Source organism: Hippoglossus hippoglossus, chromosome 4, assembly GCF_009819705.1.
Source record: "Hippoglossus hippoglossus isolate fHipHip1 chromosome 4, fHipHip1.pri, whole genome shotgun sequence".
Lineage (NCBI taxonomy): Eukaryota > Metazoa > Chordata > Actinopteri > Pleuronectiformes > Pleuronectidae > Hippoglossus > Hippoglossus hippoglossus.
In genome coordinates this window covers 16,739,776-17,028,133 of record NC_047154.1, presented here as the reverse complement: position 1 = coordinate 17,028,133, position 288,358 = coordinate 16,739,776, and the positions used below count along the sequence as shown (strand labels likewise).

General features: G+C 40.9%; 11 protein-coding genes and 3 long non-coding RNA genes across 27 annotated transcripts in view; 6 read left to right on the top strand and 8 right to left on the bottom strand.

The window, feature by feature from the left end:
- The window catches only part of rubcn (rubicon autophagy regulator), a 21,061-nt gene extending 15,529 nt beyond the window's left edge, over nucleotides 1-5,532 (bottom strand). For 3 of the 4 annotated variants that reach the window (XM_034582810.1, XM_034582812.1, XM_034582811.1), the window contains exons 1-4: nucleotides 5,286-5,532; nucleotides 2,746-2,899; nucleotides 1,932-2,015; nucleotides 56-215 (exon numbers count right to left, since the gene is read on the bottom strand). In XM_034582810.1, coding sequence (XP_034438701.1) covers nucleotides 56-215; nucleotides 1,932-2,015; nucleotides 2,746-2,899; nucleotides 5,286-5,323 — 436 coding nt within the window. In that variant the 5' untranslated portion in view covers nucleotides 5,324-5,532. The remainder of the gene's footprint in view (nucleotides 1-55; nucleotides 216-1,931; nucleotides 2,016-2,745; nucleotides 2,900-5,285) is intronic. The other variant, XM_034582813.1, reaches the window with a different exon arrangement.
- Nucleotides 5,533-11,840: 6,308 nt separating this feature from the next.
- tsc22d2 (TSC22 domain family 2) lies at nucleotides 11,841-44,954 on the bottom strand. 2 transcript variants are annotated; one of them, XM_034582556.1, is made up of 5 exons: nucleotides 43,162-44,954; nucleotides 42,776-43,122; nucleotides 26,142-26,213; nucleotides 13,598-13,649; nucleotides 11,841-13,221 (listed from the first exon to the last, which is right to left on the bottom strand). In XM_034582556.1, the coding sequence occupies exons 1-5, from the start codon at nucleotides 44,296-44,298 to the stop codon at nucleotides 12,916-12,918; spliced, it is 1,914 nt and encodes a 637-aa protein (XP_034438447.1). In that variant the 5' UTR covers nucleotides 44,299-44,954; the 3' UTR covers nucleotides 11,841-12,915. The 2 variants fall into 2 exon arrangements, with proteins under 2 accessions (XP_034438447.1, XP_034438448.1); XM_034582557.1 differs by lacking the exon at nucleotides 26,142-26,213 and having other exon boundaries at nucleotides 42,776-44,954.
- Nucleotides 23,376-24,236, bottom strand: LOC117759969. The gene is made up of 2 exons (XR_004613597.1): nucleotides 23,561-24,236; nucleotides 23,376-23,527 (listed from the first exon to the last, which is right to left on the bottom strand). It is a non-coding gene; the product is annotated as an uncharacterized LOC117759969 (long non-coding RNA).
- A 22,631-nt stretch (nucleotides 44,955-67,585) lies between the features above and the next one.
- On the top strand, nucleotides 67,586-76,213 carry pfn2 (profilin 2). Of its 2 annotated transcripts, none has more exons than XM_034583441.1 (3): nucleotides 67,586-67,948; nucleotides 71,484-71,676; nucleotides 74,341-76,213. In XM_034583441.1, exons 1-3 carry the CDS (start codon nucleotides 67,820-67,822, stop codon nucleotides 74,436-74,438), a joined length of 420 nt encoding a protein of 139 aa, XP_034439332.1. In that variant the 5' UTR covers nucleotides 67,586-67,819; the 3' UTR covers nucleotides 74,439-76,213. The 2 variants fall into 2 exon arrangements, with proteins under 2 accessions (XP_034439332.1, XP_034439333.1); XM_034583442.1 differs by having other exon boundaries at nucleotides 67,594-67,948; nucleotides 73,944-76,213.
- A 1,444-nt stretch (nucleotides 76,214-77,657) lies between these two features.
- On the bottom strand, nucleotides 77,658-117,818 carry rnf13 (ring finger protein 13). Its single transcript, XM_034583440.1, has 10 exons — nucleotides 117,623-117,818; nucleotides 114,811-115,047; nucleotides 114,539-114,619; nucleotides 106,864-106,986; nucleotides 90,964-91,051; nucleotides 90,100-90,190; nucleotides 88,569-88,674; nucleotides 87,535-87,628; nucleotides 79,672-79,752; nucleotides 77,658-79,137 (listed from the first exon to the last, which is right to left on the bottom strand). The coding sequence occupies exons 2-10, from the start codon at nucleotides 114,922-114,924 to the stop codon at nucleotides 78,767-78,769; spliced, it is 1,149 nt and encodes a 382-aa protein (XP_034439331.1). The 5' UTR covers nucleotides 114,925-115,047; nucleotides 117,623-117,818; the 3' UTR covers nucleotides 77,658-78,766.
- A 3,084-nt stretch (nucleotides 117,819-120,902) lies between these two features.
- LOC117760418 (protein ANKUB1-like) lies at nucleotides 120,903-126,147 on the top strand. The gene is made up of 6 exons (XM_034583438.1): nucleotides 120,903-121,056; nucleotides 121,425-121,568; nucleotides 123,224-123,440; nucleotides 123,916-124,030; nucleotides 124,260-125,156; nucleotides 125,436-126,147. The coding sequence occupies exons 1-6, from the start codon at nucleotides 120,967-120,969 to the stop codon at nucleotides 125,515-125,517; spliced, it is 1,545 nt and encodes a 514-aa protein (XP_034439329.1). The 5' UTR covers nucleotides 120,903-120,966; the 3' UTR covers nucleotides 125,518-126,147.
- A 239-nt stretch (nucleotides 126,148-126,386) lies between these two features.
- On the top strand, nucleotides 126,387-142,731 carry ppp1r2 (protein phosphatase 1, regulatory (inhibitor) subunit 2). The gene is made up of 6 exons (XM_034583439.1): nucleotides 126,387-126,838; nucleotides 134,075-134,182; nucleotides 134,639-134,722; nucleotides 137,618-137,718; nucleotides 139,351-139,533; nucleotides 140,106-142,731. The coding sequence occupies exons 1-6, from the start codon at nucleotides 126,708-126,710 to the stop codon at nucleotides 140,123-140,125; spliced, it is 627 nt and encodes a 208-aa protein (XP_034439330.1). The 5' UTR covers nucleotides 126,387-126,707; the 3' UTR covers nucleotides 140,126-142,731.
- Nucleotides 138,351-139,242, top strand: LOC117760421. The gene is made up of 2 exons (XR_004613675.1): nucleotides 138,351-138,965; nucleotides 139,007-139,242. It is a non-coding gene; the product is annotated as an uncharacterized LOC117760421 (long non-coding RNA).
- Nucleotides 142,732-144,425: 1,694 nt separating the features above from the next.
- On the top strand, nucleotides 144,426-190,930 carry LOC117760417 (arf-GAP with coiled-coil, ANK repeat and PH domain-containing protein 2-like). Of its 5 annotated transcripts, XM_034583432.1 has the most exons (26): nucleotides 144,446-144,859; nucleotides 157,849-157,906; nucleotides 159,646-159,765; nucleotides 160,447-160,500; nucleotides 162,493-162,551; nucleotides 163,569-163,752; nucleotides 167,086-167,130; nucleotides 167,212-167,307; nucleotides 172,284-172,358; nucleotides 173,857-173,868; nucleotides 175,926-175,982; nucleotides 178,669-178,781; nucleotides 179,323-179,374; nucleotides 179,987-180,087; nucleotides 180,249-180,354; nucleotides 180,763-180,971; nucleotides 181,769-181,838; nucleotides 182,041-182,135; nucleotides 182,563-182,765; nucleotides 183,853-183,954; nucleotides 184,534-184,626; nucleotides 184,844-185,076; nucleotides 185,281-185,390; nucleotides 185,482-185,592; nucleotides 186,332-186,393; nucleotides 190,467-190,930. In XM_034583432.1, exons 1-26 carry the CDS (start codon nucleotides 144,807-144,809, stop codon nucleotides 190,562-190,564), a joined length of 2,571 nt encoding a protein of 856 aa, XP_034439323.1. In that variant the 5' UTR covers nucleotides 144,446-144,806; the 3' UTR covers nucleotides 190,565-190,930. The 5 variants fall into 5 exon arrangements, with proteins under 5 accessions (XP_034439328.1, XP_034439323.1, XP_034439324.1 ...); XM_034583433.1 differs by lacking the exon at nucleotides 175,926-175,982; XM_034583436.1 differs by lacking the exon at nucleotides 183,853-183,954.
- A 330-nt stretch (nucleotides 190,931-191,260) lies between these two features.
- Nucleotides 191,261-192,223, bottom strand: LOC117760420. Its single transcript, XR_004613674.1, has 2 exons — nucleotides 191,358-192,223; nucleotides 191,261-191,308 (listed from the first exon to the last, which is right to left on the bottom strand). It is a non-coding gene; the product is annotated as an uncharacterized LOC117760420 (long non-coding RNA).
- A 13,297-nt stretch (nucleotides 192,224-205,520) lies between these two features.
- On the bottom strand, nucleotides 205,521-239,197 carry psmd1 (proteasome 26S subunit, non-ATPase 1). Of its 3 annotated transcripts, XM_034582907.1 has the most exons (26): nucleotides 239,012-239,196; nucleotides 237,923-237,966; nucleotides 237,604-237,677; nucleotides 237,077-237,246; nucleotides 236,652-236,860; nucleotides 236,289-236,432; nucleotides 235,736-235,962; nucleotides 235,436-235,496; nucleotides 235,193-235,321; nucleotides 235,003-235,091; nucleotides 234,799-234,877; nucleotides 234,517-234,690; nucleotides 234,120-234,231; nucleotides 233,544-233,740; nucleotides 233,066-233,161; nucleotides 232,364-232,428; nucleotides 221,293-221,407; nucleotides 217,356-217,472; nucleotides 216,305-216,407; nucleotides 213,000-213,169; nucleotides 211,007-211,099; nucleotides 210,569-210,655; nucleotides 209,175-209,208; nucleotides 208,981-209,144; nucleotides 206,928-207,093; nucleotides 205,521-205,728 (listed from the first exon to the last, which is right to left on the bottom strand). In XM_034582907.1, the coding sequence occupies exons 1-25, from the start codon at nucleotides 239,025-239,027 to the stop codon at nucleotides 206,947-206,949; spliced, it is 2,916 nt and encodes a 971-aa protein (XP_034438798.1). In that variant the 5' UTR covers nucleotides 239,028-239,196; the 3' UTR covers nucleotides 205,521-205,728; nucleotides 206,928-206,946. The 3 variants fall into 3 exon arrangements, with proteins under 3 accessions (XP_034438798.1, XP_034438796.1, XP_034438797.1); XM_034582905.1 differs by having other exon boundaries at nucleotides 208,981-209,208; XM_034582906.1 differs by lacking the exon at nucleotides 205,521-205,728 and adding an exon at nucleotides 206,280-206,641 and having other exon boundaries at nucleotides 208,981-209,208; nucleotides 239,012-239,197.
- On the top strand, nucleotides 222,865-230,513 carry htr2b (5-hydroxytryptamine (serotonin) receptor 2B, G protein-coupled). 3 transcript variants are annotated; one of them, XM_034582909.1, is made up of 5 exons: nucleotides 222,865-223,875; nucleotides 224,291-224,875; nucleotides 228,195-228,395; nucleotides 228,993-229,984; nucleotides 230,051-230,513. In XM_034582909.1, the coding sequence occupies exons 2-4, from the start codon at nucleotides 224,614-224,616 to the stop codon at nucleotides 229,943-229,945; spliced, it is 1,416 nt and encodes a 471-aa protein (XP_034438800.1). In that variant the 5' UTR covers nucleotides 222,865-223,875; nucleotides 224,291-224,613; the 3' UTR covers nucleotides 229,946-229,984; nucleotides 230,051-230,513. The 3 variants fall into 3 exon arrangements, with proteins under 3 accessions (XP_034438800.1, XP_034438801.1, XP_034438799.1); XM_034582910.1 differs by having other exon boundaries at nucleotides 222,865-223,591; nucleotides 228,993-230,513; XM_034582908.1 differs by having other exon boundaries at nucleotides 228,993-230,513.
- Nucleotides 239,198-239,955: 758 nt separating the features above from the next.
- LOC117760463 lies at nucleotides 239,956-244,139 on the bottom strand. Its single transcript, XM_034583507.1, has 3 exons — nucleotides 243,255-244,139; nucleotides 242,097-242,210; nucleotides 239,956-241,460 (listed from the first exon to the last, which is right to left on the bottom strand). The coding sequence occupies exons 1-3, from the start codon at nucleotides 244,024-244,026 to the stop codon at nucleotides 241,366-241,368; spliced, it is 981 nt and encodes a 326-aa protein (XP_034439398.1). The 5' UTR covers nucleotides 244,027-244,139; the 3' UTR covers nucleotides 239,956-241,365.
- Nucleotides 244,140-244,559: 420 nt separating this feature from the next.
- LOC117760570 lies at nucleotides 244,560-286,935 on the bottom strand. Its single transcript, XM_034583693.1, has 6 exons — nucleotides 286,616-286,935; nucleotides 274,504-274,718; nucleotides 247,368-247,454; nucleotides 247,052-247,231; nucleotides 245,420-245,499; nucleotides 244,560-244,791 (listed from the first exon to the last, which is right to left on the bottom strand). Exons 1-6 carry the CDS (start codon nucleotides 286,933-286,935, stop codon nucleotides 244,708-244,710), a joined length of 966 nt encoding a protein of 321 aa, XP_034439584.1. The 3' UTR covers nucleotides 244,560-244,707.
- Nucleotides 286,936-288,358: the final 1,423 nt, after the last annotated feature.

Genomic DNA, 288,358 nt, shown 5'->3' with positions numbered 1-288,358 from the left:
TACTTTAGTTTACACTATGCAACAATGTATCTTGTATTAAACTGGAACAACTCACCATTATAGTATTTACGTGCATGTCCCAGATGCCTGAGCAGAGGTCGGAGCTGAGCTGACAGCATGTGAACCTGTAAGCTGTGAAGCAGCCAGCGCTCGGCCTTGAAGCTTTCACCAGTGCTCTGCATCCCGCTGCTCAGCACCGGCTCCAGCTTACTGAACTGAAATGTAAAGCAGGTTTGTGAGGGAACAGTAGGCGGGGAAAGAAGCTGAAATGAGTAAAATGATTTCCATTTGAGTGAAAACAAGAATTCTATTAACCAGCATTATCTAACCTTGTAATGTTTGTTTTTGTTTGTAATCACTGTTTGTTATAAATAAAACAGCACAGTAGCCAGCGTCATGGGATCTTCTTCACTGGTGTTTCTGTGGTTGACTTTTATGTTGGTGGCACAACAAACCAAATCGTCTTCTGTTTACTCTAAACATGATGTTTATAAGCAGCGCAATAAGGTCTAGCAGTCTGTATGCTATACTCCCATAGAACGCAGTTTAATATATTTTTCTTTGTCATGTCTTTCATGTGTATTTACTATAGAAATGTATTGAAAACTATTTAACTTATTACTTTCCACAGTAATATTCTTGCAATGTAATTTAGTCAACTTGAGGTAACCGACAGAAAATGTATGGATGCATAAGCCAATAAGGAATTAAATTAATTACTTAAATTGACTCTTGCCCATTATGAAACAATATCTTTTCTAGCTGTGGCTAGCGGGAGCAGGATATCAACTTTTTATAGATGTGTAACTTCTTCCTGTTACTTGCAACCACTTGCAAAAAAGGTATATCCTCTGAAACCAAGGGAACTGAATTGACTGATTTTTAAGATTAGTAGATACCCAGGTTAAAACAGGCCTGATCTGGTGTGATGCATTTGATGCCTTGAAACAAAAACAGTCAGTCGAAACACAACAGTGGAATGAGAATTGACAGAAACATATCAGCACAACACTAAGAGAGCGCCGACAAAATATCAAGAACAAATCATCTCATGGTGATTGTATCATGTCCCTGGTGGACAGAGAGGATCGAAAGAAGATTATTAGATTCCTTTGCTGTTACACAAAACTGTTTACACTCAACAGACGGGGCTGGAGTTAAAGGGTGACCGTTCTCCACAACACAACAAAACAGGGGAATCCAGGAAGTGTAGTGACTTTGCTATATGATGATATAACACTGCACATAAAACTTTAAAAAAGTAGGAACTATGGTTTTTCCCTCGGCCAGCAGACAGACAGGTTCTGAAATTCAGCACCTTACGTTCACCGTCTAACAAGGAAAGCAAAACTAGTTTATCAGCTAAATGAGAATTAGTTTACTGCCACAGAGAGGCAAACAAAAAAAAATACCATTACCAGTTTATTTCCTCCTAAAATGTACAAACTGAATTAGAGTGAGTACAAATGTCAGTGTTTTTCAGTAAACGTAGAACCTGACATTTTTAACCTGTTTAAAGGTTTGGAAAAACCAAGGCAACCAAATGACTCGTTATTAGGAGATAAACTGAAAACTTCAGTTTTGTCAGTGACTTACTTTCCCTTAAGCTGTGACATCAGTGCTTCTACAATACAAAATATTTCTCACACCTCATCGTCAAGATCAATGTCTTATATATAAAGTCATGATGGCTGATATGATGTGGAAAAATGTCTTTAAATGCTCAAGGCTTCTGTTGAGTACGTTCACGACCTGAGATCTCAAGATCAGAAAACCTTACACTGTTAAAATAAAAACAGCAGGCAATACAATCTGAATTCGAAAAAAAAGCTCTAGTTTTGCAGTGTTTAGGCCGGTGATCAGAGATATGTGTGCAAACTAATTCTTTAGTATTTACGTGCCACCCTGCATGAGGCTGTCGGTGACCATACCTGTTCAACGTGTGAGGCGAGGTGAGGGCTGACGTAGCGGACACACCACACAAACGGCCAGTAGTCTCTCTGCTTGTAGTAAACCTGCAACACAAAACCAGGTGTTCACATGACCCTGACTGAGAAAAGCAGCTTCAATAAACCCAATGAGTCATAATGGAGAGGGAGAGCGTCACATGTTTCAGTACCGTTCCCCTACACTTCATAAGGTCAACTGATGATTATAGGTTAAACCTCAGTTATAATGTAAAAACTTCTCAAGAAGTCTTTGAAAAATCCATCTAAAAAGCTTGTGAAAAAAACAGTTACACACATTCCTACCAATGTGTGGGAAAGTAAGAAACTTTCCCAATTAAAAAACAGGTAAAGCTTCAGTTCCTGGTAATATAATTTAAGTTTTAAAAACATCTGTCTATAGGCTGTGTGTGACATTTCTCTTGTATGGTCCTACACTTTACACCAAAGCCCGATGTGATGTGACAGGTGTAAGATAAGTAATCTGGAAACATTGAGCTGATCAACACTGTATTTTGTTGTCTGGAGGTGCTGAATTGTTCCAAATGGGGTTGTGGGACACAGCTAGAACCAATACCCTCCATGTTCCATGTTCAATCACAAAACATGTCGAGACAAAGTTGTCGAGTGACCATCCAAATTCACAGGTTAAAGTTTCACAAATGCTAACTTTGACCTGTAAGTCTGCCAAAGCAAAGCAGGGTTCACTGCTGACGCTGATGAGTAATCTACTTTGCTTACAGATTGCACAAAACAAACAATTACAAAAGGGAGAGTGGCATCGGTCAGATCGGCTGACCTGCTCATTCTTCAAGCCGTGACTGAGGATGTTGTTCATGTCCTTCTGGAGCCGCTGCAGGCCGCCATAGCGGGACCACACATTGGGGTTGTTAGTGGACACGAGACCCTCCACTGTGGTCTTCAGGCTGGACAGCAGCTTCCAGTGCTCCCTCCTGGTAGAACAGCAGGAAGGAGAAAGGAAGGAAGTTTAGGAATGAGGAAGGAGGTAAAGAAGCGCTGGTGTCAGCAGCGTTGTGGCCTTCACATGAACAAAACCCCCTTTCAGAAAATAAAAAAATACCAGCAATTGAGTTGCGAAATCCAAACTCTGCACAGTGACTAACAGGCAATGCTTCACTTCAATAAATGTGTTAGCAGTGTTGCCGCATCCTTTCCTGCATTGGCACACACTTTCCCATAACTAAAAGTGTGAAGTCCGGCACTAAAGTTAAACCTTATCTTTAATACAGATATAAAAATCTGTTGATCAAAGAGTGTCGGATACAAAACTTAAAAGATATCAGGTCTCATCCCCTCACAGACAATCGATCACTGGCTCATATCCAGGAGTTCCTCTTTTTTCACCTGTAGTCAGCAAACAAACTGAAAGCTTTTCAAAGTGAGTCACTTAACTGCAGCAATGGGACAGAAAATATGTCAGATGAGGGTAAAGAGACCCTAGGGCACATCATTTAACTTGCCATCAGTTGCCTTTATATTTGTCATGTGCTTAAATGTATAAAAGAATTCACATATTTGGAGGATGGTGTAAATAATCCCTGTAGTTGGAGAAATCTGAAAAATTGAATTCAGGACACAGAGAACATACAACCTACACATGGTTGAATATGATATTTTCTTTTCCTGAAAGTCTAAAAAGATGAAGACAGTGCATATATAGAATATATGATTTGTGGGAAAATAAAGGTTTTGAATCCTCCTGAATGGCACATTTATGAACACCGGTCCATCTATAAAGCAGCAGTGCTGAGCAGCAGCATCACAAGGTCAGCGTGTGTGTGTGTGTGTATGCAGATTTGTTTCTATTTTATCTCACTTTTAATTGTTCGACATACAAAGAGGATTAGAGTTATCACGAAGTACCTTGCTCATCTAGTGGTAGAATACAACTAAGTACTTCCTGAAGTACTGTTCTTAAATACAGATAAGAGGTAATTACTATTCTTCATTAAAAAGCTTCTTTATAATTCTACTTCATCATATGTCAGAATTAATATTGTATTTTTTACTCAACTAAATTTTCTGACAGTATCATGTAGTTGTTACTTTTCATATTAAGAATTTAACTAAAAGAAAAACACACTGATTTTATAAAACACAACACAATGTTACAGATTAAATCAGTTGTTTGTAAACTTTAATCTGATGAACGTTGATGATGAGTTGTTAGCAGTTCCACCAAAGACACATTTGTCCCATTTGTTCGGTGACCGATTGGAGGGGAACCACTTTACTAAACTAGCAGCATCTGGATCAGCTACAACAGCAAACTGTTTATGCAGCTATACAGTAGTTGCTTACGCACGCATGCATCAATCAGTTAATGTGATTTATTTATATATATAATAATATGATGTATTATAATGTAATTTAATATAATATAGGCCTCACAGGGGCCAATTTCCTGAGGAACAAGCAATTCTATTATTGTAACTTTAAATACATGTATGTACTGAATTCAGAACTACATCGGTACTTTAAGTTAAGAACATCAGTATTTCCCAACTTCCCTCATCCTCTGTGTACCTTAAATGTAGGCATGTATTACTACAGTAAATACTATACACAGTATGTACTGTATATGTAAATACACACTATATGTTCCCTGTTCAGAGTGAATTTCCTCAACTGTAGCTCTTGTTACAGCACATCAGGTTCAAACATGCAGGACTTGTGCAGTATTTACTCAAGTCAACTTCTACTGAACATGTGTAGAAAGTAAACACTAATGTTTTATAATGTCAACATATTATAAAACATGCACTTTTAGTTGGCTCGTTGCATTATTCGAACTTTATTTACAGCTACTTTCACTAATGTGAAAGAAATGTTTATTTAGATTTTACTAGATTTGACAGGTAGCTAGTTAGCGGTTAGCACAACCTAGCTAGAGGGGTAGTTAACAGTTAACTTAGAGCCAGTCAGTGGCAGTGATTAACAATGTCAGCATTAACAATGACTAAACTTCCACGACACAGACGTTAGTCAAACAGTTCAAGTGTCTGGTTGGAAAGATTGAAGCCGTAATGCTAAAGCTGCTGACTTCAAGCTGTCAAACATACCATGTCAGGTTAGCTTAGCCTAGCATTGTTGCTAGCTTCATAACTCCACCACCACTGCTGCTGCTAGAGATTTGTAACGTGGCTCAATTAAAGCGAGTTGCTGCTTCAAGAGTCGCCGCTGGCCATGTTGGATTAACTAGTGAGAGGAACCGTTTGTAATTGTGTTATTATTTATACAACCACGGTCCCTGTTAGCTGTTAGCTGTTAGCTGTTAGCTGTTAGCTGTTAGCTGTTAGCTGTCAGCTGTCAGCTCACCTGCGCTCCTCCGCCTCTTCCTCCGCCGCGATCTCCATGTCCTCCGGGAGGAGCAGAGCTCCGTACAAGGCCGCCAGCTTCCCCGATATCTCCTCCTGCCAAGTGTGAAACAACGGAGTTCAATCGCAGAGGCAGGGCTGCTTGGGAGAATCAGCCGCTCCTCCTGTCCTCCTCCGCCGCCATGTCCGCCTGCCCCGCCCGCTCCTCTGAGCCGTGAATCAAAACAGTGCAGGCCGCATGACCCGCTCTCATCATCAGGGAGGGGAGGAGGGGAGGAGGGGAGGAGGGGAGGGGGGGGGGGGGGGGGGGAGGCGGAGGTGTCGTCCTCCGCTCTGCCCACTTTATAACATCCAGGCTTTTACTGTGAAATAAAGCCACAGTAATAAAGTCCTCTGCTGTTTGCTTCTCTGTGAGTGATGTGTTTATTCATCACAGACATGTGATAAGTACAATGAACTGTTAAAACCTGATGAATCAAAAACTAAAACACAGTTATTTGAGTCAATGCTTCCACCTGCTGTTACAATCTGGTGTGGTAACTATGACTCTGACCCCTGTTTGATCTCTGGTGCTTATGTAAAAGTATCAGTACATCTGCCAAAATACTCTTACAAGTAAAGGTGTTGGATGAACTATCAGACTTAGGTAAAAGTACCATTACATCTGTAAAAATACTTTGTTACAAGTGAAAGTCCTGGATGAACTGCTATACTTAAGTAAAAGTACCAGTACATCTAAAATACTCTAAATTGACATAAAATATCAAAGTAGGCTTAAATACCCCATTTTGATGAGAGCTAGCCTTCATTATAACTAAATGATATTATTGGATTTTTATTTATTAGGATAATTTATTTTACAGTTTTCAAATGTGTCAAAAACAGTTTAACTTTTTCCCACTAACATATTATGAGATAAAAATACAGACACCAGAGAACAAGGTAAGAGAAAAATAATAATACCTAGAAACTCCTAGAAGTCCATACATGTACCTTTGCCCAACAGTCTCCTTAAATTGAATCAAGATGCACCAAATTTCACACTTATAGAGGGAAGTCTCTTAAATTAGCCAGATTCTTTCAATATCCATGAATTATTCCCTGTTATTGTACATGTATTTTTGTAAATTATTTAATACAAACTATGTGAGACAGGAGACTTTGGTGAAAGTGCCAATAACTCATACCCATTTGAAACATGACAAGCATGTTGGGAACCACCGGTTTAAACTTTATGACTGTGTTGTATTTTATCTATGTTAAAACTCAATCTGAATAGTAAACGGTGCACCCTGCAGTCAAATAAATTATTTTAAAATATATATATAATGATTAAGAAGTATAAAGTAGCACAAAATGGAGAACACTCAAGTACAATCGTACATCCTGCTCAAAACACAGCTATTTAGTTTTTTATGAGCCTTCATGTCACTGTCACATCACACCCACATGATGGCGCCACAGTGTTGATCTTTGTGTTAACTCCATGAACACAAGGCAGCCTGGATCAGTTCCTGGTGGCAGTGGTGAGTCAGTCCACAGCCAGTGTCATCCTCAGTCACAAGCAGGCGTGGCTGTGGATGACTGAATGGTGAGTAATTGTCTTTACATAATAGGTGCAAACACATTCAAGCACAATGTGGTCAGTCCCTGCACACAACAGGCCTCCACTGGGATTACATAACACTTCCTTCCCCTGTGCTGTGAGACACTTGACACTTGAGATCCGTTGGTGCTGTGGTGACGCTCTGACAAGTAGATTGCACAATTTATCACAAGCTAAGAGAACGATGGAATCTGATCTTATTTTCTTACTCTTATGTAAGGAAATACAGAGGCCTGTGGGAATATATCAATATGAATCTCATAATACCAGTGATGAAGGAAGTGATTACGTCCTTTTACTTACAAGTGAAATCAGCAACATCACATTGTAAAAGTGATTCTGCAGAATAACCCCCTTCATACTGGTATTTTATAATATGATATTTGGATTAATGTTTTGGTATGTATTGGATTTTTAAACATCTTTTTGATTTTGGTCTATTGCACATGTATTCGTCATAAAGATAAAGGATGGAAAATGTGTAATAACTTATCACACAAATTCCTATACAGTTTTAAAGTTGTCAATACACTTGTATCCTGGAATGTATATAGTTTATAGTATTGTATTTGAGTTTTTACTTTGCTTTATTTAAATCTAATTATTGCGCTAGTTGCTTAACTGACCCACTTTTCAATGTGCTTACATATGACACAAAAAAACTTGAACACTTCCTAAATGGAGTTTTTTAGCAATTAAATGTCTAATTCGAATACGATTGTCTTGTTTTCATTATTTTTCATGTTACATATAATCAAAGATTTGGAGTGTCATACTTACAATATACCTCGCAAATGTGGTGGAGTAGAATTATAAGGTAGCATTAAGTGGAAAGTACAGTGCTTGAAAAAAAACTTTCTTTCCATCATTGCATGATTCACTCGATCAATTGTTCTGCTGAGAGTGTTTTACAATGTGCTCCCTGACTCCTGACACGTATGATAAGGAGTCAGGGCACGTCGGCACAAGCTGATGATCAAGATATGAGAAGGGGAAGAGATGAGTTTAGCTCCTGTCCGTCATCCGTGGATTTGCATATACTGCAAGTGTCGTGACGTAGGCCACACACCCCATCCTTACCACAGCTGTGTACAGCTGTGCCGTGTACAGGCCACGGTGACTCAGAGCTGTAACCTGCTGCAGCATGAACACACATGATGAATGGAAAGTAGGTGATTAAGAGGATTTGTCACAGTGATGCAAAGTCCGGTTGATCCAGTTTTAAAATTTGCAACAGGGTTCCTTGGTAGTTTGTTTTTTTCTGTTGTAACTGAATGAAAGAGTGAGAAAAGGTGTCTAACAAGATGTCTGACATGATAAAAAAAGAATTTGATAAAGTATCTGAGCCAAAACAAAAAAAAATCAACCCAGATACTCAAGTAAAAATAAACAATTCAAAGTTTTCTTTGGACTTGAATAAGAGTGGATCAGATTACATGTAACTTTGTAAGAGTTCAAAGAGGGGTAATTGGATTCACATGGCGGCACCTGTAAACAAAGAAACCAGCGCTCTGAGGAAACGGCTGTTTTCTCCAGCACAGTGCAAATGAAAGGAACATTACTGATGATGGATGTCTGTTAAGGGGCTAACAGAGACCCCTTCACCTCAATTTCTTCTCATGTGCTCTATGTGAATGGATCAACACTCTAGTATTTTGTGATTTCCATGGTTATAGGAGTAAGTTTTAATTAGTGTTACACAAGTGATCTGGGTTATAAAGATAGAAGCTTTTCTAAGGAAAGACGGTAAATGGAGAGTAATTACATTTCCTGATATCCTCTTCTTCTCTTGGCAGGTTCACTGTTTTGGAACAGAGCAGTCGTTCTTCTCAGCATGTGGCAGTTTGTGTCAACAGGCCGCTGTGATTCAAAGGGACCAAAGGTGGAAATCAATAAGGTCATGTTGTGTTGATGCATTTTATTCTGGTCACAAATAGAGATGCTTTAAGATTGGAGTCGGACCGATTTGGATTTTGGGGGGTAGATGCTGATACCTACGGAGCCTCGAATGCCCTGACAGGTTTTCATTTGAATATATGCACAAGATATTTAGATATTATCTCTGTACAAGAGCAGCACGAATTTCATTATTTGACATTCCAAGGTGAAAATAACATTTTGAGGTATTTAGAAAAAAGATTACAAAAAATTAGATACCAATATTAGAGAATACATCAATACGGATATATCAGCCGATATATATCATTAAAAAGACAAAAACATTGGTAATGATTCCTAAGATGTCCTTGTAAATATATAGATGACTGTCGTGAAAGCAGGATATCTGTGGTGAGACTGAAGACTATAACCTCCTGCAGACATATAGGGAAGTTGCTATGGTTTGCATACCTTCTTTCTTTGTTGAAAAGCAGGCATGACATGTATGGCTTGATACAGTACATGACAAAAATGTGTGGGTCTTTGCCAAACACAACACTGCTTCTATCAGCACCTGAGAAAGAAAAGAACAGAAACATTGTACAGTCGGGGACACGGAGGATGCAATGTCCTGAGATGTCAGATTTGGGCACGAAGAAGCGGAGGAGTGTTTCATAAACAACATGTGGGGCTTATTATAAAGAGCAGGTCCATAAAAAGTGGCTAATTCAAGTCTGATATATAAAGAGCTCACTCGTGACTTCAATATAAACCACTGAGCTATTAAGTAACTAACTGACCTGGCCTCAATGTTCACTTCAGTGCTGCTTTGAAAATAACTGTGTTTCTGGAGCAGTAATAAAGTGCTAATTTATGACAGTTAGGAGAGTCACACATGCACAGCAGTCCGTGCAGGTGTCGTCTTTCCTGCAGAGGTCACAGTTTTATGTAACTGCCCCAAAGTGACCACGCCAACTGTTTTCACTTCTGCCTGGAAACACAAGGTCATCAACAACAAACAATCAGAGTGTCCTGTCGTTCTGAAGAGTTCTCAATGTAGATAGCTGAGACTGTGGGCTGTTATGATACAGTGGCACGGTGGACAGTGGTGAGCACCGTGGTCCCAGGTTTGATCCCCAGTTTGGCCGCAGTCTCTCTGTGTGCAGTTTGCATGTTCTCTTAAGTTAATTGTCCACTCTGAACAGCTCCTAGTTCTGCAACCGAGTGTGAATGGTTGTTTGTCTCTGTTTCACGTTGCCTGGGATATCACACTGGTGTTTTTACAGACTGGAGCAGTTTGGTTTATAAGACTTTATACTTTAATGTCCCCTGAGGGAAATATATTTTCATGTATGAATATGTACATGTTTTTTGTTTGATTTTTCATTTTTTTTACACTCTAAAAAAGAAAGGGCAGAAAAACAAAAACAATTTACAAAAAACAAATGAACTTATACTTACATATTTTGACTGGCATACATCTTTAAATAACACAGCAGGATACAGATCACTGCAGTGAAACATAATAAAATATAAACCAAATTGTCGTAACAGACGTTCTAAATGTAAGACTGAAAATGGGACATTGTTGATTTGGAATAAATGTATATACTGTATCTTTATTTAACACTATGTATAACTATATATTATAACTAAATGAACAATGGCTGAATTTCATATGGTTGATCACTTTCATGTCTTGGAATCAATTAGTACAATGTAGTTTGCTGTGAACGTTTGTATATGTAACAATTGATTCTTTCACACGTCTCTTTGTTCACTCAGTTATAGAAAAATATCCAGATTCAGAAATTATCTGTGATGAAATGATTTATATCATAGACCCGTGTTTGTAATTCTGCCATTAGTCACAAAAAGGGAGGAAAGAAAATAAAGACTCATGAAGACAGTCTCTTAATAAAACAGTAATTTATTTCTGACTGAAAACTAAAATCGTCTGAACAGCACATTTCAAGGGCATCGTTAAGATATTTTCTCCAAGGCTCAGTGATCACGTTCATACAGTACACTTGGCATGTACACGGCATCTCCTTCAAAACAAAAGAAATACAGAAAAGAGAAAGAAATAAGCCCATTTCACAAAAAAAAAAAAAGGAAATCAAAGTGTCCATCAAGTAGAAAGATGACTGATTGTACAATTACCAAGCGTTTTGGTTTGGTTCTAAGCCACAGAGAAAGAAACCTGATCGCCTGACGATGGCAGGCGACAGCAAAGGAGGCACAAAGACGTGGAAGCACAGACAGGACATCCCATAATATGCTCATACACAATCTACTGGGTTCCAGCTTTAAAGTGTGAAAAATGTTTAATAGTTTCCGTTGTTTTGTGGGACATTTGTTTTTTTCCATGGTAAGCAAAGTGTCTAAACGCATTCATTAAATACATTAAAATTTGCTTTGTAACAAAACCCTTTCTCTGCATATGAAAACAAAAGATGGCTCTTTTTCTGCCTAATGTTTTATGCACAAGGACCTTCCATCCCACACAAACACCTTTTCCATTATATATATATATATACATATACATACATACATATATATATATATATATACATATATACACATATATATACACATATACATATATATATATATATATACATATATACACATATATATACACATATACATATATATATATATATATATATATATACACATATACATATACATACTCTTACCCTCTACAACTTACTCCACCCTCTTTGCCCATTGTTCTCTTTCACAAACCCTCCGACGATCATTCACAGACTGACAACTTGACAGGAAAATAAAGAGTGCTGGATAAAAACATGAGGTAAGAAAGTGGTCTGATTATAGATCATGCAGAACATGCAAAACAGCAACAAAGTATAGGGATGGAGAGAAAGTATAGGACAAAAAAAATACAAAAAGTAAATGTGCATTTATAAATGGGGAGGAAAAAAAACATACACAGCTTTGCGTCTTTGGTTATAAAGTAGGTCGAACAATTTTCACAGCTTTTCATCCCCCTTACCACAACCACAAATTCATAATTTTTCATTTTGACAAAGAAAGTCTAAAAAAAAGTAAATTATTAGTTTCTTTATCGAAACAGCCCATCACATAATTCATATCTTAACAAACTGGTGTTCTCCTGTACAAACCCTCCTCCTCCTCACTCTTAATACTTTACACTTTACAAAATATACATTCAACCTGGATTTCACCTAATGCAAGCTCAGCCTTAGTGTTAGCACTATCTCGTGAGAAGAAACGTGTCTATCATGGAACTTATTGCCTACTTACTGAGATCTACTGCGAGAGACAACCAAATTTAATACCTGACAGATTCTAAAATACCAAAAAGACCAAAGAGAAAGGTTTCTTTTTGCTTTTTAATAAGTATCTTGATGACATTGTTCATTTACATTATGAAAATAGCAGCCCTGAAATAAATAAATGCAAATACTAAAACTGAACTAATTAAAAAGTATCACGATTCATGTCAAAAGTATGGTGGCTCTGAGAAAACAACATAAGCGTTTGTTGCAGCATATGACAAGCTGGGGGCGCTCGACTCGCTCCACTCGAGCCGGCCCCCTGGCGTCCTCCTCCGCTCAGGGAGGACGAATCTTCTCCCCCACCTCTCTGCCGTCTTCCAGCCCTGGAGTGATGTGGGGTAGAGATGCTGGGCTGGATGTTTTTACAGGACCCTCGCAGGGGCATCGTCCACTTCCATCACTTGTTACCCGAATAGATCGGGCCCTCTGTGCCTTTTGACCCCTCCCCCAGTCCCCTGCACAATATCAGCATGCAGTTTTACGGTTTAGACTGACTCCCCTACCCCTTTCCTTCTTTCCCCGCTTCTCTGCAGCCAAACACAGGGCCAGAATAAGACTTTTCAATTGGTGGTAAATGTCTTAACAACGTGAAGGCCTGGTGACGGCAGCGTGCACACATCGAAGCATGGCTCTAGGTGACAAACAAACATGTCGCTGTTGTTGATTTTTCCTCAAATGGGACATACTGAGCGCAGAGCAGAGCCTTTTGCTTTATGGAGCTAACGGGACGGTAGCAGTTGTTGTCTTTTTCTAACAGAATCTTCCGCTCCTGTCCGTGGGAGGTGTGTGTTTTTTAAGCTTGTGTTCTGGGGGAAGGGGGATCACGCCGAGGTGATGTTGGGCTGATGAGGGACGCTCGGGCTCCCCTCGTGATGAACTAAGGGGTTGTTGTTGTTGTTGTTGTTTGTGACGAGCGGGTGTTGCTGCTGCAGCAGCAGCGGTGGTGTGTTGCTGCCCTGGGTGAGCTGACCGGACAGCTGGCTGAGCTGATCCGAGTTGGCCAGCGACTTGAGCACGGCGTTCTCGCGCTCCAGCACCGAGTTCCTCTCGTACAGCTCCTTGATCTGTTCCTTCAACACCTCCACCTCCTCGCGAACAGCATACATCAGGTGGCTCTTCACCAAGTCCTGAGAGAAGACACGACAATGGAAACTTAAATTACTACACAAAATGACACTCACTGTACATTCACACAACAGCAGATTCCATCTTCAAAAAGGGAGGAAAGCGAAAAATGTCGTTTCAGAGCTCAAAGCGATAATTGGTGACGTTTTTTTGGAGACATGTTTAGCGCTGAAGCGTCGCGGCTGTGAGGATTTCAACAGCTGCATTTTAAAGAGGTCAGTTGTCAATCAGAGTGCAGCGGTTGTGTCAGCGTGGTTGAGTCAGTTGTGTCACTTAGCGTCAGCAAACACAGTTATGAAACGAGTCATTGTACAGGCTTGCCGAGAATGAGGGTCAGCTGACCATGTTTGCTGTAACTGTAATGAGTGGAAAACTCACCATTGCCTGCTCAATCTTGTTATCGATGGCAACAACGCTGGCACCGGATGCACTGTGGAGAGAGAGAGAGAGTAAAATGTTACTTCAGGATATCAGTCTCATGTCTACCACGTGCTGAGGACTGAAATCAGCTCGGCCGTATTCACCGACTGTCAAATCTGCTCCTTTAAGTGACAAACACAACCTCGTGTACTTTTATTTTTCAAAAAGAACATTGAACTATCCCTGGGTTATTTTCAGAAAAAACATTCTCAGGGAATGAGATGAACTGATTTGGAATAAAATGCTTTTCCAACAGACACACACCAGAAATACAAATAATCTATTTTTAGTGATCTTGAGAGAAAGTGTCACAAAGGAACACTTTCAAATCCTGCAGAGGGCCTGTGTTTGATGTTGTTAAAGGCAAAGTGGGATATTACAGACATGGCACCGATCTTAAACACGGGCTAAATCGGACTGGGCTAAATCACCATACATGTCATTTCCCATTCCATTAGAGGTGGGAGGGGAAAACGGTCTCATGCTAAACACTCCCCTCAGCACAGGTCCATACTTCTCTCCATTACAGCATTGTGTACTTTACATACACAGATAACTTTGATGTAAAAATACTGGAGGTACAATTGACCTTCATCACACTAAACACTAAAGAGGTTCAACCACAACTCCCATTGCCATCTCATCACTTATAATCTCAATCGGAGATTTCTCTTTAAATGTCTTTTCTTATTGTATTTCATAACCTTCCAAGTGTTTATTTCCATTCAGTGAGTCAGCATTAAACTTCACATGACATCTTTCCACAGAAAAAAAAAGCATGTGTCCAAGTGTAAATAAGAATATAGTCACGGCTGTGTCATGTACCCTAGTGTAGAAGCAGCAGGGGCAGGATAGCAAAGCTCCTGGACATTGCTTAAATTCCAACATGTCAGCAGGTCGTGGTCATTATCAGTTCTGCCTCTACAGGACTATGCTGCAGTGAAGGCAGATCACAGATCATGGAAGGAGGAAGACTTCATTCCTGCAGGAGCTGTGATCCGGGCGCGGCTGGGATCGGTTTACACGATCAGCTGCATCTCATCGCCTCCGCTCTCTCGGTTAAAAACACATTAAATCATATTCTTGGGAGGGGGGGGGTTACGTATCCCCTGTTGCTTCTTTATGAATCCAGCTGGTTTAAACTGTTTTTCAAAACCACTTCAGAGCAGCGCAACATCTTGTTTTGCGACCTCTTTTCTCCTCCGCGGGAAGAAAGAGAGAAGGGAAAAAAGGCATCTCAGTTTAACCCACAAAAGACGATTCACTTACTGAGCCTCGATCCAGATCCTCACACAACACGACGCCAGTGAATGTTGAGAGTTCACTTCACGGAGAGAACAAATATATAAAAACACCAAACTGGAGCTTTTATCTTATTCTCCAGGAAAAACAAGCTTCTCTCCTGCGCGCACAAACACCGCCCAGCTCGGATGTGGATGCAGAAACTAAAAAAAGAAAAGCAAGCACCGAGTCGGTTCGGTGCCGCTAGAAGGTGCTCTGACATCCAGGAGAGGGACCACGAAGTCCAGGCGCACTATTGTCATGTTTGGACACAGCCTGAGGCCACATGGTGCAAGTGCAGCGAGAGCAACACATGCAAAGACGGGTCCGGGGGAGTGAAGAGCTCAAAACATGTGCGCATGAGCCCGAATGCCTTTATTTACATGACATGCGTGCGCGTAATTTAGGTCTTTTTCAAAGCGTGAACTTTATTCCGTGTGCGTAAAGATCAAGCGTGAACTTGGAAACTCGAGTATCTGCACTTCAACTCATTGTGGATCCGTGTAAATACAATACAACTAAGCTATAAATGCATTTAAAACATTGTTGACTTAAAAAAGGTAAGCGTTGAGCACCACCACAGGATCGTGTGGAGCCCCAGTGCTTTATCCAGGACTTCACAGCCTTCATGCCGGAGCGCACGTAGGCAACAAGTCGCGGTGGTGGTGGTCAAACTGGGGGGCGTGAAGTACAAACAAAACCCAACATGATGCCACTAGTGGGACCACACGCTGACCACAGGGAGGACAATGGGTCAAACAGCTGATCGGAAAGCTCTTGAAACACTCAGGATGCAGAGAAAGAGGCCAAATGGCAACTTTACATCCACAGCATTGAGTTAATATGAGAGTGTACAAGAGGCAGAACGGCAGCAAACCCACAGACTAACAATCCCACCGACCACATGGAGGTAAACTCATCCCAAAGTAAAACACTCAGAGAAAGTTCTTTACCTGACGCATCTTGCTCTGTACGTCATCAAACGCCCCGAGTACGTGGGTGATGTTCCCGGCGAGCAGGGCAGACTGTAGCTCATTCTGCAGCGCATGTCGGTGCCGTTTCTACGAAGCCTCTCCGAACTTAAAACAAGTTTACACTGAGTTCTCTGTGCGTGTGTTGCGACGACAGCGCCTCCTGTTTGACTTCGCAGCTGAGTTGAGTCTTAAAAGCCCGCTAGGTCACATGGTTGGGAAACAAGGAGGCGGAGTTGAGCCTGATCTCCCTCCTCCCTGCACTTCATTCAGTCCTGAACAAGTTTCATTACTCTCTGCAGCCACTGTGCCAAGAACAAAATCTCTCCAGAGGCACAGGACGACTAATTCCACAGATAAAGCTGTAATTAGAAGAGGAGGTAGTGCTTTGTTTTTCTTTTGTTGATGTACGGACAAACAATGAGGTCTTGATGCTCTTGTTCTTTTCTGTTGGCACATAAATGTCAAACTATAGGTGTTGGCTTTGTTCATTGTTTCAAAGTGGATCTCCGCAACATTTTCATAATGTTTCTGCAAATGTGAACTGGTCAAGCTGCTTTCAGACGTGCACCAAACTCCGGGTATCCTCCAGAAATTATCCAGAGAACATCCGAGTCAGTTGCTCCTGACTTTCTTTACTTTCTCTTCCTGTCAGCCCCCCAGTAAGAACTCTGGAGAATGTCAGTGTGCCCATGTGAGATGACAGCAGGATATTACAGACAGAGGTGCATGTGGAAGACGCTGAAGAAGATGTCAATTTGGAAAGACAAGCGTTGATGTGCTGTAAACCCAAACAGCAGAATTTATATGTTATGTAGTGCCTCCTGCGTGCTCTATTTAGCCGTCACTCCTCACTTGAACGCATTTTCTTGTTGTTGCGAACGCGTCTGACCCGGACAAGCTCCTGCTGCGTTCTTCATATGTGAGAGGCAAAGTTCAGATCACGTCCAGACAATATGGGTTCACACATTATCTGGAGTTCATGTTTGAAAACAGCTTCGGTGTTCTTTTTAATTTGATTATTCAACAGCAGCGGTGTTGAGGAAAATGTGAAAATCGACTGGTGAAGGGTGACAAGGCGAATGAGGAGGCTCGTTTTCCCTCATGAACTGTATGCTATTGACACATAACCAAAGAAAAATGAGAATACTGTGATATTTTCATTGGTCAAATTGACTAAAATCCGTGCACTGAAACGTCATTGAATGTCACACTAAATCCCCTGGGTGAGTTCATGTGCTTTGCAAGTAAGTAATCAGATTGGTAAAGCAGTGTTCCACATTTCCTCAGTGTTCTGTTTCTTTCCTGTGGCAACACAAACAGCAAACCACGTGAGGCAAAGTAAGACTTCAAAAAATGTCCACCTCCTTTTCTCCTCTCATTTGCATTCCTGTCACACTGCAGAGCGAGATAAAAGATATATTATTAAAAATTATAACTGCAATTTGGAGATGATGAACAGCATGAAAGATCCACAACAAGGGTCTTGCTCGGACGTGTGATGCGAGGGCTGATAAACAACAAGAGGTGTGGGCATTCCTCCCTTTTGGAACTGAGCATTTACACATCATGGACAAAAAGAGAGAGGAATGTTTACGAGCTGAGGCTGTAAAGTGTTTTTATCAATAATAAAAACAAAAACAAGAGTCATGCAGGTTACATTAAATCAGTGTTGTCGAGTGACTGCGAGATCGGGCCTGAAGGAGATAGAAGAGATGTTAGAAGGAAAGTAAGTGGACTCGTTTGTTGCCATTCACTGTCCAAGCAAAACAAAGCAAACTGTACATTTTATACAAAGAGGAAGACATGTGGAGGTTTATATAAGGGCCTCTCGCTGTGTTAACCTCAACATGGGCCTTCCCCGCAGACTGCAGCAGCACGACCCCCCACAACAAAGTCTGCAGGACCACAAGGCAGCACATTCCAGATCGGGACACCTCCGGCTTAGAGGCCAGCGCCTCCCGACCCAGACATCTGTGTCAGAGCCACCATCACGCTGGGACAGCACACAGTCAAGCTGCTCAGAGAGGACTGGTTATCAAAACAGCAACCTCAAAGTGTTTGGTTTGATACCAGCTCCGGTTGTTTCCATCATCAGCATGTGTCCTGTTTGACACGGAGCTCCGACCTGCTCACGCACAGCAACACTGATCAGCCACAACATCAGTAACTGCTTTTTCTGTTTCTGATCAGCACACATATTGATCCTGACATTTTGGGTGGACCTGTTTCATATGAGACACGTGCAGGAGCAAAGTGTGCTCGCATCTCCACGAGTTTGTCACATGATGTTTCACAGTGCCAGAAATCCAATGTGGCACACGTCCCCAACCCAAAGCACGCAAACACTCACCGTGGGGGGAGGCAGCTGGATAAATTAGACCTCAGTGATAACCACCCTCCTCCTCTGCGAGTGCATTTCAAAACAATAGGTGGAGGGTGGGCTGTAACAACAGAGGGAGTGCGCTTACTCACTGGCGACTCACTGTTGTCCTCTTTCAAACTGCTTTAGTGCAGCTCTCATTGTTTGTAGATGTAGTTCAGCTGCTGCACCAGAAGAGGTCGGCAGAACACTCAAAAGAGCAACTTCAGGCAGAAGTCTTTCTTTAATGATCACAATTAACTCATTATGGCAGAAATCAGCAAATTTTATGACGACACTTGGCAAAATGAGAAAATATAAAAATTTTAACATAAAAATTATCAAATTAGTGCCATTCATCAGGCAAAAACCACTCCAACGTGCCACCATATGCTTATTAATATTTACAGTTGTCATCTAACAAGGGAAACTTTCAATACAGTCACTAATGCTACAAGTAAACATTGACAGAGAGGGTTTCATTATAAGACTTAAAAGACCTTTATGTTGCACTTAAACCAAATAAATATAAAAAACAATGCTAGGGGTTGTCCAATGCTACACAGAGGAAGAATATATAGGACATATAACCATGTTGGTCCTAATATGGTCCTGCAGCCAAAGAGGAAATTAATTTATGATGAGGGAAAACAAGTACTTTGTATCTCCTGATGGCTTTACAGCAGAAATAAACCAGGGAGAAAACCTGACGAACAATAAATATGTCCAAAGTTTTACCAATGTTAACTGTAACGAACGCCAAAGGTTACGTCAGAATGCTTATTTTCACAATACACAATTGAAACAGCCCTCCCTCCGATGTCCCCACTGCGCATAGGCTTCCAGAAAGCAACGGAAAACCCCGGAAATGTAATGTTTCCGAGAACTGGAATTGGCTTCTTGACATAACTTAGTGAAAAGATTGGAAAGGAAAAATCAACTGCATGACTCTGCAACCAACCAAGCTTCTCAACCCACCTCGCAACACTTTGCTCGACTAATGATCCCCCTCTCTGAAAACAAAGAGACCAGTATTTTTAAAGGGAGACTTCTCAACAGGAGACCTGTGAGCCTGACATGTTTACCTATCTAGTTAGACAAATTAGATCATGGCAGCGGCCACATCCAGTTTTCCATGGAAACCCCCACTGTAAATAAGGCTTTAGTGTTTTAATTTTTAGATCAATTATGTCTCTGTCCAGGAAAACTTGAGATACTTTATCCAAAAAAAATTCTTTAGACATCTCTAAGGCTGTAAATAATAATACACAAGTATCATTACCTCATACCACAAGAAAACATTCCATTATGTTGTTGATTGTAACTTAAAACTGATAACACAAGTCAAGGTGAATATTTTTGCAGTGTGTTAACAATAATGATTTGCATTGTTGGATCACATTCACATGCTTGTCATGATCCAAACAACCACAAATCTATCTTTGGTGATGCATACTTGAAATTTGCATTTTGGACTAGAATAGTCACAAAAGGAAAGAATCTTGACAATTGCAGGATGCTGGGAGTCAGTTAATATGAGTCTCTGAACGTTGGGTATTTATCGGATGCTGTGTTGTTGGGACGTCTTTTGTAAGGGGAGGTACACGCTGAAACAATATAGACTAAACAAAATAAGACGGACCTCAGGGACTGCTCGTTCGGAGATTGAAGCTTTATTTTTCCAGCACTAAATCAGAGTCATGAGTGGGTGAGTCTGGTGCCACCGAGCTTCCTCGTAAACAGCCCAAAGGAACTGTCCCACTCGTACCCTCGCCTGTTACATAATCCCCAGACTTGTTCACAAACATGGCCTTGTTGTACATGTCCCACGTGACATTCCCTCTAAGACCATCAGCTCGCCCTAAGACATGGACACCTTCAGAAGACGCCTTGGTGGATGAATTAGACGACAGGGAGCACATGCTTGTTTCGAAGCCCTTGAGGAGTTGATACAGTCGAAGACGACCTCGGTTCTTGAGACAGCGGATGAGCTTCAACAGTCAGTCTTAATTTTACCGGGTTACGGAGGACTTCGTTATTTTAACCTGTGTCGGGACTAAAATAACTCCTGTCAGGGATGTTTGTTAATGGTTGCAGCGTCATCCCACCCAGCTCCCGAAGAAATAATAAAGAGCCACAGTGTAATGTGACCATCGAACTCCATGTGCAAACAGTAGGGGACCCAGGGTGGGGGGGGGGCCTTAAATAATCACCGTCTATACGGTGCTCAAATGAAAGCAGATCCTCAGAATGCACCACGTCTCAATATCATATTTAATGACTTTTTCTCCACTACCCTCAGTGATTTGGGTGTGTGCCACTTGTTTGGCCCAATGTGGATTGAGACCCCACAGAAATGTGTTAAAAGTAACTCTTACTCCTGAAGCCTTGATGGGAAAATCCTGGCACCTCGCTGTTAACGAGCCTCTGTATTCAGCAGAGCATTTATCACGGGATCAAGGACTTAGCCTCATTTGGGCTTCCTCTCTGAGCTACAGGGTCTGGGTCAGACTAATGTCAATAGGAGCAATGCTGTGAAAACTCTGGGACCTGATACATGTCTCAGCCATTAGTGTTTAACTGCTGCATCCATCTAATTTTTTTGTGAAACTTGAGCTTCAGGACTTGACGTTACACAGCGGAGAGTGAGAATAATTGTTAGCTGTAACCCCGATAAAACATACAATGTGTAACTTCTGGCGCGAGGGGTCTCTCATTCAAAACAAAAAACCTAGCTTGACAGCATCATGAAGCAGCGTGTGATCATGGGAGTTCTTGTCACTGGGAAAGCAGATATGACGCAATTAAAAGGCAACCGAAATGAAACCTCCTGTTATCTTGAATAAAACCGAGGATTTCTCTGGGTTTGAACATTGTTGGATACATTTTGAATAATGCAAGTACACAAGTAAACAACAAATTAAACATAGGTCTAGTCATTTTTAGACATTTTAATTAAGAATTAGTACACATAATACCTTTAAATTTAAGCAGAATGCCAAATGTACTTCTTCCGATAATCATTCACTGCATGGCTGTGTATGGCTGTGTATGGCTGTGTACGCCAATTGACCCTCTGCTGATCCGAACAGTAGAAGCCTGTGGTTATATTGGGTATCTCCCAGTTGTGAATGCCTTCCACTGACTAAGTGTGAAGCAAGACGACATTGAAAAGGCTGCATGTGTGCGCAATGTTTCCAAAGATAAAGGTGACAGGATGAAAATGCTGCCACCTACAGACACGCCTCTTTGAGACATGAGGTCTGTTACATAAGCCGTTTAAAGTCTTTGATGATTATGATCTCCATTCATCGATCCCTCCCTGCATTGAAAAAGGCTTAAGTCTGAGATCAGACCTCTGCACTATGTCAAGTCATGTCATATCCATCGAGGATCTGCAGTTAGTGATTTTGCTGGAGGGAGTGTACCTCCTTTACAACCACTGAGGAATCTGTTCAGAATTATGCACTTATTGTTGTGTGTGATTCTAAGAAAGACTTTGAAATTGAATTGGGCGACGTCCTCTGAGCATATGCCCCACAGCCTGTCAGCAATTACAAAGTGTTTTTTTGTGGGTGTTTTCCATTTGTATGGAGAAATGAGGGACTCCAATTATGTCAATGCCAAGAGAAAAAGAGGATTTGGTGAAAATCCAAGTTTTAACAGATGTTGAATAACGTGTGGTGTTTAAGTAGTTAGCCGGCAGTTAAGCGTGAATATCAATAGGTAATAAAAACATATCTAACTTCAAGTTTAAAGTAAGATAAGATATTTAATCTACCTTTCTCTCGCTTGTCATTTTTTGTATTTTCTAACCCTTTAGCTACCCCGAAATGTATAGAGCAAAAACACATGATTTTTTTATGAATGATAAAGGCAGAATGCTGAGAAATTATAAAATAAGCCAATTAGGAGTTGACTGGTATGAGCACATCAGGAGTGAAACTGCATCTTTCCCACGTTCAACTTGCCTCATAATGAAATGTTTGTTTCTGTGTCATAAACACAAAGTGCATAACTGGTCTAGATCAAATGACGGCTGAGCGAGGGGCCGCTGATCAGGTGTGCTCAGTGTGAATATAAATCTGTCTTTTCTTTATTGTTTGCAATCATAAAGTTGATTACTGGGGATGGAGGGCAGTAAAAGGGCCGCTGCTGCTTTACTTGGGACCAATCACAGCCTCACAATGAATCTATTCAGCGGATCAACAGATCGCTTTTCTGAAATGTTAACAAATGAAGACCATAACCTGTAATTTAGTTTGGCTGAAATAAATTAATCTCAGAGGCGATGTAAGCCGAGCTAAGGGATCAAATAAAGGTCAATAGAGTTTGCGTTTGTGTAATGACGATCAGAAATAATTAAGAATTCCAGGGTTGTTTATTGGCCTTGTAAACCACTAATAAGTCTGTGCAGGGAATTTTAGATCGACTGTGAAGAACAAAACATTGGCAGTTGTAGGAAAAAATCTGTGAATGTCAAAATTCGATTTGTGCAAAAATGACATCAACGGTGATGCAACAAAAAAGAAGAAAAACAGCTTTTACACGAGTACAAATTCAAAACGGATGGGTTCTCACACTGAAACTGAAGTTACACATTCCACAAAACAGCACAACTATATTCAGCACTGCTATATAGTATATTTTGCTTCTATGTTTAAAAAGGCATTTTTTTTTACTCGTGACTTCAATGTAGATGTTGATAATTTTTGCACAAGTTTTTTAGGCATTTAAAAATAAGTCTTGATGTTCAGAAACTTGTAGAATCTCATCATGGTTTGTAAATTTATTAAAATAATTTTACAGGCATTCAATCTTTGTGACCTTAGAACTACAGAAGATTTGACTGTAAAGACAATCAGGCAAGTAGGAAAGAGTGATAGACATAAAATCATATCTAGATATTTAAAAATAGATATTTGTTAAAAAATGTTTATGTAAAAGTTTTGTATTGAACTAGCTTGTTCTTACTAATAGGATATAAATTATTGGTTGTTTTGCCAAAGTCTGGCAACTTGAATCAGGAAGTTAAGGCAGACATGTGTGACTAAAATATTTTTAGCCAAACAGTGTGTATCTTTGGTCTAAAGTATTAAAAGGCTTAAAACCATCCATGTTGTCTGCAAATGATAGTAGTGACAGTATTTCATCTGTTGCTTTTCCTGTCCTGAGGAACTATTCCAGTTAAGTTGGCTGACTGTGGTTTTGTGTTGGTACCTTGGCTGGTTTAGGCCGGGTTGTGGTCAGCTGACTTCCAAAGATTTTCATATCCTTTATATTCTCTGCATAGGCAGATGCTGAAACAAGTTAGTTGTCAAACAGTCTTAAATTGCAGCCGATTTCCGACATCTGTCTTTTCAGATGTCTGCATTTTGCCTCTTATCATTGTTTGTTCACAAATTTTATGTTATTTATATATTCTATATTAACTTGGAATTTGATTGGGGACATTTTCGACAATATCAGCTCAAACGTCATTAAAACAACAATTAAGATATTATTGTAGATGATTCCTGTTGCACATGTCAATAGGTAATCGTGTTTTGATGCACGCAACACTGTGAGACTAGCTCAAAATATTACTGGTAAGTTGTGTTGGGGTGCACTGCCCAGCTTAGGTTTTTACACTTTTCAAAGCAATCATAGAGGAATCCAACAGGAATGCTCCTTTAGGCCCTCAAACTGTTTATGAGCAATCCCCTCTTCGCTTATAACAAGTCCAACCTTGCAGGAGAGTTGGCTCACAAAGGGAGGTGGAATGAGGCGGCTCCCTCAGATTTTCCTGCGGTTAGTTGAAAACCCTTGAATAAAGACGCACTGTTAGTCACAGGGCCTCGAGGCAAACATGAGCTGGATGGTGAACAAACAGAAGTGCGGAATCTTCAGTCGGCAGCGGCGACAAACACACTTGCTCAACTGCTACTGTTGTTTTTACGTAAACATTCCCATCCCATCGGAACCGGCTTCGCTTTTAAGAATATGGTCATACACAATACACAGTCCAACTGGGCTCAAATTTGGCAACCATAGCAAAAGTCTAAATAGAAATTGCTCTAATTTACCTAAACATGCCTAAAGGACTCCTATGTCTCTGGACCCAAATGAAAATGGTTTCCTCAGAGCTCTTTGCTCAGAAAATCTTAAACATCATTTCACGACTCGACTAGCCAAATATAATAAGTGCGCTGCCACCTCAACTTCAGAGTTTATGAGTGTTGTTTGACAGCCAATTAAACATCCATGGCAGACAATCAAACAGTTTCAATGAGACAGCACGTGGGAACAAAAAGTGGTTGTGACTCATGCAATCTTAATCAATATCAACTGGCGTTAATCTTCCCATTTCCTAGTACTGATGCTGCTCAACGGGAACTCACACGTTTTACAATGATTTATTATCCATTGGAAATGAAGGCTACGTCAAATATGTAGTCTGTTCTGTATCCTGAGAAAACAAATATATATGTATATGTAGTTATAGAAAAAATGTATTATATAAAAAAAAAAAAGGAGCTTGATTAAGAGGAAAACTTCTTAATCACCCTGTGTCCCCATCAATGTGAGTGAGATGAGGGGACTGTACATGACATTCAGGACTCTCTCTTTCAGGGAGTTGTAGAACGAAGTGGTGGAGTCGGTGTGTAAGTCAATTCGCGTGTCCAGAGTAGGTAAACTTGCCCGAGACATGAATATTCCCGGCACTATGTTTTACTGCTGTTTGATACAATAAACCTGGAATACAAGTCATCCACTGTGTAATGCTAGTATTTCTTATCCCATACCAAGAGTTTGGCCTTTTTCCCTGTTTGAGAAGTGGTTTAGAAACTGCTCCTCTTCCTCAGAAATCACTACAAGACAGCCTTCTTTTCACATTTGCAGTTTTGCATTCTTTTCTCAGCAAATTCCATATCCTGCTGTTTTGTCTTCAAGGAAAGCTTGATGTATTGATATTCTGATGGTGTAGTCACCTTTCGCCTGCCTGAACATGTTCTAGGTACAACTGATCCAGTTCCTGCAAAGTGTTTTATACTTCCATGCAATGCCCCCTTACAATCCATTTCTCTATTCATGATTTCACAGTAAGATCATCTCTTTGATTAGAATAACAGTCTGCCTTCTGAAGCTTTGTGAGGCCATTTTTCCTTCTATTACAAAGGCATGTCAGTGAGATCTTCTATGTGCAGAGCTAAACCCCCTGGCCACTGTGCTGCTCATGGCAAGAGAAACCCGAGCACTGCATCCTCGTGACTGGCACAACTCTGAGCCATGAAACGGCACTATATCAAAGTGTCACAAAACGCATCCGGATGCTTCCCGCAGTGCCATGCTTTCTCCATGCAGTACACACCCACAGCTGCTATACTAAGGAAATTGTTTTAAATTTGGGGTAAGGAGGGTAAGGAAAATATGAAGCAAAAGAACTCAATAAAACTATAACTAGAGTTTTTGTAAACAATACATGAAAGATATGTTGTATTGTAGTGTATTTAGTATTCAGAGTATAACAATGCTCAGCGGGTCTAAAGACCTTCAGCAGGTGTGGTCAGAGGGGAAACTCGATGACATCCGAGTTTAATTAGCAAACAATGCAAGTCATCTTTCACCAACTATAAAATATGGTCTTCATTCTTGTTGAATGATGTTTTGATTGTTTAAAAATAGATTCAAACTCAATTGATGAGTGCTTAACCTTGTTGACATCCGTCACGGAAAGCTTTTCAAATATAATGACGCTTGAGGATTCCATAAATAGCTAAAGGATAAGTTAATACACATTTTCTTGCAAGGTGTGCATGGTTATAAGGCTGCGGGTTCGGGGTTAGCCAGCCAGTTCAGGCCACGCAAACACACACACACACACACATAAACACACCCGTGCTCATACCTATCATTGACGGGCTTTGACCCCCGTAATCTGCTAGGCCGGAAAGCCTGGTAGAAAGCAGTGGATGGGTTCCTGCATTTTAATGTTGGAGGAAACAGAGACAGGAGAAACATGAGTAAAGGAAGAGAAACATGTACGCTGGCATACATACATACGTACGTATATGCGTGAGAGAGAGAGAGAGAGAGAGAGAGAGAGAGAGAGAGAGAGAGAGAGAGAGAGAGAGAGAGAGAGAGAATTAGAAAGTAGAGGGATATCCTGAACCACACTGAGAGGTCAAAGGAAATGATGACACAATCCAGATGGCCAGGCTCTATTCAGAAATAACATGATTTAGCAAGAACAGGCGCATGTTTCGAAGTCATAAAACCTGTCATATATCGTCTTTTACTAGTTGAATTACAACCACCTCTTGCTGCTTGTTTTAAAGCTATATATTTAATTCAATATCATTTTATATACATGACAATAATAACTTTTAGACCAAAAAGAATATAACAGGATGTTTGGTGCTTTAAATAATTTGAGTGCACCTAAACAGCACAGGAAATTCAAATTATCATTTGTCTAGTGCCCATTTTCTTTTGTCTACAAAAACCAAAAATGCTAATGGCCTTAAAATTTTAATTAAAATTCTTGTCAGTTTCAGTTGAGATCACCTTCTCCTTGTATTCTCATGTAGTCTTATAACTTATTACACAATTCAGAATAGGACTTTGTGATATCATGACAGATCTAATACTGACCTCAAAGGTTAACTTTGTCATGTCCCACCAGCTATTAACATTCATGAATTTACTACAACTCTACATCTACTTGGCCCGACAGCTTGTAGAGTAGAAAGTAAACTTCAGACAGAGGCAGTTTTCCTGACATAGCGGCTGAGGGTAGATAAAATTACGAGCCACATAAAATATTTATCGGCATTTGGGTATTTGCTAGCATATGGTGTTAATGTTACACGAAGTACATAATTTAACCTCACTGCAAATCTCAGTCCTGGATATCTGAATTTAAATTATTATGTTTAAACTGTTCAATTAGCTTTATAACAAAAATACAGAGTGAAAATGTTGGGTTACATGCTGTACATGCTGGGTTCAAGTTCATGTCAGTCGCCCTGTTGTCTGCCAGTAAATGTAAAACTTTCCACGACTTCTCTAACTATAAGCGCAGGGGTGGTCTACAGAATCATAAACCGTCTTCACCATAAACGAGACACTGCAGTACCAGAAAACAAAAGCAGTCAGGAGAAAGGAATTCATTTATGAAACTTGAAAAGCGGGGTAAACCATGCACTACTATACTAGATGACTGTAAGGAGTGATTTACAGCTGAGCTTCCTTATCTGAGCTCATGACAGATTTATCTCTGTCCCAGCCCACAACCAGGAGCTCAAGACTTAGAATTTCCTCATGCACTGGGGAGGAATTTAGACACTGCATGTTTAAAGAGCTCACAAACAACAACAGCAGCAGCTGTGAACTCTGCTCTCTGAACACGCCAAAACACCTGGGTTTATTGGGATGGGGGAGGAATATAAATGCATGACGAGCTCATCAGTCAGAGCAGTGTTTCCCCCAGAGTTTGATTCAATCAATTGCGTTAGGAGGGGGTTTATGAAAGGTATTTTCTCGCGATAGACATGTGAACACGCTATAATCTGCACCCAGTGCAGAGAGAGGGAACTGTATGCTTGTCACAGAAATGTACACAGCTGAAGCGGTATCTACCGATGTTATGCCAAATTCCAACTGCCTGCTGAGGACAGTAAAAACTTAATGGAAGATTTGACAAGCCTCTGATGCGGTGAGAGAGGGAGAGAAAGCGACAATGACAACAAATGAAACACTGGCTCAAGATAGAGATCGTTATCATCTTACTTATTAATTATCTCAGTTATTATGAGACATTGGATCACTATGACAGGACAAGAATATAACTATAGCTGGCTGCCAAAGTCTAGGTATTCAATGGTAAACACTGCAAAGGAGTAGGAGACAGGCAGAGTAGTCTGAAGAGAAATTGAGTGAAAAGCTGCGGTTTAAAACCCCTAGAGGTAGAGGCAGGGAAACGAAGGGTAGGACAGGGACGCTTGATGCGTCATCCTACCTGAAACCCCATCAAGAATTGAAGGAACGAAGTATAAAAGTCTCCTTTACAGTGATTCATATTTCAAAGTGAACAGCAGTGCACAGTACATCGCAATATCAAGGAAACTTAAAAAGACCAAACCTCGTGTTTTTTAGCTAATGTTTGTAAAAACTCTGACAATGTCATCACAAATGCTTTGAATGATTTGAAAAAGGCTTTATAAAATCGACTGTTGGTGTGCGACTAGCACCGACATTTTTTGTCAGCCCTGTGAGCCCTGAAACTTTGTGTGCATTTCTTCATGGGGTCAGATCTGGGTCAGGGTGTAAATCAGAGGTTACCGTCTGTAGGAAAAACGCAGATGTAGCCAGGATACGTGACATGGAAAAAAAAATTCTAAGGCACAATTTATGGTCGACGTTTAAATGTTCACACGTGTTTTCATCAGGGATTTAACGTAGAAGTGGAAAACACTGAGCCATGCTGCATCTGCACTGAATAAACTGCCGTACATCAGGTCTGTCAGATGGAGGACGGAGTGGTGTAGTGAAAAAATAATAACATACTGATCCGCCCCAATACATCAATGTCATGTATCATTTAACTAATCAAGTCATTAAGTGTAATCAGATCTAGAGCTAAAATTATTTATCAAAAGAAAATAAATCAGCAACTGTCTTGTTAAAGTTCCTTATGAAGCTCAACTTCAGTGCTGTCACATTGCAACCTCCATCAGCATTAGGGCCGGAGGCTAATGTTTAAGTTACTATAGTCAAATTAGTTCCAGAGTGTGTGAAAATGTAAAGAGCAGAATGTTGTTAGGTAGGTGTGCAAGTTCAGAATCGTAGCCTCTTACCTGGTCGACCTACAGCCGAAGGGGAGAAGCAGGTGATGGTAACTCTCTCAGGTGTTAATTTAGAAAGCATTTAGTGTCCAACTTGACTGATGTGCACATGACAATAGTTCACCTATAAGTGGGTTTCTGTCAGTTATATTTAGAATGTATAGGTTTTTCAGGTCACTTCCACTGTTTAGGTGATTCCTAAAAGAGCCTTAAAATCCATGATGTGAAGGTGAGGTCAAATATGATTGCCTCCATTAAAGTGCAATAGGTTGCCTGAATCTATTTACCTGAGCTAACATGCAGAATAACAATTACATATAGGCCCGAACATAAGGCAATACGTTTTTCTGAAACTTAGGTTTACCAAAGTGGGGATTGTCTTAAACTTCAGGACCAAAAAACTACATGTGTAATTATGGTGCTATACTATAGAGTGTTGTATTATTGGTTGGTTGTAGCCTTAATGTCTATAGTGTTTCAGAGTCTGTCTATCGTGAGTGTTTCAGAGTTAACCAGTCTTAAAGGTGTTTCATTAGTCCAGTTCAACCTCCAGGAGTTTATTGAGGCTGGTGTAACATGTTCCGCTGTCTCAGAGGAAATATGTTCAATGCGAGTGAAAAAGTTCTTAGCATCTCCTGACATCTTCTCGGCAGAAATTAAACAGAGAGAAACTCTATCAAACATTTGAGAATTATGTCCGTCACAAATGATGAACTCAAAATGACTGCAGTCGGAAAAAATCTCAACCCTCAGAGAAATCAATTATTCAAGAGGAATTGAGTGAGAGAGGAATCAACTCGCTACAGCATTTCAGTCAGCTGACAAGTGGCAACTGAGAAAGTGATCTGTCACGAGAAGTCCAACCAAACATTGCGATCACTCACAAGCCACCACGGCATCATATCTACCCACAAACCAAAGAAAAGTCCTGGCTACCGTACACGACACATAGTCCTGGAAAAAGGTGCCAAAAATATGGGTCGCACATTGGGCAAAATGTCAGAAGTAATGTCACATGGTACTGTCAGATGAGGGAGACTGTTCCCTGATCTCATTAAGTGTTTCCCTTTAATTACCTCTAACACACACAGAACAGACCCATCTATCATAGTCTGACTGGCTGTCAGGAACACTGGCAGACATCCCACTGCGTTAGTGGCCCAGTGGACTATCAAAAAATCCACACAGTGTTAACCGTCCTCTGCAGACACTACCACAGGTAGATTCTGTTTTAGCTGTGCATGTTCCCGGGACAGTCAGCTGATCTCATGGGGCAGGCATAAGACCGGAAATTGCATTTCCTGCCTTTTACAGATCTTAGAAAAAACATGAAATATCTAATCCATATAGTCAACAAGAATATGGGTCATTCTGTCAGGCAGCATGACATGAAAGTCCAACCATGTTGCAGAAATTGGGTTGTTAACTGCAGGTTTTTTTCCTGCTACTGGCTTTTTCATATTCCTGCATGCACAAAGAATTGAGCCGACTATCCAAAAACAGATTTGATCATACATCTTTAGTTTTATGTCGTAAAAAGAAAAAATGAGGGGGGGGGGGGGGGTCTGAAACTGGACGGTGGGATGAAATGTGACCCACAAGTTGGAGGAGTTCTTCTCATAATGCAGTGATTAGGAGATGCCGTGGGAGAGAGAGAGGAAGAGGCTAAGTGGCGAACAGGGACGTGGCCCTCTGCATGGGACCAAGCCCGTAGCCATACATGGGTCAGGCCAAGTCCCAGCTGTGCAGCTAACCACCACTAACAGCACAACTCCGCCCACTCTCCTATGGGAGGTTGCAACACGTAGGACAGAGAAGAGGGGGTCTGTTTGGGGTATTTGTGACTCAACACAAGCAAGATCACAACTAAAGCTTTAGCAATGTTAAAGGCAGGCTGCAACACATCACCAAAGACTGGCAAATATGTAAAGCCAGCGAAAGATGAGTGAAAATATGTCACACTGATATGAGCATTCTGGTAAGCGGCGGGTGTTAATTTCTGCTTGGGTTACACATAATTGTTACCATGAGTACAGATGAGTCAGGATAAATCAGGATCTGGGGTGGCTCATTCATCTGGGTGGCAACTGATAACATCAGCCTGCAGCTACAAAGCCACCCTCTCTGCTCAATTTCACTCAGCGGGGCTCAAGTTCACTGACTCAGTCTGTTAAATAAAGTGTAGAATTGGTTCCTGAAGCGTGACGCTGGCCCAGTGAACTCTGCCATATTTTCCCTCAGGTCTGTTTCTGCTCTGTAACAACACTGGCCTGTTGCTGTCCAGGGGCTTTTCCTGGGGTCAAGCGGCTGGGCACCGCGACGGAGGGGTAAGCATGTGACAACAAGCACAAGGGACATATCGAGCAGGAAAGCAAGCACAACAAACTGACATTATTCAAAATACTTATCACTTACGATGAAGGAATAAAAACAGGTCACAAAACATCTTGAAAATCATCAATAATGATTTTCAAAAGCCAAAAGTAGTTGACTTTCTTATGCTCTTATAGTCAGATGGAAAAAAAAAAACATGAAACAACATGTTCAAGTTGAAAGTTTGAATAAAGTTATTCATGGAGCTGCAACTGAAAATGTCCTTATAGTAGATTCATCATACAATAAACAGTATGCCATTAGGTAAACACTAATCAAGGTATTTGACAGCCACGGGTTGTTTTCTTGGTTTCTTTTTCACTTCTGGTAGGGAAATTTCTCTAATTTTATATTTTCTATCCAAAACACCCCACACTGGAATACACTTGTCTTTACATTATAAATCATGGCCACATAAGGACCTTTCCTTTCTAATCATGGGAAGTGTTATTGCAGAAGGTCGATATCATACTCTGGCTTTGATCCAAAGTCCTCCCAGCTGTTGTATTGCTGGTTGCCTGGGCATTCATATCTCCATGTAGACGAAGCACTAGCAGATTCCTGTGACAAATCACACTCCTTTTACATACCGTACTCTGGGTGTGTCTGCTAGGCATTACATTGACTGCTCTAAGTAAAAACTCCCCTCAACTTCAGGCCTTTTTTCTATTAAAAGAAGCAAAAAGTGCCATGGGTCCAGTTTCAGGTTGTATAGAAAGAGGAATAATGCTGTTAGACTGAGTAGATGCTGAATGTTGTACAAAGTGAACATATTTAGCATTCTAAGGTATGTTACACCTTTGTTAATCTGATCCTTTACAATGCCTGAAATGTAAATATGATTTGACTGCGAACATTTATTTATACCAATGACTAGAAACACCTGACATGAGTCAAAATGACGGGCGCAAACCATACTATGATATACACTGCTACTTGGCAAAATAAATAGTGGTGTTTTTGACCTAGTATTGGTTGTATGTGTTGGGTTAAAACGTGTTAGGATTACTCTCTACAGTCAGTAGAGGGCCATCCTAAAAAATATCAAACAAGACCTATGTCTTAGTGTCTCTGGAGGCCTTATACACCCATGACATGAACTTTTCCAGACCTGACACATCCTAGTTGGGTGATGAAATGCCGTGCGCTGTCCTTCCTAGTTACAGCTGCTGTGCATCAGCTGGGGTTAACCCACTGACATCACAGGAAGTGGTCGCAGGATATTTTCCATTGTTTGGTGTGGAGTTTTTTGGCTGACCTCATTCTGAAGGTGGCAAAGGGGCAGACTGGCAGAGAAGCACAGCTCTGCACAGCGACAGCAGAAGGAGAATAGCAACAGGAATAAGTGGAATGAAACACTGACAAAGTAAAGTGGTTAACAGTAAACTACAATACAGTGTTTTACAGCAAATAAACAGCAACAGTGCTACATGGGATTAAATCAAATGGTGGTTGGTACATCTTAAGGGTACACCCAAAAATATGAATGAAACGGTTATTTTTGTTTTTTACAAAGATAACTCCACCGATCCCTTTCAGTGCAGTTCAACAGTTAACAAGTGTAGTCACTTTCAACCTACGTGCATGTTTCACAGCTCTGAGGTATGTGAGAAGGAAGGTGAGATGTTTTAACATGTTAAACTTAGAGGCTGACTCAGATGAGAAATACAGAGACATGACAGTGTGAAAGTTCAGCGTGAACCAGTCGTCACACATAACTATAGCGATGACCTGGAGGTCAACTTGGCTCCTGATGGTTTACTACTTCTTAAAAGCTTTGAGACTAAAAAAAAACATGTTGAAACAACATGTTTAAAAGCTTTAAGATGATATGAAAATTGACAGGTTAGGTTTTTATAGACATCAGCATTTCAAATCAAATGATAACAGTTTGATTCACAACACCATTATACAGTAAGTTCAACAGTGTTGTGATACTGTGACACGTACACTGAAACATAATCATATAATTACAGGAAGTTATTTGTTGGAAGCGAGTAGATAAATCTTATCATCTGGAAGGTTGCACAGTGTGAAAAAGAGAACGTGTTTGGGCCCGTATGACAAATCCACCCCGATTCAGTGACAAACCAGAGTACCATCTGTTCAACGCACATCGTTTCAAATGACTGAACAAACCGTTATCAGTCTACCCGGCCACAATGACTCACGTCCGTTTCCTTGCAAAAGTTTGCTCATTGTGAGACACTGGAGGAGGTGGGGGGTGAGAGAGTAGTTTGATGCAACGAGGAGAAGACACTCAAGTAAACTTGAGAGAAACAAGAGGAAGACGACAACAGGGGAAGTGTTTGACTGAATGTAAATGCAGACATCAAAGCAAAGCAGGAAACTGACGGTTCGAACAAAACCTGCGCCTTTCTCTGCTAAAGATGATAAATGCACCCTGAAGAATTTGCACTGCCTGCATAGATAGATTCAACCTGCAAAACAGATATGACCTGAGTTGGCCTTTAGAGCAGGTTCGGCACATCTCCACTTCACATCTTCACACATTTTGGAGCTTGTTGAAACAACCCAACCTACACAACTGTCTCAAGTATTTAGCAGAGATTATAGATCTTGAGACCTAACCCTATCCCCTCGCAAATCAAAAGACACAACTTCACAACTTTCTTGGTCTCGACAAAAATGAGAAAGTCTTTTCTTTGACTAGGACCAGACTAAAATGTGGTTTTAGTCGATTTAAGATTATGGATTGTTGGCAGCCGTAATGTTGCTTGGTCTGCAAGTGTTTCTAAGTCCATGTGTAGCGAGTCTTTCAGAGTTCCCTCAAAATTGTTTTGTTAGTCCGGTTTAACCTCCAGGAGTTTCTGAAGGCTGGTGGTTCTGCTGCCACAGAGGAAATTAAATTCATGAACAAATGAAAAGAAGTTCCTTGCGTCTCATGACGTCTTTACTGCAAAAATAAAGCAGGGAAGAAATCTGTCAAACATCCAAGGATGTTGACCTCAAAAAGACTGAAGTCAGAAAAATCTTAACTGTCACAGAAACTGATAGTGCGAGAGGAATGAGGGTGTGAGAGAAACCGACTAGGAACAGAATCTGAATCAGCTGACCAGCGGACACTGGAAAAGCAACGTCCGACGGAAAAAACATTCCGGTAGGCAGCCAAACACTGATGTTACATTGTCAGATGGCTTTGGGAAGATAAGACTATTTCAGTTCAAATGAATTCACTATAATTCATGTTTTACTTAATCTCACAAAAATGAGAAGCACTTCAGAACATAGCGTTCACTCAGAGACGTTATAAGAGTCACTTCATTAATGAGCATGTTTATTTCACTTCCCTTCCTGCTAATGTCTAAATTTCTTTTATTGATAATGGCTCAAACTTATGTGACAATGTTTATTTACACTGTGAACAATTCCCAAACACCCTCACTCCTTCAATTAGGAGAGTTTCTTCATCTCTCAGCTCATTATACACTTTCACAAACATATACACTGTACATCCACACGCACACAGGACTACAGAACTGATGAATAGTTTTCCCATCAAAGCAGTTGAGCACACAGAGAGAATGGATGACTCAAATGCAGCTGCCTGCCATGTTTTCTACACATCCTCATTACTCACTATTCACACATCCTGGGCTCAGGGGGGCCCTCTGCACTGAAACCTTGTTGTTTGGCCCTTGCTTCCCACTCTGGGAGACTGAATGACCTTAACACACAGCTTCACATGTTCTATAGCAACTGGTCAGTTTGTTATGAGCTGCAGACATTTATATCCCAAAGACTAAGCTCTGATCTGTGGACTGCTTTAAAACAAATCACTGCACTGGAACTGCTGAATCCCCTAACCACTGACTGGTTTTCTTTCTTCTTCGTTTTTTGGCTTTATTTGCTCTGATTTGATTTTAAAGCACCTCTGCACATTGAGATTTTGTATTACTTATCATTAGAATTATTATATCAACTTGAGAATGAGAACCACCCGGTCAGTTCTGCCCAGTGATTGTTTGGAAATTGTAGTCCCATTGCCACTTTGCACGTTTCTCTATTTCACTTCCTCGTTTTGTGTCAAAATATCTGACTTTACTGTAAACCAACAGAGTGAAAGTCAACAAAAACGGAAATTTATGTGATTACTTCTGAGGAAACCCTCAAGTATTTCTTTTAAAATTCACAAAATGACTTTGTCACACTCATCAGTGGCTCATAGGTTTTCACGAGTCCTTAAACAGATCACAGTCCATGATGTGCAATGTTCTGCAGGTTAAGGTCAGCAGCAACCATATGTCACTGTCACATAAAGCAGCCAGAGTGAACTTGTTAGAAGATCTGCAGGCTACAGGTGCTTTGTTTGGATGAATTTTATCAAGTAATGTAAGATCTTATCAATGTGCCCCAATAACTTGAATATGACCGTTTTTACACACTTGGTCTGCAAATAACTATCATTGACAGATTTGACATATGTGCAGATTTACTTGTTTTATCTGTAAAAAGTCACATGATAACAAATAAATGTCCTTTGAATAATTCTAATAATAATAACTTTCAAGGTACACATGGCTGCTTTATAAAGTTAAGAAAATAAAACAAACCAAGGACAGGACAGAAAGTAATAGAAAGGCTAACTGGGGAAAGTGCTAAAAGGATTTGTGAACAGGTGGTTCTTCAGATTGCTTGTGTTATTTGGTCTGTCTAACAATCAAAGACTCAGTTGAGAGAGGGAAAGGCAGCAAAGCATACATTATAGAAGCTTCCACAAGGAAATGTTAAGCATATTTGCTAAAAAAAAAACATTTAAACAGTTAATTGATTACATAGTTGGTTGCAGCTCTGATGGGGCCGATTTTGAATATGGTTTATACCAAACAAATAATCAGACATCACACAAATGTCTCTTCGCATTGATGGCAAAAGATGTGTAGTTGTTGACTTGCTTTGAATTCTGGGAAATTTAAGAAAGACCTCCCCTCACTCCAGCTGTAGCAGAGCTGAGGTTTATATCTCAGGTCTCAGTAGTATTTGCTCCCTCAGTCAGATTCCGGAGAGTTTTCATGGACAAATAAAAGCTGACTAAGACAATTGATAAAATCGACATTCGCACAGGTGAATGTTTTCAAAGATTTACTGTGTTCTCTAAAAACACTCATCTTTCTCACAATATTGGTCAAAAGGTGTCACAGTGTGTTACCATGGAAACATGGAACTTACATCAGAATTAGAGTTAACCTGAAACCACCCTGACTAATATCTTAGGTTTAAAATAACAGTCTGTATTTTTCTAAAACTGGTGTGCATTAACTTAATGTGAGATTAAAATGAAGACTGTTGTGACACCACAGACCAGACTTAAATCTTTGGGCCATCCTTAAATCCATCACTCTATGGAACTTTGTTATATGTTGAGCTGCTAAAAAACACTGACAGAGCAGATGTCTGAAATGTTGAAACATTGCATTACGCATATTCTGTACAGTGACAGATGCTGCGCAAATAAACTGTCAACATCCATCGCCAAAGTTACGACCCATACACTGTAAAATTACACAATCTGTCAGCTCAACGTAGCCTCCACTCTCCCAAGTAGTACGTACATACCGGTAACAAGGATCCTGTCAACAGGCTTTAGCTTGGTTATGGCTAAGGTTAGGTGCATACTTAACATACTGTTACCACTTGAAAGAGGAGTCTAACCTGTTCTGTATTGAGACCATTTTGGAAAGGACAACAAAAACAAAAACGCTTGCACACACTGTCCTCATTCCTGGAACAGCCTGCAACATACTCGGTGGTTGATTCAACGGCCTTGCTTCCAGCACAAACTCAGATAGTTATGGTACGCCGCCAGCACCAAGGTTGTTTACTTGCTTTGGCAGGTCCACTCTAATTGGAAGTGATCCCCTGACCACATCTTGCTGAGATAACAGGGTGGGTCCGTTTATGCTAACTTATTCAACCACTTTACCTAACACTGCTGGACCTCTTAGATCTTCCAAATTCTGAAAAGATGGAAAGATAAAACAAACTTGACGTCATTTGAAATCAAAACACAATTCACTGTACCATTGCAAAAAAGGAGGAAACTGTTTGTTCTTCCTCTGTGAAAGAAAACACTGATGTCTTTGAAAACAGCAGCAAATTAGAGGAAACCATTAATGAGCATGATGAGAGCAGTTCCAGGAGACATCATTAAAAGCCAACCTTCGCCAGTTAAATTCGCTGGTGATTGCTGAACACCAAAACTTCCACCCTAACTTAAAAAGAGGCGAGAAGTGTATGAACTTCTCATGACAGCATAGCTCCCTCGATTGATTAAGCGAAAAATCACAAGAGAAGAGTGAATGAAAAAACTAAAACATGCATCAGTATTTAAGATACAGAGACGGAGTGTGTTAACAGGTCAGTAAGGGATCGACAAAAAGGAAGAACCAGAAGAGGAAGACAACACAAGCCAAACAACCATCCAAAAGACAGTGCTGGTGCAGATCGAGGCTGCGGCCACGGGGCACCTGACAATCACTGCCACTCAGGGCTGCTGAAAATGATCCACTGGAGGTTCAGGCAGGTCAGCAATCTGTGGAAAAAAGCTTCGGCCTTGTTTCCACTCACCATGGTAACCAAACTACAACACACAAGACACGCACGCTCTATCCCAAACCTGACTCTCCATCCCACCCTGTCGTCATTCACTCTCTTTTGTGTTAAACTGTCAAATTGCCAAGAGGTAAAAATCGGGGGTAAGTGCTACTGTAGTGAACACGCTCACATTCAGGCTGTAATTTGTGCATCTGTGCAACAATCAGGAATAAATTGCTTCTCTCCTGAGGTTTATGGAGGACCTTAATATATTTCGGTCCAAACAATACCACATGTAAGCGGCTGTTGAAAAGTACCAGTTCACAACAAAGACATGTGACAAGTTGTTGTGTCTTTTATCAAAAGATTTTAACTGTGCAACCAACGCATTGACATTCTGCTTACATATGAGAAAAAGTAAGTAGAAAGCACCATAGAACAATTAATCCTTAGAGGATTATGACCAAATAATGTGTCTTTGCTTCCTCAAATTTAAGGCTGAATAATGACGAAAAAAACCTCAAAACAGGAAATTATAAAGTGTTAAATCACTTGTAATATCAATGCCTCTTTCTGCTCTAGTCAGAGAGCAGGTACTTGTTGCAGAAACTGAGTTTTCCCTAGAGTAAATACACAAAACAATGTTTACCTTACCATTCACCTTTAAGTGACAGGTAATACAATAGTGTGGTGTCACAGCATAGTCAGCATAGAACCATTAAGAGCTAACCATTAAGACAGCTGCTTAAATCCTGAGCTTAAAGTCAATCCTGTGTTACCATATCAGCTGACAGCTGCTTTAAAGACAACCAACAGAAGGAAAGATTTTAATTTTTCCACATTAAAACCAGCAAAATGACTAACAGATAAACTTATTATATTATATTATTAATAATGTTATTTCCCAGCTGCTAGAGAGGCTGCATTCACCTCTTTTGGCGGTGAAGGACTCACACTTTCCGCCTAGTTGAACTCATACACACATTGCCGCTGACCTTTCGTGAAGCTTCCAATCAGATTACAACTTTATGTGACATTCAGTATGTGTGAGGAGAAATTAATCTTGTGCGCGTTCAAGTTTCCGCAAATGCACAGTGACATGTCGGCTCTCAGACATGTCGAGGAGGTTTGTAAATCTGGCAGCTGGTTGACTTTCCGTTTGTTGGGGCGTCAAGTTCATCGGTTTGTTTGCTGATATGAGCAGCAGTATTTCAATATAGAGGAAACCATGTTCGCAACGAGAGATGTGTGCGAGTGTGTGTTCGTCTCTGTCCCGCTCTTCACACTTTTGCTAAACTATTTTTGCTAAAAGAAAATTGCAGTTTTATCTGGGATAAACAAATATACTTTTAAGATAGACACAGATTTGCATACGCGTCAGTATTGGAGGCATTTCCACAGACATTCTACACAATGCTGGTATAGGAACATCTATATTTGTGACTAGGTGGTTGCAGGTTCAAATCTCCGCACTGACTGGGATCAATAACATTCAGAGGTCAACAGTCTGGAACATAAGTTGAAAAGGTCTGTATGTGAAAACCCTTACTTATGGCCATACGAGCTGACGTCTCATCACCAGTACAAGAAATTAATTTGCCACAACATTAAACACCAAAGTCACAAAAACTACAATTAATCACTGATGTAACTTTGCAGGACTCTTCCAGTCAACAAGGCAACTAAAACAGTGTCAGGCAGTGTTAGAGCAGAGGAGTGTGTAAGAAGCAACCAGCTGACAGAGTCACATGAAAGCAAACCACCACCATACAAATGAATTAAGAAAAGGTTACTGATTACCATGCTCCACTGCACCAATTCATCTATATCAGCCGTCATTGCACAGGCCTTACACTTCTGAAGTGCATCTTTGCCAGATCCCATGACTGGGCTGTGGATGGTGCTCAGTGTGATTTGTGTTGATGTCGAAAGAACAGCATGACGCAACTTTTACAGAGGGAAAAATAGCAGATCTCTCTAATGGCTCATTTTCATAATATCTATTACAAGAAAGTGGAAACTTTGAGTAGGTATGTATCTATCAGAACAATCCACTTGATTTCAAATCAGTTATTGTGCTGCCTTCTTCATAAAATAAAATATTACATAATAAATTGTGCAACAGGTTTTACTTTAAACTATTTTTATGTAATGAAGCCATCACTGTTTTTCTGCTTAATAAAATCTAATCTATTACTGGTTAATAATGAACATTCCTAATTGAGTGCAGTGGTCTTTCCTGGGAGGAGTAAGTGAGTTAAAGGCCAAGTGTTCCTATTGAAGGAAACCAATTTGTCCCAGGGGCAGAGGCAGCTTCATCATTATATTTGGCAGAGCTGCAGCCTATTGAGAAGAGACACTAACCATTCCAAGCTGAGGGGAAATCACTCTCATCTCACGGCTCCTCCCCCACAATGCTTTGCTTCACTTTTTATGATGCACTCTAATTGAAAACAGAAACAAACAATGAAACTTGGAACGGATTTCTGCGCAAAAACCCGACCTGGCGAACAGAACAACGCACCTCTAACAAAGAAAGAAAGTCTTGATTTGTGTCCCGTTATATTGGGGGTGTGTTCCTTGAAATGAGTCCTTTCTGAGATTTACAAGAAAGTTAAGTGAGTTAAGACATTTTAATTATAAATGATGATAGTTAAATTATGCCTATGAATGCCAACTTGCCTTTGGGCCTCACTCAAAACTGCAAAAGTTTTGAGGTTAACCATGGGTGGTTGTACATGTGCATAAATGAAGCAAGCAGAATCCATAAAGAGAGATTTGTGAAAAGTAAAAATGGCAGGCGTATGGCTGTTTGAAGCCACAAAGGGGATTTCACTCAGTATTTGTAGTATTGATTCAGACAGTAAATGCATACCTCAAAAAATTTTGTAAATGAAAATGTGGTCCACTTGCACTGTAAAAATGTTAATAGTTTGTTGAAAGATTTTTACTCTCTCTCTGGTGTAAAATAAAACGTGTGGTGCATGCTGGACGGCGAAAACGCACATTCAAGTCAGCAGGGGTGAAACTTGGGGGCCCTGCCCCAAAGAACAAAAACTAACAACATATGAACCCAAAAATGGCTCAGGAATCATGGTCTGAACAAAACATTGATTTGGAGAATCATTACACCCCTATGTGACAAAGTGAGATTTTAATTTCTTTAATTCATAACTGGCACAGTTTCAAGTCAAGTCAATTTAGAGTCTTAAGGAAACAGGCAGAAGTGTGCAGAGAACAAGGAGGAGCTTAAACGGTCAATAACAAGTCAGCACTTAGTTAAGCTGACATGTCAACGTGAACATGGACAAACCTGACAAGGACTGAGAGCCAGAGCAGAGCGCCATTGACCTGTTGATTCAGTCTGACCAAGTCATTGGTGCCACAGACACGACTGACGCACCTGCTATTATTGCCACTGTGTTGGTGTGTGTGTGTGTGTGTGCGCGCACACGTCTGTGTGCCGTCTGTCTGTCCTCTCCACCTCCCTGACATGTCCTGTCCTGCTGCCAGCATCACCATAGTTACTCAGACAGCAACTGATGTCACACACCTCTCTCGCTCTCTCTGTCTCTCTCACGTACGCACACACAAACAAACAACAAGGAAATGGGCACTGGTTGTTCCTTTCATGAAATCAGGGAGAACACACACTGTTTCTGCCCTCCACACAATATCAACCAGTGTGATGCTGCTGGGATTAAGTCTCTTGGTAAATGATGATACGCTTCAGGATTATCTTGACTGAGTGTGATAAAAAATTAAGCAACAACCTCTGGCTGTACCATTCATAATAAACTCTGAAGAACATACCACAGAGCAGAGCACACTGATAAACACTGAGGCCTACACAGATTTACAAGAAACACTATGTGTGTGTGTCCGTGTGTGTGCGCGTGCATGGACTCATCTAGATGACTCTTGGCTCAGACATCATCTCTCAACCTTTCCTCTGCTTGCTTGGAAGAGTGGCAACACTTCAGCTCAAGCTGTGCAAGGGCCATCAGACAGTCCCTAAAAATAGCTACAGTGTGTACAATAGGAAGTTACTGTAAGCACATGAGGAGTCTGTATTTATGAGATTTAAAGATGGGAGGATGGGATCATTGCCCAGGGCAAGTATGCTAACTGTCTTTCCTAGACAGACGGGAGAATATGAACCAACTGCCTACGTCTGTAGTTATTCCCTTCTCAGCTACAAAACGCAGCTACTGAACGTGTTGCGATTTATCAAAGTGCTTGTTAATGCCTCCTAAACCCAAACTAGCCTGTATGGTTGAATGGAGGCTTGAAGGGAGGGAGCTGTGGGTGTGTAAAAAAGCCAAGTTACTATCCAGCATTTTGTGGGTCGCCTCGAAATGACAAAGACAGAAAATCCCCCCCGTCTCTGATGGTTTTCATTGGCTCACTACTCCGCCAACCACTCCTTCCTTCCCATCTACAACTTTACACTTACAAACAAAACTAAGAGAAGTGTGGTTTGTTTTATTGTTCTTTAAGTACAACTGTTCTAGTTATAGTGTGCCTAATTCTGACATTGGTGGAGGGAGAGGCGTTCCCCTCAGTGTGGAGTATGACCACACTGCTGTAGAATCCACCAAGAATGTTTGATATGCAGGAAAATTGCAGATATACACGTACTACCTCCGACAACCAATAATCAGTTTCTAGTCCTGCTCCAGGTGAATACCCAGGTGAATTGATATACAAAAAAAAAACATTATGGAAGATGACTCATTTTAAGCTTTTTTGCATTATACCCTCTTACCTGTCGTCATCCACATCCATGGTAATATGGATGCCAAAGAAACTGCTGACACCAGGAGCGGGCAGGTTGAAGCCCTCGCCAATGAAAGGCTTTAGACCATCTTTTCCTGGAACCACGCCGGCACTTGGCTGAGGTGGGGCATCATACTTCTGCCTACTATCTTCTGTCTGATTACTGAAGCCGAAGGGAAGGCCTGTTATGGCTCCTCCGTGGGCTCCAAAGGGCTGTGCAAGTCCTCCCGTGCCAGGCCCCTGACTTGGCGCACCTGGAGGGGTGTTGGTGGTACTGGGCACTGTGGCAGGCACATTCTGAACACCGCTGTGGAAGGTGGTGGTGGCCATGGAAGGTTGAATCTGGCTAACAGGCTGCTGCTGGCCACTTCCTGGATGGATGGCAGCGGTTGCATTGCTCACTTGCAGCAGGAGTCCTTGGGCTGAGGCTGCCTCTCCCCCCAGCCCCTTGACTCCTGGACCAGTGGGGGTGATTAGAGACGAGTCTACCTGGCTGATTTGAGGCACCGCAGGGAGGGTCGTCAAGGGAAGGTTCTGAGTGCTTGAGCCAAAGTGCTGCTGACGATAGTCCGGCTGGCCAGCCGAGAGGCCAGTGGGATGCCAGTGCTGGGGTTGCGTGGCAGGAGACTGGATGGTAGACTTCTGCTGCATGGAACCTTGGTGCAAGCCATTGAGGCTGTTAGAGAGGACGTTTTGGGGTGCAACTGGCTTCAAATTGACCTGAGCCTGTTGTGGCTGCTGTGCTGCTGTAGTTGGGAACCCAGTGGGCTGGAAGGCACTTGCTCCACTCCCTATCTGAGGAGCCAAGCTGTAGCCTTGCTGCTGAAGCTCTGAGGGGTGAGGGTGGGTGGTTTGCCCGAGAGAGTAGCCACTATCTGCGGAGTTCTCCAAAGCCTGTGTAGAAAAAGCACTGCTAGTCACAACTGAGTTACTGGTGGTCTCGAGCCCACTGTCCCTGTCTATACTGTGATCCAGCGTTAAAGTCCGAATAAGGTTTGAATCTGAATCTCTCTCATGGAACTCAGTGCATGTCCACCTGCCCCGTCTGAAGGGCTCTCCAGTACCATGGTCAAGTTTAATGACCCTGAATCTGGAACTACAGCTGGTGCTAACAGGAGCCGTGGGAGCCACACTGGTAGAGACAGTGGCAGCAGGGACCGTGTTGATGGCTGTCAGAGGATGGGTGGCTGAGCTCGGTACATTATGTGGGGTGATACGACCAGTGCCGAAACTTTTATAGGGGAGTCCCCCGTTGACAGGACCCGTGGGGGGCGGCTGGCCCTCCTGAGGCTCCCCGACATTGTTTAAGGTTTCCTCGGACGAGCTCCTGTCACACACCCCCAGGTCGTTCCGAGAAACGTCAAATATTTCCGATGACACGTCCTCCGTCCGGGACTCGTCCGGGTCGTCCAGGCTCTCGGTGTCGTCGGTGACGCTGCTGGCCGCCACCTGAGCCTGCGTTACACTCGTGATCTGGAAACAACTTTTCTTCTTTGCTGGCATTTTCGACATGTTGACGATCTGCGTCGAGTGTGTCTGCTCCCAGATGAAACTTAGCGCTGGACTAATGTCTTGCGAAATAATTCACAGCTCGGGGGTATGACACACACACGTACCGTCACAGTTCATTTCCATACCGTTCCTCTTCCTCTCTCTTGTCGGAGAAAAGTGTCACAACCGAGGCCGGACTCCTCCGAAACTCCCGAAGCGTCCCACGGTCTCCGGTAACAGCGCAGGGGGGCGACTGCTGCTCTCCTCCCGCGGCCTCTCTCTTTAACACCCGCTCGGCGGGTAGCAAAAAGGCCCTCGTCAAACTTCTCGCTCGGCAGCAGCCACCGGTACTTTAGTCTGAGGCGGGCCCGGTGTCTCCGCCGACTCTTCCCTCTCTGCTGAGAGTGTGTCAGTCTCCCTCTCTAGCTAACTTAGCTGATGTTAGCTAGTTCCCCCTGCCTCGGTCCGGGCATGTGCGACATCATGATGTAAACAAATCCATCGGCGAATGGAAACCCACTAATAATCCAGCGGTAGAGGAGGAAACGTGTGAAAGTTTAGCCTCTGACCGAGTGGACAGCTCACTTCGGGCAGCTGCTGCTAGCAGCTAGCTGACAGATACAACCAGTTACACAGCGACACTTAGCTAAAGGCTGCTGCTCCACCACAAGCACCCGACAAGATGGCAAGAGCGAGGTGCATCATGGGTATGGAGGTCAAAATAGTCATTATGAAAATAAAATCCAACACAAATGTTCAGCTTTTACAGTATTTGTGAAACGTAAAGCGCAAAACAATTTTGATCAACTAAAATTATTAATTTATGTAATATCATTATTTATGTGCTATATATTATAATGATATTATACTATTTATTATAAACTCTTAATTAAAAGTGATATACTTATATGCATCTGTAATTTCAATTGCTTCCACATTGTCATTGGAATAAATGTCAACCTTTTTACTTAAAAGAATACATAAATGCAATTGAACCGAAGTAAAAAACAAGTACGTTTGAGGCAAACAAGGAAATAAATCTCGATGCCACAAAAGGGAGAAATAGATACAGTGTGATGGTGCTTGAAAATATTTAAATGGCATATTATAAATATATCAGTTTGCATTTTATTAGGAACATGTGTCTAATGCAGTTTAATAACAGTCCTGCAATAGATCCTTCCTTCATGTTAAGTATTAATTGAAACAATTTTAAACAGGTGTTGATTAAGCTGTAGTTTGTGGTGCTATTTAAAGTACTGTTTTTATTGTTTAACCTATTCTCAATGATAATATGGGATGGAAAAAATAATTGTAATAAAAATGCCAGTATAACACAACCAACACGACATATTTCAGCTGGAACACAAACTGCAACAGTCACCATGAAGTTGCATGAACACCTCTCTATCTGTGAGGTAAATGTTCAATGCTGGACTGTTTTATTAGACTCCATTAGTTTTAGTAAGAATAATAATATAATGTATCTACATGTACTGTATACACACACCTATGGATACACACGTATATGTACATGCATGTATATAAACTATTCACATAGAACCGATTCAACAAATAATTCACGTAGCAATTTAGAATATAGTTTTTTTCCTTCCAGCCGAGGTGGAACAAGAGCCGTACCCATCCCCTCTCTGATTGGCTTATTTCAATATTCTTCCCCTAACTCCAACCAATCATCACTCTCCATACTCAATTGAACCCAATCAGAGGTAGGGTAGGGGCGGGTCTTTTAGAAAGAATAAATGAAGCAGTAGCACAGAACAGAATCCATCAGTTTTGGACAGAGAAGAGTTTTATGTGATACATATAGGTAAGTATACATTTGGATAACTTAGAGAATAAAAATCTGCATTTACTGTTGATCATACTACAACTATGCTCAGAAAAAACACAGTTTTGAATCTAAACTTTGGCTGATAAAGTGCTGTCCTTTTTTTAAAAGTATATTTGTCACTGAACTCTTTCAAAATTCAGTTTCTATCTGTGTTTAAAGTCCAAGACATTAATTTCCATAAAACCTTTAAACTATAAATACTTACCATTTAAGATTAACCACTGCTTATCACTAACTCCACTACTGCCAGGCTGCAGCTGGTCAACAATGCATCATGCTTGTTTGAATTTAAGAGTTGCCAGGTCACGTCGAGTTTGTGAATATAATTGTAATAAATCAGACTGGGGCAATTGAATATTGTTCACTGCACAGCAGGTATATTTTCAATTTGACATGAAATTGCATTTTACAATAAATGTCAAATATCTCAAATATCAAATAATGAACATACATATGAGGAAAGTTATAATGCCATTGTGGAATTCATTTTACCATGGTCATTTCAGGATACTGAGATACCTTTATTTCATTGACGTTATTTATGACTTTGTTCCCTGACAGTGACTCTTTTGCAATAAAGTGACGACTACAGTCATCACAAGCTCGTACTTGTCTACAGGATGGTCTGTCATAAGATCAACTCATGACAAAGGAAATATAAATGAGTCATGATGTTGTCCTGTGTTTGAGTGACATCATTTCAGATCATGGTAAAGATATGGTTCTTCTTCGAAGAACTTCTAACGTATTTCGAAACTGAAAATTGGACCATGAGTCAAAACTAAATGATGATGTGACTCTGGATTCAACCACGTACCTGAAGATCTGGTTTAAAAACATTCTCTTTGGATCATCCTGGTGGTTTTGGAATCAAATACCAATTGAAAAGTCCTCAGTTTATTTCACTTCACATGCCGGTCGATATTCAGATACAGAGGAATGTGTCCTGACATTCAGTGGAGGAAATATGCATGGCAGTTTGGCTTTATCAAAATAGGCAAAGTGAGGAAAATCCAATATAAAATAATAAGAGACACAGGTGGAGTGTTTTGAGGAATCTGTCAAATTCAAAATCATTAGTAGAAGAAGTATCCAGATTTTTGCATCACAGCAACAATACCACACTGTAAAAACTACTACAGACTCTATCGTGTGGCCAGGTTTTCAATGCAACATACAGTGAAGTCAAGTCAAGTTTTAATTTATAACCCAAAATCCCATACTTGCCTCAGAGGGTTTATAATTTGTAAAACTTACAACATGCTCCAACTTCAGACCTGTAAGGAAACAGAACCGTGAATTGTAGTAAAAGTATGAAGCCCTGGACTGTGCCAAAGAGGAGGCGGTAATGTTAGGTTTGGTGTTTTGTTAAGAACACTGACCGGATCAAATCTGTGACCGTTGTACCTCAGCACCTTCCCACTGTGTCACTCTTTTATTTATTACAGTTATATTGTTCTTAAAAATAACTAAGTGAGCGTGTGAGAAAGTGCGATACCACGAACCATAGTATTGAAGTTTATTAGGTGGGGGAGGAACAGTGAGATTGAAAATAACCATATTATTCCCCTGACACGACTGACTAATCACTGAATTACATGGTTACATAATGTCCGGGTGCCAACTCACAAGGTCTGTCTGACAAAAACAATTTCATGCAGTCCTCAGATAACACAGGATATGGGAAAAAAAACAACTCTATTGAGAAGTAGCCACATAGTAATCAAATAGAAAATTAGATTGTTATTTCTTGCTGCATTTATAAGAGCTGTAACAATAGATGAAAAGTCAAAACGAAGGATTTCTTTCAAACATTAGAAAAATGTTGGCCTAAGAAAAATTACTTGTGTAAAAAACAATTTTACAATAGATATTATTGAGGTGGTGGTTGAAACACTCAGAAAAGTAGGGTGCATGTGATTTGACTTTGTTTGGCACACAACTCACACAGCAGCAGCCTTTAAAGGTTACATATAGGTTTGTTGTTGTTTCATCGACCACACCCTTTCCTTTATTTTCACAGTAATGTATCAGCCATATTGTCCTTGGATGCTACGAAGTCCAGTAAAAGCAGCTCATAAACTCACATCTAGAAGCTCCACTGAATAAAGTTACTCTGTAGCTCTGTCTCAATACAGGGGCTGCCTCCTTTGTGGCCACATAGGCTGTGTCGAGAGAAGTGAAATGAGACATTTCTTTGTTAGACATGTGTACCATTAGCTGTTTGGTTGAGTTGAAGCATGATACTCAGGTGTTGGACATCTCTTCGCTTGCCCGCGCCATTACCTCTAATAGTTTGTCACTGAAGTGCAATGAATCCTGGGATAGGTTGGGCCCAAAAGGATCCACCTGTTGGAACCTTCGCTTCTTGGGGATGGGGATTGTCTGACGCATAGCTAGCTAGCTGCTGTACAGACTGGGAAAATGCATCTGTTGGGTATTATTCACAAGTTGATGCTCGATCCTGTTATAGTCGGAGCGTCTTTTTGAGAAATTTAGGTCAGCAGCTAGCAGCTAGTTAGCATTTCTAGCATCTTTAGCATAGCTGTGCCGTGTTTTGTGTAGCCTGTATTAAATAAGGCGTAGCCACTGTCATTCTGGTTCAACTGCTCCATCGTGAGCAGGTCACGGGTGTGTTTACAGTGTTTGTCTTCTTTGAAAGACGTCACAGCACAGAAAAGGGGCAAAAATGAGCGTGTCCACCCAGGTGTCAGGCTTATATAACTGGTGTTTGGAGGTGAAGTCATCTCGCTTCATAAGAAATGGTGGGAGGGACTCATATGCACAAACACTAACATGTATGAGCAGCCGGACCGGTTACGAAAAACAAAGAACAGACTAGCTCATGTGTGATTTTATTCTCTGCTAAGGATAACATTACTTCACAATATATTTACGTTGGAAATCGTTTCTTGCTGCTGTATCGATGTTTGAAATCTTGTGCACATAATCTTTAATTCGTTTCAAGATTAGATATGGTTTTATTCGGCAAACATCATTTCTCCCTTCTCACAAAATGGATCCAGAAACAACTCCCTCGAAAAACAATGTTGCAACATCAGCTCCAACAAGCCCTCTATACTTAGACTTAGCCCTTCTTTAGTAGCGGCCTGTGCGTGGGCTTTCCCAGCCCCAGCCGAAGTGTTTGCGTAGCTGGTTGTGTTTATTTACTCTGGTCTGAGGGCGAAGACTACCAGGCTGTGCTGCGCCGCGATGGTGCAACGTGCTGGGTCCACTTTCAGTATACCACTGCATCAACAAGACATGCCTTGTGTCGTCTGTATTTTGGAGCCTGGGGTCCTGGCCAGTGGTCACTTTCGGGAGCCCAACCTGAGAGACCTCTGGCCTTTAGCAAAGCACTGTGGGGTCCAAAAGTGCACAATCAACAAACAGAGTGACCAAATATCACTCAGCACTTGCTAAAAAAAGGGCTTCCCCAGAGGAAAGGGTACAAGGGGTTGGTTCAGGCAACTAGGCCAGCCCGAAACTGAAATAATGAAATATGCATGTGAACCTTGTGCATGGTTTCAATTTTATTGGGCTCCTTTCCCACAAAAACACACATTTGCTTGTTTGTGTTGACCTGCACCATTTATTTCCCTGTGTCTGACTGCTAATAAAAGTAAATGTTAAATAAATTTAATTACCGTCACGTGTGTGGGTGCGTCAAGATGCAGCTCTGTTCCTTTTCGTCCACATAAGCCTCCTGTTAGTTCCAAAGATAAACGATTCAGAGAACAAGCTCAGAGTTAAAGTCTGGTCTATTCTGGATATCCCTGGGTGTATTTTACAGTTGAGGCATGTTCATCCAGGTATTTTTAACAACCCCATGAATTCCTACAGTTTGCTCTTTTGGGGGGATTTATGGTTATTACACAATATCCTAAGATCATATCACACTGTTGGGGTTACACAAGTTTAAACATTCCTTCTTAAATTGTCCAGATTGAAACTGAATCGTAGACTGGACAACTGGCAAGAACTCAGACACTAAGAAACAGTGACGTCACAACACGACAATGTTTACATGGACACCAGTATTCTGATATTTAACCGATTCAGACAATAGTCAGAAAAAGACACTGCCATGTAGACAGCCTATTCTGAATTAACTCACACACGGAATAAGCAGTTATCGAATTAAGACATATGGAGTATTCCGATTTTAGTTACATCATGTAGACATGAATACGTCTTAATCGCAGTATAACGTCTCCTTCCACCAAAGTTTCATGGAAATCCATTCAGTTTATTTGTGTAATCTTGCCTTCAAATAAACCAACCCCCCAAAAAAACAAATGGACAGGGGTGAAAACATAACCTCCCTGGTGGAGGTAAGAATTATTGGTGTCCATGTTAATGTAGAAACTGAAAGATCCAGCAGAGTCTGGAGGGATGAACATGGTTTTAAATCCTGCGGAAAGTTTGAGGAGATAATTGACAGGTGAACCACGTGTGTGCAGGTGAGTTGGCAGGAGCAAGGCATCGGAAGACACACCCAGCAACACACACGCATGTAGACACACACACCCACACACACACAAACAGCAGGGACAAAAAACCAATGGAGACACAGGAGAAGCAAATAAACGATAATATGTTGCCGACATTAAACCACAAAATGCACAAACATATAATATTTGTCTGGACTTAACGGGGAGGAACGAGGCTCCAAAGAGAAATATTTTGATGCCCAGCAACAACTACAATTCCCTCTATTGGGACTGGGTTCAGTAAAACACTGTTACATTGTTGGCACTTCCAGGAAAACTGACAAAAAAAACTCCCCGTCTGAGCCTTTAATTCCAGGTAGAGACTCACTGGACAAAGAGAGCTGCTGTTGAATGTAGAAAAGTGTGATAATTTACAGTAAAGTGAGATATTAATATAAATTTGTGCGTAATTACAGACATTAACCGGCAGATAGAAACCTAAAAACAGGTCCATGCAGGTTTTAAGTTATGCAGAGTAATGTACAGGGATTGCTGCAGAAGGTAAACAATACACACCCACCATCTTAGCCAATCAGATCAGTTCAAATATTAAAATGACATTACAGGCATAAATCAGTTAACCAAAAGCCACTGGCATTTTTATAACGTGTAGTGCAGTTTTTTTTAGTTTGTTCAACATTGAAACTCTTGTTATAGGTTATTTTATTTTATTTTATCTAAATTTTAACTCTGAATTTAAAGGTTATTCAGTGAATTGGATATTTATTTATTTGTGTACATTTATTAATGTTCTTGTTTACTCAGATCTTTTGTCAATTAGTCTCACATTTGAATGAAACAGAGTTTTATTTTTATTTTTATGCATTTGTTAATGCTAAATCACAAGCTGCCAAAGACCAAGGAGTTCAAAGTTCGGGGTCTGTGAGGCCGGAAAGTCTTATGTCTCAATGAATAAAGCCAGTTACCCTGAAACTGGGTAAAGGTAAATCAACATTCCTGTAGAGGACACATTTTTGAGCAATAATCCTGAATGAGACACAGTCATTGATTCATTGTGTAAAAGTGCAGCAACAACAGAAGATTTGAAGAAGATTATTCGAGCACTTTGCCTCAAGGATTATTTCATCAGGTGTGTGTGTGTGTGTGTGTGTGTGTGTGTGTGTGTGTGTGTGTGTGTGTGTGTGTGCGCGTGTTGCTAAGCACGGAAACAAAACTGCATGATTATAATGCCCACGTCTAACTGAATGTGCATATTACTGCAGGAATGTGAGAATTTCAGAGCCAACATAAGGCAATTACAGAGCAAATCTCAAATCCACATGAGCTGTTTCCTCTTTGTATTTCTGGAACTTTATTGAAGCTACTATATAATATAATGCAGGAAGACGTATTGCATAAACAGTGTTGGTATAATACAAGGATTTGTAGTGATTACCTCCCTCTCTGCCTCCATGCTCATGATCAGATTTTTATATTGATCAGTCGATCATCAGAATCATTTTTCTGACTTTGTTAGGACCAAATTATCTTGTTCCCAGGAACAGATTTGCATCCAGAAAATAGACTTGAATCCCAAACTATTTACCTGTATGTGCACAGGTGTGTGTAAATGCTTTTTCATTCAATGGAGTCGGAGTTTGTTTCTCAATACTAATTAAGACTGTTTATAAAAATGGACAACCGATGAAATGACAGCTCGCAAGTAGACAAAGCCTCACGATCGCCACCTCATGGCTGGCTTCAGTATAGGTCAAAAATCCTGCCTCCTCCATGTTAGAAGATGGGACATGAACCAAACTTAAAAGTCAAAGGACACAATCAAAAATATGTTCTCAAAGTTGTTTTTTGTTCTGTTCGTTCAAGTGTGCGTTCGGTTTCAAGTACTTATGTGATGCTAAAGAAAAGGATGAAATGTAGTGATTGACAGCTGAGACTCACTCACTATTGTTCGAGCACATTCAGCGAGACCTCATTACTGCAGCTCCATCCTCCGATCGCTGCTGTGCAGACTGTAGCTCCAAATGTGCAAGATGGCAGCATTCGTATCCAGGATATTTCAGCTTCATTTCTGGATGATGTGGGGAAATGGAGACGTGACGTCCATCTTTATGTACAGTCCGGTCTATGTACACATTCACATGCAAAACATCTGAACATCTGAATAGAACAATCTCAAATTTTAGAACGTGCAAAAAAAGGACACACACCAAAAAATGTAAGTGGACCAGCAGACATTGGGCGGGAGGCGGGGTACACTATGGACCGGTAACCAGCGTATCGCAGGCCCAACATATAAACACTCACATTTACACTTTAGAGTCTCCCTTGAACCTAAGCTACATGTGTTACCTGGAGAAAACCCACGCAGTCACGTGACAACATGCAAACCACAGAGAAAGGCCCTGGCTGGTGGTCAGGTTCAAACCCAAGAACCTCTTGCTGTGAGACTGCAGTGCCAACCACCGAATCACCGTGCCACCCCTTAAAAATATAGAACTGTATTTTTATTTTACAATTTTTATTTTTTGATTCACATTCTATATGTGATTCTTAGATTATTAAAATGTATTTGCGTGGCACCATTAAAACTAATCTACAGGGTGTTTTTATTAATACAATCTCAAAATTCACATATGTGCGTTTATTTTGTTGTGTGAATGTTTGTGTTGAGCTCACTTGCTGCCGCCTGTTTGCGGACCATATTTCACGGTTTCACACTTCTTTGTTGCCAGTGAAACAGGAAGGTTTGAGTGTCTTGGGTAAACTTACTGTAAAGAGGTGAACCATAATAACTCAGCTGAGTGTACAAACAATAATCTTCTCTTTTCCCTCAAGCACAGATTCCAAAGAACTCTGTGATGTCATATGGGTTCATATGACATGCTGCCGGGCTACAGCTGAGGTTCGCACAAGGTCGCCCACTGGTATGACATGAGATGTATAGGTTACTCAAGCAATATGCCCACGACAGGCAGTGACATGTTGTTATTATATACCAGCTGAGGAGTTTTATTTGATAATCACAGCTTCGAGGCAGCTATAGCTTTTATGAATCAGTTTCGAGGTAAAGCAATATGCTTATTCTATTCAATCATTTTCATCCATCCATTCATGAAGCATTGTTTTTATAAGTATATAGGCCCTCCAGGCTGTTTGTGCATCATACATAGTGGTTGCTATGCTATATGTTCTGATCATTGCCTCCAACAAGGAAGGGAAAGTTTTCACCATTTTAAAGTTTGTTGGTCGGTTGACTTGTTTGTTTGTAAGTTACTGAACAGATTTTTATCAAACTTGGTGGAAGGATTGAAGATTGAAGACAAAGAGATGGATCCTGGAATTTTTCAGCACTTTCTTTAACAGCGAAACATAGGGACTTTTTTTTTTACATTTTCAAAGTTTTCCCAGAGAATAATTAATGGATCTTGATGGAAGAAAATCAGTCACATTTATAGGACCAGTTTCTGTGTGCAACTTGGTGCAGTTTGATTGAATTTAAGGGGACTGTTGGGCCTTGGTGGAGATATATGTACTGAATGCCTTTCTAGTTTAGTTATCTTTGCTGACCCTCCTGTTTATGAACCTTAGCTCTGTGTGACAACTTTAGGTTAATCAGCTGATTTGAACAGATATGCACCACTCCTCATAGTTAGGCCTCCACAGATGTCGAAGCTGACCTCAGATGTTTCCATTTTGGACCTACATTGTCACTATCTGACTCTATTTTCCCACCTCAAGTGGAAATTTTGATGGAATTGTGCAAGGAAATTAGACGTCTGCGCTGTTGTATATAAGAAGGGTCTGTCAGTGAACTATAAGACAGGAGGGCATTGGGGAAAAACATGAAGGACGTGTTCCTGATATGATTACCCTAAATATCAATTGGGTAACACATTTGAAATTGGCATTAAAACAATCAGAGGTATATTTCAAGTGTCTTACGGACAGCTGAAGAATACTGTTGTTGTATAGTTATATCACATCTAAAAACAAGACTTGAGCTATTTACCTTCAAATGACATCAAAGCCAGTGTCATAGATCCATAAAACCAATAAACTGAGATTTATCTATTAGATTATTGTTACATCATGCAAAGTGTATTAATTCAATTTCTTATCTCAGTGAAACCAGACAATCTACAAATCATTTACTCACATCAAGAGTCTTTGAGGTTTTTTTTATTTCAAGTCTGAAGTTGAGACCAGAGTCTGTGTCATGGATATTCTCACCATCCATTTTTTAACTATTAATTATTCTCCCTGTTTAATTATTATTGTTTATATTATGAATATTTAAAAAGCCCCCAAAAAACGGTGAAATCCCAATAATAAGTTACGGGTGTCTAAAGCAGTGTCTCATTTTTGTTTACGTCGTCAGTCACAGTTTTTAGATCTCAGTGTAAAGGAACTTGTAAACACACATTTATTTTTCTGAATATTGTTTTTTACTTGGGGAAGCATCTCACCTCCTCTACTCAAGATTTCAACTTTTGTATCACTCTATTTTCTGTTTATGTATGATGTGCAAATAGAACATTGATATTGAATGAAGCAAAAAATATGTTACTCACATTAAATTGTGAGTTTTTTTAGCCAAAGTAGCAACAAGACTTTATGGAAATGTCCGTCTGTTGGCTGCTCAGTTTGTATAAATGTTCCTAAACCAGTTAATTCTAATGACTTCAGTGACCCTGTGACAATTCTTCTGGCGCCATCATCAGGTCAAACTATCTGTCATTCAATAATTGATTTATGAGAAAGCACCTGAAAAAACCTCTCATCCTGAGCCACAGCTGGATTTTGTGTTTGTTGGTTGTTATCAAATGTTAGCATGCTAACCAATGTCGTACATGGCGAACATGAGAACGTTATACCTGCTAAAAGTTAGCATGTTGGCTTTGTCGCTGAGAGGACGTCAGTGTGCGCTGACGTCAATTGGTCCTGTTATTTCACAACTGAATAAAAACTCTTCCATCCTAAATCAGATATCACAAGCGATTGAAGGTCTGTTGAGTAACATATTTCATTAGATGCCAAACATTTCAGAATTGGAGTCATGCAGCGATAACATTTCTAACTCCAGCCGACTTGAGCGTTTCCAAAAATGATATGAAAACCATGAATTCTCAATTATATCTGGAAAAATAAAAATAAAACATTAATGTGAGCATAAAAGGAATATGAGGAAAAGGCGGTTTTCTCAGAACCAATTTGAACCTGGAACCTAAATTCTGACAAGAGCCAAGAAACATGATGTTGTTTTCTTCATCAGATTGAGAATACAAATTCAAATTTCATTAAAAAATATCCAAATAACTTTCTGTTTTATTAACTTTGACTTTTTAATATAGATTATTATTGAAATTAAGAGTTTGATAATCCTTTTAAAACAACACGCACACACACATTCACAGACTGGCTGCCACTGTTCATCCTGGTTCGTGCCACAGCAGCCATAGTAACAGTGTTTGTGAAAATAAGAGGGAAAAATATGCGGTATACATTCAGCCTTGCTTCATTCCACCTTCATCGGTCGTAAAACTGTCTAGGGATGATATGTGGGTCATCGTCATCCACTGTGACTCAGAGCTTTGCCTCGAGGAGAAGCTCTCAGGGTAAAATTGGGTAAATTCACCTTAAGAACATTTAACCATTGCCCTGCTATAGTAGAATAAATTTCAACTTTAAATGTAAATTAAAATAGTTGAAAATATCAAAAAATCTAATTTTATTAAGATTTTACATTTGGTAAAAATGATGCTCAGTTGATTTTATGATAATATAGTAGAGATTCATTTATATGGCACATTTTGAAACAAAGCAACGCAATGTGTTACATGGGAACGCTTGGCTTAGAAATATTTGTACATTACAGGAAAGGAAAAAAAAGATAACAAGTAAAAAAATGTGTGACACTTGATTGACTCTGTACAATGATTGAAAACTGTTCTCCTCAACAGTTCAGGATAAAACAGCAATATATGACCTCATACTGAAACACACAGAACCAAAGCCACAAAATATAATCAAGTGTATGAAATAGATTATTACGTCCTCACTGTTGTACCTGTGCTTTCCTCCCACCAGCCTGAATAATCTAACTCCTCCATGTATATGACCTTTGACCTTACAGGCCAGAATATCTTCCACTGTTTATACTAGCAGGTGCGCTTCCATCTTTTAATCTTCTCATTATATTCCAAATCCTGGGCGACTTATTTTCCTAATTGCCAGGCTTGGAGGGGGATTATGGTTTCTTATTGGAGCCTCAGCGGCCAACAGGGCCATCAGGGGGCCTGAGAGGTGGGTGTGGGTGTCAAAGTGACCAACCAACACCGGGCATGAACACATGGGTCCATATGGTCAGTGAGCAGAGAGAGGTGGGCTGAAAAGAACACAATTTATACACCAGGGTGATCAAATCATGTCTATGTCCTCTGTGTTTTTACATCCAATATGTTGATATACTTCTTTAAAGTGAAATATCAATTGTCTGGTCACATAGTCAGTGCTGAAAAAAAGACACTCCACATACTAGCCATGACTCCCAGGGGTTAAGTTCAAGTCTTTAAATTTAAGGCGCAGCTATTTTATAAAAGAAAGTTTGATGTGTTTGTCACTGGGTGTACTATTGATTTATGACAAGTGTATTGTGACAATTGTGGGTGTGGAGGAGCTTTTCAAAGTCTGAACAAACATCGATGATGCATCAGGTCTATCTCAACTATCAACTTTTCTGTGGGAGACTGGAAGACTGGGGTTTGATAGAGGTGCCGCGTTCGTGTCTCATGTGTAAACCGTATGTATGAGAATCAGTGTGAAAACAAGATTCATGGCAGCCTCCGACTTGTAATTCTGAGTCAGAGATATTGTTAATTTTCTGACACCAACGAGAAGAGAACCACAGAAACGTCAACAAACTTTTGGCAGAATGGCTGCAAATGCATCACCACTGGCAGTAACATCCAAATAAAATCCTGTGTTTACACTTGTATGGTGGTTCGGATAATTTTATAGGAGATAATTCCTATATTGTTTGCTTGTTTCTGGTTTCACTTTTTAACAAATTCCTATCTATAAAAAAGAATGTCTATAATGCGGCTGAAGATGTACTCTGCATTTGTGGCATTATAGGAAATGTAGGACTTTGTAGGACATTTCATCACCAGCAGTTGGTTTTAGTTGAGTGTTCAGTTGCTAGTGGCAACCACTACTGGCACAATTCTATAGCAGCTACAGTTCAAATTACATTGTTACATCCACCATTTGGTCAATAACGAAATAATAATAATGTCTTGCTAACAAAATATTTTAAGTAAGTGTCAATTAACTATTGGAACAAATTTTTGCTGGATTAAATTTGTTGAGTTTTTGTATTAACCAGTATTGAAGACTGAGCGATAATAATCTTGTAGAAAATATTATGTTCTCTCACTGAGTCAAATGATTCTGATCGATATCAGTTTTAATGCGATTAAATTATCTGGAAAATCGTCAAGTCTGTTGTTAATTCATGAGCTGGTGGCCTACCTGTTTAGGAAGAAATACATTTTTTTGTAGATTGTGTAATACACTATAATTTTATATGGAAATCTATTGGAGAAAGCCGGCTGTGCCGGAGAATGTTGCGCTTGTACAATAAAATGTATTGACAGCAGCAATATATTCAGCTTTTACACTTCAAGTCAATTCATGTCGGATTAGATGCTCGGGCAGTTTACAGGTAACTGAGGGAGGAGTGGCAGCATCATTGTAAGTTCTTAACTGCTCTTGATGTGGCATAGTCAACAGTTACAGTTATTTGACACATGCTTATCAATATGTCCCTCCCTTTTATTTAATCTGACATAAACTCTCTGGCATTGAGCCTTTCTTCTCTCTTGCCTGAGGATTCATGACCTGCCAAGTTTTTACCAACCAGCGGCTCTAGTGCACCATCTGTGTCTCACACTTGAAAAAACAACACATAAAAACTGTAGCAAACAGCCACAACCACAAGGTGTCGTCAGTGAGCAGTGAAACAATACTGCACCTACTGTACTATCTGTCTATCTATCTATCTATCTATCTATCTATCTATACATCTATACATCTATACATCTATCTGTACATCTGTACATCCGTACATCTTTCTGTCTATGCCTTATTACCAAATGAAGCTGTAGTTTTACAAGAAAAAATTTGCATATTGCATGAATATTAACACTATAATAAAATAAAATCATATTATTGACAAGGGGAATTGAAAAAGATTATCAAAATGATGTATATATATATACATACACTACCTTTCAAAAGTTTGGGGTCACTTAGAAATTTCCTTCTTTTTCAAAGAAAAGCACTGTTTTTCTCAATGAAGATAACATTAAATTAATCAGAAATACACTCTATACATTGTTAATGTGGTAAATGACTATTCTAGGTGGAAACGTCTGGTTTTTAATGAAATATCTACATAGGTGTATAGAGGCCCATTTCCAGCAACTATCACTCCAGTGTTCTAATGGTACATTGTGTTTGCTAATCGCCTTAGAAGACTAATGGATGATTAGAAAACCCTTGAAAACCCTTGTGCAATTATGTTAGCACAGCTGAAAACTGTTTTGCTGGTGAGAGAAGCTATAAAACTGGCCTTCCTTTGAGCTAGTTGAGTATCTGGAGCATCACATTTGTGGGTTCGATTATACTCTCAAAATGGCCAGAAAAAGAGAACTTTCATGTGAAACTCGCCAGTCTATTCTTGTTCTTAGAAATGAAGGCTATTCCATGCGAGAAATTGCGAAGAAACTGAAAATTTCCTACAACGGTGTGTACTACTCCCTTCAGAGAACAGCACAAACGGGCTCTAACCAGAGTAGAAAGAGAAGTGGGAGGCCCCGGTGCACAACTCAGCAAGAAGACAAGTATATTAGAGTCTCTAGTTTGAGAAATAGACGCCTCACAGTTCCTCAACTGGCAGCTTCTTTAAATGGTACCTGCAAAACGCCAGTGTCAACGTCTACAGGGAAGAGGCGTCTCCGGGATGCTGGCCTTCTAGGCAGAGTGGTAAAGAAAAAGCCATATCTGAGACTGGCCAATAAAAATAAAAGATTGATATGGGCAAAAGAACACAGACATTGGACAGAGGAAGATTGGAAAAAAGTGTTATGGACAGACGAATCAAAGTTTGAGGTGTTTGGATCACACAGAAGAACATTTGTGAGACGCAGAACAGGTGAAAAGATGCTGGAAAGTGCCTGACGCAATCTGTCAAGCATGGTGGAGGTAATGTGATGGTCTGGGGCTGCTTTGGTGCTGGTAAAGTGGGAGATTTGTACAAGGTAAAAGGGATTTTAAATAAGGAAGGCTATCACTCCATTTTGCAACGCCATGCCATACCCTGTGGACAGCGCTTGATTGGAGCCAATTTCCTCCTACAACAGGACAATGACCCAAAGCACACCTCCAAATTATGCAAGAACTATTTAGGGAAGAAGCAGGCAGCTGGTATGCTGTCTGTAATGGAGTGGCCAGCGCAGTCACCAGATCTCAACCCCATTGAGCTGTTGTGGGAGCAGCTTGACCGTATGGTGCGCAAGAAGTGCCCATCAAGCCAATCCAACTTGTGGGAGGTGCTTCAGGAAGCGTGGGGTGAAATTTCTACAGATTACCTCAACAAATTAACAGCTAGAATGCCAAAGGTCTGCAATGCTGTAATTGCTGCAAATGGAGCATTCTTTGACGAAAGCAAAGTTTGAAGAACAAAATTAATATTTCAAATAAAAATCATTATTTCTAACCTTGTCAATGTCTTGACTATATTTTCTATTCATTTTGCAACTCATTTGATAAATAAAAGTGTGAGTTTTCATGGAAAACACGAAATTGTCTGGGTGACCCCAAACTTTTGAACGGTAGTGTATATATATATAATAAGTCATTATATATATATAATGACTTATTATATATATATATAAGTCATATTACTTGTTTCATTTCATTCCATTTACTTTTTATTAAATTATCATTTGTGTGTTATTGATATAGCTTTTTTAAGTTTATCATACACACACACACATACGCACACGCACACACACACACACACACACACAGTTGTGTCTCAATGACTTCAGACAACATTACATTGATTTACTATGATTTCCTGGACACTTACTCTAACCTTAACCATAGTTACTACTTGTTTAAGCCTATAATTAACATTTAAACCTGTCTTCAACAGTGGCATTTTTATTTTTTAGGTACATTTATTCTGGTTGTTGTAAAGTGGGTGTGTGAACATGTTTAACTTGGGGTGTTTCATGTAGGACCAGTGAACACGTGTCCATATCAGTAGGTGTGGTGGTCAAAGGTCCAACCAGGTGCTGAACTGTGTACTCACACCTTTTGAAGGGGACTCCATAACCAAGCAGCAGATGGAATAAATAACCGCAACGTCAGTCTAGTGGCTCGTTGGGCGCCAGGCTGTCACAAGAGGTGGACTTAAGAGTCATGTTCAGCTGACTGGAGGCATTGGGACGCATGTTTACTGCTGCAGCAATCGAATGAGCAGTAAAATAAACACAACAAACACGTGTCAGTGGAGACTCTCAGTTTTGGTTCCCCGTGATTTATCCCATAAATGAACCAGTGTTCTTTACCATCTGCTAGAAACCCCTCTTAAGAGCTGCTCGCTGACCCAAATCAAAAGGTCATGTTTTTTCATCACACTGAATGAGTTTCACATTGAGTGGTTAAGTCATGATGTATATGATAGGTTGTTCCTTTTCCAAATGTAACACCATGACAGAGATGTTGTGTTGCACTTGCACTTTTGCTTTAATGGAACATCAGGTACTGTAAATCCTTTTGGTGTTTTTTAGAGCAGATCCAAATGAAAATCCAGAATTAGTGAATTTAAATGTGGTTTCACAAGGGGACTGTTGAGCTTTGGTGGAGGTTTGTACTCAACTGAGTGCCATTCTAGTTTGAAGACTCTATTTGCCAGGCCTCATGAGAAACACCACCCTCTTTATTCATATCATGTAAATTCATTCTTTGAGACTTTGACACGAAGCTGGAATTCTCTCTCTCTATCGCTGTTAATAATAAACACAGCCATGTCTTACCCTAATTCAGAATTTACTGGATCAAACACACTGCAGAGTTTAACTCACGATAGGAGGCGTCTTAAAGACAAAGTTAAGAGAGACTTGGAGTGAAACTGATCACAACATCAAAATGTCCATCCAGAGTAAGACTCACTTCATCCTTCACGATGAATCATGACTATTCATCTGCGCAGAACAGTGGGCCTTTATCTCCCCTCTGTACATTATCATACCACGTTGCCAGCATAAGAAGGACTGGATGTACAGTCGCTTGTTACCCTGCAGAGGAAATCAGCGCCGTCCTTCCTGTCATGAATACAATTTAAATTTGTATTACCAAAAAGTTGAATCCTGTTAAAAAAACCAGATGAAATGGCTTCATCGAGTGATTTGGAGAATTTGAAATGAAATCAGTGGAGCTCATTTGTCTTTGAACTTCTCTGGGTAAAACAAATTGTGGGTGTTGGATGATTCACATTCCTTAAGTATTTTTATGAGGAGTTCAAGGGAAAAGGAGGTTAAAACACCAGGGGAGTAGGAATAGGAAACAACAACAGCAGGCATAGTTTCATGGCTGAGGCACTGAGGATGTGCTTTTACCACACAGCTCTGGACACCATGACTAAATGGATAACTTATTAAAGGTGCAGCTCAGCACTTTCACAAACAATGCTTCTATTGACAAATCAATTGTGATAACTTCTTTATCTTCATAAGACAATGGGGGTGATAGCTGGGTAGCTAAGCCAAGGAGGTTGTGTTGTCACCCTTGTCCGTTTGTTTGTGAACAAGATTACACAAAAACTTCTGGATGGGTTTCAGCATTGAAAGATAGAATGTTCATTGATTTCTCAGAGAATTATCAATGGATCTTGATGAAAACAACAGGCTTGTTTTAAAGGACTGATATTTATGAGTGTTTAAAATTCTGTGCAGATAAAAATCGGGATGTCTTGAGTTTAAATGTGGTTTCGTTAGTGGTCTTGGCACAGAGTCTTCAGAGTGCAGTTCTACTTTCAGCCGCATCATCGCTATGCAAATTCACCCACTGCCCTCGGCGTGGCCTGACTTTACATATAAGCTCACCTTGTGTGTGTGTGTATGCGTCTGCGTCATATATGAGCATTTGCATACCTCCCATATTGCGTGTCTCTGCACATGAGAAAATGTGTGTGTGTGCTTTTCAGGGTTAATTTGCGTGTGTGTGTGACATCCACACGTTGCAGTCGTGATCAATGGTGGTGTGGATTGCGTAGCAGGGGGGTCAGGGGCTTCTGAAAAGACTGCCTCATTGTGCCTCCCGCTGTGTCTAACACATGCAGACCGACTCTACTGGTCGCGCAGATGGATGACTTTTGATCTCCCACGCTGACCCTATTCAGGGGTCAAAGGTCACTGCAGCCGTGCAAGCTGATTGTCACATGTTTTATCCCAAGTTGCCATGGACAAGAGATATGTTATCCAAAGATGATGCTGGTGTTCAGGCTCAGCTCTGACCTTGTTGAGCAAATATCCTTCATAAACATTCCTGAAGGGTCACTTATCACATGTGTCCTGTAAAAAACCAATGCAACTGTTTCTGACAACTCATCGGTCAAAGCTTGTTCTTTCCACTGTATCTCTCAAATGGTCAGGACATGTTCATCCCCCCCCCCTCCAGACTTGACGACTATTGATTTCCTTTGTGTGTGTGTGACGGGGCCTGGGACCTGGAGAGCAGAGAGGAGACATTTTCCAGGAACAGAGCAGCGCCAGTGCTCCGTCTTCCATCTTCCATACCTGCTGCTGCTCAATATTTAATGCATTGTGCCCAAGCTACACGTGGCGGGAATGACAAAGGAAAGCTGGGTTTCCTTTGAATCACGGTCATTTTTTGAGATTTGTTCTGTGAAACCACCAGTAACACTTGTGCCTGTACCCAGAGTTCCTCTGTATTAGCTCTGACTTCGATTTACAACAACATCACTGATCCTTTTCAGTTACAGTGAGCTCAGAATACTCAAAAGAGTTAAAAATTTATGAAATTAAAAATATATGCTGAAATCCTGCAAGCAAACCCTCGTTCATATATACCCCAAGGAAGTATGTTTATTTAGAGATACATCTTATCAAATATGCACCATATCGACCTATACCTGCTACAGTTAAAAATAGGTCCACTTCAACCTCCACTGATACGCAAGATAGAGAGTGAACCAGGGTCATGAATTAATAATTTTGCTCAATTGGGGTGAAAAAATTGCCTGAATTTTGTTCAGGCTGTGAAAGACAAAGCAGAGTGTCCTGCAGAGTCATGGTTCAAATGAGGTCCACAGGCTAATAACCACAGGAACTTCAATCCCTGTCAGGCAGCTGTGGCTCTGACCTTTGACCTCTTTGCTTTTGTCTGCTTTTAATATTGACCAACGCAAAATATAAGCTTTTTTCTACTCTTTCTACTCATTGTTTATTAGTATTTGGATTAGACACTGGCCTTGGAGAAGGAGGAACACAGAGAAATGTCAAAAAAGTAGAACATTTAAGAGGAATTTTAAGGATAATTTTTGTGATTTTCAGTTTTTGCTTTTAAAAAAATATCATAAAACGATCAAATCCATAACAGATCCCATGAAAGTCCAGTGTACCTGATATCACCTCACAGTCTCAGTTGTTGTCCAGAAACTATTTAAACACATGAATGAACCACACCTTTGAGGTAGGTGACTTGTTTCTTCATTACATCACACATAATGATGTGGATTATATTGAGTCAACCTCACATACATAATCCTGCTGTATAGGAAACACTTAGCGGATCACTGAATGTGAATTATTCCACTGAAAAGAAACATATTCAACCCCTATTTGAGTGACATTTGTTTGAAGCTACTGTTATTCCGTACACTCGCATTGATTTTCAGAGTGAAACTTTATATTTTTGACCTATTTTTAATTACATTTAGGTGTTTTCAGTTGGAATTAATAAACTTTTCAGCCTAATAAATTCCTCCAATTATTTGTCACCGCCTGAAATGTGCAAAGTATTTCTTTGTTGAACTCTTCGCCATCCTGCATATGCAGCTGTGACATGTGTTTACAACTATGCAAGTCTGGTTTTATGGGGACAGGCCTTAAGGATTAACAACACTGTCTGTCAGCAGCACCGGTGCAAAAGCATTGATTTTGCTGCCGGTAAAACCTTAAACTCCTTTCTCTGTTGCTTCATTAGAGATGTTTGCATGTGGAGGCACTAAAGATGAAAAAAGGCCAATGTGCTGCAGGGCAACATGCACCTCAAGTTGTAAATCCCTGAGGCAACACTGTGAGGTGGTAAAGTCAGAGTGTTCCCTTTCCTGACCTCTTTCTCTTTAGCACAGAAAACTTTAGGGTTGGTATGTTTCCAGTTCATTAAATCTAAACAGGTCAGTTTTAGTTTTAGCTTTGGTTCTTCTCTGTATCTCCATGACTCATGAGCAGGCGGTGTGGTTCGGCTCTGTGTGTGTGAGAGCAGTGCTATTTTGACAGAGCCGAAGTGCAAAACAGAGGTGGCCATGGAAACTGACGGCATCCAATGGGAGAATAGAGAATGGGTGTGGTCAGCTGATGGACAAGTGTTACTGTTCACTTCCTGCAGCTTGGTCAATGAATAACTTTTCCAAGGGAGAGAGAGGGAGAGGGAGAGGGAAAGAATTCACTAGAAGCCTCTGAATTAAGACAAACAGGTCACATGATGCAGGGCGAAGGAAGTTGTGTGTCAAAAACCTAACCCCTGCAGGAACTGGCAATATGACCTGACTCTAAAGCTCAGACAATTTTATTGCAATTGTTATGTTTCACACTTATAATAACTTGTTAAAAGTTGTTGGGGTCATTTTCCTTCTATCATGGCAGCGAAAAGGGGAGAGAGAGATAGAAATGGTTAAAGGATGACATGCAGTGAACATGCAGGTGAACAGCTAAAGCTCCCTGAGTCCCTGATTAATGCTCCTCACTCACTTCTTATTAACTGCAGCTGATATGCCTTTGAGCAAAGTGTTTCAACTGTATTCGTTCTTGTTCACCTGAAAAGTGTGAACGTGTGAGACTGAATATAATGTGAACCAGGGTGTGTACAGTGGAAAACGAGCCTGTGAACTATGAAGCAGAAAGCAAATGCCCCTGAATATTCATCCAAATCATAAATTACCAACATAAGAAAGAACGCTGCATCTTTTTCAAAAAAAGCTGCAGCTTGCATATGAAATAAATTGTTTTAAATAACAGCTTAGTTTTCAGTATAAACTTAAGGTGGAGACAGACAAAGCGTTATAAGATCATAAAACGTCATGTGGTCACCTGACTAATGGTTTCCATGGAGCAAACAAAAACAAACATACATACAGTGCACGGAGGCCTTGTGCTATGACATGGTCCCATAAAAGTCTCTGGTTTGATCCCACCACAGACACATGTAAATATGGACCACTACTGAGGTGCCCTGGAGCAAGCTGCTGCACTCTTACAATTTGAACCTAATCATCACTGAAGAATATGATCTTGTTTCAGAAGTAGCGCAGCCAGGTTCTTTTGCAGTATTTATTATTTGGGCTCCACAATAAGCTTTAATTATTTCGTCCAAAACCATGGAAACAATGTGGTTTTATTTAGTATACATCATAGTTTGTTAATGTTGGTGATAGCATCCTTGTGTGAATTCATATTTATATAATTATTCCTTAATGAAAAGTGGTTTTATTATATAAATGTTTTTACCACTATTTTGTTGCATCGGTACAGTTAATTTATATAAATTTCTGAGGTTTTTGGTTTTATTTGGGTTTACTAAAGCAGTTGCCTGTCACCTGTGCTGTAAAGACTCTAAAAACAACTGTAAACAGTAACAAATATATGAAGACAAAAACATTGATGTTCTTAGAAGGGAAAGGTTATAATTTGTGTGCTGATGCATGCTTCTTCATCTATAGCTGAGAACTGGGTTTTTATGACACCGGTGGACGAGGACATGGCTTTCCTCTTGAAGTAATATCAAATATATATTCATGAAAAAAGGTATTAATCAGTTTAGTGACACTTGATATAACTTTACATTATAAAGTAGTATCCTAAACTAAAATTGAAGTACAGGGCGTAAATAAAACTGCTAATATACGACACCCCATCCATGCTGTTTATTCATGTTATGAGCTCTGCTTAAAATGTAAACGTACAAGATGAAGACATGGTGATAAGGGTGACGGCCTTGAATAATTTCACGAACTAGGATGGTTTTCAATTAATATTTTAATAGATATAAATTCTATTCCTGCCATATTAAGTCTTCACTAAGTTACAGCAGCAGGCCCTGTCATGACCTATTGACCTTTTTTTCTCCCTTTTTCCAACCCGGTACAAGATGATGTGATACCAACTATTTCAAATCTGTCATATGACCAATCAACCATAAATAGTAATGACTTGGCTAACACTGCTGACTGTGGCCATGAAGGAAGAATTGGGCCAGCTGATGAAAATGGCCTGTAGCAAACACATGCATCTTAAATCAAGAACTGGATAAAACTGCATTGTGACGTGAAAATACTGCAGTGAGATCTAACAAAAGAGAAGGCAGCTTAGGTTTACTTCAGAGATCAACTAAGAACTGTACAAAACTATTTCACAAACCTTATAAAGAAATATCTTGCAACAGTTGCTTTCATAATTAAATCATATTCTGAAACAATAACTCAATTCTGTTTCACTGGTATTAATCTGTTTTGAACGGTTTAATAGTAATACAATACACATTTTAATGAGAAAATATAGATGATTTTAGGTAAAAAAAAGCTGATTTTTGATGCACTGGAGAGAAAAAATAGTCCGTTTGCTATCGTGATTGAGCGTGGTGTATTCCTCCGCGGCGAACTATATGATGCAATGGCAGCGCGGCGAACGACGACCCGAGCGGAGGGATTTAGCGAGGACTACACCCAAGCGCCTGTCCGATCGCAGCGGCTCCTCTTCGTTGCTGAGACCAGAAGAAAGCCGGGACGTGACGGAGCCGGGGGGGTTTTACTTGCTGGAGGCCCATTAGACCACCGATAAATTCCGCTTCCTCTCAGTGTCCTCGTCGCTCGAGAGACGTTTGTGACCCGACGCACCCGCTTCATCCTAGAACTAATTTCACCAACATGTCCTGGCAAAGCTACGTGGACAACCTGATGGCTGACGGCAGCTGTCAGGACGCGGCCATTGTTGGGTACACAGACGCCAAATACGTCTGGGCATCGTTTGTCGGCGGTACATTTGCCAACATTACGGTCAGTATGCATTTGTTTGTCTGTTGTCTGGGGTCACACGGTGGGGGGGAGGTGTACATCGTGCACGCCGGTGCATTTCTCTGCATAGCCGGGCCTTGTTGAATGGGGACAAGGCGAGTGTGGTACACATGGTATCCGGTGGTTTCACACAGGATGCATGGGCACGTCTGCACCACTGCGTTTTAATCTATCACCGGCCTGACATCTTTCCCTCTTTCCATTCACTGTAACACATTTGAATCTCCTTAGTTTCCACCATTTAGAAATAGCCACAGGAGCGAGTGCTTGTAGTGAACCCGAGCCTGTGGTACCGGTACCGCGAACGCGAGCTAAAGGGGCTATCTTAGCATGGCTAGCAAGCTAGCTGCTGTTAACCGGCCGAGTTCGCCTGTTACCGACCAGAACCCGAAGCCCCTTTCTAGAACCCAGTCTTAACACATCTAGAGTAAAATACTTCTCTTGATTATAGTCATTTATTTCCAGACCATCTTATTCTCAGTTATCATTGATTTACACAGACCAGGCCCTCTACTAGCACCGTGGGTTAGTATTAACATTGATTAGCTCTCCAGCTGACTGTTAGCTCAAATCAGGCCGGTCACCCTCGCTGGAGAATCGTTAATAGCTAACGCCAATAGCGCAGAAGAGTTCGCGGAGCGCGCACGTTTCCCCGGCGTGCTGTCCAGCCCGTGGTCGGTATCAGGTTCTTTTCTTCCCATTCGGCTTCTGTGAATCCCACTGCCGCTACCGCCCCTTATTTTCCAAGATGGCGGATATACTCCCGGTTTCTTATTCATTTTGTTCATGGAGGCTAATCGAGCCGCCTGGTCCTCGGCGGACATGTGCAGCCACAGTCCCGACATTTACACTCGGTTTCTTCACGTCTGCTAAGGCTAACACTTTCAAACACGAGTCGAGGACAGCACGCGCGCCAATATCTGTAAATAGCTGCTTGGTTTAAACAATCGTCCACGGCGATTCATCGAGCCTCCATTTTGTCTGTTAAATAAATTGTTGGTCAGGGATTTTAAACGTTGGGTGAATGTATAAATCACGTGGATGTAATAATCGTGTAGGTATTTAGAATTCTCTCGTCCCTGACCCGTGCTACAGGCGAGTGATCCGCTGTACTTGGGAGTGTCCTCCCGGGGCTTATGTGTATCGATGTCCCCTGAAGACTCAGCACATGGACATTAGAGTGGTATTTTTTCGGGGGGTCAATGTGTATAAAAGCTCTATTTGCAGCTAGCTACCTGCATGCTAGTAGGTTTAGCCAGCCGGGGTTTTGTCCGACACCGGTGACTTAAATGTTAATTTGCTTTTGGATGAGAAGTTGAACACATGGTGTGTGTGTGTGTGTGATTTCATTGCAAGTTTCATATAGGGGGTCAGACACTGATAGGAACAACTGTGTGTGTGTGTGTGTGTCCGGGCCCAGACACGGAGCTAGCCGTCATGCTAACGTTCACATGAGCGTGTGTGAGTTTTTGTCTGGTTTCGTGTGTGCCATGATTGTGCACTTCTTGAGTGGACGGGCGACGCCTTTTGTTCTGCATATTGGTTCAATGAAAGAAAAGACCTCGGTCTCGTTAAACGTGTTTTCAGTTGTGGTCAAATACATTTTATACACATTTCTGGTAAACTGCAGAGATCATAAAGTGGAATATAGACAGCAGTCGGACTTTAAAGAAAGTTTCAGAGTTTTTTGTCGTCGGCAGCAGTGGGCCTCTGAGATTTCATCGTATAATAGAGGCAGCACATGTCTCTCAGCAAGTCCTGGCTAATCTATGTCAAAACAAATTACCAACAACCATTCACACCAAATTATAAAGAGTGGGGGAAATCTACAAATTACACCTTTTAACCCATTAAGACTCATTTATTTATATTTTGGCCAATTAAGGTAAAGTTATATTTTTTTTACGCAATAAACTAATGCATTTGAGAACTTTGGGCTATTTTTGTAATTGAAAGTCAACTTTCTTACTTTAGAAGCACTTCTGTAAAGTATTAAATTCTAGTCTTAGCCCTCAATCACACCATGCTGCCCTGTTTCTTATTAGACCTTCATTGTACCCGCTTTTACGTCTTAGCGGTACGTTTGACTCTTAAGATCCTCTACAGCTGTTTCAGACTTTGTTACATTTTATAGCTGTTTACTGAGGTGACCTGCTGGTAAAATCTGGAGGTTTTCTGCACAGACGTTCACAGCAACATCAAATCCTCTGCATTATTCAGGTGAGAGGTGGAGCAGTCGGGGCAGCAGACTGAGACACGAAGTGACTTATGAACTCTGCTGCAGAGATCACATGATCACACAGACACTGGTGTCGGCTCTTATCACCACAGACTTTAACTGTCTTGTACGTGTGTCAGCGCCTTTTCACCCAGAGATAATTTCCCGTTCTTTTTTAAAATTTGTGTCTGCCGCACGTTAGAAGCGTCACACACGGCCCCAATCGCTAATCCCCTGCTGGGTTCACACATTGAATTCTCCTGGTTTCTACTGACTTTAGACTAGAAGAAAGTTGGCAGAAACTGCAGAATGTCTTACTCTGACATTTGCGTGCTCACATGCACCTCCAGAGAAAATAGGGCCTTAGTTCAGTGGTACATTCTGGTGTACCCCCCTTAAAAACAAAACAAGTTCACGCCATACCATTTTCATCAATAATTAACAATTACTGTGGAAGCAATTAATAAAGGATCCACGATTGCTTTGCATTGAGGTCAGAAGAATAACATTGATATTCATTCAACTTTCAAGTTTGTGCCTATATTTTTCTCCCTGATCACCCAGGCACTCCCACCAGTGGCTCTTTGACTCCTCATGGGGGGCTGCCCCTCAATATGCAAAACACTGCCATAGTTTTTCAGTTGAAGGATTTGTGTACTATGTAATGTTCTAGTCTAAAAGAACATAAAGACTACATTTTAAAAGTTTTACATATGTGCAGTGTCATAAATGGGTCCGGCAGAGGAACACATTTTAAATCATACCCAGTCCCAACCAGAGTTGCATGCAACTTGTAGAAGGAGGTTACAGTTCAAAGATGGCCTTCTAATAATAATGTTACTGGAGTTGGACTGAAGCATCACTTTTTTTCTGGAATATTCTCATTCAGATCACCGGCATCTAAGAAAATCCAAGTGTTTTCTACAATATACTGATATACATGTCATAAGATTTATTTTTTACTGCATGGTTTATAGAATCTTAAGCTGTATGATAAAAAAACTCAAGCAGGTGTCTAGTACTTTTGATAACGCTTCAGAGTTGATGTTTATGTGCGGGACAAAGATCATTTTTAGAGCTGAGACAAAACGCAGAGGATTTGTTTTTGAATAGCACTTAATCATTTCAAAAGGCTGTAGTGCCCTCATTTAGTGATGAATGAGAATTGTGTTTGAGAGAGTTTAAACATTTGCAAAGCCTCAAAAGGGAAAAAATCAAGAGTCTCGACCAAATTTGTTTTCTGCTTGAAGAACATGTACATGTACCTGACTTCTTGCTACTGCCTCTTTTTTTTTTTAGCCTGAAGAAATTGACGTGCTAATAGGAAAGGACCGAGAGGCATTCTTCACCAGTGGGATGACCTTAGGTGTTAAAAAATGCTCCGTAATCAGAGACAGCCTCCACCTTGATAGCGACTGGACAATGGACATCCGGACAAAGAGTCAAGGCGGAGAGCCAACATACAACGTTTCTGTAGGCAAAGCCGGCAAAGGTGAGTGACACATGCAGCGCTGTTTGCAGCATCCATTTTAGTAGTGCTACACCGTAGCCTGCTTCGATATAGTGCCATTAGTCTAGATATTTTTATACCTTTTGTTGGCCATGCATGTGGTATAGATCTTCAATGCACCTTTCCTCAATATATGACAAGTACAGCTGTGAAAATATCTGACATATTACCTCTTTAAATATCAACAGATTGATGGGGGGGAACAAGTACATCTCAGTTTAGGTGTAGAAATATTTAAGCAGGTTTTAAAGTGGAAGGTCAAGTTTATTGTAAGTGATCAGTTGGATTGAGGTTAAAAGGGCAATTTCCCTCAAAATCAATGTTTGGCGTTTCCCTCATGCCAACAATGTCAGTTGTAAACAGTTTACATTTTCTTTGCTAAATGTTTGTAGGGAGACATTATGTAATTAAACAAATATGGCCTGTAAATAGCAGTTTCCCTCTTGCAGTAACTATTTATTAGTGAACTGGGTCTGGACTTATATGGCGCCACCTTTTCTAACGCTATTTGTTCAGATATTTCAATTTAACTCTTTCTGATTTGTTTCTGGACATTTTTTTAAACTACCATGTATTGCAACAAGACTTGGGCTAAAAGTTAAACCTGCATTTGATCCTGTAGGCATAAATTTCGACAGCAAAGCTGTTTCAGGTCAAATTGATGAGTTGGCATTAGCTTCATTAACCGGATGCTTATCATTCAGAGCAGCAATACACCTGGTCCAGGGTTTGTGATATGCAGAGCGGACCGTGACACACATCGATATTCATTTTTATTACCCGTAATATGAAAATTCTGATATGATCCATAAATTCATTGAAAACCATTGATTGGTTTAAAAACGGTCAAAACGATAAAATGTGAGATTTTCGGGTGATATCCCTTTTACGTTAGTCCTAATAAAATCCCGTAGCAGTTTGTGTGATGATAAGGAATTACGAGTAATGTCCCATCTGGGGACTTGCCTGAGAGTTGTGCTATTTTTCATGTTGCCTGTATGGGCCCCAATGCCCCGTCCTCCCCACTTTACCCAGACACGAGCCCACAGGTGAGGCTGTAACTGACTATTCTACATAAACTGTGCTTTCTCTTATGGCCAAGATTTCCTAAACACTTCATGAACTGCATGCATCTTTCTCCTTCCTGTTTAACACCCCACCCAACCACAAAGTATGAATCTATTCCCCTGCTCACATGCTTCCACTGTTCTCCTGGTAAAATGCGTGTTTACACACTTGAGGATCTTACATGTATTGAGGAGAGGTACCACAGGCATGCTGCTGTATCCACGTCTGCTGCATCAGTGATGGTTGTTAGTCGTCTGTAGAAGCTTTACTGTCTTATTCTTTGCTGCTGGCATGGTGCATATTGATTACAGTCATATGAAACAATAGACTGGTCTTCAAGTGCAGTAAAGCACTGAGACACTACATCACAGGGATGCTCTACACCACGTCACTTTAGACAAGCAATCAGGTATATCTGATTTGGCATTGGATGTGTTTCTAACCAAATGCAGGTCTTGTAGACTGAATGGGATATTATGGTATACGTTTTTCAGGGATTCTGTGCAAATGATGAGTTGATTAGTGAGTTTTCTATTTTAGTGGGACAAGTTTTGAGAAACATTCACATCTAGAACTGATTTTAAGACAACGTATCTTGGTCTAAGTTTGTACATTTAGCGACATGTCTATGTTGAAAATGGACTCCATCTTGTAAGAGTTGAGGAAAATGATCAAACCTTACTTATTCCTAGCGGGAGTTTATAGTTTGCCTGCATCCTTTATTTATTCTCTTGCTGCACCAACTTTCTGATTTTTCCCAATTGTAATGCAATGTTTCTACTACTTGCATTTAAAAAAACAAAATTTTACCTCATATGCAGATAAGTGTAACCTTGTAACACTGCAGAGTCCTTTTTTAAATTGAAATGACTGGTTATGGAAGTGCAGTTACATGGCGACACTCGGCCAGGGTGAGCACGTTATGCAGCTCAAGGTGGGAGAAGAAAAGTAAGAAGATATAAGAAGCCAGCATCAACATAAAGTCCCGTAGGACCCTAACCTGAGCAGGAACACTGTAATGTGATATGTCTTCACCACCAGCAGCACTGATACCTCTGCTCTGCTTGTTGTGCCGTTGTCGCTGTCTCCTCCTCTGCCTGCTGCCTGTGGCTCTGTGCTCTTCTCACTTGTGTGATCTCCACACCTCCTCTAAATGTTCCTTCTGTCTCTTTTTCTTTCAGTCTTGGTCTTGGTAATGGGCAAAGAAGGGGTCCATGGAGGCGGATTGAATAAGAAGGCATACTCGATGGCAAAATACTTGAGGGATTCAGGGTTTTAGTTTAGACGTAGCTTATGTGGCATAGTCGAGGGAGATGGAGAATAAAACGAGCAAAAAGACAAACAAAAAAAATACAAAACTTTAAAAGAACAGACAAAAAACAAATTACTGTCAAGTCCATTTTCTCCCCCTGACCAAAAAATCCCAGGAGCATTTCTAGCGCAGCGCGGACTCTGTCCTCCACAGTGTAGCCCCACATTTAGCGAGGTGGCAATAAATAAATAAACGTATTTTCCTTTCTAGCCCTGCAATCTCCATGTCTGTTCATTTCTTGTTTTTTTTCCTTTTGTGTACTCCAGCAATGGTTTTTGTCATGGGGAAGGAAGGTGTCCATGGAGGGCAGCTCAACAAGAAAGCTTTTCAGATGGCTGAGTACCTGAGGAAGTCCGGATACTAAAGCAGCCTGTACCCAGCCACCTAGCAGCTCACCCCAACCACCCTGTTGCATTTCACACAACTTCCAGTCCTAGTTGGTAGTTACTCATGTTTTTTCTTTCTTTTTTTTTTCTTCTGCCTTCTCTCCTCCCCCATTTGTTATCCCTCTTTATTTTTCATTGTCCTCTACCCCTGACCTCCCCTCCCTTCTCCAACAACACTTGTGCTGTGTCCTCTACCCCCTTTAAAGCACTATATAAGTTGATCCATAGATGAGCATGTTCCTAACAGGTTGTCATGACAAATCTGTACTTAACCGAGACCAGCAAAAAAAATATTCTGGCCAAACACTCTGACAATGAAAGCGTCAAATTGAAGTAGTTATTTTTCTTTTTCTCTCTTTTGTCACGGTGCCCATAACTTAACCCCACCCTGAACCTGATCATTCACACTCCCTCCCTGAGCAGCCAACGCCATTGGAGCACTTGAGCGGTAACCAAGCTCGTCATGTCTTCCTTTTTACCCCACGCCACCACATGTCCGGGAGGGGAGACTGCGTGCATATCTCGGTCCACCGTCGTCCCCCACCCCTCCACACTCCAGCCAAAAATTCTCTTTCTCCCCCCATGCCCTGTTTATCCATCTAAACAGGTGGCACAACAAACCTCACAGGAGACTCTTCTTCACCACTCCACTATTCTCTAGCCTCCCTCTCTTCAGATTCACCGCTCTGTCCTGAATATGTAGGGGTTTATTTGGGGGGGATTGTCCTCTCCTCCCAACATCACAACCCCCCCATACTACACAAAAACCCATGGACATTCCACAGTAACAACAGCTCAGGCACTTAAATCTGTTTTTGTTTGCCAGCTCCTGTAATATATTTTTTTTTAATTTGTTTTATTTTGAAAGGCTGCCATTTTTCGGACAGTAGATAACCCAGCATATAACCACCTGGAGTATGTCCAGTTTGAATTTTCTTTTCTTTTTATAGGACCAAGTGTAGTCGAAGCTCGGGTGTTTATACAATTGCTCTAAACCATGTGAAGGATGAACGCTAACTATTTTTTTTTTTTTTTTTTTTTTCTGATGAAGGCAACACTAAGCAGACAGTACTACATTGTAATGGTTAAACTCTGACGCTACAGGGGAGGTAAGGGTGGGAGTATCTGAAGTAAATTCTCATGTTTTTTTCTTTCTCGATTGTTCAGAAAACAAACTGCATTTGTATAAACCCACGCTGTGTTGACAACTACAAAACTGTGGAATAAATTGCCTTCTACGCTATAGTCAACTGAGCTCTGGGGTATCACACGGTCTGTCCTCGGTCAGTACTGCTAACTGTAATGTCCAACTGAGAAAACCGCTCAAACGTAGACATGACACTCAATGGGAGATGGGATTGGTTGGAACAAAGACGCTCATGGTTGTCTTGTCGAAAACTTAACTGCAGATCCTGTGTATCCTGTGCCATAATGTAGAGAGATCTGTTGCTGTTGTAAGATGGATTTTACCCACTGTCCACTAAAGTCATTTCATTACTTTTTTTTTGTCTAGCTTCAGCTCCACTGTTTAGGCCTTGTGGGATATATGTACTCATTAAAAAAAACCTGTTTCAAGCCCTGTTTGCTGATTTATGTTCATTTCCTTTTTTTCCTCACCACTTTTTTTCTTTTCTTACATCTGGGATTCAGTCTCTTTAATGCATTTGATTTCATATGCATCAAACCAAGAAATGCCATAAATTGATTTATCACCTTGTTTACAGAAAGATCAAATAAATTTATTCCAACCAGATCAAGTGTTTACTGGCGTTTTGTTCCGTCTCTTTAAAGGAGTAGCTCAGGGGAACGTGTTTTATTAGCTTTCTTGCAGAGTCAAATGAGAAGTTCAATAGCACTTTCTTATGGGTCTGTCAAATATAAAGCTAAAGTTAGCAGCTTGTTACCTTAACACAGATACAAATCCTTTAAAGTCACACATTAAAATATTAGTCTTAAATACAATCAGGTAGGTCTTAAGTTAACATTCATTTAACGCTACCTCCATTGCATTTAAAAGGGGTTTTTTTTGCCTTCAAACTCCCTATCAGAAATCATTTGTGCCGTTTGACTTGACAATGCGACTACTTCACCTTAATTATGGTGAAAAGAAAATAATTCTAGATTCCTTCATATCTATTGTACTTCACTTAAGTTTAATTCATAACTGGTCTTAAAGTCTCAAATGTAACTTTTTGAAACTGGCAGAAATCCTGAACAAAGACCTGCCCTGACTTTGCTGAGTAAAACAAGGAACCACCTGAATTCTGCAGGTTTTCATGACACAGGCCACAAATGAAGGAAGTACTGTTCTCACAGTTCTGTGTTCAGATAATCAGCAAGTCAGTGATGTAGACTGTAGAGAGTTTTAGTTCATAGTGTAGTCATTGACACAGTTCCAGGTTCATTTTAAAAGCTACTTCAGGGCTTTCACTCGTTTATCAGTCACACCTCAGTGAAACTAGTCTACTACAACAGTCCTGCATTAAATACTCCAGTTTGTGTTGATTCAACTGTGTTATCCTTTTTGAGGCTGCCGGTGTGAGGTGCTCAGTTTCATATGGCTTCATGTTGACAGGTGTTCCACCAGCGAAGGTAGTCAGTTTTCTGAGCATTTTGAGTTCATCTCAACTGTGAGGTTCAGAGTTTATCCTTGGCCTTGAAATCCACAGGTGACAAGAAACTTTCAAATCCATTCAGAAGCTGCTGCTCAAATCACGATCCCAAGCAGATGGGAGTTATGGAACTAACTTGAAGGTCTTACAGATATAGTGCTCGGAAAAGCCTTTGACTATAATAAAACTTCACATGGATAACTGTTAGAAGTATCCTGATACTTTGCTTAAGTAAAAGTACTTAATTAATAGTAAAGGTCCTGTATTTAAATCACACTTCCACTCTACTGTACCATTGGCTAGTTTAAGTCAGTTATTCTCAACCGAGAGGTTGGGCCCCTCCAAATGGTCACAGGATAAATCTTAGGAGTTGTCATGATTAATTGGAAGAAACAAAGTTCTGATGCACACATCTGAATTAATTCTTCACTCTTTGGGTACCACTGGTTGACACAATGCAGATAAGTGCAGTAAAATAAAATTTAGTGGAGTAGAAATATAAAGTAGCTGCACCCTCCATTTTAGTTTTTAAAACTGCAGTTGAAGTATTTAATGTACAGTTTGTCACCGCTATGAAACAGACAATTTCTTTGTCAAGTGTCATTTTAATTTTATTGATGTGAATTCATATTGAGAACCGACAAACGTGGGCAGATAAACACTGACGAGACAAAATACATCAACTGAAAAAAGGCAACAGGATTCGTCAATGAAAACAAAGTGTAGCATGTTATGTAAAGTATGTAATGACAAAAAAAACATGTAAGCGTATTTACTATAAACAGTATTAAAAGGAGATCAGTTAAACAACTATTCCGAGGCCTATCGACCAATAACTGCTCGTGTTAGATGAAGTGATTGGTCTGGAGCAGCCAGAAGTTCACCACAGGCAGTGGAGAGGACGCAGTCGTCCTTCAAGTGTCTTTTCACACTTTGAACGAGTGTAACAGGATGTGAAGTTACGTGGAGCTGAATGCGTTTTTTCATTGGCTCCAGTTGCTGTAACATGTAAAACTGTGGCACAAAACACAGACAGCGGTGGCGAGGCTCCTTCATACGTCAGGCGGCAAATTAAAATGGCAAAACCATATTGCTGTGGCTCTAAATGTTTCTATAGTTACTGAGTGATAAATTCAGTTTGACAAAAAATGGATGCTGCAAAGCGCCTCAGAGTGTTTGTCAAGTTAGCAGAACATGTATGTACAATAATGAACCTTCCAGTCGTCTGAAACATACGAGAGGAGATAATCAAAGGTAAACATAAAACTTATTGTGATATATACTTTATATATACACAGTACTTTTACTGAGCTTTGTGTCAAGGATGATCAGGACTTCTCCTCTTGTGACTAAATCTCTAGAAATCTTTCATGACTAAGCAGTGTACAGTATAACAGTCTACTGTACATGAGAGCCATCGGTCAAATCTGTCAAACAGCCCTTTAGATACACTCACTGACGTCCTGTCACACGAGAAAACCAGCACATTACCCATGACCATGTTAAAAATAAAACTTAGATTTCATTTATTACATTACAATGTATTTGAAGCAGTGACAGAAGAACTCGGAAGATGAATCTGTTTTGTGCCCCCAACTTAAGTCTCTGATGCTGTGAGGTTGGAGGTGGGGGCGAGGTACAGGGAGGTGGGGGGGGGGGGGGGTTATTGACCAGTTGGGTCCAACGACAATCCGTCAAGCTCGGGGCAAGTCGTGGTCGTGGTCGAGGCCTTCGGCGCAGGGCTGCTGCATCTGCACCACCACGGTCTCCAGGGTGACTTCCTCATCGCTGTCGCTGCTGTCCAGCTCGTCGTCCTCGTACTCGGAGGACTCCTGGTCCTGCTCCGAGCGCGACGCTCCCGACATGGTCCCGAAGGAGTGGGCGCTGGTGGAGGCCAGGGAGCGCAGCAGTGGGGTGCTCTCGGACACCTCCTCGTTCTCATCGGGGCCGCTCTCCCCCTCCTCTGAGTCGGAGTCGCCCTGCGAGGGGACGACCTTCTGCTTACACACCGGACACGTCTTCTTGGTTTTGGTCAGCCAGGGGTCCACACACTTACTGTGGTAGGCTGAGCATGACAAGGAAAAGTTAGTGTTCCCGACGAAGAACAGTCAAATGTTTTATTTTAACGTTACACCCTCAGTTAATAAATAAAATGCTTTCAACCCCCAAGAGTAGAACTCAGTCAACTACTTAATTGCCACTGAATTAACTGACAACTACTTTGATGGTCAGTTTATGGTGAAATTACATAACACTGGAGTTTAGCTTGGGGAAAAACAAGGAATTTCTGGCCATTAGATTGGCTTTAGCAGTGCATTGGGGGCATTATTCACATTTGTGTTGGTCAAACAATCAAAAATCATCTGTAAATAAACCGTAAATGGAAATAAATTGTTGATAGAATCCCAACATTTGAATTAAACTTGATCTTCACAGGTTTATGTTATAAGGAAACATCACAGGATTGTCTATGGCATCAACACACCTTCGACTGTGACCGCAATCAACTACTAGTAAATCTGACTGTATATATGCATCAAAGCATTTTTCCGTAGTGACGTTTCGAGCACAAGGTACTTTCTCGTCATGTTTGACTCACCATGAGAACATGGCAGGACTCGGAGTTTGTCTCCTTCTTCGTATTCGTCCAGACAGATGGCACAGACGTCATAGCTGTCCCCTGGGTGGAAGATAAGACGTCTGAGCATTAGTTTACTCAGGTCAGGTAACGGTACGACAAGAGACTCTTCACAGCTGTTAAATTAAAGTAAAAGTTAAGCTTTGTTATAGGTGCAATAATCCACTATGAGCCGTGCAGTTATGAGGAATAATGCAACAAATGTGGGCTGATAAAGGTCATAACTTTGTACCTCACACGATTGACATAGGGCGTTTGCACACGTACATTGTTTGGTCCAGATCTCAAGACTTTTCAGTTTGGTCCGAACCAAACAACAGGTGTGAAAGGTGCCTCGCACCAACAGACCAGAAGTTAGTCCGACCAAAAGAGGTGATCTCGGACTGGATCAAACTGAGCCACGGTTTGGTCAGTTTCCGGTGTGAAAACACTTTTACTGACCAGTTGCAGTAATTTTCTCCATTCGAACAGAAAGACTTCAAGCTACCGAACGGACAACACGTCAACATCAGACACATGGCCGTCTACAAGCCAATCAACGTCAAGTATAGGCAGACGCAGCCCACCTAGGTGATGGCGACAGAGTGAACGTATGCCATACAAAATATGAAATGAAAAACCAAAACTAACCGGATCCAATGTGTACAAAGTTTGGAACTTGGGTTGTGAGTGTGTGGAGGTGGTTTTTAGTACTTTTTTCAGAAGGTCGCTGACGTCAGTTGAATCCATGACGCCTCGGTTGCCTCACAAGTTGGACTTCCTTAAACTCTTTGTGACTTTTCCAAACCTAACCCGCCCATCCAAACCCCCGCCCGCAGGTAAAATCCCGAAAAACCAAAGTGCCAGCGCTGCATTTCCTAACGTTACAGAAAGTGCAGAGTCTCTGCGGACGAAAAGCCCAGGAATGTATCAACGCACTTGCTCTCAAATTCCACAGCGTTCCTCCTCTCTTCCTTCCCTTCCTCTTCCCCGGGCCGAGAGGAGGGGAGAGGGGGGAGAGGGGAGTGGAGCCGGTGTGTTTATGTAAGCTCTAAATGAGCATGTTTTCCCCCGACTGTGTCCGTGCCAGGGCTGCATGTGACCGTATAAGGATGAGGAGTCACATCGACCACAGCCTCCCCCGCCCCTCCTCCTCTTCCTTTCCTCTCTGAGCGTCAGCAACTTCAACTCAAGGTAACATGTTCAACTCATTGCTCATTGTTCCTCTTCACACTTACAGTTCTGTCCCCACCTCGCTCCCAACTTCAACAAAATGATAATTCACGTCTCTTATTCTGCTCAACACTCTTCTTCCTTTTCTTCTGACATTATTCCAGAGCGGAGCCCATCTTTTCCTCCCTCTCTAACTGTTGGACAGTTGGGGTGAGGGAGAGGGAAACGTTTACGCAGGCACAGATCCAGTTTATTCTCAGGAAACGCTGAACTGTGGCACTAACTGTTACTGAGCTATTCTGAGAGAAGCAGAGACAAGAATGTCCAGTGGTATCCTGGACTCTGCTCTGAAGAGATAATGCACAGGAAGGAGTGTGTATCTAGTATTTAAATATAAATGACAGGACAACACGATTCCTCCTGATATCATTGACGTTGTGACAAAACAACGTCCATCAGAAGGGATGTCACAACGCCCCAAATTAAGGTGTTGGTAACAATATCACTGAAATGGAAAGATTCTTGATACTAAATTCAACAACACAGCAAAAACTAGAAAACAAGGCAACACACGCACGCGATGATCCTCATGGTCAAATGTAAAATACCTCCATACACCAGACCTGTCGCTGCGCCCACACTCTTTCCCACCATCCCACATGTTGTAATTGTTTACTATGCCTTCTTCTCTTATCATGCTTGTAGAGTTATGCTGTCCTGGTCAGTCCCAGAAGAACTGCATCTCCACCACCTATGGCATCTACGGTACTTCAGTGCAGAAAACTAATTTACGTTCAGAATTTTGGCATCGACTCGATAAAGGAGTGTTGGTTCTCATGACATTCAGCGAGGCAAAGAAGCAAAAGTTACTAACTTACTGAAGGAGAAAACAAGGGTGAAAAGTCACATGAAAGCTGTAACTCTCGTAAAGTGTAACTGTTCATCAGACTGATTTGAGGGGCTTTGACGAGCTGGAATCAAAAGAGCGACAACAACAGATATTTTCTGTAGTTTTGCCTTCAAATAAAGTGGTTTCAATAAAATGTCGGAACTCTGTTTGTGTGTTTACAACTATTTTAAACATGTTGTATTCAAGTAATCTGTACATAGTTTATTTTAGTGTCACATATTTGAGGATAGTTCATATTGTTTTGTTTGTACTGTGAAACAATGCTAGTCGTCCTCTGCAACAACATCACCCACATAAATGTGTCTGCTGCCACTGAACCTGGTGACCTACGAGTCTGATAGTGTCTGATCACCTTCAGTGGATCTTTTATTGTAATCAGCCTTATGATATGGAAACTGTGTCATTTTCTAAAACAAGCAGTGTCTGGTGAGAAAGCTGTAACGCAGTGTTCTGCAGCGGAGCATAATTCACAGTCTGGTCTGGTCATCCCTCATCACGGAACAAATGAACCGACTCCTGCTGATCAAAGATCTGCTGTGGACATTACTCACTGGCCTTTTCTAGAAGCGCTGACCTGATATCAGCTCAGTGATGTTATTACTGCGACCAGCTGAGATTCAGTTTTATGAGTCTCACCGGTAAAGAACATGTGAAGAAGAATGTGCGTGTGCGTCTGCTATGTTCCTATAATGTAGACGGCTCCCTGTCTCGTCTCGAGCCTTGATCCTGTGTGCTCTGTGTGTCTCAGCTCTGGAGGGGGCTGGTAAAGTATATTTTTCAATGTTTTGGCAGTGTGTATATTCATACAGGTCTGGGAATGTCTTACAGTTACGTCTTGGGGCCAGTAGCACATCTTAAAAAGGACGTGCGAGCCCGTGCAGCTCTTCTCCCTCTCTTCAGTTTTCATTAATCAGCCGGTCTGCCAGCGCTCCTGGCTCTCAGAGGAACCACACTGTCCCACTGAACTTCACATGAGCAGTGGCTGTGTGAAGCGGGGCGAGCGAATGAAAAGGGTGACCGAAAAACGGAGCGAAAGAGAGAAAAAAAATTGCTGCTGCACAGTGAGTCACAGCTCGAGCCAATCAGACGAGGGCAACTGGCACCGAGACCGAGAGACAAGAGAAAGCTCCTCTGTACTGACATCAACATGCCTCACACACCGACACTGAGACACTGCAGCTGCTCTGTTCACTGTGTGTGTGTGTGTGTGTGTGTGTGTGTGTGTGTGTGTGTGTGTGTGTGTGTGTGTGTGTGTGTGTGTGTGTGTGTGTGTGTGTGTGTGTGTGTACGTGTGTACGTGTGTACGTGTGTGTGTGTACGTGTGTGTGTGTACGTGTGTGTACGTGTGTGTACGTGTGTGTACGTGTGTGCGTTCCCTGCCTATGATTTGGAAGCAGAAGGCTGAAGGGAGGGGCGGAGTGACTCATTATACACAGGGAGGGATCAGACTGGAGGTCAGGAGTCACAGGGAGAGTCCAGCCTCTCTCCATCTAAACGTAGTGTTGAAAACAATCCCTCTGGTCTCTTCCGCCAGTTTAAAATTCACTCTGCGTGTGTGTTTTGATTTCCTAATGTCTGCTGGACGCTGGTTGCTAGTGAGACTCGCCCCCCGGAGGACAGAGACTTACTCTCAAACATCAGGCTCACGGCCGAAACGGGGATGACGCAAGGCTCTGCAACAGAACCAGAGCGTAAGTCAAGTTAATGGCAGCGCGGCGCTGCGTGCTGACAGCCGCGGCAGCTGCTATTACATAATCCTGTACATTGACACAGACCTTATGTTGCATGCTGCGCCTCAGACTGGTTTTGTATACCAATTACATGGGTACCATGGTTTTCATTAAGGCATTGTGCTCTATACATACAGACACTCTTTGTTTTGCCTACTATTCATTTCACCCTGTGGACTCTGATTTCCATACATGCAAGTCTGACGTTATGCAGAGCTGAACGCTACCACCTCTGGTGCAGATCTGGACCAGAACGGTGGCTAAATGCAATAGAAAGAAAATACTACCAACAACTGGGAAATGAAAGGTAGAAATTAAAAACGTGCACGACAGCAGCAGCAAGACAGACGTGAAAATGGTGTGGAAACAGAAAAAAACTGAAGTGTTTGCAGAGGCGACAGAAACAGTCCACTGATTTTTCCAGTCTCTGCTCCAAAGCTGAAGCCGGGAGGTTTCTCAGCAACACTTCTTGGAGAGAGGATCTAGTGGCTATCGTTGCATCATTCCGACAGTTTCATAATGACTTTAACATGCAATTGACGGAATCAAAGCCACAAATACTCTGAAAAAGATAAACTCACAAAAATGCCACAGCAGATACTCTATGATCTGATCAGACTATGGATTGCACCTTTAAAAAAGTGACACAACATCACAGTGTTCCCCTTTCACTATAGCTGCATCTGTTCAAAGCCCCCAAAGTCAGAGCTCAGCATTATCCGCTGTAGCTGAGGCCAAGGGCACCATTAGGCACCCTTCCCACTATGTGCTGCACACGCACACTTTTGAATTGATGAACCCCAAATTCAGGCAAGCTGCCCAAAAACATGTCGGGATGGGAACTGGAGCAGCAGAGACTTGAGTGACTCAGGGACGTATGTGGCACCGAATTGTCCAACAGCAAGAAACATTTTCTGATGTGTCACAACATGAGGCTTATAGGGGAAAAAAACCCACAGTCAGCACGCCGTAAACAAAGACCGGTCTGATGAGCTTTGTGATTCGAGCTTGTCAGATGTATAGTGAGCCTGGCATCGTTTTTGTTGCTGCATGGCCACACCAATTCACTGGTGTGTCCTCAAACAGGAGCAGATTTTTAAAGGTTTTCCTAAAAGACGTCTCCACAGATTTAACATTACTCTCATGTAACGTTGTGTGACTCTGCAGGATCAAAATCAGTGCAGCAGAATCAGAGACGTCATCTTTTTTCTTCTTACTTGTCAAACACAGACACCTGCATCGCTCACAGTGCAACTGGACCACAGACAGTTCAGTCTGAAGTTCTGGTGTGTTAGCCGCTAATGTAGCGTCGAGCCTCGAGCAGCGATGAGGAGCAGAGGTCAGTTAAGGTCACTACTTTCCACACCTCCAGATTTTTTGTATTATCAAACTTGTAGTCTTCAGACCTGACGTGAACTCAGATCACATCACTTGAGGCAATTGATCCGAATTTCCACAGCGTCTTGTGGAAAATCTGCAGATTCCTTACAGATATTGGTGCACATTCACCTAACCTTGGATAACCTTCAAGCCACCAGAATCTCCTGTTTCTGTCTGATATCATCCATCAACTGAAGAATCCATGTGTGTTTTTAAAATTTTTAACACTTTATTTTTGGTATATAAAGATGCATAGCATCGCATGTACTGTTGTTTAGGATACATGTCACAAAAGTTGTGAAACTCACAACAATAAATAGTATCAGGGACATGCTGATAGTATTATGAATATAGGAAGAAGATCCATGAAGAAAATAACTCTCAGGAGCCATCAATCCTTCTACAGGCAGTAGTGGTGTCAGTCAGTGTGACGCACGTCCAACAAAGACCCCAAACTAGGGTCTTATTTTTGTTGCATATAAAAATTCCCATTGGACTCAAACTTGATTCAGCCAGATGAAATGTAATAGTCCACTCATGTCGTTCACCCATGACCTATTTTGTATGAATCCCACTTGATCGGTATGTACCATGCTTGATAATGCATTTTCCAGGCAACAGGCCAAGATCTTAGTTAAAATCATAGAGTTAACAATTAATCAAATTTACAGGTTGACAATCAGAGGGGTTTGTTGTGTCCTTAGCGCCTCATGAATATTTAAGGGAGTGATATGTAAAAGGACTTATTCTATACATCTTGTTATATTGTCTCCAGGATATCTTCATACTACCTATATTGCTCCATCTGCATATATGCAGCTTATAGTTAGTACCTTAACACTAATATTTCTACATTATAATCCAATTTCTGTTAATATTCCTGCTATTCGACGTCTTACCCTTATCTGGAGTAAACACTCTCTAACAGTAATTCCCCAACAGAGGCACAGTCTCTTGTTTACGCCCTCCCACATTAAAATCAGGGCACTCTGTTCCTTTGCTCCAGGAACTCTGCACTCTGGAGCATTGCTCCAGAGTGCAGAGTTTAAAAGGTGATTAGGTTTGGAGATTTGATGTCCGCTTCCTGTGTCGCCAAACACTCTGACTCAGCTGACAGGAGCGCAGACATCCCCCCCGGGGGCTGTTTCCTGGACATCTGAACCCCCCCCAATGCAGAGGTCGAGGTTGAGTGTAGCAGTTCCTGGTGGAAACCCTGAGTCAGAGCGGGCGCTGCTCGCAGCCACAACCACCAGCGTGCACGAACCACAGAGCCTGACGCGACAGAAACAGCTATCTGAGCTAAGGCGCTACTTTTAGCTGCTGCGCTGCATGTGCATCTGTTCCTGCCAGGAGGGGAGGGGCGACTCAGCTCATAACCCCGTCAATTAGCCGCTTTGCAAGAGGGCCACTTATCATGCACCACCCATCGTCTGTAAAGCCGCTTGGTGTTTCCCTCTGCACAGCTGAGTGTAGTCAGGGGCCTTCCAGTCTGCAAAATACAGCTGCTGGAGGAAACTCAGCCGACAGAAGAAACACACAGAAACACACAGACAAAACTCACTTGACCATAGCACAGAGAGGATTTGCATTGCAAAACAATGCTATAGCCAGTCTGACCATTGTACCGAGACAGAGGGGCAAACTGAGCTAAAAAGTTTCCAGTCAAACTCAAACAGAGACGTAGCAGAGATTTGTTCAACTACTCATCTCACACACCTTTTTATCAAATCTATTTTTCTCCCTGTTACTGTTCTAACAAACAACCACCATCTACTGTACATGTGTTCAACTTTCAGATAAAATAACCTTAACATCAACCCCTGGAATGAACAACACACATTCCAAACCATCAGTCATGTGTCCAGTCTCGACAGTGAGGAGCTCTAATCTGCCACACAGGGCTTTGTGAAAAAAATCAAGTCCATATTAATCCGATTAGCTGTACAGGTGCAGAGCTCGAGGGAGGAGAGATGTTTAACAATGACACCTCTCTTCTGGGCCAAATCATGTGAGAAACAGCAGCGTGGCATCAGCATCTCCACAGCTTCTGTGACAGTCGACTACAAACTGAACTCCAGCCAGCGAATATATAATTTACTGTATTTCCTTCACTTATCTACCTCAAGAGCAGATGGAAGGTTTTTATTTGAGGAAGGCTTGTATTAGAAACAGTCCTTTATTTCTCATTCCATGTGTTTAATAAGTATTTTTATATTCTTGGTCATAGTCTAATATGACTCTGATTTGGTTGGGGCTGTAGTGCGAGTTACAGCGAGCAGAGCGGTGAAGTGAACCAGGTGAAATGAAGAGAACGTGACTTGTGAAAAACGTGACTTGTTACTGTTGGAGCGGCTTAAAGGTTGAAGGCTTTGTCAAACCACCTGGTAAACAACCATCTACTCCCCCCCCCCCACACACACACACACACACAGTCTCCCGTCATGTTTTTAGTGATCATGTAATCTACTGCGTGAGACAGTGTTGGATTGAGTTAATAGTGAACATAACTGTTGCTGCTCTAGAAACTGTTTGGTCATAGAATCACATGCTCCAAATCATATTGTAAAGACTAATACTAAACGGGCCCCATATGTTTATTCCGGACTACAAATGACTACAACACTACAAATTGAAATGTTTGTGCTTCCCTACCTTTCTTGAACTTGTGAATTGGGAGTTTCTTGAGCTGATCTTTGCGCAGGCGGCTCCTCCGAGCTCTGTGTCGATCCTGGACGAACTTGGTAATCTAGTCAAAGTAAAGAAAAGGTAGAAAACTGTCACATCTTTTTAAAACCAGCACACGAAGCCAAAGTCCATAAACACAAAACAATTTCTGTCTCCAAAGCAACATGGTTACATAAGGACAGGTACGAGATTTTCAAGCTCATATTGGATGAGAGCCTTCAGCCTGACACTGTAATACACTGTGATACTTGACAGAGAACCAGTTTGGACTCAAATGTGTTTTTCTAATGCAATTAAACAGAAACATTGCAGGTTCTCAGGAGGAAAAAATCCTGTAATAACATCAGATGTTTTTTCCTTTTAATTGGCAAGCATCTAATTTACACATCTACAGTTACCATCTCACAGTTATAGGCCTCAGCCAACCGTGTTTCTGCAGAAACTAATGATGACACCGTGAAACTGACCTTTGACCGTTAGCATATCAAACGTCATCACTCCATTATTTTATCCCATTTGTCATTTTTATTGAATGTCTGCAATTAGTGTTTGAGTTCTTAAGTTATGGCCAAAAGAATATGTTTCTTGAGGTAACAGTGACTTTGACCTTTGACCAAATTCTATTCAGTTCATCTTTCAATGTGTTTGTGCCGGTTGTAGGGAGTTTTCTCCAGGCGTTCTTGATATATCACACTCACAAGAATCTAACAGATGTGAGGTCACAATGACTCTGACCTTTGGCCAACAAAATCTGATCAGCTGAGTTAAATTGAATGTTTCTGCTGAATTTGAAAAAGTTCCCTCAAGGCATACTTGAGATATTTACAAGTGTGTGTTTACAAGAATTGGAAGAACATGTAAGGTCGGACATACGCACAAGCAACCTCAACTCATAAAGCCTCTGGCCATGGCTGTCGGTGCAGTAGAATTTTAAAAAAGTAGAGGCCATCTACCTTTTAATATGAGCCCAATTTTGTTAGAGTTGTATTCGATGTACCTACCATGAAAACAATGATGAGGATGAGGCAGATTCCCACGATGATGAGGAAGGGGATCAGGTAATATTCTAGTGGCAGGCTGAAGTCTGACATGAGGACAACGTGTCCCCTAGAAGAACAAGCAGAGCCACAGTCAGGTCAGGAAACTTTTGGTACACAACACTGGTTCACTGATGCAAGGTTGCTTTTCACATATGAAGAATGCAGCAGGAGATTGTCCGCAATCAGACGCATTCAGAGTAACAAAAAAATGTCTGGAACTTTAAGGTGAGGGGTGGTGCCTGGGTGGAACGTGCAAGAGGCAGCACATGACGTCAACTTGACCCTTATCACCAAAAGCTCAAATCTCCTTGTCTTTTAAGGTTGAAATCTTCTTCAGCATCTTCTACCTGTATGGCTAATCTTTTTTTCATTCCAAGATATTTATATCCTTTTTGTTTTTATCAGTTTTGTGTTCTTCACAGAAACGTCCTCAACACGCTCACTTACTCGCTGTGAATTGTCCTGCTGTATTCTCACATGGGCTCACTCTGACAGTTTCTGGCCATTTTACTCTGGGGGTCTGAAAGGAAAAGTTCTGGAAAATGTGAGCAGCAACTGGCTCGGACATTTGCATTCTCACACACAGCCCCTCTTGAAAATTCCAGGAAAATGTGCGGAGTTCAGTGCATGTCTGAAAGCAACGGTGACGGTGACAACACAGAGGCTGAATTATTTCTGTAATCAAAACAGCGTATTGTTGTGAGCTTCCACATTTCAGATATTCCTTATGGTGATGTTCAGTTGAAAATGCAGCAGTGTGACAGTCAAACAAAGGTTCCTTTATCGGTAAAATGACATTTCACACTGTTAATTAATTAAGTAAACTGCTCTTCGTCTTTTCACAGAACTCCCTCTGCAGTAAATCTCTGCTCCGGTTAAAACTGTAACAGCTAACATGGTTTACAATGACAAAACCAATACCATGTTTGGAGTTCATTCCTCTGTGAAAGCAAAGACGTGGGAATAACAGTCAATTTGATTTGGATGGTGCACACACACACACACACACACACACACACACACACACACACACACACACACACACACACACACACACACACACACACACACACACACACACACACACACACACACACACACACACACACACACACACACACACACACACACACACACCAGCTGATTCAAAAATGTAGAAATGGGATCTAATTGCTCTCTGCGCTCCTCTGACAGGCTGAGACACTTCATTACCAGATTATCACCTCAGCAGCAGCAGCAGTGACAATACATGAGAAGACAAATCCTCTGCACTGATATGTTGCAGTGAACGCTGCCGGCTGAACATTTGATCACACTGTACAAAGCCAGGAAGCACAGAGTGGACAGAAGAGACAGTTTGGAGTGAAGCAGCTGAATTAAGCAGACATCTCTTCATGAGGTTTCACTGAAGGAATCATGATGAGCAGAGCTAAACAGAACTGTTTCTATTTATAGTGATGGCCAGAAAAATTAGATTTAGGTTTAGTCTTACCCCTTGTCATATGTGTAGCTTTCTTTCAGAGAGTTGGCCGCGTCTTCACCAACAAACACAGAGGGAATATCGATCTGCTTCATAACATCCACTAAAAAGGGAAATGAGACAAAAAATAAATTATCTACAGAGAAAACGAAATAAAATAGGAATTCTCTCTATCATAATAAATATTCAAATGTGTCACAATTTGAGAAAAATCTTTTTACGTTTTTCTGGAGTTTTTAACACAGCTTTCATTCTTTTGGACTTGAAGATCATGAGATTCATATTAGACGATTGGTTTATTGACAGAAATCAATAGGCAACTTTTAACTTTTTGAGCAAAAATGATCAAAACCTGGTTCCAGATTCTCCTATGTAAATATAAAGTTGTATTTGTATTCTGTGACATAAAAAATGTGATTGCACTTGTTTTTCAAAAAACTCTTTGATGCATACGTACACCTGAAGTGACAGGATTCACCTATCACCAACTAGCATTACTGTGTATAGATCACTTTGGGTTTATGAAGCCTCCTGGATAAAATATGACCCTGCTGCACATTCTCACGTAAGAAATGGGGACTGAGATAGCTGGTGAGACTCAGGAGAAAGAAAACCCCAGACACAAAACTGGGTTCGAAAGACAAGGACTCATAGGCAGGGAGGACTCCGGTGCTGCAGGGCATCATATCCTGCCTCAAGTACATTTGGAGACTATAATGAGTTCTTGACTGTATACTTGCTTTATTTTCCCTCAGGCTCAGAGATATAGAAAAACAAATCTTCATCCTCTGTCAACACGGAGATGCATGAACAGAAATCTGTGTATGATGCTAAATGCCTCTGTGTTGGAGCACAGAGGAGGAGGTGGCTACTTACGATCGTTGGATCCCATGCTGATTAAGTCATTGGAGTCCACATTGTGAACAATGGCCGCCTTGTATCCCGCTTTCTGGGCGTTCAGGACCTGAGAGGAGACAAAACATTGACGTCTTGGTGGTTAAATGGATCCACGCTGGTGCAGACACCTGGTGGTTTGTCAGTGGGTCAACCTGAGCTGCTACTATCAGACTAAAAATAGCTCAAGGTGAAGGTGGTAAGTGTCAGAGCAGCAGTTTGTGTGTCGGATAATTTGACCAAATATCGTCCCACTATAAGAGAGAGCAGCATCAAACCACATTAAGCACTGACATAGAAACAGAAACCAGTTGTGGTTGGGAGGGAGAGCGCTCTCTGATTCTACTAAGAGGCTTTTAGCTGTAGAGCCAGAGCATGGCGTTAATATCAATGTACAATCTGCAAGCTTCAATCTATTCACTCACAACAGTTTGACACATGTACCAGTGCCAGTATAAAGACGCCCTCTACGGCTGATGTGAATGAAATTTAGATTTGAATGCTTTTGAATTTATTATGTCAGGATCTTTATCACAACAGCAGAACTGAGCAGAGGACAGAGACCAGAGATAAAGCAACACTGTGGCTCCACGGTACATTTCCCAGGAAGTGTTAACTAGAGACAAGATGTTTGCATTTAATGCCCAGACAACTCACATCCCCACGATAAACACTCAGCTGACTGAGCTGTAACTGAAGATCCGAAACAGGAAACATTCGATTCAGCAGAGGGAAACCAGGGGTAAGAAAAAAGCTGAAGACTGACTGGGCTAAAGGTTAGAAAGTCTGCTCTTTTACATGAGGGCATCACAAACTTTGAAAGTCTGCACAACAATTTTATACCAAGTTATTGTAATTCAAAAATTACATCTCACATGGAGAAGAGTTTCAGTGCTAACCTCAATATTCTTACCCAATATCCCCAATTCTGTCTGGTTTAACGGATCTTTACGAAATTCGGTACACACAACGGACAAAAAAAAAAAATAAGTCAGTGGCACCAATTTGATTAACACAACAGGAAGTCGGCCATTTTGGATTTAGTGGCCATTTTGGCCATTTTACACGTTGTGTATTTTAACAAACTCCTCCAAGAGAATTCATCAGATCAACTTCAAAATCAGTGAGTGCCGTCTTAACAACATGGAGATGATCAGAGTCCCGGCCTCAACAGCTCCATATGTCAACATTAACTCTATTCGTCTGTTTGTAGTGATAGTGATAGCACCACCTACTGGCAACAGGAAGTAAGCCTCATTTTACAACTTTAACTGGATTTACATGACATTTTCACCGTATGGTCTGCACTTGATGGACCGTAATGCGTGATTAGTGGCCGTGGTTCGTCGTTGTGTGACGGACACAGGAAGTGAAGTGTTTATCCTTCCTGCGGTGCACAAAACGCATGCAACACCGAGTCGCTTCGCCCGGTCCCTGTCCGCCCTCCCCTGCGGCTGCATCAGGTCCCGAGTTTGCAATTGCTCAGGCCCTATTCAAGTTAGGGAAAAGGTGTAGTTGTGTGTCTGCCTGTGCTTGTGTTTAGCTTGTACACTGTTGCATAAACATGCCTCCATGTCGACACAATCATTAATCATAGATGTGTTGCTCTAAACCTCTTGAGGAAAAAAAAGTTATGCCTCTCACTGCTACATAAAACAGATGCTACAGTGTCTTGAAATCAACCTGTTTACCGCGTGTGTGCGCACACGTGTGTTTGTGAGTGTGTGTGTGTGCGCATCCAGGAAAGTGCAATCACTTCCTAAAGGTAAGATTTTGTTGATGAAGTGACAGGCAGATGAGTTGACTTTTTTTTTTACGCTTTTACAACTTGCTGGAAACATTAAAAAGTAAAATGGTGACAGCAGCCGTGCGCTTTGTGTGCTGCATCACTGATACCTGGGAAACTGATGTAATGAGGATCTTTCAACTGTGAGTCTGTTTTTGTGGCTCTGACACACTGTAGAAGTTTCAGTATCCTGACTGGCCATTGTTGTGGCTCATGGCTCACAACAGATGTGGTGGAGGAAATAGGATGTGATGATATATCCTGGAATAAACCATTATGTGCTTTTACATAGTTAGAGATACAGATGGGATGGTGATTGTTTCTCCTACAATTGAAGGAAAAAAACTTTTTGCATCAGGATCATATAAATAATCACTGAAAATATGTGAGGACTGAATGCACTGATCTTTTCTTTGTTCCTTCCTTTAGTTTTGTTTAGTGGTGCCGCTCTACAAAATAGATATTTAATAAGACGCCTGTAAAATATGTTAACAAGTGTGGGTGCTAGCTGGCATTAAATGCAGGTGTAGACCAAAGAAGGCTTATCACTGTGTCCCAGTTGTCGGTAAAGCCTTTTCCACATTGAAAATGAATGTAATCTTTGTTATTTGCAACAACAAGGCTAAAAAAATACATTTAATGAGATTAGCATTAATCCGATTAGATTTTATACAAATTTGACCCATTTGGACATTTGAAAGGAACGAAAACGTTAAAAAATTCATTCTTTATGTCTGAATTTGTTTTTATTGTTCCTAAAAAGTTTTGTAAAAAGGAGGTCATGCGGTTTTGAAGGCAGCTTTGATTTATGGCTTAATTGGTTATAATGAAACCTTCGATTCAATACAGTTGTTAAGTCCTTCACTTTCAATGAAGTTTTATGCACTACGAGGCAGGTCCCACAAACGTTTGCTTTGGGCTCTCACATGTACAGGACGAATCCGACAAGGTGGTCACTGTCAATAACATGAGCTGTGCAAGTGTGTGTGTGAGTGTCAGTGTGTGTATGCCCTGCAGCTTTACCAGGCCTCTTTATACGAGCATTGTACTCTGCTGTGGTGCAAGGAAATCCATTTAGATCTGTTAGGGCTTGTGTGTGTGTGTGTGTGTGTGTGTGTGTGTGTGTGTGTGTGTGTGTGTGTGTGTGTGTGTGTGTGTGTGTGTGTGTGTGTGTGTGTGTGTGTGTGTGTGTGTGTGTGTGTGTGTGTGTGTGTGTGTGTGTGTGTGTTGTGGCCTGCACATGGACGCCACACTGAGCAGTTCTGTCCTTTGTCCGTTCCTCGTCATTGTGATTTTATGCACAGGCATACGTGAAGCAGCGCGTTTGGCAGCCGCAGCATTGTGAGCCCATGTGTTTGCCTGTGAGAGCGTTATTGTGTGGAGGTATCAATGGCTGCTGTGTGTGTCTAGAGGCACGCTGTCTAGATGAGTGACACACACACAAAATACTGCGTCTGGGTGTGTGCATGTGCATGAGTTCTGAGGGAGGAAAGTGAGCTAGGTGAAGGCTACGGTTGTATGATATCACAAACAAGCATTTTTGCCATTTTATTGTCTTTAAGTGTCAAATTTGGGCTTTTTACAGGTTCATGATTTTAATGTGGGAGGTCTACTAGAACAGATGCTGGAATGTCCAAAATACACATTATGCATCACCTTTTTTCAACCGAAACACTCTTTTAGGTATTGGTCTGCCTCTGAACGCCTGCTCTGATTGGACAGCGGCTTAAGGCATGTGTCAGAAATCTCATGCCCCTTTCCCAGAGGTTTCCTCATCAGCTGTGAGCACTGCTGTAGCTACGATAACAATGGCGTCTGTTCGGCCACACCAAGTTGAGCAATATAACCAGTAAACGGGCAGGTTACATGGAGCAATGTTTTCTGTGGGACTCCCCCTTTGCTGCAGTCTTTGGTCTTTGTAAATTAGCATAACCTTTCCATCCATTAGCTGTACCGCCTAAGTTTTGAGGGTGACAGGTCCTAGTTGACATTGGAGAGGCCGTGTAAACCCTGGGCAAGTCCCCAGCCCATCACAAGGCCAAAACCTTTACACCCACAAAAACCTTTGTGACAGGCTAGAGGGGGGAACCCAAAATGCATAATATGGGAAATTTAATTATCTAAACATTCACTACTTGTACAGTTTGTATTGTTTTAACTAGTGTCTGTTACGTATGTGGGAGAGCACCTGTGGATTGTTACTAATTTTGTTCTACAATGACAATAAAGGAATGAAACCATCCATTCATCCAACCGAGTTTGACTGACTGGAAAACACTGGCTAGCCAACAACCATTTAGAGGTCACACTTTAAGTCCTAAAATCTACTTAACTTATAAAACGTAGGTGTTGACAGTTAAAGTCAAAGTGCCTGGTGTTTACTTTCAACACTAACTGCTCTACAGTTAAATTCAGTGTCTTTTTAGGGGGATTTTACAGTGTAACTAAGGAGCCACTCTGGCTGTGTGCTGTCTAGATGCCAGTGTGCAGTGTGGTCTGTCTGCCTGGGATCTGCGGAGGAATTCAACCTCTGCTGCTGGCTCACTCTTGTGTTTGCATGGGCAAGATAAGGACATTCAGTGCATTCCTGAGAACCGAAGAGAGGGAGGACGCAGCGGAGGGAGAGGCAGAAAAGGAGAGAGGGAGAGAGGAGGGAAAATGAGATGTGAAACCTAGAGAAATAAGACTTGAGCTAAACAAAAGCCACTAGTTTCTCCTCGACCGCGTGCAGACCATTGTGAGCTGGAGCTCCATCTTCCATGTCAATTTAACAGCATTCATTACACAGAGTAATTGCTGAAATCCCTGTGGGAGCACACATAAAACTCCTGCTTTTTATCCTACACAATATCACTCTATACAACCAACTTCATTATGACAGTGCATGGAAAAAAAGGGGAAAACATCAAAACTAAAATATAGCTCTTCATTATTATTGTGAAAAGTTTCATGTTTTTTCACATGGCAGTTGCCCCGAACTGTTATTGTGCAGCTACAGTGGGAGAACTAAAGGTTAAGTGTATTCCTCAAGGGCATCTCCACATCTTTTATTGTCATGTGACGGCATGACTTGGCTCCAGCTCTAGCTGTTTTTCTCTCGCTCTCCTTCACTCTGCAATATTTTTTCCTTTTTTGTACGATCAGGCCTTGGACTCATAACAGTTTTGAAATATAATAAGCATCTGATTCTTTTTTTCTCCCTCTTCATGGCACCCTGCCGTGTGCTGACCAAAGTCTGACTCTGCTTGCTGCACAGTCGTGGTGGGTTTATTCATGCTATTGACCAATATGGATTTGTATAAGGCAGACTGGACTCGGCTTAATTGGATGTTGTTTTTAGAGCCGTGAGAGTGAAATTAACAACCTGCAGAAGCTTTTACTCTGGAGGTTAAGAACACAGTGTGATACACAGTGCTCATAAATTTGCATTGAAATTATTCCACCTGGAGTGTATCTGAAAGATTTATCAGTTTGATAATAAGTCAATATATTGTGTGTAATTTTTCTAATTCCCATAGAAATATCTTACATGTTACGTTAAAGGAAATCAGAATCTTAACGTAAACTTTCTAGAAATGTCAAATTAACACGTATATATATATTATATATATATACTTAATATTTTAGATATTGAATTTTAGCAACAAATCCTCAAATTTGAAAAGCTTTAGTTCCAAACATTTGGTATTTTTCATCGGTAAATAAGTAAATAATTGATAAATTGTTTCAGAATTAGTGATAATGTCATTATGTATTTACAGGTGATTTGAGCTTCTCAAATTTGAAGATCTTCTTTTCAAATTCCTATTTCAAACATTATGGACATATGGTTGGGCAAAATGAGTCATTTTGTGTAATATGTGTGAAAATTATTTGCCTATTAAATAACTGATAAATGAATGGTTTGAGAATTAAAGGCAAATTGAATTTAAACCAAGCAGCTGCTGCACTTGAAACCTTCCTACAAATGTCCTCATTTAGTCCAAACAAACCTGATGAACCCGTTTTATTTAGCCCATTGAGGCATTTTAAGTTTTCGTGTCCTTCAGTCAGAAGGTCGCAGCTGCTGGAGACCGACAGCTCTGGACTGTGTATTTGTGTTGAGCAGCTTCCTGTGAATGTGTGGGACTATGTGACAGAAGGTGTTACTGAAAAAATTAAAAAAACACATTTCAACAACACTGTAAAATCACTGTAAAAACACAGTGTTTGTATGTACAAATTAAAGTGCGTCAGACCTGACTTGTGTCGGTCACAGTCGACTGGAGCTATGTAAACGGTGCCACCTGGAGCTGCCTCGCTCAGTGGCGCTGGAGTTAACCGTTTACATCCCAAAAAAGAGAATAAACAAAGATAAACATTTAAATCTGTTTGCCAGTCTTATTGCTCAATAAATTGATTTCTAATCGATGATCAGTTAATAACTAATTTCACAAAAATGTTGTTAAAAGAAGAGTTAGATAATTATGTCCTGGTATCATCTACCTATAGACTGACTGACTATGACATAACATATGCCAGCACACACAGGTCTTATGTTTCTGCTCCTGTAGCAGGATCTGTAAGAGTGGTGGTGAGGACAGAGACTGCTGATAGCATCACTCATTACTGCTGCATCACACCACCGACTGTGTGTGTGTGTGTGTGTGTGTGTGTGTGTGTGTGTGTGTGTGTGTGTGTGTGTGTGTGTGTGTGTGTGTGTGTGTGTGTGTGTGTGTGTGTGTGCTTGTGCCAATAATGACTGCATCCTCACTCATGTGTGTGTATCTGCTGCCAACACTGCACAGCCTCCTCATCCAGTGCTGCAGCTGAAACATAGACTTGTCTTCCCCGCCTCTCCTCTTTTTCCTTCTCTTCTTCCTCTTGCACCACCAACATCCTCTGCTTCACACACTCCTCTCTTTTCTACTTGCTCTCTTCCCCCCCTCTTTAACTCAAGGTCCTCTTTTATTCATCTTGCGGTTGTCCATTATTAGTCCACACTTGTGTCCCATGAAGGCTGTAAAGATGATCAGCCCTGAGCCTGGTGCTGTCGCCGGACTGCGTTTGCATAGAGCAGACTTGACCTATGCTTTGTGTAAATGAGTCTGAGCAGCACAGCACACCTTTCTCACACGACACAACTCAAACTAAGTGTTGCAGCATAAACACCAGTCGAGATTAAGTCAAAATAAATGTCTTTTTCTAAGTTTTAAAAATAAGTTTTATCTAACTGTAAGTAAACACCAAAGAATTAGCAAAGAAACTATTTAAAAGGGTAGCAGGGAGAGAGAAAAACTAGAATCACCACATTGTGTTTGTATGTTTCCCTCAACCAGTCACGTTGCAGGAAACCTGTTCACAATGTTCCCTTCTGTTCCCGAGTTACGCTGCTGACTAATGTCCAGTGTTGATGCAGAACTTCATGATGTCACAATGAAGTTGACCTTTGACTGTCATCACTTCATTTTATTCTTTTAGACATTTGTGATCAGATTTCTATGAATAGTGTCACAAAAACATGTTTTGTGAGGCCACAGTGACCTTTAACCTTTAACCTTTGACCAACACAATCCAATGAGTTCAAGTCCAAGTGAACCTTTGCACCAAATTCAAAGAAATTCCCTCACGGTGCCTTTGAGATATTGTGTTCACGAGAGTGGGACACACTGAGGAACAACAACGTGACGCCTGCAGCTACTTTCTTCTTGGGCCGACTGGGAATGTCTGAATGTTACATTTTTGACTACATATAAAAAATGGACGCCAACTCCAGTTCTGGAAAGTAAAGCCAATGCGGAAGTGCCTGAAACCTGTTTTCTCACAAGTGACAAACAAAGGCAACTCCACTGGTTGCAAAAAGAAGTCTGTTTCTATAAAAGTCTATGAGAACATGACCCTTCTTCTCACTTGATTTATGACATCAACTTTTCTTAAGAAGGTTGGGGTCCCAATCCCTAGTTTCAAATTGTCTTCAAAACAGCATGATGTTCATTTTGGAAATTATAATCCCATTTGGAGTCAAATAGATGATGAAGCACTAGGTATGCATTAGGGCGTGGATATCGTGTGATTGACAGCTAGTACCATCCAATGGTGCAGGTCGCAGCTGTAGGGGGGAGTGCAGTGTCCTCGAGCTCAGAGCCAGGCTCCACCCTCCGCTCCTCCGAATATGGTTACGTCTGGTTTCACAAAACCAAGACAAAATGCCTAAATGAAGGCGTCAAAGCGGCAGCTCACAAAGAAATGGGTGAAGTCACGGTGGATTGTAACTGGGCTGTAAGAGGGCCTGTTTTCTCAGCTTGTTTCTCTGATAACTTAAAAACCCATCATCTATTTAAAAAGATTATAGAGACTTCTACACTAATTCATCCTCCTTCCTGCACCTTCTTGGTTGTTGTTCCCCTTTCTTTTTTTCTTCCTTCTCATTTTTAAATTTTGCCCAAAACACAACTTCTGAAACCTTACTGGAGAATTAAATGAAAACAATTAAATATGTGTAGTTCTTTGCCTTTAAAAATGCTGTTAGGTGAATGGCTGAAAAGGTAAAAGAGAAACGCACATGCACTGATTTGTTTTCCTAAACCATATCAGATGCAAGTTGCCATTTTCAGCTCCTCTCGTTTGGACAGCAGCTCTCAATCAGGTCCTCATTCCCCCCTTTCTCATCCCTCAACAATTTCTCTACCATTGTTCCGCTTTTTTTTCTCCTCATCTTCTCATTCACACGCTGCCCGATCCCATTTCACTTCCCCTCCACAACCTCCCTACTCCCATCCTTCATCTTATTTCTCCTCCCCCTTTTCTCTCTATTCTCGCTTCAAATCTTTTTTTCGTCGTCCTCCTCTTCTACCTCCTTCTCCAAATTTAACCTCATAATTCTCTCTGCCCTCATTACCCCTTGTTATATCACCCCACTCCCAATCTCCTCTAGAAATCTTCTCGCCCCCCCCCCCACCCCCTAATATTTCCACCCTCCCGCCTTTATTCTCTCCCTCCCCTCTTTCAAATTAATATTTCCTCTTCTCCTTCTTCTCACCCTCCCACGTTTCTCTCGCTCTCTCTCCTCGGTGTTTCAGAGGAATGCAGCGCGGTGCAGAGCAAAGCTGGGATTCAGTTTCAAGGTCCAGGCAGCTGATTAGATAAAGAGTTAATTTAAAACCGCAGACTGAAGGAAGGAGTTGCATACACTGATAACGCAGTGCAAACGCAATTAATGCAATGAACTAATGGAGTAAACATTTTTCGACATTTTGAATGTTTTAGAGATCATCTGTATAAGTTACTGTAACTACTGTGAGTGCATTTGTATATGTACAGTGTGTGTGTGTGAGAGAGAGATATAGGCCAAAGGGAACAGGCCGAACTGTCTGTTTCCACAACAGCGCTGAAAAATGACACAGCCAGGACATATGGCTATTGCCCTATCTCTCTCTCTCGCACACGCACACGCACACGCACACACACAGTCAGCCATAGTCATACCCTGTCATAAGACTGAGTAACTGTGGGCAGGAAGCTAGATCATTGTTTGAATAAAGACTGAGGCCTGTGTGTGTGTGTGTGTGTGTGTGTGTGTGTGTGTGTGTGTGTGTGTGTGTGTGTGTGTGTGTGTGTGTGTGTCTGTGTGTCTGTGTGTCTGTGTGTACACCTTGGGGGCTGTGAGGTCACAGCAGCACAAATAGGCCACACGATGAAATGTATTTACTGTTAGGCAGAGGTAAGAAACAAGGCTAGATGGGAAATAATAGGCCACCAGAGGTATAGCGAACAATTTCAGAGGCGGCTTATAAAAGCAAGGACACACAAGTTGATTTTTCCCTCTGACCAGATATTACAGATACTGAGGATGTCTTTGTTTCCATTATGCTCTTGTAACGGCGTCACTCCTATATAAACCAGGGTTTTTCCTGCATAGAGAATTGCCGCCTCTGGCAAATTTCATGCCAAATTCATCAGTTCGAGTCATTGATTACGATAAAAGAATTGCATAGCTTCTGTATGATAGTCATAGGAACTTTTTTTTTTCTCTCTCTCTCTCTCTCTCTCTCTCTCTCTCTCTCTCTCTCTCTCTCTCTCTCTCTCTCTCTCTCTCTCTCTCTCTCTCTCTCTCTCTCTCTCTCTCTCTCTCTCTCTCTCTCTCTCTCTCTCTCTCATATCCAGACACACGCACTCACACACACAAACAGTGTCATCGGACACATGTGTAAACTCTGACTGGGTAAAAACAACAGAATATATAAACTCAGACAATGTATGGAGAGCCGTGGCAGTGCGCAGCGTGAATGATGGAGACTCAGAGAGGAGCAATAAACTACTGTAATAAACTAATACAAACTGTAAAAAACAAAAAATGCATGGCCCAAATGTACAAAAGGACCCAAAATGACCACTGTAAGCAGACTTAAAGGAGCTTAGGCCAGGAAAAAATATGTAAACTGAATTATTTTTCTTAAACAGTGTGATCAGTATGTGTCCTGAGGGGAATATTTTACAGCTGAATAACACACTTAATAAAACAAAAATAAACGAATGCCATCACTACTTTATGTGCAGTTTCTTGTTGTATTTGTCCGGCCTGTTCGTCTTATCCGTCACACTCTAGTCTGTATCTTGTGTGAACAGTATTACAGTGAACTCTTCTGGTAAATGTTTTTGGAATTGTTTAGTGTTACTGTGCCTGATCTGTGTCTCGTCAGCTTCCAGACAGGAGAAACAGCTTCTATAACCAGACTGGACGTTTAGTCTGAACTCCTCTTTGCCAGAAGGGTTTTGGACAGTTTCATGGTGTGACCTACGTCTCACATTGGGAAAAAGCTTTCATCTCTATCAACCACTGTACAATACACTGGAATATTGCTGAAAAACAGACTTCACTGAATCACCTTTTCTGCCTTTTCTGCTTGTCCTACTGTAACACTATGTTCCAGTATTTAAAATGACCCCATATAGTCATTGGTAACTTTCATAGCTTCACTTTAAAGTAGAACCCAACCAATCAGTTGGCCAGATATATGAGCCTTTCACAGACACATCGGTATCTGTGTTTATTTGATCTTAGTTCAAGACCAATATAGTCGGTTGTGTTTAAGTTTATATATCGAGATATCAAGCCCCAATCACATGTATTTGTCATTTGGGGTTTGATCTGAAATCCTGGTTATCATTGCCAATTTTTCTTAAATATATATCAGCAGAAATCCATATCAGTTGGGTTTTACTTTGAAGCAATACATTCAGTTACCGATTTATTAAGTACACCAATCCAAAACAACGGCACATATTTAGAGAGGTGTTGTATTAGTCTGCAATAATTTTAATTCCCTATTAACTGGCAACTACGTGTATATTTTGACAAACTTGGACAAGATATAATCATAAGAAGAAACGTTAGAGGAAACATAGATGAACATCTGCGAATGGAGTTTTGAAGTAGTTAAGAGACACATCTAATCATATTGTAATCAATGGCAGTAGTGTGGAGAAAAGACAGGAATTAAAACAATGTGGGTAGAGGGCAGCAGAGAGAGAGACTGAATAGGTGAAAAACAGCAAATACGAGTAAGAGAAGACAGAACAATGTGGTCACACAGTGCTCTGCAGATCAGAGTACACGTTACATAACTAGGACATTATGTCTCAATGTATATAGACCTGCCCGTCTGCCTGAGTGTGTGTTTTTTTTGCTGAGGGACGGACAGGCTGCACAGGGGAAAGAAGGGAGGAGAGGTTGGTTGGAGAGAGAGGGGAGGAAAAGGGTATCGAGTTTCCTGTCCCCCCCACCTCCTCCCCCCACTCCCAGAAAGGTCAGAAAGGTCAACATCCCCCCACCCCCGGTCACCACCACCACCTCAAACCCTCTCTCTCTGGAGATTTACTTTCTAAACGAGGCGTCCATGGAGGAATGTTTTCCTCTCTCTCTCTCTCTCTCTCTCTCTCTCTCTCTCTCTCTCTCTCTCTCTCTCTCTCTCTCTCTCTCTCTCTCTCTCTCACCTCCTGGAGACTTAACGCTTAACTCAATGCTTAACTTGAGTTGACAACCGAGAGTATGAAAAATATGAAGGCGTTTTTCTACCTGCTTTGTCTGCAGATGCTGTGATTGTCCTCCACAACCACGCGCACACACAAACATTAAGCTACAAGTGAATTGTAATGTACAAGCTAAAACTAAATAACGTATTTTGTTATTTTATTTGAAATATAAATCAAATCTAATCCTGTTTGAGTATATTCTTTAAAAAAAAGACAATTATTTCCCAGCCTGATCAAGGCAGGGATTGTTACACCTCGCTGTTCTGTGTTGAAGATTCAAACACGGAATGGCCGACGTTGCTTCGTCTTTATCATGGCAGCAGAGAGAGACGCAGCCAAATCGATGTCTTTGTAACAGGGAGAGCCAACATGGCGGCATAAGAGCTGACACTGTTGTCACACATCACGCCTCCGATTGTGGAACGCAAACATGAGGGCGCTGCTGCTCATTCTCAACAACACCACACAACATCTTTTGAGGCTGTGCTAATTTTAAGATTTCATTCCATTATAAATATTCATGGGAGTTCATCTTTAAAGTGAGGTCGGATTCCTTCAGTGATAATCATTGCAGAGGTCTCATCCAGGATCTGAATTATCCCTCGAGGCCTTGTTCTCCAAAACAAATGCACTAGGTCATTAAAGCCAGTAAAAACACTGAATAAAGCAGTTTCGTGTTAAAAAATCGGTGTTTCTCCGGTGCTATTGAGCAGACACAGGCAGGGGCGGGGCTACGAGAGCGGCTGTTAACTCAGCTTGTTTCTCTGACAACTTTAGATCCAGACGTCCAACGCCTGGAATCCCTCATTTGGTTAAAGGTTATAGTTCTATGGTTATAAAATGGGACGTCACTTGAGGCAGTAAAAAAGTATTCGACTGGATATGTTTTAATGTCCGACCATCCAGCTGACAGCAGGTGCGTATGGAAAATTCTGAGAGTGCCTATTAACACCCCTTCACTTGATCTCCTTCACCCCCCCACTATCTCCAACACTCTCTCTCGACATTCGACCTCCTCTCCGTCATGTCTTATCGCAACACACTCTCACGCACTCTCCCTCTCGCGCACACACTTGTGCTCTAAGGGTGGAGGTGTTGAGACTAGATGGAGGGTTAAGTGGGTGAGCATCTGTTTTATTGCCCATTACAGCCAAGGATCCATTAAAGCTCTATGCTGCTGCTCACTGGAAGCTGATGGCTTAAGGCTAAAGAAGAGGCTGAGGAGAGAGACATGAACAGCAGTGGACACTGACACCCCTGCACCACTCATCACACACACCTCGTCTCCGTCAGGATAGAGTGTAGTATTCCTTTGTTTCCCTGCAGCTTCTGGAGGGAACTGAGAGAGGACTGTGTTTGTGCGTGTGTGGGTGTGTGCGCGAGAGAGCGTGTGAGAGAGAGAGAGATGGACAATAGCAAGGATAAGACGGATAAGAACAACAGTGAGAGGGATGGAGAGCCAAAGGGAAAGAGAAGCAGAGGAAAGGATAGCTGTGTATGAGGGAGAGGGGGAGAGAGACAGTAAGAGAGAGAGAGAGAGCGCACAATCAGTAAACCAGAGGTAAGGTTCAGACTGCACAACCAGAACTCACAGACAGTCAGTGTGTGTGTGTGTGTGTGTGTGTGTGTGTGTGTGTGTGTGTGTGTGTGTGTGTGTGTGTGTGTGTGTGTGTGTGTGTGTGTGTGTGTGTGTGTGTGTGTGTGTGTGTGTGTGTGTGTGTGTGTGTGTGTGTGTTAGGGAGGGTGTGTTATAAGTGTTATCTGCTTTATAATCCTTTTATTTTTGCTCACGCCCTGTCCTTGCTTACACACACACACACACACACACACACACACACACACACACACACACACACACACACACACACACACACACACACACACACACACACACACACTTAAGATATGGGGTAAACTTTCCAGCCCCATGATCAAACTCCAGTTTTACTGTAATAATTGAATCTATTGATGAGAAGTTTGAATATGAGCAGAAAACCAATGGTTGTGTTCATTTAGCACATCGAACATGTTCAGTGCTGCCAGGTGATCCTAGCTGCCAGCTGTGGTACTGCAACAGAAAATAAATCTGGAGGCCATATAGATAGCATTGTGTTTTCCCCTACAGAGAGGAGAACCATTACAATGAAGATATCTGTAAAACTGCTAGCAAACACTTAATTTGAACATTTTGTGACAGTGACAGCAGAGATACTGAGAAGAAATGCAGAAGGACTGAGAGGTTTGAACACAACAAACTTCCCATAAAAGATCCAAACACGGACTTTGCCCTTTCTTACATGGTTCCACATTTTAAACCTGCATTGTAGAACTTTTGTCTCCCTCTTCTGGCACATACATACTGGCATGTGTGCATTGTGTGTCTGTGTGGAGCCGAGTCTGGTTATGCTCCAGGAAAGGGAACACCTCACTGCTCTGTCGGTCAACATGTTTCTGTGAGTGTGTGTGTGTGTGTGTGTGTGTGTGTGAGATGCAGTGAGACCTTATAAGGCTGCATGGCTGCGCCACAGTTACAACAGAGAAAAAAAAACAAAAAGGAAAAAAGAAAACGTGAGAGCGAATGAATGGGGAAGCAGCTACCAAAGTACAGAGAGGGAAGGTAAGTATAGTAAGAGACAGAGAGATGGAAAGACGCAGAGAGGAAGAAGATGCCAAGAGGTTGCATGCTTTCCTCTCAATCAGTCCATTACTCATCGCTGCTCTCACTCTCTTAATCCTCTCTCTCTTCTCTCCTCCCCTTTCTACCTCACTCCATCTCCCTCCCCCCGTCCTTTATGATAGATGGACACATTACTTCTCCTTCCAGCGTGAAAGTAAAAAGAATTTTTGCTTTGAATAAACTGCTGAATTTCCAGGAATTTATTTTGAGAATAAACATCCGAGTGCTGTATTAATAATAAAACTCAGTAATTTCCTTGCTGCAGACTCTACTGACAAAGTTATCAACTGCTCAGATCACAAATTTGAAGTTTCTCTAATAACAGAGGAAGATCAATGCAGGGGTTGTGTTGGATTTTCTCACAGTCCGTCAGAATGTGTCGTAAATATTCCATCATATTATATCATTACACATCATTTTGGGGCATTTCTAGTAAAATTAGCAGCCACTGGTTAAAAAAAACCTACATCTAACCCTTTTATCACCTTGTTTATCAACCACATCATAAAACACTTCACATCAAAGACACTTAGTCGCTGTGACATTTATGAGAAAGCCTTCCAGTACAAAAAAGAAAATATATCTTTAACGTAACCCCTGCCCCTTGTGTGTTAACTCAAGTGTCTCATCAAGGTCTCAAACATCCCTAAAAAAGAAAATTCATGCTTGTGCTGTGCTTACGTTGTTAAGATTGCAGAGGCACTGAAACTAATGTGGATGTAATGTGTTTTGTTCAAAACTGCCACAGCCAATGACACGTTCCACCTCAAATCTATAGGTTAATATACAACCACTGAGGGTGACAGGTTTTTTTCCTGCTTTTTAAGTCAGCGTGTCACAGAGAGATACACAAATACAACTGCACTCCTTTTGTACTTCATCTCCTTCCGACGACATCTATCTGCCTCAAGTGACTAGTGAGGGGCAGTAAAGAGGCATAGAATCTTATTCAGGAAATTGTGTTTAGGGAAATGGCCTTTTACGGTTTTCAGTGAAACTAACTCTGAACACCACCACCTGACATACTGTTAATACAGTGTAAAGTACCATACACACATTGAAGTTTTAACAGCTTGCCCTAATAGATAAACAGTTTGTAGGTACCGCTGTGCACTAAAACAGCATTCCCAGTTTCCAAAATTATAGACTTGAAATGAACAAGCACAGGAAGCCAGTCAGTGAAACACAAAGGCCACAATTCATTTTACCAATGATGATAAACAGTTTGGTCGTTTGTTGGTGGCTGTTGATTGAAGGTGTGACGCCGATGCTAACACACACACACACACACACACACACACACACACACACACACACACACACACACACACACACACACACACACACACACACACACACACACACACACACACACACACACACACACACACACACAGAAACACTGTACCTTTATGTCAAAGTTGCAGTCAAACCGTTTGATGAGGACAATGAAGGCGCCCGTCAAGTTGTCCCTCGGAGGCGGCTCGATGGGCTCGCACGCATTTTCTGGCCGTGCACCAATCAGGAAGCCCTGAGGGGACGACATCAATAGACACGTGAGTGACTTAAATGCAAGTTTAAGCAAACATCGATCCTAGGAAGTCCAACAGGTGCTGAGGAGAGAAATGAGGAGATAATTTCCCAAAGATGAAATATATTGTTTACAGCAAGTATGAGAATATTTAATGCTTTATAAAGAGTGTTATCGCTTTAAGAAGCTAAAATCGCTTCTACATAAATGATCATCTGTTTTTCAAATGCTATTAATGACTGATCAGATCAAATAAATACATGTAAGCGACCAGTAATCATGATTAAACGTTTTATTGCAGAGAGTAATGACCTTACATGACATTCATTCACTTTCATTTAATCACGCATCAGAACGTGTTTCCTCTAATAATTAATACAAATTAAAAAGCATCATACGAGAGGTTTTGCTCAGAGGCACTTTGACGGGGATTAATCTTTACAGACTCAAAGCGACATTAATTATCATGATCTCACTTCCTCCCACCTCTGAGACACCGCTGGTCATATCTAATTTTGGTTTTGATACTTTGGTGTGTATTCAATATAATTTATGCCGGTAACTCAAGGACTCAGATTGCAGCGTGAAAACAAAACTATCTAGAAACTCACATCACATGACGATATGACAAATGACAGCACCAAATATGTTTCTTCTGTGTTTCTGTGCAGCTAGACAAAACAAAATTACACCCCAGGACCCAGACAAAGCTCCCTGACCCAGAATTTGAGCAGCACCATCTTTTCCTGCAGTTCCCAGAATAACAACATCCATCACAACCACACATGAAAAACAAACTTGTAAAAATAAGGAAAAGAAAACCGAGATGCTGAGAAATGGTTCTGCTGCGGCCCCAGACGTAGCACCGGTAAATCAAACATTAATCTAACAAAGTAACGCATGCATAATGAATACAGAGCTTTCCACTGGAATGAGGATTACTGACCCACAAAAATTATGCGCGTGTGTGTACGTATGTGTTTTATAGTCTACTCAATTTGAAGGGTGCTGTTGTTCTCAGTTTGTCACAGAAAAACTCTTGTGTTTCCCCTCTCTTTCTCACCCTCTGCTGCTTCCTGTCTTAATCCCATTTCCAGCAGCAGCGTTTAAAGTGACTGATGAGAGGGAGATAGTGAGAGGATCAGAGACGGAGAGGCTGACTGAGCGATAAAGGGAGGGAGAAGAAAAGGAAAAGAACAACAAACGATACAAATATGGAAGAGAATCAGACGCCGACTAAAATACAGAAGAAAGGAGAAAAAGGGACGGAGAAAAGACAAAAATAGAGAAGGTGACGATAAGAGAGAGGTAGAGTGGATAAATGTACAACAGATGATGAGCGGAAAAAACATCAGAAATGAGGCGGGAGGTTTCTTATGTGATATACATTACTAAGCAACTGTGTGCCTGTGTGTCAGAGGCAGGGTGGTAGGCAGGAAGTGTGGACTGCTCTGGGAGTCTACCAGTAATTTCATCTCTTTCTCAGCAATTTTTCTCTCTCTCTCTCTTTCACACAGACAGTGTCTTGTCACCGGACATTGACTCCAAAACAGCATCTCTGCAACAAATGGAAAATTACCACAGCGACACAAACAAAGCCGCAGCACGGTGAGCGACAGTGTGGAGAGAAAGATGCGGACACACACACACTGTCTTGTTGTAGTTTAATATTATTGGACTAAATGTTAAAATGTTATTAACTAGTGGGATCAGGGAGATAATCGTAAATCAGGGAGGAGAGACTTGTGAGGAAGGAATCACCCTCTGTCCTCACAGTCGTCACCCCTGGATACCTCCTCCTCCTCCTCCAGTGCAGCCCTGCCTTGCAGCTAAATGACATCACTGTGCCACTGCCTCACATTCTTCCTCCTCCCCCTCCCCCCCTCCTCCTCACTTTGAAACCAGTGGCAAGAGAGCCCTCTGTTGGGTAGAAAAAAACATGGAAAAAACCCACCAGCCAGCACTGCAGAATGCAGAGACAAGATGATGGTGAAAAACAGGAAATAACTGGGGTAGGAAGGGGAATCCTGGAAAAACGTAGACTGAGAGGAGATAAAAAACGGAGTCTGTGCAAAGATATCAACTCAGGCACCAAATCTCAAACTACAGCTGCAGCTTACAAACTGTGATATGGGACTTTTGTGTATAACAATATGTTTTATCATCCTGTTACTGTGTCTTTACTGTCCTCTTTTTAAGCCAGGATGTTTTCATGCCTGACATGAGCCATTTCTTTATCACACAGAAACATCACAGGGACAAATTAAATGTGATTTTATGGTATTTTCTAAATCCAGAAACTGTCATAACAATTTTAAATAACAAAGTGAAATTAACCTTCCTTTTTTTTAATGTTCAGAGCTCCCACATTCCTGCTCATTACAAAATAATTACTAGTTCCCCTTGTATCTGGTTGTTTTTACCAAGACAACACTTTGATACAGCCTGAATATTAGTAGTTGTTCTAAATTTTACAAGAAGGCCCCAACATTAAGCCCTGAGCACTGAAATCAAGGCTCATCTTTGTTTCTGAGTATAAGAACTGGCTTTAGTTTGTCTTTTGGCCTGAATGGGTGAGGAATGATTGGATGGGGGGGCTGGTGAAACAGCTTTATATTAATAGAGTATGATGTTGAAATAAAAAAAAACTAAAGCTACAGTAATATGACCGTTGCTGCTTCTTTCAGCTCTAATGGTTGTAGAAATACTGTGACTGCGACTGGACCTGATGTGCTTTAATTTTGGAGAAAATGCCTGATTTTTAAAACAAATAGCGTTGAATTCACTCCAGTTCACCACATGATGAAGAACTTCTGGTGCTGTTTTCTCTAGGATTACGGTTCATTTTAACTTTTAAAAGGAATCTGTACGTTGATGAAAAAACAAATCAAGCTGATTGATTTTTTCTTGTTCTACTCATTAGACAACACAAAACCAGTGAGTTCATCTTACAGCTAATGAGCTCAACAAACAAGTGAGGGTTTCTATTGTTGCAGAACTCAACAGGAAGGAGAGGGCCTCTTTAGTGGACTATTCCAAATTAGTGCAGAGTGATCACATTTAATCCTGTCAGTAAAACCCTCTCTGTGAGGATTGTTTGCAGACTTGCTCTGGGATCAGTAAAGAGAGAAACTCACTGTAGCCTGAGCTTCCTGTAAGCAGATTAACGCTTGGGTTACTCCAGGCTCAGCTGCAGATTCAGATTCTCCACCTAGACCTGAACCACTTTAAAAAACCCACCTACATTACAAATGGCCACCACAGGAAGCAGGTGAGGCTTTCACACATACAAACGGACTAGTTTTCACATTGTATTTAATCATTACACCACACCAGTTTTTATCATTGCATTACCATTCTATAATTACAGCATTTACATCCACTGACCCTTGACCTTCATTCAGAGGCCTGACGAGGAATTCCAGTGAAATGGGGCGGCTGCTATTCAAATGAGAAAAAATGTGGGATTGTTTCTGGGTCAAACTTTAGACCGGCTGAGAGTATGTGGATGGGAAAAGCAGAACAATTACAATGAAGTGGTGAAACAACATTTTACTGCGATATACAGGTGTCTAGGAATAAGATGTTTTAATCAAAAGATGTGTTTATGGCCCTTGTGTGTTTGATCGTTTTTCACATTAAAAATACTGCATCCACCAACACATTTTTTCAGACATGAGCTCCAGAAGATGTCTTGAAAATGGAGTTTGACTTTAATATATAAAGAAAGCAGCAGGAGATTGTCCACATCCATCAATCAATCAATCAATCAATCAATCAAGACTGTATTGTCATTTCTAACTAAACAATACAACTATGCAATGTAGAATGAAATATTGTTTCTCCAGGGCAGTGCAATTTCAATAGTATCTAAAAAAAAATGTCATGACGTTCATAACAACAGGAAAATGTCCAGAACATTAGGGTGAGGGGTCGGCCTGGGTAGAGCAGGCAGTCCTCTGATATCCTCCTCTGGAGCCACGTTCATGTTCGCACACACAAGCTCTCGCCCAGAAATCATTTCCATAGGCAAAGTCTCCCGCTCAGCTGACTTGCATGTCTTTTGACTGTGGGAGAAAACTGTAGCCGCCACAGAAAACCCATATCGACACAGTGGAACGAGCAAAAATGCTTAATACACAAGTTCCCACTCAGAACTCTACAGCCTCCTCATGTGCAGTGTCACCATACTGGGTATTTTTGCTCGAGACAACATGTGACAAGGGAGGAGTGTTTACTTCCACTTCTCCGTACACACAGAAAATTCTAATGACAAACTGTCCACTCAACCTCCACTATATTCAGACCTCAATTAGAGCCTGAGGAAATAACTACAGAGACGTTTGGGTCAAATTTGGTATTAACCAACTAATGAGACAAAATTCCTTCTGTTTCTAAAATAAGCAAACTACTCAGAAATATTAGATGTTCCGATAACCTCTTTTGTGGTTTCTGGAAAAGCACATTTAGCAACCAGGCATTTATGTTTATACCGGTGTGTGCACTTCTGAGGTTTTATAACTGGGCAAAGCCGTCGCTCATCGCCTCTCGCTGCAACAATCCAAACCACAGAGGCTACCCAGAGGAAGCTCAAGAGTCCTTTCTCAGACTGTGAGTCCAGATCAGCCTGTAATTGTGGAATTGAAAATGGGTCCAGAAATGGAATAAAAAAACAAAAAAGCCTAAAAAGCTGAGACATTTCCTGTGAAGTTATTATAAGTTGAGTATCGAATCTTAACATTCCTTCGTCCACTTCTGTTAGTCATAGTTAAATCATAGTGCCAAAATACAAGACTTAACAAAGTTTCTATCCATGCAAAGTTTTAAAGTATTTTTCATTGTGGTTTTTACACTTCTTACTTAATCTGAATATTTGTTATTGTAATTACACACTGACGAGTGCTGTCATGCTGCATTTTAAATCCATTTCTAAATTGAAACTATTGCTATGAACCTTTCAGAAATGAAATAAAGCATAACTGCATTGTGTGGGCTTACGCAGGCTTGCATTGGCCTTGCTTTGCAACCCTGAGGCAACTGTAAACAGCCCGGTTGTGTAAGTGGGAACAGGGGAGGCTCTGTTTGAGGCCGAGCTCCCTGTGGGGAATCCTCTGCAGACAAACAGACTTGTGCTGCCTTGTGATGCCAGAGGTTTTTTCCAGGCATTATACAGCTGCAGGACCACAACGTCTGAAGTGAGTTTATATCATAATACTGAATTATGCTAATTTTAAGGATGCACTTTGGCTTTTGCCCACCAGCATGCATGGAATTAGTCTGTCACTGGATTTGCATAGACCTTAACAGATTTATGACAACACCTAACTTTAATGGGAAAGACAACAATGATGTTAACCTTTATTCTGCAGAAATCTGAATAAACTGAGCAGCTGTGGCTGAGAAGGTAAAGAGTACAGTAACCAAAAGGTTGGTGGTTCTATGCCCAGCACCTCCCGTTTGCATCCCAAAGTGATTGGGCAAGTTTTACTGTAACCCCAAATTAACCCTGATGTCTATACCGACAGAGTATGAATAGAAGAGGGGCTGCATCTAGCAATGTGTGTATGGGTGAAAGCAACTTGAACTGTAAAGCCCTTTGAGTGGTTGATAAGTCTGGAAAAGCGCTATATAAATGCAGTCTGTTTACCGTAAATGTATTATAGAAACATTTCTTAGTGTAACTGTAAATCACTGCAGTCGTCTTGAAACAGCTCCCTGCCACACTCGCTCAGGCAGACACGGTGAGGAACAGCGAGTTTTGCCCTCAGGGACTAGGGCAGCATGTCTGCATGGCACTCGGACTCTCTGCCCTGACTAGACATCAGCACAGAGAGATTAGATGAGAGAGAGACAGAGGGCCTAAGCCTTGTCTCAGCTTTCATAACACTGACTGTTACATAACACTAACACACATACACACTAAGCAGTACGACTGCGCGCCATAATCCCCGCCGCTTGACGAGCAACCCACCTACCTTTTCTGTAGAGATATTTATATGTATGATAATATGTGCATTAATAAGTGACAAATGACCACAGTTAGACACCACAGCAACCGACCCCTTGACACAGTATCTAAATATATACGTCTGTTTACTGCCACATACAGCTGGGACACCTGCACCTGCAGTTAAATGTGTGCCATTGTGATCACAGCCTGCAGGTTTGCTACGCACCAGGAACAACATGGTAAAGAATGCTACTTGTGTGCTAAGCGTTTCACGGGTGCAAAGTTTTATCTATTGCATTTAAATTTTGGGGGTATTTTGTCCTTATCGGACAGTGACACAAAGAGAGTGCATTTATATGGTATGTGAATTACACACTAGGCTAAGGGAAACCCAACTTTCCACTTATTAGTTCATGTTATCACACATACACAAACAGGTATGTCTTGCTAAAATGACCTTGAGTAAATCAATGAATAAATCCATTATCTGAACCGTTACCAACTTTTTTAAGTGTTAACTGGCCAAGCTCCTATGAAAAGTGCTTGCTCGGGAATTCTCTGATTTTAGAAATATAATACCTGAAAATAAACAAGATGGGGTCAGAACTCGTGACAATGCCATAACTCAGGAGTGGGTCTGTTATAATGTTGTAATGATGCTAAACTTAGCATCATTACATGTAGATAAGTGGCTGTAATTATGAATGTCCAAATATACAGGGCTTAACCAAAACATAAACACAAAACAACACACAAAGCATTTTGCCATCAGTTTGCTTACGTGAGCTGAAATCCTTGGGACGACGACAACAACAACAACAATAACAACAACTACTGGGCTCTTGACTCTGGGAATAGCCACAATGACCAGCTTAGATGGCAGACATGAATCATCCCTCTGTTTGGGAGCTTTGTGGATCAAACAGTATGTGGGTTGCTGGGTGTGGTGGTGGGTGGTGGGTGCTGGGTGCTGGGGGTGGTGGCATACAGAAACAGCACACGACTTTACAATTCACAACACAGAGCAGCAACGTTTAAAAGCTTTTTCATTGAAAAGTTATTGAACTTTAAAAGGAGTCTAATTAGTTTTTTCTTTGTGCAGTAGATCTACAATGTGTGGTATTTTTTAACTGTGTTTGAGTGTAGCTGGCTGCTGCAACTTATAGATCTACACAAATCAAGAAGTCCACTTGAAAATAATGGTATTCTGCTGAGATGTAAATTAATCTTCAAACCAGCATCAAAACACATTGTAAGATGTAAAGTACTGTATATTTGGGGCCAGTGTTTGAGGGTGATAGGAGGTACTTAACAAGGTATTTTATCATTTCCTATAGTGAGGTTGAACTTTTTTCCATCCATACATCCATTATCTATATTCAGTAAATACATATACATTTTTACTAATTTTCTGTGTATTGGGACTGTAAAAATAAGTGGTTTCATTTGTTCACTTCCAAGTTTATGATCTTTTGAGCATGACATTAATGAGCTTTTTTCTTCACCCACTCTCTTTTTTAGGTTTTCATAGTTACTCATGATTTGCCATTAAGCCTTAAAATAAATCAGCTTGTCAGACAACTCTGACCCTTCTTCACTCACCTTCAGTCCATCGCTGGGGAGACGATAACCGAAGCGTGCAGGCAGGTCATCGAAGTTCTCCGTTTTATTTTCAAAGGAGTACTGAAAGATGGAAAACATGTTAAATATTTAACAGAGCCTGATGCTTTATCAAAACCAAAATGATGGGATCGCCGGTTTTGACCAATAGGGGGCATAAATCGAATCAAACACAGGCCTGAGATTCTTATCAAGTTGTAACTGAGACCCTGCCTAACATGGGGATTGTTTTAGTTGTTTGACGAAACACTCACTGCAGAAATGTCAGCCTCCACGGGCAGCAGGTTGAGGAAGGCGAAGAGCTGCACGGTGAAGATGGTGTAAATCTGCGTCGCCGACAGCATTAACATTCCCAGGGATAGCAGCATCTTGGCATCACGTTACAACCCCCAACTGCTGTGCCACTCACTCACAAACATACAACATAAACACACAGACACACGTAGGCCTGCAGTGGAACCCCTTTATGCACCGTTCTGCTGCTGTCACACCTAGAAAAGACAACAATACTTGCGTTAATGTAAAACCCTTACTCACAAACATAGATTAAACAGTCTTGAATTGTCCTTATATAAATGTATAAGTTCTAAAATGAGATATTTTTTTAAAGTTCCTAACTCCTAAACACTCACAATAACAATATTTACTTGTATTAGCTGCAAAAAGAGATTGAACCATGAGCCCGTAGTTCCTCATGCTACATCACATTATTGTAACCTACTGTGAGCTTATTTACAGTCGGTATCCTTGAAACACATAAATAGTGTGATTTAATCTTCAGCACTAATTTTTCTTTTGCAATTTTCCTTGATTGTGACACAAGGAAGTCAGAGTTTGACGTAAGCTATGGCACAGCCACTTAAAGGTATTGATGACAGTTGAGTGTCTGTCTTTTCTGGAGTTTTAAAAGAAAATTATGTCGACATTTAGCTGTGTGCAACAGCTTTGTCAAACAGATTATCTGTACTGTGACTCAGCAGTCAACTCGCTGAACCATTAACGTTACTTTCAGATGTTTGACTCACACTGACTGCAGCAGCACTGACTGTGCAAGGCTTGGAGTAGTGCATGTTTGTGTTAAGTGGAAGAGCATAAACAACGCTTGAATACATGAATTTTTCGATATTGAAATTAATCTTCTGAAACTGTCAATAAACTTTAACAGTTTATCACTATAAGCTTGGATGTAACGAATGTCAATCACAGCCCTTTTTCCTTGTTCTTACGGGATAACTTATTCTGACTACCTGAGAAGTTCTGTGAAGCTGTGTGGAGATACTCAGTAGAGCATTTATCTCTCTTGGGTGCTGCTGTTCACTTGTCCTACTTTTTCATTTCAAGAAAATCCCCTGCCCAAGCAGCGTATGCTCTGTGGAGAACACAGAGGACCATAGAAAAGCACTGTGCAGGAGTTTATGACAATTGTCCTGTGATGTATATTTTCACTAAGCCATTGTCTTGATTCTGTGTCAGGACGATCTTGCTGCTTTTCATTGCCAGTTGCCTCGTAAAGACTATCTCAGCCTGAGGGGCACACAAGTTCATTCGGTCGAGGGCAGCATGTGATCAGGAGAAAACAAGAGCTAAAGGCTTGCAAGGCTTTGGACCATTAAGCCATGTGGTCAAGCTGTAAAATAGGGAAGTGGTATTGGAGGAAGGAGAAAAGGCTGTATGTGGTCAATATCCTGTGCACGGATCTAAAGGGAACATTTCCCCATTGTAGGACTATTACAGGAATATCTTTTCTTATCTTACATCATAATAACGGTACATTTTCTGGAAATTCAATTCAGAAACATTCTTACATACAACATAAAACAAACTTATGGTGATGTCTGTTTTTGCCAAACTGCTACATTTCATCAGTGTGATTTATTCAGTGATAATCAATGTTTATTACATTGATGCAAATATCCTGTGAATCCAATCAATTAATCTGTTTATCATTTTCTAGATTAAACTGTTTGATCAATTAATAAATTGAAACAGTGATAAATGAACACAGTGTCCTGGGGCACAAGGTGGAGACATTAAATATCTAAGAAATACAAAAATCAATTAAAATATTTGCAGTAGGGCTACGTGATATGGCAAAAAACATTATCAAGATTAAAATCATAAAAAAAATATCACAATAAAGCAATGATACATCCTTGTTTGATTCAAGATTCAAGATTTTTACTCTTGAGTGAAGGTAGATAATCGAAATCAAATATCCTCACCGTGCCTGTGCAATGCGTAACTTTTTTTATATTGCTACTGATGAAAATAATTTTGCTATAATCATCGTTATTGTTTTAACACTCCCCTGATTTGCAGATTAATTGTCTATCAATCAATTAATCAATTAATTGACCAATTATCACCGCTTTGCAATAACAGCCTTGCTCAGTGATTTGCAGTAGGTGTCAGTCATCAGTAGAAAATCACAAACAATGCTGCTACTATGCTGCCATGGGTTGATGAGCTGCAGGGTGGTGCTGGTGTTTATTGTAGATTTAACAGTAGTTGATATCAGAGACTCAAATGCAAATCCAGAAGATCATTATTATTATAATTACATGGCATGGATAAAAACCATCCAGAGACAGATGTATTGAGTTTAACCTGGAACACAGGGGGACTTACTAAGCCAAAAGGGGAAGTGAATGCAACATGACAGCCGGTGATCAGATGACTAAACATCAAGAGACAGTTTGGGGAAGAACTGAATTTGAGGTAACAGTGGTTTTCCTGAATCGACATGTGAGTGTGACTGGGTGTTAAAAGAGGAAATAACAACACGAGCTGCCAACTGTGAATCTGCCTGTGCTGAAGTTTAACACCGCAAATCTCAGAGACTGTGCGGGTAACACACTGAACACTTCCATGCAGCCAGACACGTCCCCGTCATACAATGTGACATAGCAACACTTCAACAGAAAGTGTTTGTACGCGTAAATAAAGCAGCGGTGTGGCGAGGAAACCCGTCAAAGATGTGGAGCGAGCAGCAAAAACAGACCGTGCTGTGCCCGAGTTAGCACGATGCTAACCCAGGTGGCTAGCCCGCTGTTGGCCGCTGTTTACCTTCACTCCTGCCGGGAGACTGGTCTGGTCCGCGGGTTCAGCTGCTGCCGGGGACATCGCAGTCTTGGTTTCGCTGTAAAAGAAGCCACGCCACGGAGGAGAGGTTCTTCAACGCCGGGTCACTGTAATCCGCTAGCTTCTCCTTCTCCTTCTCCCTCTTCTTCTTCTTTCATGTGAGAAACGTAAGAAACATCCGTCACGTCCACTGGCTCCGTACTCGGCTTCTGATTGGACGACACACCCGTCCGTCGCCCCCCGTTGCGGAAATGACTCCAGACGTAAACAGATCCACGTGACGACACCAGAAACCGTCCACAGCCTTTTACAGTCACATGAGCAGCGTCTGTTTTTACAGCTTCATCACGGCTGCACAGATACACATAAGTATTTATTGTAACCGGTAAAGGTGTGTACACGTTTGTATGAACACAGCTATCATCACCCTCCTCTTTAGAACGTGTTGATGGGTGTGATCGTATTGTTTGATAGCTGATGTTATCTTAGTCTTGTTCCATGATCCAACTTGTACAATGAAAACTGAAGATTCAGAGACATGCAGAAACAAAGACCGCTCACCTGTAGACAAACGAAATACAAAATTGGGAGACCAGAATTTTTAGGCTCTATAGGGATGCACTGGTAGGTAGCCATTTCCTCGCTGTCCTGTCCTTACTGTTTCCTTTTTCAAGAGGCGCTTGGAGGAAAAGTTTGTTGAAATGTCTGTGTCAAAGTTCAGCTTAATTGTAGTTTTAAATCCAGGGAATAGAATTTGAGCACAAACAAAACAATAAAATAGATTATGGGTGAATTCTTTGTAGATGAAATAAATGGGGGAAAAAAATGAAAATACAGAAGCTTGGCTGACAACACACTACAAAGCAGCAACTTCAACCACTGGAGGTCAGCAAATACATGCTCTGCTTGTGTTACTCTTAAAATGATCTGTCCACCTAAAATTAAACCGAACATCTTTTTACATACCTGGTGGTTTGAAGTCTTCAACGTAGATTTTGTTTCATATGATACCCACTCATCTCTGATGTTTCTACATCTATCACAAAACATTCGAAGTGAATTTAGTTGCTGTTGCTTTCATAGCATTGAACATTTACATTTAGACAGTTAAAGGTGCAGTGTGTAAGATTTAGTTGAAAGGGATCTATTAGCAGAAATTGAATATATAATAATCCTAGTGAGGTTTTCAGTAGGGTTTAATTATCTAAATTGTAAAAAAAATAGTTTTCTTTACCCTTAAAATTATATTTAAATACTTTATATCTACATCTGGAGTGGGTCTTCTCTAAGGAGACCGCCATGTTTTTTACAGTAGCCCAAACTGGACAAACTAAACACCTTTTGAGTTTTTATGACAACTGAAGGCTTCCACAGGTTCTCCTTAATGTTTGGAAGGGGAGGGTGAGGTGAGGGGTATTCAGCTGCAATATGCAACTTCACCACTAGATGTCACTAAAGTCTACATACTGAGCCTTTAAACCGCAGCATCTCTTTTTACAATGACTGGGCTTCGTTCTGTAGCAAACAACAACGGGTTTGTCTTTTTTCTCCCTCTTCACGTCAACAAACAGTTTAACTGACTCAAAATTTGTACCAGTGTGAAGGCATCAGCTACAGAGCCTAAGTTATTGCTACACCTCTTCAAGAACATAAAGGTTATGAATATATTAAGAATATAGTGATATTGTTATCAATATTTAGTTTGCCACAACTCCCCAAATAAAGAATGTCAGGAAATTTAACCAATGTATTTGCATTTGTATTTTGCTGTTAATGATCGAATAGATAGCCTGAGATGCCTGCTCATTGCAAATTCAATGATTAATACTGATGTCACTGTTGCCATGCTTTTTTATGTCGATGACATTTTTCTGCTAATAGTTATCTGTCTACTACGTTGATTCTTATATTAAATAAATCTGCTATGGGCACAAGTGAAAGGAAATTAAGAGGCTCAAAGTTCAATTTATTCATCCACAAAATCAGGGAAGTTATATTGCTCCACTCTTATCAGCCAAGAGTTGCTAAAGAACATAAAGATAACATGAAGGAAAACATAGATCAAAACAGCAATGAAAGAATAAAAATATTAGAATGAAGGAACGGTTTAATCAATAGCAGTGTTCTGATTTCGATTTGTGCCCAAAGAACAGAAATCGTCACAGCTCGCAGCTCTTTATTCTTTAGCCAGGATCGAGCACAAAGGCGCAGTGGACAGCTTCAGACTTGAAAAAGGTCAAATGGAAATTAACTGTCGCTTGTAAAATTTTATAGAAGAATCGTAAACGTCCAAAACATTTCAAATTACTGTAAGGTTCTTTCAGCGCAGGGTGAAACCATGTGTCCCTTTGTTTCACGATAAAAGGAAGAGCGAGGAACTGACGTAAGACCCGGGTCCCACATGGTAAAACTCACTTTATATCTGAAATACAGTAGCCTTGTATCTTAGTCCACTCAGCCTGACCTGCTTCGTGTAGGAATGTTAGAAAAGAGTCAAGTAACACAACCACAGTTAACATCCTGATACAGTAATTGTACTTCATTGCTGTTATAATGTTATATATTATCTATAACTTCACCTGAACTTTCAGTCCAGGCATGTGATGAAGTGTAATTGTTGCTGTGAACACGGAGGCTGATTAGGTACAGATAACATGAGACTTTCTCCAACTCCACTATTGAGGTTCAGTATCTGTTGCTTCAAACAACACAGCATTTTATCACATCTACATATGCTGGGATGGATTTTTTTTATTTGTGATTTACTATGAACTCACTACATAGGGATTTACACTTTGTGCTTTATTTTTTATGTAACATATATTCACCCTTTATATCTATTTCATCTTCATTTAATGCAGTTTGAAAGTTTCGTATCCAACTTTATTGAAGGATTCTACTTGTCTGTGGGGTGAGAAGTATTTCCCACCAATTTAATTTAATTTAATTTTAAGCTTGTCTATTATTTTAATCTTTTCTTGTATTTTACATTGTGTCTTCTTTTATTGTACAGCCCTAAATAATATTAACTAATACAACCTTATAAAAGCCAAATGGATACACTTTAAAAACTCCTTATTACCAAGCCAAACAGATGAGTTCATCAACTATAGGTATAACTATCATTTTAGAAATAATTTTTGAAGTCATCTTGATTTTAAAGATTTGTTCTTGACCTGTTGGATCCCTGTAAGAGTAGTTGTGCCCACCCCCCCAACTCCTGCCCCCTTCCCAACAATGACTCTGACAAACTCCCCACGCTGCACACTGCTCCGTCCCATCAGAGCGCCACAGAGGAGCCATACAGACGACGGACGGATGTCCTGACCATGAGGGTGCTTGTCTACTTCGAGGGCTCCTGTGAGCCTTTTGACATCCCTTCAGATCAGACTGTGGGGAGCATGAAGCAGATGTTGAAGGTAATACCAGCTCCTGTCAGGACCCACGGCCTCAATGGACCTTTATACCTGGACAAGATTTGACATGATAAATATATGTGTGATGATTACTGGAGTGTTTGAGGGATCTATTGCATCTCTGGCATGATGTTGCTTTTGATGGTGAAATAGTTTGCATTGCAAATTGCTTTATACTTGTATTTGTGTTGGCATGGAATGAAAGTAACACGGACACAATACTGTCAGTCTATTATTTGTTATATGTCAAAGACAAAGTACCACTGGAGAGGTTTTTATTCAGTTCACTTGGGAAAGTAAATGCAGCTTCACACTGAACATGGTCCATCACAAATGGATCTTGTTCATACTCTATCCACTCTCTCCTGTAGGAAACATTTCTTGTGCAACTCTCCGATGACAAGCAGGTCCGGCGCTTCCTGGAGCTGAGCTATGGTGGTGCTGCTCTGCAGGACAGCTGGGCACTGTGTGATGTGGGTGTCACCAGTGGCAGTGCCATCCGATGCCTGATAAAGGTATTTAATCATCTAGAGTTCACAGATTTGAAGCTGTGTCAGGATGTAAATACAATCAGCGTTTAATGATGCATGTTGGGCCACAAGGGTTTCAGACACTTTTAAATAAAATGTTTGATTCAAAATGTTTGATTCAGACATTGGTGTTAAGTTTTATTTACGACAAAATGGTAAAGACAATTCAGCATAAAATAAGCACTTTTTAAAATCTAGTAATCTTTTAAGTCAAAATCATTCCAATAAATCCTTTCGATTTTTAAATTTTAAAATTGTTGGCACTTTATAATTAAATAGCACAGTTATCAGTAAATTGGCAAGTGGATATTAAAACGTATTGTTTATTTTTCATGAACAAATAAATGACCAAACCTATATAAGTTTTAAGTTTTCTTGTTAATAGTTTCATTGAATTCTTAATGAGGAGAAACAATAGGGATGATACAATGCTTTCGTACATGTGCTATTCTTTAGTAAACATCAACATGAGTTGGCTACTGAATTTAATCAGAGTGGGTGTCATATTTTACAAAGGAACATGTCGACAATTTTTTTTTAAATATTATAGGAAAGCAATTTTCCACATGTAGAACTAACTGGTGCACATTTAGTGCCTTGCTCAGCAGCACATCAGTAAGATGGATGCATGTTATCACAGGAGTTTGAACTGGGTCTGTTTGTTCAACATCTCCTCACCCACTACATATAATCACTAATGATGATTTCATTTTAAAACACACCATTCCTGAATTGTTCATTGTTCCCATGTGAGCAGCAGCTTTGCGGGAAATTACTTTATGGCTGCAGCTGAGATCTTTAGTTTTTAGTGTGAGGTGTCATTCCAGGCTCATCTCTTGGCAACCTGGTGTAAAAGTTACCAGTTGTGAGCATGTGTGTGTGTTTTTGTGTGTGTTTTGTGTGTGTGTGTGTGTGTGTGTGTGTGTGTGTGTGTGTGTGTGTGTGTGTGTGTGTGTGTGTGTGTGTGTGTGTGTGTGTGTGTGCGCGTCCTTTCTCAGCCTTTGTCATCACTTAACATCCTCTCATAAAATCGGTTTCTATGGGATTTGTAGTGTCTCTTTCCTGGCATTTGAATGTCGCGGTCTGGATACATCCGCTTTGACATTTCACATGTTTTGTTCATTTCATTTCCAACAACTTGTGAGTCAGTTCAGTTAAAATGCTTTATTTATGAAAAGTCATTTTAATAAAGTGTACATAGTGTCACCCACAGAGGGGCAGCAAACTCCAGGATCATTACATGCTGCCCCTGATAATGAGACTCCAGCGTTCCCTTCTTTGTTTATGTTCAGCTTTTGTTGTGTTTTCATATTAAACAACGTTAGTTGTGAAATTGGATTTAAAAAAAGAACTTCAAACTGGATAAATCCAATGTTTTACAATACATTTAACAATTGAATGTACAACTTTGTGGATAGTTTGTACATGGTGGTTCATCCTAGTACAGTGGCTGCAAACTTAAATAAATTGTAATAAACTAAAAGATGAAAATATGAAATCGACTACTGCCTCTGAATTCAATAGAAGATATTTCTTTTGTCAACAACCCCTCAGTGGGATGTGATACAAGGATTGCTCTTGAATTCATTTGTTTGCACTATTAACTACATCACCATTATTCCACATTGATTATTTTTCAGAATGAGCGAAGGCCTGTGATGCAGGTGTTCAACGCTGTGACAGGAGAAACGTTACCAGTCACAGGAAGTGAGGCTCTTCTGCGCATGTCCGTCGCAGGATTAAAAACTATGGTGTCCATGCAGAGTGGCCTCCCCGTCAGCACCTTCAGACTCAGCAGCCTGACAGATGTGCAGCTCTTTGACTGTAACCAGCTGCAGGATTACGCCATTGAAGTGGGTATGGTATGATTACTGTCTGTGCTGCTACAGGACTGATGTGTGCAGCTTCACAGTGAGTGCTGTCTGGCTAATTTTTGAAAAAAACAAGGAAAATTTCATTGATTCAATGAAAAGATAGATAGATGTTGTATTGACTTAGCTCATGCAGAACTAAATTGCTTCAGATTTAAAAATGTACTGGCTCCATCACTGCAGAATGGAGGTTAGTATAATAAAATATATTGTTTTAATCATAAAATATAATCATCTTGTCATGATAGAGCAAGGCTATTGCCATTAGTATTCAACAACTACTGTCATAGTCTTGCTGCATGGCCAATGTTGACAAGGTGTAAGCCTAAAAGCTCCAATATGATGGACAAAATCAATATATTCTACTTAAAGTTTACTTTGCTGTTTGCATGCATAAGACATATTAAAAGATAAAACAGAGTAAAAGTTGATTTATTTTTCTTTATTTGTTTATTACAAAGGCACTACTCTCCGTTTGGACACGTGGGATGGGTGGGTGGAGTTCCTCCACGGTTGCCTCCTGGGCCAACGATTGAAAGTGCAGAGCCACCTATCAGAGGAGAGGAGTGTGATGAGGTCAGACCTGACGTGAAGAAGGGCCTGGTCACAATGTGAAGCAAATATCGCGGGTCAAAGATCACCTAAGTTGAATGTGGAAGCCATACAAAGCCATGCTGCCATTTACTTCACCACAGGAATCCAATGTTCTATTCACCTATCTGTGACTGGGCCATAAAATGTGACAGAGCTGTTGTCGTGCATTGTATTCAACTCACATCAAGTGAAAGTTTCCTCTTATTCTCAGGTTTCAGCTGCGGGTGGCGCTGTACATCGCTGCCTCTTTAGGCCACCTGGACCTGGCGGGCTGGCTGCTGGAGAGGGGGGTGCATTCTGAGGAACCAGTGGGAGTCCATCCGTACCGCCAATGGTGCCACCAAACCACCCACCAAGATGCCGGAAAGAGTCCCATCCATGCAGCTGCAGAGGGTGGTCAGCTCCTCATCCTCAAACTCTTCATCTCAAGAAACCTTTTGAGTGTAGCTTGTCGGGACCCTGTAGGTCATGACCCTTTGAAAATCGCCATTCAGCATGGCCACAGGGATTGTGTGCGCTACCTAGCCAACAAGCTGTGCTCTGTAGTATCCCTTCCTAATATATCACTACCCATGCGGATATACCGTCAAACGAAACGCTGGGTGAGTTTGGGGCGGAGAAGAGTGGCCTCCAATCCATTCCAGTACACCAGCGCTCCATTCAAAGGCAGGGTGGGTGACATGTTGCTGGTAGATGGCTTCAACCAGCCGCAGATGTCTTCCAAATCCAGGAGAGCTGAGACCAAACCAAGGAAAAGAAACAGAGTTAAAGCCGTGCAACACTTACCACTCATTAGCAGGTCTCTCCCCTCCAAAAGGCCACCACAACAACTACCCAGCCTGCAGTCTGTGAATGACTTTAAAGAGACGCAGAAAAGGTCGAAGCAAGATGTAAAACACAGAGATGATGACGCTTGGAATAAAACAGAGGAGGGAGACAACAGGTTCACACGTCTCCCGCCAGTTACCAGAGGAGGCACCCCCAACTCAGTGTTTGTTGGGTCACCATTAAAATCATCCAGTGTTCTGACTGCATCACTGGAGTCCTTCTCTCAGCACTGTGGACGGACACCAAGGGAAAATGCCATATACTACCTGAGTATAGCCAGGTCTCTATATTCTCTACTGTATATGTTCATGTGCATGTAGCTCAGTGTAGGTGATTATAGGTGCTGCTTAGATTTTTACCATCAAGACATTTCTATATTTACTTTTGGTGATCTCTGCACTACATTCTACATTCTGTGCAACATGGTTGAATGTGGTCGAAAATAAGATTATTTATTGGGAGATGTGGATCAGTTTTTTTCTGTTCAACAGAGTTAATATAATTCAATACATTTAAAAAAGGTATCACTGTGTGTAATTATCTTTTCTCTTTGATATAGAACATTCACAGAAAAACCTTGGTTGAAGCAGCTGAGCATAGCACGGACTTTGGTCAGGAAGCAGCTCCACGCCATGGATTGATACTCCTGCATCCTGCCTCATCGTGTGGCTCTCGCATCAGCAGCCTGAGAGACTGAAGAATCCTTCAGAGTGACAACTGAGGAGTGTACCTCAGGCTTAACGTGTCAGTTAAAGTAATACCTGTCTGTCTTCCGGCAAATATCTGCCTTTCTTTGCTCTTCAGAAAGACGGAGAGAATGACAGACATCGTTTATACATGCAACTTTTTTTAACGTACTTTTTTTCAATTATGACATATTATGTTGGACAGAAGTCCAGACAGTGACTGGCCTTTGTTATAACGACTTGCCTTAAGTGGAAATTCAAGGCTAAAACCACTAATATCAAGTATGTACTATTGTACATGTACATTTTTTGTGCACTTGCTACATTCTGTATGTCATATTTCTCTATTCCTGAATCACATTATCTATTAACCATTTTTTAAACTTGTTTTCCTGCTTTGTATTTCATCCTCAACGATATGAGGAATTTTACAGGCTCATATAATTTCTTATATGAGACTGCATACATATTTTCTTTAATTTGTATTTTGGCTGATTACTACTGAGTTACTCACCTGATTTATTGAAGACATGAACTTAATTAATTGCAAATGTACTCATTCAGGTGCTGGTGCAATAAAACATGCTAGAAAGGGAGTCTGTGACCCAAGCATGTCATTGTCAACCACTGCTGTATGTAATTATGTAATTGTTGACTGCTGTATGTAATAAATAAAAGTCTTAAATCTTGACTGAAGTGCTTGTCAAATAAAATCAGGTTATTTGTTTTTCTTTTATAAAACTGCAGCAGCTTTAATCGACCTCACTCTATGAGGGTGTGTCGTCTTTATCCATGTGGAGTCAAACCTCTTTTATATACAGTATCTGAGCCAAACACGTGAAGGCAGCACGGTCTCAGCAGATCTCGCGATATCCCGGAGCCTCGCAGTCCTGCTGGTGGAGCTGTTTCCCCGCCAGCAGTCAGAGCAGCAGCCGGTGAGCAGACATGCTGAACCGCCAGGACCCAGCCTAGCTTCCCCCTGAGCCTCCGGAGCTGAACTGAGTTATGACCGGGGACGCTTCTGAAACCGAAGCGGTCTTTGACAACTGAGAGGCGGACATTTAGAGAACGCACAACAGCAGCTGGAAGAGAAACGGTCCAGTCGGTTCCATTCAGTCCGCCGGTGTGACAGACTGCGTGTGGGAATGGCAGCCCTTCGGCCGATAAAAGGCATCCTGAAAAACAAGAACAGCGTCACAGGCGTCAAGTCTCTGCCCGACGAGTTGCCGCCGGAGGATCCCGAACAAGCCCCGGGACTCTCGGAGGACGACCCGCAGTAAGTTCCCCCCTCCAGCTCGCCGTGAGGTCCGCCCGCCCGGTAACGCTAGCTAGCTTAAAAACTTGTTAGCTTCTGTAACGTGCAGGCTAACTGACAGCAACATAGAAAGTCACCGCTCGGGCTGTTTGTGTCAACCCACAGTGTGTGTGTGGTGCCCGTGATAAAACTTTTAAACTAGCTAATGGCTTCTTCTCCACGAAAAATATCTTCATATATCAATATCTTTTTTTACCAAGAGCTAACGTTTACTCATTGTGTCTGGTTAGCTTGTTTCGTTAGCAAATGTGTTAAATGTATTATAACGGTTGAAAACTACCAATCATATTGTTAGAGACATTAAACTATGAGAAAAAAACCTCTGACTGACGAGTCAACTACTAGTTAAGATATAGTTTAAAAACACAGTGTCAACCCTTATGCAGTGATGACCATAATAGGGCAAATTAACACCATCCTGAACTGAAGTGCTCTCATCTACATGTTGTGTTATATAATATGATATTAAATGGTTTAAATTTAGATGACTCCATATTTTCAAGTCCTCATACAACCATTAATTTATGCTATTCGTTACCACCCATAATATCACATTTAGTTACATGTTAAGCTGTCACTGTTGTAAATTGAATTATCTTAAATCATTAAAATGAGAAAGGATGGACGCTGCTTGCGTGCAATGTAAATTGTAAGGCTACAACTTTTATAACATTACGTTTAATATCAATTGATCTTATTATTTCAGTCTGTTTATCACTTGGTGCAATGAAATGTCAACAAATATAAAACAAAAGTGCTGATAATAATTGAATGTAAAGCCTTTTTTCACAATTGTTGCTTGAACGATAAGGGAAATGATTAATGGTCCGTTACAATAGCTGCTCATTATTTCTCTGTCAATCAATTAGTGCCAGTCAAGTCTTTGCAGCCCTAGTTTATTGTAAGACAAACAGTACATGCATGATACATGGCGTGCTACAGTTTGCATGAGAATGAAGAAGACCTGTGCTTATTTTTGCAAATAGCCACTTTATGCCATTTTATGGTATTGTGCTCTTTAATTTGTTGCTCCAGTTCAAATGGTATTGTGTTGCTCATAGTCTGAGTCATGATGACTGAGCAGGTAAACAAAGCAAGTTATGCCTCTGGCATCAAACTCTTGATGTTAAGTGTGCCACTGACAGCTTTTCTGTGGTAAACAAGCCTCTGAACAAGACTCTTCTCATCTTATTATTTACCATAACTATTATATTTCCTGTCAATCCCCTGTTTCCTGAAAGCATGTCACATGCCCATTAGTCTACACTTGTAGATGTGTAGGCAGAAAACATCTCACATTGCTTTGCTTAACCTCAATCCTGATGCTGGCCAGGGCACAACAGGGCAGAGGATGCTTGACTGAAATATCAAGCGTGTTCGATGACACTAAGGACATTTCGGATGAGGTCAAGAGCACTGCAGGGAAAATGAACTGGTGTGCCAACAGATCTGCCAAAATACAGACTGTGAAGACTTATGTGCGACTGCTAAATCAGCTGTTCTGTTGCCTAATTGGTGCATGGCCTTATGGTCCGGTTGACAAGAGCTGGAAGTTGGCATCTCTCTGAAACAACAGTGGAGTTTGGTTGAATCATTAGTTGAGTTCTTATTTTGATTAAAAAAATTAGATTTAATGCAAATTTGAAAACTATTGCAATCAATCTACAACATATGTCACAGCACATGTTATACTTCTGCCAGTTACTTTGGAAGGTAACTTAAGTTGAATGTGTGTTTTATCATTCTTTGTTGCCGCTGCTTCTCTCATGCCTGCAGGTCCAGACATTAGCAATAGTACCGTCTGAGCTGCAGCGTGAGAAATCAAGCCAATGAAGGATGGTTATTAGTGAATCAAGATTTTTTTTCTGTATTGATTTAAAAAAAAAAATAAGTCAACTGAGAAACTTGAGGAAAAAGCTTTGCTGTAAGAATTCTGTGCGCATCCAAGCACCCAATCCATAGACTTCTCTCTCTGGACCTTTGACTTGTCCTATGAATTGATGTCAAAGACACCGTGGCAGAGTGACAACACTCCAGATCACTGACCCCTGTATAAAGTCATTTCAAAGCTCTACTTTGCCATAGCCAACTCTCCGTCCCTTCTCTTTCCTCAGGAAATTGAACATGCAGAGTGATGCTGTTGAATTAGGTTGTGTTCTTGACAATTTAGTCATATTTTAGAAAAGGTGGTATTGAGCAATGTGGCTGCTTTTTAATTAGGTATTCAGTAAAAAAACACATTATGAAACATTTAAGTTATCTCTGATTTCCAAGTCAATAATACATTCATATGAAGGAGATTTGAAGGCATGACATTATACAAAAATTCTGATAATGTAACTGGCTCTTTAATTTATGATATATATGTATGTCATCTCTGGTGTGACAACACTGCTCACTCTGAGCGTTGCAACAGCCCAGACAGGTTTTTCCTTATCAGCTTCACGTGTGTTTGGGAAACGTATCACATTGCATTGTAGCTCATTCTACAGTCCCCAGAGGATATCCTGAACTAGCTTGACAAATACCTACCACACGGCATTCATTTGGTCTACCATCTGTCAAACAATTCAGCTTCCCACCATAGATTTCTGGTCACAGCATCACCCAGTAGATGTAACCCTCAGTGCTCACAGTCAGTAGAGTGCAGCTCTCTTGATGCCTGTTTTTATTCACTCTATTGTTAGTGGAGACAATCACAATCTGCAGAAGTCAACCAAATACATATTCAAAATGATTGTGCATCCTGTAAATAAACATATGAAGATACTAGGATAAAGTAAAACTGCCATTATCCCTTGAGGACACTGGAAGTTGGGAACATACAGTATGTATCCCTCGTGTTTCATTTGTGTATTTCCCTTGTAACTTCCATATTTATCCTACTCTACAAAGGCTAACTGAGGTAACACATTTAGTGTTTTCTAAGGTTTAGGATAAACTGAAATCATACATATTCCACTGTACATGAATGTTAATCACATAAACCTTATCTCCTGTGGTATGGTTGGGCACTACAAGGCCTTTTGTTTTTTCTTGAGAAGACTTTTTGTTATCCTTTCAATCTTCCACTATTATTTAGTTAACTGTGATGTATGAACATCACACCCAGTCATATATAATTCATGGATGCCTCCATGAAACTCAATCTCTCCTTCACTGTCTTACAAGCCTCATCCTGACTGTTTGATGGACAGTTTGACTGGCAGGTGGCAAATCTCTGATTTTCCATAATGTGGACACTCAGACCATTTATCCTCCTGTGTGCAGATCAGTTGAAGTTGACTGACGGCACAGACAATTAACACAGTTATCTGGGGCTTATAAAGCCAGAATCAACAGGTGTCAGGTGAACACCTCCGGTCTATAAGGATTAAGAGCATCAAGGCAGTGAAACTGAGTACTGGGTAGTACCTCTTCATTATCGGTCGTATTCTTAATACAGAGGAAGAAATATTGGTGTAATTTTAATACAATGAGAAACATTTGACCTTTTTATATTGTTCTACCTGGAGGTTTTGGCCTTTTGGCTTAATTCAGATTTTAGATATGCAACAACCAACACTGACGTGACTTACTTTACTTACTTTGTAATTCGTAGCAGGCATCATATGTTTCCACATCATGACCTTATATCCACTGATGTGTTGAGTGTATCCAGTTTTTAGTCCCTCCTCTTTAATCCGCTTCTCCTGAAGCCCCTTTTCTCTTACGTATGGAGAGATGACAGGAGCTCAAGAAACTCTTTTACTCCCTTAATCTAGTTGGATATCTGTCATTTCATGTAATCCTTTACTGAGCAACTGCCGACTGTGGAGGCTTAAAGAGCAGTGATTGGTACTTGTGTTGTTTACCAAACAGTGCCGGAATAATCAGAGATACTCATACAGAAAATAATTTTAGGAAAGAAAAGATAATCATGCTGTAAAACCAAAACATTGGTTATTTTGCTAATCATTGATCAAGTGGGCCCTCAAAAATTTAAGTTGCAGTGTTGGACATCTGCATTTTTTAAAAATTATTGGTCAATCAAAATATAATTTCTGACATTTATGTGCTTAAGCAAAAGTGGGACAGCACTTTAAAAGAAACCTGTAAAATCAATGCTTACTCATTTTAGTTAAGTTTATGTTTATAAATGTTTATTTTCTTAAAAACATTAAATAACGAACATGGAATAAGTTGAAAACACATATCCATGTTTCTCAACCAAAGTTACTTGCCTTTTTATGGACAGGATAATAATTAATATAATTAATGTTTATTTGGCGTGAAAGACTGACGTGTAAAATCTATTAGAATCATCCCTCAGGCTGATATTAATTTCCCTCCCTATTGTTTTTGGTTTGATACAGTTTGTGGTACCAGCGTTATACTTTGTGCATCTCAGTTTCAGCCACTGTCTCCCATAACTGCTGCAGTCTGGAGTGTGGAGAGCAGGACACACGCTGGACCTTTTCCCCTTTCCTGTCTTACTATGCTACCTGATAGCACAGCTCATCTCAGTGATGATTCACTCTGTTTAATGAGTTTCCCTACAGCGTTATGTCACAGCTGTTGACCAACCTCGAGATTGTCATCATCATGTAAGAGATACAGCTCTATTTAGTGTGTGCTAGTGGTTGGTGCTGTCTGATTTTTTTTTTAAAAAAACTTTTTAAAAGCAGGTACATCATCATTGTTTTACAGTTTTTGTGATGATTTGCTCTGAATGGACCAGAGTGGATTCAAGGGTAGCATCAGTTCAGTTGAAGTAGAACAAGGTGGGCTGCTTCTGGATTGTGTAATCGAAAACCCACCAGAGTGAAGGTCCACACGATCAGTAACACCCACCATGATGTTAACACAGAGTTGCTGTTTTTTGCAGAAAATATTTCAGGAGCGGTGTTTATTTACATATCGAGCAGGGAAATGAGAGCCGTTCATCCGCATTTGGAGACGCCTTCTAATTCCAGATGTGAAACTGATCAGATCACCTAAGACCCATGTTTTTGTTAGGTATGAATGGTGCCTGAGCTTGCTTTAGAAAAAGTTGAGGAAACTAGAAAACTAGTGACTGAATTTGTCTGGATATTTTTTTCTGATCTGACTCCTGAGGCAGTTTCTTTTATCGCAGCTGTTAAGAAGCTGAATGTGAAAACAAATTCACCCTTGAACAAAGTCCTAATAGTCTCTGGTAAAATCTTCAATCAACTCATTATCTATACCACTTGTACTTAGAGGGTCTTAGGGGAACTGGAGCCCTGAATGGGTCACTAGTGTATCGCAGGTGGACACATATTGAAAAACTAACATTCACACTCACACTGATATGTACAAGCCATTTAGAGCCTCTGATTCCCCTAAGCTGCATGTTTCTCTAACGTGGAAATTAGCTAGAGTACTCAGAGCAAACCCACGTGCACACAGACAGAACAAACTCATGTTGGCTGTATGTGTTTGTTAAGGTAGAAACTCTATTTGGGTTTCGTAGTTTTATATGTGTTGCAGAAAAGGACACATACAACATTATAGCTGATCTAATAGAATGATCAGTATTTTGGTCAAGGACATTTTATCTGGAGCAACAGCCTTGGCCTGTATGTCTGCCTGTTTACTGAGCTGTTTCTCAGTCAACAAGGAAATACATTAACCGAGTGGAACCTTTCAAACTTGACTGAATGGAAGGTTTCTTTCCGTAGTGATCCCTAATTTGCTGTATATTACATTTATCTTTTCTGGTGTGCCAGTTTGATTTGATGAAGGGATTGTAGATTTTATCACTAGGAAATATTTTTAAAGCATTGTTTTTATTCCAGGCTGCTTTTCAGTTGTATACACATGCCCTTTGAATCCACTCATGTAGCTCTGTGCAAGATTGTGACGTAAAGCTAAATACCAATGTAAACTGTCAAGGTTGGTGTAACATCTATAAATCAACTTGGTTCAGCATCCACAACATGAAAGATTGATTTATTAACCAATTTCTGTTTTTTATTGGTAGCATAATAGTGTACGACACACAACTTTCCATCAAAAAACTGTAGGTTGTGTCATAGACATACAGTTTGCAATGTAGGACAATGATAGAAAGGAAAATTGGTTTCTTAGACTTGTTGTGATTGGCAGGTAATCTTGGGTCTTGAGAACTGTCCTTTCTTTGCTGCTCCATGTCGGGCAAAATATATTATTTGCATATTTGGTAAATCTTTGGTGATGGAGAGAGGTAGGGGAGCTCTACTGGCTCGTAACAGCAGGCGGAGGATTTAACCTCTCCTCTCTCCCACCTCCTGTCCGTCTCCCATGATACACAACCTTTTGGTCAATAAACAAGGTCAAGGCTGATGTACAGTACCTTGGCAGGAGAGGGGAGGGAGAGCCAAGTAGATTTATAATGTTAGGTTTCAGACAGTTTAGAAATTGAAAGTATTTAAAAAGAATGCATAAGTAAACACTGTGCTAATGGGAAAATAAAAAAGGTGGGACATTAAACTGTAAAATAGTAAATAAATAATAAAGAAACGAAGACATGAGTGAGGCAACAGCAACCAAATGACATAAATTTAGAAAGATGTGAAATACATACTTCAATTTACTGTAGGATAATCAATTATATTCTTTCAGTTGAAACAAACATTTGGACAAAGATCCACCTCATCTCCCCTACAATATAATGGCAGGTGTTCTCTTTATCCTATCCAAAAGAATTTCTCATTTATTTATTATTTGTTTCTGTTCATTTCCTCTGATTTGAAAGTGCAGCAAGGATTAGTGTGATTGTGAACAAAATGCCCTGATGGAGAGGTGACAAACTTGTTCCCCAGATGAGGTTATGGGGGATTAGAAACCGGTTTGTTTAAAAAAATCAACTCTTGTAATAGCATTTGTATCAAATATCTGATAAACTTTCAACCTCAATCTGACAGTTGCTCAACCCCCTCTATCCCACTACCTTGACACAAAAGCAAACACCGTGTCATTTCCTGAAAATCTGAGGAATCCAAATCTGTGCCGATGACATTTGTGGGGCTTTTTTTTTTTAATCTACATGTTCCCAAAATAATACAGTCAGAGGAAACTGGGGCACATTCAGTCCTAGATTAAATCGGGTTGCTCTACTCCCTGGAGGATGTGGTTGTGGGTGAGTAGCTGGTGCACGGTGGTCCACATCAAATGTCCGTCAATTTCATCTCATAGCTTTTTTAAATCCGTTTACAGGAAGAAATCGCAGAAATGGGATGAGATGAACATCCTGGCCACGTACCATCCAGCCGACAAAGACTACGGCCTGATGAAGATAGACGAACCCAGCACACCTTACAACAGGTCAGAGCATTGTCTGTTTCTATTGATAACTGTTTAAATTAAATTAATCTTTATAGTTTGTTTCAAAGACATTCATTTAATTGAGCCTTGCAAAAATGCTTACCTGTGTCAACACTAAAATATTTCCATTAAGAACATTTCATATTTTTTTTAAGATGATGATTAAGTATTTTTTTAATTGTACAGTTAGGTTGGTGTATTTGTGTGTGTGTGTGTTTGTGTTGGTGTTACAGGGGTGTCTCAGCAGGTCTGTAATCCAATATGTCAGTGTGCTGCAGGGAAGGTCACCTTAGTCACAGACCTTTCTTCTATCTCTCCTCATGGTCCCCTTTCCTCTCCTCCTATTCTCTCCATCTCTCAGTCAGCGTGACCTTCTATATTTTCTTTCCTGCTTAATCCTTCCCCCACTCACCTCATTATCCACTTATCTTTATTTGGTTAATTCCTCTCTTTCAGGATGGTGGGGGAAGACGATGATGAGGGCGCACTGAGTGACTCGGACAGCCACGCTGGACTTGCAGCCGATGACCTGGCATCAAAGTAAGAATGAAACCTGAGTGCAAGCCAAGAACGGAGGTAGAGAGAAAAGGAGAAAGCAAGCGATGACAGGAAGGATGTTGAGGTTATAATATCTTTCTAGTTGCTGGTACAATGTGTAGCATTTTAAAGGTTTGGTGAAGGAGGAATGTAAAAGGGAAAATGTGCTCTCAGGTGCCCTGATAAGCCACACCTTGACACAGTCCAATGTCCTTTTCCTCAAACAAGAATGTTTCATATCTTTAACTGATAAGGAGTATTTTACTGTTCAGCCTCTGACGTCCTAAGACACTCAGTGGCCACTTTATTGTGACATTACACAAAGAAACATTTTTGAAAATACTTTATAAGACCACACTTTTGTAGAAACGTTATTTCCCCTTCTCCAAACACATGGGTGTCTTTTTATCCTTTATTCTAGATTTATTTTTCTTAGCTGTTAATGTTTCACACTCTGGTATAAAAGAATCTCTTGTACTGCACACCCCAGAGGCAGTTTTTGGATTAAGGTCGGCAGGTATCCAGTGCTGCAGCAGCTCAATGCTATTGTCCAGCTTTAGCCTCAGTTATACAGGCAGGGTTGTGTCATCTACTGTAGTCTACGCACACACAGCTGGCACACACAGCGGGCAAGGCACTCACTCGCAGAATGCACTGCTTTGACAATGCTCCAGGCTGGATTCACTAAATGTATCTTGACAAACGTCATCCACTTTCTGCTGAAAGAGAAGAATAAAGCTGAGAGAACCCTGGTAAAGGCAGTAAATGTGTCATGTTCTCAGACTTCTGATTGAGCACCGAGAAAAGACTTCTCACTGCAGCTCTGTTACGTCAGGGGCTTGCACTGTAGGTGGAGATATCTTAAGGTCACAGAGGGAGCAGATGCAAATTCAAAAGGTTGATGACGCGTCTAACGTGCGACAGACGCAAAACTGAAAAAAAGAAAACAAATATCTCCTGGTGAAAAGTGGTGACACACACATAGAAGACACCGACGAAGATGTCAAGAGTGTTTGTAGTGATAAGAACTGGTGACGGTATAGGGGTGCTGTAAGCATGATCATGTGATCTCCGCAGCAGAATTAATACATTACTTCCTTTCTCTGCTGGGTCTGGCTGCTCCACCTCACGCCAAAATAATGCGGAGGATTTGTTGCTGTTGTGAATACGTCTATGTCGAGAACCTCCCGCTGCGTTGTGCATGTGTGAAAGGCAAGGTCCGGGTAAAGTCCGGACCCAATTCTCCGGACATCACCCACAGGTCATATCTGAAAACTGCTTATGTTTGTTTAACGTCATCTGACAGCATTTCTTTTTTTCATTGAGCAGCTTCCTGCATTTTTTCTCTCAGCCACACAAGCTGCTGATCCTGAAACAATGGGCTTGAATTCCAGGGGACAAAAAGAGTTATGCAATGTGAGCAACAGCTTTAAATCATACCGGCTGCAGTGGACATGCTGCTCAACAACTGTATCAAAAACGTTATTATGCTACAGGGTACCTGACAGTGAAAACTGTCAGTCAAAACATGCTTATGAATACCCCATAGTTTGTATTTAAGGACATTTTGCTGTATCCAGATTATCTTTTAACGAACGATAACGAAGTATTAATGATCCGACTAGAATAAATGTGCATTGTCGTGTTGTTGTCCGCTTTAAATGGAAATTTTAGCTTAAAAAAGATTCTTTGTTTTGTGAGTGACTGCTGTGGCTTAATATGTTACCATATCTGTAAATAGAAATTTGGGAACGATGTCGATACTGAAATTTAGGACTAAGTATTTATTTGTTTTGATACCGATATCGGCCAGCGAAATAAATTGTAAGGACATACTAAAAAATAAGTGCTTCATCAAAAAAGTTAATAACATAGTGTTTCAATAGAATAATTCCTTGTAAGTGAGCCAAAGCAGAAGTGGAGCAGGACTGTGAATAACATCTTCACTCTCTTAGGGGAGCAGCCTCACCCTGAACCTTTGAACTAAAGTCTTTTTCTAGGTCTGTGTGAAGAACCAATCCAACTATCACCGGGAGCTGTCTGCTGGATGGTCATAGGAGCTTGAGAAGTGTATTTGCTGTCGGCCATCGGTGCTTACATAAGTGGGTTGATGCAGGGATGGGATGAGCTTGTTTGAGTGTGTGTGTGTGTGTGTGTATGCCACAGATAAGATAGTGATTAGCTCCGGGCTTGCAAGTCAATTAGCTGCCTTTTGTTTACGTCCGCAAAGAGTGCCTTCCATTGTTTTACACTAAACCATCCAGATGGTAAAAACGTTGCTCTTCTCCTCCGTCCTCTTGTTCTTGTGTCACCTGAATCACTGCATCAGTTACACCTCATCTCTTCCTTCCTGTCTCTGCCTCCATCCACTTTGTGTATCTGACACTGAAACTGCAGCAACATAGACAGTCTTCTCTCCCTGGCTGAATCAGGCCAGTTGAGATGAGCAGAAGTGCAATAAATGTGTAGCTTCCCCGGGGCAGTTCCACATATTCACAACCATCCATCGAGCCATGAACCATTATTCACATTGTCCTCGGCTGTTGAAGCTTTTTATGAGCATGAGAGATGAGGAGCGTAACTCTTGTTATTTTTGTTTCATGCTTGAGTACTCACACACCCTCACTGTGCCTACTCTCTCCTCCCCCTTACCTAACATCTCTCCATCTGTGTTCCTCCAATGTCTGTCTCTCTATCGTAGGCCTTTTTGGTACTTTCTCCTCAATTACTGAAGGGGGGGTTGCTACTGATCTCCTATTTTTATTTAGTTTTGTGCTCATTTAAAATGATAATAACACAGCAGAGTAAAAGGTAAAATGTGAATTTAATTAATCCAAAGAGGCAGTTAATTGAAAATGTGTGTACTTATTTTATGTCTGTGTCTGTTGTCTTCTAAAGGCTTGTTGCAGCAGAGGGTTCAGACCCTCGCTTCATGAACAAAGAGGAAGAGGAAGAGAGCAGTGAGGAGGAGGAAGAGGAGCTGACTCCTGAAGAACAAGGTAAACACCAACTCGTCCGTGCCAAGTGCTACCTTTATTTATCTAGTTTCAGAGGAATATTAGTATGATAATTTATCATGACATCATGTTGTGTTAACAGCTAAACAAGAGAGTTATATCCATCTCTATACTTATTTCTTTTTTCGTAGCAGGTGTGCACATATAGCCACTCTCCAAAGCGGGTATTTGTGAGCATTTTGCTATTTCTACACAGCCATTGTTAGCATTATAAACAACAGTTTAACAACTGAGAGATCAAACTTCATTTCTCTTCTTGCCAAGATCTCCTGCAGTTGAAAGCGACATCAATGTGAACTCTTGTTTTGCCTCTATTTCTATTACTTCTTTACTTCTACTGAAGAGAGATGCAGATATCTTTTCAATACTGAGTCAGTGAAGACTCCTTTCTGCCCTGAAGAAGTATTGCTGCTCAGAGGGTGTATTATAACTTATTGTCTGTAAATGCAGCAATGCTGAAGATCCTAGCAATTGACAATCAGCCCCACCTGCTCCCAGCAAGAAACCATGTTAGGTGGCGGAGAGAACGCACATAAAGTGTCTTTAAAACACAGTGTCCTCTGTTGCCAAAAGGTTAACTAATGCAAAATATAGGGAAGTGCTGATGGAGAGGGATTGGTTTGGGAAAGGGCTGGAGTTTGCACATACGCACGCATACAGAGTATCGGGTTGCTTTTGACTGTTCTTTGACATTGCTCTTCTGTATACACACACCTCTCAGATGCAAAGTGGTCAGTAGAGCTGTATAACAGTTCCAAGCCTGCCAGTTATTTCATATTTGTATCTGAACTATGCAGGTAAAAGCAGGGGAGCAGTCTGGAAACTGCAAATCCAGTCAATGTACTCCAATGGTAGATCTGCTGCTTCAGCAGTTCATGACACACATTTCAAAACACGCCACTCTGTGCCACCCATTGAAAGTTATAACACCAGTGTTAGAGTTGTAGAGGAAGACATGCACATTCCTTTTTCAGGTTAAAGAAAATTGAAAGGTGAAGGAATATTTTTATGCATGTATTTTTTCATGTTTAGCTCTTAATGTGAACATCACAAAATACTCAATATACTCTGATTAGTACAGTCATTTCAACACAACCATCACACCCATTCTCCAGGAACTGCACTGCAGTTCTAAAATGCATTTCAGTACAGTTACTATTAATATGAATGCAAAACTGAAGACTCATCACTGTGTCCTAATTACATTTGAACCCTTTCAAAGTAAGTCAGTAATATAAACTATAGAGACTCAGGAGGTTTTACTTTGTAGCTATGATGTGTGAATGCGGGAAAAGTACATGCATGCAGCAACCTTTCTAAGGGGAATGATGAACAAGTTGAACCCAAGGATGCATTATGCCAGCAGTACAGTGTGTCCCACTATCCCTGGAACCCTTTGAGGGAATCACTTTTATACATAAGTCAAACAGGACAAAATTATAAAGCAATTCAATTTCATATCTAAAAGTTGAAAGATCAACTTAACTTTTACATCATAATGTTTTGCCACATATTGTTTTTTTTTCTGGACATGTTTTAACACCATAACTGGTTGGTGCAGGCTTCTAACTGCAAGGTGCTAATTCTATGTACAACTTGTCACTTCCCCTGCAGCCAAAAAGAACAATTTTCAGATGATGAGGAAGATGCACTACAATGAGGGCCTAAACATCAAGCTGGCCAGACAGCTCATCGCCAGCGAACTAGAAGAGGACGAGGATGCAGACGAGGAGATGAGGGACGACACAGAAGAGGCGAGGGAGGAGGAGGAGATCAGTGTCGACCCACCACAGGAAGGTAAAGAGAGGGAGACTGTGTTCCTGTGCACGTCTGGATAAATTATTTGGACAGTTTCCAGTCCAGTAGGTTGTTCAGTGTGTGGAAAGAGGTGTAGTGGAGTACAAATTCAAAATGTCGCTGGGTTGAGTAGAAATCATGTCTTTGTGCACCGATGCAGGCTGTCAGTGTGGATGTCGTTAAATGAAACAACTGGCTGCTGTTTGTGCCACACTGTGGTTCAGTTTCTCACACAACTGTGCATCGGGAGCAGGTTTAACTGTCTAAAAGTTCTATTATAACTCCAAATTGTTTCATCTGCTAAATCCAGTATTGCAAACCCTTTCTAGAAATTTCTACTATTATTTCTTAACAAAAGGTAAATCTATGACCCCAAGGCTGGAGTCTTAACTATTGCCTAATAACTATTGGCAAGTGGAGAGGCTTTATCTCGAGAATGAAACGCTTCAGTCTAGTGCACAAACAAACAAGATTTTGCATTTTTTCATGATCTCCACCAGTTCCTCTATTGGGAGAAAAGATTTTCTTTTAAATCTCATGTCTGCCTTTTTGTCTCTTGTTTTTTCTCCCAGCTGATTCTCTGGACTCGTAGACAAGGCCTCTCTCCCACCTTTACCCCGTGTGTGTGTGTGTGTGTGTCAGCTCTAGATCCAGACAGACGATGCTACTGCGCTCTGTGTTCTCAGCGCTGTGCCACAGAGCACACAGCGCTTCAGCACCCATACAATGCCTCTCAACAGCCAATAACCTCACGGTCACCTGTCTGTCTCTACTATTCCATAGAACTGTGCAATTTGACCTTCAAGCACACAGTTTTTTTTTTTACCTTCCAGAATCAATACAAACACGCAAGTGAAGACTGTTGGCCCCGTCTCCTCTCTCTCCTGTTGCCAAGAATTTTTTCCGGCCACCTCGTCTGGACTGAGGAATATGTGATTCTGACCTTGACAGGAGGTTGAAGGCCTTTTCAAAAAAAAGAAGGAAAGAAAAATAAACAGTCTGAAAACCAGAACTGTCCTCTGGCCACTTCAGTCCCTCTGCAGGCTGCGGAGCCACTATGCCAGCCTTGGAGCTCGCTAGGGGAAATCCCACAGCCTCACGGAAGACATTTCTGAGACATGACGAAAGCGCATGTGCCTGGTGCGCTCTTATTTTTGTTTTGCTGTGTGACCCGCCACTCTGCTGCAGTTTTCCACCTTCAGTTCTTCTCATGATAAAAGTTGGACAAAATTAAGATCAGTTTAGTTGTTTGTCTTTCTCTTTATTTTTCACCCCTGTTCACATCCTGATATATGGTGAGAATGCTGTGCCATCAGAATAGGATTATTTCACTTTACATGACATAATGGTGTTATGATGACACAATAATTTAGCATCTGTATATTAGTTTCTCAGTAAATGACAACTTAGCCTACACAATCTGAATTTCATAAAACATACACTGTTAACTGATATGTATGTTAGTGTCTGTGCTTCTCACAGTAAAAAGGCTTTTCCCCCAAGATCAAGTTAAAACAACTCAGATTTAAATACTACATTCATTGGCACTTTGCCTCAGTGCTATTTATTTACAAACGAGAGCATCACACCAAACCTCATTTCAAATTCTGGCAATTTTACAAACATGCACACCTCATAGGACCAGATCCAAGGCCGTTTTACTCAATTGAATCCACTTGTTTAAATTTTCATTTCCTCCTTTTTCTCCTGTCCATGAGTAATTTTGTGAAAGATGATTGCAGGACATGTTGGTAAAATAAAGGTTTTTCCTGGTAGAGATGTCAGCACTGAAGGCATTTTAAGTTCATAGGAGGGGACCGTAGTGAAGTCCCTCACTTGAGGTGTAACACATGCTACTGATAAACTGGACAGTGTCCTATAGGGAATGGCTTCTGTCTTTTAACAAGTTACAGCTTTAAAAACCAGGCTCTTGTGTAGATCTGACATAGAACAAACCAGTGCTCACTGTTCCCTTGCTTGGAGAAGTTGTGCGTTTTCATCTTGTGAGCTTCATTTTACAGGATCTGTGAGTAAGTTATTGTGAGACAGGGACAATATAATAGTTTGGGTTTAGTTTCTCACCTGTCTTATATGACATGATGCTTAATTTAATGGCCGATCTACTTGTTAGTGTCTGGAATGTCAAAGAAAGAGTTTCTTTATTGATGCTACTGATTTTAATTAAAGAGGATTTAGTGGTGTAGTTAAACCACTAGAGGGGGTGTTTCAAGGATTTTTTTTTTTTATGTTTAAGGTTCTTACAAGTGTCAAGAAAGTTGCTGTCAAGTCTTAAAATAACAAAACAATTTATTGTGGTTCAAACCTAAACTTTGCATTTAAAATAATGTCAACTAAGTTTGTGGAGAATTATCCACAATTCACACCATATGACTTCACGCCCAGAGACAAACGTGTGACATGAAATGTATCGGAGTGCATCTTGTGTTGTGATTTCTAAAATTTTCCTCTGACCCTTTAATTCTTCACTGTGAGCGGAAGTGTTAAGATTTTTTAGATCATACAAATACAACAAACAGTAAGACAACTGCAAATGTCCATTGGCAGTATTTTTCTTTCTTGTATAGTATTTGGTGGCTTTTGTTTTTTTTATCACCATGATTGAGGTGAAAGAAAATACTTTTATTTACTTTATTTCCACCGACCAACAAGAACCCTCGACTCTAGTTAGCGGACAAAACATCCACGATGACACGATTGTTGTAGAAAAACAGGAATATGATGTTGAATAACATATCGACATCGTTGTTGTTGTCTTCGTAAACGGAAAGAAAGGAAAATTGAGGAGAGGCTGAGGTGATAGTTTTATCTTCTCTTTTGAGACAAAAAGGACAAGACTGTCTGAAACATGACTGATGTGATCACCGCCGTAGGTGGTTATAACCTGTCAAATGTGCCTCTTATGCATTTATGTACATGTGTGTAAAATGAACGGCTATGCTCCATGTTACTGTTTTCTGTCCAGTCTCACGCTTTGTTTTTTGCACCGTTTTCTCCTTGTTCGGTTTGTTTTCCAAGAACGATAGACTGTTAAGCAGTCCCATTATTGCACTGTCTGTCCCAAGATGTGGATATTTAATCCAGGTTTTTGTTTGCATTTCCCGTCTGCATGTTCTTAATCATCAGATCGTGTGTATTCTGTTTCTGTTTCGTCTATTATTAAACAGATGTTGTTAGGAACCGCTGTCTGTTGTGGTTTATGTTTGATCGGAAGTGTAAGAGACCTAAAGATTGAATGCTGCAGGTGATCAGATTTCATTGACACTGTCCCTGACTGAAGCCTTCAGAAGAAATGCGAATCTTTTTTCTCCTCTTTTCTCTTGTCATTGATTTAGATGAGAAGCTAAGTGAATTTGGTCTGCGATTATGTGCCAATTAGCAATTAGCATGTTTTAATCTTTACATGAGTCAGCCATGCTTGTTTATCAAACTAATTCTTATAAAACTCAGCAGGCTCCATGAAGAAAGAAAGATATGTTTTGGTCTTGGATATAATAAAAAATAAATAAAGCAACATGTTTGGAAACAACTGTTGAATAATCCCAGTTTTACAATAATCTGAAATATTGTATGTTGTCAAATTTTTGCTGTTTTTACCCTCAAGGCCGCAGTTGTTTTGATAAAGCACTGTATTTAAAATCTGTTGGTTTAATTTCCTGTGATGTGTGGCAGTGCCTTGCTCTGATCGTCAGGTGGCGCTGGAACTCAACACATCTGTCTCCTTGTTGACTTTCCAGTAATTCCAATAGGATGAAGCAGAGGTCCGTGTTCGTGCGCATGTTTTGGTGTAGTGTGGGTTCTTACAACTGAGCCTGAACGCATCATCTGCCGTTTTCATTCAACCGCAACGTAACGTTTGTAGCGCAAATCACCGCAGGATTATTCTCCACTGCTGAATGAAATAACACATGTTGGACACACTGGTCATGAATGATCACAGTGTGTATGATCAGTGTTTGTATGACCGGGGTTTGTATGATCATAGTGTGTATGATCAGTGTTTGTATGATCAGTGTTTGTATGAACAGTGTTTGTATGATCATAGTGTGTATTATCAGGGTTTGTATGATCATGGTGTGTATTATCAGGGTTTGTATGATCATGGTGTGTATTATCAGTGTTTGTATGAACAGTGTTTGTATGATCATGGTGTGTATTATCAGTGTTTGTATGAGCATAGTGTGTCTGATCAGTTTGTGTAGGAGTCTGCAGCAGAAAACAGTAGAAGAAGAAACAGGGCGTCTGTCGTGTGTCGACGTTAATTCCTCTGGATCAGGAAGCTCCTGTCAACTCTGCCACAGATAGTGCACACAACACAGAAGCATCACTCCCAGCCTTTTTTTCGTAGCTCGCGCTGATACTAAACACCACCAAGTACTCACCATTACCACAGTACTGCCATAGATACAGAGATAGAGAGATATTGAATAGAATCTTGATCCTGAAGAGGATTTAGGAGACAGTGTGGTTAAAACTGCGGTCGCTCAACATTTCAACTTAATTCTCAAAAAAAACCAACATAAATCTTCCTCTGATTTAGTTTTACTGTGTTCTGGGCATTTCCAGGGTATTGTCAGAATGCAAAATGGAAAATTAAAATAAATTCGATTCACAATGATAATATTGTCATATGAAACGAGACATTAACTGTTTTCTATATAAGAAATTTAAAAAATCTTCCAAATCTATCCAATTAAATTTGAAATCTTGAATTATTATTTTTTATTTTGTTATTTAAAAATGTATGAATTAAAAAAAAGGTTAAATTTTGATTAGCATCAGAGGATGGTGATTTGTATCTTTTCCTTAAACTCAGGAGCAGCAGCAGAAGCAGGTCACAAGCTCACTGGGTAGTGATCCCTCTCTCCGGTGTAGACGATCTGTGTGTGTGTGTGTGTGTGTGTGTGTGTGTATAGTACGTACACTGGCTGCTCGGCTCTGACCGGAGCAGCTACCGGGCGACTCTCTCGTGTCTTCACCGCGGACCGCTGCGTCTCTCACGGTCGAGTCCGGTTCGTCCTCGGGGAATCTCACTCCTCCAGCGTCCCGTTGTTTGTGGTCGCGACACCGGCAGCTGCTAAGCTCAGAGGCTCGCAGGCTAACGGAGCGGCGGCAGAGAGGAGCCAGCAGGTCGGACCGAGGCGCAGGGGACGTTAGCAAACAAGCTAATTAGCCAGAAGGACCGAGCCTGGATTATTGTCCTTAATCAAAGAGGAACCGAGCGAGTCCGCGGAGAAACTCACTGCGGCAGCAACATGAAGATCACGGTGGAATTCGAGGAGTGTTTGAAGGACTCCCCGCGGTTCAGGTCAGTGTCCGGCTTTTGTCCCCGTTTCTTTGAGTTGTTATTCATTTATGACAGAGGGGGAAAGTCTGTTAGCTGCCTGACGCTAATCGGCAGTTACCAGCTAGCTGTTGGCTGCCTGTTACTTTTCTATTTTGGTCTGTAAGGAAGCCGGGGAGCAGAGGAGAGAGGCAGGGGAATCAAACCCTCACTGACCGGTGGCCTGAGCCCGCGTGTTCTGTTCCAGTGGCTGTACATAAATTATGTAAACATATTTAAAATATGAATGCAGGAAGTTACAGACTGTTCCACGGGCTGGTGTTAATGACATTTCTGACATGCTGAGGGACACTGTTTGTCAACTGACGCCCTGGGTCAGTGGCTCTGTCCCCCGAGATCTAACCACCTCCCCACGGTCATAAGCACAAGTACTGAACCGATCTGCCTCCCACTTGTTGGAGGGATGGGATATGGGCCAGAGAGGAAACCATTACACTTTGTTAAAGATTCATTTTGAAAGGCAGCTCCTCGGGATACATGTTATGGACCTGGCTGTACAGAAATGAGTGTATGAGTTTCATCCCTTCTTTTGATTTCTGTTATAGAAGCCAGACAGTCTACTGAGAGCCATTCTGGTTTTTATTTTATACCCTTCACCCAATTATATGATCTCAGATAACTCGAGTTATATGCACTCTTGTAGGTGTTTCTTTAGGAAGGGCATGGACCTCACTTCTCTCCCAGCAGCCACAGGACCTGGTTCCTCCCAAAAATGTGCAAACTTTGCAGGATTTGACAACTGTAAATGTCATGTGCAATATGCAAATAATTCAACATACTCAGTTTACAATGATGTTTTGCAATGAAAAGCGGCAAATGTTATTATTGGAGCCTGGATTTAGAGAATGTTTGGCATTGTTTCCACATTAATAAATCAGTTCATTCATTTTTCTTGATTAATCAACTATCAAAAGAGTTTTGCTAGAGGATTACTTTTCTGTTGATCACCTAATCAATTACTCTAATAATTTCAGATCTCACCCCCCCCAAACAACATATTTTGTTCAGTATTACAGAAGACTAAGAAAACTTTGAGATGTAAAATGTAAATGTGACAAATATTCACATTGTAGAAGCTGACGTTCAATATTATTGCTTCGATGATTAGCTGACGGACTAATTGACTGACTCAGCTTTTCAGGTATTGACCACAGTAGGTAATACATCCAAAAACTCACCATCTATTTTCATTATACGTCAGTGGTTATTATTATTATTATTATTATTAGTAGTAGTAGTAGTAGTAGTAAGTATTTAGCAGAAGGTATGGCCTCTAAGTAATGGATGGATCCACACTTTGGTGTAAATAAGCTCCTCAGCAGTTGGGTCAGGTGGTGGCTGATCATGTGATGTATTCCGAGGAGCTTTGACATCATCACTCACTCTTCTCTTCCACTTTATCAAGGAGAAGTTTGGTCAGATGGGATGTTTGCTCTCAACTTCCTCCTTCGCTCGAATTTGCGTCGTACAGAGATTTGAGAAGGCACCTCCCTCCTTCCTCCCTCAGACCCTGCTCCCTCCGCTGCTGCTGCAACATCCTCTCCCACAAAAAAACGAGGAACAGATGTTAGAAAGTTGTTTGCAGAAGAATGGATCTTTTTTTAATCTGAGCATTTCCTTTGGGGGTTTGGATAAAGGAAAAGTTCCCAGTCAGCTGTGTGACTTGAAGTTGGTTGGAAAATGTTGCTGAACAATCTAATTGGTCTATTATTCACAAGCATTTCTTCAAAAGCACGACCACCGAGTGCTTGTAGTTGTCGCAACCAGCAGTTATTTTCATTATTGTATTAGTCACTGGGTCTAAATTGTCAAAAATGGTACAAAAACATCCAAAGTGACGTCCACAAATGCCTCTTTTATGTAAAACTACACCAAAAGAACCATGAAGAAAAGTAGAGAACCCGGCTATTTGGCCATATTTTGTGTCTTGTCAGCCAACCAAGTAAAGGATCAATTATTATTTTAGCCCATTATCTTTAAATTTCTGTCTCGTCTCCTTCAATTCCACTCACGTTTGATCGATTGTGGATAACAGAAAGTGCTGAGTTACTGCAGGAAGATCGAAGCCGTCTGTGTCAGTGATGTTACAGTTAAGTGAGGAAACTACTAAAGCTGAGCCGCAGACAGTCTGTGGTAAACACACATTGTCTGAAAGTTAAACCTTTAACCAACGACTCTCAGTCCATAAACAATCCCATTTTCCCATGAACTTCAAATCTTCCTTCCCTGATGAAAGTTGGACATTTATGTTTTAAGTATCCATTAATAGATAGTGAACTACAACAGGCAGACCCAAAGACTATTGAATTCAACTATTGAATGTAGATTGGACATATGAAATCACATGTCAAATGTGCAGCTATAAATATGAAATGTACCCCTCAGAATATTGTAAACAACTTGGAGCTAAAACAATTGGCTAATTTAGAACTTATAACAAACATTGCCAACTTTATTTACTTCCATCTTCTCATCTGTGAAGATTTCATGGTTGACCTTGCTCGTTAGTAAACTGCATATTTTAGAGTTTTGATCTGTTAGTCAGACAAAAACAAACAAGTTGATTACGTCATTTGGGATTTAAAAAGATAGTAATTGGCAATTTTTTTACTATATTGTCTGACATCTTTAGATCAATTTATTAATTAATTGGGAAAATAATCTGCAGATGAATCATATATGAAAATAATCATTATTTGCAACCCTACAACAAATGATACAGTAGCTCACCTTCTGTCTCAGCAAAAGTAAATAGCACTACCGATTTTTTTTTCTCTATGTAATGTCTACCTGTTTCACCTGTTTTCCATCGTCCACATGTATAATTACAGTTTCCAATTAATCATTAAGAGTTGTTTTTGTTTACAAGCTGTTCCTGTGCTGTAAAGTGTGTCTAACAACTGTGACTGTGTAAATCTGATCCAGACATGGGCAAATTCAAAGTAAGACAATGTTATTAGCACCTATTAGAAAATATTTATTAAACCTTTATTACAGGTTGTAGCAGAAAATGTGACATTTACCAAAGCATTCATAATACTGGTGTATGAATACCAACATTATACAAACCTTCTGCTCTCTGGTAAATCACTTAGTCTGATGGGAAGCCACTTCCCATGATCCTCGGCTGCTGGGTGCCGCAGCTAAGCGCATAGCCTCATCTCTCCCTCTCATCTCTATCTATATTTTTATTGACCTTTGGCCTTGTTTTGGAGTCATCTGTCAAAGTTTCCTGACTTTAAAGTCGACTGTGGGTTCATCCTGACGAGTTGGTGCTGATCTGAGGTTTTCACGGCAGTTTTCCACTTTGACCACCATCGTTTTAATGTCATTTTTCCAAGCCCCCACTCGTTATGTTTAGCCAGAGAAGAGGACAGAGCAGGAGAGAAAGAGAGAACGGTTGAAAACATGGAATATACACCAGTGTGAAGCAGCTCTCCCTCGCTGCAACATCTGTTTCCATTTTGGTGTTTGCTTTCAACTCTGTGCCAGCGAATATGGAGCCCCCAAATGCAGAGAGGGTTGTTTTCAAGTGGTGATTTGGCACACCCCACACTTTTTTCTTTTTTTTTTCTCTCATCCTCATTTGAGTTAGGAAGCTGTCTTTGGTTATAAACCATGCTTTCAGCCCGGAGGAGAGATGCACTAGTGCAAAGAATTATGTATTTTTGGCAGTAAACCCTGGTAGCCTAGTTTTCCACTTGAGAGTAGACATTAGACTCTGCCTTGAGAGCTTTCCTGACTCCTCTTCAACTATGAGAGTTTTAAATTCCCTTTCAGAGGACTGTGGCTTTTCTCTCCACATGTATATAAACACAAATATTGCTACACATTCAATATGCCTTTCTGTTCTGAAGGGTCCCAAAGTATCTGCCGTGTATTTTTCATATTATGTTCGCAACATGATATTTGTATTGATAGTTTAAGGCTTGATTTCCATGGCATTGACCAATATTTGTAACATCTGTGGAGCTGAGGTGTTATGATATCCTTAACAGGGTGTTCAAGAAAGCCTCACATCAAGGAATGGAATCCTAAAACCTTACAAAAGAATGGTGGGTATGTTTTTATGCAGAGTAGACATGAACTGCCTGGACCAGATGAGCTCATTTCTGTAATTAACAGAGACATGTTTCTCTTGATTCTCATCCTAATCGTCATAATGTGATTTCTCGCTCCCGATTGGTTTGGCTGATTGTGAGGTTGGCTGAGCCCAGTGACATGAAGTCACCGGTCGCACAGTTTCCTCTGAGTCACTGACAGCAGCTGCAGAAGCAGCAGAGCACCATCAGTCTCTGAGTGCTCGTTCTGTGATACACTCTGATTAGTTTCCCCTGGGAGGCCTGTTACAGGCTTGTTAGCATGCCCGGGGTTGTTGCAGGTTGATTTAATTGAGCTGCAGACCATTTACCTTTTAATGGTTATTAATTAAGGAGATTAACAGCTAATGAAATATGAGGTATACTCTTATTTAATGCTACTGCAGAAGAAAGTACACCCAAGTAAATAAAGTATATACATGTACCATTATCTTATCTGAGCTGTAACACTGAAAGAAAATTTAATACATTTTTACAGATTTTAATCAATGCCAGAAAGGCCATCCTATTCAATTAATCATTCAAGTAATTGATCAACAATCAAGTTTAAGTATTGTACATTTTTTATAGTTAGGTTTTAAATTGTTTCGCTCACACAGATGACATTAATGACCAAATTAGAAATTAGTCCCAATCACTCCGTTTATTTCTAAAAACACTGTTGCTGTGACTTCCACCTTCCCCTCAGTGTGAGTTTCCTTCCTACAGCTTGTGTGTGACGTAGGACGGCAGAGGATAAACAGTAAATACAAAAATTGCCGTGAATGTTCAGTCATTACAACATCAGGCAGAATTTCCCCAAAGCCTGTGTCAGTGTTTATCTTTAAGTAATGACCTCATCTCGTTGATGTTGTTGAAGCTCGTGTGTCTAATGGTGGGTTTTACCACAGCGGGACCCCTCCTCCCCATCAGCACTGCTCTGCTCTCTAACAATCACAGGATCTACGTCACAGCACTGAAGCTCACCCCATTCTTCACATTTCCATCCACAGTAACAAATTCAAGGTGTTCAATTGTTCACCACGGCCACCACTGTTATTACAGTGTAGTGGAATACACATTTTAATTTCTAATATTCAGCTTTCATGGCAGGCGTTGGACTGAAAATTAAAAACACTAAGGCAAACAACATTTTTGTCTTAAATATTAGGACCGTGTTGACAACAAAAACACTGGAGGGAAGAAGAAATGACAAAACACCGCTGGACACTGTACAAAATATAATTAGGAAACATCAAAGAAAAGCTGTCAGAAATAAATTAATTGGATTTGTCATACTCATTTTGAGGTAAGCCGGCTTTGGGCTGACTTTGGAGTGTGAAGCTGTATTATGCAGGAAAATATAAATATGGGATTGGACTCAGTGCTGGCAGATACTCAACCTTAAATGACTCAGTTTGGGGGGGAAATAGATCATTGCTGATTAATCTGTCATCTGTTTTCTTGATGGCTTGAAGAGTCATTAAGCCAATGATATGCAGTTTACCATTACATAAAACAAAACTAGAATGGCACTTAGTAGAAAGTATACAGACAGTCCGCTTAAATCCAAACAAGCCTTATAGCTAAGGTCACCTTATCTTATCACAGCTACACATTGATCGTAGTTACAGGTTAGCCCCCGAATGAAACCATCTTTAAAGCCGCTTGATCTAGATTTTTATTTGGATCTGCTACAACTTGCGCACACGCTTATTTATATATATATGTGTGTGTATATATATATATATATATATCAGTCCCCTAAATATGCCTGATTTTTATTGATCAAAATCCATCAATTAGTCCTTGGGAAATAAGTGAAAATGTCAAAAAATTTAAGTGAAAGAGTTCCTTCTTTCTAAGCCCATGTCCCATTGTTCTACCAAGTTTTGTGGAAAGACACTCATTAGTTTTGGCGTAATCCTGCTGACAAACAAATAAACCAACAGATAGGGGTGAAAGCATAAGTTAATTGGAAATGAATTGACTAATCATTACAGCCCTACATGACATGCCCTATATAGGCAGCAGTTCAGATCGTACAATGGAAACAGATTTCAGGTCAAACAATAAAATCCCCCAAAGTGCAGAACATCTGCAATAGAAAATATCTTCCGCTGATTAGGAAAGTTAAGTGGAGAACAGGTGGTCTTTGATGTGAGCTCATTATATCTTTGAAGTGCCAGCTTTGTTTGTACCACAGGCTCAACTGAAGACGTGTGCTGGCTCCGTAAATTACAAACGTGCTCAATGACTTGAGTCCTGCATGCAGAGTGCACACGGCCTGCTGCCAACAGACACACACACACACAGTCAGTCAGAGAGGCTGCACTCTTTGTTTTGGAGACTGGTCAGTGAATCAGTGCAAAAGAATGAGATGTCTTCATTTTTACTGGAGATAGTGCTCTATAGCTCTGACTAACAGGTGGGGTTTTGTCCTCTCTTTCGTTTTTTTAATGATGGGTCGTTATTGGCAGTGTAAGAATTGCAGTTACCCACTTTTAAAATAACACAATATTATGTGGATGAAGGTTTACTCAAAGTAACTACAACAACACAATTGCATAGGCCTTTCCATGGCAACCTAGTAAGTGTTGGAGCCATTTCTACCTGTCAAGCCAAACAATGAAAAGTGTTTTAAGTGCTATTATGTTCTGAACTCAAACAAAAAGATGTTTGTATGTGAACTTAAAAGTAGAGGAATGGACAGAGATTGTAAAAACGTAACCGTTCTCCTGGCCCACAGAAGCTCCTGAGAGTCAGTTAGACTGACCTACAAGTCGGCTGTCAATGGCGGGTAACGTCGCAAAATACCATGTTTGCAGAGTTTGGCTAACATTAACAGTGTTAGTGCCAGCAGCCTTCTCTATATGCAGGTTAATGTCCACTGTCTTCTGTGGTTATGCATCAGCCATGTTTGTGTGGTTATATGTAACTTTTTTCTGACACAGCTGACGTACAAATATATTTTCATTTTCTAGATCAAAATACCTACAAACCAATTTCCAACATGTTTGTTTACAACATTCGGTCATTGGTTCGGGCAGAGGGAGCCTAGTGATGGGTGGCTACGTAGCTTAGATGCAACAGTTAATGTACATTGTTGTCTTACATATCAAGAGCTGATTGGAAGCCAAGCTTCGAGGTAGAAGCATAAAAGTTAGTTTGTGATATTTAAAATGGATATAAAAATGTATTTTAAAAGACATGGTAGGAGATACTAACATATATCATTATCGTGCAAATATTAGAACATCTCTTTATTTATCAGACCAATGTAATTCAAGCAGTTGTCTTCTGTTCTAGTCGTTCAGTACTTTGGACTTATATTGTGGTGTTGCGTGTTGTTAAGTTAACATAAGAGAACTAGAACTGAATCATTTCATCATTGATACTGAAGAAGTCTCTTTCTTGCTTCTTTTCTTCTTTTCTTCATGGGCTGTCGCCGGCTTCACACAACCTTTCTTTATTCAGGACCAGCTTTACCCTCACCGACATGTCTTGGTTCCTTAATTTATGTGGTTTCAATTAGTGAAAAGAGGTTCTAATCCTTTGTGTCATGTTTCTTATTACTTTTCTGCTGAAATGTCCTGACCAGTCCTGCTGTGTCATGGAGAGAGAGTCCTCCCTTGGTTCCAAAGGTCAACAAATGAGGTGGATTAGATTTCTCTTTACAGCTGAATGAGCAAAATCAAACACTGTGTCGTCATAGCAAATCCACTTTGAGCCGTTCATATGACACTTATTTTGTTAGGAGCTGGGACAGAATTTGTTAATAAAGTCAACAAAAAATAATCCTCAATTCTAATAATCAGTTTTTTGAGGAATAGAAGAAATAATTGGCTAGTGTTCTTACATGTGAGTATTTTCAGTTTCCATTTCTTCTCTTTGATACATTTTCATTTCAAAAAAAGAATTTGAAGTATGGCTGCAATAAATTAATATTTCACAATTGTCTACAATTTTCTTGATTGTTTTTTTTTTTGGGTCCATAAAATAATGTCATTTTCACAGTTTCTGCAAGATTTTCTTGCTTTGTCCAACCCTCAAGGATTTTTGAAATAACTGAAACAATTAATAGATTATCAAATAGTTGCCAGTTTGATTAATCAATTTATCATTTCAGCACTAAATTGAACATCCAACATACTTGAAACACAAAGACCTCAAATGGAGTGAACTAATATGTCATTCTGATTGTAACATATAGTTAGATGTATTTATCTTGGTATCTTGTCCCAATTTGATGTGATTTCACAAATGTTGCCTCTGAAATACAAGAAAAAATTCCAACAATTACGTATCACCATCATCATGATTACATCTTTACATCAATCCAAATGCTCGTCTGCTTTGGCGGCAGCTGCCACCTTTGTTTAGTTTACAGGAGCCACATATCAGATGTTTGGCTCCCTTTACTCACAGAACAGAATACCTGCATCATGTAGGCTGTATCCTTATCATCTAGTCTTTGTTATAGCCCCATGTGGGCTCTTTAGAGATTATTGAGGCCATAATGCGATGCTGTGATATCACTATGTTGAGAATGTGGTAGTGGGTTGCAGTTAAACATGAGTACCCCTATTCACAAGACATTTATTTTCTTAAAGTTTGGGAGTTTCTCATATTTTCTATTTTTCAGTTGTCTGGGAGAATTCAGATTATCTCTGCCCTCACTGACAGAGAACATGAAAACAATTGATCACAGCCATCGGCGCACTCTTTGATTTCTCGTATAAAACTTCAGTGATTTTTATCTCTTACTCTAGTTTTCAACACTGTGGACCCAAAATGTATTATTGTTATTGTTGTTTCAACACCAATGTAACGTCCTTTCACAGATATAATGTAGGTGCAATATCTTTGTGTTAAAATCTATGCTGACAACAAACATTTGTTTCGTGTACCCTCCTCTTTATTATGTTTAAAAAACTAGAGTCAAGGAGATTTAGATGTTGTTTATCTCAAAGTCTTTTCTAAACTATATTATTTACTTATTGGGTGCACCTTCATGCACCAACTGAAGGACCTTCTCATGTAAATACTAAAGTCAGAATACCTTTGTTTGACCTGCAAACTTCCAACAAGCTCAGTGTGTAGTTGATCTTTTCAATCAAGAAGGAAGTTAACCAGTGAGCAGATAGGCCACGTGTTCTAAATAATATTAAACCACATAAGAACAGCTGAATGTGACATTGTCCCGGCTGTGGTCCTGGGCAACTCAGTTTGTAGAATGTGTCCCCTAAGTGAAAAGGCTTAAGGGTTTTATTTCCACAAGGGCAACTAAGGTAACAGCTTTCACCAAATATATGTTCATATCCCTGTGCTTTTGAACTCCTAGGGATTATGATCAACCAACTTCCATTTAAGTGTTAACATTTATCAAAATATATTGCAAGACGTACTGGAAATGTAACACCAAATGGGGAGTATGCATCACACAATGAATTCTATTGTTACAGCCCTCCCAGAATCTTTAGTGTGTATTTGAGAACCATCAATAAAACCAACCACTCAGCTTGGTTCAGACTAGCTTTGGAAAGAGTGCTGGTTCAGCAGCAGTTTATCAATATCAGTAGAAATTCAACGTTGAGCACTGCCAGTGTTTCTCTGAAGTTCCTTCTCCTTTTCTTCTGTTTGTGATGTATTTTTCTCTTGTTTGAGTACAAATATTTTTGTTCACCTCATTTTCTATTGTATGTGTTAGAAAGTCTGATTCTGGTTCTCTCTCTTTCTTCCTCTGCTCATTATCTAGACTCAGGCAGGTTGGACATGCTCCAAGGTCAGAGCTGTGAGGCAATGGCCCAGATTTACTTTTTGCCAGAGCCCCTCCTTTTCTTATCTTCTGTCAGCACTTTCACAAGTTCACTCTGCAGACTTGAATTTCAAGATCAGGAGGACGCAGTCACGTTCATGTAGTTAAAAAACCTGAGAGTGAAGGACTGACAAAGGATTGAGTTCCCAAGCTAATCTCTTCCCAGAGAAAGACAGCTGAATGTGTCTGACCTTTTCCCAGTCACCCTTCCTGCTATTGACTCATTTAAATGCATTTACCTCTGAGAGCAGCAGCCTCAGCAGGTGTTCAACTGTTTGCCCCGGGGCAGGTAAACTGCAGCAGGTTGGGTCAGATACATTTATCAAGGACAAAGCTACAGGTGATTTTCTTTTTTTTTTTTGTGTGTATAAAAGATACAGCCAAGTAGTAATGTTGGTGAGCCAGTGACTGTTGTAGTCTTTGCAATTGCACTGTAACTGCAAAATGTCTTGTGTATAAATAGAAAAATACAAGAACAGGCCAAATCCTCTTGAATTCCCGAAATTACAGGCTTTGAGAGGAAGTCGTCAAAGAAATGGACTTTGCCTGTAGCAACTGACAAAGGCAAACAGTGCTCGTAACATGCTCTTTAGCTTTTGACCGGGGTTGAGGTCTGTGAGAGGGAAAGAAGCGCTTAATTGCTTTTGACCCTGTTTCTGGCCTCCTCGTCTGAAGTCCTCATTTAATTCTGCTGTGTTTGGATTGAGAGTAAAGCCTCGTGATAAGTGACAGTACAGTGTTTCATCTCTGTGAAGCTGCTCCCATGTAACATATTTCAAAAATCTTTTACGGTAATGGCTGTTAAAGTTTAGGTTTGTATAAACCAAATAAGGCTCACAATACAGCCTTGAGGTGGTGTGGGTTTAGTGTGAAGGGGCTGGATCTTAACATATTTGGCTGAATTAGGCTCATGTTAGTTTTGCAGACTCAACAGTGAGGTTTTGGTATCCACATAATCCAGCTTGCTGAAAGATGGAATCGCCCCCTGTGCCTGCTTTTCTGGTTATTACACTTCATGGTTGTATAGCCAGCAACTGAATATCATAGATATCTTTCAAACACAGAATAAACCAGCCAGTTAGCTCTGATCTCAGATTAGCAGTGGAGGAGCAGTCCTGAGGGTTTGGTGAGTTAGTCATGGATTTAATAAAGGCAGATTCCTGGTCGCACTGAGGCTGTTATGCAGCCAGATAATTGGTTTGTCTCCAATAAGCATTCTACCTCTTGAGATTTCAGCAAAGATATTGCAGTTTCTAAGGACAGACGACCTACAGTGCTTTATCTTACTCAGTCAAATCAATTACTTTCTGTTGCAGGAGTGTCTTCAAAGGCTTAAAGGTTGCATTTATTCAGTGTTGTGTCTTGCTGATGAGGCACAACTGTAAAAGACAAATGCAATAAACGTGATGAATTAGACCACACCAAGCACTTTTTTTATTCTAAAATCTTTGGCTGTAGTTTTACAGTTGTCTTTAGTCAGAACACATTGAGACAATAGATATAACTATGTTGTATAAGTCTGTTCTATACATACATATACAGCAGGAGCTTTCTCTACATGTGTATGTGAACTGCTCGTCCCCACATCCCTTATTGAAAACACAGCTAAGTCTGCCTCTTGTTTTTCCCTGACAGTGGCCAGATGTTGGCAGCTGTCAGTCTGATACCATATGGAAGAACAAGCAGCTGGGGGGGGGGGGGGTTTGGGGAACACCGTCTGCTGCTACTGCAGGGTGTCTTTCTTAATCCCCCACACATACACACACACACGCACACACGCGCAGACAGTGCTGCATATTTTGTCAGTTTTCTCTTGAATGTAGAAAAAATTATATTAACATTCAGGCTTAAAACTAATATTCCTATCTTCAGAGATTTACCCTGGGTAACAGCCTAAAATCTTGATTATAATTTCTACCAGAAACAAATACAAGTGCTCCAGCGGCACCAGTGTGTCTAGGCCTTTTCAATGTTTCTATTGTGTAAAGTTGCCTATCTGGACATTATTACCGCTAAACTCTTTTTGATGTGGAACATGCATCTGAGCTGTGTGACAATTGTGTGACACACCACTGCTTTTAGCTTGTATTTCCTTTGGTGCTTGTTGTTGCTTTTATTTTTGATCAGTGCTTACCGCATCAGCTCAGACGTTATTGGCTTATTCCTGAATCCGGGGAGAGTATGAAAACAACCTACCTAAGTGTTGTGGTGATATGGTGAAGCTGAGTTCACTCTGTTCTGCTGCTGTATCCTTACCTCTACTGGTTACAATGTCTTGTTTATTACCTGTTTGCTCCCTTTTTAAGTTTACAGTGTTAACAAGATTTTCATCAACCACTTATCTATTGGGTACCAGACTGAAGTAGGGTCACAGTAACACGTTGAACGGTGTAGGGATTAGTTCAGGGAGGCTGTGCTGGGATGAGGTCTTTGAGTTTCTTCTTCGCCTGTCGAGGCACCGTGAAGCTCGTAGGCTGTTGATCCTGTGGAGAGCCAAGCTGTGCTTTGTCAGGTTTTTAAGGGCACAATGCCAGACCTGACTCCAGCCCTGCGGCATTACCCAAAATGGCAGCTCTCAGTTTGGCTGCCTCTAATGGAGTGTGTGTCTGCATGTGCTAGTCTCAGTACTTCAGAAGTATATACTGTCATGTAGTACAGCTGTAGTTTTCAGAGGATGTAATTGTAGAGTATGTGCACGCTGGTAAAGCGGAATTGTTGCGTTTAACTTTAAGTGTGTCTTGTATTTAAAACATGATTGACATGCAACAAGTGTTCTGTTTCCCATAAGTGTGTTACCTTAGCTAGTACTGTGTAGAGTAATATTTTGTTTGATTCATTCATTCTTATCTGATACGTTTGTATGTGGTGACAGATGATATATTGGAAATTGATAATAATTTGGCAAAGATGTTGGCACAGGGTTCTTCACGCAATGATTTCCCTCCAGTGTATCTTTTTTCTCTGTTTTAGTCAAGCATATAAACATGTCTCCATGTCAATGGAGTTGATACCATTGACTTGTGGTTACATTTCAATCTTTTTTTCTGTCCCAACAGAGCCACCATAGAGGAAGTAGAGGGGGATGTGTGTGAGTTGGAATCCAAGCTGGACAAAGTGAGTACCACCCATGAAAAACATTGCTTAATTGTTCATTTGTTCTACTGTGTGAACTGGCAGCTACAGAGGCCATCCTGTGAGTGGAAAAATGTTGGCTTGTCTCTGTCCTTGTCCCCCTGTACATCCTCTGACAGATTGAGTAAGACTTTAATATAGACACTGTCAGTGTGCGAAGTACGCAGTGGCAATCGGGTCCTCCCCTACCTAGTGCTCCAGTGTTATGCTGAAGCGAGCGCAGGTCAGCGGGAGAGTGAGGAGGGAGGGTAATACAGCACAATACAGCCCCAATCCTGAAGCAGCAACAGGGACATAGTAAGCGTGTAAAAGACATTTATGTCATGTAAGTAAATAATTAAAGTTTTTATTTTTTATTTGACTCAAACGTAAAAAAAACTGGACAATATCAATTGAGTAAACCACCATAAAAAGGTGTGTTAACACTATTTTATATTTTAAAAGGTATGTAAACGTCTTTAACATGCGTTTACTCCCCACTACAGCCCTGGTGGTGATCAAGTAGCTTAGGCTTTGTCTATATAGTCTATGGTTGAAACTCTGATGGTAAAACAAGAATTCTTCTTACAGTAAACTAAAGATGATGATTTTATGTTTCCTTGTCAAGGTTTTCTGTATCTCAGTGTGATTTGTTGAATATCTGCTTGACTTTTTAAGTAAAGGTAAAACAGTAATCCAGGCTTTTTAATGACAATACATTTTTGCCTTTTGGAGTTATTTCCTTTAGCTGGTTCAGATTGCAGTCACATTCATAGTGTGCAACATCACAGTTCACTTTACCCATTCAGCTCAAATTAACTTGCCCAAAGAAAAAAACACAGCAAAACAATCTAGTGTTAAGCCTTACAAGTACCCAACTCTGTTAGGAAAAGGATTCCTTCTAACAATGGCTCTCTGCATTGCCAAGAGCATGTTCACTAGCTGAGGATGAGGCCTCGAGCTTAGAAGATCACAGCATATTGTTCCTGGACTTACAGTGTCCCGCCCTCCTCATCGCCTCACCACTGTGACTCAGCCCCAGCATCAGTTCCTTTTTTTCTCCACAGAAGAACGATCTGGGGAGTGGGTGTGTCTAAGTATGGCTGCTGGTGTGTCTGTGTGTGTTTGTGCGTGTACGTGTGTAAGACTGTTAATAAATGTGTTGATGGGTGGAGTCGAGTGATCATGGACTAAAGAGACCAGAGTTCAACTTTTTCATTGTACAACCTATGTTCCACACATGCACACACAGCCGTATTGATTTAAATGTAAGCACATTTTAACCGTATTAATGTGTCAGTTGTTGGAATAGGTTTACTTGAAGGAGAGTCTTTTTCAGTTTTATTTCTTATTTGCATGTTGATCACTTACTAATGAATTAAGGAAACTGCTTAAAGATGTCATTCTCCTCTGCCTGAGCACATTGTGTCTGTGTCATCTCCTGTGTAGTAGTGGAAGGAGAAAGGCCAGAGTTTGTTGTTAATTTAAGTAACCTGTTAATATCTCTGCTGTCAGAAGGGATAGAAGTACCTGTTATTATATTACCAACAAACTGACGAAGCATCATGTTTATGCTCCAAAGTTCCACCAACGACTACAGGGGTTGAGGAAGTGTGAAGAAGAATGAAGAAGTGTCTTCACGGAAGCTTTATCATCTTTTTCTGTTTCTGTCCATTACTACGTCTCTGTATTTCTTTATCCTCCTTTTAAGTGTTTTATCTCTTTGTCTTTTCTCTCTCTAGTTGGTGAAGTTGTGTATTGGGATGATCGATGCTGGAAAAGCCTACAACGCAGCCAACAAGCAGTTTGTTAATGGGATCCGAGAATTAGCCCAGTCGTCCACCAGAGATGAGGTTATCGAGGTAAACAATAAAAAACTCTGTCTTGATCTCAAACATAGAAATAGTATTACTTTTTTTTGAGTGCGTGGGTGCTGTCCTCTTTTGACATGTTATATGTGTTTAAAAAAACATCTGAGTTTGAATGAGTAGTAATACGCCTTCATCCTCGGTGACATTAACAGATGAAATCCATATTTAGATTTTAAAAAGCCCTATTAAATTCCTGTACCGTCCTTTGGGTCTTGCCAAGCACAGATGTTTTGTTTTGTTTTCTCACATGAATTTTGAACGGCGAGGCCAGCACTTCCTCTCTGTCTTTGTGTATGGGCCTCACTGCCTCTCCCTGGGGTTTGAACTTCAGCCACTGCGTGTATTTGGAGTTAGTATCGTAGCCAAACGAATTCTTTCCCAATTACCATTCTGTCTCCAAAAACAACCCAAAACAAAAACACAGTTTACATTTAGCCATACCGATCTGACAGAATGTGTGTCTGTGCAGTTTAAGATTTAGCCTTTGGCAGAAATTTGCATTTCATTCGTGCAGCCTACTTTTTATTGTTTGCTCTGTGCAGTTTATTTTTATTTCATTGTTGTATTCTTATCTGTCAGGGGTAAGAATACACACTGACAATCTCTCTCTCTCTTTCTCTCTCTCTCTGTCTCGGTCTGTCTGCCTTCATATCTGTCCTCTTCTCTCCACAGTCCAGTCTCACAAAGTTTGCCGAGAGCCTGCAGGAGATGATCAACTATCACACGGTATGCTATCACTGCCATGTGAAATTGGATGTATTATCATTACTTTTTGATGACAAAACTCAGACTGGGACAGCTATTTAACTGTCAAGAGTTTAATTTACTGCTGGGAAGAACGGAAGTAGACTACAAGAAAATCTGTTTGTGAATGTAGGGCCACTAGTTAGAGGAAGGGAAGCAGAAAAAGTCCAATAACCGCTAAAAAAATAGCAATACATTTAACGTGCAGCTGCTTTCATTGGGGCTATTTCGAACGTTGAGGAACTTGAAAAATGTGAAGCAGAATGTTGCTGAAAATGTGTCTGGCTGCAGAAGCAAACATTGCCCTCCATAAAAAGTGGTTAAAAGAAAAAGCTTTGGGTCAGATGCAAGAAAAAACATTTTTTTTTCTTAAACCATGACTTAAATGTCAACATAGCTCTGGGATTTTTTGGTCACTTAAGAAAAAAACAAACCGTCCTCCTCAGGCGTGTAAAGTCAACAGCGAAGCAAGTCTCTGTTGTAAAATCAGTTTGCTGCCTTGCATGTTTTCCTTGAGTGTTTATCTGTTGAAGTAAATCATGCGTTATTGAAGTAAACACAGTCATGGTCAGCTTTTTACAATGTGGTTGTTATCACAGAGGCAACAGAAATAGAGAAAACACATTGTAGGCTTTATTCAGAGTAATATAGGTTTACTGTCCAGCCACTAGATGTCAGAACATAAATATATATTACACCTTATCCCTTGTTTTAATTATCATTTATTTTATTTATCTTGTTTTTTCTATCCCCCATTAAACCCTCTGAGGAGCCCGGTGGGACAGATCTGATTAAGTGGCTTCTCTTTCCCAGAATCCCCAGAATTGTTGGTCTCAGTTGTCAGAATCTGGTAGACATGACGCTGACATTTAAAAATGGAGACACAACTTTCCTCTGCTTGCGTTCTCATTAAGATGCCTTTAAGCAAAGAGAGGAGACTCTTGTTCCACACGGACAGTTCCTCTCTTGATCTCCCTCTTGTCATGTCTTGTTTATATTAACATGTTCAGAGTGTGTTTCCAGTCTGCGTAACACGATCATGTGACATCTGTGACATGCGAGATCTTTTTTTGATATATCTATTGATAGTGAACCTCACGTTTTAAAACTAATGCATTCAACATTATTGATGCTTTTAAAGCTGCAGCATTAAACTTTGCCTTGTAGTGATACCAACCTAAAATGAGGACAAAGATTATGATCTCTCTTTGTAATCCTCACCAGTGTATCTTTTCAAAGAAAGGTTTTGCCCAGATTTGGTTTAGAGTTCAGTCAGGATTTGTCCAGGTGTGTTTTAATTAGCGTTTTACAGGCAGTCTTTGGTTGCACTTTTTAAACCAGTCTTTCCTTGTGAATCATTTTATAGGTTTCCTCGATTCGTCCCCTTAAAGCCTCCAGGAGCCACAGTGCGTGAGACTGTGACTCAACAATGCAGACTGTGGTCACATCAGCTGACTGTCAGATAGTTCTTTATTTTATTTTTTTAACCACTCAGCGATCTTTCAGCACATGATCCCCTCAAACACAGAGCTCAATCTGTTTTCAGTGTTGGCGTCTCATCACAGCCACACTAGTCATCTTGTCTTGTCCGGCCACGAAATCCCACTGAAGTTTTTGTCCGGCCTTTTTTTTGTGTGGGAGCTCATTTTTAAGGCAGCATTCACGTTAATGGGGTATAACTCGCAACCGAGAGTAAACGAATAATGTCATATCTCTTGTTAATATCTTGATGAGGGGGAGTCAGCTTGTTGGTGTAAATTTAGCTGCATAATTCCACCCTGTGATGTTCACAAAACACCTCATATACAGAGTTGCTGACTTACTGAAGTGAATATCAGCTTTTTATTGCTTTTTTTAAATTTTAGTTGTAGCCTTAAGATGTTTTAATGATTGAATTATTCAAATAACAAGGGAGAACCTTTTTTTTTTTCAAAACAGAGAGGAGCATTAACACTTTTCTGTCTCTCTTCGCAGATATTATTTGATCAAGCCCAGAGATCAATCAAGACCCAGCTTCAAACTTTTGTCAAAGAGTGAGTATAAAGTGCTGTAATAATTGAAAATAATCAATGAAGGTGTTTGTTTTCAAGCATTCAGAGCTTTTTTAAGAATACCTAAATAAACTGTTTTGTTTCATCTGTCAGAAAAAGGCAGAGCACATTAATACGGAGGGATTAAGTTCAGTTGTAAATCAATTAAAATGAAGAATACTTGACGAACATAACACACCTGCAATTCAAATCCATGTTATTATAGATGTGGAACTGAAAACGCCTTCTCTTAAACTTATGACTATGAAGAAGAAGCTCGAGGGACGTCTCATATCTGATGTGTAATGGATTTAGACAGAGCATGTAATCACATTACACTAAGATAATCACAAAATTGAAAAATTCGATTTCATATAATAAAGAAAATTGTGACTGCCCACAGTTATATTTTCAAATCTACTGTGGCCCTCATTTTGCTTCCAAGGATACAGCTCTAAATACTGCAGTACTAAAATAGGTGCAGGAAGCAGTGGAGGCTTCTGTTGTATTTCATTATAAGGATTAGCAGTTTTTGCTGTTTGCACAACAGTGCTAAACACCCACATAAACCGCTGCCATACTTCCCTCACAACTAGTCACTACCTTACAGCACTCCGAAGTGACTTAATCTCACTCAGACAAAACACAACAAACAATTAATGTGGATCACAATGCACAGGTGGATCACAAGAGCAGGTTCAAGAAGTTTCACCAAATAATTTTGTTTGTTTTAATCTTTTGACCAAGGTTCTTTTTTTTACCATAAACTATGTACATTTTACATTCCACCACTTGACGTTCCTTTGCAATTACTCTAGAGTCCTTCCACCCTACTCAGGTAACAGGATTTGAAGTAGTAGTACTGATAAAAGCTGTTATTAACATTATCTAGAAAACCTGTATATATATATAATAATTAAGTATCTTCAAGTGTTAATTGACCTTAATCCCCAATTTTCCTCCCACACAATTTCAAATGTTAACTAATAATACCAATACACCTTGTTTCCTCTTTGCCAGTGACCTGCGTAAGTTTAAAGAAGCCAAGAAGCAGTTTGATAAAGTTAGCGAGGAAAAGGAGGCAGCGCTGATAAAGAATGCCCAGGCGCCCCGCAACAAGCAGCATGAGGTGGAGGAGGCCACCAACATCCTCACTGCCACACGCAAGTGCTTCCGACACATCGTGCTCGACTACGTCTTACAGGTAGGAGGGACGCTGTAGCCCAAAATATTATAATCTGTTTTTCTCATATTGATACAACAGTTGGGTGACATGTTGTTGCACAGAATCAGTGGCTTTGTTGCAGATTTCAAGTAGCAGCTCAAAGTTAAACATATAGTAAAGCGGTGGCCATACGATTTTGGTACATGAGGTCATAATGGAATTTCTTTTAATATGGAGTTGTTCCACATCTTGAAGCCGTTAGCAATACACTGCATTCTCTAAAGTTATAATGACACAATATATATATATATAGCAATATATAAGGGAGTTTTTTGCTCGTGGGTCACCAAGTGCATTCTCACTGTGGGAACTTCTGGATTTCTTTATGATTGTAAGGTCTCGACATTACTCTGTAAAGAGTCATGAGATAATGTGTGTTGTAATTTGGTTCTATACAAAGAAGAATTGATTTAAACTGAATTGAATAGATTGCTGACATGCAGCTTTTAACACGGAAGCTTAAGAAAAAAAGCGGCGCTGTACACTCATAGCCAATATTTGCATGGGGAAGATAATATGCTGAGTCAGGTTAAAAATGCTGACGTGTTACAGTCAAGAGTGAACCACATCTGTGTTTGATTGTGTTGCATTCAAGTTCATCCACCTGTCATGTTCCAGTTTACCACAGCAGAGAGGATTCAACCCCAAACACATCAGCAGAACACAGACAGTAGCAGCTGCTTCAGTTAGTTAGTTAGTTAGTTAGTTAGTTAGTTAGTTAGTTTGCTGTTGATTTTGCCTGGAAAAGTATCAATGATTTGATAGTACACAGTGGAATACTTCATCTACTTGTAAAGCTGTTTAAATCTGATCTTTGGCTGTGAGAAGGGCTCATGCATCATTGAACACATCAGCTGAGGCCCTTCCTCTTTCCTCTCACTGACGAATGTGTGCTGTCTTATCTCATAGGGAAACTGCCGGCCCTGTTATTGAATCTGACTTCAAAGAACAGACAATGCTTCATGTAGCTCCAAAATTAGACTGAACAGAAACCTCCAAATCAGGTTTCAAAATAGGGCTGGCAGTCTTCTCCACTGTCCCACTACATAATCACTGGCTGTGAGAAATTGGTTGAGTTTTTATCTTGCCTGTTAGTGTGCTCATTGGAAATCAATACGCCGAACAGCTAGCACAGCTGATCTAAATTGGTCTCCTTTTAAAGTTTCACATTTAGGGTTGTGCCATCAGCACTTTTTTACGATGCAGCTAACTTATGCAGCCATTCTCGCAGGAAGCATTTGAGACTGATTGTAGTTTTATTCTTTTTTGTTCTTTTTAGATTGTTTTTGCTGCATTTTTGCTTAATTATACAGTGCACAGTTTACAGTGACATGCAAGATGGCAGAGGGAGAGAAAAATATATGTGAGGGGTGGTAAGGCGGACTCGCATTCATGACTTTTTAAGAATGGAGTGTGTCTGTTTTACCCTGGGGTGCCACGTAGAGCTGGATCGTAAAATACTAAACTTTACCCTTCGGGGTTTGTTTCATTGACGGTTATCAAGCCTAGAAATAAAATAGAATCGAGCGGAGAGCCTTTGTATTGTACAAAAATACAACAAAATTATGAGTGTTACTCCTGGTTGGTGCATAGAAATAAAAAATAATTCATTGCATTAATTATATCATGCAGGTAAAACAACATATTCCTGACGGCCGGGGATGTACCTTGCTTGCAGAAGCTTAGCAAGCGAAAACATTTCACACCAGATAAAACGAAAGAGCACCGAACAGAAGAGCAAAGAGCCGCTGCACTTGCCATCTTCAGATTTCGTTTAATAGATGGAATGAGAGATGAACAGATAACCCCTGACATATAAATCGACTCCTAAAATTTGAATACACACGACAAAGAAAATCTTCAGAAATATGGGTGTCTTATTTATTTTACATCTAACAAACCTGAAAATTCCCACTCCTAAATAAGAACTGATTTAAGCCTAAATTTCACCCAAATGTGCAAGTGTGGAATTACCACAATTTACCAGCCAATTACCAACAAAATGCTGATAAAAGTTTTGTGGCTGTTGTGTTTGTGTGCGTTTCCAGTTAAACAACTCTTGTTAGACATGCTACTTGACTGTAATCTCTGTAAAGACAAACAGGGGCCTTGTAAAAGTTATGATACATCAGCCACTGGGATTAGTAGTTGGAAAAGTAAGCTTCCTTTCCTAAGTGGGAGTTACATCTGTGTATAAACACAAGTGTGTGGTTAGTGTTGCTAGGGAGAAGGGGGACTTACAACTTCCTGCCAACAAAAATATAGCCGGCCACAACAAGGATTTTAACTTTTAATCTTCATCGGATGGAAGTGTTTTGTTCCTGCTTTACCGAGCACAAAAAAGGAAACCAAATGGTCTGTGCTAACCATGAAACAGAGTGATGAAGTGTAATCATAAGATGCTCTGCTTTTCATAGTGGCCATATGCATCCACCACACCCAGTCATTACCTGTGGTACTGTTATTAGTTCCTCTCTGTCACATAGAATCGCAAGCATCGGTCTACATGTTCAACCAGCCATCAATGTATCTCTAATTTACAACGTTAACCTCACAGAACAGACGAGCAGCATGTTGGTAATTGGTAGCTCTGGGGGAGGAGAGTCTGCCACACACACATGTACACACACATGTACACACACATGTACACACACACACACACACACACACGTTTGTACTTCTATCTAAGGGAGATAATACATTCCCTAGCCCCTTACCCTAACCTTAACCATCCAAACTAAATGCCGAACCAAAACCTTATCCTAACCCTAACCCTGAAACCAAGTCTTAACCCTCAAACAGCCCAATCCAAAAATGTCCTCACTATGCTTAAAAGGGTCCTCACAAAGATATAAGCAAAGGAACACACGCGCACAAATGAGCAGAGCCCTCTCTGCTTATGTATGAGACAATGAATGCATCAGGACAGTGTAGATTTTGAGTGAGAAGGGCTACAGCAGCATCCACAGGTCAAACATGAGACATAGGGCTCCCCCTGGTGCCAGTTGTAAGGACTGCTGTCCAGTACTGCCTGGGGTGATTGTGACATTATTTAACTTCAGTACAACTAATTTCACGCTTGTCTGCTTTCTTTCATTTGACTTTTTCTTCCCCATTTGTTTCATCCCTCAGTATATTACCTAATTTTTCCTTCTCTTTTCCACACTTTGTCTTTGAAGATGTCTCTCAGATGGGATAGGGTCACAGTAGCTTCTTTAATGTGAAGCCTTTCTTTTCTTTTGAGCAAAGCTTGATCAAGAAACATCAAAGGTAAAAATGGTTTCTCACTGTTTTGTTGTTTGTTCATTACAGATCAATGTGCTGCAATCCAAGAGAAGATCAGAAATCCTGAAATCAGTAAGTATAATTTGTTAACACATCAACTTACTCAAACATCATTGCCTTTACCTCTTTGAGTAACAGCTGTCTTATCTACAGATGCTGTCCTTCATGTACGCCCACTTGACCTTCTTTCACCAAGGATATGACCTCTTCAGTGAACTACAACCTCTTATGAAACACCTTGGAGGACAGGTACAGCCCACAGCCGATAAACACATGCACACTCATGCCAGTAGCTTCAGTCCAAAGCATCAGCAGTTTCTCTCAGAAAGAACCTTTGGTTTAAAAAAAATACTTGCACACAAAATAACTGCATTTTTAACATTAGGTTTTAAATCTTAATGACATTATGGTCTGGGTCAAAATTTACTGAGCTCTCAGATAATTAAGAATATGCACACAAATGGCCAGAAGCAACTTGTAAAATTAAAATTCTTTGTGCTGTATGGATGAAACTTGTATTTACCGAAGGAGTTTATGTTTGTATTACTGTTTGTCTGACTTTTAGCAGGATTATCCAAAAACTACTGAACCAATTTAGTTGAAACTTTCTGGAAAGAGATGGGGCATTTTCCCAATTTTTTTTGAAATTCTCAAGAAATAATTCATGGATGTTGATGAATACAAATCTGGCATTTTTGCAAAACTGATATCTATGAGTGTGTGATATTTGGTTCAGCCTTTGCGGTGGTATGTGCTCTTCTGAGTGCCATTCTAATTATAGTTGATATTACTATATGAAATTACACCATAATTTCATATTTCATATTTTAAGACTTGTTGTGATGAGTGATGTAAAAGTTGTATTTTTAATGTATTAATTTCTGTATTCTATTAAACAAATATACCTTTTAAGCACATTTTTCAAATTATGGTAAAACAGATTTTATTACATAACGTTATATAACTATTGAAAGAGATATTGTATTACAGTTTTTCTACATCATAACAATTTGCTGTCCCATTCAGTTATTGGGGGGAAATGTAGTTCATTTAGCTTATGATTCAAGTGTCACTTCCTTTTCAATTTTAATACTTCCTGTAAAAATATACATGATACTGGTCCCGGACAACATTTCCGATGCTGTCAGAACAGACCGTATAAACACTTGCAACACAAGCAAACTGGGGGCTATTTTTAGTGCAGTGGAAGAATAACTGTTAGCTGAGTTTACATACCAGTGCACTGTCACGAGTAAACAGGTTTTATTATGTAGGCAAGGACGATATTGTTTCCTTATTGAAACATGTTGGTTCAGGGCCTCAACTCAAGTTTAGAGGAATCATTGCAGGTGATAACTTTTCTTGCAATCCTCTGAAATTGTACATAAGTGATCCTGAGTTTACAGTCACATCATTATGGAGCAGGTCAACTGCACTTTGACCTTGAGCCTTTACCTCTAGACAACCTCTCTTGTATGTGTGTAGTACTGCTATCTTTTTGTCCACTGATGCTTCCGCTCTGTGTGTGTCTGTGTGCATCCTCTGAAAACAAACAGAGCCTTCCTTCTGAGCCAGAGGATGGGCCAAATGTGACTTTAAGATGATTATCACAGAGGAACTGCTGTTACAGGGAGAAGGGAATGAGGAAGAGAGCAGCTAGGGGTTGGGAAAGGGTTTTCCCGCAGTTAGACTCACACTGTTGAGGGTCAGCTGAGCAAACACCGCAACGAAACCCAAGATTGATACCGAAGGTTGTGGAATAAAAACTGGTCGCTCTGAGGCTGGAGCACCGGAGGAGCTGAATGAGAAGAAGGCATTTCTCAACAATGGGTGCAAGACATAGGAAGGAGTCCAGCCACACGTTCAGGAGTCAAGGGGGACCTCATTATAGCTTGTCAACATATTTCCTGATTTGTAAACCAACAAAATTTGAGAAAAAACTGACCTAAATTGTGTTTTCTATTTGACAAAGAGTAAAACAAGAGTGTTTTTGAAGCCAGATCTGAAGACTGGAGACAGCGGTCCTCTAAAGTGGATTGGTGGTTTTTAACCCTCATCCTCTGAAGTTGGAACCATCTGACATTTGTACTGTCAAGAAATTCACAGACGGAACCAAAGAGTACCGGGAACAGAGAAGAGACACGGACCTACTTCAAAAGGCAGATTTTTGGAAGGAATAAGGAGCAGAATGTAATCTTCTCAAAGCACAAAGTGATTGAAGCTGAATGGAAAGGCATGGACTGTAAGCCTGTGGCTTCAACACGACTGGAGAAAAGAAAGCAAGGATTGTGGGGGGGGGGGGGGTGTGACGAGAAGTGAACAAGACCCTGAAGCGGGAGGGAAAGAGGGAGAGATAGAGGGTTGGTTACAAGCCGATGAACAACTGGAGTATAACTGTGCCGTGTAGCTTATAAGCCTGTCGCACTGAATTTGGAGCAGTATCAAAACTGAAAAGGAAAAAAGAAGATCAGACGGCGAGCTGCGGGAAGAGCGACCAGAAGGATTGTGGATTATATCTGTACTCTCCATCATGAAGCTGAAGAAGGTGGAGAGGCTGTGCAGGGAGGTGTGGAGGAGCTGTCAGCAGGTCGGATAATATGACTTGATGCCTGTGACCAATAAGTGATCAAGGGTGGAAATAGCCGGCAACAATAAACCAGTATATATGCTTCAGTATATATGCTTCAGAACCAAGTTAGGATAAAAGGTGGCAATTTGTATAAAAAAAACAATTAATAATCTATTACAATGAATACTCTGTTTGTACATTGTTTTAAAGTAATTTACCTAAAAGATCATGTGCAGCGATTCTTTTTCCTTTTTTGCAGTTTTTTTTCCTTGACTTGGTTCTGGAGAATATAGACTTAAGTATAGTATATAGTATATGAACTTAAGTGCAGTAGAGGTGAATCTATTTCCTCCTCTTTATCTTTATCTATTCTATAACTTGGGGTAGGTGAGATGAAATTATAGAAGTGAGAGGAGGCTAGATTTTTTTTGAAGTTCCATTTGAAGTTATTTGCATGACAACTTTATGACTTATGCCAAATATGGTACTTTTTCCGCCCTTGCTTCTAAATATGAGATATTCTACTGAATGCATCTTTCCGTGACACAGATGCTCACAGCTGAACATGTGCTGAGGGAATATTTTCATAAAGAGGGATTTTTGTATCTTTTCCGTGAATCATGCAGCTTGTCGTCATAGTTGCATGTCAGGACAGATCCGAGCGGGGGGCCGAGACAGAGCTTCAGCATGGTGCTGGGGTCTGTAGGTGACAGAAGCAGGATGAATGAGATATATGAGGTGAATTGTCTCTGCTGGCATCATCATTGGCGGCTGCACAGTGAGATAGATAAGATGTTAAAGGTACGGCGTGGCAATGACACAAAGTATGTGGAGAGCTGCAATTACAAACACAAACCTGCCTTTTCAGATATAGATAGAAGCAAATAGACAGCATGGACCAGACTGGGCTAGTTGTTATTGTGCAACATGGGAGAACATTTCCCATCTGATGTTATCTGCCTGCCGCTTTGCCTTCCACCCATTTCCTCTCTCAACAAAAGACCCAGCTCCCTCAAATGCTGTCTTCTCTGAATATATCAGATAGCAGCATTTTCATTTTCATACGCATCTTGAGAAAAAAAGATCCAATGACTTTAATGTTTAGAAGCAGAATATTATTTTCCTTAAAACTTCCTATGCACCATTACATAGGAAGTCAAATGTTGGTCTCAACTCCTCTATATAATTATCTACAGTGTGGTCTCTGTTTAGTGTGAATTGCCCCCTGGCTTGCAGTTGTGGTCACTGCTGCCTGTAAAACCACCACAGGCATTTAATGATGAATGCAGATAACGTGCTGTAAACATGCAACACTTTTTTGTACTGATTTATTTTCCTTTTGATTCTTGTTGTTTCAATAAATTCCCCTGCACATTATCACCGTAACTTGCAGCTGCAGCACTCATTATTCAGCAGAAGCCCACATCAAATGTTTATGGCCAAGTAGCTAATTCTGTGTGCATGCCGAATTGAAAGTAGACAGTGATTTTAAGACAGGGTCACAAAGAGAGTCATTATGATTATAGCTTAACGTGGCACTAAGAGTCCTGAGTTGATTCAGAGATGACTATTAATAGTTACTTCACAAATCTGTTATCAAGCTACTTTATTTTCTCTAAAAATAAAGAAGAGAAACCAGTTGAGGGGGCTACAGATGAAAAACGCCCCTATTTGTATTTTGTATTAATGTGCATGTCCGTGTGGAAAAAATCAACGAACAAAAGATCAAGGCACTCAGTACACCCCATGCCTCCACCACAGCCCAATCTCACAATAAATAAAAAAAGTCCTTGACTCAGCACCAAAATTGAATGGGTTGCTTTCCTGAACCACTCCAGTTTTGTGGTACTCTGTCCAGTATTTTCTATGTAATACTGCTAACTAACAGACCAACAGATGCAAAGGTAATAACTACTGTAGCAGAAATTTAACTTCTAGATTCAGCTTCTCTCTGAAACTTTGAATCCTTCTCAAACCATCCCCCCCCCCCCCCCCCAATCGTTGACCCAAAATCAGATACTGTTCCTTTTGTTTTTGAGGCTCGAGATTCGCTGATTTAGGTCACATTGCGGCACCAGACTACCAAGAGGCAACACAGTAGGATTTCACTGCGGTTAAAGACAAACTGGCACATTTTCGCCATCGCCCTACGACCTCATAGAAGCCCTATTTATATGTATTTCTTTTTTCTTTGCAGCCTTTGTTTTCCTCTCTCTGCGCAATGCTTACTTCCCAGAGATGAGGAGAATCAATCACCCCCCCCCCCCCCCCCCCCCCCCCATCCAATTTCACACATGATGAAGCCTCTGTGGATCACTTCATTTTGTTTAGGAGAGAAAAGTGTGTCTTGTCTTCATGGGAAAAACCTTCTGTTTGCTGGAATTATTTTTGCTTGCAAGATTGAAAAGGCAAACAAACAAAGAAGCATCAGTGTACAGGCTTAAATTTCCTTTTCACATTCAGTCAAAAGAGAAACGTTTGAGATAAGTGGCTCAGTATTAGATTGATCCTTATGTGCTTTGTCTTGAACTGTGGGGTGAGATAAATGTAAAGAAAGCATCTGATGAGTACACACATTTCACCATCTCTAAATGAAACGTGTGTGAGACCAGGCGGTTTGGTACGGTTGACTAATCAGTTGTTCTGTCTCTTGCAGTTGGACCAGCTGGTGGTGGATGCTGCCAAAGAGAAGAGAGACATGGAGCAGAAACACTCCACCATCCAGCAAAAGGTGCACACACACACACACTCACACAATATGCTCCCATTTTCCTCTCAATTGTAAACACAAATATACAAAACATTTTGAACAAACTAAAGTAGTATTAAATTTAGAATGTTAACCAAAAAAATCACAATACAACATGTCTAATTTATTCTCCTTATGTCTGTCCAGCAACCTGGAAAACACAAAAATATAAACACTGACTCAATGAGTGCTCAACATGGCTGCTCTACTTTGAGCCTGAGCTTTTCTTGTGTGTATTATAACTTTATGGCTGTTACGTGCTCTTGCCTTTGGTCACAAAGCCTTTCTTATTGCACCCAGGCCTCCACCCAACAAAAGTAAAGCTACTGCACTCTACTGGGATCTTGCAAGACTTACCTTTACCCTACAGTCAAGTGTTGTAAGCCCCCTGACCACAACATGACTCCTCTGAACTCTCTGAAAGCCAAAATGCTCCATGCTAAAATATTACAAGCTTGTGCTGTAAAGTATTCAGGATGAAAACAAGTCTCTATTTCTTTAGTATGTTAAAATCCATATGATTATTTGTAATAATGCAGATAGAGTAAGAAGCCAAATGGAGCCTTTATGTACCAAAGCTATTGATGTCAGCCATTTATTTTACATTTGTCATTTGAGTGAATGGAGGAAGTACTCCGCCCTCAGTTGTAAAGTGATCGCTACAGATGACTTCAGCCACACGCTCATGCATTATTGAAGCAGACCGAAATCCATTTCCAAACAACCAAGCTTGAATTTCAGCATGCTCCCATCTCTACCCTGCATTCCTCCAAACATAATATCCTAAATGAGTCACACTTTTTATTTAAACAGCTTCCACAAGCGTTCAGCAGAGGCTTTGGCAAGACGTAACCAACAAACGTTATAATCTGGACAATGAAAATTTACAGCATTTTTGCCCCCATAGTTTTAATTTCAGAATAATTTCCTGGGTATTTCTCAGCATGTTAGTCAGAAGAGTGTGTTAATTACAGACGATGGTCTCGTTGGACCTTTTTGAACCCTGAACAGAAAAAGGTTAAGCACGATGTGGATTGTTATGTCACAATATGTAGTGATGGTATCTTTAACTGTACAACCCACAATCTCATTAACTCCATGTGCCAGTTCTTTACCCAGCTGTTGTTTGTCGGGCTTCTGTTAATTTGTCTGCCTTGTCAGTGCAGTAGTTCCTCCTCTGACAGGTCTTTTTATTCACCATTCATCTGTCAGTTTCTAATTTGTTGTCCCCATCTTTTCCCTCTGTATATTTCTTTTGTTCTCTCCTCTTTCTTTCTCTTCTCTCTTGCTCGGTCAGAGATGGTGCTTCCGCTTGTCCTTGAGCGCATTTCCTCCACCTCCCTTGTTTATTTGAATACTCTTTACATTGTCTCTCTCCCACTGCCCTACCTTGTCTTGCCATTTGTGCTCAGATTTTACTGACTAACTCTATTTTCTGCTCGTGCTCTTTCCCCTTCCTCTCTTCTTCTGCTCACTACAGGCTGCTCTGCAGGTAAGCTGTGACTCTTCCTCCCCCCCCCCCCCCCCCCCCCCCCACACTGTCACTGTTGTTCCTGTGTCATGTCTGCTTGGTTGGACAGATTCTGTACTCTTTTCTATCTGCTCAGACCTTTTCAGCTCTCATCATCTGTAGGAAGATGAGTCAGCTGCTCAACTCATTACACTGGCAATTCATCTTAAGTTGATTCGCCGTTTAACAGATTTCAGTTGTCACATTGATCCTTGTGCTTTTTTTAGTTTGTGAACAGTCAATCATGACGTTTCACCCTGTTTTTATAGCATTAAATAACTAATTAAAACCAAACTTACCAGAAAAATGTACACAATAACAAGCATCAGTTTGATAAGAACAACCTAAAATGACAAAAACATTCAACATTTTAGTTTGGTCCATGTGCGTTAACATGGAGAAAAGGGGATTTATGACCTATACTGCAGCCAGCCACCATCGTCCATCATTGTATACAGTCTATGATAGTAATACCTTGCTGTGGCTTAACTCTTATCCCAAAACCTTAATAGTTCCCCAACATTACAGGATAAATATTATTGTTAATGTACAGGGGAGGTACTTTAACCTAACACACTTACCTACCACCTACCACTTTGCAATAGAACCTACATTACTACTTTAATAATCTATATTTACTATAAACTGATTTAATATTATGTTTCGGCCTTAGTGACAAGAGTCGTTTGCACCAACATCTCTAGTTCCTTTGGTGATGTAGGTTGTTTTCTTGTGGGGGTTGTCCTCATCACCGCAGTATTGTGAAACTCCACTGTGTAGATGTATGTAATGTTTCTTTTATACCTTGGTGTAAGTCATAATGTGAGTTTTGAAAGCCTGAAGTCTTGTAAAGCAATTCAGTCTCCCATCATTTTATTATATCATTATATGTTTGACTGCAAAAACCTTTACTTACTGCCCCCTTTAGGCTCATTTTATGTTTGTTTCTCTTCATTCCTGTGCGTACTGTGCACCTTATTTGTGTTTGCACATAAACCCTTCCCATTAACATTGTATTGATGAAACCGGCCATCCTTAATGGGTGTTGAAGGGGGTCCTGAGGTTGTGTTTAGTACGCTTCCTGTCCGCCTGTGTGCATTATTCAGCAGTTGCACTGTGAGCACAGGGCATGACAGTCTCTCAGTGGTGCTTCAGCAGAGAGAGATGGGCTAAAAATGTTCCTGTCTCAACTCGTAAAGAAAGAAAACACAAGTCATTAGGGTTGAAACTGCTCTGGTCTTAAAATGGTGGGATTGTATTTCTGTAGAAATAAGCCAGAGTTCCTTAAACAGGCAAACATTCATGATTGTTATGTTAAAGGATAAAAAACAAACCTTCAGCATGGTTAAAGGACTTGTTTCTTAAGTAACACACACACGAGGGAGATGAGATAGTGAGGGGAAAAGCTGAGTGCACGTCTGTTAAACTGAAGTCAGTATAAATGTTTGATGCCTGAGCTCCACAGCACAGTCGACTTAATTATTCTAACCCAACGGTCACACCAGCAACACACACTTGCACGCACATACACACTCAGACACAGGTGATCTTCACTTAGAGCCTCAGTAGGAGGAGCAGCAGAGCCAGTGACCAAAGTTTGGATAGACGCACACAGAACCACGGTAGAGGAGGAGGCGAGAGACGAGTCATGCTGCTTATAGTGCTGGAGTGTTATTGAGATGCTGCATAGGTAGACTTTGAGATCGCAAAGCTTCATCTGCCTCACACGGTAACGTTCCATCACACACAAAGTGGGGCACATGCCGTAAAACCGATGAAAATGAAGATTTTCAGCCGTTTCCATTATGTTTGGTACCTGGTAAGTGCGATCAATATGGACTGAAAATGTACATATCTATGGGCTTTGCTATTTGTAGTTATAGTGTGTTTAAGTTAGCATTTCTTTAGTGTGAGTGTGTCGCTTGCACCATTTATTATTTTGCCATATCAGTGATATCTAAAACTCCTCTGTGTCCGTGTAAAGAAATACACATTTCTTTTCTCTGTGTGTCATTCTCTTGCTGTGTGTAATGTTTTAGGAGGTGACAGAGCTCGAGTCTTTACCAGACTACCGCAACTTTTGTGCTTGGACCTCCGTACGTAGAGTCACTGCATCGATTTCCATCTGACTTCCGTTGTGTAACCCTACCTGTCCCCATCTTTCATCGCCTCTTCTTTCCTTTCTCGCTCATGCAGTGCAGTGTTTGAGTTGTTTGTACCTTCATCTTTTTTGTTGCATTGTAGAGTGTTTGTATTAGTCTTATTGATGTGTCTTAATTTTGCAGCATGCATTATTTTCATGCTAGTGTCTGTTACATTGAACTCAGACTGCTGGTTTGATGAGTGATGAGGTTTGTTGAGTGGTTTGTTGAGTGGTGTCGACTTTTTGGATAATAACCAAACTTTTCTCTGTTGTGAGACGTAAACCTTACATCTCTGGAAACGTTTCAGGAACTATGTACACCAGCTGTGCTCATAGCTTGACCACTACCTGTTTTTAAATGTGTGTAACAGGGTTGGAAACTATTTCCCAGGTCACAGAAATCTCTCAACCTTTGAGTTTAAATAAGAGAAGCAGGTTTTCACATGGCGATATCAGTGATGTGCTTTAGTATATGCTTCATTCTTTGGTCTGACTCTTGATTAGGGATTGTTGTTGTTTGCTTGTGTATGTGGGAGTACATGTGTGAGCAACTACCCACATGGACACCTGGTCAGTGTCATGATTTCACTTCACCTAAGCTCATGTTAAGGGCAATTATTGTTCTATATGTTGTAGTAGTGTTGTCCTACTTCCAGGAAAAGGTGATGGTTGAATGTAGTGCCCGGTTTTTCCATCTTTCTATCATCTTCCTATTCTGAAGCTTAATACAGATACATTTTATTCCCCTCGTTGACCCAAAATAACCTCCCTTGTCCCAGTCTATGTCATGCAGGAAAATCGGACACACCATGGTGTCATAGGTCAGAGGCGTTTAATTTATTTAGCTTTGGCTGAGGTTACATTTACAGATTTAGGTAATGAGAAGAGATGTGTGTACACAAACAGACATCAATGAATCAGTCAATCAATCAAACTTTATTTGAGTAGCACCTTTTGGAAAGGTTCATGCAATTCAAAGTGCTTCACAGATGACTGACAACAGGATGATAACAAAGAACAAATGTGACCGTAAAATATTTTTTAAATAATTTCAAACTTATGCCAAAAAAATGATGTAATATATAGAAATTAACAAATAAATATGAAGTATAAAACAACGTAAACCATAAGAGTTAAATACAGACTATGTGAGGAGATGCTGAATCACACATCAAACACACATGCAGTATATAATTGTGTTTTTCAGGTCTGTGTTTTAGTCTCCTGCTTGTAAACTTTGTTCTTAAAGGTCTGAAACGGATAACTTTGAAGAACAAGTACAGTTTGTTTTATTACAGAGCTTGCAGGAAGGGTTGTAAACTAAACACTTACATTGTTATATCATACAGAGAAGCATCTATTTTGGCATGGCTGCTTTCCATGTTGATGTATTTTACTCAGTTTGCTGCTCTTGTATTTGTCTGTGGTAAAAATTTGATCCATTTGTGGTCTTTTCTATCCAGCAGTCATCTGATAATATTTTATAGTTTATATCCCTCATAAACTTAATATCAAACAACTGGCAAAAAGATGAGCAGTACATATATCTCTGATGTGAAGAGGCAGCAGAGGAAAGTTAAACTTTCACCCAATGAATGCTGCTCTAAAGATTTGTTTTGTTTTCATTTAATTTACATTCTTCATAAGAGTTCCTCTGACTCTTTGATTCACAATGTTGATCAAGATGAATTAGTCCAGGTTGAGTCAGAAACTCATCACAGTAACAGACCTAGATACAGAGCTAGTGTCTGTAGTGGAGATAACAATTTGTGTAAACTGACTCCACAAGGACCCACATGCACACATGCACACGTACACAGACGCATGCACAGATGCATCATTGGTGTTCAAATGCCACCTGAAACTGAGGAAGCTGGGAGGGTGTTAGAAAAGTGTGGCAGCAGCTCAGGTAGTTAAAGATAGACTGACCCATGACAACATGGCAGATTGAGTTTCAGCAGGAGCAGAGTCAGTGAGGGAGAGGATGCATGAAAGCTCAGCTCTGCAGCTTTGCTCCTTAAAGGGCAATCACTATCTCCCTAACTACAAGCTCAATATCTAACAGGAATTTTTAATGTGGGCTCTTAATTTAAAGATTGTTTGTGCGAGTGTTGCACGAATGGGAAGGGGAATTGGATATGGTGCATGTTTGCAAAACAACAATAACATTTGACTTCATTTATCTTTTTCCTGGTTGCACACAAACAAAACAGTGTTGTATATACTTGTTGTTTGCTATGTCTCTGATCATTCCTGGCATTTGTTGTGCTCCCTTGCCACCCCACTGGTTAGATCATCTCTTCAGAGACAGGGAGAAATAACATTTTGAAGCCTTAAGGCAAATGCTGAAGAATTGGGGTGTAACTCCACATTTCAAGCAATACAATGGCTGTAACAGATTGTTACTCTTTAAGCATAAGGCAATTGCTTCTGTCTTTTCTGGTTCATGCTGTGAAACATAATTTCTGGTCAGTGTGAACAGTGGCTGCTCACTACAAGGTCATTGAGAGTCACAGCTCACCCCAGGGAAAAACACTTGTACCACATGATTCACAAGAATAATGTGGGAAGAAAATACTTTAACACTGTCCTCATTTGCTTTCTTTTTCTTTTTCTTCATCTCCATCCTCCTTTTTCAGGATTTCTCGAACGATGACACCAAGCTGGAATACAATGTGGACGCAGACAACGGCATCGCCATGGAGGGTTATCTTTTTAAGAGGGCCAGCAACGCCTTCAAGACATGGAATAGGTACAGCAGACACTCGTCAGTTAACAGTTTCATGAACTGATTAAATTTAATGATAAAGATCAGCTGTCATGGGCTGGTTATGGATTTAAGAGGGCAGCCACTATCATCATAACTTAGAATAGAGATACAGAAGATGCTTTTTTATCAGGACTAGAAGAATGTAATTTTGTAAAAGTAAGAAAGAAGAGGTAATGCAATGGTAGACTTGAATACATTTTAATAAATGTCATGTCAGTCAGTTCAGCCTGTCACCTTCTGTGTTTTCATGTTGACCCTTTCAAGTTGGATGGTAAAAAAAAAAAGTGCTCTTTTTGCAATTGTTATTCTAAAGAAAAGACTGATTTATGTTACTGTTGTTCTGTAAAACAAACATATTGTAGGTTACTGTTTACTGTGTTAAATTACACTATTAATTAATCTACTCATTAGCTCTACCTCTCCAGGTATTTCTATCTCTTTCATTCAGATGTTATTTTAGGAGCATCACTGGTAACTGCATGTGACTTTGTTTTTTTCTAATAATCTCATGATCTCCTTTCAGGCGTTGGTTCTCCATCCAAAACAATCAGCTAGTTTACCAGAAGAAATTTAAGGTATGTCAAGTGACTCCCTGAACTCAACCGCAGACACCATCAAATATGCATGTGTTGGACTTACAGCACAAATATCTCCCCCATGTATTTTTAATGGGATGCTTTGGCTTCACTTTAGAGCAGTAGAAGTCAATTCAAAACGTTTATTGTAGTGGAAAACTGCTGCTGCATGTGAAGATGTGTTTCTCTGTGTGTAACTATTTAGTCAAATATAGAAGTAGTGTAACTCGAGTCACATTCTGCTCTATGTCTTAACTTTTTAGTTTTCATACATGTCAGGATACATACATTTATTTGCTTTGTATAACACTGAAGAAATTGCTGTGTGTAGTATTTTACTATCCAGGACAAATATTATGTTTGATACATCTTAAAAAGCAGTTGGACGAAAACAGCTTGTGGCTTTGTTAGACATTTCCATGCAAAACTGTCGGTAGTAGCATCTTTGAAGAGGCATCTAAGAAATCTAAAACCGTTTAGCTACTTTATTCAGTAATGGCCTAAAGAAAGCAGAAGTAGGCAACACGTATACCATGTTATTTGGATTATCTTTGGTACTCTAGTGGCGTTTGTGCATCGTGTTTAACTAAAGCTTCTGTTTTGTCGCCTCAGGACAACCCAACTGTCGTGGTAGAGGACCTCCGGCTATGTACTGTCAAACACTGTGAAGACATAGAGCGTCGCTTCTGTTTCGAAGTGGTGTCACCCACCAAGTAAGTTTGAGTCACTGACTTATCCCTCTGTACCTGTCTACTGATCACAGAAATATGAAGGTGGGAGGGTGGTGTAGTAGTGTACCCACCTCCTACCACATGTACACACAACCACACACACAGGCTGACAGCAGTGGTTTGATGTCTCTCCGTCCCAACAGGAGCTGTATGATGCAGGCAGACTCAGAGAAGCTGCGACAGGCCTGGATCAAAGCTGTCCAGAACAGCATCGCCACCGCCTTCCGCGACAAGGGAGAGGAAGGCGAGGTAAAAACCTAACGCAGTCCCACTGTTGCTTACAAAGATTTATATAGTCAAATAAATTACATAAGACATAAATATAAAGATACAAATTCAAACAAAAATCCTTTACACTGCTCTGAAGTGACATATTTAACACAAGAGAAGCTCCGAGAACAGAACTCTGAACTGTATGCAAAAATGAACACCTCCACGACAATGTTTTGTGAATAATAATTACTTTTATCTTTATGTAACACTGACTTGCTGTACTCTTGTTAACATTAAATTCCTTTGTTTACTTGTTATCCACTATAGTATCCTCTGAATATTTGGTTCTCACAATCAGTCCACAAAGATACAGTTTCATTTCATCTCAATAAATCGTCACTTCTTCTGGATGACTGTTTATATCTTTCATCTCTGTCATGTTAGAAGCTGGACAGGAAATCATCCACATCGACAGGGAGTCTTGACTCTGGTGGGGAGCCAAAGGAGCGGCCGCTGAAAGGAGAGAGTGCCCTGCAGAAGGTCCTGGCCATCCCGGGAAACACCTGCTGCTGTGACTGTGGCCAGCCAGACCCTCGCTGGGCCAGCATCAATCTGGGCATCACCCTCTGCATACAGTGCTCTGGTATTCACAGGTAAATTGCTGTGTTTTAGTGACTTAAATTCCTTTTAGAAGTCTTGATGGCACCTAAAAGCGGCAGCAAAAGCAGAGGCAGCAATAACAAAGAGTCGTGGGGGATGTAGATAATTAGAAAATCCAACTAAAAAGAAGAAGAAAACTGAAGAGGAGAAAACTAATAAACTCAAGAGCTGATATTGGGACAATTTATTTATTCATCACTTTGCAGGGAACAGTTCATTTTGTTATGGAAGATCTTTTCAATCAGAGCAATGGTGGGAGTATAATGTACAAAACGTTTTGATCTGGATTTTTGAAATGTAAACACTGACATGAACACCCACTGTGCTTGGGATGTCATAACAAAGTTTAATTACTTAGATATTTAATTACTTACATAAAGTGACCAGATCCCAGGATTTCCACACTAATATTTATCTTCCTTTTTTCCTCATTACAACCTAAGAAAATAATCCAGATTGTTTTTTTAGAATTTGTAGTGTAATTTTTGATTTAATCAGGTTGGGTTCAAATATTCAAAGGATTTAATTTTAAGTGATTAAATCATAGATCATATTTTAATCCCTTAAATGACTCAATATGTGTTAATCTCTGGCACTTTCCCTCTAGTTGTATTTTTTCAGGTATTGTATTTCCTCTTCCTGCCGTAGATCTAAGAGCTATATTCTAAACCTACACGTTTTTTGTGACGAATTCAGTTACAATCTCTAAATACTCTGAACCCAACTCTGTGATCCATCCAATCTATACTATCCTATTCAAAAAATAACTCTTTGCCTCCTTCACCTGCAGGAGTCTTGGAGTTCATTTCTCTAAAGTCCGGTCTCTTACTTTGGACTCGTGGGAACCTGAACTTCTTAAGGTTAGTAAGAAAAAAGCTAATGCACATAATCAATCTACCTGAACTCTCCTGTTCAAATTAAAAGTCATTCCTACAGGAAGTGCTATCTGATTACTTTTCATATCTTTTCATTGCACACATTTAATTTCTCTAACTTAACATCAGCAGTTTAGTTTTATTTTCTTCTTCTGGGTGATAATCAATTTCCCTCTTTTTTTCACAGTTGATGTGTGAATTGGGAAACGGAGTGATTAACCAGATCTATGAAGCTCGGCGAGAGGAGCTAGGAGCCAGAAAACCACAGCCAGGAGACCCGAGGTGCATTAATAAGAGAAAGATCATTCGTTTTTACAGACTAAGAGAAAATAGCTTCAGAGAGAAAATAAATAAGTGCTAATTTTCTTCTCTGGATTAATTCCTCACTGGTTCTGTTCCTTAGTATTTAGAGGTTTTGTGTTGCAACACATGAAGGAGTGAGGTTAATAATACATGAATTAGACATGAGACTTGTAAAAATAGACTTTTATAAAAGAATACAATATAGGCATCATTGTCTTAATATAAATGTAACTTGGCCTCATTATTATTAAACACCTAATCCTCTAATCATGTACTCCCTCCGTATCAAACTGTTCCTGTTTAAAGTAGATGCATGGTAGTAAAGATTTTCAGTGGGAGGCTAAAGACCAGCTGATATTCTTCATTTTACTTAAAAACAAAACCCTTTGCTTCTCGTTTCCTCCAGACACGAGGTTGAGGCCTACATCAAAGCCAAATACGTGGACCGTCGGTTTGTGCGCCGCCCGTCGGACGAGGAGCTTCGCAACAAAGTGGTCTCTCTGAGCAAACAGGAGAAGAGGCTGAGCAGCAGCTCCGAGCACCTGCCCCCCCGGCCACCTCCACCTACCCCCAAACTCCGACCTGCTTCAAACACCTCTGGACAAACAGGTCAGTACAGCAATGAAAGTAAAACACAACTTTGACTCAGTATTTTTTTTCTTGTTCTGGAACCTTTCCCTCATCTCTGAACCTTATGAATAACTCAGGTTTACAGAAATGAGGGTTGGGTTTAAGCTCACCAACTCCAAAAAGCTGTAACATTTGAAAATCAGTGTTTGGAAAATTTTATTTGAACTCGATCAAGCTGCATAAAATTTTACACTCATATGTATCAGTTCCCTAAATGTGTCTGGATTATCAAGATCCATAAATTATTCCCTAGTAAAATACTGAAAATGTTCAAAAACAACAACATTTCTGGATCTGCCCCCTGATCTGGATCCTCTCCTAAATGTGATGGGTTCCTCTGTGATGCATACCACATCCTTCCACCAGGTTTTGTGGAAATCTGTTTTTTGTTTTTGTGTAAACTTGCAAACAAACAAACAATGGTGAAAACATAAGCTCCTTGGCTGGGGTAAAAATCTTTTGATGGTGGCTCAGGTGATGGGTCAGTTTTTGCCTTTTTGCTTCTTGAACTAACGTTTTCCTTAAACCGCCAAAATATAGTGAATGGATCCTTAAATTTCCCAATTTTTGGATGAGGAGTATTGTTTTATAAATATCTTAAACTGTAACTCAAAGTCTATCTCATGTAAGATAGACTTATTCTAATTACTCAGCATCAAGAAGGCAGAACCAGTGTGATTTGTGACCGCATCTACTGGGTGCTCTGTGTGATTTTTTTTTTCTGTGAAGACGTGTCCACCCACCAGCATATTGTATGTTCTTTGTGAACAGCATATGTCTGAGCCTTCTTTGCCTCCCATTGCTTCTCGTAATCTGTCTCTCTCAGCGTGAGTCGAGCTGGTGGTATAACTCTGTGCCTTCACCCTGCTCTCCTCCCTCTCCTCCTCCTCTTTTTCTCTCACACTCTCTCTTTTCTTTTCTCTCCTGGCTGTTTTGTGCTTCTGGACTAACCCCTGCTTTCACCGCCTTCCCCCCCAAACCCCATCCTCTCCACCCAACCTCACTCGGACACAAAATTGACACCCTTCGCCCTCCGATTTCCAAACTCCCATCATCCTTTGCGTAGCTGCTGCCAGCGGCTCGGAGGCCCGCCGCGACTCTCTCTTCTGTCCTGACGAGCTTGACTCACTCTTCTCCTACTTTGACAACTCCGCCAAGCTCAGGAGCAGTAAGTACTAAATGCTTAGTGTTTCGCTTGCTACTCCACCCCCCCTTCTCTGTCCATTCGTGTTCACTGCTTTGGGGCTGTGGAGCAACAACCCTCCATGTCCTTCATCTTCGTTCCTCCCTCATCCAGACCTTCCTAATGGATCACTCCATCATAGCATTGCAGAGCGTACCATGTTTTGTTTTTTTTCCTGGGGGGTTGGGGAGTGTTTCTCTCCCACTTGGTTTTGGTCACTGTCTGTCTGGTATTTGCGTTTGTATCTGTCTTGTCATATTTAGGGACCTGAAGCATAAGGTGATGGAGGATCTGTCAATTCAGCTGGGGTCGTGTGAGCACACTGACTGTAGAAAATATTAGGACCACCTGCTGTTGATGTTTCAATTAAGTTTTAGGAACAGAAAAACGAATGCCTTTATCCGAAGGCTGAGCAAAGAGGCTGTGTGTGATGAGATGAAATATTTACTTTGCTTTAGACGACCAAAACAACCAGCAGGAAGGTGTTCCTCTTATTTCATACACACGGTGAATGACGTCTGTGTTTGTTGTTCCACAAAAAGTGACCAATACTCTGCTTTACAGTAAAAAGTGCAGACAGCGGCATCCAAAACAGTGCAGATGGAAGCAGGGAAATGCTGGCCAACACCCCGTCCAATAACAGCCTGACAGATGCAGGTGAGACATTTTTTCATTCCATATCTACACTGTATTTATTGTTGTAAATAAAATCCCTGGTGTGAAGTTGTATTTTCTTAGATGATTCAATAAATTATGTACGAGATAGAATTTCTTTCTTTACAAAAACATAAACTTTTAGAAATCCACAGCTGTACTGTACTAGACTCCCAGAAGTTCCCTCCTCCTAAGACACAACTTTCCTCCCTTTTCTCAGATGCTGCTGAGTCTCCGCCCATGGCCATGCCTGCCAAGCTGCCTCCTCCGTCACCCTGTAAAGAGATGGTGTTCTATGAACCCAAGGAGTACAGCCAAGGTCTGCAGCTGTACTGGGCTTCATGTGCCCGCAGTCTGCCGGACATGGCGGAAGCACTGGCCCACGGAGCCGAAGTAAACTGGGTCAATACTGAAGAAGACAAGAGGACGCCGCTTATCATGGCGGTGCAGGGGGTACGTCACTCTGGTACCATAGTGGACAGTACGGAAATTAATTAATGTTAATGTAGGCAGTTTATTAGTTTATTACAGGATATAAAGATATAAAGTTTGAGTATAATTAAAGTACATACATCAGTCTTGTCACACACTCAAAACCTGTGTATTGTTTTGTCATTGGACATTTAACCAATGTATCATATCCTCTTTTATTTTCAGGGGTCACTGGTCACCTGTGAGTTTTTGCTTCAAAATGCAGCGAGTGTTAACCAGCAGGACGCTCAGGGCCGGGCTCCCCTGCACCACGCCACCATGCTGGGACACACAGGGTTAGTCTCCACACCTGTCTACCATCTTAACTCCACGCACCTGTCACTCAATAATGACGGCATTTATGATTATGTTCCATCTCTCTTTCAGACAAGTGTGTTTGTTCCTAAAAAGAGGAGCGAATCAAAATGCTGCAGACATTGACGAGAAAACACCACTGACCATAGCGGTGGATGCGGCCAACGCAGACATTGTTACACTGTAAGTTTCATACTAATATCATTATTAGTAGTTATGATGATCCCTTCATTTCATGCTGGGACCATTATCTGAGCTTACACTGTTGCATCATAGAATTTCACCCACTGAAAAATCCTCTGGACTCAGTGGTGTTGGTGTCTTGTTTAAGCAGATGAAGACCACAGATAGTAATGCTTTGTAAATTTAAATGCTCTTCCACTTGGTTTGGAAATGAAGGATAATATATTCTGAATTAAACACCAGTTATTTTCAATCACTTATTTATGTGATGAATAATTTACAATTGTCAGTAAATAGATCGTGACAAGATAAAACAAGAACCACATACAGAGCAGACATGACTAACAATGGTTTATTCACTTTGTATTATCACAACTACACAGCTGTTTACAAAATACATGAGTCATTGGGCTTTCATCTGATTATCAGCTGAGAGAAGCTGCTGTCAGTCTTCAAATATTTATTTAGCCACTAGGTGTCACCACTGCATCAGAGTAGCAGAGTTAGAAAAAATCAGATCTCTCTTTTATTTAAAACAGTGGCTTCTTATCCAGAAATAAAACAACAGGCTTTCATTTGCCTGGTAGATCTGTGTAGATATATATATATTTTTAAAGAATTAGCAGCATATCTGATATCTTTGATAAATGAGCTTATAAAATCACTGACACTTCATTTCTCTATGTATCTCTGTATCGATGTTGATCTGTGCCTCCCTGTTTCCTCACTTCCTTCGCAGGCTGCGACTGGCGAAGATGAACGAGGAGATGCGAGAGGCGGAGGGGCCCTACAGCCAGTCAGGTCAATATAACACCAACAGCCCCACCGAAATGCAGTACAGGAAGTGCATGCAGGAGTTTATTAGCCTGCAGCTGGACGAAACTTAATAACTGTCCGCTCTCTTCCAAACAAAGGAGCAGAACACACTGTAAAAGCAGAGGACATGTGAAGTCTGGGTTTCAGAGTTGGAGTCAGTTCACTTAAAACAGCAGATTAACAAGAAGAAGATGGTTTAGATACTCAGACAATTCATTCTCAGTGGAGGCAGCGTTTTTATTAGGAGACCTCCAGGTTTGTTGAAATTTGACCCCCTGACTGTGATGATGGATCAAAGTGAACTGAATCTAACTCAGTGTGTCTCAGTCACTGCAGCCTCTGTTTTAACTTCCCAGCTCTCGCCGGGTGCTGGACAAACTGCACCTTGGTGGGGTTCAGTGTCGGTGCTCGACTGTGTTTATGTGACAGAGTTAAAGCCATCGACTCTGGACATGACTGTAGAGTTTTGTTCCAAAGTGGAACATCCTCCTTTTCAGTTAAGTGACCGTTACTGTCACGTAGAATTATTTGATAGCACAAAATTAAAGCAAACAGCGTCACTTTTTTTCTAGACAGTTTGTACTTTTCTCCCTTTAAGTCTAAAGCTGCTTTCAGACATGCACTGGATTTTATTCCTGATATTGTCCAGAGGGGCTGTAGAGAAAATGTCTGAGTCAGTTGCTCAGGAATTTTTCTGGAACTTTTCCTGCCTGGCACTAGGGGGCGAAAATTTGCTTTAAATGTTTGAGTATATCCATATCAGGATGAAAAAGAGGTGTCATACGTGTAGAAGACGCAGAAGAAGATGTCAACTTGGAAAGACAATGAGATTCGAGAGCTTTTGGTGATCAGGGCAGATGTCATCATATCTTGCCTCCCGCTCTACACAGCCTGAATCTTCCAGAGGTTGTTGTGAATGCGTCTGGCCTGCGCTGCGGTGTTCATGTCTGAAAACAGCTTGAATGACACTAGTTTTGTTGATTTCCTCTGTTTTAGAGGTGTTCAGTAATTTATAGTAAATAATAAGACATTTGTTTTTAGGGCTAAAATACTTTTTATCTTTTAATTGGTGTTGTGTCTCTGCCACCAGTCACAGCATCTTTACAAAAAAACTGAATCTAGCTTCCCAGTAACTACCATCAGTAACCAGTGACACTCAGACCTCAAAGTGAAGGCAGGTTTTACTATCTTGCAATAATTGTGACTTGTGAATGACAATTTTTATCATGTGACCAGTGTCATAAAACGTAATGTGTGTCTATAAACCGGCAAGTTTCCTTTTTAACATTTGAAGTGATTTATGCACATTCCTATCAATAGTTGTAACTGCTGTACCTTTACCCATGACTGTTTGTAAGGTCCCTGTTTGAAGTCTTAACCATATTCAATGCCTGATTACTTTGTCGTCCAAACATGATGCATCTTGCTGTTGTGACACAGAAAAAGTCTATTTTACAACATTTTCTTTCATAAAGATAAATATAGGGGTTGTATATATATATATATATAAGTATACATTCTGTACATGTTGTAAATGATGTGCATACATACATTTGTATCGCGGGACAAAATAAGCAGAGTTGAGAGTGACTCACACAGGTTGCATAGGGGTGAGTGCCATGGGGGACACCTGCATTCATCCTTGATTTCTCTTGTTTTGATTGTGATGTATTTACCTCCTGTTAGGACGATGTTGTGTATTGGTTATTAGTCGGGAAATCCAGAATTGTAAGACAAGAGGCCTTTTGTTGCCGTCGCATTGATCGTCTCGAATGTTAGCGGATTACAGACAAATCATCTGAGGATGGTCCAGAGTGAAGCAACAAGTGCAATAGTGTAGAAAGGTATCCACATGTATCCCTGTATAGTATTGTCTTATATTTATCTTACTCTTAGGTGAGCTTTACAAAAAAAGGAGATATTCACAAAGAATGTGGCGAGAGATGAGTTTGAAGCTCACTGATAATGTATGAAAAAAAACAATATTCCGAACGTACCCCAGTTTCATCTCACCTCTCCGCTCCATGCAGCCACTGATCCCTGAAGGGCATCGAAGCACTTTGATTAAATGCTCATTTCTGTTGTTTCACATTGACAGAGCAGCGCCCCCTGCTGCTGATGGAGCAATATTTCACGTCTTGAATTCACTACTTAGAATAGAGATTACCGATTGTGTTGTTGTTACTTTTACGGGCAAAGTTTTCTGTGAACTTTAGAGACGGAGCGGTTTATACAACGTTTTTAGATTGTTGGGGTAATGGAATATTGTACATGTGTGTGTGTTGACGACATGAGAACAGGGACGTGCTCAGAACCGTTGTCTATTTGTCCAAAAATGATAAAGCGTCTTAGATTGAGGGCTCGTTGTGCTGCTGTAGGTAACCGGACTTTGATTTAAGAGGGGAAGCTCCTCTTTTTAAAAAGAAGACAGGAATGTTTTGGACCTACGACAAGAAACGCTTCTTTTGACTTAGTATTTTATTTTAGCATGTGCAATGGTTGTTGATAGGGAACGACACAGAAAGTATTGCTGGCTGTTGTTGCCTTAAAGGTCAACAGCAAACACAGGAGCAGTGATGATGAGGGGAACAGAGGGACGATTGTCAGAAGAGGTCGAGTCTGAAGTATGTGCTTCCAGTCAATGAAGGATCCTCCGTCGCTTCGAGAGGATTCAGCTTGTGCCAGCATCAGCTCGCCGTCCTCTCCGATACGCGCGGGCCACTTCACCAGGGCCTCCAATCAGCTGATGAGTGATGGGGCTGATGAGGGATATTCAGGGTTGATGAAAGTGAAGGAACCTCATCAATCCTCCCTCTGCCCTTGTTTTTATTTAAAGTACACTTCCCTCCGCTCAAGTGTTTCTACCTAGTTGAGTGTAGACGTGGTTCTCAGCCTGAACGTGGCTCAGTGCTTTAAACAATAATCTATGAAATCTTGTTGGGGAATATATACATATATATTTTTGAAATAGAATTATAATTCTTTTTTGATAGATATATTTTTCTTTAATTGATATTTGTCTCCTGTTGTCGTCTAAAAATGGATTTTAAAACGACCTATGAGGGGGAATCCAAACACATGAACCCTCCAACAGGTTGAGAACTGCTCCACTCCTCTTTACCGCTCTCATTCTCCTCTCTCTGTAAATTCACTCTCTCTGTTCTGTATTTATCTTTTTGCTTTTCTCCCTCTCCTCCCCAGAGTTTGTGCCTTTGTTCTGTTCTTCTCTTTTCTTTGGGGTGCTGAGGCCAACACAACTGTATTTTTTGTACATTAACTCCTGCACTTTAAACACAATACAGTTGCTGACAAAAACTCATCTCCGTGGGCTTGTCTTTTCTTTCTGAGTCGATCTCCAGTTGCAAATCAAAAAGACTGTTTTCACAACCATTTGCCTTTTTGCTTCCTCCGTTCTTTCCTTCTTTTCTCTGCCTCTGTGTTGATCTGTTTCATATTTCGAGCCACGCCCCAAACTCTGACAGGTACGGCTGACTTTCTTCTTTTTTCATTCTTGTTCTGATGACACTGTGCATAAACCCTCCTCCCTGCAAAACACTGGTATTTAAACCTGCTCTGCACCTACGTGATGATGCTAAAATGATTTTGGTCACATTTGTGGTCACAGTTTAGTTTTGTAATATTCTGTTGCAGCATTTTGTGCCCTTGTGCAAAGCTGTGGAAGTTGTGGAATAGGGAAACTGAACAGGAGTCCGTGAAGAGTTAGATTGTTGTCTCTGCAGATTGTTACGCTCCTGTGCCACAGCAGGAGATCAATGTTTAGGCCTTTTTATCTGTTGTTACACTGTAGATGTTGAGTTTTGTAAATCCTGTAGCGTTTATCAAACTTTAATAAGTTTTGTTCTTGGCCGATGTCCCATCCTTCCACCAAGGTTCATGAAAATCTGTTCTGCAGTTAAAAATGAGCGTTTAAGCTCCTTGCTTGAGGTAAAAAGCAAAAATGAATGATTAGTGTAACAAATGTTGGGATCTGCAGCTCTGTGTGTTTTTGTTTTTATTTCTGTCATTACTCATGTCTTGTGTCCTGGTCGTTCCTGCAGGTGACGAAACCTACCAGGACATTTTCCAGGACTTCACCCAAATGGCCTCCAACGACCCGGACAAGCTGAAGCGCTACCAGCAGTACGACCCGCAGTGACCATGACGCTGCAGAACCTCCGTCCAGTAGCACTTCGAGGGACACTGTCACCGGCCTGGGAGAGATGCAGCATCTAAACCCCCGCCTCCACCTGGAAGGTCCCCTGCTCATTATTCCTCCCATCATTCAGAAACATCTGCCTAAAAGCCGGTTAGTGCCACCACAGCTGGACACGTCAGCATGTCTCACAACTTCCCTGTTTTTAAACTGCTTCTCAGTAGAGGACCTATTACAACAAGTAATGGTACAGTGTTAAGGCCTTTGAAAGAATTCGTACTAATTAAAGACATTTTTTTTAACTCGGTCTGAATGTAGAGCGCCGACGAGGCTCAGTTTAATCCCTTGTCACACTTCCTGTCACACTTCCTGACAAAAGACAACTTCTTTTTTTTATACCTTTAAAAAAAGAAGTGTACAAAGATGTACAGATCAGATGTACAAAGAGGTGAGATCCTGACAGATTGTTAAATAGGATTCTCCTTATGAGTATAGGCATCTTTTTTTATATCAAACTTTCCTTTTATGAACTCTCAGCTGCGTATCCACGGCAACACGCTTCCACCTATTTGCACAAATCCCTTTGTCTTAAAATGCCACCGATGTTTACCAGTTTGACATGTTGTAAAATGTACAGTGATTATAGAAGTAAACATGTTATTGATTTATTTTAATGTTAAATAGAATTCTTTTTTTTTTATGCTTTTTATTTTTCAACGTTTCTTTCTGAATGATTTCAATTTCTGTCTCGTCGTCAGAAGCTGTTTTATGTTTATCTGTAGATTTTAATGCAGACATTTTATTCCCATTGATTTTAGAAAGGCTGGTAAAACTTTATTTTTTACAGTTTCATAATTTTATAATAATTATAGGAGATGTATGATTTTTGTTGAAAGAACAATTTCATCTAAACTCAAATAAATGTAAGTAAGTGAAGTAGTGATTTGAAATTTTATAATTTAAACAAAAATTATAAAGAAAGTTGTAGAGAAAAAAACTCTAAACTTGAAGAAACTTTGAGTTTTTCCCTGATAAAATAATCTGAATAAATGAATCATCATTTCACACTGTCTATTTATTTATGAATACGAGCAAATTCTTATTAGGGATTATTAGGAAATTATGAACCTGTAATCCACAATAAAGAAACACCAAGAAAACTGTATTTTAAAGCCACATCGTGTGATTTCATGTGTTGAGCTGTTAAAACCAAATTTACATTTTAAGACTCAGTTCAGATGCCTCCTCCCAAAATGTTTAAACTCAGAAATGAATTCTGTAAATGTCATAATAGATGCTCTGCTCTGTAATTTAGGACTTTTATTTTTTTCTTGGTCTGCCTCTTTTGAAACTGTACAATCTTTAAACATTGATAGTTTATAGCAGGATGTGACGTCAGTTCCTGAGGAAATCTTTGTCCAATGATGCAACATGGGATACAACTCTTGTACATTTTGTACAGATGCTTTTGAATTCTGCAGAGAACTGAAGTATAAAGTTAGAGGTACTTGAATCATTCAAATAAGATATTGTATATGCTGTTCTTTGTATCCTTCAGTCATTTAGCCCATTTTATATTGCCTGTCTGTAAACCATTATACATGAACTGTGTATTCTACCTGTAACATGTAAGAACTTCAATACATAGACTGAGGATTCACTAATGAATGAGGATTCTTTGTTTTGCTTTGTCTCGAGATTTAATTTGAACCTTGAGCGTCATCTGGTTTATTTAAGTGTGTGTGTGTGTGTGTGTGTGTGTGTGTGTGTGTGTGTGTGTGTGTGTGTGTGTGTGTGTGTGTGTGTGTGTGTGTGTGTGTGTGTGTGTGTGTGTGTGTGTGTGTGTGTGTGTGTGTGTGTGTGTGTGTGTGTGTGTGAGAGAGAGAGAGAAGATTTCGTGTCACGTTCACTTCCATAAACTGGTGTTTGACACGGAACATGCTTTTCTTCAAAGTAAGATTATGGCGCTAGACTCGCAAGATTTTACTTGTCTCATGCAGTTTATTTTCTTAAGTTCTTTGTCATAGGGTGTATTTTGATATTAATTAGTATCCCTTTAAAATCCCAAAGATATTTGCTCATGCTACAATATTGGACGAAAAAATGTATAATTATTTTCGGGTTCGGTCACGTTAGCTGGGCTCTCTACTTGATTTTTTTATGCTGCATGTGCCAGTATTTGGAGAAAACATCTCCGCTTTTCAAAAAGTCCATAAACAAGCCGCTCTTTCTCTCAGCGTTTCCTCTTTAATCACAGCGAAGCAGCGTTTAATCCACTCAGCCGTTGTTCACTCGTTCTATTAACTGTGCTCCACAACAGGATTATTATAAACAAGATCATTTTCCAGTCTGATGGGAAGAGTCTAAAAATACACAGCGCAGTGTGAAGAGCTCTAACACCTCCACTTCTGTGTAACTTCAGATCATGTACTGAGGGTGATCTGAAGTTACACATACTCAATGTTATTCACAAGAATCAGGATCTGAATGTTACATTTTAGACAGAAATCCTAACCATCCATACTTTTAACTGATATTCGGTGTCACATTAATTCTTGTGATATCCAACAGATTTCATGCAGCTTCTCAGAAGTTCAACTTTAAATATGTTTGTTAGTGAGAAAATGTGGATTTTAAGATGTTTAAATTGATTAAATGTGATCACCACAGTTTGACCGTCCACCAGAGGGAGAGCGAGTCTCTGATGGTTTATTTTAAGGATAAATTCTCAACCTTTAAAAGCAGCTTCATGTTTGTCTGAATTTTTCCTTTGTTTTTAATTGGTTTACTTTAACCTGGCAAGTTGATTTTAACCCTCACTTGTTTTTTAAGCACAGACTAAGGATGTTTGTGTTTAATCGTTTTAAATCACTGCTCCAGTTTATTCAATACAAATAAACTAAACATTTTAGGTTTATTTAAAATTAACACAGTCATTAATATTCTTGCATTCAGTTTTTCATACAGTCGTCTCCTTCGCCCTTGTACAATAATGAGGTCATGAATTCATCCTTTGATTCAAGTGGATTTATTGCCTCATTCCATTCCACCTTTAATAATTACAGCGTGTTTATTTCTGCAGCTGTTCAATGAGAGGCAGACCAGTGGTGCCCACTTCAAGTGAGTTATAGTCCTGTGTGTGCGTGTGTGTGCGTGTGTGCACGTGTGTGTACAATAAGCTGGCGTTCATGTTTAGTCTGCCGCAAACTAAGGTTCTTGAAAACTCGCCACTTTTTCAACAGTGATAGCAGATTCATAATTCATCTGAAAACTCCATGAAACACACACAAGCTGCTCGAGCTTCTGAAGTACCGGTCGTCAGTCTCATGATAAAGGATGAAGCAGGGGGACCTGAAATAAAGAGAGAAGCTACTGGAAATCTAAAGTTCAGCTCAGGATACAGTCTTTACTCTCTCTGTCACTACGGTGGCCTTTTATTTCTAACACAAAAAAGTGCATTGGCCAAACTGTCTCTATGTTACACTTTCCACATGTGCAAATACCTTCAATGATTCACTAATCTTATATCGGTCTAATTCTAAAATGAAATATGGCTGTAAACTAGAGTTAAACTGCTGGACACAAGATGAACTCATGATTTACTCTACAAGCACTAAAGGTTTCACGTTTTCACATCACACCTGTGTAAGCTGCCTGTTGTTGTGACGTCAGGAAATCCTGCTGCGTGTACGTTCAACTGAAATTTAAGATGCACAGAGAAACTTTCCTCGTTCAGCAGGTGAACGTGAAAACAGCCTCCGAGTGTCAAACTGCACAGTGAAGAGGAAGAGAAGGAACAATGAGCAGAGGACGAGTCAGAGCTGTGGAGAGGTCTTCAAATCTGAGGCAGCTGAATATTCATGGTCTTTGTTTGAGTTATTCAACCACTGCTGTTATCAAGATATTTTCCTTCAATACAAAATAAAACATGGATGAGTAGGAAATCTGGAACATTGATTTCAGTGATGGATTCTCTCCAAAAAAGTAATAACTTTGTTTATATGTTGTCTTTCAAAGGAGCCATTCTAAAGTGCTTCACAAAGAGGACAAGCAAAATCATCAAGAATACAAAACATCAGAGACAACAAGCAAAATATTTATTTTATTTATTTAAAAGTAATGACAAACAGGGATCATGCTGAAAACAATCAAATAAGCCTTTTTATAAAAGTAAGTTTTAGAGATTGTTTAGAAACAGACCGTGACGTTCAAAGTTTCATCAGGTTCCATAAGGTCACGACCTTGAGATCAAAGGCCCTGTCACCTTCAGAATCTCAGCCGAGCAGCGGTGTAGTAAAGACACCATTCAGGCATATGGAAAACATGAAGTACAAGCTGGTTTTATCTCAAAGAAAAACTAATGAATACAGAAAGTAATATTAATAGTAAGGGATATTTCTGTTTTGTACAAAAATAATTATTAAACAAAACATCTCCTCCCCAAACCCTAAACTTTAGCATCTACAGTAAAGATTTGAACACAGTGTTTTCTTGTCTTTATCTTCTTCTCTGATAAACCATCTGTGAAGTACCATGTGCAAGTTTATAAATGGGATCTAAAGCTTAAAGCGTCTGAAGTTAACGGCCATGTGCTGTGTACCAGCCTGTCCCAGTCCGGCTGCTGCGCCCGGCTCACGGCCTCTGCTCATGTTCATCTGCCTTTTCCAGGAAGTCTGCGGTCTGCCCGCCTGTGGAGAAATGAAGGGCCGCTGCTGGACACGTTTCCCTCCATTAAAAAAAACACCATGTGAGCAAACGCCAAGAGGCCAAGGCCCATTAATGCCGCTCGCTCTGCCAGGGGCCGAACTACACAGAACATATTCATGTTAACAAGTGACCGAGTCCAGTGGGGACTGAAGTCCTGATTTCTTCAAACAAATAAAAAAGCGCCCAGCAGATGAGATCATTCCACTTCTACTTCCAGAGCACAAAGTTTTTGTTGTTTTTTGGGAAGTACTCAACAAGTTTGGGGTAAAACTTCAATAGTTGACACTGGATTGTGTTTGTGCTGCAAGATAATTGACTCCATCAGTCTTCTTAAAGATATTTTCATTTTCCTTTGTTCTGTCTGATTCAGAAATGGTGATGGGGAAGAATTATACCAAATTTTATCAGTGGAAGTGAGTCGTGACCATTGTTCTAGAAGCTGCTGACACACCCGGCTGTTGTGAAAGGTCATAAGTCATCTTAGGTAAACAGCGACACATCACGTGAACAGGATATTAAATTAGCGAGACAATAATGTCCCAAAATAATGTGTTGATCTCACAGTGAGAACAGCACCAGCACATCAGCTTGGACTAAGTCAGAAAACCAGTCAGAACCCGGTCACTTCCAACTTTCAAACGTGTCTCCGGTGTGAGAGAATCCCTCATCCCTGCAGAGAGACGTCCGGTGTTTGAGCTCCACACAACCATCATGGCGTCCATGTTTTGCTCCGCCGGTGTTCACACCGAAACATAAGGTTCTGGTTTCAGATTTTGGAGCGGCCTCGTGCTGGAATCCAAACAGTTTTGCCTCTATTCTCTACGTGCATAATGATGAATGGACGGAGGGAATGAATAGGCGCAGTGTTAAACGTGCACGCTCATGTCCTGCACCACACTCACACTGTCAGGGAGGAGGAGGAGGAGGGTGAAGGTTGGACAATGTGCAGTAACGTGTTGTACTATGCACCACCTTCTCCTCCCTGCACATCTACACTTCACCCTCCAGACTAATGTAATCTATGTCTCCACGGCCTGCCTTCCCAGAATGGGCAGAACCAGCTGCTCTGACTCTGGCTTTTTTTTTTTTCTTCCTCCATTTTTCCATTTTGTTTCTGATGAGAGCCGAGCTGTGCACGCCGCAGTGAGCGGTCGGCCGTCAGCCTTTCCAGCAGGGCTCCTCCAGCTGAGGGGAGAGCGAGGGTCTGGTGTCCAGCTGTTCTCTCACCCAGGAGGACGGAAACCTCCCTCAGCTGCAGGGAACTCAGTCAACCTGAGCTTCTCTTATCCCAACCAACATTTGTTCAACACAAGCCCAAAGGTCGGATACATACACACACAAAATCTGAAAAAAAGTAGCAGTGAGGAGTTTTAAGTCTGTTCCAATAATGACTCTTTGATCTCGGCAGTAATTCTCTTCGAACAAGACTAAAACTAACGATAAATGGATAAAACTATAAATATTGTTTGTGAATCTTAAGTCTGATTTGGATTTGTCGTCCAAAAACTGATAAATGAGCCAGACTGTTGCACTGATTTACATGTGTGAGCAAAATGTGTGTTAATCTGCTGCTGAAAGTAGTCCCCAGTAAAAGAACTGTTTCCTCCTGTGTGACGGACTTTTCTCCTAAAAGTAATGCGGCTGCATGAGACTGATAAGGAAAGGTTGTTGCAAAGTATTGAGAAATGGACAATCACTTTGTTTGTTTGTTTGTTTTTTCCCCAAATAATTAGAATTATGTTTCAGGAATACATTAAAGGTGGAACAGGCTTGAACCAGACAGCTGCCATCTTTAAAATCCTGAGATAAACTGGGAACAAGTGGGAGAATGAGAAGAGAAACTCTCTCCTCTCTGAACATTTCAAATCAAGCCCTACTTATAAAAAGAAATTATCAAAACTTGTTACAGTTTCACGAAGCCTGAACCGACGTCATGAAATGGCTCAAATTAAGAGTCCACAGATATTAGTCCACTTTAATGGAAGTAAAAATGGTTGCCGATTTCATTTCTGTCGGTAAACTAACCAATCGTTTCAGCTGTAGTTTTACTGGGCAGGTGAAAAATCTGAATGTGTGATTTTCTTTTTCTTAAATAAATCAAAGTCAAGGGATTTATACTATATAACTATTAACGATGATGTTGTCTGATCAAGCAACAAATGTGTTTAATGTGTCTCATTTTCTACTTCAATAGATTTATGGATTATACTTTTTTAGTTACTGTGACTTTCATAAGTCAAATCATGTAGTTTTTTTGCTTCTCATATTTATTTGCACAGATATCAGTTGCTGTTGTTGTTGTTTTTCAGGGGAATCCATCTTAAAACCTCCTGCTCCCCCTCAGGAGGAGTTTCTCCAGGCCTGACTCCACAGCTGATGAGAAGAAACTCCTCAGTGAAGTGTTGTTCGGGGATCGAACGCAGAGCTTGGACTCAGCACTTGTCCCGTCTCTCTGCTGCTGACGGATCCCAGCCACCACACAGAGCCTTATATAACTCTTCACACTGTTTGGACACCAGTCGCCTGATCTGGGATCAGAGGGGCCAAGTGAACGTCAACACAGTAAACTTCAGACTCTGGGGCAGAGCCGAGTAAACAGACGATCGTGTGGCACAGAGACCAGGAGCTGGATTTACTTCCTGAAGCTGCTCATAAAAAAAGGTCAATAACAGAGTCTGGTGCATCAATGACTCCTCAGTGTAAAACTGAACATATAAAACGTATAAACGCTTCACTTCCTGCGTCTGTCAGACAGACGGACGAAAAAAAAATAAAATCCGTCCGTCTGTCCGTCCCAAAAATAACGGACAGACGGACGGATTTTATATTTTTTTCGTCCTTCTGTCTGTCCGTATTTTTTTTTATTTTTGGGACGGACAGACGGACGGATTTTATTTATTTAATTTTTTTTTGTCCGTCTGTCTGTCCGTATTTTATTTTTTTTGGGGTTAGGGTTATCTTAATGGATCCATCCAATCAGCGGCCTCCTCCTCCTCTCCTCCTGCCCTGACAGAAAAGTGGAGCAGATGCTCTGTGTGCAAAACAATGCGACCCCCGCGGGCCGGACACTGTCGAACCTGTGGATCCTGCGTCAAGCGTCTGGACCACCACTGTGTCTGGTGGGTTGGATTTGATATTATAACATCTTTATACTTCTTTTAATTGTACATTCACACCACATCATGAAAGTGAATATTGAATTATGACAGATTAGATAACTGCCCTGTAATTACACAACAACGTTCATGTCTTAAGCAAAGACTCCTACTGTACCCATTGGTTTCCTCAGGGCCATGCACAGACATTTTGGGGAGCGGGGGCTCAAGTGAAAAACTCTTTGCATCCAAAGATTGATTTTTAAATGGAAACTGCTCCCAGCAAAAATGTCTTGAAATGTAAACTTGAACTAGAAAACTGGTAAACTGGGATCTGTCTCATTGCAACCAGGAAGACAGGGTGTCTATTTGTTTGTGAGCTTTATCAGACACTTTCCTGAACTGCACACTGCCAAGAACATTAAAGATGATGATGTCAGTTTTATAAATCTCTTTATACCTCATGCACAGTTTCTGAATTGTTTCATTGTCTGCAATAGACTTACAACCTCAAAGACAAAAGAATAAAATGTATATATGATGTTAATCTTCCTGTTTATTATTCACATTTACTATATAGATAGAAACTCCAGAACCAACCATGATATACTGTGAGTATACTGAATCTATTACCACCAAACTAGAATAACCCACATGATAGTCTGACCAGGAAATATTCAATAGTCTTTCAAATGTAAACTTCAAATACTACATCTACTGAGTTATTTTAAATACAGCAGGTATATGGAGCCAACATATCCAGGTCAGCTTGGGTCTCACAGATCTTTGTCTTGTGGGTCTGTGTTGTACAATTAACTCAAAACACATATTTTCAACTTGTGTCTTTGTTAAAATACTGTCAAGTCAAGTATTGTAACGTAACGTAAAGTAACGAAAAGTAACGAAAAGTAACAAAGTAACAAAGTAATGTGAAGTAATGTAAAGTAACTAAAAGTCACGAAAAGTAACGTAACGTGAAGTAACGTGAAGTAACGTGAAGTAACGTAACGTAACGTAAAGTAACATAACGTAAAGTAACGTGAAGTAACGTAAAGTCACGAAAAGTAACGAAAAGTTACAAAGTAACACTTAAGTAAAGTTACTTTTAGTTACTTTTAGTTACTTTTAGTAACTTTACGTTACTTTGTTACTTTTCGTTACTTTTCGTTACTTGTCGCTACTTGTCGCTACTTGTCGCTACTTTACGTTACGTTACGTTACGTTACGTAACGTAACGTAACGTAACGTAACGTGACGTAACAACAAAGTAACCAAAAGTAGCCAAAAGTAACCAAAAGTAACTAAAAGTAACTAAAAGTAACATAACGTAATGTAGCATTACGTAACGACAAGTAGCGTGACGTGACGTGACGTAACGTAACATAACGTAACATAACGTAACGTAAAGTAACGTAACGTAATGTAGCGTTACGTAATGTAAAGTAACGACAAGTAACGACAAGTAACGTGACGTGACGTGAAGTAAAGTGAAGTAACGTAACTCATACATATTCATTTCCATTATTATACAAATAAGCTGATGTTTACAGATGTAACAGTTCTTATAGATTAGCACATTCATGGGTGTTTTGATCAGATAACAGATTTGAGAAAAAAAAATAGAAATATCAATAATATTTCACTTTTAGTTTCATATTGCCCTTAACAAAACCCCCCCGAGACGTAACGACGTAAAGTAATGTAGCGTTATGTAACGTAAAGTAACGTGACGTGACGTGACGTAACGTACTAAAAGTACAAAAGTAACTAAAAAGTAACTAAAAGTACAAAAGTAACTAAAAAGTAACTAAAAGTACAAAAGTAACTAAAAGTACAAAAGTAACTAAAAAGTAACGAAAAGTACAAAAGTAACTAAAAAGTAACTAAAAGTACAAAAGTAACTAAAAAGTAACGAAAAGTACAAAAGTAACTAAAAAGTAACTAAAAGTACAAAAGTAACTAAAAAGTAACTAAAAGTACAAAAGTAACTAAAAAGTAACTAAAAGTACAAAAGTAACTAAGAAGTACAAAAGTAACTAAAAAGTAACTAAAAGTACAAAAGTAACTAAAAAGTAACTAAAAGTACAAAAGTAACTAAAAAGTAACTAAAAGTACAAAAGTAACTAAAAGTACAAAAGTAACTAAAAGTACAAAAGTAACTAAATAGTAACTAAAAGTACAAAAGTAACTAAAAAGTACAAAAGTAACTAAAAAGTAACTAAAAGTACAAAAGTAACTAAAAGTACAAAAGTAACTAAAAAGTAACTAAAAGTACAAAAGTAACTAAAAGTACAAAAGTAACTAAATAGTAACTAAAAGTACAAAAGTAACTAAAAAGTACAAAAGTAACTAAAAAGTAACTAAAAGTACAAAAGTAACTAAAAGTACAAAAGTAACTAAAAAGTAACTAAAAGTACAAAAGTAACTAAAAAGTAACGAAAAGTACAAAAGTAACTAAAAAGTAACTAAAAGTACAAAAGTAACTAAAAAGTAACGAAAAGTACAAAAGTAACTAAATGTACAAAAGTAACTAAAAAGTAACGAAAAGTACAAAAGTAGCTAAAAAGTAACTAAAAGTACAAAAGTAACTAAAAGTACAAAAGTAACTAAAAAGTAACTAAAAAGTAACTAAAAAGTAACTAAAAGTACAAAAGTAACTAAAAGTACAAAAGTAACTAAAAAGTAACGAAAAGTACAAAAGTAACTAAAAGTACAAAAGTAACTAAAAAGTAACTAAAAGTACAAAAGTAACTAAAAAGTAACTAAAAGTACAAAAGTAACTAAAAAGTAACTAAAAGTACAAAAGTAACTAAAAGTACAAAAGTAACTAAAAAGTAACTAAAAGTACAAAAGTAACTAAAAAGTAACTAAAAGTACAAAAGTAACTAAAAAGTAACTAAAAGTACAAAAGTAACTAAGAAGTACAAAAGTAACTAAAAAGTAACTAAAAGTACAAAAGTAACTAAAAAGTAACTAAAAGTACAAAAGTAACTAAAAAGTAACTAAAAGTACAAAAGTAACTAAAAGTACAAAAGTAACTAAAAGTACAAAAGTAACTAAATAGTAACTAAAAGTACAAAAGTAACTAAAAAGTACAAAAGTAACTAAAAAGTAACTAAAAGTACAAAAGTAACTAAAAGTACAAAAGTAACTAAAAAGTAACTAAAAGTACAAAAGTAACTAAAAGTACAAAAGTAACTAAATAGTAACTAAAAGTACAAAAGTAACTAAAAAGTACAAAAGTAACTAAAAAGTAACTAAAAGTACAAAAGTAACTAAAAGTACAAAAGTAACTAAAAAGTAACTAAAAGTACAAAAGTAACTAAAAAGTAACGAAAAGTACAAAAGTAACTAAAAAGTAACTAAAAGTACAAAAGTAACTAAAAAGTAACGAAAAGTACAAAAGTAACTAAATGTACAAAAGTAACTAAAAAGTAACGAAAAGTACAAAAGTAGCTAAAAAGTAACTAAAAGTACAAAAGTAACTAAAAGTACAAAAGTAACTAAAAAGTAACTAAAAAGTAACTAAAAAGTAACTAAAAGTACAAAAGTAACTAAAAGTACAAAAGTAACTAAAAAGTAACGAAAAGTACAAAAGTAACTAAAAGTACAAAAGTAACTAAAAAGTAACTAAAAGTACAAAAGTAACTAAAAAGTAACTAAAAGTACAAAAGTAACTAAAAAGTAACTAAAAGTACAAAAGTAACTAAAAGTACAAAAGTAACTAAAAAGTAACTAAAAGTACAAAAGTAACTAAAAAGTAACTAAAAGTACAAAAGTAACTAAAAAGTAACTAAAAGTACAAAAGTAACTAAAAGTACAAAAGTAACTAAAAAGTAACTAAAAGTACAAAAGTAACTAAAAGTACAAAAGTAACTAAAAAGTAACGAAAAGTACAAAAGTAACTAAAAAGTAACTAAAAGTACAAAAGTAACATCACAGGATGTGTTCACGTCTCTGCTTCCTTGTAGGAGGTTCGTCTTTTTCATCGTCACAGATAGAAGGTCTCTGGGGCCAGAACCCACAACCTCCTGAGTCCGAACCTCAGTCCAGAGTGAACAGAAGAGTCGGCCTGGTCCAGATCTCCATCAAGGACCACGATCAGTCGCTGCCCCTCCAGTCGAGCCAAACAGCCTCTCTGTGACCTCATCCGCAGGCCACACACTCGCTGACCTGACCAGGGAGCTCTCTGGTGGGTCTGCCTGACAGCTGACCCTCAATCCTTTCATCAGCATCCACAGACGGTGACTCCATGCTCCGTCTGCTCACATGAACATGCCCTCCACCTCCCGGACGTTTGCTCTGTCAGGTCGCTGACAGACGTTAGTGGCTGCTTGGCCGCAGCCTCCAGCTCCCTCACCACAACCATCACTGCACACAGGGGATCCTGCTGCCTTGCATGGTGCGTTCCGCTTCTACTCATTGGGGGAATTTGAGACTAAAATGTCTCTTTAAAATGTCCTAAAAAGCACAAGTCCAAGCTCAGCGTTTGGAGTCACAGGTTTGACCCCTAACACAGGCCAACGTCCTGAAGTCTGTTAGGATTGAAGAACATCGTACGCATGTCAGATCATGGGGTTCGAGTCTCACATGGAAGACGTGACAGTTCTCCAAGGTGAAGCCAAATCATCTCGATCATTAACCCTGTCTCCTCCGTGTTAGCAGATGGGACACGGACCAAGTAAAGGTCGAACTACACACGAATTTTGTTTTTTATTCTCAGAAACGGTGCTTGTTTTTTCATCAGACACAAAGTGCAGCTGAGGCTCATGGGAATGTCATTGGTTTTACACCCAAAATTCTAAATTTGACTTGATAATATAGCTAGACACAAAAGATAAGGAATCACTATAGAGGTCGGAGTTGAATGTCTGGAAAAATATCTAGACTTAAAACGTAATATTCCTCAAGATGGGTAAAGGAAAATCTCCAGAATCATACGGATTCATCATCTGATCATTGACGTGTGAAACTAATTTCGATGTATCAAATATTTGTTAAGAACCAAAAGTGATGAGTGGGCTCATAAACAGCAAACGCAGCTAAAACAGGGCGTGTTGAAAACCTAAGCAAAAATATTTAGATGATTTCAAATTGCTTTCAAATTTTTATTTTAAACTAGTGGGGGGGGGGGGATTAAGTGAATCAGATCTGGTGTCATGCACCAAAACGTGTCGGAGCTCCACTGAGCTTCTGTCCATTCACCTTCATGGACACTGGATTCTTGGAGGAGACAGAGCTTCACAACTGTTCCTGTCAGAAACATCTGAAAGTGATGAACAGCCTTTACAAGGTTCTGTGGTGAATAACTGATTCGTATCACTTGTTCGTTTTCCAGGTGCAGGAGCAGAGGAATGAGGAGAAAAATGTGAGCGTCTGAAGTTCGAGACGTGGCTGAGGAGCGAGCCAGATTTTTCACACACATTCGACTCATGTAGATCCCACCCAGGCTCCTCCGGGTCGTACGGGAGGCGGGAGGCTGCAGGAGAGCTCATCTCCTCCAAGCTGGAGAGCAGCATGGAAACAGAGGGAGGGATTTCTCCAGCAAGACTAAATATTCCCTCCTGAGGGGACGACACACGGGGTCAGGAGCATCTTCAGGAATGTGATAGAAAGTTAATCTCTCAGCTCTGGACTCCGCTGTGTCTTTATTTAGGATGAGGAGTCAGACAGGGACCTGCTGATACTTCCTCTTCTTCATCCCTCTGTGATGATGATGAGGTCAGGGTCAAAGTTAGAGACCTGAGATGACGAGTGTGTGTTCTCCTCCTCACGATATCCTTCCTTGACAACCAGGAAGAGGAAACATCCAGAAACACTTTGTTAAACTGTCCTCCATGACCAAGCATGTGGGAATGTGAAGGGAGGAACTGATTAGACTGGACGTCTGGTCTGAACCTCCATACGCTCGGTTTTCTGATGGGAACCGACGAGCTGCAGATCATCTCCAACGACCCCCTCTCTTCACGGCACAGACTTTTTTTTTCCCTTTTCCACCAGTCTTACGCATGAGGAGTCAAACGAGAAGCATTCCAGCACATTTCATGCAGAAAACAACTGCCTGTGTTAGCGTTTCCCTGATCGCCTCCAAAACCAGAGTTTCCACATGAAGCTTCGTTTACCAAATATAAATAATCGGGTTTTAATAAACTCCATCTTGGTTTTAAAGACCAAGAACCACGAGAAAATAAAATAAATTCTTCCACAGTCTTGAGTCTATTTACAAGTTGGATGTTTGGATTGAAGATGTGTAATAACCAAACTGTGGAACTTCTCTTACTGAGAACAACGTGATGACAAGACTCGAAAACTTTAGCTGCAACAAACCTCAGAAAACTATTCTGATGATTCCAGCTGGAAAACAAAACAAACTTTGCTCGATAATGTCTTTTATCAAAGAGTTTGTGAAACATTGACTTTAAAAACATTGAAAAGTTTTCAGAAATAAAGAAACAGAATTAAAAGCTGTATTGAAAAAAATAAGATTTTGAGGGTGCCATCATTAATCTTAAAATTTTAATAAAAAGCACTTAAAAACACATTACATAAAAAATAATAAAATTGTGAGGATGGGGTTGATCTCTTTTATTTATACTTGTTTTAAGTGTTTTTTCAATAATAATTTAAACTATTACCTTAACTTGAATAAGATTTTGAAGTGCATTATTGACAGCTGAGTGTTTTGTATTTTTATTAGTAAAAACATGGAAGTTGCTTTTTAACTCAGTGCAACTGTTTTTCCAGTTAAGGTTTATTTTTCAACACCAACTAATTTGTTTTGACTCCACACATCTTAAATTTTAACATTTAAATCATGCGTGTATATCCAGTAATCCGCTGATTATTGATCGGATATTCTGGATGCTTGTTATCTCCACCAAAGTGGTTTTGTTTTTCGACTGCGTATGTTAGCAGGATTACGCAAAAACTACTCAACTGAGGTCCATTGAATCTTGACGAGGGTCGACTTCTAGACGTTGACATTCTACACCCACAGAGTTAAGTTCTCTTGGAGACTCGGCTCAGAGGAGACAGAGACAGACTGTAGCAGCAGCTGCTGAGGGCAGAGAATGTAAACCAGTGTAAATGTATGGGATTAGAGAGATTCCCTCTACACACGCCTGCTGGAATATCAACTCAAATAAACACACACTCGCTCCAGTCTCCAATATATATCATTTTATTGTACGCACTGAAAATTATACAATTGGAGTATGTAAAACATTCCCTGTTTGGGAAACAAGGAGCCGGCACGGGAAAAAGAAACGTGTAAAAGAGGAAGTGAAGCAGGGAGGTGGTGGATTAGATGGATGAATGGAGGAGAGACTCTGGACCAACATGCTGAGATCTCACCTCTTCTGATGCCTGAGGAGAGAAAGAAAACACATGCAGGTTTTATTTTTTTGAATAATATTTATAAACAAAGAAAAGAAGTATTCTTTATAGAAGAATCCTCCTTGATGGTTTGGTGTTCAGACACATGAAACATTATAAACATCAAGTGGGAGTGATTTCATGTAGACTTTCCTCGTCCTAAGTGAGAGATTTACAAACCTCACCAGTCAAAGATAATGCTGTAAAAGTCAGTACTTTTTTTTGGTAAAGACAGAAACACTGACAAAACTACACTTTCTAATAATTAAACTTTTTTATGAAGCTTTACATAACACCATTGATGAAAAGGTATTAGGTCTTAAATCAAGAAAATGGTGTTTATCCAGTTAGTGCAGCAGTTTGATTGGCATGAAGTGTTTTACCAATGATACAAAGTGAAGTGTGGGGTGTGTACCAGAAAATAGTAGAAAACTAATGAGCTCAAGGTCACAGTGACTGCAGAGTTTTGTGTTCAGGGCATCAAACCTGTGACCAGGCTGTGCTGCCAAACTCAAAGTCATCCTGACAATGACCTATTTCACTGTTGAATCTGTCACACAGCACTTGAACCCCACAAAGCGATGACATGCTCTGAGGCCCTAATTTGGTCATTGACACCTCATCGGTCCCATCAGATGCCGCAGCGAGCTCCTACATGGGAGGTGCGCTGCGGCCAATCCAACACAAACACGATAAGCAGCCAGGATTCATTAAGCGTATGCAGACGGGAGGTTTTCTGTGAGCTGGCGTTTGGAGATGGCAGCGGTGTTTACATTCCTCCGTCAGTGACGGGTGAAACTGGGTTAGGCTCGGAAACAACAGCACAGACCTGCATTGTGCGTTATCTCATGGTTCTACTTCCTTTGTAAGAGAACTGACGGCTACATGGCGTCACGCTGGAGAACTGGGACAGAGAATTACAGAACCTTTACTGTACATTCACACTGTGAGCAGCCATGTTACCATATGTCCACTTTGATTTGTTATTTTAAAAACTCAGTTTTTTGTGGTCTCTGTTTGCAAGGTTAACAATTTCAAAACTTTTTGCCAGTGTTTCAAATATTATCCAGATACACAGCAGCAACAGACACGAGGAAAACACGACCAGTGTGGTGAACATCAGCGACATGTCGAGCTGCTGAAGTTATGAATGAACAACAAGAGCTCAGGAACGATTTCTGTGAACATACCTTTGCTGTGACAACATTTCTACTCGTCAATGTACTCGAAAGGCTCGGGGGGTTCGGGCTCCTGCTCCTCCTCCTCGATTTTGGGGCCGTGGGCTGAGACGGGCTCTACCAGCTCCTCCTCCTCCTCACTGGTGTCTTTCATGATGATGATGCCTCCTGTATGGAGCTGGTGACAGATGTGGAAAATGACCAATAAGTGTGGAAAATAGAGGGTTTGATTCTACCAGAGGCTGATGTTCTTTGTTGATATTAAAGTTTAATGTCAGGAGAACAAGCTGTTCTGTGTTTGTTTACATCTCACTCTTCACTGCTGTTAGGAACTGGAGGCTCATGTAATAATTGGAAAGATACTGAACTCTGCTTTTACAGAGTGCTGGCTGCAGTCTCCACTACAATGACAATGAATAAAGCAGGTGATGCAGCACTGAAAGATACAGATGAGAAATTAGTTACCCTCCAGATTTGTTCATTTTTACCAGGGGGGATTGTTTTTTCCTGTGTGAGATTGTGTGTGTGGGTGAGTGACAATATTAGTTGAGGGTGTTTCTCCAGATGATTAACTTCTGAAGGTGACTGCAGTAGAGTCCTGTATGCTTGTGAATGCGCACAGTTAAATGCTGAATCCTGCCAGCCACGGAGGGTAAAATCTTTGTGGATGTTTTAAAGGTCACTGATGCGGGTAGGATTTCTCCCGGTGCCGCTGATGGTCAATCTGACTGTGACAGACGGCCAGTGTGTTTGTATGGGGGAGGCAGAGAGGGAGAGCGAGGCACAGAGCACTGTTCTCCTCTTCTATCCATTTAGGTTTTTTAACTTTTAAAAATTAACTATGGATCTCACAACGTGGGCTCAACTGCAGATACAAATTCTCTCTTTCTACATGGAGCCCTCCCTCTCATAGGGGATAGGAGAATCGTCAGGTTGTAAAGAGGGATGGCACCACCTTCAACCAAATCACCTACTGGTTACAACCACAAGGGGTTCCTTATAGAGTACTGACATCGTTTTCGGGGCCAGAATCTTTAAAGGGCCCAGGACAAAAATGAGCAGTAAAATACCGGAACAAGTAATTATGCATAATCCATAGTGTATATAAAAAAATCATTAAATTTGTTAAGATGGCCCAACTATAAAATGCAGATGAAATATAGGACTTGTGAGGGTTAATCTATTCAAAAAGATGAACAGGTCATAAATGTGTTTTTTGTTCTGAGCAAATCTCCACAGAGGAGTATAAAAACAATTTGAGAAGTCATTCAGCTCCAGTGAACAATCAAACACAGGAAACTTCATATTAATTTAATAGGCTTTCAATAAACCTCCTGACATTGACCAGATTTTAAGATAAATATGTAAAACCTCTTCACTTCCTAAACGCGCCTTTGAGAGTAAAAACAAAGCCCTAAAAGGAAGGCGGCATTACAAAACTTAAGTCCAGCAAAGACAGTATTTTGGCATCTGATCCGATAAGTCAATACAATATAATACTCTTGAGCATAGCTAACTAGACACAGAATTAAACAGTACTTCCTCTTTACAAGACTGAGGTGAGCTCTCATTGGGTGACCACACATCTTCCTCTCATTTACTGCGGAAAACTGTCAACATTTACAGCAGAGTAGCAGTCGTCTGGTTTACAGCCCTGAAGGGGGGGGGTTGTTCTGGACATTTAGATTCTCCACAGAAGCCAAACACCAACCTACAGATCTGATTGATTTAGTTTGAAGGGAAAACTCCTGAGATAATGTTTCATTGTTAAATCTAATTCATGTGAAGTACATTCCAGAGGTTTTAAATGTAATTCGGGGACGTCCCCAGAATTCTCGTTTAATGGTGCTATAAAAGGATTAGCAAAAAGTAGTGAGGAGTTAAATAAGTGCATTTAACATCTTATATGGGAAATGTTACGATCACAGTTCTAAAGTGAAATACCTGGTTTTGAAGTGGTAGCCAGAACAATCTATTATATTTTGACTGTAACCGTCTCTTTTGAAGTTGTTGTGAATAATTTTATCTGGAAACAAACAGACACAGTGGGGTGGGCTGTAGTTACCGGTTTGAAGGGCTGGTATCGGCAGGTCTCGGGCATGTTGAGGACTTTGAGCTGAGCTGGCATCGCTCTGGCCGGATTCTCCAGGAGCTGGAAGTTTGGCTCTGCCTCTTTCTTCTTCTCCTTCTCCTTCTCTTTCTCCTTCTCCTTCTCCTTCTCCTTCTCTTTCTCCTTCTCTTTCTCCTTCTCTTTCTCCTCATCCTTCTTCTCCTTCTCGGCTTCCTGGACCTCCTGCGACAAACAATCAGTACATGACTTCTACATCAGGGCCTCTGTTGTCCTCACATTATCTGTTTTTTACATATTTCCTCTCTTCTGGTTCCTGTTGACTCTTTGAAAGAATTGTATAATTTGCACTATTGAGATATGTCTTAAGGAATATTGCTCATCTTCCACTGATGAGTTTAAACCCACCACACTTAAACCACAATTATAATACATTTTTCTCTTAAATATTCTGACATTATTTGACAGTTTGCAGGATTTATAGTTAATAAATCCAGGTTTTCCTTTTTTTTGTTTTCGATTCAGTCAGTTTCCTGCTCTGGTGCCTGTTATGTCCGGTGATTTGTTGGGCTATCAGGTCGACACTAAAAACCATTAACAAGACAATGGAGGAGAGAATGTAACAAGGGAATTGGTAATAAAAAAAGGTTTTGTGTTTCTGGACCAAACATCATCTCCTGCAAATGTTCTGTCTTTTCTCCCCTGACTCAAGTTTCTAATCGGAGGCTTCAACCTGGACTATTCGACCAGATAAAGCCACAGGAAGAGTGTGTGTCAGTGTGAAATCTATGTTTCAACAGGTCTATTTGGCTTTTTATTATCATCCACAGCTACATTAGTGTTAAGGTACGAGTTATCCTTTATGCTGATATATATTATATACATTGACATTGTATTTTTAGTTTTTTATCAATGTGCAATATCTAATTCTAATTCTATTATATGAAACATATATTCTTCAATACATTTCCTTGTTCAGTTAAATTTTAATCCTCATCAATCTACTATTTTATTGTTTTATATTTGTTAAAACAGATAAATAAATAAAAGAAGAAGCAAAAGAGATATGTACAAATCAAATTCTGTCCCCAGTTTGAGCGGATCCCTCCCCTTCAGCTGCTTCTCAATGACTTAAACCAAATGAAAATGAAAAAGCGGAGATGTGAGCAGGCCGGACGTTTCCAGGCTCGTCTCTCAGCACTAGAGCTGAGACGTAGCGTGGCAGACAACATCAAACACGCTGCTAACGCCCAGAAAAAGTCCCAATGAAAGTTTTACTGGCTCCCTGACTGACTGCACTGGGCATGGAGGAGTGAAACTTTAAAGCCAGAAAGAGAGAAGAATTAAAAAGGAGGTGTGTACGTGGAGCTAAAAAGCAAGAGAGACTTGTGCATGGAGAAACCATCCAGAATACAGATAGTTGGGATTTTATACCTGAGCATTCAAAGAGCTTTTTCTGCAGTTGAGAAAAGGAACATGTTGAGAAAATATTAAAAAATAAAATTAAAAAAAAAGGAATAAAAGAAATAAAACAGGATTATTCTGAGAGAGGACAGGGATTAGAGTTTGGGGTATTTCCACTTACCACTTCCATCTTCTCCTCCTCCTTTTCTTTCTTTTCCTTCTCCTTTTTCTTGGCTTTGGCCGTGATGGAGAGAACAGCAGTGGATACCTGCCATGCAGAGAGAGCAGAGATGTTTCCACAGTGTAAAACAATACCACTGACACTCAGACCTTCTACAAACACAGCTTGAACTGTACAAAGCTAGTCAACCACAAAAGAAACGCTGCTTTCAATACTTTCTTCTAGAGCATCAAGGATTGAGACATGAATCAACTGAGAAAAAATAGTTTGGGGAAGCCCAAATAATAAACGTAACGGGAGAAGAAAATGATGAGTCTGACTGGGAGGATTCAAAATGATTCACAAATCAAAATGAAGAAATAGCAACTTTCCTCGACATATCATTTCAGTCAAGGGAAAGGAAAACAAGCTGATGTGCTGTGGCGCCTCAGTTCTCACCTTCTCCTTCTCTTTCTCCTTTGGAACTTCCAGGGCTGGTGGGTAGGCGAAGGTGGAGGGCTTACAGTTGGAGCGGTACTGCACCTTGGGCATCTGAAAAAGACGACAAAAAGATGGTCACTTTTTTGGATTTATTAATACATAACCTGGCTAAGATCACTGTTGGATCCACTTTAGAGGGTAACGACTGATATTTCCAGTGTGGGTCATACAGACACAAGCATTTAGCTCAAAGCACATTCTCCATGTCGACAGTAAACAAAGCCTCACACAGTCATGAACATGTCTGCAGACTGTTGGTCCTGTTTAAAAACAAAAAAAATTAAGTTTGCTCTGTTCTTTTGGCAGAAAATGTCACATCACAACCTGTTCTATTCTGTATATTTTGGTAGTTTAAAATTCAATGAACAAATTTCACTGATTTGCTGATTGTAATTTCTTCTGGGCACATTGTTTATTTTTGTTTAACATTAAAAAAGGAAGCTACTAATAAAACTGTATGCATACAGATGCTTTCACGTTCATCAGTATGGTCTGATCTTGTGTTTGCTGCCTTTCTTAAACTGTCCAACAAGTTTGGGCTTCGTCATTACACAGGAGTTTCTACTGCTAGACCAACAAGCCAAAAGAGGCGACAGTGCTTTTGTTCCAATAGCTGCAACCTTATGTTTAAATGAAGAAGAAGGGGCCACATCAACTCTACTGAGACAAACATAATCTAAAGGCTGACACTAAACAGAAGGCACCTGGTGCTGCTGTGGCTGGAGATTATCTTTCATAACACTCACTGAAAGTAAATGATTGAAACCATCTCTGTTCCAGGAGAGAAGCAATGCAGCATAACGTGTGACCAAGAAGGGAACATTTTATTATATATCACCTCTCACTTCAGCCATTTCAATACATTTGTAGAAGCTGAGTGGCAGTGAATGGATTTTCTTGTGTAGCAAGAGTCTGGAAGATAAGATACATGATGGCTTCTGAAAAAGAACAAGTGGTAAATATGTTCTTTGTCTGGTGGCGACAGGTGCGTCTGTGAAGACTCGTGCTGTGTAGTTAAACAGGTGCTGACGAGTGTTGGCAGGATGCAGCACAGGGTCTGTTAAACCCTGCTGCCCCAACACCACCCCAACCTCCAACCCTCCTGCTGCACTCTATCCCTGGTGTATTTACGAGGGGCTTCACACCAATCATATTCTCCAGGGCTTGGTTAAGCTGGGAATGCACATATCACAAAAGTCTGCATGTGTTCATGTGCTGCTGATTTGGGTAGAAATGGAGAGATAATATCCAGCTAATGCTATTTTAAGACCCCAATATGTTGAGTGATCCCTTGGCGTCAGTTCGCGAGTGGCAGTGGGCCAGAGCAGGCCGACAGTCAGGATGGCCTTGTTACAGATAGGCTGCTGCTGATGACACTTGTTACCAAGACAAGAAGCTAAATACTTTCTGCATCAAATGCGATACAAAACACCATCATCAGCCAAATTTAGCAGCCATACTTGCTGATCAATTGAGGTTTGACATTTGCAAAACAAACATATTCTTGCCTCTGCATAGTAGGTTACATTTTCAACCCCATGCGTTTGTTTTTAAGCAGGATTACGCAAAAACTACTAAACTGATTTTCACAGAACTTGGTGGGAGAATAGGGACGTGGGCCAAGAGAGAACCCATAATATTTTTGTGTGGATCCAGACAAAAGGGGTAGAACCCATCACTTTCTTAAAAATTTCAAGTTCTTTTTTTTCCAGGATCCCCTGCTGTGTTCACACACCCACTTCTCCTGAATTTCTACGGACATTATACAAGGAGGCCAGGTGGATAAAGTCCACAGAGACTGCGGAGCGTCTCGCTCGAACATTTGCGTTCACACATGCACTTCCTCCGGAGAAAATACAGGAGGGCTTTTAACATCAACAGTTGGATTATGAACATTTTGTCACCCTGAGTGTGTTATTTTGAAGCTAAAAATGAAAACGATCTCCAGTACCTTGAGGTCCTTGTTGAGGCCAATAATAGCAGTTGGTGTGAAGGCCAATGACAGGAAGTGGGAGAGGGGGAACCAGAACCAGAACTGGGTGAAGACCAGCAGGCCGACCACCGACGGCATGTGAGTGTGACCGGTCCTGGACTGCAGAGAGATGGTAACGTTACGTCCACCTGGACAGAAGAGGACAGAAAGGTTAGAGACATAATGTGACAGATCTATGTGAATTAGGTCAAAGCAGAAAAGGATAAACCTCAATATTATGCATGCTGCTCAGTTGAGGACCATTGTTTGGTCACATAAGAACAGTAGGTGAAATCATTGTGACACTCATTGATGATTGTGAAACGAACTGTTTGCAGCTTGGCACAGAATCATGTGATGAGGGATTTGGAGGTTAATGAGAGTTCAGGGCAGGATGGTCACCACCCTGTTCAGGTTGTCTTTTGGCTTCAACTTGTCTGATCTATTGATCCCAAGGCAGAAGTTAAACTACAGACATGTTTTGGTGAGCCAGTTAAACCCAGGAATGCATTGTCTACAACATCCTGCATTTAATTTAAAAAGAAATCTAATAATAATTAGATTTGAGTTGCAAAGGAGATTAATAACTGATCTACATCACAAGAGGTGTGTCAGATGTCCCCAAAATAAACAGATGGCTTTCACAGCTGTGTTGAAGAGGTTCCAGACTTTATAGAGCTCAAATTTACTTTAAACAAAGTAAATCTTATTAAGTAAGCATAAAAGAGAACTGTTATCCATACATAGATATACATTTTCTGGAAGAACTCCTACAGTGAGAGTGATGATATATTCAACTGTATTGTAATACAATTTTAAGCCTTCAATTTGTAGTATCAGAGGTGTTTCAGGAGTCATGAGCACTTTTATTTATATCAATTAGAAAAACTGAAGTTTATGGTGTACCTAATAAACTGCCAACTGCATGTATTATTCATGCAACTTAAGTGAAGAAGAAACTATTAAACAGCTTGTATTCGTATCTTATCCCAGAAAAAGAACCTTAGTTGTTGAACCAAAAAGGTAAAAGGACAAATAATACAGTATCTTGTAAGACTGGAGTGTGTATGTGAGGTTAACACACTGTGGTCACTCAAGAAGGAAATGTGTGCTCTACCAAATAAAAACCTGGGTCAATTTATCTATGACAGTGGACCTGACTAAACAGACGGATAAAGAAGGATCAAGTGTACATCTTGAAGCAGGACAAAAAGAAAAAACAGACCTCCCTTGGTCTTTTTGGGGAAAAAAAACAGAAGGGAGGAACCATAAAAGGGAAGACAGACAGAGGGGAAGGAAGAGAACATCAGCAGCAACTACAATGAATCTGTCATTTCTTTAAAAAATGTCCTTTAAAAAGGAGGCATGTTACGAGGGAGTAGCCACTCCAACTAAAAAAGATATCAGCCAAAACAATACCAGTTTAATCATCTGCCATTGTCTTGATTTGCACCCCCTCTTCTCAGAGGTCACTGAGATGATTTAATAACTGAGCCTTATCTCGACATCTGAACCAGTGTTGAAACCATTCCCCTCCCACACACTCAAACTTGGCCAGAATGAGTCATGAGCTCTGCTCGCTGGACGACAAACTTAAAAAGTCTCTTAAAAGCTTGAGGAGAGGTTGAGAGCACTTGACTAGCGGCTCCCCCCCACACCCACTGTTTTTGCCAACTGTTAGTTCGGTGGGCCAATTTTCATTCCACAGAGCTGGTGAGGGAGGCACGGCAGTGATTCTTCAAAAGGTGTAATGTGACAACATCAACAACCAGCCTGTGTGTTGTTTGGTTTAAAAAGATGAAACAAGAGGGCATGTTTCATTTCGATGAGAGAGAAAACACTCATTAAAGCTAATTAATGGATTGTATCAATTAGTGAAGGACAAAATGGAGGCTGGATGTGTAATAGTGAGAGGGAAATGGATACAGAGTGTGAGAGAAGGAGCAAAGAGACTTGACATTTCCTTGGTAATGAGCACCAGAGATCATGAAACTGCTCTAATGGCTTCCGCCCATCAAATTAAATACAATTACCTCTGCAGCTCAAATGCTCCAAACTCCTCTACAAGAGCCAGAATCCTGAAACATTCACACTGCACGAGCACAAGCGTGTCTGACATTCAAACAGGAGGGGTGCTCCTGCACGTATGTTTTTAAACTTCAAGCAACACGCTGAACTCTACTGAAACGTGGGCAAACAGTGAGAGCTGGTGTTTGGAGCGGCGAGTGGGAGGGAACGCCGGGAGCGTGTCTGCATTCTGAAGAATGACACCGGTGTTCAGGGTTTGTCTGGATGGTCTCATGCGGGGTTATCTTGGCATGTTGGCCCGAGTATATTGCGGTTAATGTGGCTGATTTGATATACGATTGAAGTCTGTCCGCCTGTCAAGATGGCTAATCTGCTCAGAACAAAACAGCAAATTAAATAGTGCTGCAGGAGGGGCGGAGTTAATCAGGAGGCAAATTTAATGAGATGATAAACATTCACATCATTTCAAAAACACATACGCTGCAGTTAACCCTTCCACAGGTGATGCAACTTACACAAAGCTGCAACACCTGATAGTGTATTTGGACAGCAGTGTGTAAACAGAGCTGGTTTTCATCTGGCCTAACACACAGGGTCTTAAGATGGTGATAGAAAATGAGTTTCTGCTGCTGCTGCCCGCATTGAGGGTTTCTGTATACATTAGAATATGGGTGCGCTCTGGGTGTATGCGAGTGTACAGCGCACACTGTGATGATGTACAGCTCTCTGGGACCCCACACACACAAACACACGCTGCATGCTTGTGTCCACAAACACCCGCACAGAAACACAAACACAGGGACTATCAGACAAACAGTAATCACACGGGTGAGACCAACAAGCCATGTGGGCTGAGTGCCGAGCGAATCTGAGGTAGGATCGCCAGGCACTAATGCAACTTAGCATGATCTGTTCCAGAGACTCGGAGCACGGGTGGTCAGCCAAGAAAGTTTGCTTAAGTGCAAAGGAACTCAAAGACGCACATACTCACAACCACAAACCCACATTACAGAGCAGTTCACTTGATTTACTGTGTACCTAAGAATATAGTCTTTGTGTATCCCCATGAGGAGTGAAGGTACATGGGCAGATGGGACCATAAATTAGTTTCTCATCTCCTGCTCCGTGACAAACAATGATAAAGCCACACCTACAAGCAGGGATCCAGGTGGTTCCTTTCCAGATATACACGTAAGACCATATTTCCAACCACCAGTCTACAGATGTTTCTTGTGCCTTTCTGTCTGGAGACTAACCTGCATCGAGGATTCCCTGGGCGAGGATGGCGCCGAACTTGGCCATAACGTCATCGTGCTTGTCGTTGATGACCTTTGAATAAAGTTGCCTGAACTGGTTCACCTGAAATAATGAGGGAAGGGAAAACATGTTAATGTACAGGCCATAAATGCTGGTGTGAAACCAAAGGGTGACCCAAGTAGGATCCCTATACATTTTGGAGCATATACGCATGAACGGGTGGATCCAGGAATTTGTTTTCCACTTTCTTTAACATGGCAAGATAAGGTGTTCGATTTGTCAGAGGTATGAACTCTCCGAGAATTAATATTGAAGGATTCCCTCATGCTTTAAAACACAGCAGAGAGTGTATGGTTGGAATTTCTATGCCAAGTCAGTCTGTGCCACCTTGTCAGGGGGTCTCCAATTAAAAGGGAGAAGTTGTATAAATATCGCCACAGCCAATGCTTAGCTTCTTATTTGTGAAGAGTTCCAGCAAACCTCAAAATTGACTAAACACAGTGTTGGGTAGTTATTGGTCAACTGGACCAATTTATTAGCCTCAAACGACAGATCTAATACTTTGGTCTACAACTGAGAAACAGAGGTGGATATTACAAATACAGAGACTTTGAAATAAACAGTCATGGATCCACTACCTCTTGATGTTCCACAGTTTCCTGCATATAGCGCATTGAGCATTAAGGACTGTCGCTGTGCAGACAATGAGTCTTTGAAAGGGTTCCTGGCATATCTGTGTGTGAGGTGCGAGCGTTTGTCTGTGTTAGTCACACTCCAGTATTCAATGACACAGATGTGTTTCCTTCTAACTTTGCAATTCAGATGCTTTCTGCATTTAGTTAAATCATAGCCTTTTCTTTCAATCTTTTTCTAACCAGCTAACTGGCCTCGGTGGTGATGAGCATCATTTTAAGAGTCACAAAGGCAGGTTTATTTATTCTGCAGATAAACAAAAAGCCACCAAGACAAAAAACAGAAATGGATAGAATTTATTCCGATAATTAAAAAGCAATCAAACAAATATCAATCCAAAAATCCAGTTGCACTTACCTTGGGACAAGTGACTTCAGACTGTTGGATCATGATGAGGGCTGAGGAAATGAGGGCCCCCTGCCTCACATAATTGACTGGGTCATTGGTCATGGGCTCCAGCAGGTTGATGGCCTCCTGTGGGGGTAAAGGTACAAAAGAAAAATCAGTTGTGTTAAATGAATTAAAGTTCAAGTTGAGTATATTTAGTTTTACAAGCTGTGTAATCCTTATAGGGCTGCGAAATTAGGTTTAAACTGGTGACGGATGATATGAAAATAATCTGGTGTGGAAAAAGTTGTTAACACAAAACATGTTATCAAATTATTTCCCCATGTTGATATTTCAAGGAAGGATAAAGCTGGTAAAGAAGGACCAAGAGGGGGAAAAAAAAGGAGATCTGCGCACTTGGCACACATTTTCAGATTCTAAGATAGAAGAGGTAATTTCCCTGGCCGTGTGTGCATTAACTTGGAATTTACTGAAAGACAAAAATCTAGAGTAAGTGCAGGTTTTAAGTGCCACACAAGAAACTATGCAACCTGAAAAACGGCTTACGGGCAAACAGATGAACGTTATCTAAATATAGAAGAAAGCATGTTTTATCAATGGATCGTCAGTTGTAAAAATATTAGTAGTAAATGATACTTCTCCTATAATGACAAACGATAATTATAGTAACAAATGGAAATGGTACTCATGAGTTTTGTCTGTAGCACAGAATGAACCAAGTCTAAGAACTGGTTGCCATGTTGAAAACCATCATTTGGTAGCTAAAGTCAAAGTAGATCCATATTTTCCTGCTGTAAATTGAGAATGATAGATGTCTTGAGCAGAGCCCAAATAATATGTTGCCTGATATTATTACCCAATATTAGCCTTTCATATAAATATCAGTGTGTACATTCGCCGAAATGCACCAATATGAAAACTTATTTAACAGAATAAAAATGCAGAAGACAAATTTACATTTGTGTTCATATTTTACATACATCTTTTAAAACAAATTTTCAAAATCAATGGTTGCATTTGTTTCTTCTTTTATTTATAGTTATTTTTAATACAGTTTATGGTTAAACTGTTAAGCCTCATGAAATTATTTATTGCAAGGGTTTGATAGCGAGATCTTAGAAATCTGTGCAATTAAAAAAAATATATATGTATAAGCTGAAATATAATATTGGAGATTTTTCCCTCCCCATTATTGGTATCAGCAGCCAAAACTCCATGTCAGTGGAACTCTAGTCTTGAGTCATTCCCACATTTGTCTCCAATATGGACAATGAGGAAGAAATCAAACAACCTGTTCTGACAATGACAGACTTGCGGATCCATTTACAAAGTTATTTAAACTGCTGTCTTTTAGTTGCCAGATTGAAGCAGAAAGAAAACTGACAATTTGTTGTTTTTACTCCATATGCAATTCATATTTTGTCATTCCCAACAGAGCAGATCAGCGCAGCAAGGTCACTTCTGTTTGGTCAAATACAGGAAAGGGGATTATCGACAGAGGCAGCCAGACCAGGAAAATAATGACATTAGTGTCATTCATATCTGGTTGCCTGGGACAACAGTAACAACAGCTATGACGAGCTTTGCCTTCTTCAGTTTCCTCCCATGATCCATGTGAATGAACAAGTGAGTGAGGACCACCTACTCTTTTCCTTTAGATTTCTGTTCTTACGAGTAGTAATGGCTGTAACTCACACCACCAGACTAAGGAGGCGTCAGCTCCACCGAGGCAAGAGAAACAAACTAGGATGATGACAGTGGAGATAAAATAAACCAGGTTTCATCGGTGCTCTCGGCTTAGAAAGCCCCATACTGGGATGATAAGTCAGAGTATAAAGCCAACAACCAGTCAACCAAATCCTGCTCCTGATTGGTTGTCAGGGGGTTTAATTGAGGGTATTTACTGTCAGGCCCAATCAGCACGAAATGTAGTTTCATAAGATCCTTTTACTCCATGTACAGTTCAGAATCCAGAGTCTGTTTTCTACCAATTTTGAATGACAGTTGAGACTTTACATAAGTTTTAATCCAATTCTGCTAAAAACTGGCTAAAGAATCGTGTAAAAAAAATGTAACAGTGCAGAACACATTTCACTAACACCAATTTCCATTTTAATACATATTTACAAAACTATCATTTGACAGTTAAACTGAAAACACGATTCTCATGAGTCTGCTTGGTGTTAAATATTAAATTTACGCACATGTTTCTTCATCAAACAAACTAAAACTGAACCGTGACTAAGATTTTCATTATGGAAAAGAATCAATATAAACAAACGGACTACAGAGAAGGCCAAAGCTGCAGTCCTGTGCAGCTTTTCTTCTTTTACGTATACAACAGATGAAGAACACCGCGTCCAGTAAAAATATCCAAAGGCCAAGCTGAATAAATGATGGCGAAGGAATAGGCTCCCTCTAAATGGATGACCCCTTTTCTCTTGCCACATCATCATTACTCTCACTAAGGGCCAAATGTGCTTGAGATAAACCAAGCAGTGGAGCCTAGGAGCTGATCAGCTCCGCAGCACGCCTTTGTCTGATCTGGTCCTAAACATTCACTCTGCTGCTCCGAGGCTCAAGTTGCAATTAGCCATGACTCTACTTTGGCTTTGCTACCTGAGACTGACCAGCCCACATAGCTGGACAACTCAGGAACTGGCAGGACCCAAAACATATGTCCTCTTTGGTCAACTTTTCAGACTCCAATGTGAAACAACATGATGATAAGATACAGCTGTGTACCAATTGGGACTATTTTATCAGTCAACAGTAAAACTAAGGAGTAGTTACTATTGAAATAAATGAAGATGATGGCTGAAGCACTTAAAGAGCTTAAGTCTTTGATCAAACCTTGGAAGGGTTTGAAAATTACCCTTAACTACTGTAAGCCAGCTTCAAAAGCAGACGATAGTCATGTGGGTGCATCTGGGAATAATTACAAATGTTTTTTGAGCCACAGTCATTCACCCATTTCATGAAAAAACATTTGTAAAGCTCCATTTTTTGAGATGGCATCATTAAAAATGACAAGAGACACGTGACGTTCTTTTCTGAGCTACTTGTGCAGGGGCTTCAGTGAGTCTGAACTCAGGAGTAGATAGTCCTCACACGAGTCATACATTTGTTTGCTTTAAGGAAAACCCAAGTGTAGAATGATCTTTGCATCAGTGAGGCACATTTAAAAAAAGATTAACGGCAGCACACTGAATAAATGAGGACAACAGGGGCAATGCTGCAGTTGTGGATGAAAAAATTGCTATCTAAGCTTTGATTGTACATAATCTTATGGGGATTATCAATTCTACCTATGAGACCAATAAGAGTTTGTTCAAGTGTTGACATCTAATTAAGTAAGTACTCATTTTTTTTATATCTTGGAACTGAGATTACAAACAAAAACAGGTTCGAGTCTAATTGTGTACAAATTTGACGTGAGGGTTTCTTCATAAAGTTCACCGTTGTGTATCATGTGTTTGATATGAGCAGGAAATTCACAGGCCCTGTTGAGAACCTGGTATTAACATGAATCTTCGGTCAATCAATAACAAGTGGACACATCTAAGTGCGTCAATTCACCCTTGGTATTAGAAATAAAAAGGAAATTAATATGTAGCAGTCAGTGTTAATATTGAGTCAATGATGAAACTGTAGGAGGTCAGAGGATGTTATCAGAGTAGGTGGTCCTTCAATGAGTCAGCCCTTCCCATCCCCACTGGGATTTGTCCCAGTATTGCCAGATGGCAAGTGCGACTACGGCACAAGGACACCCCAACTATCTAGCTGTAATTCTTGCGCTATGCTTGCACCATGACACTTTAAAGTAAAAATGAATGAGAGGGGGATTAAGACACAGTAGATGGCGGTTATGCACCTTGATGTTGGTGGCCACTCGCCAATAAACCGAACAAAGAAGAAGAAGGGGGATTAAGAAGGAGGTCCTCACCTTGTTGCCTGTCCCAGCACAGCAGATGCCCAGAGCCATGGCAGCTCCACAGCGAACATGAGGGTTGTAGCTTTCGGACAACAGAGACACCACACTGGGACACTGCTCCGGGGTCCTGAAGAGAGACAAAGAGAAAGACAGAAAAATTAAGACTTAAAAGAAATAAAGCAAAGAGGAGAAGAGCATGAGCCACATGAATCATGATCAGTTGATGGGGATTGTTTGATCAGTCTTTTGTTATCAGTTATTGTTGATATATTCAGAAAGCACACCATGTCCATGTTTGAGAGGAACTGTATGAGACAGGGATAGAAAATCAAATGTTTCTGGGATAAAACTAGAAAAGTGCAAGAAAGTGAAAGAGTAGTTGTGAAATGCAGGGCTTTGACTTATGTCTGAAAATTCACCAAGTCCTTATGTCTCCAAGTGGTGCTATTGAAGAAAGATAATTGAGAAACTTTTGCTTTAGTAAAGCCACCTGCTTTCGCTGGCTATTGGATTTCAGTGCAATGGACCATAAAGCTAAAACCAAATAAAAAAGATTAAAAACTACTTTAAGCTAGGAAAGAGAAAGTAAAACAAAACACATTATTTAAAGATCTACAGCTACTTTGTATTGATCCCTCAATAGTGCATGAAATAATAGAAGGTGGCCAAGATGTTCAAATCTTTGTCTTCATTCAACTTCAGAGGCAGTTAACCTAAATGTACACAAAGTCCAATAAATAGGAATTAAGGTGTCTAGGATTTGATCACTTCCATCTGACCAGAGCCAATAAATACATTCAATGAAGTCCTGAAAATAATGTGTAAATAAGTATAAGCTTTCCTGTGTATTGTATTTAGATGCGTGAATAGCTAAAGTGGCATGACTTTAAAGCATAATCTCCACTGCTCTCTTTGGAATTAGAAGCACGGCTCAACCACTACATGAGGATTTAACGAGATCACAAATGGCAATCACTGAGAAATGAAGACCAACTTTCAATTTCACATTTGAGGATAGAGTTCATTCTGTTTTGGTTTTTCTGGTTCTAACAGATGGGAAGTAAGCCAACTGTACTTTGTGGATTCGAAGTGAAAAATCAGTCGCCCCAATAAATCATGAACAAATTTTCAAATAAGATGAATTAAGAAGCTGTGTGGATTTTATAGTTGACTCCTAAATACAATTGTGCCAATTTTCAGGAGAAAATAATGGCTAACAATTTCTGAAGATAGAGAATTGCTGATAATGGCTGTTTGACAGTGTGACAAAGACGTTTTCCCAGCTGAGAGAGACTGATTAGAGTTCATTCTTAAAATATGCCTGTGTGGTATGTATTTTATGTTATGTTCTGTACTTTTAGAAGCACATAAATTGGACAAGGATTTTCTCCTGTAATTACTGTGGGTCAGCTTACAGTATGGTTGTTAGCTCAAACAAACTAAAGATTAATTTCTTCAGTTTGACATGAGAATGTCTCCTGGTACCGAAAAATACCAAACTTAACTTATTTGAAATATGATGACCAAACAAAGCACATATAGGACGCATGGTGACATTTTGTAGTTATATTAGCACGGTCAGAGAATTAGGGATCATTTTTCAGCTAAAACATTTGGTCTTTGGATAGTTCTACTCTGGGAGACTGTACAGAACCAAGTAAGGGGGGGTTACTCGTTGCCTTTCTCACATTTTCGTGTGAGATCCACTCAACATTGTACTTGACAAGTACTGATTATTTATTGCTTAACATTGTAATGTCCAACATCTGTTTTTGAAAGCAAATCAGTGCACAAAGAGAATATACACTTTGATTTGTTAAAACCAGAAAGATTACAAGGTACAAACACATGGTCTAAATTTTGAATTTAGTCATCTAAACAAAATTAAGATTGTAATTGAAATGCTTTGGCAGCCTGAAAACGTGAGCTTATTGTGGACAAAAAGCAAAATCTTTGGTGTACAAGCACATCGAAGGCTTCTCCCCATACACCACTGCTACCTCCCCCACCACTTCACCCGCTTTGAAAAGAGGAGAGAACAGAAAGTGACAAATATAAACAGTGGGACGCCTGTGTTGAAGAAAATTACCTCCCAGAACCACTGGCATGTCGCCAGCACCAAGACGTTCATCTGCTTTGTGCAGAGTCTGACTCATGGACACAACGGTGAGGGAGGGAAGAGAGAATGAGAGAGTGAACAAGACGGGAGAGAGTGTGAGCCGATCTCAGGCTGTGAACAAGGGGCAGCAACTGGAAGCGGGAGAGAGGTGGACAAGCCACAACATCTGAAAGTTTTAAACCTGTGATCGCGGTAGGTGATGCGGAGCAAGACTGGGGGTTCCTCCAACATGTGGAAGCAAAACAAATTCCACATCATGGACTGCTTCAGACAGCGACAGATTTAGGCTTTGCAGCTGAGGGAGGGCATGCTTTGTCACGCTCTTACTTGGTGGAAGGTGGAAATATAAAGATGAGGAAGGAAATGTTGAAGAAGACGTAGTGTTTATCAGCACAAAGTTTTGCTCTAGTGTAACGAAAGACTTGTAGCGCCGTCGGGAAACGTCCAACAGCAACAAACTTTACGCTCAGGAGCAGGTAAGAAACTTTGGCCAAATAATGACCGTCTAATTGACACCGTTGTACTTTCATTAATAGTGTAATCCATTCCACATGAAAAGCTGTGTACATCTTTGTAGATGAACAAGTTTAGACCGTAGATGGTGAGACAAGTCTGTTCTTTTCATTGAAAGTACAATAGAGTTTTCCATGTCTGGGCGTTGTTTTAAAACCTTTTACTAGCTAGTTTTAGTTCAGATAAACCCAGCAAAAATTAAAAAGGCATGTCAGCTATTACACCCTATATTTTCCAGTTAGGTAAATTTCTTAATAATGTGGAAACAGAAATAATCACCACAGAGGAAAGCCCTCCTTCATTTCCAACTGTAAACATCTCATTATGACACCATCATTCAGACAAATTGGTAACAAGCTTTCGCTGTTCCTTCAACAGGAGGATGCACTGGGTAACAGAACTTCTGCTGCTTGGGAAAACGAGGACCCCGAGTAACATTTCGCTGTGGAAGTAATAATCGTGTTGGGATTACTGCCAGCATTGGACCCATTTTCAGTGGATCCTCTACTGATTTTTCGCTTTTCCTCTTGGTTTTTACACTTCACAAGGGATGAGACTTCCTGTTCACTGATCCTGAGCTGCCCCACACTACCCTTTTGCCCTTGCCTGTGGGACCCAGTGACCATGCTGACCGAGTGTCCAACACCAGAAAGATCAGAGCCCCGACCCACGCTCAGACCAGCTGTGACCTCTACAGCAACATGTCTCAGGCAGTCGCGGCTCCACTTGAGACTAACAGCTCATGGCCAGGAGAGGAGTCTGGGGTTCAGCTGAGATGGGCCGCCCTGCTTATCGTCATGGTCATCATCCCCACTATCGGGGGCAACATCCTGGTCATTCTTGCGGTTTCCCTCGAGAGGAAGCTGCAGAATGCCACAAATTACTTTTTGATGTCACTTGCCGTTGCTGATCTACTGGTGGGACTCCTAGTGATGCCCATTGCTCTCGTCACCGTTCTCTACAGTAAGTTTAGCATGGGGCCAATGCGTTTGAAAACCTGATGTAATTTCTCATCTTTAAACAAAAAATAAACCTGTGCAATAAAAAAAGAACTAGAAACATGACTAGTGAGAGAAAATGTCCTTGTTCATCCGCCAGATCAACTCATTGACACCTGATGCTATGTTTAACACAATGACGGACACTAAACTGATATCTAGCGATGTTTGAACTATTTTTAACGGCTGAACGGGTTTATATGTCTTTGTATAAAAGACCTATAAAACCCAGTTAATAGTTCAAAGCAACAAGGTTTTAAAAGGGAGTGTGTCGGTGGGATGAGGAAATTTAACAATTTTCCATTACATCTAAAAAACTTTTACTTGCCCTAACATGGAATAAGGAAGAAGATGAAATCCATAATCCACTTTAATAATCTACCAAGAAAAACAAGTCAGCATAGTTGCGGGTAGCAAATAAGAATGAAAATAGTTAGTGAGCAACAATAGATACAATCGCAACCATGATTAAACAATCTATTTTGGATTAGATTTAACAAGAGATAGCTGGCAATAAACATGCTACTTCTCTGAAAGTTCATGCCTTGAATTTAACTCCTGGTGTAGCAGATTATTACCAAAATCTTAAATTTCTAATTAATTCCGGTGAGAGTGCTGTTGGTTGTATAGGATTTTTTGGCAAAAAACTTTTATTCCCCAGTAATGCAAATGCAGGACAATAATCTCGATCATAAATATGTCTCGCACATTTAACAGCAGAGTATAGTGGAGACACTGGGCTATTTGTTTTCTTGACTCTAAATTAAGTTTTTCCATGAGAACTGGGTGTATTACAGAGGAAAGCCTTCACAGGTCAAACTTGTCACAGCTGGAGCTTTTATCCATCCCATCTTAATGCAGAAGCTACATAAGCCAGAGCCAAGCAATTATCTAGTATTAAATCTATATTTGAAATAAATTTGCCCTCTACACGCTGTCCAAATGTTTGCTGTAAAAATAGGACCACAGCTGGCCGGGTTTTGACATCACATTGTGAACGTATTTAACCTAAATAATAGATGAAGCAGGAACTCAACTGTTTACTCTCACCCTTAAATACACGTCACATATCGTTTTAGTAGACAACATTACTTCTTTTAAAGTTACTTCAGTTGCGGAAGCTGAGAAGGTTGACTAAAACTTGCAGAGTAATTTATCAGAAGAAACTGAAAGCTCAAAATATGAATAAAGCGGCATAAAAATCTTGATCCCTTGGAATAAAGAATAATAGCATTCATTAATTTCCATGTGATTCTCTGTGACTGAGAAAAGAACCAAGAGTTACAGCTTCATTTAAAATATACATTTCACTAGCAGCAGGTGGCAGTGTGAAAAGAAGTTTGAAAAGGAATTAATCGCCTTACCTGTAATATTAGGAATAAACCCAATTATCACAGTTAGTTTAAACACTTATTAATAGAGGAGTTTTCTCTATCACAGTAGTATTTGTGTCTGCTAAAATGATGCATTTGAAAAAAAAAAAGAACATCTGGCAAATATTTTCCGATGCAAGCAGCTGTCGTTACTCTCCTATTTAGGGAGATGAAGCTGACAGTACCATGGTAAGAAAGGAGAGGTCATGGGGATGTAAACATGCACAAACATTGCGTGAAAGGAGTTTGGAGATTCAAACAGTCAGATGGAGGATCAGTTTCTCATGGGAAGCACATATTTCAATGCACTGCAGGACAGAGTATACTGTCAGAGGTACGAGTGTTAATTTAAAAAGAAAATCACAAGGTCACAAAGTATTAAATATTCATGGGAGAGTATATTATGTTTAAGAAAAGGCTTAAATGTATAATCCTGAAAAGCCGATACAACAATGTGACTGGATTACAGTTGCACTTGTCAGCACTGCCATGCACTTTACACATCTGACAGACTGATGAATTCCACACATACAGGCAGCACGTTAAGAGATCTGATGTTAACTGTGGAAAATAGAGCACCTGGTGAGAAAAAAAACACATCAAAAAGATTTTTTAAAAAAGGACCAATTATTTAGTTTTCCTACCTCAACTGTTGAGAACATCCATTCACTTCTTTTTAAGAAAAGGGCTACGGGTCAGAGGAATTGTGTGCACAGGGCAACGGGCTATATTTTTTTGGTTTAGTTCATTAAACACAAACCATAGAAAATACCTGAATACAAAAAAAAAAAAAATTGCAGCAAACACACATTACAGTTCTTTGCTAATAAACTTTAATCCACGCCTTTTAAGAAAAGACGGCACTAAAATGCAATAATTAGATTTTATGCTTTTAAACTGATTTTAAAGTGACAAATAAAAATGAGTAAAAGTGAGTTACTGATACCAAATACTGCTGAACATGTATTGATCTGTGAAATATAAAAAGATGCCATTTGGTAAAATAATTCGTTTCAAGAGCAAACGATGAAAACAATAAAAGTGTGTTACTCTAGGTTCTTACTGTGAACACATATCTAGTGTTGGTTGTTGTATCGTTTTGGCAACAGTGCCAAAATGTTTTTTTTTAAATAATTTTAAAAATGATACTGTTTGATATTTATGACCCTTTAAACCAAGACTGAACAAGCTCACATGCTCCAATTCAGGAGAGGGTAAATTTCCTATTGAAATACACTTTGGCAGAGGGCGATTCTTAACTGTGGCCTTGCAAGGTGCACGTTTATTACAGTTCTGTACGATACTCAACACTTTGTAAAACAGAAACAGTGAGTCTGCTTTAAGAATGAGTTCAAGTATTTGTCAATGAATAAACCAACCCCATGAAACCAAATCAAAGCTATGACTCAAAAATTCCACCAAGAGTGAAAAAACGTGTGCAAGAAACAGAGGGGAGATGGCACAACAAATGAAATTTAAGTAAAGGAATATTTCCAACAGTCTTTTGCAATGTTAATGGGTGACGGGACAAAAGCCAGAACAATTACTTGCCAATTTTATGCCTGGAACAAAAAATAAACACTACTGTTGAACAGAGACTCCAGCACATCTACATAAAGAGCTTTTAGCTCCATAAACAGTCATTGAACCCTCCTTTTTCCAGTAAATTCACTCCTCACAGAGATAAACAAACACCAATCTTTTGCATGAGAGCTACTTCTGATCTCTTGCCATTGTGGTGCATCTTCCATAACAGACAGTGTGCAACACTCAAGCTCTTTTGGAATCAAAGTGGGTTATACATTATAGTTATACATTATAAGGGTTGTAGAGTCATGACCTCAGATAAACGACATACAAATGAAAGAAAACGGTCTTTCTAGATTAACCTCCTTCTCACCTTCTCTTTAGACTCTGGCTGGCCTCTTCCTGAGTTCCTCTGCCCAATCTGGATCTTCCTCGACGTGCTGTTTTCTACAGCATCTATCATGCACCTATGCGCCATTTCACTGGATCGCTATATTGCCATCAAGAAGCCAATCCAACACAGCCAGTACAAATCCAGGGCCAAGGCAATGGTGAAGATTGCACTGGTGTGGCTCATATCCATTTGTAAGCACATCAGTACAGATTTCCTTGACTTTTCTTAGCACACACTGTTTAGAGCTCTGTATCAGCCTGTACTTTGATAAAGTCTGATTTGTTGACATAAATTCCAAGGAAAGACTGGGTTTACAAATGGGGAGAGTGAAAGGGATCAATCAGAGAACCTCAGAGATGTTACTGATGATGTGCCAAGAGGACACAACTCAATTTTCATGAGGATGGAGTTCATTCAAAGGTCAATGTAGTTTGTGCATCCAAAGCAAGTTGCACCACTGTGAGCAGTTGGGTGATAAAATAAAGCATTAATACATTTTGTAAGTTCAATATGTTCAGCTAGGAACCAGACAAAAAGCCTCTTTACAAACATCTGATTACTTTAATTCATTTTAAAAACAAAAAGCAGAGAACCTGCCATCCTTTCATCGTATTACTGCTACTACCACTTATGACACAGGTAAATCTTTCCCTGAGGTCAAAAGCAACACTACAGCAGCTGGTGTTGAAAATATGAAAAAAGATTAACTTTAGGTTTAACTTTTTTTACACCTCATCTGCGCAAGTGCCAATGTTTTGCGAATGCTAACTGTTGTCATCATTTTCTAGGTATCGCCATCCCAATTCCAATTAAGGGACTCATGAACTACCACCTTCCCAACAACGTCACCTTCAACAGTAACCACACATGCCTGCTGAAAACTGACACCTTCCGGGAGTTCATCATGTTTGGCTCCTTGGCAGCATTCTTCATCCCTTTGACCATTATGATGGTCATCTACCTTCTCACTGTACAGGTGCTGCGCAAAAAGGTTTATTTGCTCAAGTCAAAGGTGACTCAGCGCGTTAGCGCCCAAGCAGTCTCCACAGTTTTTCAAAGGGAACAGGGTGTGCCCTCAACTCAGACTGAGCAACTGAACATGCTAGACAACAGACTTCCCAGAATGCATGAAAAATCAAATGCAGGCACAACAAACTCTCCTACAGGAGGCGAGATTAACATTCGGAGAATGTCGACAATGGGCAAGAAGTCAATGCAGACTCTGAGCAATGAGCAGCGCGCCTCAAAGGTGCTGGGCATTGTCTTCCTTCTCTTCGTAGTGATGTGGTGCCCTTTCTTCATCACCAACATCACCTCTGTGCTATGTGCCAGCTGTGATGTTAATGTGATTGCCCACCTCATGGAGATATTTGTTTGGGTTGGTTATGTGTCATCAGGTATCAACCCGTTGGTCTACACGCTATTCAACAAAACTTTCAGACAGGCATTCGGGCGTTATATCACTTGTAATTACAAAACTGGTCACGAGCCAGGAAGCCAACCAGGGGCCTCAAACGCAGATCGGACGCTCACACGGATTTCATTCAGGTCTTCTATGGCGGCAAACTCTAAACTGTTTATGAAACGAGGAATGAAAAACAGCATTGGAGCGGTGAGCTATCAAAGTCCGCTTAGGTGCAGACAAGCAACTGTACAGTCATCCGGTGGTGTTGTCTTAGACACAATGCTTCTGACTGAGAATGAAGGTGGGAAGCATGAAGAACATGTTAGCTCTGTGTAGATATTTGGACATTATCCAATTAAAAGGGGAGCACTCGAAGAGGATCAGATTTATGTTCTGTATCTTTTAAAGACAAAATGCAAAATTCAAAACTTGCTGTTGCGCAAGAAGTAATTTAAGGCCAGGACTCACTCTACACTACACAAAATCTAACCTGCTGCGGATGTTTGTAAAAGCGAAACGAGGCAATGCTACAAAGTATGTCAAAGCTATGAATTCAAAGACAGAAAGACAGATCATATCACAGAATCGAAGAGAGAAAAGCCAAAGTTCAGGCAGACATAAGAATGCGAGTAATGGAAACACTATGATAACCTGGAAGCTCTTATGAATGCAGTATACAATATATTGTTATGCTGAACCTTTCAACTTGTGCTATCTAAATATGATGTAAAACATCTCAGACCACATGCTTTCATTTTCAGACAACCACAACTCAACCTCTCAAATCTCTTCTGCAATAGACACATAATGCATTGTACTCTTGAAATGATGCGTATTGCATTTGCTGGATCTTTGGGAAGTGCTCTTGTATGTGTATTACAGCCTGATGTTGACATGATAACAAGGTTTCCAAATAAAAAGATGCTATATAAAAAGAACAAAATTCTAAATAAATGAATGCTGTCTTGCTGAACTGAAAGAAAATTGTACAAGTTCTAAGTATCTGTGTCAATATCAGAAAGTAGAAATGCCTCCTTCATGAATGTGTTGATAATACCTTAGAAGATCTGTAAATACGGTCATTTAAAAGTGACTCCACAAAGCAGGATATTTTTTGAATAATTAGAAGACAGTTGTTACAAATCCAAGGGTCTATAGATTTAAAAAAAGGGACAAGCAAGAAAACCATACAAATATCAGAAGCAATTTCTCAAGTCTCTATACTCTTGATTATATCAAATTGAAGTGTTTTAAGAACAGTGCAGATATCCAAACATATATCAGTGTATGGGGTTTAGTGATATCTAATGGCAAAGTTGCATATTGCAAGTGAAAGGCTCTTTCTACAGCCAGTGTTTGATTTGTCCATTCTGGGCTACGGTCAAAACATGGCAGTGCAACAGGATGGACGTGTTGTAGATGTCGATGTCAGGGGTTCATTCTGAGTTATTATACATTAGTAAGAAAATAGACTATAATATACTAATAAACTATATTAAATTCCATATCGGCTAAAAGATCCAATAGATCCTTTACGCTGGTTCTTTAAAACAGACTAAATTCAAACAGCCAACAAAATACAGATTTGGATAGGGTTCCTTGATTTTGCCATGTGACCTTGGAGTGGATCAATTTGTTATTTTTGCTTTAAAAAAAAGCAGGAACTCTGTTGATTTATTAAGAAAATTGCAAAACATTTAAACTTGGAGATGTCCAGTTGTGCATGTTTGGAGGGTGGAAGGAGTTTCCTCGAGTCATTACGGTGGAAAGCTGTTCTAGTTCAGAAGTCAAAATTCTAAACACAGCGAAGATTTACACATGGTTTATCTAGCAGCCAATTGATCACACAGAATATCACAAAGCCTTTTTTGGGCTTAAAAATGTACACCTAGACATGTGTGCACTGGATAGGCTCTGTGATCAACACTGCTCTGGTATCTGATGGCTAATTCCCTATAAATAGCCAAGGAAGAAAATGTGTGAGTAACAATGACAAGAAGGTTCAGCCATGGAATACCTTCCATGAAGAACAGGATGATACTGCAAATCGTAGACAACGGTGCATCTACCACATCAAAGAGGTGTTTATGTACATCCAGTAGATGCCTGGTAATAAGGGCGTACAAGGGCAACGTAAACAAGATTTAAGAAAAAAATGAACTCTTCATTTTAACAAAACAGGAATAGTTCCAATGGTTGCTGATTAGTACTATGTCTACATTGGGAATAAGTGCAGCACAACCATTTACTTTAAACAAACTGGTTCTTATCAAATTAGAACAAATAAGGTTTTTATGAGTCGTTTTGTATGGAAAGCAGAAAACCAGAAAAATATTTCAATGATATATTTGTGATGAACAGAACCAAAGACATTACCCTTATTACTGTACAATGAAATCTATTTCAGAAGTTAATATTACAAGTTTTTTTTTTAGGGCTGGCTATGGCACAAACCTTTTAATGCCAGTTTCAGTAGAGTAACTATGTTTTAATGCTCTTCTAAACAACATCTTGAGGGAATAGAATAATGACTTTTCACAAAACTTTTTTTAGATTCAACAACATGAGCCGAAGTTGACAAATGTGTCCGTTTCATTTAGTCTCCACACAAAGCAGCGCGCGTGCGTGTGTGTTGGGAATAAGGAACTGGGAGTTTGGCCAGTTCCTTGAGGCCTTAAAGAGAAACCCCTCTGTTGGATATAGAGAAACTAAACAAGAGTATCCTTCACTCAAGTAATACAGTCTGGAACCTACCTGAACAAGATGAAGCCGATGGACTCGACAGCAGCCCTTCTGACGTCGTCGTTCACGTCACTCACCTTATTTAAAATAAGTAAAACAGTCAAATCACCACAGCCAATACTGAGACTCATCAAATCATGCAATTAACATTATCGATGTGGCTCACAGTGTGAGGCACATGCTCTACCATGGCACCATCTGATAGCTTGTATAAGGCACCACCTACAGGACAACATGTTGAACTGTTCACACCTGTCAATTATGTTTTGTTTGCAAATTAAGCCACTGAAAGTACATTGACACATACATACATATATATATGAATCCTTATGTTATATTGTCATCAGTTTAAACTGCCATCTGACAAACCAGTTATTTTCCTTGTTGAAATTTAATTATTTCAGTGTTATGGTGGATCTAACAATTAGCGCTGGTTTTAACAAAAACTTTCAAGACTTGATGGATTCTGAACTTCAATCACAGATTCATAAAATGATCAGAACAACACTGTTGCTGATGTCTAACCCTTTAAGAAGAGCCAAATGTTGTATTCCAGCAAAACTTGAATCTTTTAACAAACCTAAATCAGTAACCAAGTAATGCCAGCTACAGTTATGCAGCCCTGGCTCTTGGCATCGGCTTCACTGCCAGCAAGATAAACCTGTCTCCCCTGAAAAACTGTTGTGAAGAGGAGACATAACAGGAAATACTCACAGCGACATGTAGCAGACGCCGAATGGCCTTGTTGTTCCCAGAGCCGCAGTAGGCCATTCCCACAGAGTACATTCCAGAGCGCCGCAGGATGGGGTCCTATCATTGACAGTGAGAGGAAGCAGAGCTTTGAGACTTTGTGTCTGGATACAAAACCGAGATCAACATTAATTGAGTCATTTACCACATTCAGGTCTTACAGAAGGGTTTCTGGCAAACAGTACAGAGGTAGTCTCCCATATAATAGATATACACACACAACCTGGTGTTGTATGAATACAGGAGTCAAAGCAATCCACATAAGAACTGGCCAACTGCAAGGTTTACGGAGTGCGATGGTTCTTTTAAACAGCCTCCCACCTATGTATTTTTCCAATTCAAGCTGGGGTCATTGCATGTATAGTGTTTTTATATGTAAAAGCTGCAAGAGTGCCATAAAAACACTGCATGTACATTTGCTCCGAGTGCATTTCAGCCTCACCTTGTCTCTGCAGAGGCTTTCAATGAGGGCATCAGCCTCCTCCATGCGTCCATACATCACCATGGCGATTCCAACTGCCAGGCCACGCAGGATCTTCTCATGCTGCGTCTCCTGAGCATAGCCGACCATGTCCTCAATGGCCTGGGCGGACTTGGAGCCCAACATGACGAGACCGAGAGCCAGACCTGCAGCTTCACCTGAGGGGTTACACATTACCGTCAGCAGGTTGTTTGTTTTAACCCCAAATCAGATGTTTACTCGTGTATATTACTGAACTAGATTTAACAGCAATCAATGCATGTTAGAGATGTTGCAAAATCACTACCCGTTGCATATGGTAGACACCTTTTTCTCACTACATTTGTTTGACCACATATTCTTCCCCAAAATAATTTTCAAGCCTATTCATTTTAATATTCGGTTATTAACTATCAGACATGGGAAAAAAGGTATTTAATTACCATTGTCGAGGTTAGGTAATTTTTTGCAAGCTGAATACAAAAAAAACAAAAACTACTTCCACCCTGCTTTTCAGAAAACGTTTCATTTTTGAGATTTTGTCAGTGGCCTACGCACCAGTTACAGCATCATCCTGGTACAGGTTGGATTTGAGGAGGTCATAAACATCCTGTCTGGCTGTGCCCAAAGCAGCCAAGCCAAGGCCAAGAGCACCACCATGACGGACAATCTGTACCGCAGAAGAAGAAAACAGCGCATGAGCGATGGAACACGGAACATAAATCCACCAACTGACTGTGACTCAAAATAAATGGGTTTCCTCAGCTAAACACCTGAGGCACTAATGTTGTTTCCTCCTTATCATTATATTATTTATTTGTTCTAAGTTATAACTTTATAGCGATATAGAGACAAGAGTAAATTTAAATAACAGGAATATTGAGGTTCTCTAAACTTTTACCTAGTAGTGTATTTTGTTACAAGCAGCATTCAAAGTAAACATCAAAACACTCACATCATTGCTTGCGTTCTTGAGCTGACTGAGCAGGTAGTCGATAATGTCGCCACCATGGTTGGCATGAATGAGTCCCAGAGCGTACAGGCCTCCTCCTTCCTGGTAGGCTGAGCCAGGGGAAGTGTCTTTGGGCAAGTACGTGGCCATTAACTGGAGAGCCTCTTTCTCATGGCCCTGGAAAACACAGCATTTTATATTTAAAATGAAATTGTATTACATTAATAATATACATAACATTTTTTAAACTTAGATTATACCATCATCATTGTGAGGGAAATTTACCTTGTGGATGACACCCAGACTTGCTGTTGCTGTGAACTTTGCCCAGTTGGTGGCTCTCGCAAGCCATTCTAAGTTTTCTCTAAAAAAATATAAAACAAAAACTTTTAGACATAACATCACTTGAAGTAAATATGTTTCTCAGTCGCTTTGTGCAATGTGTGAAATTGATTGTTGTTCCACGTTTGGTTCAGGCTACACAGTTACCTGAGGAACTGGTCACTTGTTGTTCCTGTGTGCATGAAAGAGTTGGCTATTACTGTGGCTGTGTGGCACACAGAATTTCGGACTGCGTCCTAGAGTGATGGAGAAAAGAAATTGAATGAAGTAGCTGTAACAGCCCATTTAGTAGTTCATTTGACCATGTAAACAATAATTTGGACGTTCATCTACTTACCTTTGTGTTTTTGAGAATCATTAGATCTGTATTGTTATTTCGAATTAGAAACTGCAAGTGCAGCTCAATGGCCATCTCCCCGCTGAGGATTTTGATCATCTTGGCATTCTGGTCTTTGGGCTCATCTTTCTGAAAAACACACAAACAGACGAATAAGAGTTGCTCTGTGTGGAAAAACTAAATAAATCACAAACAGCTGGTATCACAAAAGTTTTGATGTACAATCCAATCCAAAGATCTTACCGTTTCTGCTGGCTTTCCAGCGGGGGAGCTCCCAGCTTTGTCATCTGTCTCCATTGCATCACTGTAACATAGAAAAAAGACTTATGAGTATTGAATCACATAATTTGAAGTAACTAATGTAGTATCTGAGGTCCCTCATAACTTTACTGTACTTAAACTTTAAAAGGCGAAAATATGTCAATACAGACTGATAATTTAGCCCCCGGACTTGGGTTTTGGTACCCACTGCTGGTGAACCTAATTTCCAGATGGTGCTTCAACATAGGTATTGGTGTGTTATTGTTTTCTTTCCCTGCTCACCTGTCTTTGTCAGGCGTTGGCACAGTTCCTGTATTTGTAGAGCCAGGTACAGCGGGAATCGGTGTTCCAACAGTCCTCAGGTTCTGGATGACAGAGGAGAGGAATTGCTGGCTAGCGCTCTCGTACAGGTCAAAGCAGATCTGATAGGCCATCAGCAGGTTGTCCTCCTTCACTAGCTTCTCCAGGATGTCGCTCACAGCCTGTGGGTCATCCAGGAATATCAGGCACTAGAGAGAAGAGGACAAAAAAAATAGATAAAGATTTTAGGTTCACACTTGATGGGAATACAGTTTGTTAAGTAGACCAGTGAACGGCAGTAAAGAGTTGCACCAGTACCTTTTAGTCTGTTTGACTCTGGCTAACAAACAAGTCATTCTATTTTATATCTTGAGAAACTAATGATGGTCTAATCCTAATTACATTATAGCTGCATTGCAAGAAATCAAAAGACATGAACTGTTAAAAAGTGCTTGTCAATATTCCCAAACAATGAATGACTGGTTGTATAATCATAATAATTACAATCTGAGTTGGTTGAGTATTTGATGTTTACCTGGCAGACATTGATGAAATCAGGCTTCTCCAAGTTCATGTAGAGCTTGACCAGCACGCGCAACACCTCATTACGGAATTTCTTGTTCTGCATTAGCGACATGCACACTTTCAGGCTGTAGGCAAGGAGCCCGCTCACATCAGTCTGCATGAAGAGATAAAGAAAAAAGTAGCAGTTACTTATGTGTTTCATAACAAAGGCAGAATAATTCTGGACAGTCGGCATCAGAAATTAAAACCTGGACTCTTGTATGTAATTTTGCTTGTAGCCATTATGTATTCAGAGCTCAACAGTGCAACTATTTCACTTGTATTTGCAAATAAAAATAGAAGTGTGCAAACAAACAAAACAAAAGCTGCTAACCGATTCCAAGATGGTTTTCTCAAACATATCAAGGCGCCTGGTCTCCAAGGCGATGCCAATGGCCTGCTTGTACTTGTGATCGTCAAGGCAACGCAGAAACATCTTGTTGACAATCCCTTCGAGGCGGGGATCAATGCTTTTCTTCTCCTCCTCCTCTGGCAGCTCGGCATTCTCGACCCGCAGCTTGGTGTAGTGGTCAATGCATTTGGCTGGCAGACACAAAGAAAAGAGGGTCTTCATTTTATTGCAGAATTCAACTACCAAGTTCAAGTCAACATCTTATTCCATACTTAATTTATTGGCTTATTTACTTCACACTGGCACACAAGAGTACCAGGTTCACAGCAGCCTCAAAACAAGAGAATTGTCACATGGTCACCAAAAAAAACTGGTAAATAAGGTCGTGTTTTTTTTGGTTCTCTCACCAATGATGGTCTCCACATATTCTGAGTTGTCTGTGACATTGAAGAGTTCACCAGCACCAAGAGCGTAGTTCAGAGATTCCTCAAAGGCTCCCAGGTGGTAGAAAACCTTAGACGCCACCAAGGCAGCGAATGCTCGACTCCGAAACGTCTCATCCTCATACAAGACCTCACTGTGAGTAGAAAACAAATGGTTACAGTACACAAGAATGAAAACTTGCACCAAGAAGTGGTATTTTTTCAAACAATTAAATGTATATGCATCACCCAATCAGCATTAACTGTGTTTTCAATTACCCATGAGCGGTTTGTGCCATAGAGTAGCAACTAGCAAACTACAATGCCCTGCTACACTTTATCTGCCTCTGTTGAGGTGTGCCAATATGGGCTTGTCACCACTTATAAGGCAGGCGATACAGCGTTGGCTGTATTTTGATTTAAAAACAAATCCAGGAGTGTAGCCTAATGTTCCCTACTGTAAGTTTTTGAGCATCAGTTATAGTTTCCAGTCATAACGTAGTCATACTTACATTTTATCTACAGATCCCGAAATCTCAGCCCAGAAGTCATTCACAATGGAGTCTAGCTTGTGCAGAGCAAACTCCTGTAAATGAGACAGAGTTGTTTCATTTAGATCTTTTACATGTTGACTTACACGTTACTCATGTTCTTTATGAAACATTTCATGGCAAGTCAGTGCCCTACAACTTATGTGCTTATACTTGTATGTAAAATACTGGCTTGCAATTTCTATGTTTATAAACAGCAGTGAACATGACATGAGATGAAGGTATCTCAGATTCTTTCATCTTGAGGCACCTGGTGCACCACACCACACACTCATCTTACCTTGAGCTGCGGCTCTTCCTCGTCAAGGAGGGAAATAATTCCAGCTAAAAAGAAAGGAAATCAAAACTGATTGAGAGGTTCACACACCTTCATCTCTTTGATGACACTTGACCCTATGATGTCAGAAGTGCATGATTTCAGTAAAACCTGAGTAGATTCTTTCAGTGTCTTAGTTATTGAATTTGAGCAAACTTTGCCTGTTTTCATTATTAGGGTTGAAACTAATGATTATTTGTATAATCAATCGCCAGATTATTTTTATACATTTTATACAAAAAACTTCTGAATCTTAAAATGTCTTCTGAACGACAAGTAATCCAAATACCCAGAAGAATGTAAAACTATATAATCTTTTTTATTACAAATACATTTGTAACAAACATGTATTTGTTTGTTACAAACATGAGAAATGCAGGAGGAATTTTCATTTGAGAGGAAATAATTTAGGGAAAACATAGTATTGTTTTACAAATGATCATTAGATTAATCAAAGCTTATGTTTATTTTTCTGCTTATTCATCGTTTCATTTCTATGAAAGCAGCACAAACTGTTTTTGGTCTCAGGCTCAAACGGTTACGGACCATAGATGTCAGGTGCTTATAACTGACACTTTAGTAAAGTAAATAAATGGAAACGCGCTTTATTTACCGATTAAACTCCCAAACTGACAGGAAGAGAAAATGGTTGAATCTGATCATGATTTGCAAAACTCCACTGACAGTAAGCTGCATTAAAAGAACCATGATTTGGTGGGTCGTTACCAAGATGAAACCCATTCTTTAGTTTTCATTATAATAACCGTGATCTTTATTATCTGAGCAGCAGAGATCATATTAAACACTGCTAGCATGAACGTTACAGCAACATTTTTAAACATCCCTGTATATTGAAACGGACGCAACGGTTAAAACCATCCCCACGCTACAGTTAAACACACGGTAACAAAGCGTTTGTCCATGATGTTAAAACATGTTTGATAAATGTACTGTCACCGGTGAACACTGCTACATTAGCTCTGTGACTCAGCTAAATCAATGGCAGCATGCTAAAGACAAGCTAGCGAAACGAGAACACAGTCTACGACCTACCGGCAGATGTTATCATGATTGGTTCTTTATTTCCTCCTCAGCCCCAAGAACCTGGTGCGACGGTGGAAGTTCAAGAGGTTTAATGTCCGAGGATGAAGAAGATGCCACCGTTTTATTGTCAGTCACAGAGAATCCACAACATCCAGCCGCTAACTTCTTTTTGTCTGACACCGCAGGTCCCCTTCTAGAGGACCTCAGCTTAGCGCGGCCCTCACTTGCGCCTGACTAAAAATACACACTGAACTATTATATTACACAATCAAAATCCTCGCTGATTGTACCAACCTGCGTTAGCTTTATAAAGTTAAATATTGTCTGGCAGCTTTTCATCGTATTTGAAAATTTTTGATATGGTAATCGGACAAATTTATGGACAGGCATGTCTGTGGGCGAAATAGACTCCCAATGTTGGGTCATACATCTGTGCTGCACCTCTGTGAGGTCAGAAAATGTCTTTCAAAAGAGAAAGATAACATTTAAAATAGGTCACAGGTTGAGTTTAACACCTAAATCATTTTCTCACAACTGTCTGGCAATGATATCAATTCTATTAAAATAAGAGGTTGTCAGTGTTTTATTCTGAAATTGTCAGTAAAGTGTACAGTAAGTTTTTGATGTCCTTATTTCCAAAAGAAAAAAAAAGACTACAAGTAGTATATGTGTCGATTGGTGTTGCTATTTAAGCTGAGTGTTGATAGTAAACCCAGGTACATAACGTTTGGTTTGGTGGTGCTCACTTCTACATGCATCCTCTGTGTTTTCTTATTAAGACTGTTGACAAAAAAAGAATATGAAAGAAAACAAAAACAAAAAAATCCATGCTGTGTACAGTTGTGTAGTAAATATGGTTGTCGTGCTTTAAAAGGTAATATGTGGCATTGCCATGTTGACTGACGGATGCTGCTCTCTGAATATTTAGTGAAAAAATGCAGAGAAAGTCCTTCTTATCAAGAGATACACAGGATGGTTTTATTTATATTACTGTACAGGCCGCTGGCAGTTTGTAACCTACATTAATACATAAAAAAGTGAAAAGCAGACTATGCAGTTTCTGTTAGAGATAATGCTATTGATAGCAGTCATGTAAAGGCACAAATCCTGAAAACAGAATCTCAGGGTCAGTAAAAATATGAAAAGTTGGGCCCCTTTTCACAGTTACTCCTGTTCTCTGCAGTTAGTACATTTTTTCTTCACTAGATCTAGCTCCAGGTTAGATGTGCAATAATTTAACACAACAGAAAATATGTTAAATTTACACATTCAGTCAGCACTACATAAGGAACACCACACTAATACTGGTAAGGTCTCCATTCGCTCTCATTCTTTTGATATCATGGTTTATGTTGATCATTTTCCTACATTATCATACGCATTATGGGCGAAAATACTCAAGATAGTTAGTGGCATTCAAACCACAATTTATTGGCGTCTGTTTGGCTCTAAATGCGACAGGAATACTTTCCCCACATGGTGGCACCATCACCAACAGCCAGAACTGTTGACATAAGGCAGGTTGGGTTCATGGATTCACGCTGTTGATGCCAAATTCTGACTGTGGTCAAAGTCACATGAACACATTTAGCTTCTGTTTCTGATGTTTTATATGAACACGATCTTATCCACTAAACTGCTGCCACATGATTGGATTAGTGTATAAATTGCATTAATAACCAGGTGTACACGTGTTCCTAATAAAGTGCTCAATTCGTGTATCTAAAACTAACATATTGAAAGGATCGGGAAATAGTAGATTTTGACACAGGGCCCCTTTTAAAGATAGAGCTTCAGTCAGGTACACTAATAAAGACCTCTATCATGTCAGTTGACACTGTGATTTAATGGGGTATTTTCCAAAATAAACAATAATGAGCACAAATAAAATAAATTCAACTAGCACAGACCAGTTGATAAACAGTAAGCCTGGAGTTTTAGGGTCCCGTGGAGCAGTTGCCCTCATTGCCCAGTTGTTAATCTTGTTCGGTGTTTTCGACTGTGCATCATGTTAAAGTTGTACTTGTGCTGTAAAATGTCTACTTCCACTATTGTGCAGTCTCAGAATGTAATAAGCTAACGTACAAGTCTCTATCTGAAGGGCTCTGCCCAAAAAAAACTGACATTAATGTGTTTCAGCTTCTACTGCTCTTTACATAAACAACAATCAGCAAGACGGCAACAGATTTGACTGTTTAACAAAATACTGCTTCAGGAATCACATTGGCTCAGCATTGGGGATTTTGAGCACCATAAGGAAATCCCTGTTTTAAGGCGCTGCAGCATCATGAGGCCAACTTCACAGTAAAACCAGGATTGTCCATAGCGATAGGCCTGCAGCCAAAAGGTCACGTGTCCGGACATCAGCTGTCACCTCCAGGTGGTTCTCCGTCCACATGACGCCCAACCATCACGAAATTGTTTTTTTGCAGAGGGATGCCTTCCTCTAGACTGTCACCTGAAAAACAAATAAAATACAGGTACGTACAATGCAACCAGAGTTTAAAGAAAATAATACAAATCTGTGCTCTTTGTTATAGCTTCAATCGTGGCTAAATATTCAAGTTTAACATGAGAATGCTCTTAACATTTTTGTGTATAGATTCAATCTGACATCCAATCCATTACACAAGTTGTGTTTTTCAGTTGTATGTTCCCATTGAGGATAGACAATAATAAAAGGTAAAAGATTTCTTAAATTTCCCACAAAAAGAAATTCACTTGTCCACCTAAAAAGTTACAACCACATTGCATTTTGCTATAATGAAGCTGGTCCCCACTGTGTCATCTAAAACAGATTGTTTATTCTAAATTATCATCACTGCATTAAATCTGATGCAAGGAGAAGCTCACAAAGTGTTAATATGTGATGTTTCTATGTGTCTGTTGATCCTGTGAAAGACTGGAAACCTGTATCTATGCCTTTTACCCATATAGTGCAATCTGGGATATAAACGCCAATCCCAAGAGAACAAGCATAATCTGATGTATATATAAGGAAAGAAAAGAATAGAAAAAAGGAGGTTTAAAGAAAATGCCCAGTGGAAGTGGAAATGTCTGGCTCTATCAGTCTCAATAGGGGTGAAGCAGCTACCTCTTTGCCTGCTGTTCGTAGAGTTGTTGGTCTGACCGCCGCCTCCTCTTCTCCGATGCCAGAACAAACATTGGAATGGCCAGAGAAGCGGGTTCCCTCTATTCCTGGTATTATCTAAAAAGAGGCAATAATAAAGCATTTAACAACTTGGCAGCTTATCTAAGGGCCTGCTTGTTTCATGAATGCTCCTTTTGTTCCCGGGGCCTTTGCAGCCATGCCTGGGAAGAAAAATGTGTGCAGAAATGTGTGGTCTCGTGGATGTCATGGAACTGACCTAAATAATGGAGTGCACTTACACAAATTACAACAGTGTCTGCAGGAACGTAGACTGTGATTGAACTCATTAGTGGGTTATCAATTGTCCTATTATAATCAATGCTATTTTATCCCCCGAGGTATCATGAGGTACACTGAATGATTCTATGGTTTTCTGAATGAAAGGCATTGTTATTTGCCTTTCAGTTAATCTACATATGAGCTGTAGGATTGTGTGATATATGTACAATATAGGGCCATCATTTAAAGTATCTTTACCAATTTAAAAATGTTGGCTGTGCATCATCATCAAACTGCACGTTGTCCTGTTTAAAGATAGCAGGGTTCAAACTCCATGTCAACAAACATTTGCCCTGCTGATGTTCTTGATGGGCTCATACTTGTTTAACATACCACATTATTCTACAATAATCACAAATTACCTGAATATGAGGATGTGTGTTATTACATGTACAACTTTGCAGGCATTGTTCTTGATGCTGAGCATGTTGACCTCCGTACACTTTGATTGCAGTGAATTTACAATTGTGCAATCATTAGCAAATGTATTTTATCCTGAAAGATATCACTATGACTAGACATTTAGGTACTTTGAATACGATGGTTTTCTAAACAAAAGATATTGTTACTTCCCTTTTAGTAATAGTTACACATGAGCTGCAGGGTTGTGTGATATCTGCACAATGGAGGCCCATGATTTAAAGTATCAAATCTGAACCAATTTAAAATGTTGTCAAATATGTCACGAATCACCAAACTGCATGGTGTCCTGGTGACAGACTCCAGGGGTCAAACTCCATGTCAACGAGCATTTGCCCTGCAGAAGACACGTTACTGTAAATTCTACACGAATCACAAACTTGAACATGTGTCTCATTACACCTGCTGTTTGGGACGAGTGTACCACTCTGCAGGTGTTTCTCTTGATGCTGAGCGTGTTGGCCTCTCGGTTCGGGATGAAACAGTCGCTCCATATCGTCTCCGGAGGATGTTTGTGGAACACTGAGCGGATCAGACTCTCCAAGAGCTGCGCGCACCGGCGGGTCTCGGCGCTCTCCTGTCTGGCGTGGATTAATCCAACGAGAGCCGGCCGCGCGATCCTGGCACGCTTGGTGCGCGCCCTGACGTCCTTCAGGATCTCCTTTACGCACAGCTCGCTGGAGACTGTGCTGACAAACGTCTGTCTGAAGATGAAGATGATGATGGGGCAGTCTATCGCTCGCTTCACGCTGGAAATGTTGGCCCTGCGCGTCGCTGTCTTTTGAGCGGACCGCGCGTTGCTGTTGCTGTCGCCGGAGCTCGTCTGTACCACCGGACAAGCTCCTGCATCCAAATCCCTGGGCCTCTCTGTCAGAGGGATTTCATTATTACACGTAGCCGCCTCTGTCTTGCTGTGGATGTGGTTCTCGCTCGCAGTGTCTTCTGGGTTGTCTGGGGAGGAGGAGTGGGGCTGCCCGTTGCTTTTCACATGGCTGCTGATGTGAAACATGTCACGTAGGAACTCCTGCAGGATCCCGGCGTCCTCCACGTCCTCCTCTTTACTTTCACGGACATCACTGACCAAATAAATCCGCTCCTTTCCTCCGATCAGAGCCACGGTCTTCTGGAACTCCCTCTCCTCGTCGGGCAGCGTGTCCTCCACCGACTCTGCCATCCTTGCGCAATTGGCGCAGCGCGGATCCGTGTCTTATTTACAGTGAGGAGTCGGGACGTTCACGGCCACAGTCATGACCGGTGAAGTGCAGAGCAACTTCCTTACGGTCATGGTTCAGCTCCACCAACAGGGAGGGACCAGATACCCGGCGTCTGGTGCCATTGGCTCGTTCGTTTCATGGGCGGGGTCAAGTGCCAGTCACTGAACACGACACAGACATTCAAATTAATCTTTAAAGGCATCCGTCGTTTTTTTGGGGACTATACGGTGTTTTTATACTTTGCTTTAAAAAATGTATTGTTGGGTTTCACACACTGTAGAAGATAGTTGTTTCCCCCCCATGCAACCTCATAATCTCAGTGGCCATGGTCCACATCTAAATGCAAAGTGCTAAAAACTAAACTCTTCTGTAAAAGGGAAGCAGAGATCTGTATTAGCTCATAGCTCAAACCTTGAACTAAAATATGTTTAAAAGGAAGAAGAACAGAGTATATTTATTTAGTATTTTGTAATATACATGTTTTATTAATGTCTCCAATAATCAGTTTCTGGTCTGTTTCCATGGATTGCTGTACCCTGTCTACACAACACATTTACCCTTGGGTACTAATAAAGAAACCTGACCTAACCTAACTTAACCTAATCATAGAGATCCTGGGGTTGACTGTGGATGATGACGTCTCAGGGTGCAGCAGCTGCTTTCTTTATTCCCACAATTCTCATAGTGAAGAGTCCTGGCTTCCCTCCAGTGTTGTAGAGTCCTGGCTTTACAGAGAAAAAGCAGAAAAACAAAAGTCATAAGCACCAACTTCAACACAGCAGCTTCAAGTGTCTCCCCTGCTCCTTCAAAAACTAATTTCAGCGATGCTCGACCTCCTCTTCATCAGCAGTGTGCAGAGCTCGAGAGACTCTAATCTTTTAATCCACACATTCCTGTTAAAAAAGTGCTGTCAGTCTGAAACGTCCAGAGTTCACAGATTCAAGTTAAACAACTTTGGCTGCTGATTGCTTCACTGTTTACTGATGAATAAATGACATATAACAGAGTCTGACCAAAACCAACACAGAGGTTTCAGTCTCTGACCTTTAGACTCTGTGAGCATTGATTAGTTGGGAGGTGACTTTGTTCCTCGTCAAACTAAATCTTCACTCACATGTTTATCAGGTCATTATAATCTAACTAGTGGAGTAACTGGGGGGGGGGGGGGGGGGGGGGGGTAATTCTTAAAGCCTATGGGAAAAACACAGTTGATGTTCTTTTTTTGTATGTTTTTCAACCAAAGATTATTTGAAGTTTGTAGTTGAACACATCAACATGAATTTATTTCCTGTACAGACACCACGAGGGAAAGATATATTATATGCCTTTTAAAAGTATTAATTATCTACTAACCTGTTTGCTGAGGGAGAGGAGGAACTGAGGGTCGAGAAGCTCACTTAGACCACTGAGAGATACACGGAGACCTAAACGAACTTCAAAAACAAAGAAGGAAGAATTTCACCATCAAAATGACACAAACAACTGTTGACAGATTATATTCAGGTCTGGGGAGATCTGTTGTTGCATGCTGGATTATATTGAACTGATTTCAGCCTTTTATTTAAAGTCAGATATCAGTGTCATTTGGTCTGGCACTGATGTAAATAAAATATAATACAAATAAATCGTTTAAATGAGACATCCCAAAGTTTTCCACTTTTCCTTCTGGAGTCAAGTCAGACCAGATTTCAAATAATGAATGTCCTCCTAAAAGAATAAATCACTAAACGTTAACAAAAGAAAGACATTAAATAATGCGACTGGTTCCAGTGAAGGTTCTTTTCAGCTCACCGATGGACTGACTGGAGCGATGTGGGCGGATGTGATAAACAATGGCTGACTACAATCACTTCCTTCTTTCTCTCTCCTGACAGCCCACAGTTATTTTTAAATATCTGTCCCTTTGACTGAACGCACCTGTTTAGCAACACTTTCTATTCTCCCTGAAAATCCTCCCTGAAAACTTTTTGATTTGCTCCGACTGACTTTTCTCCCATTTTGACGATAATTTCAGTAGTTTTGGCATCAAACTAATTACCTAAGCTAAAATTCACTCTTTTGCTTCCATCTTGTGACTGAAGTCTTTAAAGTTAAACAGTGCTGTGTTTCAGAGTGCAGAGGGGAGTGTAACAATGATTTTGGTTTAGTGTGTTATTGCTCCTATGCTGTTGTAGAATATACATTAGCCTTTGAATAAAATCTCAGGTCAGAACATCAGACAGTGTCAGGGTTGTTGTCGACTAAAATGATTTTCAAAACATGTCCTGTGATTTTCTAGAAAAACTGTTCACTTTCACTAAATTGTGCAGCTGTCAAATAGGATTTGGGGAATTGTGTAATCACAGGTAGAGCTGCTTTGACTTTAAAGCAACTTAATGCAACTTTTCTACCTAAAAAAACCTCTCTACCTTTTACTACAAAATTACTTTTAATTATATGCTCTTGTTCAATGTAACTTTGGTGAGTGGGTACGACTCTCCCTGAGAAGTGTGGAACTGACTGATGGTCCGGGCTTAAATTGACAGAATCAGGTCCAGCAAGTTCAAGAGTAATGCTAAAGTGTAGATCAGTTAAAAAGACTTAGAAGTCATTCAAAACCAGCATTTATGTCCAGTATATAGTGAGGGAACTTTTTAAATATGAAGAATTCTAAACAGAGTTTGGTGTAGTTGTTACAGCTGCAGCTCTTCTGGTTCAAGAAGCCAGGGATCAGGGGTAATATCCACCGTGGAGTCAGAGATTGATAAGCTTTGTTTTTTCCCCTACATGGAAACCAATTCATCACTCTGACACATATAATATTTTTTTTTTTAAATGCCTAATAATTCTGATTCTTGTATCCATTTGACAAAAGACCAGAGGGAAACAAACAAGAATGCAGTCGTTGGTCGAGGTCAGCTTATCTTCAGTCTTTTTTTGCATGTCATCGTGCTGTGATAAATTGAGCGGGGGGGGGGGGGGGGGGGGGGGGTGCAGTTGTGCAACCTGAGATTTTTTTGTCTGACAGTAGATCTCTGAGAGAAGGGAGATGAGAGGTCGTCAGGAGGTTCAGAAGCAGATCAGAGTGTTCAGCGTCACCAGAGCCCGAGCTGCTTCTTCTTCTTCTATGGACATTATTCTCTGTCATGTTGGTGTCATGCTGAATCTGCAGTGACACTGGCTGGACTGTGGGCAGAAGACAGGACACTAAGTTATGAGCTTTAGATTTAAAAAAGTAAAATGTACAATGAATATGCTGCTGGAATGAATATTAACTTGGCCTGGTTTCCTCTTGAGGTAGATACAGAGAAACATTGATAACCTGGTGTGAAGGCGTTCTGCAGGAGTGGTTGTTTATCTGATGACCTGGAGGCAGTTCCTCTCCACGGATCAGATTCCTGTGAAGAACCTGAGGAATTGTGTTTAGTGAACGTTAAACCAACAGAATCTCCCCTGCTGATATCGTATATGGATAGAAACATGAGTGATTTGACATTTTAAACCAAAAAGAAACACAATGACTGGCTGAACAGTCACAATGACGATGTGTTTATGCTGAAGATATTATGTTCCGTCATTTTTAGGTCACGGTATAATCAGCTTTATTTAAGGACACAATCTACCTATTCACTCACAGTTAAATATCACAAAGTGCTTTAACTGGTTTTTCACTGAATTTTACATTTACTCTTTCTTGCTTTTCCCCTGGGCTGCTTCCATTTATGCTGCGGTGTAAATTTACCATAATGTCCTTAAATAACCCTGTTAAGTTGTTCCACATCAGTCAGACCTGGTTTAGTTTACTAGCTAGTCAATTGGGTTGTGATGAGAATTGCCAATACTCCATTTTTCTCACAAAACAACTTGTCTTCTTTGACCCAGAAATGGAAGAAAATTAAAAAAATGGAAAATTTCAATGTTGGCGACACACTTGGTGGTTAATGATCACACTGTGCATCACACACAACAACACATAGATCTTTGGCAAACAGAGGAACAAATGCAAATCACCCTTATGGTAACTATTTAGTAATTTTGTTTTTCAACAAATTTATTTTTATTTTACTTTTCAAAAAATATTTGGGACAAACTAAACTAAATTAATCTAAACGATGTAAGAGTTATTTTATGCTTAGGAACAATCACTGTATTAGTGTCAGAATAAAATAAAATGTCAGCAACAGTACACTGATGTGCAGCACACATGACTATGTAACAAAATAAATCATTGTTTTTATGGATATGGTTTTTATTCAGAAGTGTAAATAACTTACCAGCTAATACAGTCACCAGAGGAAGTAAGAACAGCAAATTACCAAAACTAATGAAGATCCAACTTCTTAACCTCAGAGCTACAAAACAACTTGTCCTCATTGTCACAGCAGAAACGCAGCTCTGAATGAAATGTTTCTTCAGTGTCCCAGTTTTAAAGTAAAACACAATAGACCAGACCCAGAAGTAATGGTGTAATATTTCAGCAGCTTTCATCTCCTAACAAAGGCTGAGACATGGGGGAGTGGGCGTTCCATGTGTGGAAAAATATGAAAGTAATATACAACTTATATGAGAACTTAAAACGCTTAAAATATTAACAAAAATCAGTTTTTTGTCACATGAGATATTCAACATTCATCAAACAAACCAATGTAACAATCACATTAATGTCACTTATATGGATGATTTGTTGTCGTACAGATGAATTAATGTAGAGCACATGCAACAAGCCACGAACAAGAAAGCTTCACTAATCACACGTGTTTATTTGCAGAACATAAAACTGCAACGACCTACAGATTCATACGCTTTATTTCCACGAGCCCCAGGATATAAAATAATTCAAACAAACCACTAACAGTTTGTCAGGTAGATCTCTAAAGAAAATATCCTCTAGCTGAAAAGCTGTTGCTCCTCCAGTTTCATCAATATCACAAGAGTTTAAAGCATAACCTCTAGAGGGCAGTATTGTATAGAAATTGCATATTCTTTCTCAGCTGCTTTTCTGCAGTAAAAGCTTGTGCAGGCCTTCACCCACTAGGCGGCAGCCTTATCTTACTAAGAGTGAACTTCTTTACTCGTCTGATCTGAAACTCTGAGCCAGCACAAGTCTTTGGTGCTGCACCACCCAGAGAGAATCATGCACCGTGTGTCACTCAATCCATCACCAACTATACACTTCACTGTAGGAAGAGTTAGTGGAACAGTTCAGTAAAAACCAGAGAGGAAGAAAAACATTCCCTCACTGTCAGCATGTCATAACACAGCTTTGTAGAAGGAATTTTGAACATGATGAATATGAGCAAATTGGATGTGATTGGGCCAACTCAGCTTGTTTGTGTAGTGTTGTTACTACAGTGTGTGTGTGTGTGTGTGTGTGTGTGTGTGTGTGTGTGTGTGTGTGTGTGTGTGTGTGTGTGTGTGTGTACTCCGCAGCACCATCTGTTAAGACTGTGTGACATGGTTTGGACGGTTGAGCCGCTGGTTTGTGCGCTTGTTGTCAGAAGTTATTCAAAAGAGGTTTCTCAATCTAATCACAATCTCAATCTGTGTCAGTCACATGTCAGCAGGATGACACTGTCACTGCTGTGGCAGTTTGGGGAAAACATCCACTTATCTGCATATCTCCACTTATTCGCACCAAGTTATACATTTGTTGGTGATGCTCAAAATTCAACAACATTTGTTGAGATCGTCTTGCATCAGGTTCTCTGCCTGATGTATCAGCACAGTCACCTCAACAGTAAGAGAGGCTCTGTGTGACACCCACCCACCCACACCCACACACACACACACACACACACACACACACACACACACACACACACACACACATACACACACACACACACACACACACTAACACACACACACACACACACACACACACACACACACACACACACACACACACACACACACACAGGGCTAGAGTAGGCAAATAAACACTTTCACCATTTGATCAGGTAATAGAATTTGATCAGTTGTCATTGACCAGCTACAACATCTTGAATGCATCAAATATAAATACAATCGCACAACAGAACTCTCTACTTTTTCAATGTTAAAGAACGTTGACTTGTTTATACGTCTGTTTTACTAGATTACAATTTTGAATAAAGAAATTTAAACATGAAATTTAATATTTTTATATTGTGATGATGATCATTTAAATCTGTATAAGAATATGTTTTCCACTCTTTAGATGTTTTGGTTACAGGATGCTAACATCAGATGTTGATTATTTTCATGTTTTATCTCTGAAAAATGTAAATGTCAATCAAAGGGTTATAGGTCCTCTGTGGGTTTTTGTAGCATATTTAAAACCCTTGTTTTACCACAGAATGCAGATTTATAATGTTGAATACATGTTTGGTTTTCTTTGTAGTCTTAATACAATGTTTCAGTGCAACTGCTCCTGAACACACTGGCATCATCGTCTTTCTATGGAACTTCTTCTGACTCTCATCTGCATCCTCTCAAATTTACACATTTCATTTTTTGAAGTTTGTGCTTTAGCACTTAAACAAATATATATGTATTATTGTATATTTTAGATGGTAAATGTATGAAATGCAAAAGTGATCTTGATTAAGTTTTTTCTTATGATGTCCAAAATATAACTAAAGCATGAATTCATGTTTAATATTTGTTTAATATCTATTCATATGTTGCTTTAAAGGCTGACAAACACACACACACACACACACACACACACACACACACACACACACACACACACACACACACACACAAAAAAAATAAAAACAGAGTCAGAGTTACAAGTTAACTCGTAGGTGCAGATAACTTAATGAGCACTGTTAACCAAAAAGATTTAAAAAAAAAGCAGAAACACAACAAGTGTCCTCCAGAAGCTCCACCTCTGTCCGTCCTTTCTTTTTTCCAGAGCTCAGATGTTTACAAAGACAAACAGACAGTTCACTGTAAGCAACTTTTCCAGTTCAGTGGGCCCGGACACAGAGGACTTGTCCGTGGAGAGAGATGAGGGGTGGGGTGGGTGGGGGCACGGCACAGATGGTAACACCTTGACTACGTCAGTCTAAACCCACATTGCATGACAGGTCAGAGGTCGCCAGAGTCGACAAACTCCACAGAAGTGAGTGGAGGGTGAGGCGAGGTAATTAAAGAGCCTGGAGAAGGGCCGGTACGGTCAACAAAAGAATGGTCAACACACGAGGAATTTATCAGAGGAGGAAAAATCAAGCAACGTTGTTGTTTGCACATTATTGTACATTACTGAATAATAACTGGACAAGATTGAGATTAGATTAGAATCTAATTAAATGACAGTTAAGATTTACTAGACCTGTCTCTCCTCAAGAGCATCATCTCTCAAACTAAATATAATAATGAGAAATGAAACTATCTGCAAGGGACTATTTCCTAACTTCATAGTTTCATATGTAGTTTCATTTAACTGGAGCGATCTTCAACATAAGAATCTTACTCTGCCTCTTGAGTGAAATAAACTGAAACTTTGCTGAATTAAATACAACATTTAAATAAAGTATCTCTTATTTTCTTCTCTGATTGTTCTCTGGGAACAGGAAATAAAAACTATGGCCAAAGTTTCATACTATAATTTGGAAGCTTTTTATTTTCCAAATGTGAAGTTTTATCAGCCCCATGACCGAGAAACATCCTTCATGTTTCCAGTAGATCTCTGACGTAGACGTCATGTCCTGGCAGGAGTCACTGTGATTTCCGGGAACAAAACTTTCAGGCAACACATTGAAACAACCTCACATTTGAACACACTCTGCCTTTATAATTTGTAACGAGCTGCGCAGTTATGAAACGTTTCCATGAACAAACAATGGAGACATCTTGTTGCAGAGGCCGCAGCCTCGTCTGAAAGTAAATGTATATTTCATTTGACTCTTTCAAATTTTTCATTTTCCTATTTTAGGTGTTAGAGGACCTTCAGCTGTATGGCAGAGTTTTATGATGCAAATCTCTCAGACAAAAAGGCCCGGTGTTAAAGTGCAGGCCTTGGCCGTATTAATTGAATTATCTCCTCTGAACCACAGGCATGGAGCTGCATAAAAAATGATGTCAAGCAGAAATAAGAAAAGTCATTGACCATGGCCAATCTTCCCATCAACAACTCCATATCTGGGCAGTTGCTCTGTGTTTTCAGAGGAAACATTACTGTATTGAGTCTGAACTATTGACAGAAGAAGGTGCCGATCACACAGGTCCTCAGCTGCTCGGCCTCTGGTCCATCCACGAGCCATAGAAAGTGAGGAACAGAGAATACATGTTGCAACATTGCTAATTCACCAATTACTACCTCTAATTGCTGCCTCCTGAGGAGAGGTTAAGGAGACGATTCAGTGCCTCCCTGGGTGCTGCTGACTGGCTCGCTGCCAAACTGTCATCCATCCCGGAGCCTAATCGAGTTATCATATCAACAAATCTCCCATCGGGGGCCTTGTGGTTGACACTTCCAAAAAGACACCCAGAGGGGGACAACAAATTTCTAGCAGCAGGACACTGGGGAAAGGAGCTAGTGTGTCGTGCAGCCATGAAAGCTACCTGCAGCTCCTGGTCAAGCTCCCCTCGGGGATGACACTTCAACGAGACACTGCAACTCCAGCTCTGCAGCCCGGGACGTGCCCTGAGAGTCAGCATGAGAACTGTTTGGATGCGGAATGCACATTATTTAGAGCTGCACACAATGGTCTAAGGGGGAACACAATGCGGCATCTTGCAGAGTTAGGAGGGGAGAGTGGTGACTGCGGGCCCCCTGTGGTGGTGTGAGGGGACAGGGGGTCAGGGTTTAAGAGACGCAGTAGCCTCGCCCAGGGAGAGGGTTAATGTACTAATCTGAGGTCAGAGATGTGGCTCCGCACTCATACATCACCACTGACAGCACCAATCGGTGATGACCACCGGCACCAATCCTCCCTGTCATAAACACTGCACATTGGTGCTATATAGCTAAATGACTGCGTCGAGAGAAGAGTCCGAGACTTTCACTGTTCTGCAGCTTCCCTCCTCTGACTGAATCACACAGATGTCTTAACAACTGGTGAAATGAAACAAAAAAAGATCCACGTGAGACTGATTAATGTAATGTGCATCTTTTCCAAAATTATATCAGGAATATAATCTGACATCAATGTTTAATATGAATCAATGTTAAATGGAAGAGAGGGTTTTGTATCTTCATGATTTAAATAGGCATATTAATATTAATCATTATATGACAATACAAACTAATACATGGCAAATGAAACATAAATGTTACATAAATGGTCTGTATTTATATGTCAGTTTTCATGTCCGATAACCACTCAAAGTGCTTTTCAGTACGGTTTTCCCTTTAACATTCATATCCATGCAGTGCAGCTATGAGCAGTACTCTATCAAATATTACTCAAAAACTCATTCAATTTAGCCGAAGTGGATCGGAGGAGCAAGGGATCGAACCCCCATCGTTCAGGTTAGTGGACAACCCGCTCCAGCTCCCAAGCCACACACTACCTCAGGATTGGGGGTGGCAGCGTGTTGATTTGACAAACAGGGAAAACAAGGATGAAAACAGAAATAACTTGGTCTTTTTTATTTTTATTGTTGCACACGAAATAAAAAAATGATACAGACAGAAGTCTCTGCAACACTCATGTCGGTGCCTCATGCAGGATTTCACGTACTGCTGACAGTGTAAGTGGTAATGACTCACCTGTTACCTTGCCACTGAGAGTTCAGTCTGAATATACACTATATCAGTATATTATTGTTGCAGTTGTGATAAAGGACAACTGAAGGGAAAATATAGCAAAGACAAACTGTGGCAAGATCAAAGTTCTGCAACTTATAATAATCAATAAAGCTTTCAGGAAATTCAGCGTTTATGTGAAATCACATAAATGGCTCACAGAACACCCAATAACCTTTTACTAACACTTCAAATAGAGATACACATGGTCTGATGTTTACTGGAGGATGAAGATTAAAATTTCAGTAACTCCAATTTCATATTCCTCATCACTCAGCGGGGCCATCTAATAACAATAATAATAATGGCTGTGTGTGTTTGTGTTTGAAGTGCTGACGGTGCATGGAGGCATGAGAGCGAGCATTCCCTGGATGCACAGAGGTGTCAAGATAAGGCGATAGGGGCGGGATCTGGCTCAGCACAGATCCAAATGTTTGACACGATCTTTCACCATCCTTTTGTCTCAAAAAGCATACTTTACATATCCACACATGCACAGCTACACCGGGCCCTGTGCGCACACACACACACACACACACACACACACACACACACACACACACACACACACACACACACACACACACACACACACACACACACACACACACCGCCCCATGACTCACGCCCGCGTCAACAACACTGATAGCTGAGATGTCATCAGAAAGTTTTTGTTTTGAGTCTGTGATAAGATTTTTATCCTGACGAGGTTGCTGAGACGAGGCCCGGCGAAATGCAGGGGAGCCTCTGACCTGCCTCGCTCACAACTTCCTTTCACGGACCCATTAATCAAATTATCTATTCATCGAGAAAGTGGAGAGTGCACTGAATTAGTCTCTCCGCTCTGCCACCTCTCAATCTTAAGAGTCTCCTTAGGGGTGAGTTGACTGGTTTCCTTTGTATGTGGCTGCGTCTCCCTCAGCGTGTGAGAGTGGAAGGGGGAGACGAGGCAAGGCAGGTATGGAGCAGCCCACATGGGGGCTAACCTATGACCCCGCTCTGGAGAGGGACTCGGGTCCATCCAGCAACACAATACTTCCAGCATACAGCCCTCAGTGGCTGCCTGCTGCTACCCACAATGAAGCCCTTTGCTGGGGTCTCTCTGGGCAGAAAGGCCCCCTGGTGCGCAGACTGCCATCCGGAGGTCTTTCACCACTTTCTCCCCTCTCTACCTCCGGCCCTTGCCGAGAAAGGGAGTAAAAACTCAATAACATAGAAGATAGAAGCGGAACAATGGCCTTTAGAGGGCATCTTAACCCGCAACAAACAGTGTCAACATCTGTGGGGAGCGGATAGATAGATAGACACTATGTCCGCCGCAGACAGAAAAGGCCCTTTCCTTGTGGGCAGTCACACTGAAAAGGCTACAGTTTTGTTTTGTTGTGTATGAGAGGGATTTGGTCCCCGTCCCTTTTCAGCTGCAGTTGAACCACACTGTGGTGCAGGCGAAACGATTTTGTCTCGCTGTAGAGCCGGGGCAAAAGATGAAGCAAAGCCTCGAGAGCAGGGCCTTTCTTCCCATGGCCCGCTCTCTTGGCGGGGTGAAAAAGATTATTGTCGTACACGTTGAGTTAAAAAAATGCATCAAAGTCGGCGGGGAGTGTGGCCCTGATTGAGAGAGCGACGGGTTGATGTTTCGAGGAGGGGGATCAACACGGATACATGTGGCGTGTAGCGTGTGCAGTGGCCACACACAAACCCAGACGCGTGGGAGTGTATTGGATTCTCATGGGCTGTCTGGGGAGGACACTGTCCCCCTCTCTCCTTTTTCTATCTCATTCCCTCCCGAGCGTGTGGTTTCCACTCATGTGAAGTATAAAGAATCTCTTCATCTCTCTCTTTCGGCTCTCTTTTGCATCCTGATGTGAAAAGAATTCATTCACTTGGCCCCGCAGTCCAACTCCCACTCATCCCAATTTATCAGTTACTGCCAATTGAGCCTAATTTGGAGCTTGTGGGAATCCAGGTGCTTATCATTAATGCTGCTTCGCTGTGGTTAGTGAGGATACGCGGGAGGAACTATGTGTCATGTTCCAGCATGTCTGCAAGGGCCTCGCCAAACCCTGCTTCCTCTCGATATACTGCATCCAGACACACACGCCCACACATGCAGTTGCATATAGGGAGGACGTGCCTGTGGTGAAGCTTCTGCAGATCGTCTTTTGTCATGCCAACATGAAAACGTAAATATCTCGGCGCTATTAAACGTATAATGTCGCCGCATGCCGATCCGGTCTCACGTTCGCTCTTAAACTTCTGTTCTCCCCGCTGACATGTGTTTTTGGTCAGTTTATCATAATATTGTGATATCATTAACTGCTTTCAACTTGGCTGGGACAAGTATACTGTTTCATATGTGAACGCGAAAACACATAGCATTTGAAAACCATCAAAGCAAACGGGCTAATGACAAACAAAGACGGCCTGTGGCCAAACTGTATCATGTGCAATCTAAATCCTCGAGGAAAACCACATCCCGAAAAACTCGCTGCTTCACATAATGTATAACCCTGGCTGGACTTCCTGTCAGACGTTTTAGAAGTGACACAAATAGACATATTCATGCAGAGTTCAAAGGGGTTTTGTTCTGTGGGTGTCTGAGCAGACAGAGAGCTTATGTTTGGTTTGTACAGTCAGCATCTGCACTGTCAGACTTTTAACATCCAATATAAAGCGCCGCATCACATTTCACTGTCTCAGTCATTATTGTCCACAAACCAAACTATGTCAAGAGTCATGCATCAGTGCAGTGACTGATGCCACTGGAATCTCCTCCTCTCCTCACAGTGAACTCAGCTCATCATGTCTATTGAATGTATTTTCTTCAATCAGACCCGGTCAACAACAGAAAACAAATAAAAGTTGGTCTTATCACGGCTGCAAAACTGGAAGAATCCTATATGTCCCATGGCAAAAGAATGAATTAATGAAATGATTAATCATCATAAGTACACATGTTGGGTAGAATTAATAATGTGTGAAATGCAACGGAGACATATATATATAGTTTTATTTGTATTTATGTCAATGTTAATGGCAGGTTGTCCTCTCCTGTGTGAATGATATAACTGCTGCTCTGCTTTCGATGACCAAAAAATTCATAAAAAATCTAATTACAAAAAACATACAAATGCCAGTTTAAATGTCTTTATTTCACCTTGTGTGTCATCCATTGATTTGTGTCTGTCCACTCTGAAACACGCTTGATGATTAAATTGAATAATTAAGTAATGACTTCTACTGTATCATGCACATCTTGCTTTACTGCACGACAGACACACAACCTCCTGCACTGACACAAAACGCTGGCAATCAATGCAAATCATGCACTGAAGATTTGTCTAATATGAACATACTACACAGGGATAGTGGGCTGGATGTTTAGAGTTATTTTTAATATCGCTTGCAAAGTAATGTGATATGTAATTTTTGTCAGTAAGAGTTTTCATTTTCATTTGTAAAAAAGAAAATGTGATGATTCATACAAAAGATGATGAGGTTTTAAAGACATGCTGAAATCGATGCCAAACTAAATGGAATTGCCATGAGTGTCTGCTTTTGAAAAAAAAAAATCTATCAGATAACTCAAATCGCGAGAACATCTTATTGGCTTCACACTTGGCATGTGTATTGTTAACAGCCCGAGGGAAGTGAGCTTTCTAACTTTGGTGCGATTGTAGCTGCTGCGGCTGGGACCCTGATCAAGACAACAGCACGTTCACGACAACGGCTGCGTTCCAGACATCAGCAACAACAACTGATGGATTCTCCAGTTTGGGTTTGAGCTTCACTGATCTTTGAATAATCAGGTGAACAGCTCTTTGTGCAGCGGCTCATTTACTGCAGGTGACTTTTACAGTTTCAGAAAGAAAGCTGCACTCAGCCCATTCCTAACTGGCATGTTTAGAGCAGGCGCTGCAGTAGTACGAGTAATTGTATCTGAAAAAAATCTGGTTTCAGTCAAAAAACATGAGATCCGTGGCACATTTGAGTAAAAAGGGAATTTGTAGTCAAACACTCACTCTCACACAAGCAATGAGAGAGGGACACAATCGAGGCAGGACATCCCATTTCCTGCTTCATGGGCGATAAGAGGATGGACACTCGAAAAAAGTGAAAGGCCTGTAAAAGAAAACACTTTCTTTGAGGGTCGTCATCCTCCTGAGAAACCGCTGGTGGGGGGGGGGGGGGTGCGGACACCAGCGGTGAGTATCTTTAGCTTCTCAGTCAACCAGTCCATAATGTTCATTAGCAGACCTGGGGGACATGAATGGAGGTTACACCTTTGTTCCGTAACCCTGTGCCTGGAGACACTCAGTAACATTAGATATGGCTGACCTGAGGTGAATGTTGGCCTCGGCGAGGGAGCGAGAGTGCCCATAGCGGGGGGGTGAGGAGAGGAGAAGAAGTGGTGCCCTCCAACCTGATAATCTCTTGTATTCCTTCCCCCATGGTGCTGCTTATTTCCAGCACCCCCGCCCCATTTTCTTTCCTCTTGTTGGTTAAGCTACTTATTGCCAAATTACAATTATTGCATGCGGAGGTCTGCCCCTTGCAGCGCTCTCGCACACAGACACACACTTCCTGCCAGCTGAGGTCCTGTTGGAAAGGGCCTGCAGACGATGTGCCCCTAATACATGTCTAATGGAACTGCATCAACTGTGTTTCATTAAAGTGACTCACTGGGATTTCTTTCTTTTTTTTGGCATTGTCTCGTTCAGAGAATTGAGAGATTACAAAAAAGGGGAAAAGAACAAATTCTTTTCTTTCAGACAGACGTGCCACTTAATCCTGGGAATTGTCCGTGTACCTCAGAATGTGTTAAACACCACAATGCACAGAACACAGTCCATGCTTATGTTAATACACCACAGTTTGGGACGGAAATAGAGCGCAATGAAAGATCACTTACACAGCAATACAAATTTGGTGGTCACGATGATTGTAAAAAGTCGACTGTAAAACTGCATCTAGCTTTGGGAAGAGAATCTATAAACGTGCCAGTTGTTTATAGGGACATTTTATATGCCACAACAAATGGCAATTTGAATGCCTGGGCATGACAACCAACCTAATCTCTGCCTCCTCCCCTTCCAGGAAAGCGGCTCTTGCAGTTTAATGTGTGTTCACACAGGCTGAAAATACACACTGCGTCACACTCCCTCCTGAACCGCAAAGAGCCCTCCTGTTAGGGCCAACCTTAATGAGGCAGGCGGCGTGTACGTGCCTGTGTGTGTGTGTGTGTGTGCGCTCACGTAGCGGCTAACACCTGGACCAGCTGCTCGCTATAAAGCACCAGCGCTGTCAGGGACTATTAAAGCACCTTGCGGGCAGCCATCTTTCTTCCTTCCCCTAAATCTCCAGCGAAGCCTCTAAAATCACTTAACAGCATCCTCCATTAATTGGCCTCCCACCTCCAACAGGCTTAACATGAGGGAACGAATTTGTATGTACGCACATGCACATTCAGAGCAGAGGAATGCTCTCACACACATTAAACCACAAACACACACACACCCTCAGGTGATTCAAACACTGCAAACACAGATCTTCCTTTTTTTTCCGCAGGCCTATTTGGTTTCTCACAAACGAAAGAGGCAGCGGGCGGTACGGCTGTGTGTGTGTGTGTGTGTGTGTGTGTGTGTGTGTGTGTGTGTGTGTGTGTGTGTGTGTGTGTGTGTGTGTGTGAGAGAGAGAGAGAGAGAGAGAGGGACGGTGGGGAGTGAGCTTATCTGGCTCAGCATCAGCATGATGATTTGCTCGAAGTCAGCGTTGTGTGGTTGCAGAGAGAACGCCTTTGTCCACCTGCCTGGAGGAGTGAATGTTGGGATCCTGCCTCAACAGACACCATCACATTCATTATATTTACCAAGTAGAGGAATTTATCTTGATTGTGTTTGTGCAGAGGCAAACAGACGGGTAATGGCGCACTGTCATTCTCCTCTTACCAGGACTGTAACGTCACTCCTGGAGCCCCACGAACATACAGCGAACGCACCGCAATCAAAGATTGGCTCAGCAAATACAACATGGGAAAATATCTGCAACTGTGCCTCATGCCCACCTCTGTTTTCAGGAGACTGCAGGTCATTATAAGGTTTCTTTATGATTGTCACATATGCAACAAACAGTAACTGGAAGATAATTCATTCACATCATTCATTTACATCATTTTAGCCTTTCCAGACTGCTACGACCACAATTGTTTTCCATGAGAGTTGATGGATGGCAGGTGAACAATGAAAACTACACTGAGAGCAACACTCTGCATGCATACAGTCATAAAATGTGAGCAAATCCAACAGTTTTAAAGATGAGCACGAAAGATGGAACATTATATGAGCTCAGAAGAAAGGTGGAGTTTCCTTTACAGGCAGCTGACAGTTTATAACAACAACCAAAATGCAACTGGACCTAAAAGCATAAAAAGCAGTAAATGATGAAGACATGATGAAGTGATGATGAAGACTCACACTGAGCAAGACTGTGGGAGTTTTAGCCCCAACAACAGTTGCACGTCTGTACTCATTTTTGAAAAAAGTGCAAAAAGTTTTTGAGAGTAAAGTTTGGGGAGATATTATTTTATATGTAAGCAAAATACTGTGCAAAATCCAGTACAACCCACAACTACAAGGGCACTCAGTAGAGCACATACCTCCACCAAAGGCTCAACATTTAAATTCACGAGATCTAGAGTTTTCCTGGTTCCACCCCCTGATTCCGAACCTCACCAAGATGTAATAGGTTCTTCCCATGACCCATGACCCTGTTCACCTGGTTCTGAGGTAATCGGTCCAGTAGGTTTTGCATAATCCTGATAAATATCAGATAGAGCAACAAACAAATGCAGTTGAAAACATAACCTCCCACAGAGAGGTCTCATAAACAGTAAGAATATGCATCTTTTTGCTATGTTAATACTTGCTGTTGTGTGTTGTAATGTATTTAGCTGTGAGACATGTTGAGATCACAGCTCAGGGAAATTATGCCTTTTATGGGAAATCACCTTTAAAATACAAACCAAAAACTTGACTCTTGACCTCATGTGAATCGTGGTAGATGTGGTGCATGACCACCTGACTCTCCATTAGAGAAAAACAAACACTGGGAATTATTTACCGATGTCATTTGACTCTGATCTGCTCAGCAGCTCGACTGGGTGTACGCCATCCACAAGTACATGTCAGCATGTGGAAGATTTACTGCCTCTGAGCCAGGGGCCCCGTTAAGCCCGGGAGTGAGAGGCTGATTGACTGAGTATGTGTTGGAATGGAGAGTGTGTATGTGGGTGTACGCGTGCATGCGCACGTGTGCGTATGTGACAGTGAACATGCGTATGACGGAATGTGTGTGAGAGCATCTGCGTGTCTGTGGGTGACGTCTGTATACGTGCACTTAGACGACCGGTGGGTAAATTCTTTCTCGACTAACCTATGCATTCCAATGTGTCCATATATGTGTGTGTGTGGGTGTGAGATTGTATATATGTGTGCTGTCTTAGAAGCCAGGCAGCAGGGGATAGTGTGGTACTTTGAGCTGGACCAAAGTTAACAGCTCATTAACACCAATTCATTACGGGCCACTTCTCCATCCCTCGCGGTGCTCTGCATTAAGACACAGCCAGCCGGCCGCTTTCACACACGGTGTAAATCACTGGGGCCAAATTCAAAGGCACAGAGGGGGAGCCAGGCCAGATAAGAACCCTCCCGGTGAGAAGTACTACCTTTATGTTCGTGTTTTTATAAGTGTGAGGGCGTGTACACGTGCAGGGATGCTGCAAGAAATCCTGGGCCTCCAGGCAGCAGCACACTGGCGACACTTGAAGGCTAAAGGTTGGTTCATTGAAGGTACAAAATTAGATGTGTTTGTGAGAATGTTTGTTCACTGTACAGGCAAGATCCAGCCGTCCACACCTTGGACAGGCGCTTTGCCAAATGCTGTGCAACACGATGTTGGGTCATTTGGCAGAAAGGATGAAAATCAGGTTTATCCTGGGCTGACTAAGAGATCAAAGACACTGTACACCCACCTACAAAGGTGACCTCCACCCAATGGACGGCACTAGTCGTGAATCACGTGATATCCACGTCCCATTGCAAACGTTGCTTTATCGCCTATTTTATTGTAAATTAGATAATTTAGTGAACATCATGTTGACACTGACAATTGAGAAGATAAACTAAGTATGAAAATGTCTTCTGATGTTATAAATCAAGTCAATAAATCAATCAAATCAAACCTTATTTATATAGCACCTATTTAACGTGTGAAGTCGGGCCATTTTCTTACGTTTTCAGTGAGATCCTCTGCAGAGGAGGTTTATGTGTGGGCGCAAATGTCTGTGTGAAAATCCTCCAGAGTTTCTGCAAACTTTCTCCGACTGGCCGTCAAGTGTAAAGTCTGCAGAAAGCCCAAAGGAGCCGATGGGAGAACACAGCAGGAGATCCACCGCTGGATTCACCGTGAGCGAGTCGGGTGGTAGATTTTTCGAACACGCAACAGACGCAAAAATGAAAAAAACTAAAACAAACAGAAAACAAATATCTCCAGCTGAAAAAGCTGTGCCACACACGTAGAACCAACGAAGATGTCAAGAGAGTTTGTGGTGATAAGGGCCGACGCGGGTGTTTGTGCTGTCAACAAAAACATGTGATCTCCGCAGCACATTTAAAACATTACTTCCTGCCTCCGCCTGCTGTGCCCCCCCTCACCTGAATCCTGCAGAGAATTTGTTGCTGTTGTGAACGCATCTGCGCAGAACTGCATTGTGCATGTGTGAAAGGTAAACTGCGGCGAAGGTCCGGACCAAATTCTCCGAAGATCCTTCGCAGGACACGTCTGAAACCAGCCATAGACTTCTGACTTCTTCATGCAAACCAGAGGAGTCGCCCTCTGCTGGTCATTTGAGAGAATAAAGGTTTCAGGGAATTCCGCCTTGGCTTCACTTTCCAGACCGGTCTACTTCCATTTTTATACACAGTCTATGACGGGCAGGGATTTTAATCCATGAAATCGATTACAAATTGGGAGTATATAAACATCTACAAGATATGTTTTTTCTATGAAGAAAAAAAAAGGCTAAATGTGACACATAGATGTAATTTATAAATTCAACTACATATTAAATGTGTCAATAAATATTTGTCTTCTTACATTATTGTTTGTATTCAAAAGTGAAATCATCACTGGATCCATAAAACGTAGGATTGTTGTTGAAAACCAAACTAAAGAAGGTGTAAGTTCATGTGAAAGGCCTGAGATGAGGAGAAGAGAGACAATTCTCTACAGAACAATCATGATGTTGAGAGGATTTGTGACACAGCTGCAGAGTCTCTATAGACACGCTCTCACAGGATGAGTGACGGCCCTAAAACGCAGCTGCTGGAGGTGCAGAGAAGTACCGAAGGAGTATCTCTGTGTATTTGTATGTCAGCGATCTGTCCCTTGATAGTTCGACCCTCTCAGCAGCTTCATTTGTAACACAAGACAGGTCGGCACAGAGAAGGAGCAGAGAAACAAGATCAAAGTGGTGAAGCGGAGTATCAGATGCAAAGAAGCTGTACATTTAGACAATAAATCACGAACAGCCTGCAACACTTTGACCTCTAACTTTAACAGCTCTATACTTTAACATGACTCAAAGTGCTAAATCTCAGTTTATAGTTTTAATCAGTTATAATCAGTGGGATCGTATTTAAATCTTTGAACATTGTTGGTCGTGTAAAGAAAAGGGTTCAAAGGTGAGGCTCTGTTGGCCCCAGGGAGAACAGCCTCTTGCAGAGTAACCACATGTGCATCCTTCTTACCCACAGTGCACAGGGGCCTTTGCTGTCATTGGTCCTAAATTTTAGGACTTCTCATTTGTTTTTAGACAGGTCCGAATGTTTTCCAGAGTTTGCCATATGTAGAGAACACAGCTGGAGATTGTCTGGGTCAGAAGCGTTCACAGGAAAACGTACGGATCATTCAGGTAAGGGGTGTCACCCGCGCTAGAGGACATGGCGTAAACATTTCGCTAAGAAAAACACCCAGTTTTTGTTAACAGCACATCGACACCGGCATCCTTAACCCCAGAAGCTCAGCAATCTCGTTGTTTTTCCAAGTTGACATCTTCGTCAGCATCTCCTACTTGTATGGGCAACTTTTTTTCATCCCGAAATATTTGCATTGTTCCAGTTTCACATTCGTCATATGTTGGAAACGTCATGGAAACGCCTACTTGTTGGCTGTGAAGGTCGTGGGCATTTTCCTGCTGTATTCCCACATGGGCTCACTTTGACATTCTCTGGGGTCTGGAAGGATGAGTAACGGAAAATGTCCACAGCAACTGACTCGGACATTCACTTTTTTACATACAGCCGCTCCGGAAGATTTCAGGGAACTGTGCGGACTTCAGTGTCTGAAAGCTGCTTCAGTCACTACAATGGCAGCCAATGCCACTTTTGAGGCTATTATCTGCTCCTGCTTCCAAAGCCATCCATTGTGAGGGGAGCGAAGAAGAAAGAGAAACAATCCTCTTATTATCAGGCAAATAAATACCAGCATATGGACTCACCGCTCACAATCCCCTCCGAGCTGCTTTTTGTTTGGCTCTGGGCACAATTTCAGTGCAAAACGTATTTAGACTTTAGCAGAGGGGTTGATGAGGTGAGGGATCGTTACCTCCGCGGGATTTTCTTTTGAAGGCTCCATTTCTCTGACCTCTTAAAAAAACAGGAGTGAGGAAAAGCCATAAAACCTATTTTCCATCACGTCTCTTTAAAGCGGTGCCCACAAGTGACGGGACAGAGAGAAGAAAGAAAAACTGGCTTCTGGATACCGTTTACATCACTCACATGTCAATGCAAATAAGGTGATCTGGCCGCTCAGCACTTCGTTTACCCCGAAACACAGAATAACAACAAACGTCTTTGTATCTTAGATGGTGCAGTGAATGTGTTTTTTGCCCATATAACTCTTCTACCTCTTAATCACAATAAGTTGGTGCCATAATAGGATTGTCAACTACCAAGGAGTGACAGCTTAAAAGAAACGCTTTCCAGTTGAAATGTGCCTTTGAGGGCCGATTTTCCAGAGCTTTCTTGCTTCACTTTAAAGCCCCATCCAATTCAGCAGCCCTTTCAGTGTAGCTGGGATACAAATCCATGCCACTGCAGCTATCACAGGCCCAGAATGAGCATAAAAAAGCTGCATTACATCTTGCTTCGTTTTTTTAAAAGGTTCTCTTTGGCTTCTCATGTGCCGCGGCCCTCTGCAGCGCAAACTGGCCCACTTTGGTCTGCCAAGTGTCTGTGTTACTGGGATTCGTCATAGGGAAGTCAAAGAATTGCCGTAAAGACAATGTGAGCAGCCACCATTTCATCGTAGCTCAGCCTCTCTATCTTATTTCAGAAACACCATTGTCATGCTGCCGCCTGCCAAAATGTGAACCCTAGGCCAGTTACCAATCAGCCGTCTGCAGGGGTGATTTTCTTTCAGTTAGCCATTGTGCTTCCAAGGTTCTTTACTTTAACTGCATCTCTCCCGACTGTTTATTTCCCTGCCACAGCTGACAGTTTGACAGATCTCAGGAGCGCTGGTGGTTTAGCGAGCGTGTCTTGGAGGCAGTGGCAGCGGATGCGAGTGATAACCATCCCCAGCCAAGGGCTACTGCTGTGCCTCCAATCCCTTTGTGGGTGATTTCAAGGCACGCTCACGCCATCTCGCACCATCCGCCCTCCTACAGCCCTCTTCACAAAAGGGGGCACATTCTCCACCCTCCCCCTTTAACGCTCCTACACTTTTGTGAGGAAGATGAAGGAAAAGTGAAGCTGCGGATGATTTTCACTGGTGTAGAGTCAGGTTGGGTCAAAGCAGAGACAGATGTACGGAAGGAGAAGTAATAGGGCATAATAGAGCTGCCCTGTGGTCCTTCCTTGTGATGATCACACAGATACGAATTGTTCCAAACACTTTTAATATTTATGATATCTGTAGCTTATCACCGAAGCAAGAGAATTGACTATATGGGGGCTGTCCGAAATCCCCCGTAAATTTTCCGGAGGGGCTGGATTCGCATCCATGTCCAAGTCAGTTGATCCAGACATTTTCCTGAAGCTTTCCTGCCAGTCCATTGGTAAAATGTCAGGAAGATGTGTGAGGGAGCCCGTGGGACAATCAAGGGCTGCGTTCTGCATGTGAAATGCAAACTTTGAATGTAAAACAATGAACAGCTATGCTCTTAAAAAGGAGGAGAATGCCCTCTTGGATGCTAACACTTTACCATCACGGCTGAAATCAATCATCAGGACGAAAAATATTGCAATGGGAACTATCTACAAGATGCACACTGCATGAACCAAATCTTATATGTCACATGTTTCAGATGAAGTCTTTTAACCTAGTGCCTGTGTAAACACAAGGAGGATTTGGGAGAGAATGTTCCCAGCAGCTCATTTCACCTCTCCTCACCCCTCGCTCCCGTCTTTCCTCTCCATCCGCAGGTCTGATAAAGCAGGGAGGCCCAGTGGCTGCACTGCTCTTCCCAACGAGCCCAGACCTGGGAATGAGAGGGGAACTCGTAAAAAGATAATCAGGCTTAACGAGGGCCCCTCAACTGCTGAGGGAGAGGCCACTTCTGCCTTTGGGTTTTCCTCCAGCCTAATGGGGAGCAGGAGACCACAGTGCTCAGGGATCACAGTCAAGCTACAGATGGGACACCAGGGAGAATGTGTTCTATCATGAACATCCCCACTTTGTGCTGTTTGTGACATATATTTGAAAACAGGTTTGATTTTGCAGGGAGGTCTGACTCAAAGTCTCAGTAAGGAGAGGAGTTGCATCAGTGCAGCTTTTTCATTTCTTCACAAAATATCAATAGAATTTTTGGGAACGAGATAAAACATGTTAATCCAATTTATCTCACCACTATATTAGTCAATTACTGCACCAAAATGTTTTACTTATTGTAAATAACATTTTCTCTCAAAGTTGTTTTTCTGTTGATTTTGTTTTCCATCATAGGGTTTTTTTTGTTCAGTTGTCTCTTGCACCAAAAGAGACACTTTGCCTTGAACTTTTTGTGGAGCCAATTTCAAGTCCCTTGAAATAATCAAATTAAGTAAAATTAGTGAACATTTTATTTATTTTCCTTCCCATCAAATTTTACAGGACATAAAATGAATTTCACATTCTATTTCTTGCAAATCAGACAGGAGATTCATTCTGTCTGCTTCTGGCTGGAGTGCGTGTATTTATGGACAAACTTCAGAGACTCTCAGCAAGACAGAATTTTTTTTAATTTAACATGGACAAAACTGTGCTTGGAACAAATTGCTATTGGCAGCACATAACTTGTATCGATCTGAGCAGCGTCATTTGCATTTGAAATGCCATTATACACGCCCAATCAAGAAAGATAAAGAGAGACAAAGGATGAAAGAGACAGAAGGGCAGAAATGAAAGGCAAGATGCTGGAATAAAAGACGAGCAAACAGAGCGGAGTTAGAAGGGAGAAGTACGTGAAGGAGTTGTAAACAAAGAGAGCAGCCAAAAAAGAGAACAAGAAAAAAATCGACTGCATGAGTGAGTTGGTGGTGCTGAAGAGGAGCCAAACCCTCCGGCCCTCACCGCAGCCACATCTTCATAAGCTGCAGTGCCTCCCTCTCCACAGTCCAGCCTCTGGCCCTGCAATAAATACATTTTCAATTACAAGCACAGGGGAACAAAAAGGAAGAGGAGGAGAAGAGGAAGGAGGGCGGGAGGGAGGAGGGCCCTTGAGAAGTCTGCGTGAATCCCCTGGATGACACCTCTGGCCACGAGGCTCAGATGTGCTGCGGCGGAGGCCCCGTCATCGTGCCCCGGCACACGCACGCAGTCTAATCACCGGCTGGCTCTTTGCAGCCAGTCAGCCATTTAACGGGGGCCAGGGCCTGAGTCCAGAAGTGCACCAGCCAGCACTTTGATGGAACACCTGCAGTGAAAGGGGATCTTTACTGGTTATAGTGCAACCTGAACCCCACACAGATGGAGGGTTGCGGGAACCCGCCACAGGGTCGGGGTCACGAGCGTGTGCTGGACTCCAGACATACCACCACCGGTGCCTTTGAAGACTATTATAGGTGGTTGTTGTCAAGGCTAATATATTGTTTACGTCAGTGAAACTGGATGTAATGGTGATATCGGACTCCAGTTCAACCTCTGACAGTGTAATCAGACCACAGCCTGTGAATATAGACTGTATCTGGGTTAAGCTCTAAGCTGCTTGTTGTCTGGAGCGACTTTACACACACTGTACTACGAGTCTGATCACAATGTCTGTGGTGACCTACACACTTCATCCACTTTATGTTTTACATCCACTTTGAAATTTCTCTCATCTGATCTGAATACAAACCGGTTTCACTGGATCGAAAAACAACTCATCAGCTTTCTGCAGAAATACAAACACAAACAAACAGACTATGTTATTTAGAACATGATGACGCTGCAAAGATGTGAGCGATAGAGCGAACTGCTTAATGGCGGTTCACACCTGGAGGCAAAAACAACAACCACGTAGGCTTAACATTCATACGTGGATTACACAAGACTTTGTGCACAGAAGACATTCGGCATAGGATGATGTGGGAGTTGTCAGGAAATTGAGGTAATTGGTTGCATCACATATAAAGACAAATGTGTTGTTAAACCCATAAATACACTCACAAGATTGGAAAAAAATCACGTGTTGCTCAACATGATTTTGTGAAATTACAGTTGAACCACTCGGCCTCAGCGATTCTGGACTCTTTTCCTTCACACCTCCAGCAAACAACCACTTCACGGTGGCTGGTTTTATTATTGTGGTTGTTTTTTTTCCCTCCTTGTGTCCAATATACTAATTTCTGAGCAAGATCCATTAATTGATATTATTTGCTAATATAAGATTGAGTTTTAAATGACCACAGTGGTCCTGCTGGGAGGGGTCCTATTTTATCTGTGGAGTATTCAAAGTAAAGGATGTGTCTCAAACATCTCTACAAAACAGGGATCTCTCCATATTCAATCAACCAATCAATCATACTTTATTTGTATAGCACCCTTCACACAGGTTAGGGCAGTTTAAAGTGCTTCATATTTGACTGATGAGCAAAGAATAAGAAAACAAAATTCAGAGTAAAATATAAAATATAGATACAGAGATAAGTTTTAGGCTTGCTTTCAAATATTTCAGAACTTCTAGCTGCTCTCAGTTCCTCAGGTGCAGGGTTCCAGGGGTTTGGAGCATAAAAGCTTCAAGCTGCAACACCAAATGATTTTGTCTTGCACTTTGGAACAGCTCCTAACCAAAGGAACTGAGGAGCCGTTCTTGTGCTTTAAGAAAGTGTAGAAAGTGTAAAAGAATCTTAAAATCAATGCGGGATTGGTACGTCAGGGATAAACAACCTTTGATAAGACAGAAGTTACAAATGAAGCTTTGGTCAAAATATTTGAGGCTCAGTCGAAGGTGGGCCATTATTATACAAAACATGCAACACAACATTTCACCGCACTGCATGGGAATGCTGGGTATCCCCGCTGCGACACAATACACCAGTCGGCAGCCATTGTAGTCACCAAATATGGGCTGTTGCAGAGAAGTCAGTGATGAATTTGTCGGCAGGTCTGGTTTCAGCAGCACAAAACAGAGCGCTGCCTCAGCTACACGGGCTGTCACTGTGCCCCGCCCAGGGTCACGGTCTCTGTTCTGAGCACCGTGACCGCTGCGGTAATTACCTAAATTGGTGAAGAAGAAAAAAACCTACGCATTCCTGGAGTGTCAGAGGGGCTGGGTTTGTGTGGGCAGAATGTGAGTGAGATTCTCTGATTCCGGGGTGGATGTGAGGGGATTTAAGCATTCAGGAATTTCCCCTCTCGTTTATGCTCTCCTGTCACCATCCCACCCATCACCCCACCCACCCCTTGATCTCCCCCCTGCTCCTCAATAGGGGAGGAGAAAGAGGGTTGGAGGCGAGAGACGCGCTGGAGGTCAAGAGAAGTATGTGGTCAGGCCTCCCTGGTCAGGACAGGTCAGTGGGCCGGGCGACCTCGAGGTGGGTCAATGTTGTCGTAGCTGGCGATACTGTAACCAAAGAATCTGCTGCTGCTTTGGGTCAGATCAACTTATTAACTGGTTATTTAATAAGAGGTTTATTAAGTTGTAATTGGCTTACAGCTGTAACGAGTAAATTGCCTCAGCTTCGGTCACTGGCCTCAGAGCTGGTTATGTTTCACCTTTCCTCTCCCGGCCTCCTGGCAGTAGCAGCAGCAGCAGCCGAGCACGCTCCCCGGAGACGATGGAGTAGCTAGCGTCATCAGGGCTAACGAGGACCACGCTTTTGCTGTTTCCACCAGGCCTGCCAACAGTTCCCAGACAGGGCCCCATTTCACGGCTGCCTGCTCAAGGTGTGGGACCGAGTGTGGGCCCCACAGCTGGTGGGGGGGCTGTGAAAAAGAAATAATGTGTTTGGATTTTTTGAGCATGAAATGTGTGTGTGTGTGTGTGTGTGTGTGTGTAAAAGCGTTTAGACTTGCTATAGTCTTGGAGTGCATGAGAGGTATAGTTGTGTGCCTCATAGTGGAATTTCCATGTCATTTCCTCTTTATCCAATCAGTAGGCCTGTGGGCCCCCAGCCTCGTCTGGCAGGGGGTTGTGGGAAACACGGTTCGACTGCGGGAGGTGATGTGATTTAGGCCTCGCTTGAAGGGAACGCACGGCTATTTTGACAGACGCTGGCCTCCTGCTCAGGCTGAGGTCTACAATTACACAGGACATAAACACGGTGCGCTGAGGCCAGGCTGGAGCAAGACAAGGCTGGAGCTCCGAGGGCCCCTGGGAACGGAAAATGCCACACAGCTTTGTCGAAGCCGCAGAGGCCTTGGCAGGCGCCCACAGACAGCCATCGCGTGACTGTGGGAGAGGGACGACTGGTGCGTAACGCTGGAGGACTACACTGAGAAAGACTAGCTGTGTGAGAACCCATCGAGAGAAACACACGCACACATGAAAGAGATGTCCTGTGTAGTAATATAATAAATTTGTGTACATATAAATGTGCACGTATGTCAGTCAAACATGTAGACACAAATAATCTTGTCGCCGCATGTTGTACAGACACTAAAAACTGGATACATTTGGATGGGAGACCCTTTCTCTTTCATCTCATCAAGCTACTTGCGCACTTCTTAAACAACTTCTTCTTCTCTCCCAGGAGTCCACATCAGGCCTCATCTTTCTCCCTGCGAATAAACTCAAAACCACCTTCTCTCCAGCTGCACGCTTCCTCCCTCCCTCCCTCCCTCCCTCCTCTTCCCCCTCGAGCGCGGGGGGTGAAAGTGCTCCACCTTGCTCTCACCGGGGTCTGTGTTCAGTTTCCTACGCAGAGAGGAAGCTCCACTGGGCCTAAAACAATTACCCATTTAAGTGTGGCAAATCAACTTGCATTGTGGAAACAATGCGGCGGCTGCCACTGTTATTTACTGTAATGAACTAGGCCCCATTGTGAGCACGGCGCTCTTCTGGGACCTCTCATTGAGCCGGGCTGAATGTAACAAGCCCTGAATGGATGTCAGTCCGCATAAAGGTTTTTGAGCAACAGTGAGAGTGTTGCCTTGTGGATAAAAAGAGTGGCGGTGAGATCATATTTACCCACCATTCAGCCTGCTTTATATACGCCCATCGGCCACATCCTATTTGGATAAATCAGGGACAGAGGGAGCGGCCGGCAGACTAGAGTGTATTTTCCACAGTCAATTCAGAGCGGGACCTGACACAAGCATGGGAAAGCAAATAACCCGGATTAGACTTCTTCAAAGGCCTGGCCCTGTGAAAGATGGGAGCAGGAGGAGCAGACAAAGGTGGGAGTTAGCAGTGCACACACACACACACACACTTAGTGTTATGACAGCAAGACACACACACACAATAAGTTGAGATGGAGTATAATGCTCTATCCAGCTGAGTTGTGGGTTTGTTTGGCTGTTTTTGAGTTTTTCTAAGACAGAGATCAGGGACACGGGGTAAAAGATGGATGGGTGTGTGTGTGTGAGAGGGTTCGAGGGAGCGAGATAGGGGCGGCATGTTGAGGCATCTACACAGCAGGATCAGACTCCACCTAACCTGCCTGGTGTGTGAGTCTCCACGCTCAGCCGAGCCAAGCCAGGCTTACCATGGCTACCCCTGCCAGGGTGTGTTTGTGTGCGCACGTGCGTTCGTTTGTGGAAACTTCCCATCTTTGAGTGCAACAAAAGTTCAACCAGGGATGTCTGCGTTTCATTAAACCCATTAGTGCATATCAGCTGCGGACAAACGTGGATCATTATAAAGCCAGTTTCCACCAAAACATGGGGGAATCTGACGGCTGCAGCCCTGAGGAGCTCACAGAGACTCTCCACAGCAGCATTCTGCAGTTCAGCAGCACACGCTACATACAGTACCTCAAACCACAATAACGTTAATGTTGCAGCGCAGGCTAATTTCTCTGTGGACGGGGCAGTTAAGAGCGTCAGTGCTCCCTGACATGAAATCATGTTACACACATGTGGTACATACCTCTGTACACAGCCTCCACTGCTGCACTGCGGACATGACATGCACCCAAAGACAAGCCTTTTCAACAGCAGGAATGTTCACAGCTGTGTGTGTGTGTGTGTGTGTGTGTGTGTGTGTGTGTGTGTGTGTGTGTGTGTGTGTGTGTGTGTGTGTGTGTGTGTGTGTGTGTGTGCGCATTTCATGCTTCAGTCCATTTCCCCCTCCTTCACTCCATATCTTTTCATATCAAAAGCTTGCCCACTTTTCCCAAGAGTCACGGTAGCCTCACAAATGTACACAAACACACACACACACACACACTTCTATACACACACTACACGCACACGCACACTCACACTTCCACATGCCGGCACACAGCACCCGTCTCCCTCAGGCGGTCTGGCTGTAAGATGATACCTCGTCTCAGAGCATTTCGCACATGCCTTCCCGGACAGTTCCCACACTCCCAGCCGCCTCAGCCTGTCTGACCTTTGCCAAGCCCGCCACCCTCCCCACTGCCCCCCTGAGCCTCCTTCCTCCTTCCCCCAGCTCCCCCTGCTCTCCCTCCTCTTCCTCATCTTCTCCCAGGGCCTGCGGTTTGGACAGCTGTGGCCAAGCTGGCTGCTCGGCTTGTGGAAAACATCCGCCACACATGGAGGACTGCGCTGATCCTTCTTGGCCTCCGCTGGCTGGCTGAGTGAGTGACTGGCTGGGCGACTGGTTGCCTTTTTCCCAATCCCACAAACACACACACACACACACACACACCACTACTTACACCCCTTCGCCTGATCCAACTCTGAAAATAATACGTGTAATTTTGGGGGGCACTGTTTAAGTTTAAGTTGAGAGCAACAGAAAGCTGTGGAGACAGATGATAACATGTCATGAACTCGCTTTGTCGTTGTGGTTACATGGGTTACACCTCAGGCCACTCGGACCACCAGCATGACCCCATATCCTTCAATTAACGTTCATTTAAACTGTGAATGATGATCACATTCAGACTTTTCCAGATATAATACACTTCACAATTCCTTGTTTTCCTGCTTGTGAAGGAATTCACATAGAAAGCCTATCTGGTTACTGTCTGCATCTATAACATTTAGCATTGTGACTAGCACATAGATATACATCTGACATATGACATCTGAGGTGATTTAGACTTTTAAAGTTCTTCTGATTTTAGACAATTCAATGAAACATTGTTACAGATTGTATCTTTAATATGCAGTGGGGTCCAAAAGTCTGACACCACTTTCCCGTTCAAGTTAATGAGAGAATGATCTCAGACTCTTGGACATGTTGGAAGCTACATTGCTCCCTCTCCCACAGACAGGCTTGTTTAAAATAGAACTCGTTCTCCAGCCTGGATGCAAGACTCCAAAGTCTTGTTGAGATGGATATTTTCTGCAGTGCAGGGCTAATCCCCAGCAGCATGGCTCCAATTTAAGGCCTCCCCACTGACATAGAGTGGTGCATAAACAGGCCTGGGTTACAACTCTACCCCCCCCCACTCTGCAGACCCTCTATCACCACCAGCACCTCATCCAACCTCCACATATGAGACTGATTTTGTTTTGGATCTGGGCTCTGGCCACTGCTTGGAGCCTTTTTTCTTTTTATGCATGCTGCAGAGTCAAACACACACAAACACACACAGAGACACACACACACAAGTGCACGCTCATGCACAGACACACACACAGTTTGTGCAGCTACCATTGTTTTCACTTCAATTCATTGTGGAAAGCCTAACCCAAACCATACTTGAGTCTAACCATAACCTTTACCTATCCTCAATTTACATCTTAACCGTAACCTGAACCAGGACCCCCAGAAATTACATTTTGCCTCATTAAGACCAAGCGTTGGTTCTCATGAAGACTACTGCATCTAAAAAGGTCAGTGTTTGTACCGGAAAAGGCCCCGAAGGGCAACAAAAACATGTAGACACACACTCAATTCTGCTTACTGTGGTGCATGCATGTATGAGGTTGATTGACTATATAAGAACGTATAATAACTGTGTGTGTGTGTGTGTGTGTGTGTGTGTGTGAGTGTGTGTGTGTGTGTGTGTGTGTGTGTGTGTGTGTGTGTGTGTGTGTGTGTGTGTGTGTGTGTGTCTATATCTGCAGTGGCTGATGTAGGCATGCACGTATGCACTCACACTCACACAGACACACTCACACTGTTTCCTGCTGGAGCTCCCTCTCTGAGCCTCCTCTCTGATGCTGTTGCTGGCGACATTCTCCTTGTTGCATATACAAACACAGTCAAGTCTTTCCTCCAGTTTCCTCACCTCCCCTTCTTCACACAGGGATGAAAAATGAAGTGTGATGAATAGAGGGAATGGTGTAAGATGGAGGATTACACCCCTGGATGGAATTTTGAAGGGAGTATAGCTTTACTGTAAAGACAGAAAAATATAATCTTGATGGTGTTGCCAACACCTTGCATCACATTTCCCCCTCTGTTTGAGACTGGATTATGGTAGGCAACCAGAGTCTTGGCAGGGCGCTGGCAGTCTGACCTGAGAATCAGGGGATTCCTCTGGGTTTGTTGTTGAACTCAGCCATGATTTGCACACACACACGCACGCACACACACACAGAGCCTCTCAAGCAAACACAAACCAGTCGATGTGCTGGGCCACTCATTGTCTCACGGCAAATCGAGGAGAGCAGGTGAATGCTTCATGCAGAGTGAATTTTACTTTCAAAGCTAAAGCTTCCATTATTTTTTGCCAGTTATTTGTTTTTGACGAGAGACCTCTGAATTTTTTACGTTCATCACATCCAGTGCAATTACATTTTTTACGCAATTCCTTAATTGTCAGCAGCAGGACCGATGAGGTTCAAGACTGTTTGTGTGCAATAGACAGGATGTGGTGCTGCTGAGAGGTGAGGTTAATTCTTTTCACGCACTTACAGGGCAAAAAGTCTAGTTCAAGATTTCTACCATCTCAAACATCATGAAAACCTTTCAATAATATATCACCTGGGAAATAATAACTCTGCTGGCCATAATTTAATATGCAAATGGTTTCGTGTATAGGAGGCAAAAATGTCACAAACAAACATGACAAAAGTTTTTAAGTGATGCTTTACATTACATGTTGGCGGAGAAGTTGGTAATCCTGTTGGGATACCATAGCTGCTAATAATAAATGGTCCCAAAAAAACTTCCATCCGTCCATCCATACCACTTCTCCTTTGATGGTGACAGGGAAGCCAGAGTCAATCTGACACTGGGCAAGAGCCGCGGTACACGTCACCAACGTATCACAGGGTCAACATATAAAGACGATCTGCTGGAGTACTTAGAGAAAACCCATGCAACCACGAGGACAACATAGAAACTCTACATAGAGACCCCGACCAAACTGGGATTCAAACCAGGAATCATCTTGCCAACCACAGCACCGCCCCCCAAAGGTCTGGCTTCCTCATAAACATTAGATTAGTTCAGCCCCATTTTAATCTCTGTTTGATTGTATGTGATGTGACTTTACACTTGGCATGTGTATTGTTGAGGGTCCCAGGAAGTGCACAGTTGAATTTGGTGCGATTGGACACAATATGTTAAATTTGAATAAACTTTGAATATACAGGTGACCAGTGCTCTGTCGCAGTGGCTTCTGGGAACTCATCAATGTAAGTGGTAACTGGTGAACAGCTTGTTGTGCTGCAGTGGAGGCACAGCTTCAGGGTTCTGTGGACTGAGTCCTGCTGCCGGTCTTTATTTGCCATGGCTCAACTCCTGCAGGTCACTTTTAAAGTTTCAGAAAGAAAACTGCAACCAGCAAAACCACAGGCCAAGAACCAACCGATTCCAAACAGGCAGGTTCAGAACGGCCACTACACGAATTATTCAATTGCCATGAAGAACCTCTCACCTAATGGAATAACAAATGCATGTGGGGCTGACAAAATATGAAATATATCATGAAGAAAGGCTTAAACGGTTAATTAGTTGGGCAACTGTGTATGAGGTAAAATGTCAGCTTGCAGAATTTATCCTGAACACAAATAGTTTGTAAGAGATATTTCAACATAAAACAAGCAGAGCAAAGAAGTTAAATCATCTGATCTGATGAAAACCAATAGTTCAAATTTAGATATTTTAAAGAAAAATGCATGAAACAACGCCAGAGATATGACAGATATATTTAAAGTGTTGGGACTGCAAATGCTACTTACTGACTTTTAAATTAAAACAAACCATCTATGCAGCTGTTTTTGAAATCCTAAAACACATAATTTTGTCTGCATCCTGTAAACTAACCTGGAGAGTTGAAGTAGTGGAGAAAAAAATGTTACTTAACCGTGTTACGTCTTGGGTATTTTTGGAAAATTGTATTCATGAGGAATCATTATGAATGGGATGATGTGGTAATAAAATTTGGGGGGAAAACCAAAGACTTTTTAATTTGAACTCTGAAAACAGATATAAATCACTGTATTTAAACGTGGGCTCTAGGGCGGAGGGCACAGGAGCATTGACGGCAACAAGAAAAACTGCACACCCACGTTCAGACTGAATCCATACACACACACACACACACACACACACACACACACACACACACACACACACACACACACACACACACACACACACACTTACACCTACACCTATAAACACTAAATTCTCTGCCCATCCTTTTGCCCTCCTCCTCCTCCTCTTTCTCCTCCTCCTCCTCCTCACTGCTTCAATCCATCCACCCGTCTCCCATGAGGAGCTCTCGCTCCAAGGCTGCGGTGCAAGCGCTCATAAAAAAAAAAGAAAAGAAATTGCTTGCCCTGATGATGGAAAAACCGACACCAAAAAAGCAAAAGAGAAGAAATGTAGTCGGAAAAAAGTGTTAAGTTGAAAAGTGAGCATTTTCTCTCGCTCTGAGCTCTTGGTCCAGGCTCAGAGCATCCCTAGATGCCAGAGTCTTTCATCATTTGGCAGCCTTGCTCTGCAGTTCAGTTTTACCTCCTGGCTGGAGGCAAGCAAAGCACCACTCACTCCCCACACAGCAAGCAAGAAAGAAAGAGAGATGAAGACAAAGAGAGAGTGAGAGAGTGAAAAGCAGGCTTTTCAAAAACAACCTCTGGAGTCATGCATGGCATGGGCCCCTGTCTTTTTATTCTACACTCTTCCCTCCGCTCCTCCATCTCTCTCCTCTCGTTGCTTCGTTTTCTGATGTGCTGTAGCTCCACAAGTAAAATGTTTGTCATTATATAATCTGCAGCAGCACATAGCTCCAAGTGATGGTGATGTTGAAAGCAAAGTGGGGGAGATGTGCGCTAGCGAGGCAGAACAGAGTGACCTCTGATGTCCTACTCTCCTCTTTGGAAGGAAGCAGATTCTCGCTAGTATTATCGCTGGAATACCACAAACAGCCGTGTTCTGTGCTTGAAGACTGCGACGCCTTCGTAGGCGATTTCAAAGTCCACCTGCCACCCTGTTTTACCCGTTTTCTTCATGAGGCTCTCTGAAGCCAAAACTCGACATCAATACTTCAGGCTGTTTATCCAGACTTATTTTACTTTTGTATTTTTGGTGAAGTTACAAGCCCCTAAAACTCAACTATGCTCAAACCACCAGAGGTGTGACAACTCATTGAAAGTATAGAAGCAATCTGAAATCCTATTAACAACATTCACAATCAATTTGTTTTATTGGGATGTCTGAGAAGCAAATGAAACAAATGTTTAATTATACAATTGCACGCACGAGAGGGAAACTGTGCGAAAGGAAATAAGATCACAACCTCCCGCTAAGCGAGTAAACTGCACCAACTGCGCTGAGCAGTGTTTAAATGCTCTCCACCGCTGAGAGCGAACACAGGTTCCCACAGGGCTTGATAAAGCACCCCTACCATATGCATTCTTTTGCCATGGATATGCCACCATGAACAAGACACCCGGGCATGTCAGGCCAGGCTGAGAGGAAGACTGATGTGTCTCATCATTAGGGCCGATGGCCTTCCCCTGTGGCGAGATGTATGTTCCTACTGTGGCGGCCCAGCAGGACTTCACTGGCACCCCGCTAAGAGTTCTGGGAGCAAAGGCATCTGGTGGAAAACGTCTTCCTCCCACTCAGGCTCATGGGCCTGGATAGGAAAACACACAGACACCCAAACACAAATATTCTGAAGTATGTTTGTAGATATATATATATATATATATATATATTTAGATGGTGCATGTGCATGTGCACACACACATAAACACACACATATAAATATGCAGACATATACACAAAAGCCTGTTGAAAAATGGGTGCAATCTGGCCCCTGGGGAGCCTGCGCGCCGCCCTGCTGAGTTCGCCCAGTGGGAGCTCCAACACTAGCTGCTAGCTTCACAGTGGGGTGTCTGGGAGATGTGGTCCTGGAGACTATAAGACTAGGAGTGGTGTGGCGACCACTGAGGCCTTGTCCCTCAGACAGGCCGCAAACACAGAATGTTTCTCAGGCCCGGGCATAAGCTCTTAGACATGGACGATTGTGTCCATTCCTTTGCAACGGCTGTTCCCATGGCCTTAACCTGAAGGGTCCTGAGAAATGAGCTTAATCATAGTTTTCATCGTTAAAGGCCCATGAAAAATAATTAAGACTGAATAGATTTTTTGGAACGTCTGAGAGCAACTGCTGGACACGTGTGTCATCTCTGGTAAGAGTTTAGAAGATGCATTTCAATCCAACTACAAGGACAGAGGAGTATGTGAAGAACCATATAGTGCAAAGGTCTAACTCATGTGAATTGATTTGAATTTTAGCTATTTAACAATATCAATAATCCAAAAAACACTCAAAGCAGCCAACAATGAAAAGTGAAAGGTCACAGTCTTTGATTCAAAATGTGAATGTGGAAGATCAGAAAAAAACAAGATAATTAAATCATTCCAAAAGTTTCTAAAAACACATAAAAACCATTGCAAGTGACGTAAGAGCGATCACATTCTTCCTGAAGCTAGATACATGTGAAACTAACTTGACTGAATAAATAATAATAAAAATGTACTATCGTCAATGTACAGTCCTCAATGAATAGTTGTGAATTCAATAAATCAGTTTGTTCCACTTTCAGAAAGAAGTGTATAAACCCAGTCACCTTCTGAACAAACTGAACAGCAGCAGCCTGTGGCAGTTGATTAAGAATTGGGAGTTCGACCACAAGGTTGGTATTTGCATCGCTTGACTGTTTTTTTTTTTTTTTGGAAAGATTGAAGAAAAATCTTCCTTCATTCACTATCAGCAGGATACGTTGGCAAAAGAACAATATATATTTATATATATTTATCCCCAGTTTCAACAGAGGACAGTTTAAATCAAACTTCCTCCAAAATCCAAGGTCAAGCTTATGAGAAATGGCATAAACTTGTTCTTTCCAACTGTTTGTGGCAGCTCCATCTATTTTGTGCAGTGAGAAGATGTTTATCTGTGATGCTTTTTGGAGGAAACTCAACTTATTAAACTGCTTTGCAACAATTTGAACTGAATTTAAAATTCTGACTCATAGTTCTGCATCAAACACAATTCTTAGTTTTAGTTTTTTTCTTACGAGGCAAAGATGTCGTACAATCAAATTAACTAGAATCCAGTGTTTTAAAAATGTGTTTATCTAAGTTACAGTCTAGTCACATTTGGCTTGATGGAACTTGAAGATCAATCCATTCATGTCACAGTGAGGTTTTTAGTACAATGTTTGGATTCTTTTTTAACCTTGTGATATTTGTGAGGTTTTTCCAATATAAACCAACAGCCGCACCCTATAAACCCTGAATTAGTGTTTGACCACATATTATTGACATCTGCTGACCTCGGGGGGCTTTGGTGGCAATGTCACATCACCAGAGAAGATTGGCTGGTGATTGATGAGCCTTCTCATCATGTCCACATTTACCTGCCACAGCTCAGAGAGGACAAAACCTTTGGGCCGGGCCAGAACTAACTTAATTCTTGTCATCCGCCCCTTTGCAAGGTATGGGAAAAATGGCCTGGACTGAAGAGTTTGGGAGATGAGAGAAGTGGGACTTGAATGGAGCCAAAAGGAGAAAGGGACTGAAAGGAAAAGGAACTCGGTCAATGAGAAGGGGGCAGGAGAGGCTGAATGCACCATTCCGTGGTCTACAGTGTTGATATTTCTCTCAATGGTCTCTTCTAAAGTGAGCGATTTAAGCCACCCCGACACACTAAATTTGCCCTTTGTGCACGGTGAGGCCCCTAGCTGTCGTGATGCAAGGTGAGGAGGCACTGGGGGCAGATGGAACCTGCTTGTCACCTCAATGGTCTCCTTTTTCCCCCCTGCATGCCCTCACTGGCCCGCCCCGCCTATCGCCACCATTCACCCAACGCTCCAGTGGGAACGTCCATGGACCCCACGCTTTGGTCCGGCCCCATATAATGAGCCCCTCTAGATGGCTTGAATGTGGCGCCATTGTTCTACCCAGAGCCATTAAACCACCTCCTGGGCAAACAAGAGCGTCCCTCTTCCTTTATGGGGCCCAAGAAGGCAACAAAGAGAGGAGTCATTGAGACACAGAGGGGCCGCCCTTTGTTTGGTGTCCTTTTGCTGCTCCTCAATGCCTGGGCTGGGAAGGGGAGGCTCCTGTTGGTCTTTAGCGCTCCTCATATCACCACAATCCCTTGTTTGGCCAAAGTGGAGATGTGAACTTAATTGACTTGAGTGGCCCCAGTGCACCGTGTAGCAAATAACCTGGAGGAGATACAGAGAAGGTATTGTGTAAGTGAAAGTATTTTCTGGCTGTGTGAACAGTGGTGAAAACCTGTGAGGAAGGTTTTACGACCCCTACAATCACAGCTAATTAAACCCTGGAGAATGTTATACCATCTGATTTCAAAAGTGACATGTGGCTGAACTGCAGCTGATAACAGCACGATACAGGGATGGAATATTGAATAAGATCCAAGGACTCCTGTGAAATTATGAATGATAGTGTTAAAATGATTTTCACAGCTAATTACAGTAAATTCCTTCTACAATTAGTCGAACTAGAAACTGTACATCATTTTACATACCAGTAGTAATGTAATCTTGCCGAGGCCGACCTCACATGACAAATACGTTTACATGAGAGACTTAAATGGAAAGTTAATTGAAAAACTGTTGGCTTCTGCTCAGGGTTTTTCAATAGGCCGACACTGTGAGAGACACTTAACATGTTTCAGATTCCTTCCCTGTGTGGTGCTCCTGAGTGACGTTCCAGCCACTGCTGGAGTGAAAGTCCTGATGCTAAAAGGCTGCAGGCTGGTGTCAGGCAGCAACATCCCTCACATCTAAACAGGCCCTGACCTCAACCTCTCCTTCGGCCCCGATGCTGGTCAGCAAGGCTTATTGACCGAGGGCAGGTGTTGGAGCGCCTGACTCCTGAGGAGAGGTTAAGGAGAGAAGTCGGCACCTCCCAGTGTGCTTCACACTGGCACGCTGCCACTACGTCATCCATCCTGTAGTCTAATCGAGTTATCATATCACAAATCTCCCAACAGGGGCCCCACAGCTGACACTTTCAGAAAGACGCCCGGAGGGGGCCGACAAATTTCTAGCAGCAGGACACCGGGGGGAAAGGAGCCAGCCTGCTAGGCGGCAATGAAAGGTACCTGCAGCCTCCGGTCAAGCTCCCCTCTGGGGACGACACTCACGCTGGGCGCCATGCTGGGGCGGTTATTCGATTAGGCTGCGTGTTATGTGGGCAACTCCATTCTGCAGCCCTGTGACCTAGTGAACCACCCACTGGGAAAACTGTGCGAGTTACCATGGGGAGAGAAAGAAAACATTCTGGGATAAAAAGCATCCAATCTGTTAGAGAACCTACAATATGAAAGGTTAGGTCAAGGAAGCATCGGGTAAGCAACGGTCATAAAATACAGCTTCCCTCTTTTGTTCTCTAAAAAGGCCAAATAAAATCTTAACTGGATGTCAGGCAAGTCTAATGCAAAACAAAATGAAAGCATCAAATCAAAAATATAAGATTAAAAAGTTTTAAAAGCAACACGATTCATATTTGTGCCGAGGTTGTAGTTTATTTAACAAAAGATTTTTATTTGTGGTTTGCTGGGAATTCCCCTTTCCTTCATCACACACACACACACATACACATGCACAATATTACACTTTCCCTCTTGCACAGAGAAATACCCAGCAGGGGTCAGTGGGAGAAGGGGGTACTTGTGTTGCCCTGAGAGTTGACCTGCCACTCCATTGCTACCTGCTGTTAGGACACAAAGGGGCCCCTTGGCGAGCCGCATCAGGAAGAAAAGCCAGGCGGAGAATGAGTCAACTCGAGCCGCACAGAGAAGAAGACCCTCGTCTATCCTCCATGACCACTCTGTCATCCATGAATACTATTTACACCACGGGAAGTCTTTTCTCTAATAGACCCCCCCCTTCCCTTTCCCTTCGCCGCACACTCTCGCCACATTCACAGGGTCCCTTCTCGTCGTTTGTGTTCTGTCTCATCCTTTTCTCCCTCTCTATCCCCCCCCTTGTTTTTTTACAGGCTAAATCAAGAGAGATGCTCCCCAAGCATTGCAAATTGATTATGGCTCTGAACATTTATTACATGACGGCTGGGGGTCTGCATGGTGGAGATGTGAGAGAGAGCGGGAGCGTGCTGGGGAGAGGAATGCGGGCTCACCCTCAGGATCATCATTATGATCACACACTCCGTCACTGTCACGGGGGATAGTCACCGCACACGTGTTTCACAGAGGAGCTGTTTGAAAACGAGGACAAACTTTAAAGACCACTGACTTATATCTCATTAAGCGAGTGGATTAAATTTCACTGCACTTAAGTGAAAATGTCCAATTTCGCTGGTTTTTAGTTTAGGTTTAACTTCAACTGATGCTTTACATTACTCTCTGTGAGTTACGGCATGTGGATGTTATAGGTTTTATCATCATACATTAAGTGTGAGTACTTGTGATATTTGTGTGTACTGAATTCTTCAATAATGATCCTTAATGATAAAACTGATGGAAAATGTAGGAGTTCAACAGAATAACAGCATCACCCATGCAGCATAAGGCAATCCAACACTGTAACACTTCTTTTATAAGGAATATGTTAATGGTTTAGTATTAAAATGTACCAAAAATAGAATATAATAAAAAAATAAAGTGATCCTGGGATTTACATATGTGTTTGTGGAGTGGACAGCAAAAATATATCGAAAAGGACCATACATTTAAATCATCCTCTCTTTGTCATGGATTAAAAACTTTTGAACTGTGTCTTTGGTGAACAACAAGTTTGACTTCTGCAAATGTAATAATGTCATCATTGGCTGTTTCACCTGATATTTTCTTTTTAGAAAATCTCTTGTGTCTGTAGAAAAACCTGAGACGACGTAGGTGGAGAACAGACACTTTGTAGTCTCAGACTTCTGCACATGAGCAGAAATGAGTCAGTGTCACGGCACTGTTTAAAGAGGATATCTGCAAGAATCTGTTCATAACATGTGAAGGTTTTCATGAGAGCACAGAATAATCATTTCTCTATGATATCATGAAACAGATCCTATCTTAAGAAGATTATTACTCTATGATTATTACTCTATTATCACTTTACTCACAATGCACTTTAACAAGCATGTTTGTATACTGTGTATTTTGCAGATGCATTTTAATTAAATCATGCATATCTAAAAGGGGTCACTTCACTTGAAAGACGGACTTGAATGGGAATGTGGTCTCAAACCTTTGAACCCCACAGTACATACACACTAACATAGGTTACACACCCTCATGAATACAACCCTCTGGATACATTAACATACCAGAACCATTGTTGGTGCACACATACCTGTCTGTATATAAACAAACACAACTAACCATACACATTAATAATCTCTTAATCGTCTGAGATTAGATTGCTCCTTCGTTTCCAATTATCATCAGCTATATAATCAACAGTTTTCACCTTTGGCAACAAAAGTCAAATAAATGTTCACATTAAATCCACCTTTTTACCACCCAGTCATCATTTCTCACACAGCACCAGAGAGGGAGAGGGATGGATTTTTGGGGTGACCCCTGTTGTGCCCGGGTTTTTAATGCTGGCCGCGGCACCTTCCAGTGGGACAAAGGGATTATGAGCGGCAGGATGCCAGTCCTCAGTTCTCCCAACGCTCTGCACAAAGCTGCTGCCACCGTATTATGATTAGTACGTCAGTGGCGCCCACGGAGCTCTAGCTGGGAAGGATGCAAGCTTAGACCCACGCCAAGCCACGCAGGGCTCCGCCAGCACTTTGAAGAATAGAGAGCGGGTGAAAGAGAGGTCCACAATGAATACCTAAAACCCCCCATTCAGCCAGAACTTGAGAAGCACAGGTTGCCTCTGTGGTCGGTCCTCCTCTGTTCTCCGCCTCCTTCTGTTCCCTTCTTCACCTTGGGCCGAGAATTTGCTGACGTCTGCAGCTTCCTCAAAGACGTCTTAGAAAGGGACAGAAGGACAACGCGACATGGGGTGAGACTATTCCAGAGCAGCTCCATCAAAGATGGCATGGCCCAGACCTGGCCCAAGATGCTCACGTTGCTCTGCTAATAGCCTGCATCAGCAAAAAGACAAAAGGAGCTCGGCAATTATTAGACTTAAGAACAGGCTGCAGTGAATGGGGAAGTCCAAAGGAAGTCATTGTACATTGATGGAGGAGTTGGGGGTTAGCAAAGGTTCAGCTACAGACCAATACCCAGGCCTGGAATAATTAACCAGTCACAACTATTAATCTTGACAAATGACAGAGCCTGAAACAATGGGCACTGACCAATCATTGATGGTTACATCCACTGTGAGGACTTTGGCTCCCAGTGCTCTTGGTGTTTTAACCACAATGTATCAGCTTCACTGGGCACAGTGATGGATGAATTGCAGTTCTATAAGGAAACTGTTTGAAAAACAAACCTCACAAAACCAGTGGGAAAGACCTTGGTTGAAGTTGCTGACGATGCAGTTTCCTTGTTTTGTGACACATTATAATGACAACATCCAAATCAGAGACACTGTGAGAAAATAAAAAGTGGTAGTATAAAAGTAAGCATGTGATATTCCTGTGAGCAGCGACTGATCATGCAGGAGAGTCCTCAGTGCTCCGTTTTACTGGGTAATGTTTTCCCAAAGGCCAGATTAGGCTGTCTGAATGAAAGCTACCTGGTAAAATAGGAAACCTCTACAGTGCATTAGCACAAAGTAACATCAGATTGTAGGTTTTGGTTAATGACCCGATGTATATGAGCATCCATCCTGCCTGGCTGGGATCCTGTCATGAGAAGATCCAAAAATAACAACGTTGCATAAATACTCAAAATGTGGGAGGTAATCTTACACTAAAACAAACAGTGTTGAAGAATAAATTTGGGTTTAATTACATGCAAACTGCTCTGGTGATAGAAAAGAGGATAAAAAAAGAGGCAGCAGCAGCTCACAGGTGTCAAAACCAACGGGTAAGGAATGAACCCTGCAGGAGATCTGCACATGTAGCAACTCGGCACCCCGAATTTATCCATTCACACATAATTATGGAAACATACATGTCAAAAGTTGCTGCTCTCTACTATCTATGCAAACAGCCTACAGCAAGTCGTGAAAAAACGTGTTAACCGCATGGACGAAAAAAATAAAACTCCAGTGCATATTCAGATCCAAACCATGGCACTGTAAGAGAACCTGAGATTTTTTCTTTTTCTGTCTGGATGAACATTTTTACAGGATATGGAAGCTGATGACTCACGTTGTGGAAATACTATAATTACTCAAGAGTATATGCCATATTTTATGGTCGTGACCTTACTATGTAAAGTGCCTTGAGATGATGTATGATGCGATTTGGTGCTATACTTATAAAATTATATTGAATTGAATTAATGATCAAAACCAGGATAATATACAACACAAGAATATTTAATATTAAGTTTCTTTGCTTTGTTTGGACCTTGTATGATCACCATATTGATTTAAAGTTTATAAAGCTCAACAGTTTACATTTCTTTTAAACATTTTTACTGATCAAGGTTTTTTACCTTCCAGAAATTATCATTTGCATGGCCACTTATTTAACGACACATAGGCAGTAGGCTTATTTTTTTGAATGAGCAGTGGTCAGCGTCTGTTTTATCTACATGGGAGAAGAGTGGAACAGGGAGCGAAGGAGGAGGGGGAATGGGGGTATCCTGAGAGACAGGGGCCTAAAGGAGGCAGTTATGGGGGGGCTGTGGAGGCTGGCGGGGTGGTGGTACAGTATGTGGCAGACCCCTGGCACACACGCCAGCATCACTTTCCACGCTGCTCACTCTCTTGACGCTGGGCTCCCCCGGTGCCCCTGCCCTCCTTCCAGCACCGCTTTGTCTGCCCACATAATCTCCCAGCAAAGGGGGCGACGCAGGTGGTCCCATCCCAGTGAAGGCTCACCTCCCCCTCCATCCTCTATCTGTCTTGTGCTCTCACCCTCTGCCTGCTCTTGTCTCTCTACCCTGGCTGCCTGCATCCTCTCGCGCTTCAGCCCACGGCGTGGCGACACAAAGAGACACCTCCCTGGCAGAGATAAACCTATTTTAGAGATGCTGAGGGGGAACCTGATGCTCCCCGCCTCTCCTTCCCTTGTTCCCTTCATCTCTCCCTCTTGCTTTCTCCCAGGGAGAGCAGCGCTGGGCTTCAAGCACCATTAGCGCCGCAGTTGTGTGTGTATTCTTGTGTTTATGTATGTTTGTCTTTTTGTTTTGTTTGTGTTCGTGTGTGTGTGTGTGTGTGTGTGTGTGTGTGTGTGTGTGCGTGTGTGTGTGTGTGTGTGTGTGTGTGTGTATGTGTTTTGAGGAGGAGGTTCAAAGGGTTTCTGCTTCTATAGTTCACCAGTCAACCTGATCCATGGGGGACGGGGGAGGCAGGGGGTGAAAGCGAGGGACACTTTCAGGGTTTAAGTGGAGGTTGGCCTGCATTGTACAGATGTTACCCCTCACATCGCGAAATGATCTCACGTAGGTGATTCATAGTATTCATGAAAGTGTGGTTGATGCAGTCCAGTGAGAAAAATAGAAAATGAACGTAGTTTTTGATCACAAAAGTCCTGAAGCAGCCAAAAAAATGTTTTCTCTGTTCAAATCCCACTCATACACAGCAATTTGGAGGGTTCCATGCCCAAGGACATTTCAGCACGTGTAATGGAGGAGCTGGTACTGGTTACCTCCTGAGCCACAGCCACCCCATGGGTTTTCTTTGGGTACACCGGCTTCCTCCCACAGTCCAAACACATGCACATGGGCTAGGTTAATTGAAGACTAAATTGTTAATAGTTGTTAGAGCGAATGGTTGGAGACCTGTCCAGGGTGTACCCCACCCCCCTCCCAATGTGAGTTGGGATTGGCGCCCCCCCCCCCCCCATAACCCCTAAAAAGAATAAGCGGGATGGATAATGGATGGGGCAAATCTCAGAAGCATGAACTCTTCACAAATCATAAATATCACATCTATCTTGAAAGCAGCCCAGACTATTGTCAAAAGGGGGAATTGGGTGTCAAGATATTTTTAATAGAGTATACAGCTACAGTGGCTGAGGTCCGCCTTGAAAAGTTTCCTGTAATAAGAGTTGAAATCAAGTATAAACCACTTGCACGTGTCCCATCTTGTACCATCACATCCCCTTTCCAGCCTCAAACAGTTACATCAAAGCCCTTTATAGCAGAAAGAGAAACAAACCCTCCGTCACTGCATTAGAAGCAATTACCTACTTCAAGGATACAAGGACACAGTCCATATCACTCAGGGGGAAAATACTAACATGATCTCTCTTTTGCCCTGACATCATTGTTATCACACCAACCCTCAGCCCCCTCTCAAACAAATCAGACATGGAAAATTGTCTAGTATTCCCCCCAGGGTGCTCACAATCACTGCATCAAAGACATGACGCAAGGCCGGGACAAAATGGAAGCCATTATGGCTAATTAGCCGCTGCCCTTTAAAGCAGAGGGACCTGCCGGCTGTCGGGCCTCTGAGTGTGTGTCGGAGCAAATGCCACTGACAGCTCCCACACTACAGAG

Coding starts and splice junctions, on each gene's coding strand:
- tsc22d2 (XM_034582556.1), bottom strand. CDS start 44,298: ATGTCGAAAATGCCAGCAAAGAAGAAAAGTTGTTTCCAGATCACGAGT. Junction 13,650..26,141: donor TCAAAGCCCGTCAATGATAG/GTATGAGCACGG, acceptor CTCTCTCCACAG/TGCATCCGGTGCCAGCGTTG. Junction 13,222..13,597: donor ACAAGATTGAGCAGGCAATG/GTGAGTTTTCCA, acceptor GTCTTCTCTCAG/GACTTGGTGAAGAGCCACCT.
- pfn2 (XM_034583441.1), top strand. CDS start 67,820: ATGTCCTGGCAAAGCTACGTGGACAACCTGATGGCTGACGGCAGCTGT. Junction 67,949..71,483: donor GTACATTTGCCAACATTACG/GTCAGTATGCAT, acceptor TTTTTTTTTTAG/CCTGAAGAAATTGACGTGCT. Junction 71,677..74,340: donor TGTAGGCAAAGCCGGCAAAG/GTGAGTGACACA, acceptor TGTGTACTCCAG/CAATGGTTTTTGTCATGGGG.
- rnf13 (XM_034583440.1), bottom strand. CDS start 114,924: ATGCTGCTATCCCTGGGAATGTTAATGCTGTCGGCGACGCAGATTTAC. Junction 91,052..106,863: donor ACTGCAACTTTGACATAAAG/GTACAGTGTTTC, acceptor GTCTCCTCTCAG/GTCCTGAACGCCCAGAAAGC. Junction 90,191..90,963: donor CAGCATGGGATCCAACGATC/GTAAGTAGCCAC, acceptor TTCCCTTTTTAG/TGGATGTTATGAAGCAGATC.
- LOC117760418 (XM_034583438.1), top strand. CDS start 120,967: ATGAGGGTGCTTGTCTACTTCGAGGGCTCCTGTGAGCCTTTTGACATC. Junction 121,057..121,424: donor GCATGAAGCAGATGTTGAAG/GTAATACCAGCT, acceptor TCTCTCCTGTAG/GAAACATTTCTTGTGCAACT. Junction 121,569..123,223: donor CCATCCGATGCCTGATAAAG/GTATTTAATCAT, acceptor ATTATTTTTCAG/AATGAGCGAAGGCCTGTGAT.
- ppp1r2 (XM_034583439.1), top strand. CDS start 126,708: ATGGCAGCCCTTCGGCCGATAAAAGGCATCCTGAAAAACAAGAACAGC. Junction 134,183..134,638: donor CCCAGCACACCTTACAACAG/GTCAGAGCATTG, acceptor CCTCTCTTTCAG/GATGGTGGGGGAAGACGATG. Junction 139,534..140,105: donor TGTCGACCCACCACAGGAAG/GTAAAGAGAGGG, acceptor TTTTTCTCCCAG/CTGATTCTCTGGACTCGTAG.
- LOC117760417 (XM_034583432.1), top strand. CDS start 144,807: ATGAAGATCACGGTGGAATTCGAGGAGTGTTTGAAGGACTCCCCGCGG. Junction 180,355..180,762: donor ACAAGGGAGAGGAAGGCGAG/GTAAAAACCTAA, acceptor CTGTCATGTTAG/AAGCTGGACAGGAAATCATC. Junction 185,077..185,280: donor TTATCATGGCGGTGCAGGGG/GTACGTCACTCT, acceptor TTTTATTTTCAG/GGGTCACTGGTCACCTGTGA.
- htr2b (XM_034582910.1), top strand. CDS start 224,614: ATGTCTCAGGCAGTCGCGGCTCCACTTGAGACTAACAGCTCATGGCCA. Junction 224,876..228,194: donor TCTCGTCACCGTTCTCTACA/GTAAGTTTAGCA, acceptor CCTTCTCTTTAG/ACTCTGGCTGGCCTCTTCCT. Junction 228,396..228,992: donor GGTGTGGCTCATATCCATTT/GTAAGCACATCA, acceptor ATCATTTTCTAG/GTATCGCCATCCCAATTCCA.
- psmd1 (XM_034582906.1), bottom strand. Junction 235,322..235,435: donor CTGGAAAGCCAGCAGAAACG/GTAAGATCTTTG, acceptor TGTGTTTTTCAG/AAAGATGAGCCCAAAGACCA. Junction 233,741..234,119: donor CCAGGATGATGCTGTAACTG/GTGCGTAGGCCA, acceptor GTAACCCCTCAG/GTGAAGCTGCAGGTCTGGCT.
- LOC117760463 (XM_034583507.1), bottom strand. CDS start 244,026: ATGGCAGAGTCGGTGGAGGACACGCTGCCCGACGAGGAGAGGGAGTTC. Junction 242,211..243,254: donor ACACTCGTCCCAAACAGCAG/GTGTAATGAGAC, acceptor GCCTCTTTTTAG/ATAATACCAGGAATAGAGGG. Junction 241,461..242,096: donor TACGAACAGCAGGCAAAGAG/GTAGCTGCTTCA, acceptor TTTGTTTTTCAG/GTGACAGTCTAGAGGAAGGC.
- LOC117760570 (XM_034583693.1), bottom strand. CDS start 286,935: ATGAAGGGAACAAGGGAAGGAGAGGCGGGGAGCATCAGGTTCCCCCTC. Junction 247,455..274,503: donor GAGCTCCAGCAGGAAACAGT/GTGAGTGTGTCT, acceptor ACAATTCCTCAG/GTTCTTCACAGGAATCTGAT. Junction 247,232..247,367: donor GCAGAACGCCTTCACACCAG/GTTATCAATGTT, acceptor TTCTGCCCACAG/TCCAGCCAGTGTCACTGCAG.